General features: G+C 41.2%; 2 protein-coding genes across 3 annotated transcripts; one reads left to right on the top strand and one right to left on the bottom strand.

Annotated features, from left to right (window-relative positions):
- The first annotated feature begins 3290 nt into the window (after nt 1-3290).
- LOC126456392 (uncharacterized) lies at nt 3291-48864 on the top strand. Its single transcript, XM_050092146.1, has 5 exons — nt 3291-3381; nt 3542-4358; nt 8450-8559; nt 28722-29047; nt 48712-48864. Exons 1-5 carry the CDS (start codon nt 3291-3293, stop codon nt 48862-48864), a joined length of 1497 nt encoding a protein of 498 aa, XP_049948103.1.
- A 38453-nt stretch (nt 48865-87317) lies between these two features.
- Nucleotides 87318-212443, bottom strand: LOC126457988 (exocyst complex component 7). 2 transcript variants are annotated; one of them, XM_050094754.1, is made up of 14 exons: nt 212289-212443; nt 212026-212191; nt 210209-210399; nt 205582-205699; nt 194656-194888; nt 181837-181898; nt 167447-167547; nt 133061-133245; nt 121267-121446; nt 106262-106496; nt 95870-96086; nt 93585-93699; nt 89425-89558; nt 87318-89292 (listed from the first exon to the last, which is right to left on the bottom strand). In XM_050094754.1, exons 1-14 carry the CDS (start codon nt 212337-212339, stop codon nt 89190-89192), a joined length of 2091 nt encoding a protein of 696 aa, XP_049950711.1. In that variant the 5' UTR covers nt 212340-212443; the 3' UTR covers nt 87318-89189. The 2 variants fall into 2 exon arrangements, with proteins under 2 accessions (XP_049950711.1, XP_049950710.1); XM_050094753.1 differs by having other exon boundaries at nt 194653-194888.
- Nucleotides 212444-288358: the final 75915 nt, after the last annotated feature.

Raw genomic sequence — 288358 nt, forward strand, 5'->3', positions numbered from 1 at the left:
TGTTCATTTTTACGTTTTGCAGGGACTGCTCCCCGATCTCGTGATGAACTAATGAGTGCTTCTAATTGGCGAACAGTTATCCGCATAGCGTCCGAGCGGTCAGCGGAAACAGAGCGCGTAACTGATGAGGCCTGACATTCAGCCTCACTGCTGCTCTCAGGAGGAGGACGTATGACGCCCTCCCTCCGCCTGCTGTTCTTGGCTCGCCTTCTTGCGCCTATGACGACGCCGGGGGGACTTAGCGTCATCTGCCGGTAGGGGTGGGGTAGCAAGAACTACCTCCATCTGTTCTACAGTGACAACATCACTGGCCACAGCAGGCGCACTAGTCGCCGCCGGCGGTACTGCCACTACGGGCGTCTGGTCCGAGACAATCTCAATAGGGCTGTCAATAGTTGCACTAGGTACCGTTTTCACCTCTCCTGACGGACCCGGAGTCGAGTCGTCAGTTCTCTCAGCGGTTCGGTGGGCAGCACCCGCCACTATCTCGCTGAGAAGAGGCACAAGGTTGTCACCTTCAGTGCGTTCCCGCGGCAGTTGCACAGGGCGCCTGCGCGGGCATTCCACGCGTAGATGCTCCGTAGATTCACAGAGGGAGCATGTCTGTGGTTGCCCTATATAGGTAACCTGTGCCCTTGTACTGGCAATATTGGTCATTGTTACGTCGTGTCGGCGGTTCCATCTCAAAATTCGGTGTATCTTGACAATTTCTTTCATAATTTCCGAAGTGCCCTGTGTTATTATTTTGTGGCTGTTCCGTATTTCTACGTCCCTCTTCCCGTGTTGGAGCGCGAGTGTCCTCTGAAATATGCAATTCTTGTATTACTTGTGCCAACTGATCTTGTACTTCCCGGATTTCTCTTTTGTGTTGCGTATTAATTTGATTCTGATTTTGTTTGAATTTCTTAATTTGTTCATACTCTTCTGTGTCGGTGAAGGCTACAGGTCTTGTGTCATTCAGATCATCATCTACCTTTGTAGATAAGTTAGTAAACTGGTCCGAAAGTTCTGCTACTTTCTCCGATAATGAACTGATTTCCTCAGTGTGTTTTTCTGAACCAAGTGTCAGAGTGTTCATTTGTGTTGAAATCGTATCTACTGTGTCCTTTAAGTTTTCCTGAGTTTTTGCAAGTTGCGGAACTGAATCGGTAGATGCAACTCAGTCAATTTTAACTTGCAAGGTGTCGTGATTTTCATGAACAATAGTTTTCAGTTCTTTTATGGCTGCTTCGTGATTCTGTAATGCATTTTCACGACGCGAAAAAATAGGTTGAAAATGCTCACAAATTTGTGTTTTTACGTCATTACAGACTTTTTGACATTTCGATTCGATTTTAAGTAACTCAGCAGTTAAACCTTCACGTGTTTGTTCAAGCGTTTGTTCCATTGCGTCTAACTTTGGAGCTGTTGTTGTGTTTGTCTCTGATTTTGTTCCATTGTGTCTAACTTTTGCTGTGTATGTCTCTGATTTTGTTTCATTTGTTGCATTAATAATGTATTAGTGTCTGGAATCTGTTTCTCTATGCTTTTTGGCAGTGCGTTTTCACATTTAGATAAGCAGAAAATGTGTCTTGACTTATTTGAGAAAACGGTGAGAGCCCAAAACCTGATTCTGCAGTATTTGCAAGATTGTGTCCTGTCATTCCCAATTCCTGAGGCGAGCTGTTGCCGACCCATCGATCGATAACGCTTCCCTGTTCACTAATTGTTTCCCTGTCCACACCATTATTTGCCGCCCGCTCCATTTCCCTATGCATAATTACCAAATTACTATGTTGAACATTAGTTAATTCATTACACGATGGCGCTAACACACTGCTTTCGTCTTCATTGTCATTTCTCAGTTTACTTTGGAGCCTAGTATTACGTTTTTCACACGCCATAATTGTCACAATATTTCTCACGATAACACAGAAAAGCACAATTTGAAGAGCAAAAATAAGAGAACACATTAACATAGCACTGAAAATAATATCTAGTTAATCGCAAGCGCAGCTGCGAAATACTTGGTGCAAATCTACACGCATGCCACAACTGTTTTACTGTACAACAATGAAAGACTGCAACTACAAAGGAGATTCTCTCTACTATTACGCGCTAGCAATAAACAAAAGCTACACTAATTACACAAACTACAAGAAAAAATCAGAAGATTCCAGTGAGGTATCCTCGGCTAAGGGTCGACATATGAAACGTCCCCTTAGAAAAATTAGTGAATGACTGTGCTGATAAACCTCTTACATTATTTAATTTTCAAAGAGCTGAGCAAAACTGAACGTACTCAGACATTTCTCTCTTTACTTATTCTGACCAACACTAAACTGACAAACAATATTTTTAGCGCAAAGCAATCTGACTTTCAAAAATCCCTACAAAAGAATGGCCCTGACTAACAATAACCTATACCTTTCATGAATCACTTACCTCACAAAAATCTTCGTTACTCAAACTACTGCAATACAGCGAGCGCCAATACTGCCAGCTAAATAAAAGATTCTATCTACTTAAGTTACTAACTACTGATAGGCATAGTTAGCAAATGAAAGATTTTGATAAAGAACAAACAATGTATTTACCTTAATAGTGTTCAAAAGTCGTAATATATACATATCAGTTCATGACATCCAGTCTTACAAATTTACTGTCTCTGATGGACACACGTCCAGATCATCCGCTCTCAAAACTCCGCCATCTCTCTCCCCACATCTACCACTGCTGGCGGCTGACCTCCAACTGCGCAACGCTACGCGCTGTTAGCAGCCAACTGCCCAACACTACAATAGCAAACAACAATGCAAATCAGCCACAGACTGCACACAGCACAGTCAATGATTTTCATATAGAGCGCTACAAGGCGTTACCAACATAAAAACCTAAACAGCCTATTTACAAAACAACCTGTGAGTATTCTTCGAGTATTGCTGTACAATACTGCTTTTTAGTATCCTTCTTTTCTTCAGACAATATGTTAAGAATTATTTGTAAAAAATTTTTTTGTTATTAATTTTGTAAGTATCACCTGAGGATGAGTCTTCAATCGACGCGAAACCGATCGCGACTTTTGAGAAAAAGTATTTTACAACCAGTGCGGATCATTTTATTCACGATGTCCCGTCTCGGGCGCCTTACTGAAAAGAGATAACCTACATGTGACGTAGATAACGTCCTTCCATCACCTTGGTCTACGTTCGTAGGAGCGTTCAAAATATCTGACATACTTGATATTGCTCTGCACGTTCGGAAAGACCCCCGGGCGTGCGTTTTACACGCTATGACGTCACAAACTCGGCATGCTCAACATTGACCTTCGAGTGGACGACCCTTGTAACAGGGTTTATCATATGACTCTTAAAGCTATCTGGTGCAATAAAAGCTGTACAGGTATGTGACGTGCTGCAATGTGATAAACCGTTCGTTATACAACGTGACACTTAAGTACTCACCTAAAAATAATCGCAGGTAAAGTCCGCCCCCCTCCCCTACTGCATTTATTACCGCTGGCAGGTTAGGGCACTAGTATAAATAATCTGTCTTTTCGCAGCCGACCTGCTATTGTGTTGTCTACCAGTACGGGAGGAGCTGACGTCTGACATGAGCTCCACCTCAGCACTGTCACGAGAGGAATGTCGCAAGATCGTAAAGAGGCACCTGCAGAGGGACGACTTCGAGTTGGCATGGTTTGCAGTGGCTCCCCTTAGCACAGACATGAAGGGCTTCATGGGCGATCACCTGAAGCTGCGTACATCGGTGTCACTAGGCGACAAGGAAAGCCGAGGGGCGAAGACCATCGAACCGCAGTTCTTCGTGAAGTCGGTGCCTCTGGATGACGCCTACAGGAGGAGTTTCGCTATGGCGTCTGTGGCCTACCAGAAGGAGGTCCTGTACTACGGTGATCTCCTTAGGGACGTGCAGAAACACCTGCGCTGCTCGGAGTACGAGGCTGCTACGTACCTGGGCACTGTCCCGCAATGCTACTACTTGCGGCCGGACTTGCTGGTGTTGGAGGATCTGGCTTTGGCCGGCTTTCGCGTGTTGGACCCCATGAAGCCACTGGACGTCCACCAGTGCGAGTGCGTGCTAAAGGCGCTGGCGCGACTCCACGCCACGTCCATCGTGTTCGAGGAGCGAGAGGGCCGGCGACTGGCCGACAAGTACCCGCTTCTTGGGCACGAGACTCTCTATCGGTGGGAGCCGGACTCTCAACTTTACCTCGCACAAGTCGCCAGCCGCCGCGCTACACACATTTTGCTGGACCTCGTGCCTCGCTTCGCACCGGGCACGCCTCATAACGAAAAGCTACACAGCCTCCTTGACACTGTTATGGAATCAATCTACGAACTCTTGAAACCGAGTGACAAGTAAGTCGCCGTCAAAAAGGTGTAGCTGTAGTATAGACCGTGTGATAGGGTGTGTTTGTAATTGCTGTAAATTCGGAGCTTCGTCATGAGGTAAGTATTGAGCCAAAAGTAATGCAACGTTCATAACTTCTTCAATTAACGTAGTTAAAAAAACATATAGCTACAGTAGCTCTAAAATTACTGCTCTTCTCCGTTAAAAACGATGTATCATTGAACTCAGCTCTGGAATCCTCTTAATCAAATGGTTCAAATGGCTCTGAGCATTATGGGACTAAACATGAGGTCATCAATCCCCTTGAACTTAGAACTACTTAAACCTAACTAACCTAAGAACATCACACACATCCATGCCCGAGGCAGGATTCGAACCTGCGACCGTAGCGGTCGCGCGGTTCCAGACTGAAGAGCCTAGAACCGCTCGGCCACACCGGCCGGCTCCTCTTAATCAGCGGTGCATTCTCGCAACCACATTTTCGTCTACTTCCTCCTTAGTTGTATCATCAAATTTGTCCTTGAAATCTGTCCTTCATAGGAACAAACACGTATTCAGAGAATACCAACATCTGGCTGTACGTTGGATATATCACATTCCAACACAATTTTCCGATAATCTATAACAGGTATGCAACCAATTCTTGCAAACGAAGTGAAGGTGTATTACTTAATAGAGAACTGCCATCGAAATGCATTAGGAGCAGCAGACGTGTTACTAACATAGGTATAGATGTTGCAATCCTTGTAACGGTTGCAGTAATGGCGAGGTATCGATTATCGACTGAAGAGGTGCTCTGCATATTCTTCGTAAATACACACATCACTTTTTCTACATCCCAATTCATAAATGGTTAGACGGTAATGCTTCTCAGTTTCGTTTAGAATACGACATTGGCTCTCCAGCAAGGCAATTACATTTTTTGGAGAACATTTTGTGAATTTATTCCGTCTTTGTTCAAAGCAAACTTCATCCTAATTGGCAGAGGTTCTCTCGCGGTAGAAGTCAATTACGTCGACGGCTGAAGCATATGTGATTAAGTCTCTTACCAGTGTAATAAATATTAAGAGTAGTATAAAAACTTCTAGTTGGATATCAATGGAACAATCTCAGTTTTAAATGGATTTTTATTCCGTAATTGTTTTAATGTAGAAATTAAATTGCGTAACACAATCGAGTTGAACATTAGTAACCTGACTATCGTATCTCATGCACCGACGTAGCTACTCGCCAGTGCTTACATTTCACCTTCAGCAGCTTTTGCCTCTCTAGCTAGAAAACCCAGGTTATTGGTGTTGTCTAGTTTACCTTCCCCCATCAGTATGCTGAGAGAATGCTGCTTACCAGCTTAAATGCTTGGAAGTTATCAAAAAGACAACCGCGAAATATCATACGTAGTTCCTACGACGGACATTAATTGTTTTAAAACTGTGTGCCATTGGACTTTAAAAAGCTGAAAATGTGTTTAAGCTGATTTACTGCATTTTCATCACCAAGATTAGTATTGCCATACTCATCAAAACAAAAAATAAACTTTGATCCGTTTATACTGATACATATTTACAAGAAATGTATTTTTTAAATTTTTTATAAATGCTGACTTCCTCCACTTTCTAGAAGTTAATAATCGTGTTGTTCTGATTTTTATAGAGTGATACAGTTACAATTTGTTAATTTATTCGCAGAGAACCACTCAGTTCCTGCGCAAATTTCATTTACCATGCCTTCTGCTGGTTGTTTCATTAATACCTTTATGGTGGTGGTATAGTCGCCCTAAATACCTTCCCTTTTTGCAATACAAAATAGTATTTTCACAAATGCTTACTATAGGAAGTACAATCCGGTTTCGATCTTACGCAGAACACAAATGAGACGTTAACAAAGGTATGTTCTTGACATTCCTGATGTGATGTTTCTTATCCAAAAAGACAGTACACATCACACATTGAGTTAAATACCGCAGATCTATAAATTTCGCTTACATACAGTCTTCAAAAAAGAATTCAGATCATGGGTTATTCTTATTTTGAAGTATGTCTTGGGAGAAATGAGAGAGCTAACGTGAACGAAATGTATCGTAACACATGCAGTGAGTATTCACATACGTGGACTTTTCATTTTGAACATTGTCTGTAGAAGAATAAATATACTAACAAAAACATGTAAAAGCAAACGTAAACCTTATATTCAGTTTATTCCTTACATTACAGACAATACATAAACATGTTCCAGGAGTTCATCTATAAACTTTATCTATTCCTAATATGCAAGAAGTATTTCTACTTCCAACAAAATCACTGATGAGTATTAAGCTGCGCGGTGAGGTATATGTCGTGCCTACAGTGTCCACATTCTACACTTATTACGGGTGTACAATGAATCCTAGTGTGTCTGTGTGCTCCGTTTGGTAAAGGCCAAATTTTGTACGAAACTAATAAATGTACTGTACGAGCACTGCAACAACATAACTGAAATGAAAGTTCTCAGTTCAAAACCCTCTCAGGCCACAATGGTCTCCGTAAATCACTTAAGGTTAATGTTGGATGCTACCTCAGAACGACCACAGCCGGTTGTCATGTACCCCGTTATCCAATCGGCCTAGCATTCACAATCAGACAGCGATGACTTTGCAGATTCTGTTAAGGATGCTATTTAGCTCGATAACGTAAACCGATCCTTCTTTGACATCATAGATTATCAAGAGATGTCGTTCGATTGTACAGGGTGATTCACCTGCCCATTACGATGTCGTTTTATCCAACCCGCAATATTCAACTGGCGTTCGTGAACCACGCCCGAAATTTCCATATTCTCTCTCTCGCTATGCGCAAGCTGTTGGTCCTACAGAAAAAAATGAACAGGACTTTTTTTGTAGGAAGTTTAATGTAGCAAAATTTTCTAATGGGTTGCATTTCCGTTTTAGGCCGTAGTTTTCGGGTTATTCACGAAAAACTTACAAAAGTGACATTCAAGCCCACCTCCACCCCCACAATGATCTCTCACGTCAGGATTTGTAGTATGTTGTTCACTGCACTCCCTCTCCAACAACTGAACAAAAATTTGCAACTGCACGTATCGTTTCCCACGTTCGACCCTTTTTGGTCTTCATTGACTAGCTAAGATCACGCTTAGTCGAACACTTACAAATTGTGAAACTGAGGTTTCCGTCAATTTTATCTAACTATTTTGTGAACTTTAACTGTATAACATAAACAATTATATCATTGTGTTCGTCAGACCTTCTGACTACGAAACTAGAGTGCTTGTAAGAGTTAAGTTCGGACTGAATTGTCAACGTTAGCATATCGTTTACAAAAGTCGTTTTTCTTTCGTTACTTGTTTTTCTTTCATTACTTGTTTTTCTTTCATTACTCTCATTGACATTTTAAATTAATAATGTTAACGAGATAGCCGACTATGCTGGTGACGTAATTGTCCAAGCAATAGAGACCAAAAAAGGTCGAATATTGGGAATAGATCGTGTGGTCGGAAATTTTTGTACAATGGAAGGAGGGAGTGCCATGAACATCATACTAGAAATCCTGATTGGTGACGGGCGGGTGTAGGTGTGGAGGTGCGTTTGAAGGTCATTTTTGCACACTTTCCTTGAATGACTTGAAAACCTCGGACTCCAGCAAAAACGAATTCCAGTACAAAATTAACTACATTAAATTTCCTGTTCATTTTTTCTATATAACTAATAGTTAGCGCATAGCGAGCGAGAGAATATGAAAAACTCGCCTGTGGTTTATGAAAGCCAGATAGGACATTGCAGGCTGCATAAAACGACATCGGTAGGGGCAACTGAATCACCATACAAAAACCGTAAGAGTACAATTTTATTCTTAAAAAAAAAAATGCGCCCAGAAATAATTCAGGAGGAAAACGAATATCGCGGGCAGTGATTAATAGCGCACTCTGCAGTCCATCAAACAGAAACCCACGATTAGAGCTCGAACGACTTCTGCTGAGGTACTTATACTTTTATTCCTTTATTCATAAATACATTGTCAAAGAACGAAGCAAAATACCCCATAAATATTTAAAAACTGAATAATAAAACAGAAAACTCATAATTTAGCCTTAGCTTGCGTTACAGCTTTAAAAATCTCCTCTCTGATATTGCTGAAGGGAGACATTGGCTCTCTTGGACAAAGGAAGTGTCATCCTCTAAATGCATTGATATGCTACTTTTGGAAGCTCGCACAGGTTAGTGCCTTTTCATTTTAAGGATAAGTATTGTGGTGCAAGGATAAGTATTGTGGGAGTGGAAGTGGCGGAAGGTTGTGTTAGCGTAAATCCTTACCAAGGTTAACATACGTTTATTAATACAACAACAATAAAACTGAATGCGTACACAGGATGATCACAAGCGAATAATACAGCGCTCAATTTATAAAAACCAACTTATTACAGCACAGTATAACAATCGATAAGATTTGCTGCCCCTAAACATACCTTCAGCTTTACAATATAGAGGGGCAAAACAATGTTGTTGTTGTTGTAGTCTTCAGCCCTGAGACTGGTTTGATGCAGCTCTCCATGCTACTCTATCCTGTGCAAGCCTCTCCATCTCCCAGTACCTACTGCAACCTACATCCTTCTGAATCTGCTTGGTGTATTCATCTCTTTGTCTCCCTCTACGATTTTTACCCTTTACGCTGCCCTCCAATACTAAATTGGTCTCCCTTGATGCCTCAGAACATGTCCTACCAACCGATCCCTTCTTCCAGTCAAGTTGTGCCACAAACTTCTCTTCTCCCCAATCCTATTCAACACCACCTCATTAGTTATGTGATCTACCCATCTAATCTTCAGCATTCTTCTGTAGCACCACACTTCGAAAGCTTCTATTCTCTTCTTGTCTAAACTATTTATCTTCCATGTTTCACTTCCATACATGGCTACACTCCATACAAATACTTTCAGAAACGACTTCCTGACACTTAAATCTACACTCGATGTTAACAAATTTCTCTTCTTCAGAAACGCTTTCCTTGCCATTGCCAGTCTACATTTTATATCCTCTCTAATTCGACCATGATCAGTTATTTTGCTCCTCAAATAGCAAAACTCCTTTACTACTTTAAGTGTCTCATTTCCTAATCTAATACCCTCAGCATCACCAGACTTAATTTGACTACATTCCATTATCCTCGTTTTGCTTTTGTTGATGTTCATCTTATATCCTCCTTTCAAGATACTATCCATTCCGTTCAACTGCTCTTCCAAGTCCTTTGCTGTCTCTGACAGAATTACAATGTCATCGGCGAACCTTAAAGTTTTTATTTCTTCTCCATGGATTTTAATACCCACTCCGAATTTTTCTTTTGTTTCCTTCACTGCTTGCTCAAAATACAGATTGAATAACATCGGGGAAAGGCTACAACCCTGTCTCACTCCCTTCCCGGCCACTGCTTCCCTTTCGTGCCCCTCAACTCTTATAACTGCCATTTGGTTTCTATACAAATTGTAAATAGCCTTTCGCTCCCTGTATTTTACCCCTGCCACCTTCAGAATTTGAAAGAGTGTATTCCAGTCAACATTGTCAAAAGCTTTCTTTAAGTCTTCAAATGCTAGAAACGTAGGTTTGCCTTTCCTTAATCTAGCTTCTAAGATAAGTCGTAGGGTCAGTATTGCCTCACGTGTTCCAATATTTCTACGGAATCCAGACTGATCTTCCCCTAGGTCGGCTTCTACTAGTTTTTCCATTCGTCTGTAAAGAATTAGCGTTAGTATTTTGCAGCCGTGACTTATTAAACTGATAGTTCGGTAATTTTCACATCTGTGAACACCTGCTTTCTTTGGGATTGGAATTATTATATTCTTCTTGAAGTCTGAGGGTATTTCGCCTGTCTCATACATCTTGCTCACCAGATGGTAGAGTTTTGTCAGGACTGGCTCTCCCAAGGCCGTCAGTAGTTCCAATGGAATGTTGCCTACTCCCGGGGCCTTGTTTCGACGCAGGTCTTTCAGTGCTCTGTCAAACTCTTCACGCAGTATCAATATCATTAATAATAGAGCAACTGTAAAGGGGCAACAAGAATAACTCCAATAATCAAATCTTAACCCCAAACACAGTATCTCAAAGCATACGCCATCAAAAGCCGTCACCCAAAACTAAAACCACTAATTAACAAGAGTATCGAGCATAATTAACAGAACAAACAACAAGTTACCCACTGCTGGCCACAGCCGACAGTAAATGAGAGCGCGGTTCAATAAACGCCAGTAGTAAAACAGATCGAAATCTCTTAAATCGCATTGAGCAGTAAAATACAGAATTTCAGGTTCTAAAACACTTGCCCCTTCAACGGCCTCGCCGTGGTGCAGTGTGATTTCTCGCGCAATTTAATTTGGTCCAACCACACACCGTCGTCTGCATTACAAAATTTTGCACTGGACACAACCGGCACAACGTTCTTTCACCGTCTCAGCGAAACACACGCCGCGGCTATCTCCTAGTTGGACAGCCCTAGCTGTCGAGCCTTCTTCACTCTCACACCTCCCCACTGGTGACGACAGCAACCGCCCCGTCCTGCTAATATAACGGGGCGCTACCACCGGCAAACTCTATGAGTCAGCCACGCCAGGACGTAAACAAGAGCGGGCGGCGTGTCTCCCGTGGCCCGACGTCGCACGAAGTCTCGTCCGCTGCTACCCACGGTCCCTGGCTCGAGGCTAATGTTGCCGTTTGGCTGCCGTCCACCAGACTGCTCCTCGTTGTGGGAGTTTGAACCTCCACACCTCGCTCCAGCCACAGCCAAATAAATAGTCACGACCAGTGGCCGCCGCTGAAGCATTCCATTTGGTGGTGCAAAAAAAAAAAAAAAAAAAAAAAAAAAATAGTTTGGTAGCATCGAGTGTATTACGGAATTTTGTCGATAATTCATATATTTCACAAAATATTATATCAAACTAAACGTATAGAGAAACAGAAATAAACACTTATTACAACAGCGCTCTTCTTATGCACAGTAGGAGATTGATATATTCCTGTAGAACATGATAGCAAGTGTTTGTATGAGAGAGAGAGAGAGAGAGAGAGAGAGAGAGAGAGAGAGAGAGAAGTTGCTTTAGATATCTTTTTCGCATGTCTGCATGAGATATAAAACGTAACACTAATTCCGAAAATCTCTCTCGCACACAAATGCACACGCGCGCACACATATCAACAGCACAGTTCTTCACTCCTCGCAGGCCATGTTCGGTCACTTACACGTGGCCGGCCGCTTCAGTCCGGAACCGAGCTGCCGTTACGGTCGTAGGCTCGAATCCTGCCTTGGGCATGGATGAGTGTGATGTCCTTAGGTTAGTTAGGTTTAAGTACTTCTAAGTCTAAGGGACTGATGAGCTCAGATGTTAAGTCCCATAGTGCTTAGAGTCATTTGAACCATTTGAACTTAAACGTGGCAGTCATAACCAGGGGGTGTAGGTTAAGATACCGGCGGAGATCGGGCCTGTAACTACCACGTAACGACGCCACCAACCTCAGCTAACAATTGCGCTCTAGCCGTTACCAAATGATTTATGTGCTCCGCTTTGCTTTGAGTTGAGATTGCTGGTTGTTTCCTTTTCTTAAATGGCTCTGAGCACTATGCGACTTAACTTCTGAGGTCATCAATCGCCTAGAACTTAGAACTAATTAAACCCAACTAACCTAAGGACATCACACACATCCATGCCCGAGGCAGGATTCGAACCTGCGACTGTAGCGGTCCCTCGGCTCCAGACTGTTCCTTTTCTTATTTTGAAATGAGTGCAGAGAGCAATCTTGCTCTGTCATAGGGTTCGAATATGATTCTCACAACACCAGATGGAATCAGCGATCCGTATGTACATTATTACATCAGTTCTGCTTTCCCAGGAGCACGGAACACAGGCCAGCCCTGTGAGAGGGAGGCGTGGCTTCTCCCCCCACTCCACTCTTGTACCCTCGACAGCCAAGACTCTTCGTCTGCTTTACGTTCGTGGCTATCAGAAAAGTGTCCGCTACGACATGAGTGCCAGTACGAGAAATAACAGAGCATGTATAAATTATTCGAACTTGTAATCTGGATTTTGCGAAGCAAATTTAATGAAATTACCAATGTTTAAAAATAAAAGCATTGTACTCACTAAAAGCAGCGACTCCATGACTTTGGGAAGACAGCTTCAAAATAATTAGTAGGAACGATATTGTAAATAGATTCATCGCTCCTTCTTGTGGGGAATAAACCTGTCATCTCAGATTGATATGTTCAATTTTACACACTAACGACTTTTCACAGGAAAGCATCCCTAAGGCACTCATTCTTCTTTCATGGTGCTTCGTAGGAACGTTTTAACTTTCTTGAGCATTGAAAAGCACCGCCCAGGTTCTGAGGTCGAGATAGGCGTCGTGGTTAGCAGTTTCAGAATTGTGACAGTCTCGTCGTCGAATGTGTCACGAAGTTCATCCTCTAGAATCAGCGAGAGAAATGCAACTGCTCTCAACTCAGGCCCAGCGTAGAAGAACTGAATCGCGCCCTTCAACTTTCTTTTTTCCAGAAAAGTACGTGTCTTTAATTTCAAGGTATTTGCCAGGAAAATCTGTGATGTGTTTGTCAAACTGATTTACTTCAAATAAGCTGGCTGCAATGCGGTGTCCAATGAACTGAAAATGTAATTATATTCCAGAAAGGAAGGCATCGCACACTTCCAAAGCATCTCTTTTTTGGGGCCCATCAAGAATCCGTGGCTTCTTGGCGGGCATCGTTTCACCATTTTCGAAACTAATCTTGTTAAGCATGGAATAATTGTCATCTCTGATGTTTTGCATTACCGCTTCAATGTTCTGGTTGTCTTGCGTTGCTGTGGTCGGTTCGGTTATCTTCTTCTGAAACTGATTAAAAAGTACGTCTTATAGAAAAATGATAGTCAGAAAATGACTTCATTATCACGCCGTCTTTGTACGAATCAGCTTTTTCAATAATAGGAGATAGTTTTATGCTCAAGGCTTGTTTCAGTGACTTCCATAACAATAACACGACTTTTCCCTGTTTTCAAAAACGTCTTTTACTGCTCGTGAATGGCAATTCCATCTCATCACACACAAGGGGCAAGCTTTTTTGTACAATGCTATGTAACACTTGTAACGTTGTTGCTTTAATTTGTGGTGTAAGCGGTGCTGATAGACAATAAAAGCGGGTTAAAACCTGTGTGCTGTCTGGGGAAGTTAACCTTGCATTACTGAGCAACTGTTTCACCAGGTATCCAGTCTAGCTTACCAAATTCCCAACCAGACTAACATTAATTATAATCTTTTAATAGTCATACGACAACAAGTGATATGTATATAAAAAAGAGAATTTAAAAAAAGAAATAAATCAGTTTATATTTGGAAATTTATTTTAACATTTATCACTGAAATTTCAGCATATTAAACTCGATTCATAACTAAGTTGGTCCCTTATTTAGAATTGTGAAAATGTGAGATCGTAATCTTACGGAACACATCAAATATGGAGCCAAGATTGGGAGACTGCATACAACACTGCAGCCATAAAATAACACACGAAGAACGTTGAAACATATGCAAGAGGAAATTAACCACAACCAACCGATTCAATTTTCACCCAAAAGAAGTTACGTTCGTAGCACAATCCTGTCTGTCATGTAATTACCACACACTGGTATACTAAATTCATACTAACTCCCTGTGAAATCTTCCCAAAAAGAGTAGCTGAGGGCTACTTTGATGATTACACCACATGCTTCACGTGGTCAACTTGGTTTACACAAAGAGTGTAACTCCACAATAATTTTGATAATTAAAATAAATTAGATCGAAAGCAATTTACAAAAGAAAAACCTCAAACTGGTTACTATCGTCTTACTATTAACCTGATGGGTCAAACCATTGTATGAGCACGTGGTACCGGACTCACAAAGTACACCCCACGTGGGTTGAACATAAAGAAAAGTTGCTGTATTGAAAAATATTGTCAAGGCGAGATGTTATAATCTCACGCACATTCGCATTTAAGATTGATGATCTTAGTTAGAGTTACTGATCAACACGTGGTTCCACTTTACTCACAAAGTAGTGACAAAGCAACTACCGGAATATTTTCTGAACTTCACACTCGAATTACACTGCGCTGCAATTTAAGATAACATTAGATATTTTAAAGCTAAACCTGAAATAAAGGTGATTAAATTTTCAGTTAGGCTGAACTTAAGAAATCCATTGTCCTACGGATTTAGCAGACACGCGCTTAGCCGGAGATCTTACCACTTCAGACGCTCGCCATGGACAGACTGACCTGGTCCCTTCCTGAGGGTGGCTCACAAATACAAACGGAAGTGGCCAGAGGGGCAGCTTCCTATACCAACATGACAAGGGGTGGACAGGACCATACTAAGGATAGAAACCTCTTTGCTTTTAGAAAGCGTAGCTACCTGTTCTGACGTTGGTCCTACTGTTCTCTAGCAGACAGGCTTGTCTGCTACCATCCAGCATGCAACTAGAAATACACTTGCTCATTCATCCTCTCACACAGAAGGGAAGGGGGATGACAGTATCTTATCATATACAGTATATAAAAGAAAGTGGATGTAGGTTCCGAATGAGACTGTGTGACATGAATTACCTATAAGCTGTGTTTTAAAGTGTAGTAGTGTGACAGATCGTTCTTGTTGATGTGTAAAAGTAACACGTTCCACTGCTCAGTCTCCTCCCAGATAGTCAGAAACACCACAGTAATTTAGAAGAGGAATTTATGCCATAAATGACAACATATTTAAGAAATTAACATGAAAGGAATCCAACAGAGACCTTTCATAACCCCAATGCTCCGGGAAAAGACTGTGCAGGGAATTTTCTGGCCATGCTAGGACATTGCCAAGCAGGCTTCTCACACCCAACTTAAACCAAAAATGTAAAGAAAAGGCAAAAGGTCACCAGCTACTTGCTAAAACACAATAATTTCAACACATCTTTAGAATCTACCAATTTCAAAGAGAAAAAAACAATATGTGACACCTATTTAAAAGACAGTGTAGACCTAATTCGGTCAGCAAGTAAAAACAATGGTTCCTGTGTCATTAATATGAAAACAATTTCTGGTTGTTACCCTTATGGAGTTCACCAGTATTTGCTCATTGCAAGAGCCAACTGATCACAGGAAAATTTAGGACTGTTTATTAACAAGTAAAATTTATGAAAATAGCAAAGGTGCCACAGCAATTAAAAAAGAACATGAAAATAACATCAGTATTATAAAGCAGAACATTACAATGCACAATCCGCAATAGCAAAAAAAGCGATAAGAGAAAAAAAACATGTTTTACAAAGTGGTTACCACAAAGAACTTCTATATCTTATAAAACTAATAATTTGTAGAATTAAAATAACTTTTTGGCACTAATTTAATCACTCTACTATCTTTCGGTTAGTTAGCAAACAATGATCAATGTGTCATTATACTGAAACTAGAATTAATTATGTGATTGTTACCCTTAAGGGGTTCCTCACTATAAATATGCCCCATGCAAAGGCTAATCGATCACAGTCCAATGAGCATGAATAGCTATCTGACTGATAAACGAAGCAATGCCACAGGAATGAATTTACGAAACAAAATATCACAAATCTAATACAACACACACAAACAAACATTGAGAAATAAAACATCTCTGAAAGTACAATAGTCAACGTCTAAAAAAAAAACCACCAGTAAATAAAACAGCTGCAAAATACAAGAGTCAAAGTCTAAAGAAAACAATAAATAGAACACCTGCAAAATACAAGAGTCAGTCTAATAAACACCAATAAATCGAACTCCTGCAAAACACACGAGTCAGAGTTTCTCTGACAGAAATACACTTATATGCATTGGACTAAGAAGTGTATAATCACTGTTCACTGACACACTCAGTAGTTCCACTGTTCCGAGGCACAATATAAGGGGAGGGGGGGGGTTCGTCGCCGCAGCTGTCAGTAGGGATTTTTGTCCATCTGTTGCGTGCAATCCCGCCGTCTGTGCCCTCTCATGAAGTTTCTCTTGGTGGCCCGTGTCACGTACATCTCGATTTGGTTCCATGTTTGTGTTGTGAAATTCGTGCGGTATCCTCGTTTGACACGCCAGGTTGATATTCCTAGGCAAGGGTGACACTTAATGGCTCTTCTTTGTGCCAGCCTTAGTTACCAGAGAACATTGAACTATGATTTACTGTCGCTTGACAGTGGGCATCCGCCAGGAAATGTTGATAGACGTCGTTAAAGTCTGCCAGTTTCTCTGGACAGTATGTCTCAAAAGGCTCCACGCCCCTTGTGTTGTTACATTCTTGAGTTATCCTCAATTGGCTCGCCGGTTTGATATTCCTGGGCAAGGATGACACTTAATGGCTCTTCTTTGTGCCACCCTTAGCGACCAGAGAACATCGAACCATGATTTACTGTCGCTTGACAGTAGGCATCCGTCAGGAAATGTCGATAGGCGTCGTTGGCGTCTGCAAGTTTCTCTGGACAGTACCTGTCAAAAGGCTCCACGCCCCTTTATCCCCTGTCTTTTGTCGTTTCACCGCGGCCGTCTCGTCCCGATCGCGTGCGTTGCCAGCAGATGGATTTCCGCGCGGTGGACCGCTCGGCCATCTCAGGTCATCGCCTCCACAGAGGGTCGCACTGGTGCGGCCGGCCATTAGCTCCGGGTGCAAAGAAAGTGTTTGCCGCGTACCCTTCTTTTGTGGTTGACCGCGCTCCCGAAGTGGCCCGGTTGACAGTGTGTCCTGTTGGGAAACCCGACAGTTTACAACTAGCCCTCCTCCTCGCTGCTGCCGCAGTCTCGTAAGAGTTTAGCCGGTTCGCTTTCACGTTCTCAACTGCATTCACGGAAATTGTTCATCATAGTTAAGTGATTACAAAATGTCATACATAATACCACTTAGTATTGTCTTTCACAGTTTTTAAGAACAAAAGTGAGACTTAATTTTTTTTAAATAAAAAAAGTTAGATGAATCGATAATATAAACATAAAAGTTAAGTGACTTGACAATATAAAAAAATAAAAGTGAAATGACTTGACAGTATAAAAATAAAAATTAAATGAACTGACAATATAATATCTAAATCCACATCACTAATGTGGTTCACTTCTGTTTTAATCAATCAAATGCTACTTATTAATTCACTACAATGAATAGGATTATGCCTTGTGCAAGTATAGGTCAGGGCAGCATAGGGTTCACATGTTATTTACACGCACACACACACATGCACACCTGTTGTCTGTACTACAAACTAACTACCCATAAACATGTATTACTCAAAATTCTACTTCTATCCACTACTAGTTAATCCAACAAGCTACTGCAATGCTACTTCAACAAAGTGTTTACACCACTACCCCATTGTTCTAATTCGTCCTCTTCCTGACGCTCGCCGCATATGTCTTGTCAGATGATAAATATGGAGAAACTTTCCTTAAACATACACAGTAAAAAGAACAATGGTTATTTACATGTCAAAACATTTATACCAGTTGACACACCTGATAAGAGACACGCAATTATACATTTATCATACTCATATATTCACACATAAAACAGTAAGAAATTTCATCTAAAATTACGTTATCACAAGAATTAATCACACAGATGACTCTGAGAAGGGTAAAAATATTTTCATTATACAGGTTATACTACATTTTCTTACCCATTTCTTTCCTTCTTTAAGTTACCTTTCGCTTCCAAATCAGTTATTTCACCTGTGGTGGTTATTCTGGATTCGTTTCTCATGAATGGCAAAATAGTGGTCTCCTCTATTCTGTAAAACAGTTTCATCTTAACATATTGAACTTACAACAGACACAAAAGATCCGAATCCTCCTGTAGTTTAAATGACAAATGTTTTGCTTCATCCTTATTACCTTAAACCAAGCTTTCATTCGGTCCCATAATCAAAATTATTTAATCTTCCTCTACCTTCAAGAGGGAAATTTCCTCAGTACAAATCATATAGGCTGCAGTGCATCCCGCACCAGCGAAAACAGTAAGCTGTAATGCTCACAGCATCAGCAAAACACATAAACGTCACTTTTCTAGGACAAGTATTAATGCAGAATAATTTTTCAGGCTTTGGCTCAACATCAATCAAGACTACAGAAAGGATCCATATTTCTGTTCCATTCTCCATTTGCTGAAAAACTGCTCGTATTTGACTACCACAATAATATTTCAGGGCCACGTAAATTACAAAAACCACAATTCTTCTTTCACCTTGAAGGGAATCAATATACTTACGAAATCCACAGACAGCACTTTACATACTCAGCTATAAAGAACAAAAAAGACATATATCATCAATATTAATATATCATCGCATATTGGAAAGCCAATCTTATTATCGCATCCTGTTTTCAAGATTCTAAACTTCCTCATTCCTTTCTCAGAGTTCTCCTATCTTAAAATATTCATACAGCACGCATACTATATGTAAGAGATACTCATTTATACTGCCAGATATAGAATAGTAATAGATAGATAGTAGCACTGAAAGCAGAAAATCGGAAACGAGGCTACTAACAGCTGGGGACCTGGGTTTGGCAGACGCATAATACCCTCAGATCGGATGTTCCCCTGAGTTTTGCATTAATTCAACACAGATCTTGCTTCTTTCAGGAGAGACTCTTTTCAATTTACACAAAAAAACCATAAACAGCATTTTACTCGTTCACAAAGAAACCTTTTATCTTCACATTTGAACCAACCTAAATCCTAATTGCACAAGGAAAGAAAAAAAATCACTTCAATCAATCACATAGAAATATCTTTATCATTATTTTTACCAACATGTTATTCAAAATGCATTTATCACAAATGTAAACTAATCAATTGTTTCTCTTCCCCGTCCTCTCTACTCCTTGCGAGGTGCCGGGGCTAGCAGTGTATTTAACACTAAATTCTTCTAGAATCTACTTATGTAAATGATGCTCTAAGCCCCCCCTATTCTAACTCCGACTTTTGCTGTTGCACATGGATTAAAAAAAAAATACGCGAACTGACTGTAATCAACCCTGCCCGTGGAGTAGAAAAGAGTTTGGCACCTGCAATAATTTAATTTGATAAATAAGTTAAATAAACGAAGGTTTCATTAACGTAGTGAGAAATGATAGGGTTGCTCTACCGATTAACAGAATGAAAGTTCTGTCCAAAATAACAACATGATTTATTAAGACTAAACACAAAATAATAAACAAAAACACATGAAACATTTACAATACACCAAATTGGCTCAAATTGGATACTCAAACAAACGCTGTGAAGGTGAAGTTGTCCCTAAACTAGATTGTGAGGATTATGACGAAGTGGTATATGGAGCCAATTCCTTGCCACTCAAATCTTAAGGGAGACACACAGCTAACCCAACATTAATTGTTGCTACATTAGTGAGAACTCAGACGATGAACACCCAAGACAGAACAAAGTTAGAGAAAGACGAACAGGCGCGCTCTGCTTAGCTCTGATTATCACCTAGGAAAATCCCTATCTGCCAGTGCTGCGGACATACATTACCAAACTGTCTTCTTAACTGCAAGAACACGATCTGGCGTACCGGAGGCGATGGCTGGTTGTTCCACACTAAAGACTTCCTAGCAATACAAATGCGCCTCTGAGGGAGACGAAGAAGGCTCGCCACGCAATCACTGACGGTACAGTGATTGATTTTATCAAGCGAAGTCACACTGTAACTCCGATACAGTCAACTTTAGCCAAAACTGCTCAAGACAGACAACATAGGCCGCTTGTACGCAGAACGCTCAATTGCCAACTGTATTCGTAAAGTTACATTGAAGTCGAAACTTCAGCAACTTCGTCAAACAGTTACAATCAAATAAAAGTATATTAGACAGCCAACGGAAGGCCGGCTGTCCAGAGCGGCGAGGGCTCAGTCTTGTAACCTACTCCGACCGAAAGGCGAGACCCAACTCCTCACAAGAGCACCCGTACAAACCGAACACAGAACATTCCCGCCCCCACGACAGTGGCCGTGGTTAACCATTCCAATCAGCAACTTGAAAACCGGCAGAAAATTCCACTCTATTGTTGGAGCACTACCATTCCACCAATGGAGATTCTTGGCGCCAATTTATGCTCCGATTTTGCTACGTCACGGAGCTATGCCCTGAGCAAGCCAATCACAGTTACTATACGGCAGAAACCGCGGGAATTTGCGCGCCAAGGCTGCTTGGGAACACAAGTCATTCCCACACCTCGCTGGTAGCCCACCAGAAAGTGTTTTCGCTAAGTTTCTGTGAAGTAATGGAACCTCTAGCCCAGCCGCTACTTCAGGCCCTTCCAGGTGTGTCTTTTGACAATGTCGGCGTCTGGAAAGCATTCACTCGACTCCCTCACACCCGTTGGCTTACCCTTTCAATATCAGCTGTGCCTGCCTGTCACCAGACCACCTGGGTGACGAGAGACGCTGCGTGGGAAGTCCACGTGTGAAGGAATAGCAACTTTTCACCGCATGCAATTAAAGAGGAAAATCGTAAGATAGAAATATGAGAGGGGGCTCATGCCAATGTGCTCATTTGTTCCGATTGGGCGCCTTCTGCGCTGATCATTTGTCATTGCCGGTTTTGTTCATTTCCATTTGCTGGATTACGTCTAGCGTTGGCCGGCCGAATTTCAACATCATGTGGTGCTCCGCCTACAATCCTATTCCCACCGTGTTCATCGTAGTATCGATTCTGGTTGCCGTACCTGTTGCGTTCACGATCTTGTCCACGTCCTCGATTATTGTTCCGTTCGCGTCGCGACGACCAGTCACGCCATTGATTAGTACTACGGCCACGACTGCGATCGCACTGCTGTGCCCCGTAATAACTTTGTGCCTGATTAGGCGGGCATTCTCCTGTATTGTATTCCAACTCTTGGAGAAGTGTCTTAAACGTTTCCACGTCCTCTTTGCATCGTCCCGCAAGAATGACGTGGCGCAAGTGCATCGGCAATTTGGTGATGCATATCCTAATTAGTTCCACAGGCCCGTATGGGTCGTATAAAAATTGATTTGCCTGCAGCATGTGGTCGAATAGGCGTGCTGGGCTGCCGAAACCAGACTGGTTCAAATTTGGCAGCATAATTATGCCATGTTTGACCCTATCTTGTGCCGCTTCCGACCAATAGGCGGACAGAAAAGCTTGTCGAAACTCCCGAGTGGAGTTGCAGTGACGCGCTGCTGACCTCATGCGAATCGCCGGTTCGCCTTCCAAATAGCCACACATGTATTCTATCTTATGTGAACTTGCCCAGTCGGGGGGAAGACAAAACTCAAATTGCTCGAGCCATGCTCGTGGATGTATTCCTTTTTGCGAATTTCGAAATATCTCAAACTTTCTCACCGCAAGGAAATGTTTGAAATCAAATCCCTGCATTGCCTCCCGGCAAGGCCCTTGAATGTTTCTATTTTTCTCATGTCTGCCCCTCAAAATACATTCTTCCCTGTCGTCAAAATCTCCCTCGTGGCCGGAGTCCCTCTCTGTACTGTTCGTACGGCTATTTTAGTGCTATTGGCGAGTCTGGAATCACACGCCACGCGGTTTTCCAGATGTGCCACGCGTTCTTGTAATTCGCCTGTTACAGCTTCGTGCCGCCTGTTCACTTCGAACTGTCGCTTCTGAAATCTAAGAAGCGAATGCACTTCTTCGGTCTCTGCGACCGCTACCGGTGTAGTATTGTTCTCGCTTTCCGTCGCCTTCATCGTGCCTACGATGTCCGCTAATGCCGCAATCTTATCATGTATTTGTCTGTTGCCATCCGCCCCAGTTTGCTTCAATTGTTCTACTTGCTGTTCGAGTGCGTGAATCGCTTGACTGTTGTCCGCTACTGTGTTGCTAACGGACGTGGGACAATGTGTTTCCGTCTCCTGGACCCTCGAGGGTACCTGCTGGCGTTCCCTTTGGCATTCTTCTCTCAGCGCTTGGAAATTCCTAAGTAGCTATTCTTAACTCTCTTTCGATTCCGCATCGCGACTCCGTTTGCCCTGTTCTAAGGCTTGCAGATGATCATCGACTTGTTCAAATGTACGGCCTAATTCTTTCATAATATCACTTTTTATTTCACTTGCCAGATTGTTTATTCTTTGCGAGATATCATCGGACACTCTCTGCATCGACTTGTCGACTTTATTTGTCTGCTGGATTAGTTTTTCGTCTATTTGTTCGCCTAGCTCTCGGATCGATTTTTCGGATGATTCTTTTTGTTCTCGGAACGATTTTTCTGATTTCTGCATCATTTGTTCACCTAGTTCGCGGATCGACTTTTCAGATTTCTACGTCATTTGTTCACCTAGCTCTCGGATCGATTTTTCAGATTTCTCTGCGTTTTCTTTATTTTGTTGCAATAAGGCTTTCATGAGTTCTGCCAAATCAATTTGGTTAGTTGGAGGCAAACTAATTTCTGGCTCTGATGTGAGCCCGTTTGTCCTGTTTTGCATTTCCTCTGAAGTATTTCCCATTGCATTTTCGGAACCGTCCGGCATGTTAATATTCGAAATCAAATTATCCCCATGCTCCATGTTGCTTAAGTTGTTGGACCGCCTACTTTCAGCTTGGTTACGAGTCTGCATTAGTTCAATTTATGCCCGGTATGCAACACACTAATCAGAATAAATGTATCCCGCAAAAATTACAACAGTCACACGAAAGGTACCCAACTTAGTACGCACTTTTTCACACACACATCAAATTTATATCTTTGATCGAAGTAGGTGCAATTTACAAGCGAGAAAAAAAACCTACATATAAAACACACAAATATAGAAAACAAAACAAGACAAACAACACAACGCCGCTCAACAACGCCGTGAATCTTTTGAAAGTCTGCTCAGAAGCAACGCAGAAGTTGTTTGAGCGCTGCAGGGAAAAAAATTAAGATTATACAACTCTCGCAATCTAACGTTTCAGAGATTCCAGAGTCTAGCGCAATCACAGAACAGGGTCGCCATGTGTAATGTTGTTGCTTTAATTTGTGATGTAAGCGGTGCTGATAGACAATAAAAGCGGGTTAAAACCTGTGTGCTGTCTGGGGAAGTTAACCTTGCATTACTGAGCAACTGTTTCACCAGGTATCCAGTCTAGCTTACCAAATTCCCAACCAGACTAACATTAATTATAATCTTTTAATAGTCATATGACAACCGGTGATATGTATATAAAAAAGAGAATTTAAATGAAAAGAAATAAATCAGTTTATATTTGGAAATTTATTTTAACATTGATCACTGAAATTTCAGCATATTAAACTCGATTCATAACTAAGTTGGTCCCTTATTTAGGATTATGAAAATATGAGATTGTAATCTTACGGAACACATCAAATATGGAGCCAAGATTGGGAGACTGCATACAACACTGCAGTCATAAAATAACACACGAAGAACGTTGAAACATATGCAAGAGGAAATTAACCACAACCAACCCATTCAATTTTCACCCAAAAGCAGTTACGTTCGTAGCACAATCCTGTCCGTCATGTAATTACCACACACTGGTATACTAAATTCATACTAACTTTCTGCGAAATCTTCTCGAAAAGAGTAGCTGAGGGTTACTTTGATGATTACACCACATGCTTCACGTGGTCAACTTGGTTTACACAAAGAGTGTAACTCCACAATAATTTTGATAATTAAAATAAATTAGATCGAAAGCAATTTACAAAAGAAAAACCTCAAACTGGTTACTATCGTCTTACTATTAACTTGATGGGTCAAACCATTGAATGAGCTCGTGGTACCAGACTCACAAAGTACACCCCACGTGGGTTGAACATAAAGAAAAGTTGCTGTATTGAAAAATATTGTCAAGGCGAGATGTTATAATCTCACGCACATTCGCATTTAAGATTGATGATCTTAGTTAGAGTTACTGATCAACACATGGTTCCACTTTACTCACAAAGTAGTGACAAAGCAACTACCGGAATATTTTCTGAACTTCACACTCGAATTACACTGCGCTGCAATTTAAGATAACATTAGATATTTTAGAGCTAAACCTGAAATAAAGGTGATTAAATTTTCAGTTAGGCTGAACTTAAGAAATCCATTGTCCTACGGATTTAGCAGACACGCGCTTAGCCGGAGATCTTACCACTTCAGACGCTCGCCATGGACAGACTGACCTGGTCCCTTCCTGAGGGTGGCTCACAAATACAAACGGAAGTGGCCAGAGGGGCAGCTTCCTATACCAACATGACAAGGGGTGGACAGGACCATACTATGGATAGAAACCTCTTTGCTTTTAGAAAGCGTAGCTACCTGTTCCGACGTTGGTCCTACTGTTCTCTAGCAGACAGGCTTGTCTGCTACCATCCAGCATGCAACTAGAAATACATTTGCTCATTCATCCTCTCACACAGAAGGGAAGGGGGATGACAGTATCTTATCATATACAGTATATAAAAGAAAGTGGATGTAGGTTCCGTATGAGACTGTGTGACATGAATTACCTATAAGCTGTGTTTTAAAGTGTAGTAGTGTGACAGATCGTTCTTGTTTATGTGTAAAAGTAACATGTTCCACTGCTCAGTCTCCTCCCAGATAGTCAGAAACACCACAGTAAATTTAGAAGAGGAATTTATGCCGTAAATGGCAACATATTTAAGAAATTAACATGAAAGGAATCCAACAGAGACCTTTCACACTTTTTATCTCTGTGGCGAGTTAGAAAAGAAAGAAGAATGACCCAAAAGGTGTGCAAAAAAGATGCGGGCTTTGCGATTAAGAGAGGCTGCCGTAGACATAAGGTTGTACTGATGAGAATAACAATGGATGTAGTTTGCATTTGGATATCTGTCGTTAATTTCTGAACCCCGTTCGACATGCCACTTATAACGTTTGCACCATCGTAACCCTGAGCTATTAGTTATGCTCAATCATCGCCAATTAATGGTTCAATTTCTTTCAGAATACTCCCAGCTATGGAATAAGCATGCTGACTTTCTGTACTAACAAAGATCCAGAATCTTTCAATAGGTTTTCCCTCAGCAACATAACGCAAAACAATAACCATTTGAAATTCGCAAGACACCTCTGTGCTGTCATCCGCGATTATTGCAACATAATCGGCACGTTTTATTTCTTTACGGACTTCTTCATGGTACACTTCCAAAGTGCATTGCAGTAGCTTGTTCTGAACAGTCATAGAAATGCCTTTGAACACTGATGCTTGAGGGAGATGAAGTTGATGTTTATCCAGTTCCGCGCTGAACTGAATTAGCTCGCGAAGAACCGCCTTATTTTGAGAGGCATCAGATTCATCGTGGCCCCTGAGAGCCAGTTCCAAAGCACCACAGAACCGAATACAGTTTATAATTAAATTCAACATATATATCTATTCGTTTCTACGCGTTTGTTGTGGCTGTCAATTGTTTGTCTACATTGCGAATCTAATTTCTGCTGAATGTTCGTTTTGTCTAGAAATGAAAGACTAAGCATTCATGTGTCGTTCGTTTTGACATTTCGTGAACTTCTGTTTTAGACCGTATAAGCCCAATATCAGTTATTCCGGTCTTACACCAATGAACATCTCCTCCCTCCCCCCCCCCCAAATAACACACAAGGAAAACAAAAAACGGCGTTGCTCCCTTCACAACCACAAGTCCATTTCTTCTTTTGTTAAATTCCGGATTGAACTTATGGCATCGATTTTTTGTTTGCTACTACAGATCCAGATTCGGAAGAGGATAACCTATTGTTTATTATCTGAGAGTCCTGTCGCTAAATAGCGTTTTCAATAACTCATTTATGGCGTTTTTAATAACTCATTTACTTTGTTCAAGTTTGCTATTTTCACAGCCAACTGAATTTTCCCATACAGATAACGCTGTGCAGACAGTTATATACGGTCAGTTACCTGACCTCGCTGTAACTGCAACTTGTTTGTACAGAACTGTAATACACGAACGTAACGAGTATAAACAGAAAATTACACATTTGTTTGGAAAACAGATGCTCAACCGGTGGTGAATACGTTAGTTTTTTGTTTTGTTCTGTAGAAATAGCCCTGCTGTTGTGAAATATACCAATTTTGAAATAATGGCTCTTAGTTTCAAAATCTAAGGGCATAATTATATTCAAATTACATATAGCTACACTATATGCATTATTTCTGTATTCTGTGTTCGATCAGGTGCTGGAAGGTTTCTTGGGGGACGGCATCCCATTCTTCACGGAGTGCTGCACTGAGGAGAGATATCGATGTCGGTCAGTGAGGCGTGGTACGAAGTCGGCGTTCCAAAACATCCCGAAGGTGTGCTATAGGATTGAGGTCAGGACTCTGTGCAGGCCAGGCTATTACAGGGATGTTATTGTCTTGTAACCAATCCGCTATAGGCAGTGCATTATGAACAGGTGCCCGATCGTGTTGAAAGATGCAATCGCCATCCCCGAATTACTCTTCAACAGTGGGAAGCAAGAGGGTGCTTAAAACATCAATGTAGGCCTGTGCTGTGATATTACCACGCAAAACAACAAGGGGTACAAGCCCCCTCCATGAAAAACACGACCACACCATAACGCCACGGCCTCCGAATTTTACTGTTGGCACTACACACGCTGGCAGATGACGTTCACCGGGCATTCGCCATACCCACACCTTGCCATCGGATCGTCACATTGTGTACCGTGATTCGTCGCCCCACACAACGTTTTTTCACTGTTCAGTAGTCCAATGTTTACGCTCCTTACATCAAGCGAGGCGTCATTTGCCATCTACCGGCGTGATGTGTGGCTTATGAGCAACCGCTCGACCATGAAGTCCAAGTTTCTCACCTCCCTCCTAACTGTCATAGTACTTGCAGTGGATCCTGATGCAGTTTGGATACCTGTGTTATAGTCTGGATAGATGTTTGCCTATTACACGTTACACACTCTTCAACTATCGGCTATCTCTGTCAATCAACGCTTTTGTACTGTACGTTTTTGTGCTGTACGTGTCCCTCGACGCTTCCACTTCACTAGCACATGGGAAACAGTGGACCTAGCGATGTTTAGGAGTGTGGAAATCTCGCGTACAGACGTATGACACAAGTGACACCCGATCACCTGACCACGTCCTAAGTTCGTGAGTTCCGCGGAGCACCCCATTCTGCTCTCTCACGATGACTATGGACTACTGAGGTCGCTGATGTGGAGTACCTGGCAGTAGGTGGCAGCACAGTGCACCTAATATGAAAAACGTATGTTTTTGGGGGTGTCCGGATACTTTTGAACATGTAGTGTATACCTATCAGACAATAATCACACTCTTTTTCTCAATAATATATTTTAACCTTTGGCTTCCTGTTCCATTATTCTTCTCTGCTTTGGCACATATCCCCACCTCTACCTTGGTTCATTCCCCAATAAAGCTTCTGTTTTGCTGGGACCATTAATTCATGCTGAAAACCCTTATTGTAACTTATACATTAATTATGTATTTTATCCATCCTCAGCAACTGTATTTCTATTAGTTGAAATAATCAGCAAACAACTGCACAAAAGAAATTTTATCCCTTCACCTGTTTCAGAAGATTATAACTATCGCATCATTAGAGAACGTCAAAAATAAACGTATGTACGTAACATATTGCGTAGTCCTTATTGGGCGATACATTCGTTATTAAAATTAATGTGGTTAAAGATCTCGAGAGTCTTTATTTTGTTTTTCCTGTACAAGTCTTGCTTCTGACTTGACGTTAAATTTAGTCTTTTATCCATCATCAGCAACAATATTTCAACAAATAGAAATAAAGTTGCTGAAGATGGATAAAAGACTAAATTTAACGCCAAGCCAGACTCAAAGAACCATCTGTTTGTACAGGAAAAACAAACTGAAGACTCTCAGAGTGTCCAACCACATTAATTTCACTAACAAACTTATCACCAAGAAAGATTACAGTAATATTCTGCATTAACCTGCTCATTTTTGACGCTCGTTAATAATGCGATAGTTATAAAGGGTACTAAGTGCCTGAAATCGGTAAAGGAATAAAATTTCTTCTGTGCAACTGCTTACAGATTATTTCAACAGCCGGCCGAAGTGGCCGAGCGGTTCTAGGCGCTACAGTCTGGAACCGCGCGAACGCTACGGTCGCAGGTTCGAATCCTGCCTCGGGCATGGATGTGTGTGATGTCCTTAGTTTAGTTAGGTTTAAAGAGTTCTAAGTTCGAGGGGACTGATGACCATAGCAGTTAAGTCCCATAGTGCTCAGAGCCATTTGAACCATTTTGAACCACTATTTCAACAAATATTAATGATGGTTCGTAAAACTGCTCCTGTTCATCATTATTTTGGTGCCTCTTGCTACAGTGTTTGTGGTTTTTCTGTGCAGGTATCGTAACGTGCTGTGCCACAGAGACCTGTGAGTAAACAATATGCTATTCGCGGAGGACACCAAGGGCGAGCTGTCGGTGCGGTTCGTGGACTTCCAGACACTTCACCTGGAGCCTCCAGCACACGACGTGGTACCCTTTCTGCACTTGGTCACTGAGCGCGACATGCGACGTGTCCACGGCCAGCGGCTGCTGGAGCTATACCACCAGACACTGGCCGACGTGCTGCGCCAGCACGACCTCGACATCGACTCCCTCCTGCCCCTGCAGATCTTCCTGCAGTCATGCGAGGACACCAAACCATTGGCCGTCCTCCTAGCCGCCTACGTACTGCAATTCACCATGCTGCCTCAACCAAAGGTACAAATCCTTCACACAACGAAGACCTGAACATCGACTCTGTCCTGCTCTTAACAGGTCTTCCTGCAATCCTGTGAGGACGCTAACCACGCCGCCATATTCGTCGCCATTGTGAGCGTGTGGGTGCTATTCTGTCATTCTGCGCAACGGATTAATCTGAGATGTACCCTTTACCCTGTGGCCCCTGCAAGATGCAATTTCCACCCCACACCACTACAGAAGTCAGACAGACGCTCCTAACGTTCTAAAGAGAAATGCCTGAAAAACTTTCATCAATAAATATCTTCTGGAGTCGTCTGCTGTAAGGAAATGACACAAAAATTCACAAAATTTCTTACGTAACTAGTGGGATACTTGGGTACTGGAGTAGTGCTAGTTAGTGTAAGAAAAACATGAATCTAACGAAAATTATTTTTTTTTTAATTCTGAGAAGTCACAATGGCACTTTTAGTTATGAACTGAACAAGTTATTTCCCAGTTCTTTTCGGAATGTGAAGTTACCTCTCAAGGATAAGATTCGCTAATGAAATTTCTATACAAAGTTTAACATTGTTATTGACTTGGCAGAATGGCTGAGAGCCGTGCCTACTCAACTTGAATAATTATCTGTTAGAATGTTGCTAGGTACGGTCGAGGCTGTCGCATGTGAAATGCAGTGAGGTGTACTGTTGTGGAGCAAATATGGAGCTCGCAAGAGCTGTAGCGCACAATACCGTAAGCTGCGATGACTGCTGCTGCGCCACTCGCTGCTGACAAATAAGATAACTCTCGTTCTATCTGGATTGACCTTCGCCAATCAAACTCTCTCTATGCCTTGATGAAGTCAAGGACTCCTATTCGCCCCTAGTCTAACTATTGGCGTGGTGCACCGGTCAGATAACCAGTCCACCGCGATGCCACTCAAAAATTCGCTCGCAGGCGCCTAACTATAACTCTGTCCGTTCACACCGCACAATAAGTGTGGCAGCCAACACAGTGAACAATGCTTAATCGTAAGGACTCAATATAGAGTCACACTCTGATTCGCTCTCGACAGAGGTGCTCTCCCAGTGAAGTACTGAGGAGAGACTTGTTCCTCGCTCTTTGAGTACACGTACGAGCGCACACTCTCGTTACGTGTTCTCGCTCCAAGAGCGACAACGGAACGGCCCCTCTCCATGCCAGATGTGAAGGGGTATATCTTTCGGTCTCTTCCATTACTCCTTCAGCTTAAGGCGTCAGAAATGTCTTCTGCCAATCAGCATTGCTCTTCTAAAACGGCAGAATGACGTTTCGTTTAAGGCGACCAAACTGGAAATCTGTAGCATTGGCGTTTGGTGTTTGCTGTCTCCCCGTGAAAATCTCTGATACTGCATGCTATATTTGTAAAGAATGCGTAGGCTGGGTGCTCCCACACAATGTAGCGGAATTTGCTTTTAAACCGAACACGACGTCGTTCTTTCTTTCACTCGGGCAAACGCTGTCCATTCCATGGGCGGCCGCCGGCCGACGTAGATAGGTTGGGACCGGCCTCTTGGCGTACGGTTGCTCTCCCGAACTAAAAGCTCCTGTGACCGTCATGTCTTGAATGTGTGTGTGTGTGTATGCCAGCCTCGAGTATTTCAACCACGGTGCGCACTTGCGATTTATTAGTTATTTGCATATCGTTTACATGAATTCATACAACATTGACTTTATCTTATCGAGTTTGGGTTCCAATGAAGCACCTTGATGTGCGGAATATGATTGTGAGGGCGGAATATGTAAGCAATGAAGGTCAGGAGACCACGACATCTTAAACCATACATCATGCGAATCATGATGATACCTCTACGGCAGGTACAGATACCTCTTCTAACTCTGATACCGAGCCCTCTAGTGGCAAAGACTCTCGGTCTTAGGGTCATTCAAAAAGAAAAGAGGCAGAGGATGTAAAATGAAAACCACTGAAGGGATCATAATTCCATTACCTACGGAAGAAGTGTGATCCCTGTAACAGCGTGGAGGCTCCAAACACACCTCTAGAGGAACATGGGTGCACACCCAAATGACGACAGATCGAAAACGTACACTCGTCGACCGTCCACTTCAAAAGAAGAGCAAACGGGTGTAGTGCGTGTCATGACAACGGAAGATACGCGGGGAACGGAAATTCATCGAAGAATGGCACAAGTATATGGAGAGCACTGAATGCCCATTGCAGTACCGACACTCTACATCTATGTGATTACTCTGCTATTCATAATAAAGTGCCTGGCAGAGGGCTCAATGAACCACCTTCAAACTGTCTACCGTTCCACTCTCGAACAGCGTGCGGGAAAAACGAGCACTTAAATTTTTCTGTGCGAGACCTGATTTCTCTTATTTTATCATTTCTCTCTATGTAGGTGGATGCCAACAGAATGTTTTCGCAATTGGGGGAGAAAACTGGTGATTGAAATTTCATCAGAAGATCCCGTTCACTACGAAAAACGCCTTTGTTTTAATGATTGTCACTCCAATTCACGTATCATGTCTGTGGCACGATCTCCCCGATTTCGCGATAATACAAAACGAGCTGCCCTTCTTTGAACTTTTTCGATGTCATCTGTCAGTCCCACCTGATGCGGATCCCACACTGCACAACAGTACTCAGGAATAGGGCGGACAAGCGTGGCGTAAGCAGCCTCTTTAATAGACCTGTTGCACCTTTTAAGTGTTCTGCCAATGAATCGCTGTCTTGGTTTGCTCTACCCACAACACTATCTTGTGATAGTTCCAATTTAGGTTATTTGTAATTGTAATCCCTAAGTATTTAGTGAAATTTACAATCTTCAGGTTTGTATGACTTATCGCTTAATCGAAATTTAGCGGATTTCTTTTAGTACTCATGTGAATAACTTCACACTTTGCTTTATTCAGGGTCAATTGCCACTTTTCGCACCATAGAGATATCGTATCTAAATCATTTTGTAATTCGTTTTGATCATCTGATGACTTAACAAGTCGGTAAATGAAAGCATCATCTGCAAACAATTTAAGAGGGCTACACAGATTGTCTCCTACGTCGTTAATATAGATCAGGAACAATAGAGGGCCTATAACACTTCCTTGGGGAACGCCGGATATTACTTCTGTTTTACTCGATGACTTTTGGTCTATTACTACGAACTGCGACCTTTCTGACAGGAAATCACTAATCCAGTCGCACAACTGAGGCGATATTCCATAGGCACGCAGTTTGGTTAGATGACGCTCGTGAGGAACGGTATCGAAAGCCTTCTGGAAATCTAAAAATATGGAATCAATTTGACATCCCCTGTAGATAGCACTCATTACTTCATGAGTATAAAGAGCTAGTTGTGTTTCTTCGAGATAATTCATAATGTTTGAACACAGTACATGTTCCAAAATCCTACTGCAAATGGACGTTAGTTAAATGGGCCTGTAATTCAGCGGATTACTCCTATTTCCCTTTTTGGGTATTGGTGTGACTTGAGCAATTCTCCAATCTTTAGGTGCGGATCTTTCTGCGAGCGAGCGGTTGAACATAACTGCTAAATATGGATCTCTGGGACAATGGCTGCCACCGTAACTCGCAGGTCTTCAACAACGAGGGCTCCACCTGTTACATAACGGTATCGGCAATGAGGTTTGACGATCCTGGTCGTGCGTCTCCGACAACATCCGTCTTTCCTCGAGTCACTTGTGTCACGCCTTCATCCTTGCTACAGACATGTAGTGCTATCCTTACAGTTCTGCCGTGTCTTGATTAATTCCCGTTCCCCGTACTCCGTCCGCTGTCAACAAACGCACTATACCTCTGTCTCGTCTTTTAAAGCCTCCATTCCTCTGTTTCCAGCATAACTGAGTGCAGTGGGCAGTCGGAGCGTCCACGTGCTCGCTCTCTCGTCACGTGGGTCTGCGCCTACGTCCTTCTAGCGGCTTGTTTGCGGCCTTAGTGGTCTTATAGGTACAACACCTTCTTCAGTAGACAATGGCATTATGATTCCTTCAACAGTTTTTATTTTGCATTTCTTTTTGAATGACCCTAATGAAAAATAGGTTACCAATATAGTGTTAAAACGCTATGGTGAGTGCCCTTAGTGGCAAAGACTCTCGGCCTTTCATCTGTAAAGTTCAGTATTGGTTTCGGCGAATATCTCTCTCCTGTGATCTACTTTGTATCGTATTAGATGCCTCAGTGACTGCTGGCTACCTAGCCAGATTAAAATCGACGAAACCATGTATCGTCAGCGTACTGTGCTGTTGTCACCAGAGGGCCTGACCTCCTGAGGAGCTAAACTCTCTCTGATTTCTGTTCTCTTGTAACAGAGGGGTCACTTGACCTCTCCTGTCAGATAAACTTGGGTTGACGAACTTATTTGGTGGATTTTTAAAGAAAGAAAGCAGATCAAGCTAGAACGTCCCGTCGATAATGAGGTCATTAGAGACGGAGCACAAGTTCAGATTGTGGAGTGATTGGGAAGAAAATCGACCGTGCCCTTTAAGGAAACTGTCCAGGCATTCGAATTTAGCAATTTAGGAAATCACGCGAAGCATTAATCCAGGTGACCGTATGGGAGTTTGAGCCACTATCGTCCCAAATGCTAGTACAGTGCGTTATTAGTGCAGTCTCATATTCTGAAATACATTGTAGCATTTATTTTCTAGAGCTAGGTAGAGCTTGTGCAAGATAAACTGGCACCTGTGCAGAAATACATTCTCGTTCTCAGCACTGGATGAGTCCACCCTTCTGTTTCAAAGGGGTGGCTGTCTCAGTTTTCTGTTGCCCACTGAGTGTAAATGTTGTCCATTATGAGAGAAACATTCACTGCCCACTTCGACTGCGCTGCAGAAATGGACGTATGTGCACGCTTGCTGCTCTGCAGTCTTTCTCAAACGATATTAAGGAAACTATAAGATAAATAATTTTGATTGCCTCGAATCTCATCAGATTCATGCTGAACTGCTTATCATTTCGTTAATGGTCACAGTTATTGTGCCATTGCGACATTAAGTAAGCTACTGCGTGAAATTCGAATACTTTATGATGAAAAATAGTTGTCGCTATGAGTTTGGTTCGTGTTTGGTCATACAATGCTGCGTTTGAAAAGTATCTAATATATGGAATTTTCTTTAAAATTGAGACGTCTATGTCTATCTCCAGTCACAAAGAAATGGACTCTATATGGTGCACTCACTTCCAGTTGTACGCGCAAAAAGTACAGTGAACGTGAAACGTTCGTAACATCCCTCACATCTCACAAACCAGAGGTTTCTAGCCTAGGGACTGTGGGTCACATGCGGCCCAAAGCAAATATCAGTGCGGCTCAAGAAGTGAGTGTCTATCACACGTCTTGTAAAAAAAATTCTATAAAATTCCATTTATGTAAAGTAATGATAAAATTTATATTTTCACTTTGAAACTCCTATCACACCTCCAACCATCTCCCTCTCTCTCTCTCTCTCTCTCTCTCTCTCTCTCTCTCTTTCTCTTTCTCTCTCTCTCTCTCATTTTTTTGCTCAACATGTTAGTGTTAAGTACAGGGTGTACAAAAAGTTTGGGAACACTTTCAATTATTTATTGCACAAGAACCAAACATTGTACAGATATCATACATATGTCATTTTGAAGAGAAATCCTGAAAGTTTCTTTTCATGTATACCGCCACAGCGTAGTTTGGTAATTTGCCGATAGTTAGCGCTAGTCGCAAACATGGCGAGTTATGGTGCGGAGCGAGCTTTATGTGTGTTGGAGTTTGACAAAAACAAGTGTTCTACAGCTGTTCAACGATGTTTAGAACCAAGTATGGTAAGAAGGTACCAACAAGGAAGGCTATTTATCAATGGCACAACAAATTCCCCAAAGGTAAATGTTTTTTGTGCCCTGTCACGTCGAAAACTGTACAGGTGAGAGCACTGTCACTGGATAGTCCTACTTGGACATGTTGCAGCAATGGCTGAGGCCTCAATGCAATCGGACTCTCCGTTCATCTTTCAGGAGGATGGGGCTCCACCCCATTTTCATCGTGAAGTTCGTGGGAACCTGAGCACGGAGCTGCCGCATCGATGGATCGGCCTTGCTACAGAAGGAGACAGCTGTTTCATGAAATGGCCTCCCCGATCACCAGATCTCACTGCGTGTGGCTTTTTTCGAGGGGGACACATTAAAGATTTGGTGTATGTACCGCCTCTACCACGTGATGTAGATGTAGCAGAGCTCCGGGAGAGAATACGGGAAGCGACTGCCACAGTCGACGCAAGAACTGGATTACCGTATTGGCTTCCGGGTCACTCATGGTTCATATATCGAATGTTTGTAAAAAAAAAAAAAAAAAAAAAAAAAAAAAAAAAAAAAAAAAACTTTCAGAGTTTCTCTTCAAAATGCAATATGTATGGCATCTGTACAATGTTTACTTCTTGTGCAATAAATAATTTAAAGTGTTCCCGGACTTAATGTACATCCTGTACAGAGTATGTGCAGCTTGTAACCCCTGTCATAAGCACTTGGAGATACCAAAATGAAATTTTCGCAAATGACAGCATGCAAAGTGAAGAGTATTTTGTCATATAGTTAACATGTACAACTTCTTTTTGTCTACTTTGATTTAAAAATAACTACAGAGTTTTTCAGTGAAATAATGTAATTATTTTAAGGCCCATCAATAGCTGGTGAAACGAGAATTAGTATTGGTTTGTAGTAACATAAGTAAAGGGATTACCCTTTTATTTTTGTACTGAAGATGAGTTTTTCGTAAGTCACTGACCTGACTAGACCTCAGTTGTATGTTTAATAGCAGAACGTTTCAGGATTTTGTCGCAATTGCATTAGCGTGTTAATGAGATGAAATGATGTACCATCTCTGTGTTTTGGGAAAAGAAGCTAATTTTAGCCTGGAAAGAAGAGAAGCGAAAAGTTTATAAATCAGGTGAAAATAAATCGCTCCTTCTGTTGCAGTTTCAGTGTAGTCTTGTTAATCATTGTGGTTTTAATAGTGAGTGACTGACTTGTCGAATTATTTGTCGTACTGGCATAACCTGTTAATAAGATCGTTTGCAGACTCGCTAACCGTAGGTTTTAAGTTCTGCGAGATAGGCATTTGTGTGAAGGCTTTAGCTGTAGAATAACACTTTCCCTTCCGCGGTGTCCCGTCCGCGACTGAACGCCAACCACTAGTGTTGCTCCCTTCACTACTGCGCCGTCTGCGCAGCAGGAGGAAAGCAATGTTGTAAGCACTCTACCCAATGAAGCGATGTATGGAGTCTCCATATGACCTTATTTCACTTCTCCCCCAACCATTCAGAATTGTAGGAGATCTTTATGTGCTGAATATACAACGAGAATCTATGAAAATGTACCCAAAGAGTCGTGTTGAGGGCATCATTTTGTAAAAAGAGCAGTGTCTCGTGATTACGTGAGGCAGCATGCTCATTTGCAGTGCAATGGGATTACGCACAACTGATATCATATGTTGCTCCTGTGCCCTTTCAGACCCCATTCACTGCGAAGCGGTTGGCGATTTACATGTAACTGATCACATCCCTATCTGGGTGCTTCTATGAAAGAGCGTCTCCCAAAAGGAAACCCGTATGATGGATTCTCATATGGCAAACTGGACACCGTACAGCGAAGTGACTGGTTTTCAACACCGAGACAGCATCCAGGATTGGTCTCATCCCATTATAAGCATGGTCGACAGTTCCGTCGATGTATCTATCTCCAAGTTCTCAGGCCGACTCCAAAGGCCGCGTGTCTCATAGTGGGACGATGAATGTCGTTCTCCAGGGTCACTCAGCAGTCGGTTGGTATACCAGACTTTCGCAGTGGAACGAGTAACGCTCAGAGCCAGTAATCAGAAGTCACGACAAGTGTTTCTGAACTCGTTAACTCACTCCAATAGCTCTACTGTATTATGAGATGGGCAAATAAGATTTCTAAAACATTTTTTAGATCGCCAAGAACTACTGTACTGAAACGAGAGACATCCAAATTACAAGTGGAGACATCAACCAAGCGGTAACAGAGTACATCGATAACTACCACTGAAAACCAGAATCCAGTTTTGAGACTCTGTCGGCCATTAGTAGAGGGGGGAGGCTGTAAATACGCTTCCAGCAACAAATTAGCTACACAATTACCCATTTTCCATGTGGGATATGCTTGAACTACGAATGTTCAATGTTGACAGATCATCGATGCTGATTACGAATTCATCATCGACGCATAAGAAACTTCGATAGCTGATAATAGCCTCCCAACTATGTCGTTATTAATATCGAAGTTAAATGTAGAATTTATGGAACACTGTAGAAATCAACATGCGAACTCATATATCTACCATCAGATTTATTAGTCAATAAATTCAACATGAATGAAAGTACACGATAATACTGTTAATTCTACAATATTTATTATTTTACTAACCAATTTTCGGCCACACATCTTTGTACCTGATGATGGAATAACAGCTCGAAAGCAGTTTATAAAATAATAAATGTTGTGGAATATTGCACCAGTGCCGTGTATTTTTCATTCATAGTATATAAAATATTCTGTCAAGAATCAACGGAACTGTCAATTAAGGCAATAAACATAGAAATTACATTACGTATTCCATTCTATACAGAGACATTAGAAATAACATTTTTGAGAGAAGTTTTCCTTTCAGTCTATTTCATTGTTAACACAGGTCCTGCATTTAATAATAGTCTCTCAGAAGCTGACGACGTTGCTGTACAGCTCCAATACCTAAATGCATTTTTGGTTAGATAAAACTTCTATATGATCCCATACTTCTAATGAATCTTGTTGAAGGTCTAGAAGGCCATCTCTCAGGTAATAATTGAATTTTCATGGTTGATCCGTTTCTGTTCCAGGTTGCAACTTACTCTTTTCTTGTCCTACATTATAATGTAAATTCTACAAATCAAGTTTGATTTTTCTGTTTTCCTGTAATGTATAAAAGTGTTGTCCATCCTCACCGACTCCGTTTTAACAGCTGCCAGTAAATCCTTAACGGTTTTGATTGCCTTAAATGTGTTAAAGTAAGTTGAAACAGTTTGTCTTTGAATCTGCAACCGATCAACGTTCATGTGACAAATAAGTGAACATATATGTCCGTTTTGATTTCTGTTACAATGTTACCTCTTCAGACTGCCTCCAGTAGTCTGTATTGCTTGCACGCCTCACATTTTTATTTTCAACGTACTAATTATCGGAATTACTTTACAACGTATTTTTATGCGAATTTCACGAGTATCCATTTCTATAAACCTCAGAATATCACAGAATATCACAAACATCTGCCACATATACAATATCTGCGGCAGTTAGCGTGGACGATGGTCGATCTTTTGTCTTCAACATAGACGTCACTTTAGTATCGATATCGATACGTCGAAAATAAAACATCTGGTATTGATATTTTGTGATTGTTATAGATCATCGAGCGTCTCTAATTTGAAGCGTTACAGTTTTTGCTACAGCGATCAAACTGCAAATGAGGGATTATCCATGACTATTTCACACCCCGTGTGTAAACTAAGATTGGTCTGGATCAATACAGTACGCCAATTCTATTATGGAAAGAATGTTCATATTGGAATAACTCAGATGTTCTAATTTTAGCCTTCAGTAATTCTCATTGCTATTGATAATGATAGTCTTACAAATTTTGAATTTTTGAGATGAGATGGATCGTTTCACTTAATCTGTCTCGCAAACTTGCTGGGCCAAAAAATGTTATTGTTCAGTTAATACTCCAAATATATTAAAGTTCTGATATGTCGTAACCAAGTTTTAATTACGGTATGGCAATGTTCACTAGCACAGAGAGCAGAGTTCCATGAGCCTTAGTACAGTTTAAGTCATTCGGTAAACTTGACCACTTACTTGAAGTAATTTTAAAACCGACAATGCAATCACACTGTCCAAAAGAACAAGTCTGAGCTGCTTCAAAAAGAAGTTTGTGTTCTACGATGCCCAAACAGTAAGACGCAAAGTGAATACTACATCAGTCTCTTATCCAACCGCCATAGCAAAATTATAAAAATGCCCAGTCACTAAAAATTAACACGTAGTTCATATACGTTCTATTGACAAAAGATGAGCATATGGCCTGCTGTTGTGTTCGCGTGTATATGACCCAAAAGCAGTATGGTTTTATTCTTTTTTTTTTTTTGTAAAATCAGACGTACTTGTGAAATTTACTAATTTTCTCTTTAATTTTTAGAGCTGCTTGTAGCTCAGAAGTGTTATTGATTTTTAAACGGGCTTCATCCAAATTAGTAGTTGTTATGTATGTAGTGTTTGGCTATGTATAACGCAAACAGAAATCTTTTTACTTTACCGTCCGCAACTGTATCATTTGCTGCCATGTTGCATTTGTATCTAATCAAGGAATTTAGTCTCATATAATAACGCGTCAGTTTTCAATAACTGACTTGCTTTTTATTATTGCTCACATGAAATCCAGCTGGCGGAGAATTCTTTGGGTAATGTTGTAATTTTGTAACTTCGTGGATACTCTCCATGATCAACAAATTACTAACTAATGCAGAGATAAAAGCGATTATAATCACTTCTCATAGCGAAGACTCAGTTTCTGAATGTGAAGATCATGAACGTAATGGTTCGCTAAGTGACGGTTGTGGTATCCCCTAGTCGACGTCTTGTCAATAACACACAAACTATTTCTTCAGGAACTGTACTATAAACCGGAAGCTACGACTGCTTCTGCAATACTGCCATCGTTTTTCAGCCAATATCATCAGGAATACCCCTGGAATTATAAGGGGCGATCATAATGTTACAGTTTGAGGGCGTTGCTGCAGCGTATATGCAACGTAGCGCGAATCCGATGCGGGTGTATAAATACCGACAGTTAGGGAAGGGACTAGTATCACCCCGGCGTTCGTGTGTTAACTGCTGGAACGTGAACTTTGAGGACGTCACTACCAAATGCGTCCAAACAGGACCAAGTTGCTATTTATTCTTTTCTTGGCTGCCAAAGGACAAACACCGGTAGGAGTCTATAGGAGAATGAACAATGTGTATGGGGCAGCATATCTGTCGGAAGCCACCACTGTGGAGTGAAAATTGCGTCAAGGGGTGGTGCTGGTTCATGATAATGCATGTCCCTATATCGCAAATATCAGAAAGCAGAAGTCACGCCAAGGAAGACATTCGAGTACTGTCCCTACAGTCCTGCTCTCTCCCTATACGATTATCTCGCCTTCAGTCACTTAAAAAAAAGGCCTTGAAGGGTCGATGATTCCTGTCGGACGAGGATGCGCAGCAGACAGTTATCGACTTCTTCACGCAGCAGGAACCGGTATCTTCAACCTGATGCGTTGGTGGGATGATTGCCTCAGTGCTCACGGCGATTTTACGTGAGTGTCATACCTGTTCAGGACCGTACGGCCTTCGAATGGAAACTTTTTGATCGCCCCTTATGCAAACTGTGCCACTGCCAGAATGTCTGGCAAAAAAAGAACATTTGAAACGATCTTTCGTACAACAATTGAAAATGAAATACATTGACAGGAAAAAAAGTCGCAACTCCGGGAAAGAGTTCTGTGGGTTTCTACATCTGAAAGATGTTGTCTATTCAAATTTCGCCCCAGTGGCGTAAGAGTGGCGCTAGTAGCGCTACTATGAGGACGCAAATCAGGTTTGCTTTAAATAGGCGCTGTGACAGTCGTGAGCGTTAGTCAGTTTTGGGATTGGACGTCGTGAGTTGATGTTAGTCACGAATGCCATTACCGAGGCGGAAGACCATAGTTTTCGGCGTATGGCTTTGGTGCCTGCAGCAGTAATTTACACAGCACTTAGCATGACAGTGACGCAACGAGCTGGTACAAATCGGTTACTTCAACAGCAGCTCCGAGAGAGACTATTGTAGCATACATTCCACTGACCCCAAACCACCGCCATTAGCTACTTCAGATGTGTCAAGATAGAGCTCGTTGGAGGGTAGATTTTAGGTTATAAGGTGGCAGAATAAATGGTCAGATTTTCACCTTACATGAGATCTTTACATATCGCAACGAGAGGGTGGAGATGACACCTAACATAATTCGGCGGTTATGAGAACATTTGTCTATCAGTATCTAATGCAAAAAGGGATGAGAGCCAATTGATGGCAACTAACACACCTTTCCTATACAATGCATGTCTTTGAGCGGAAGGTGGAACAGGGAACGCGAGTCGCTTTTAGTTTTGAAAAGCCAGCCCCACAACGGTGTAGCGAAGTTGTGCTGTGGGAGTTACAACAGAATCTACTTAAAGGGGTGGCTGGAGGAAGGTCAGCGACCCTGGGCCAGGTGACTTGGGCCGGAGGACGCGTGTAGTGGCACCTCTGCGCAAAGGGAAAAAAAAGCCTTAGAAAGCTGCGTTTCAGAATTCCAACAGGATACAAACAAAAACCAGTGACGCATTTTCGTCCAACGAGTGCGACACACGGAAAGGTCAATGTACTCTAGGCGTCTAGAATGGGAACAAATCGTCCGATTGGCGGAAACGCACTAGGAAGAAGAAATATACTGAAGTTTCGATGCAGTTGATAGAAGGGACATTGCGATTGGTACAGAGAGTTTCTACAAAATAAGATGAATGCTCCTATTGGTCGAAAAAAGCTTTGGCGTGAAAAAGGAACCCAAGTGGAGGGAGGTAGTTCTGCCATGAGTAGGACAAGAGAGAAATTTTGAGAGGTCTCTTCTCTGAACTGGCGTCAAGTGCAGAACGGAGGGCTTAACGCTCCATACAACGCAGAGACGAAATTTGTGTGGGCACTGCATTCACAATGGCTGCGCTCAGCTAGAAATTAGCTGTAGCAACGTTTAGCTCCAACTGTGGAGAAACGAACCAGCCAAATTACTTAATTGTTCTCGCGAGAACTGAGAGGGCACTGTAATTATGCACGCTGCTCCAACCATGACGTGTATATCGCCACATGAAGACTAGGGCTGAGTACGTGTTTTCTCGCGTATCAGAAAACATAGGGAAAGTTTCTGCTGGAAAGTTCAGCAAAGGCCAGATTAGTTTTTTAGGAATTTCAGTGGGAGAGAGCGGCTTTGCAGACAGCAGCACATCTCAGCTTAAGGTAAATACCGCGTGCAGAGGCATAAATGTTGTTGGTTCACCAGCTTGAGTCCATTGTAAACTCGAGCGGCCTTGGGTAATCTTGCGCTCAGATTTGTCACTTAACTAACCATCCACCGTAGACTTGCTTGTCATCTTAAATAGTACCGAACTTTGAACCGGAATCGGACGATTTTCGTAGTACTGACCAAGATCATAACGTATTTGTAGGAGCAATTTTGTAAAGAAACTTTCAATTAAACTTTAGTATTATTGTGCTTAGGATTAATGTAAAGAAACTTCCAATTAAACTTTCATAACATTGTGCTTAGCATTAATGATCTTTCAGAGAGTTAGTATTTGACATTGTTGTGTATAAAATTATTTCACTTTCTGATGTTGGCAAGATGCGTTATCCATTGCGCTGTTTTTATGTTGGCGAGTTGTAAACTGTGTAAAAGCTGTAATTTTGTGAGAAATATTGCGACTTTAAACTTGTCATTTCACCTTACACAGTTCTAGAAAAATCAAACCGCACCTTACAAGGTCTGTTTTTTTTCTGATGAAAACTGGTTTTGCTTTGGTGCCAGTGACGTTCATGTGTTGGTTAGAAGGAGCCCAGTTGAGGGTCTCTAACCAAACTGTCTGTGTGCTAGACACACTGGACCTACATCTGGAGTCATGGTCTGAGGTGCGATTTCGTATGACAACAGGAGCACTGTCGTGGTTGTCCCGCATACCCTGTAGCCTTGCTTTGTACGTCAATCTGGTGATTCGACTTCTTGTGGTGCCATTCATGAATCGCATCCTGGGGGTATTTTCCAAAGGGCTAACGCTCGCCCGCATACCGCTGTTATAACCCAGCAGGCTCCTCAGTGTGTCGACGTGTTGCCTTTGCCTACTCGATCACCAGCTCTGTCTCGAATCGAGAACATATGGGCCATTATTGGACAACAACTCCAGCGTCATCCACAAACCACATTAACCGTCCCTCTATTGATTGACCAAGTGCAACAGGCATGGAACTCCATCCAGCAAACTGACATCCATCACCTGTACAACACAATACATGCAAGTTTACGTGCTTGAGTTCAACATTCTGGTGGTTACACCGGCTATTAAAGTACCAGCATTACACATTTGCAATGTCTGATCCCGCGCTTACATTAAAGTGTGATATTGCAATGTTAGTCACATTAACATGCCACCTACACAAATGTATTCCCGAAATTTTAATACTGTACGTTAATTATTTTTTGGTGTGTGTAATTCGCTTGGGAAAGAATGAAAAAACAGCCAACCATAGCGCATGTTATGCAACTGTTTGGTTGGTTTTTTCTTCTTTCCAAGACTGTCGCTTTACCGTTGCCGTTTACAGCCATGTTTAAGATTCTGAAATTATTGGATTGCGAAACAGTGAATATGAACAAATTCATGGTCAGCTATAGACAAATACTGGCAGTGTTGTGTTTTACTCATATGCCGCGTTGCTGTTTCTTGCTGACATAAATCGGTTGTAGCGTGGATATACAAAAAATTGTGGGATGAGGAGGGGACAGGTCCGAATATACAAGGAGTTTCGAAAAGATCCATTCGATTTCAGAAGACAATAATGTTCTACTAAATAAAGGCAGAGACTTAAGATGAATTTTAACTTACGCATCGGAACTAATAATTCACGTTAGCGCCAGTTGTCAGTTGTTGGTTCACGTGGTTACAAGTAGGGGTCTCCCGCGCAGTTAGCGAGATAGCAGCTCGCTATCTCGCTTGTTCATCGCTCAGTGAGCGTTGAGTCGAGTTAGCTGTACCATCGACCAGTGGGCGATGAGTCGATTTAGCTATAATATAGCAGCGAAGGCGTTTTGCGTTCTCCGTTTCGGTGGTGCATTTCAATTACAACGGTGTAGCGTGATTTTCACCGAGAGTAGGCTCATAGAATTCGATGATGGTACCAGCAGTTTAAAGAAATGGTTCTTTATACAGTGGTCAAAATAATTGTTTCATATTGCTTTATTGTCAGTACTGGACATAATAAACAAAACTGCTTTTGTTCTGTCAACTACAGACATAATAAAACAAAAATAATCCAGTCAGGAATTTCAGTCCATAAAGAAAACAATCCTAAATTCAAATCATTGCATGAGAAGTACACACAAAGGTCAGTACTGGATGAGGGCACTCTGAAAGAATGTTACATCAACCAATTTATGTGAACGCTTTAGAGAAAATAGAAGAGGCGGTCGGAAAACATGAAGTGGGATTCGTTTCAGATGAAACTATTGAAGAACTGCAAAGTTATATTTTGAATATGTTGGTTTTTCCGTCATTTGATAAATGGGAAAAACCCATGCTTCTTAAAATATACTAATTGGAGATGACAAATGCCTACACGGAACGCAATCATTCAACGACTGATGTATGAACCTGTGGTCAGGGGGCAGCTGTATTTTCGACTTTTCGACAACTGAAGGACACATACCCCAACTTCAACCATGTGATATATATTGCACACGATCTACACCGTATTTGCGAAAACATCGGGGAGAACTACTGCAGGGTAAATGACTTCATTGCTGCTGAAAAAAATGTTGGTAAAGGCTCCCAGTCGTCGTCAGGTTTTGTTCAAGAAATGACAGGGCTCCACCTTCCATAGTTTTCTGTCATGACAAGGTCGGATACTTGGAAAAGATAAACAGTTTTCTTGTGCGAAAACTTTGATAAAATCGAATACTTCATATGTGCTCTAGAATCAATGCGCGTAGCAACCATCAAGAAGGTCCAGCAATTAGTCAACAAGAAAGATCTAGAGTTGGAACATTTTGCAGTGTAGTGCTAGAATTATTTGCTTGATGTGATTCAGAGTTTGAAAGAAGAAGGTATGGAGAAGGAGGATCAGCGAAAAAAGTTGATATGTGTTAGGGACATCCTTGGTGGATTTGCTAAAGACATATTCGAATTAAATTTGAAGAACAATTCAGATGTGGAAACCTATGTAACTTAGACTGGACTTTCTTTACGGGTATTGGCAAAATATGCTCCATAGGTTTCTGTAGAGAGACGTTTCTCCATACATAAGGAGCTATTGAGCTCAAAGCGCCAGCGACTTAGTGTCATAAACATCGAAATGGTGTTTGCAATCCAGTTTAACAGAACCAAACCCAGTACAACAGAATCCTGTAAATGCGACAAAGAAAGTTAATGTAGCTGGTTTAAACCCAGATGAAGTAATTTCATCAGCATCTTTTTTGCATCTTTTTGTATGTATTTTCAAAACCTTTTTCCCTTCTTTTCTGACCATAATTTGCATTTTAAAATAGTTTCCCTACAATGAGTATGCCCATTCTGTGAAATTAAAACGTCAGGTTTTGTTGAATTGTGTGTTAGAAATTGTAAAAACTGAGTCTTATTATGATTTAGTGTTATTTTGTTTTCTACAAGCCAAGAACTTACGTCATGAACTGTACTATTTGAAACTGAGCCGATGTTGTACACAATATACTTTACTACCAACCTAGTGTCATCAGCAAACAGAAATATTTTAGAGTTACCCATAATACTAGAGTGCATATCATTTATATAATTAAGGAACGGGAGTGGCCCCAACACTGATCCCTGGGCACACCCACTTGACTGTACCCCACTCAGACCCAACATCACAGCCATTCTCAATACTGTGAATAATGACCTTTTGCTGTCTGTTGCTAAAGTAAGAGGTGAACCAATTGCGAGTTACTCCCCGTATTCTGTAATGGTCCAACTTCTGGAGCAATATTTTGTGATCAACACAATCAAGTCCCTTAGTTAAATCAAAAAAATACGCCTAGCGTTCGAAAACTTTTGTTCAACCCGTCCAGCACCTCACAGAGAAAAGAGAATATAGCATTTTCAGTTGTTAAACGACTTCTAAAGCCGAACTGTACATTTGATAGGAAATTTATGTGGTATGAAATGATAAATTATCTTTACATACACAGGCTTTTCAATAACTTTAGCAAACACTGATGGCATAGAAATAGGTCTAAAATTGTCTACGTTATCCCTTTCTCCATTTTTATAAAGCGGCTTTACTTCTGAGTACTTTAACCGTTCAGGAAACTGACCATTCCTAAAGGAAAAGTTACAAATATGGTTAAACACAGGGCTAACATGTGCAGCACAGTAGTTTAATATTCTGCTAGGCACTCCATCATATCCATGAGAGTCCTTAGTCTTCAGTGATTTAATTATTGTCTCAGTCTCCCCCTTGTCCGTATCACAGAGGAGTATTTCAGACATCAATCTCGCAAAGGCATTTGCCAAGAGAACTGTATGGTTCCCTTCAGAACCTACATTTTTATTTAATTCAACAGCAATGTTCAGAAACGATTGTTAAATACTATTCATATATATATCATTTATAAGTAACATAAATGTTTTTACTATGAACTGACTTTATGTCGTCGTCCTTGTGCTAGCTTTACAACTGACCATATGGTTTTAATTTTATCCTGTGAATTAGCTGTTCTATTGGCATACCACATACTCTTTGCTTTCCTAGTAACATTTTTAAGCACCTTACAGTACTGTTTGTAATGGGCTACTGCAGCTTGATTGTGACTACTTCTAACATTTTGATATAATTCCCGCTTTGTTCTACATGATATCCTTATCCCACTAGTCAGCCAGGGCGGCCTTTTACTGATAGTAACCCGTCTAGAACGTTCTAATGGAAAGCAACTCTCAAATACCATGATAAATGTGTTATGGGAAGCATTATAAACATTCTGCCACTGTTGTTCCTTGACGAGATTTAAAAAACTCTCTGTTGCTGTTGGATTAACTTTCCTACATAGTTTATAATTATATGTGACATTTGTTTGAGTACAAAAGCCTTTTAGTCTTAAAATTTGTGTATCATGTTTTGAAAGGCCATTCACCCTTTTACTAATAGAATGCCCACTTAGTAAAGAAGAATGAATAAAAAATTGTCTATGGCTGTGCTACTGTTCCCCTGCATCCTAGTTGGAAAATACATAGTCTACATCAGGTCATATGAATTTAGGACTACCAACATCCTTTTTCTTGCACCATCAAATACAAAAGTTATACTGAAGTCACCACATACAATAATTTCTGGTACTTCCTATAAAGTGAAGCAAGAACCCTCTCTAGCTTGAGCAGAAATGCTCTCAAGTCAGAGTTAGGGGACCTATAAACAACAACAAGTAGAAGTTTAGTTTCACTAAATTCAACTGCCCCCGCACAACATTCAAATGTCTGTTCAGTGCAGTGCCGTGATACGTCTGTGGACTCAAATGGAATACTGTTTTTTATATACATGACCACTCCCCCACCCCGCAAGGAACTCCTTGAAAAACAGCCAGCTAATCTGTATCCTGGTAAAGGAAGCCTTTGAATTGTCAAATTATTTGATTTACTTATTTCGTTGTGCAACGAGTTTTGTCATGATGAAGAGGTATTGCCAATCGTGCAATATTAAAATGATTCACCTCAAATGCTCCCCACTAGTGTAGCTCTGCAATGTTTACTTTAGCCGTCAGCTAAAGAATTTTATCAAAAAACCTTCAAAACCGCTCTTATAGCAAGAGAAAAAGAAATCACATCCCAAGAAGACTATCAAAATACATTCCATGATCCATCACCGGTTTACTCACCAATATTTGACTAAATGGTACGTTACGGGCGGCTGGCTGCCAAATTGTGTGGTAAGAACGAACATTTTATGAATGTTAACGAAGTTTGTTTTTCTATAGGAACTTCAAAACAACCATGTAATGTAAAAATGCGGCGCTTATAACGTAAGAAGCCGAGAAAATTACTGCTTTCCTTTTTTTCACGACGAATATTACCTTACAACGAACATCACCCCAGCACGTGTAATTCTCAACTTTAAAATAATAAAAGTATCTAATTTTATGTACGAAGTTCAAGTTTACGCCTTATAACCCCATTCTGCAGAATTTATTCCCAATCTCAAATTTGCCTTTGCCTTTTCATGCCTGTAATAGAATGCAATATGCTGAACATTATTTCAGTTTATTTGCAATGTAAGTAAGATAAAAACTGAAAACAAAAATAAGCTTCCACATATAGACACGACTCCGTGACCGCTGGCTTAGTATTCTGTGCTCTTTCCGTTCAATCCCTTCGTAACTGTGGTAGAGTTTTGTGAATTCATTTCTGGTGCGGGAATGGAAGTTAACAATTTTCTTCAATGATGGAACAGCAAACCGTCTCTGCTTAAGAAAATGGGGAACATACCAACCACATACTCATACATAATAGAGCAAGAGCACTTTTCTAGCAAGAAGAGTAATTTCAACAGCTTTCGTACTCCTTGACTTTTATGCACGTTGCCAACTTTTGTTACTTGCTTTCTTGCATCTTCGTGTAGAACTTAGATACTAGCACCAGTAAAAGGCATTTGGGCTCATTCCACTGTAAAATAAGAGCTTATTTTATCCACACTATTTCTTGTACATTTTATAAATCACTCATCTGGCTCTGTATTTCCTCCCTATCAATGAAAAACTCATGTGTTTTCAGGAATGTTATTAAAGTGTTTTAGATCCTAGTGGTATGGAAATAGTATCAATTAATTGAATGCGTCATTGTTCCACAGGATTTCGACCTGGAGAGTTTGGTATTGGACCGTAACGACCTGGTGAAGGCCACATACCAGCATGAAGAACGCTATCGTTCGAGGATGACAGAGGCTGTGGAGGAACTGGTTGAGACCTGCCTCATGCCTCGCCTACGGGAACAGCAGCGGTGACCACCCAGGAGTACTGTGCTTTTGTGGACTATGTGACCAGTGATTCGTAGCAGTTATCCAAAACAAGCTCATTTCCTCTGTTGTAACTACAGAAGAAATATCTCAAAGATTACGTACGTGACTGCAGACTTCCTAATCACTTTCCACCATTGTTTTATTGATATAGCCTACATGGTGAACCGACACACTGACGAACTGCAAGGACGGATTCGTGACTGGAAATGGAGGAGAAAAGGTCCTACGAACATGTGTCCGGAAATGCATCGTTGCCATGGTAAATGGTGCTGACGAATGAAAGTTCCTTTGATCACGTACCGTGTGATCCTTGTATATTGCAGGCTGTATGATTGACGCAGCGTACTGTAAGCAGCTAAATGGTCTGGTATTCAAGTAGGTAATAAGCCGAGATGGTGTTTGTGGACGGCCAAGCAGAAGGAAACGGTCGAGAGGCAACATGGCCATACCAAAACGGGTACCCCCACAGACACAAACCACATCACACAACATTTCAACCCCTTTTTGGGCTTTTGTGTGATCATGGGTCCTTCCAGACAGACGAAAGAGCAAGAAGGTGGTGGATTGTGCGTACACCAGATTTGGAGGACCGGGTTCTAGGAAAGCTAGTACAAGCTCCAAGCAAGTGGCCCGCCAAAGTACGAAAGAGTGCGGCAATCCATGATGCGATATGTGACAGCGTGCATTGCATCCCATGGAGGCCATTTTGAATATCTGTACGTCACTGCAGTTTGTCGGTTTTATTAATGTTCACCCTGTTGAATACAAATTTTCTGTAAAAGTGTATTGTGAATTTTATGTTAATAAAGTGCAGATTCCTTGCTCAAATGTGAGGCCCTGTCTCCATCCTTACGGTTTCCCAGCAGCTACATCAACCAGGCAATTCTTGTCAGTGAGTGTTACAGCACATGTCACCAGCATACTCAGTATTTTCAGCAAGATGTGTATCTCTAACTGTTTTCACTGTATACACAAAGCATTTTAAATGAAACTTTGTAAGGTGCCTGTCGTGAGTCTCGACGTGACTGGTGTTTAATGTGTGGTGCTGGCTTGATTTTCTGGCAGTCGGGATGCTCTCCACTATTCACATACATGAATTAAGATATACGCAACGGAATTAAGGAAAAATGGCCCCTATACATGAATAATGGCTAATAGTTCTACTAAAATCACCAATTAACTGTGGCAGAGGTTACATGAATGTAGAAATAATAGAAAAAGTAAGTCCAGTCACTACACAGTTTATTTTACAATCACATATATATACATAGGGAAAATCAAACAGTCACAAAACCTGTGTTCCAAGCAGACTATCAATACACAGGTGAAAGCAATAAATTATATAATTCATACTTTATACACCTATGCATGCGTCACAAGAAATCAGGGAAGACGGAATGAAAAATGTTACGTCTAGTAACCACCCTGGAATCGACCTACACCAGTATGACAGAAATAATCGCATTATCCATGCTGCAAATTTGGGCACTAATCCAACGTGCAAGGAACTGATAAGTGATAACAGGAACTTGGCACTGCAGTGAGTAAGATGTGGGGATACAGATTTCACTATGGCAAAAATCGACTCCTTTACTGTGAAAAGAAGTTAAATAAATGCTTGGCAAAATCGTGAAAAAAGGTACTAAGCGAAATGAAATGTTACTGCGAAGATCCTTAAAAAAAGAAAAAACCCTCAAAGATTCCTGATCGACTACAGCTTGGGCCGGCCGCGGTGGCCGAGCGGTTCTACGCGCTTCAGCCCGGAACCACGCGGCTGCTACGGTCGCAGGTTCGAATCCTGCCTCTTCCTACCGCCGAATTCTAGCCCCAGTCACCAGTCACAGTTAAATTGTCCTCTCCTTTAACTATTTGAATAATTCCTTTTCTCTCATGATACGTTCTTTGAATTCCTTGATCTTCTATGGACCTGTTTGCACATAAACGTATGCTACTGTGATGGATGTTGGTTTTATATCTATCTTGGCTACGATAATGCTTTCACTATGATGCTTACAGTAGCTTACCCTCATGCTTATTTTCTGATTCGTTATGAGACCTATTCCTTCTTTACCTCCGTTTATTTTTGTATTTATAACCATGTACTCACCTGTTCTGAAGTCCAGTTCATCCTGCAACTGAACTTCATTAATCCCCACTGTATTTAACTTCAACTTATCCACTTTTCTTTTTAAATTTTCTAACCTACTTATCCAATTAAAGGATCTAACATTCCACCCTCTAACCTCTAGAATGCCAGATTTGTTTTTCCTGATGACAGAATCCTACTGAGTAGCCCCTACTTTGAGTTTAGAATGGAGGACTGTTTTACCTCCAGAATATTTTACCCGACAGAATGCCATCATTATCTAACCATACAGCAGAGCTGCATCTCCTCGGGAAAAGTAACAGTACTTTCAGCCATTCCCAGTACCAGCACAGCAATGTCATGTTGGCTGATATTACAACGCCAGATAAGTCAATTATCCAGACAGCTGCCCCTGCAGCTACTGAATAGGCTACTTCTCCTCTTCAGGAACCATAAGATTTTCTGGCCTCTCCACAGTTATCTCTCCATTGTGGCTGCATCTATGGTAGGGCTATCTGTATTACTGAGGCATGCAAACCACCCCACCTCAGCAGTGCACGCTTAGCAAAACTAAACGCCATGTCTGTGCAAGGAAGACACAAACCGCAAAGGGCTGCTAAGTGTCTTGTTCGGGGATGTGGCTGTAAGGCTACATAATTGAGCCAATAAGAAGAAGCCACGCTCTTCGTCTTAGCTGCAGACATAATCGAGAACCAGTAAAGAAGAAAGGAAGCCACAGAAGCTAAGATCCGAACAAGCTCATGGGATTTAACAGGCAAGTGTACCCTCTCCCAGCAGAACTCAAGACTAAGCCACAGTGTTGTGTCAACAAGAGGGTCATATGGCAAAATACTGTCGCAGTCAGTGTTCACGTGTGCTGGCAAACACGCGAGTCAAGCTTGCCCACGGAAGAAAGAAGAGTAATCGATGTGCATTTCGCAAGCTGACACGGCTGCAGAGTTTTTTGCTGCTGGCCGCAACAGTGCTGGCGAGATGCAACAGAGGGAGAGGCGTCCCAAGCGAGGAAGATGATGTAACAGGCGAGCTCGGCAGACACCGACCAAGCCAAGATGAGACGTCGAAGGAGGCGAAAATTCGGAAAGGACTTGAATTCGCCGCCAGAGCAGAACAGACAGAGTCCAGGCCGAAGCGGCCTCCCTTCCCGCGTAGCCGGCTGCCCCCACCGCCAGTGAGAGTGGTGGAGGGGGAAGACGGCTGAGAGTGGCAGAGCGGAGGCAGTCAGCAGCGGACCACCGAGAATTCCAAGATGCCACAGTGGCAGAAGGCGGCGCACCAACAGTCTGCGGGGACGATCCAGGTGCCAACGTTGACGCCGCCGTATAAGAAGCTGCGTCCCGGTTTACGATGACGCTCCACGCAGAGATGGAAGCCTGCTGAGAGAAGCCTACCAACGTCGGCCGGAAGTGGAGTCGCGAGCGCCACAGACAGGAGCACAAACGGACGTTTCTGCGGCCTTCCAGACGGATGGATGCCCTCTAGATTACCAAGAGATGTAGATTCCCCTACTGGACCACAAGGATCGGCCGGAGACGTCAAACAGCAAGAACACAACCAAAAATGTAGTCGTCAACAGAGCGGCACAGAGAACAAGAGTCGTTGAGGCAGTCACATCTTCCGAGCGCCGTCACTGATCAGAGCAGCTCGTCCAAAGCGTGCAACCGCCCTAGTCATTTATGGAAGTAGACTGGTGTCCATCCAGGAGCGGTCCAAATACTAGGACAATATGAATGGACGGCAGGACCTACTGGAGGTGATGAGAAGACTTCCAGAAGAAGGAAACACAAACAGTTCTGGCCAGAGTTTTTGGAGGTTTCCCCACAGCTGTAAGTCGCATGACAGAATTGTCCCTTGCAACTGCTCCTACAGTCCCAATTAGGAGACGGTAGTAAATATTCCCTCACCAAATGCCCCATTTTGGCATCGCCACAAACATAATAAAGATGCAAACAGAATAACCTTAATTTAAGTCATTGGTCGAGCAAGTGTCAATATACATGAACTTCATAAGAGAAAAGAATGAAATTTACCGAAAAAAAGTACACTCGATGTGTGAGTCCAGTCTGAGCAACTGAAGAGAGTGCACTACGGCCGTTGTGCACTCCATTGTCGAGACTGAAGAGGAACTAAGAAGACGTGCTTGTGTCATGGCGTTGGTAAAAATCAAATTGAAAATGCGTCGTTTTGCAACGGCATGGACAAATGAGGTGGGCGGAAGAAAGCTGACCCAGCGAGTGGACCATGGGTCCCGCGTCTCAGAGAGTCTGCCGATCGGCAGGAGAAGAACGATGATGACTGTACACCTGCCCCGCCTCTGTAAATCCACTGCGGAAGTACTGACTGGACCGAACTGTACGATGTGGTGGTCGACTGCAGCGAGCTCGAATTCGGCGTCGAGTCTATAGACTCTAATGCCATAATCAAGCTGCAGCCAGGAAATACGGCAGACTTCAGGGCACTGAAGAGCGTTGTGGGTGCTTACATTGTAGCGCAGCCCACGAAGAAGAGGACGTCACCAAAATAGCATGAGAAGGAAACTACAGGGATCATCAGGCGATTGCCTTGGCTTTTCGATGAGAGGGCAGCCCACGTAGGGCTGCTACGTTCTGGCCTTGAGGATGCAGTAGCGAAGGCCCATAACTGAACAAATAAGAAGAGGCCACCGTCGTTGTTCTTCGTCGCTGTGCAAACAGCACGCGACTTCGCATATGACAGCCTCTTCGAGTTGCAGAAGACCGTGGGCTTCCTCATCACAGCCGGCCGCGGTGGTCTCGCGGTTCTAGGCGTGCAGTCCGGAACCGTGAGACTGCTACGGTCGCATGTTCGAATCCTGCCTCGGGCATGGATGTGTGTGATGTCCTTAGGTTAGTTAGGTTTAAGTAGTTCTAAGTTCTAGGGGACTGATGACCACAGCAGTTGAGTCCCATAGTGCTCAGAGCCATTCCTCATCACAGTGGATGGTCTACATCTACAACTACATCCATACTCCACAAGCCACTTGACGGTGTGTGGCGGAGGGTACCTTGAGTACCTCTATCGGTTCTCCCTACTATTCCAGTGTCGTATTTTTCGTGGAAAGAAAGATTGTCGGTGTGCCTCTGTGTGGGCTCTAATCGCTCTCATTTTATCCTCATTATCTCTTCGCGAGATATACGTAGGGGGGAGCAATATACTGCTTGACTCCTCGGTGAAGGTATGTTCTCGAAACTTCAACAAAAACCCGTACCGAACTACTGAGCGTCTCTCTTGCAGAGTCTTCCACTGGAGTTTATCTATCATCTCCGTAACGCTTTCGCGATTACTAAATGATCATGTAACAAAGCGCGCTGCTCTCCTCTATCAACGCTATCTGGTTCGGATCCCACACCGGTGAGCAGTATTCAAGCACTGGGCGAACAAGCGTACTGTAACCTACTTCATTTGTTTTCGGACTGCATTTCCTTAGGATTCTTCCAATGAATCTCAGTCTGGCATCTGCTTTACCGACGATTAATTTTATATGATCATTCCATTTTAAATCACTCCTAATGCCTACTCTCAGATAATTTATGGAATTAACTGCCTCCAGTTGATGACCTCCAATATTGTAGCTAAATGATAAAGGATCTTTCTTCCTATGTATTCGCAGCACATTACACTTGTCTACATTGAGATTCAATTGCAATTCCCTGCACCATGCGTAAATTCGTTGCAGATCCTCCTGCATTTCAGTGCAATTTTCCATTGTTACAACCTCTCGATATACTACAGCATCATCTGCAAAAAGCCTCAGTGAATTTGCGATGTTATCCACAAGGTCATTTATATATATTGTGAATAGCAACGGTCCTACGACACTCCCCTGCGGCATACTTGAAATCACTCTTACTTCGGAAGACTTCGCTCCATTGAGAATGACATGCTGCGTTCTGTTACCTATGAACTCTTTAATCCAATCACACAATTGGTCTGATAGTCCATATGCTCTAACTTTGTTCATTAAGCGACTGTGGGGAACTGTATCAAACGCCTTGCGGAAGTCAAGAAACACGGCATCTACCTGGGAACCTGTGTCTATGGCCCTCCGAGTCTCGTGGACGAATAGCGCGAGCTGGGTTTCACACGATCTGGACAGTAAGCCCTAGCGCCTGCAGTGCCAGGATAAAGGCTGCCACCATACCATCAGATACGTAAAATGCTCTGACGAGCATGACAGTCGCTCATGTGGTAGAGGCAAGTCGCTCATGTGACAAAGACAAAGAAGAAGCGCTAAAGTGCGCTTGCTGCGGTGGGCCTCACGTGACAAACTGCGTGACTGCCCAGCCTTTTCAGGCCACGGTAAACTAGTGACACGACGCTAAGGAAGAAGTCGAACCAGGCTAGCTCAGCAGCAGCCGATAAAGATAAAAGAGGCGTCGGAGACGCAAGCGCGGCAGTACTGCGGCCTTGCTTCCTGAGATGACCAGAGGTGAGACGGCAGAGGACTCTCCTTCATCACTGCCGGCAGGTCCTGTGATTTTTTATTCTGTAAACCTCATGAAAATAAAGATGGAATGCTAGATTGCATTATGCCTCAAAACTAATTGTTCTGAGGTAGGATAAATCAGAAAGGTTGCAGCAGGAGTGGGAATGATCATGTTTAGTTTGCAGTTAAGATAATATTGAAACAGCCGGCCGGAGTGGCCGAGCAGTTCTAGGCGCTACAGTTTGGAGCTGCGTGACCGCTACAGTCGCAGGTTCGAATCCTGGTTCGGGCATGGATGTGTGTGATGTCCTTAGGTTAGTTAGGTTTAAGTAGTTCTAAGTTCTAGGGGACTGATGACCTCAGATGTTAAGTCCCATAGTGCTCAGAGCCATTTGAACCATAACATTGAAACACAACTCCCAGCTGAAGCTGCTTCTATGCGTTGTTACCATTATTTTTCCCACTATGATGAAACCAGACACAGAGATCGCTGAAGGAGAGTGATAAGTCTTAAAATACAAAACAGTGCGATGAAATATGTCACAGTTAGCGATATTTAAGACATATTCAATAAATAGTAAGCCATTTGTACTCAATAGTAAGATTATTATACATAATTAACTTAAGGCTACAAACATGACGATCTAACATGCATCTATACAGTAGAAAGAGTGCGAAGTAAGTAGGACTCTTAGAAAATTCCTTAGTTTCATTTTTTTTTTTTAAAAAAAGACGAAATTAATCCATCAACTCTAGCACATCGCTTTCAAGGATATACACGTTTCTCTGCATGAACTTAATTAAACGACAAAATTTAATTTTGCCGCTCTCCACTAGTGAAAATGGTATATGGGAAGCAAACCGTGCACCGCAGAGCGGAGATAGTCAGCATCGGCTAGCCTTGAAGAATAAGTTGCCACAGTGGCAGAAGGCAGGATAAAAACAACCTCCTTAGTAATAGGCGACTCGCGCACCATGGCCGATGTCGCCCAGGAAGAGTCAGAGACTAGGTTAAGGATGGTGCTCCACACCGAGATGGAGGATTCTAGCCTCCTGCTGTGGGAAGTCTACCATCAGCAGCCACAGACTGAGTCACGAGCGGCACAAATCAGTGATCACAGGAATACGACAGCGCTTTAGTAAACAGATGATCACACAAAATGACAACACAGAATGCAGACGCAGATGACCCATGCAGATGAGCCAAAGCTCCACCCAAAGAAGGTCGTCAAGAGGGTGACAGAAGTTGTCAGACCAAATAAGTTGGATGAATGCAAGAAGCATCCAGAGATGACCAACCAGAGAGTGCAAACCAACGAGGCCTTTGGGGTAGGAAGAATTCTGACGACCATCGAGCAAAGGGAACTCTACGAGTATGAGCAGAAGATGAAATGCACAAGCATTGAAACATGACAAAACAGGTGGCAAACAGCAGCAGTTGCAGCCAGAGTTTTCAGAGGTTTCCCTCAGACGTAAGACAAATGTCAAAGTTGTTCCCCAATACCTCCATAGCCCTAATTGGGAGAAAATAAGTTATAAGAGTTGAGGGACATGAAAGGGAAACAGTGGTTGGGAAGGGAGTAAGACAGAGTTTAGCCTCTCCCCAATGTTATTCAATCTGTATATGGAGCAAACAGTAAAGGAAACAAAAGAAAAATTCGGAGTAGGTATTAAACTCCATGGAGAAGAAATAAAAACTTTGAGGTTCGCCAATGACATTGTAATTCTGTCAGAGACAGCAAAGGACTTGGAAGAGCAGTTGAACGGAATGGATGGTGTCTTGAAGGGAGGATATAAGATGAACATCAACAAAAGCAAAACGAGGATAATGGAATGTAGTCGAATTAAGTCGGGTGATGTTGAGGGTATTAGATTAGGAAATGAGACACTTAAAGTAGTAAAGGAGTTTTGCTATTTGGGGAGCAAAATAACTGATGATGGTCGAAGCAGAGAGGATATAAAATGTAAACTGGCAATGGCAAGGAAAGCGTTTCTGAAGAAGAGAAATTTGTTAACATCGAGTATAGATTTAAGTGTCAGGAAGTCATTTCTGAAAGTATTTGTATGGAGTGTAGCCATGTATGGAAGTGAAACATGGACGGTAAATAGTTTGGACAAGAAGAGAATAGAAGCTTTCGAAATGTGGTGCTACAGAAGAATGCTGAAGATTAGATGGGTAGATCACATACCTAATGAGGAAGTATTGAATAGGATTGGGGAGAAGAGAAGTTTGTGGCACAACTTGACCAGAAGAAGGGATCGGTTGGTAGGACATGTTCTAAGGCATCAAGGGATCACCAATTTAGTATTGGAGGGCAGCGTGGAGGGTAAAAATCGTAGGGGGAGACCAAGAGATGAATCCACTAAGCAGATTCAGAAGGATGTAGGTTGCAGTAGGTACTGGGAGATGAAGAAGCTTGCACAGGATAGAGTAGCATGGAGAGCTGCATCAAACCAGTCTCAGGACTGAGGACCACAACAACAACAAGTCTACTCATACGCTAAGTCCCACAAAGGACGAGGAGATAACGCTAAAATATAAAACTGTACCCTTGGACTACAATTGGCTGAACAGAGTAACTGCGAACCCCCGATTACCGAGCTCCACCCCGCGAAAAAAAAAAAAAGTACCTGACACCTCAAGACGTTATTAGGAATTTTGTCATATGACTCCAGTCCACAGTCCAATCCTTGCGGTACTCCAATTCCCCTTTCTTCAGTCAACTGGTGGAAAGTAGTTCACGCATAGAACTGACGACCGATCTTTTAAAGTCAGAGTGTACCACATCACATCTAAATCTCAATTAACGCAGTGACGTCTGTAGAGCTTGTTTTCATGCACTCGTCAGGGGAAACATTAGGCAAAAATGGCCACATTAGTACCTATCGAAGTTTTCGTGGCTTTGAGAGTGATAGAACACATGATTGTTGTTCTTCTCGAATATTCAAAATAGTGTATGTTACTACGGTTTTTTAGCACAACGAACAACCCAGTGAGTTCCACGGCCTTCTGCGACATCTAAATTCACAGTCCCAGACTGTTAAGATTTCCTCGGTCATGGGAAGTGTATTTTGCATAAAGACTCCTCAGATTTTGGACTGATATAAATTCTTTGACGAAGTGAAGTATGTCAGTGTTTTTAAGTCATCTGTTGAGTGGTATAAGAGTTTTTTATGAATAGCACAAGCCTTTTACTGTGCGGTTTTAAATGAAGTATTTTTCCAGTGGCCACGGATTCTATCATCATGTTGTGTCTTTTCACCTTCTCAAGGGTGCTTTTCACATTTTTGACTCTCCAGGCAATGGCTGCCGCCCCTACAGCTAAAGCGACAATCGCTGAAAAACCCGCCAGCACAGGAATTAGAAGTGAAACAATTCCACCAGACGTCTTAGGCATTATTAGAACGCTGATCATTTTTAGGGATCCTCTTCTTTTTCCTCTCCTCACTCCTGCTTTTTGCTTCAGGACACTTTTAGCTGCTGACAGTGATGTCTGAATGTAATTTTTTAAACATCCCACAGGTTTTTTCTTCTTCATCTTTAGTGTACAACAAGTAGTGTCCATAGCTTGTCGGAAATTTACGCTCAAACTCGATTTAGGTTTGGTGAGCATTGTTTTATCGATTGCACTATGCTGCAGTACACTGCCCTACACCGATGTCTCCTCTCCATCTTCTTTCTCTAGCTTTTGCAGTTAAAATTCAGTCTGCAATGTGACGTTCTGCCATACCTTTACTTACGATGTATGAAAAATCGTCTTCTTTGTACGCCTCGTCCAATGGATTAATTAATCCCCTTGTCACTAGAAGCTACTCGTTTTTCAAGTTTTGTTCATCGTTTACAGTAGTTATATGAAATAATATGAAATTCTACTGGTATCTTTTCGAGTATACTGCCACTGTCTCTAATGAACTTCCTAACTATCATGTTTTTCTACTGCATGGTTTGATGTTTGCACACCCTGTTATATACCAAATCATGACATTCACCCAACTGTTGTGTGGTGAACGGAAATAAAGCCACTTAACTGAAGTTTTGTTCCCTTAACGTCTTATGTCACTTCAAAACTTCTCTGCAATTCTTCTGCGGTAAAAGTCCCAATAATTTGTTTACCTATGCCGCCCTTTAAGATATAAGTTCTAATGTTTGTTCTTTGCACTTTAGAAACTATAAATAGCTCTGTTGATCAGTTCAGTAGGTACTATTTCTCAAACATCGTCTGGTACTTTTAAATACACATTAAATCACCCAGATTAAATTTCTGTTTGCGTGGATCGATCATTTTAATACGACTGTGTACTGTATTTAGAAGCTTATGAACATCAATAGATTTCATTTTTGTCATATGATGTTTAGTACATTTATACTGTCCAACTATTTGTTGGAAAATATCTAATCATTTTTATGATGCGTCTACATATGATGGTTTCTTTCCATTCTTTTTAAAGATTCCATGACAATCGCTTTCATATGGGTCATATGGGTGTATATTGACTAGAAGTATTCCATACGGCTCCATTATCATTTAGAAATACCTTTATAAAATTCACTGTCATGATCGGGTTGAAGGTTGTCTGGGCAACCATCCATGCCAAACTGCTGTAATTATTCCAACACCCATGCTACATCTATCCTTGTTCTTGTTCTCACAAGTACTGCCCAGGCAAACTTGGAATAAATATCAATAACCATTAAAATATATTTGTTTCATATCTCTGAGATCCACCTTCAGTAAGTCGTTCTAGCCTCATACTATAACACATCTATGCAGGAATGTTTTATGGGCCAGTATGCAGAGCTCTCAAACGAACTCTAGCATTTGATGTTGATTCAATTAGTGTTTTGTATTTCACACTGCCTGGGTTTCTTGGCCTTCCATTGCATTTCTTATGTACGTCAGTCAAATGTAAAATTTCGCCATACATTTCTAGATCTTTCAATAAATAGTTCTTGGATTTTGGGATTCTTAGGAATATTAATTCAGTAAACCTTATTTTCTTTCACATTCTTTAACACCAAACTGTTTTGTTTGCTTAATTAAACATATAGGACGTGTACCCAATATATATAGTGTTCCCCTACTGACTCCATGTACTTTACCTACCTTAACATTATGTGACAATTAATGAAATTGATAATGGCTTAATCATCACTGTCATCATCATCACCGTCGTCGTCGTCGTCGTCGTTGTCGTCTTCTTCTTCTTCTCCTTTTCCTTCCAGAGTCATTGGAGAGATTCAATAACAGGTTTTAACCTTTCTCTGAAAGACTGATCTCTTTCCAGTTTCCCTAACATCAGCAACCAAAATTTCCATCACATGGTCTTATGCACCTGATGACTTTAAATTTTGTCGACATGCTGTTGCATATTAAACTGACTTTGATATAGTATTCAGCTTATATACACTCTTCCAGTAGATGTGCGAAAATGGTCCACCAGAGCTTCATGCCGATTGATCCTTTCATTCAACTTATTCATGAGCAAGACACTTTTGGATTCCCGTAACATCTAACTTTTACACATTTTTCAGTTTCATCAGCCTTTTCGATTCAATACTTATTTCAATTTTCCCATCATGAAGTTTAAGACTTTCGTTCATTGTTTCAATTTTTACAACCACATACTGGTGAATGTTCTGTCTATGCACCCTCCACCTGTCGGGCTGAGTGGCTGATGTGTATGTAAATTTGTCCATGGTGTAAATAGAATACTAACGTACTTTCCCATTTCCTTTGCTGTATATATACTGCTCAAAACAATGAGGAGAACATGTCTTTGGGTGTCTGCCGTACTCCACTGAGCAATAATTGAGAAATGGATGTGTTTCTAAATTATAATCTTTCACGAATTAAGTACACAGCAAAACGTCATTACATCCTCAATCGTTTTACATAGAAAGAACTGAAATGTCCAAGTGTCGAAAGGAAAGTGGGCACAATCATTCATCGCTTCATCCTGGGTGCTTTTCATTGAACTTTGAGAGCTTCAGTAACATGTGTACTCTCCATGAGCATTTATCGCTGCCTGATACCTATATGACATGCTCCGTATAAGTCTACAGAGGTCACTCTGTGGTATCCATTCCCACAGATGCATGATAGGGTTTAGGTCGAGACCCACTGCCAACCCTCCTCTACTTCAATGTCCAGGCTTCTCAAGGCATGCCAGCTGATGCCTGCCACATAGCCCCTGACATTAGAAGCAATTCACGGCCACCACTAAATGCAACATCCACCACATGGTCCAACAGAATTTGTTCGATTTATTGCATGTAAGTAAGCAACCATAGACAATGACAAGATCTGCATGACTGTCAACACTGATGCCGCCCCATAACTTCACAGATCCTTGGATATCTGTTGATTTCCTGGGCAACATCTGGGAGGTATCGCTCACCACAGGTCTCTACACATGAACATGGCCATTGCCTTGCATCACACGATATCTGGACTCATCTGTGTACAACACATTTCACCAGTGACGAAGTTGCCAGTTGACAGGGGAATGGCAGAACTGAAGGCGAACTGCAAGATGTTATTGTGTCCATTGGGGTACTCGAACAAATAATGTCTATGGTCCTTTCTCATAATCTGTTCATTACAGACTGATCAGACATAGCGGCTCCAGTGATCCTTTTAAGATCGTCTTGCAGTGCTCTGGGGGTATCTGCGACGCCGCAACGCAGCTGACCGGATATCGGTATTCACGAGGGGTTGTAAAGCGTTAACGACCTTGTCCAAGTCACCTTCTGTACTGACCTCGCACCTTATAGCGTGTCCATAACATATGGATGACAAAGGGAGAGACATTGGCATCAGTAGCAACACGTCGGAAAATCTATTCTTTTTTAATCAAACTGACTGCCCCTGCAACCTGCATTGCATTAAGACGTCGCATTGCATGTGCTTTGTTGAATACATGTTCACAAATGACAACTGCCGTCTGTGTGCCTCAGTATAGAACACTGAGACACAGGAACTCATTTCTTTCTGAGGGGTCACCTGACATTGTAATGAATGACACAGCCAGTAGATGGCAAATTATTTTAATTGTTGCGTACATTGGAAGTGATGATCTCAAGCCATGTAATAAGACCACAGATACCACCTGTACCAAAATGGATTTAAAAACCGGTTGTTAATTCATGTGTTCCCCTAATTCTTTTGAACAATGTGTATTAAATTAATGAAATTCTTGTAAGTTTCGTCTGTATCGTCTATCATTTAATATTCTTGTTTTATGGACAACCAGCAACCTGCACTGAGAGTAGTTTCATCAAATTAAACATTTTGTTATAAACTAATTGAATGTCATGGCTAGATGCACTTGATAAATGTGTTCTAAATTCATAACGCGCTGTTTGAAGGCGATAATAAGGTTAACTTTAGCCCTTACCAACTGTTTTGGAGCCCTAAAATATTGATGACCCGAAAAAGGGACACTAACACCCATACAACAGCGGATACAAAAACATTTCCCTGTTTGATCCTGATTTTCCACTGCAGCGTCGTACTGTAATGTACAGTGCTGCAGGAACAGTCAGTTACTACACTACCGGTCATTAAAATTGCTACACCACGAAGATGACGTGCTACAGACGCGAAATTTAACCGACAGGAAGAAGATGCTGTGATATGCAAATGATTAGCTTTTCGGAGCATTCACACAAGGTTGGCGCCGGTGGTGACACCTACAACGTGCTGACATGAGGAAAGTTTCCAACCGATTTCTTATACACAAACAGCAGTTGACCGGCGTTGCCTGGTGAAACGTTGTTGTGATGCCTCGTGTAAGGAGGATAAATGCGTACCATCACGTTTCCGACTTTGATAAAGGTCGGATTGTAACCTATCGCGATTGCGGTTTATCGTATCGCGACATTGCTGCTCGCGTTGGTCGAGATCCAATGACTGTTAGCAGAATATGGAACCGGTGGGTTCAGGAGGGCAATACGGAACGCCGTGCTGGATCACTAGCAGTCGAGATGACAGGCATCTTATCTGCATGGCTGTAACGGATCGTGCAGCCTCGTCTCGATCCCTGAGTCAACAGATGGGGACGTTTGCAAGACAACAATCATCTGCACGAACAGTTCGAAGACGTTTGCAGCAGCATGGACTATCAGCTCGGAGACCATGGCTGCGGCTACCCTTGACGCTGCATCACAGACAGGAGTGCCTGCGATGGTGTACTCAACGACGAAACTGGGGGCACGAATGACAAAACGTCATTTTTTCGGATGAATCCAGGTTCTGTTTACAGCATCATGATGATCGCATCCGTGTTTAGCATCATCGCGGAGAACGCACATTGGAAGCGTGTATTCGACATCGCCATACTGGCGTATCATCCGACGTGATGATATGGGGTGCCATTGGTTACACGTCTCGGTCACCTCTTGTTTGCATTGACGGCACTTTGAACAGTGGACGTCACATTTCAGATGTGTTACGACCCGTGGCTCTACCCTTCATTCGATTCCTGTGAAACCCTACATTTCAGCAGGATAATGCACAACCGCATGTTGCAGGTCCTGTATGGGCCTTTCTGGATACAGAAAACGTTCGACTGCTGCCCTGGCCAGCACATTCTCCAGATCTCTCACCAATTGAAAACGTCTGGTCAATTGTGGCCGAGCTACTGGTTCGTCACAGTACGCCAGTCCCTACTCGTGACGAACTGTGGTATCGTGTTGAACTGAATGGGCAGCTGTACCTGTTCACGCCATCCAAACTCTGTTTGACTCAATGCCCAGGCGTATCAAGACCGTTATTACGGCCAGAGGTGGTTGTTCTGGGTACTGATTTCTCAGGATCTATGCACCCAAACTGCGTGAAAATATAATCACATGTCAGTTCTGGTGTAATATATTTGTCCAATGAATACCCGTTTATCATCTGCATTTCTTCTTGGTGTAGCAATTTTACTGGCCAGTAATGTACAGGGTCCTTGTGATGAAGGTGTCTTGCCCACTTTGCCATCGTGATGCAAGGGCTTTTACAAAGAAATAAAAAACACGTTTAGCGCTTACACATTTTGTTTGTTTTTTATAAACTCTTACATACATTAGGATCTATGTCCCCAGTATCTGAGTGGTCAGCGCGATAGAATGTCAGTCCTAAGGACGCGGGTTCGATTCCGGCTGGGTCGGAAATTTTCTCCGCTCAGGTACTGGGCGTTGTGGTTTCCTAATCATCAACATCTCATCCCCATCGATGTGCAAGTCGCCGAAGTGGCATCAAATAGAAAGACTTGCATCCAGCGAACGGTCTTCCCGACGGATGGCCATTGTCACATGGCATTATTATTAGGATCTATGAAGATGCTTAAATGAGAATATTGTTCTCTGCCTACAACTGGCACGCAATTTTCACATGTATTTGCACATACTGATGCACAACATATGTCATAAAGTTAAGTGATGATTCCTTCTGTAGGATGTATAATTTGATGAGCTAAATGTAATTAAGTGGCCCATGTTTCTCTGCAGAATCTGTACACATATGGCCATCAGCTTAGTCGCGTGTCTAGAGCAAGCTGGATCACATAAGTGTCATACGTATGCTGCTGGAGATGAGTACACACACACTCTCTCCTTCTCGTTAAAACTATTCACGGAAAGCTCCCTGCAGTGACTATTGCTTTGCCTAAGCGGGGAGGGGTATACAAGAACAGCAAGTGAGACACTTGATCTTCTCATCAAGACTCACTTCCTTCAATGCACTCTGGTAGATAACACAGACCAAGTGTCGACCCCTGAAAGGAAGCGGTTTACTGGCAAAGGGAAAACTAGTAACCCGACAGGAAACGCGCTGATTAAAAAAAAAAAAAAATCGGTGGGCGGTGAGAACTTTTCAACCATTCAATTCACCGTCAACCTAGCAGCAGGAATCATTCCTAGTGCTTGAAGAATAGTTAACGGTGTTTTCATTCAGAAGCCAGGGAGAACTGACCTTACCAAGGCTATGAGACAATCAGTCTGTCCTGATTTCTTTTAAAGACGTTAGAAAAACTGGTTAACGTATGCATTATGGAGAAGAGGTTAACAAAGGTTCCTCTATATGCAAACCAATACGCACACCAGAAACGCAAATCATGTGAAACAGCGTTTCATAATCTTGTTGGGAAGGTGGAAAAAGCTCCTCAAAAAGGTCCAAAACCATCACTCACGTAATTCAGCCAAGTACTCGGCTTGAAAATGCTGGTGATCTGATACTCTTTCCATAACTTCTCCCGTTACTGAGGGTCTACACTGCTGGCATGCTCCTACTTGGCAACATTACTCTCTTCTCTTTGATATTAGTGTTACTCCTAACCTTACTACTCACAACCAGAGTTGGCTGCACATTTCCTACTCCAATATCTTGAGGCTCCTCTCTCCCCAATACTCGCAGCTGGAGGCTGTTACTGTAGACACAGCAAAACTATCAGACCACATCCTCTACTTGCTAGCCTTTCTACCAACTGCCACTTCCCAACTACTGATTTCCTTCAACCTCACTAGCTCCCTCCTAATTTCTTCCAAATGTGCCTGAAGGACACAGATCTTAGTTTCTTGCTGCCAAATCTCGTCTTACTGCATACTTTGCAGGTCCAATAGAGGGTCACTACATCGCACCCCTGTGAAATTCTTTGCTACAGCTCCCACAATGCACCCTGCTACTTACTTTCCTACGGCATCTCCCGCAGTTTCCACGCACGATCAAATAAAATATCTGTGGAACAGCTAATAATGTATTTATAGAAATAAGTTAAACTAGAAAAATATTCGGTTATGTAGCACAGTATGTAAAAAAAATGCACGTTACACAGAAGTAAAATTCAAAACAACACGAGATATATCTTAAATACAACGCGGAGATGTTAAATCTTGACTTGGTCACAAGGAAAATGACAGTAGTGTGGCCATTCAGAGCAGAACTTATGTATAACATACGCGTGGATGTGCACAGTTCGTTTTGACCGTGAGATCAGTTAAAGTACAGGGTGATTCAAAAAGAATACCACAACTTTAGGAATTTAAAACTCTGCAACGACAAAAGGCAGAGCTAAGCACTATCTGTCGGCGAATTAAGGGAGCTATAAAGTTTCATTTAGTTGTACATTTGTTCGCTTGAGGGGCTGTTGACTAGGCGTCAGCGTCAGTTGATGCTAAGATGGCGACCGCTCAACAGAAAGCTTTTTGTGTTATTGAGTACGGCAGAAGTGAATCGACGACAGTTGTTCAGCGTGCATTTCGAACGAAGTATGGTGTTAAACCTCCTGATAGGTGGTGTATTAAACGTTGGTATAAACAGTTTACAGAGAATGGGTGTTTGTGCAAAGGGAAAAGTTCAGGACGCCGAGAACGAGTGATGAAAATGTAGCACGCATCCAGCAAGAATTTGTTCGCAGCCCAGGAAAATCGACTCGCAGAGCTAGCAGAGAGCTGCAAATTCCACAATCAACTGTATGGAGAGTCCTACGAAAAAGGTTACCTGAACGTCAACTGCCCGAGGCGATGGATCGGCCGCCAGGCAGCCCGTGACAGAGCACTTCATCACTGGCCTCCAAGAAGCCCTGATCTTACCCCCTGTGATTTTTTCTTATGGGGTTATGTTAAGGATATGGTGTTTCGGCCACCTCTCCCAGCCACCATTGATGATTTGAAACGAGAAATAACAGCAGCTATCCAAACTCTTACGCCTGATATGCTACAGAGAGTGTGGAACGAGTTGGAGTATTGGGTTGATATTGCTCGTGTGTCTGGAGGGGGCCATATTGAACATCTCTGAACTTGTTTTTGAGTGAAAAAAAACCTTTTTAAATACTCTTTGTAATGATGTATAACAGAAGGTTATATTATGTTTATTTCATTAAATACACATTTTTAAAGTTGTGGTATTCTTTTTGAATCACCCTGTATATAGTAAACAATAGTCAGACTACATAACGACCACTAGTATCCGAAATTCAGCGTACAACTGAAACTTCAGTATAGTAACTACTAAAATATACAGTCACTGAAAAGGTGTTCAAAATGTGAAACACATCAAAAACAAAAAGAATAAAAATACAACCAAAAGTAATGTTTAGAAGAACACTGGTCACTCCGTTACCACCATTCTGAGGAAGGCTTTGTGTGTGTAGAGAATGGATGAACTGCATTATTGATTTTAGGTTACTGACAATCCACTAACTTGGGATTCATAACCTCTAGAAACGCGAATATAATAGACATTCTCGTTTGTGAGGAAGTTCGGAGCAGCATTCTCTTTAGAAACTGTAAGTCTACACTCTCCCATTCACGCAATATTTTGGTTTACTTTCGCGGTGACCAGCGTTGTTCTCATTACGTCGGTACGTCCTACGCTTCAATAATCTTTCTTAAAGTTTATCATGATCACCAATTTCTATCTCCCCCTGGCATAAATCAACCCTCTGATTAGAAATGTCATCTTTGCATTAAGAAAGTGTCATCTTTCAAAAAGGGTGGGAATACGAAAGTGTTAGCAGAAATTTCAGTGGAAGTAAGCGCCATACATCTAATACCAACAGGTGAGACAGTATTCACGGTGTTAAACTGAGATTTAAGATTTTGTTTAGCGATACTCTTCAAGTTCTTGCAATCAATTTATTTGTTGTTTTTAGAAGCCTTGTACTGTTTGGCATAGAATCGTAGCAATAGTTCGCCGTATCCGTGATAAATGACGCTTATTACAAGGGTGCCGTCGCTGATCATGGTATTCCGCGGTTATTTATCAATACCTGGACAATTCGCTCAGATTGTATAGTCGTAAAGTTTATTTTCGACAGTTACGATGGAACTAATATCACAGTGTTAACACAATAATACGCTTCAGTTGTCGATTAAACACATGTTGTGTGTCACGCTCTCCTATAGTGGTAAAGTTCCTTCACAGTTTAAACAAACTTGTGCGCAAGAAACTTAAACACACACACACACACACACACACACACACACACGTGTAAGTGCCAAAAACGCAACTGTACAAAATACTTTACGAAACACATTTTGAACGTTGCATGCAAGTTTTTGAGTTTGCAGCCGAACTGTCATCTTCTTTGCGCGATATTTTGACATTTTCCCTGATTGTCTTCCGGAGATGCTCACTGGACTCCTACCTGCCGTGTTCTGTCGTTGCCGTTCCCGGCTCCATCAAAGACTAAAAACAGTTTCAACGAAAATTGGTGACCATCTAAACCGTATGCCCCATTCGAAGGGTGTATTAACGCAGCACATTTTCTGTTCAACCATATACATGTCAGCCCCTCGCAAATTCATCACTAGAGATTGTTATTCACAGATATGTCAAGAATCTCTCCGATGCAAGGAGATGATCATGTATATTTTGGAGACAAATGATATATAGGAAGTTGACATGTTCAGTCAGTGTTCTGTGGGTTAAAGCCATTCAGAGTGCTTTTTTATCTTGCAAAAGGGTAATTTAATTAAAATCATTTTGAAATAAATTCTTTATCACTAGGGAATACATTGCACAAGTCCTATTAAACTGTGTGTTGGCAGTTTTGGCCCCGATTCCCAACAATGTCAGGGTACATGTTGCACACAATAATAGGATTATCATGCAAGGATTGGGCGTTTATGTGATGAAATGACTAGGAAAGAAACCTGACTTTTGTCCAATAGAGCATGTGTGAAACTTGCTCGGTAGGTATGTTCTTGATTGTCGTGTCACACCAAAGACTCATTAAAGAATTTGACCGGTGTCCATCAGAATGGATACTACAAAACAGCTTAAACAGACTATTCCATGCTGATCTCGGGATGTGATAACTCTTGTTCTCTAATTGACATCAACCTGGATGTTTGGATGAGCAACTGTTTGAACTTTGTTTTCAGTTCTATCTGGACACATCTGTTTTTGTTGACAAAATGAACCAAGATCAAATGACATTTTGTTGTTTTCTCTTTAATAGATGGAAATATATGTGGTGTACTTTTATAAATGGGGAATCCCACTGTCACATTTAGGGCAGTTGTGCATTATTGTTTTATCCATAAAACACTGTTCATGTTACTGTCAAAATATCAAAATAGTACTGCGTATCCAAAGTATGGAACATTCTTTATTTTTCTTTCTATGAATTACTGTCATCTACTCTTACATATTTTTGAAGAAATGCTCTCTACGGATGTCATGTGCAGGACATTGCACAAAATGCAAAATGACAAGTCAAGCATTAACCAAAAAATTCTGCTAATTGAATTATGTTACTCCAATAAGACAATTTTTTCTGGAGAATGTAGAGTGTGTAACATTGTATGAACAAAATATCCATAAAATTTGTGAGTCCTGCAAATAACAAAACAAAAAAAATCGTGTTTCTGTCACATATGGGACACAGATGTCATGTGCAGGACTCTGTGCATATATCTGGTAAGACACAAGTATGTCAAGGGATCAGTTAGTTATATTCCAATGAATAGGTTATGCAATACATGTGATCTTGTGATGAAGAAAGTCGCTGAGTGCAGTTTCAGAAACAATGTCATCTGTATGACAGATTTGTTTCATAAAAATTCCAACATAAACAAAATGCAATATTTAAAAATTAACAATTTTTAAAATTGTTAGGTTCATTTTAACATGAAGTGAAAGTAGATAATATAAACAGTGACAGTCAAATACATTCCATGAAGCGGAAGTGTCCACAGTTGTTTACAATTTCTGGCATTGTATCCTTCGTCACAATTTCATTACCATTGTAATAAATGCAATCAGAGGGATCTGGCCACTTGAAGGTATCTGTTCCTGCTTAGTCCATAACTGATATCTTGATCCCCTCAGAGTCAACTTTACAAGTCTCTCCAAAATATTTTTATCCATTGTATGGCACAGTTACTCAATCTCCAACTGACCGACTATTGAGTTGATTGTGCTTGCAAGAGTAAATTGCGTTGCAATGTGAGGCAATCTTTTTACAGATTATTCCTTCTTCATTTGTTTCAATCATATGATGCTGTGGTATTCCTGGAATTTCAGGAACATTTTTCCAAGGTTTCTCTCGTTCAGTGCTTTGCTTAATTGTCTCCTGACCCACATAGAGTACAGTATTATTTTTGCAAACTTAAAGATGCCCCTTTGTAAAACTCCTTGGCAGGCTGGACAATTGTTGGTTCCTCTCCTTGGACCATGCCCTTGTAGCACACAAGACACTTCGCATCTCCAACCACACCATCTGCAACATGTTTTCCATGTGAAGTGGCAAAATATTTTCAGGTAAATTTCTTGGAATGCTTTTCAAACAAAAAATCAAGAAGTGTAACCATGAATTAATTTTTAAATTCTGAGGATGCGCCATCACTCCAGATTACCACCTCTTTAGAATCAGATTCAAGTGCACTTTGACAAATTGTATCATGCAGTGTATTCATAAAGACAAATATTATCTTTGCCCTTCTGTGCATTATTTGAACATATCACATAAGTTTTATACTTTCCCTTGTAGATTGTAGTTGCGATAAATAAAAGACCACCACTTCTAGACCACAATGCTCTGTGAATGTCATCGTGATACTCACAGGAGCATGACATAGCAAAATCTACCTGAAGGACTATCTTTCCATTTTGTATTCTTTTATCTGTTTCAAAGCTTGCATGCTGTATTAGTTTAATGTTCACGTAATGTCACATTTTAGGGAACTGTTCTATGATAAATTCAAACAATTCACCCAAACACCCTTCCTTAAGGAGCTAAAACCTCCCAGAATCATCTTTTCTCCTTTCTCTCCAAGCTATTGTTTTTTCAAGCTCACTTGGAGCCATAAGTTTATTCCTGGAACTATATGTGGAACATTTATTTTGTGAACAATTATAATTTAAAGTTGAATCTCACAAACACAATTTCCAAAAATCATCAATGTAGTGATATTGCAGACTCTCCAACTTCAGAATGAAATTCTCACTGAATTGTACACTTGCATTGCCCAAGGCCAGTTGGCTTCAAAAGCAGAACATTCTGTTGTCTTGAGGAGCATAACTTTGAAAACCTATTTGTTAATTTGTACCACATTCTTCCTCAAATATCTGGAAGGCCTCTCGTAAAAACATTGTCAGACAGTACTTCTGCAAAATTTGTTTGTTTCTATTCACCCAAACACACACATACTATCTTTCTTCCCTGGACATGTTTACAGTATTAGGGTAAAAGATGAACTCGGCAACTTGGGAATAATATTTATCTTGATTCAAGGGCATTTTGTTCTGCATTTCATCTGCAAGGCGAGGCCAACGTTCTCTGGCAGTCCATATTTACCTTTTTTCGAGGGGATGTGGGAAGTGCCCAGACAGATTTTGATCAAGCCTTGCTAAATGTCTAAGTACATGGATATGGTGATATAGTTGGCATTGGGATGGTCATAAGAATAGCAGTCTTCTTTTTTGCCCTCTGAAGGCACTTTCAATCACTCTCCTTCTTTTGATGGTCCTGGAGTGCAACTTCTGTCATACATTCTTTTTTGTGTGTGGTGGTTTCTTTTTTTCTTTTTTTTTTTTTTTTTAAATTTCATTTGCCCTTTCATTTTCTTCTTTCTGAAACCATAGATCTTCTTCTTTGCGGCAATTTCTTAGTTTCCTCATCCAGGCTGCATTTGTGGAAATCTGTTTTGGTTGAACTGCCACTTCTATCAAAACATAAACCAAATTAGACCTATGAACATTTTAAAAGTAAATTATTTGCAGCAACTGAAGCTAAATATGGATAAAAAGGAGTAAATTTTAACTCTTACAGCATTACTTAAGTAAAATTAGCATCCTTTACGTACGTTTATGTGCTTATGGTGTCACCTATGGGACAGAAGTAACAGTAAGAAATATATTACTGTAGTGAATATATAGTTGAACTATTGCCATCATATGTCAGTACTTCCACCCACATCTTAGGAAAGAGGGCAATCCTCACTTTCAATTTTTTTCTCTGGATGCAGTTTGAATCATAACATTTTTGTCACTTGCAGGACAACTGATTTTGCATAACTCAACTTTAAATTACATGGTCATAAGCTGTATAAGTGTTAATAAAATATGCATGCTGATTATATTAATACTGTCTGACCTCATAGCGTTACCACCTACCACGCAGGGGGCCTGGGTTTGATGCCCGGCAGAGGACTGGGTGTTGTGTGTCCATCATCATTTTCATCATCATTGACTCGCAAGTCACCAATGTGGCGTCACCTAACAAGAACTTGCAATACGGTGGCCGAACTCCCCTGAATAGGGCCTGCTGGCCAACAATGCCATATATTATCATTTCTATTTCCATATTAATACTAACTATTTTCAGAAAGTAGAACTACTTTCAGTGTATCACACTCCAGGTATGCGGTTGTACCACTTGAAGATATACTAATTCAGCATACACAAATCAGTTGATAGGTAGCCATCTTTAACCTAAAGGTGTCAAATGATAAAATGCTAATTTCCTTAAGTACCATATAGAGTGCTGCTGTTGATACATTTCATTATCCTTTAATACAATTTGTATCAATCAAAAACATTATTGATTTTCAAGGAATCATCCAAACACATTCTACTCATTATTCTGGACAGTGTAATTATTAGTAATGAACATTTCTTGTCAGTGTTAGTTAATCATCTGAGGTAATTTATTTTCATTATGTAGAAGTTCGCACCATCTTTTACCAGAAAATGTCAATCATAAGAGTAGCAAACAAAATAGTAGTCACTACCTTAAAAGAGCATTTGGGTGCAAATTGCTGTGAATGATGCATAACTGGTAGCAGGTGTTGTGTGGCCCACCACTGCTCTGATGTGAGCCAGTGAAATGGTGTGTGTGTGTGTGTGTGTGTGTGTGTGTGTGTGTGCACGCTCTAGTCAGTTGTATGGAAACACTACAGAAAGATGCATTGATGTTGAGAGATGACTGAATGACACAGAGAAGGTACCATGTTTAAACATGCCTATGATTACTCCACAAATGAAGTTTACTGGTATGTTGATATGAACAATACTTTTCAGTGTGTTTACAAGGAATAGTGCCAAACAACACAGCATGAAAACAGTCATTGCAAAAAGATTCTAATTGACAGTGATGTGAGTCATTTGTCATGTCTTGTTAATGACAATTGGATTCAAACCCAGCACAACTTTATGTGCATTTTCAACTTCTCGTGGCATAATGAATAGTCCATTAAATTTCGGGCCTGCAGCCACGCAAATAAAATTTCCTCCACTGATATTTTGGCTGCGTTTCGTCCAACCATCCTCAAAGAGAGTCACAAACTGATGACAAGATGCCAAGTGCGGCCCTATATGCTCCACTGCGGTGGTACTGCGCATGTGGGTCACAGATGAGCTCTTCTATCAAATTATGGCTGCACGGGATAGCTGAATTACATTGATTTCTTGAGCATTTGAACTCTATCCATCAAATTTACTATGGAAATAGAAAAAGATGGCTGCCACCTCTTTTTGGAAGCTGTCATTTGCTGTATAGTTGATGGCACATTGGGACATGCCATATATCAGAAACAAACACACGGAAATCTATATCTACATGCCAGTAGCTGCCATCACCCTTCACAGACCAGAGGTGTCCTTAAGACCTTGGTGCATGTGGCGCACTGTATACCCGATAAAGATAATTTGGAAGAAGAGCTCACATACCTCAAGTGCATTTTTAAACTGAATGGATTTTCTCCGCAACAAATTTATAGAGCGTTCAATGCAAAACCTGGGATGCAGGTATGTGATGGGGAAGAACATAGTAATTTCTTCTGATCAAGTGTGGTTTTGCTCTATGTAAGTGCTCTTTCCTTGAATATAGGCTGTACTCTTGAGAAACACTGTGTTAAGGTGATCTTCTGGTCCCCCATGAAGATTGCAGCTTTACTCGGTTCTGTAAAGGATGATTTACTGCTTCATAAAGCGGGTGTCTATCAGAGTCCTTGAGGAAATTGTGAGAAGTCATACATGGGTCAAACAATATGCACCGTTCATGAGAGATGTGTGGAGCATCGAAGATATACACGCTTATCACAGCCAGACAAGTCAGCTGTGGCCGAACATTGTATTGATAAAGGGCATTCCGTGAATTACAGTGATGTGAAGGTTTTAACATCCACCTCTTCCTTTTGGGAACCTGTCTTCAAGGAAGCTATAGAGATTAGATTAGTTAATAATTTAATAAATAGAGATAATGGTTTTAATTTGGACAAAGCATGGAATCCGGCTCTTGGGGTAATTAAAGTGCAGAGAAGTTGTCATGGTGTCACCGCCTCTGAACATTCATTGATAAGCGAATTGAATGTCTGTACGCCTTCGCCACAGGCGGCGCATGTGTAAGGGTATTTCTTTGCTGCCAACCAGCATCAGTGACCTGCATGCACAGTACCGCCGCAGTGCAGCGTGTAGAGCCGTGCTTGGCATCTTGTGATCAGTTCTGTGACTAACTCTGAGGATGGCTGGGAGATATGCGCCCGAAATACCAGCAGAACTTGTTGCTGTCAGTGAATGCAGGTCCATCTCAACCAGTATCTGAATGAAAATTGTGAAAGGAACTGCATGCAATGGAGATTTGGAATCAGATACCTCTAAAAGGCCACTGCTCACCATGCACATACAGCTGCAGGAGGTATTGGGGCTAAATGACACAGAAGTTGGGCAATAGCTAACTGGACACATGCACTGTGGTCTGATGGGTTGAATTTTAACTTTTCTAAAATGGTGTAATACCTTAAATGCACTTATGCCCCAACAAAGTGTTTAACCCACAGTGTGTAGTGGGTGTAGTTCAGGTCAGAGTTGGTTCTGTCATGTTTTGGGCTCACTTATGAGCATGAATGTGAACCAGGATGTTTATCTCAACATTCTCAATGACTAAGAGTTGCGCTTTGCTGTATATCTTCATGACAAGGATGCTATGGACATCCCCATCTTCCAGGATAATAATGACCATACTCACAAGGCTGCATGCATACATTCCTGATCTGATTACACTCTAACAGCCTAGAGCACCTATAGTACCCCTCCCCCCGAATCATCTGATTTCACCATATAAAATGTCTGGGGCTATGACGATTAAACACACCAATCAATGCCCCTGCGTTTTGACACCTCTATGGCAGTTAATCATCAGTGAGGTGCTTCAGCTGGATATGGACTACTTGAAGCAACTTTGGAACACTCTTCATTGCCAAACTGAGGGCTAGATGTTGGATATGGACTACCTGAAGCAGGGACACACTTCCTTGCCAAAATGAGGGCTAGAGGTGGTGTTACATGATATTAACATGATGTCTCATGAAGGTAACTAATTTTTGTCTGAAATGAAAATTAAAGCACCTGCACTTGTCTCTTGTGCACTTAGTTTATTTACACAACAAGTTTTGATATCTTCAATCCTTTTGACCTAAGTAAATTGGGAGGAATCCAATTTCATGTGCAGTCATAACAGGAGCCAGTATTAAATAACCAGTGTCCAGAGATCTCTTGTCTACACAACACTATTACTGTGTTCATCAATCGATGATTATCATGACAAAATTCATACCGAAACAGTCGTCAGTTGGAGGAGGAGGTGATAGTGTCATGTAAACCAGAGACCTATGGACATCAGTTATTTAATAATGGCTCCTATTACACCTGCACACGAGTCTAGGTTCATCCCAATTTCCAATTTATGTAGGTCAAGGAGCCTGAAGATGATGTAATGGAACACCAAAACTGGTAGCGTAAATAAATTAAATGCAAAATAAATGGCTGCAGGTGTTTTAATTTTCATACTGAACAGCCAAAGCTCCTGTAATCATCTCTTACAAGGATTGACATAAAAAAAATTTACCTGGTGTGCTTACGAACTAATGAAGTGAGTCCATAATAGAAAATGCAAGTCATCATTTGCTGTGTGAAAATTGATTCAACAAGCGCAGACTAAGTGAATTATTGATGATCCATGTCATGATGTCAGTCAGTAAATTTCTCACTGCTGGAATATTTTGTGGCAGTTTCAAGATGCACATTGATGCATTCACAAAGTGGGTAAAATCTGACAAGATATCTAAAATATAAATCTTAATACAAGAAAAAAACCCTCACTTTAAAGACAGTATACAAATGGTTGGCTGGTGCGACTCTCCCATCTGTTTAGTGTTTTGTCATTGGGTAGTCATCAGTCACCTGTTTTCAGTTGTTGGTGAAAGTGACCTGTACATTTTCTATTGGTATGACGTAGCTTATAAAGTGAAATAATGTGAGTAATTCTGGAAAATTATGTTTTTGAAATTGCTTAAAGACACTTTCGTACAATTCTCACAAAATTCCTCAGCCGACAATGAATGATGACAGTTCAGTAGAAACCTACAAAGACTGCATTGCAAGAGTCTTGAGTAACCCATCATTACCTTATTGCCACTTTTCTGAATGTAAATTTTGTACAAGACTAGAAACACTTAAATGTACTTACAGGTCTGGACACTAGTGATAAATTAAAAACAATAGATCTTTGATTGTATATCCCTAGAAACTCCCTAGAAACCATCACAAAATCTTGTGACCACTTTTTATAAAAAAATTAAAATAATTTATTACGTGACATTCCTTTGTGGCCAGTCAACAATCAGCCTTCCAAAAAAAGATTGAAAATGAGCTTAAAGAAGGCGAGTTCTTGGCGATTCATGTTTTTGCTGAGAATTACACCTATGTTATACAGTATGAAGTTCAAGGCAACAATTCGTCCCTTTGTACAAGAATGGTGACAAACTTTAGTGCGCAAGTCTTGTCATTACATCAGAATGCCTCAAAATACACTGTTGCTGTGTGTCTGTTCCAGTCCTACGTGATTGAGTTTCTGACAAAAAAATTTAGTAAAACACCATGTCAAATATATTGCTTCTCCGACTGAGAGACAACTCAGTTTAAAAATAGAAATAACGTCATCAAAAGATTTCCATATTGAAGCCCAATGGTATTCTTCAGCCACCTCTCATGGGTAAACTGTTAACAATGGTGTTGGTGGAACAATCAAGCCACTGGCTCCTTGAGCACATCTGCAGTGCCTATACACTGATCAAATAATGACACCTGAACAACTTTCTTTTGACAAGAATAATGTACGAGGGATCAATTTCAAACACGCTACTATTAAAGATCATAAAAATGAAGAACTGAAACTTACTGAGAGATTTCAGAAATGCTGCACAATTGCAAGGATACAAACATCACTTCTATTCCCCTAAGAAAAAAAAATGTATTCATACTCTAATGAAAGCAAAGCTAATGGTGACAGCTGTGGACAGTTAGCCAGTATTGTTTGATGACATCAAAGGATATATTGCCACTTCACAGTGGTTTGCACAGTATAGATGTAGATGAGCATGTGTAATTGGGGGGGAGAGGGGGGGGGAGGAATAGCAGGAAAAGGAAGAAATTGCAAAAAAATGACTCTGAGCACTATGGGACTTAACATCTGAGGTCATCAGTCCCCTAGAACTTAGAACTACTTAAACCTAACTAACCTAAGGACATCACACACATCCATGCCCGAGGCAGGATTCGAATCTGCGACCGTAGCGGTCGCGTGGCTCTAGACTGAAGCACCTAGAACTGCTCGGCCACTCCGGCCGGCGATGAAGTTGCAGTTAGTTTCTTACATCCACATGGCCCATCCACATCTTTCACATTCCACTATCATGCAGACATTCTTTCCACAAGCAGCAGAGAAGTAAAGACAACATTGAACCCTCAGACTGCTACAGGGCAAACATACATTAACCAGTGCAGAAATGGTGATGTGAAGCAAACTGATTGGCTAGAAGCATGATGGACTTGACTGATGTGACTCCTCTCAGTAAGCAACAAGAATTAATAACTAATTGCATTTAGGCCTGTCTAGTATTCAGCTGTTTTGATTTTTTAAGATTTTGGACTTCTTGTATTTGTATTTGTTAATCCAACACTGATAAGGAAAATATTATTTTTGTCCACTGTATTGCATAAACTATTTTATTTTGATGTGCACATATAGCTATTTATAATTACACATAGTTGATGAGAAGTAGGGCAAATATCTGAAATAAATTAATTTTTGAAAGTGTTTTATAGCACCATCTTAAACATTAAATTACCTTTTACATGGATCCCATGCCCATCCCACGTTCCAAGTTCAGAATATGTAGAGGAATACAGTAAAGAGCGCGCGCGCGCGCGCACACACACACACACAAAAATATATTATTCTTTCTCCCATCGAATGTTACATATTACTTTGGGTCTGTGATAAAGTTTCTTAATACACTAAACACAGTGTCAAATGAAATTTGTTGTCAGCTATGTAAGATGTATGGGCCAAAGGTCAGGAACAGATGGTGCTGATACTCTTGCCTCAACTGGAATTTTTCACACATATCACGATCCTTGTTGCATAACACTGTCACTAAGCGCTTGCTGTTCAAGAAAGTGTGCCAAAGTGTTGCCAAAAAACCTGACACCTGTATACAGAATGAATCAGTCGGGAGAAGTATTGACATTGTTGCAGTGGTATCATGATGACATAAAAATGCCAAGAGAGAATTGTCACAAGCAATGAGATGTGCATTGCTCATTTTACTGTGGAAATCAAGCTGCAGTTGATGCATTTACCTCTCCAGTCAAGAAATTTAAACAGACCAAATTGATGTGGAAAGTGATTTGCACAGTGTTCTGGGAGATAAATTCTGCTCACTGACTTCATGGCCAAGTACAACAGTGAATGCTGATTGTTACTGTGGAACATACGGAAATTGTGACTGACATTCAGAACAAGAAGTGTGGAATCTTCAGTGCAGGTATTGTGATGGACCATTCAGAACAAGAAGTGTGGCTTGCTCAGTGCAGGAGCTGTGCTGATCCATGACAGTACTTGGCAACATACAGCTGAAGGTGTTTGGCTGGGAGCTGTTTGCTCATCCACCATATAGTCCTGATCTTCCTCTCACCAGTCTCCATCTTTTCTTACACTTCAAGAAATTCCTGTCCTCAGGTCAGCATTTTCATAATTATAAAGAGCTGGAAACAACTGTCACACAATGGTTACATTCCCAGACAGAACTGACACAGGAATACAAAAAATTGATCCCACAATATTACAGGTGTCTCAGTTGTGGTGGTGACTATGTTGAAAAACTCAAACATTGCAGTATCTGTTGCCAATGAAGTTTTTTTTATGTAACCATGGCTTTTTAAAAAGGAAAACTTAATTTGTGGATGATCACAATTTTATAGGAAACATGTTTTTATCAGTCATTGTAATTAAACCAAGTGGGTTACAAAATTTACAGTCCATTCCCATTTCTTGGAATGTCCTAGAATTGAAGTTTGGGTACTGAAAATCGGAGGCTGTTTGAAAACTGGGAATTGTGTGAAGTATCTTAATTTGCAAAATCAGTATGTACACTCTTAGTTAGAGAATTAACAGCCCAATATTTTATTCAGCAATGGTGTTCCTCCCCACTGATATAGAATGGTTCATAAATTCCTGTATGGCAAATTCTCCAGTTACCAGTTCCGACGCCGAAGCTCTGTTCTCTGGTAATTCGTATTCCTCAACTGCCATCCCTGAATGCTTTTATTATACTTGGGTTGTGTGATGGTTAATGTGTATCTGCATAATGAATGACATTTAAATGTCGAGTTCTTTTCCATAGGATTAATAGACATGTCAGAAGAAAGCACAAGCAACTGAATACTGCCGTGATATTGTTTTTGCCACCTTTTGCACATATCAAATGGTGTAGAGCGCATTTTAAAACTTGTTCTTGCATTTAGTGTGATTTCATTTTCATGTATTTTATGTGCTTAGCCTATTTTGAATGTTTAATTTCATTTCTTACAATGTATTGTCACTACTTCCATATTTGTTTAATTTTCTGAAACTTTCTACAAGAAGGAGTACTTACTTTTTATTCATTACAGAGTTCCTATGTATTTCCATAAAAAACTGTCTCTGATTCAACCAAACAGCAGACTTACTCTATTTTGCCACAATATTGCCAAGTACAATAGAAAATACCATACTTTAGCAATCACTATATAATTTAAGTGTGATTGTCTTGATGTTTTTGAGAATCATATAAGTTCATTAGGTGCAGTGGGTAGTGTCAATGCAGTCCTACTGTCAAGGCCTTCTATGACAGTGTCAAAATGGAGACTATATGCCCTTGTGGGGTGGTAGATAATGCAAACCCCGATGTTAATCATACAGAAACCAGTGACAGTCCCTACTTGGCCAGATTACTCTTTAAGGCTATAATTACATTTGTCACTAAAGTGAATTCGTATTACAGGGCAGCTGCACAGGGAAATCTATTTAATGGAAAAACTCTTCTGAATAAGCTCATAGCCTCAGTCAAACCTACTTGCAGAGGATATCAAATCAACATGTGGGTCATTCCACACCAACTGGACCAATACTCACTGGATGACCATCTCCAATCTAAATGAAATTTTATCTTTATAATAAAACTAAACCATGCAGAATTTGAGCTGAAGATAGAGAAAATTCAAGGCTTTAGGACGTTTTCGGTGAAGGGTAGCAAAATTTGATTTGTACTGTTCCAAGCAAATTTAAGACACCTTAACACTTAAACTAGTAATTATCTAAAAGATATATTTGGATTACATGCACAACCTTTGTGCTCTTCACAGTGTTAGAATTTGAAGACTGACTCATTCACCACTTTGTGCTACATAGGGTGAAATTGGAGAAAAATGAGCTGCAACAATTTTTCAAACATTTTATAAGTGCAATAATTTTTGGGTGAATTAAATATTGTTGCAGAAGAAGCTGAGTAGCACCATGGTGTAGTGGTTATGATACTGAACTGTTGCATGGAGGGTTGTGTGTTCAAAACTCACCTGGACTGTACAATTTAAATGTCTATATTCGGTTCGGGGTACATTCTAGAAGTGTCCATAAATGTCAAGAATCATTGTACTGGAATTTTCTGTAGCTGTATATATACTGTATATGTTCTGGCCGGAGGCAGTTCACTCTGCTCTCTTGCATGGGCAAGTGCTGAATAAACCTTTGTTAAGTGAAGTTAGTGTTCATCATTCATCTAATTACACGTCCTTCTACGTGACATTATTGTGCAGGGTTAGAGTTGCTCCTGCCAGGATACTCAACAGTACAGGCATCTTAAGGCAGTTTGAGATATAAAAAAAGTAACTGAACTTCAGTGATCTATATTCCCAGTCGAGATGGTCATGCTAAGAGGCTAACTCAAAAATAACACTATACCAAAGAACAAATGTAAAATTAAACTGGTGTTTTAGCCACCTGAAATTTACTTAAATACCAAGGAAAAGTTAGTTATAGGTTTAGCACTGAGGCTAACTTTATTAACATATGTACCAGTAGGAAAACCAGACAGACCTCTTGTACTGATGGTCATGGACCATAATTTTTGGATGAAATAAATATTGTCACAGAAGAAGCTGAGTAGCACCGTGGTGTAGCGGTTATAATACTAAACTGTTGCATGGAGGGTCGTGAGTTCAAAACTCACCTGGACTGTACAATTTTAATTTCTATATTCTGTTCGGGGTAATCTGCATGTAATCAGCAGATGGGATCTTTCTTCAGTTCCAAAATGCTACCAGCAGTCCAGCTAGCACAGTGACCACATAGGAAGTTCAAAAGAATTGTGGGACCAAGTACAAAAGGTACGGAAAGAGAAAAGATGGTTCTGTCACAGAGAGCATCCAGTATGGATCCGACACTCCAGCAACAGCCAGCAGCCAACACACAGCACTTTTCCCCACATCACCCTATTGGCTACTCAAAGAGAAGTGACGCTTGTTTGTCAGCACATTCCACAGGAATAATGATCTTATTCAGCACATAGGTCCATTGAATTGTACTCAGACATTGCAGATGAAACTAAGAGAAATAACTATAAAATCTTGTACCCTTGGGCTCACTAGGCCCTGTATACATCCCTTCCTCCTTGCGTAACAGCACTTGTGGTGGGGGTAGAGTGGTTTCAGGAGTGTATAGCTATGATAACAGGAACCTGATTGGCTGAATTTTCCAGATTAGATTAAAAATTATTTACAAAGTTGTTTATTTGTATTATAATTACTTTAAAAAAACTGGCTTGAACAATGGCCAGATGATGCTCTGGTGTTGGAGGGGGATGTGAGGTGATGTTATTGGCCCTCCACATGGTTTGAGTAGCATTGGTTATATATACTGTTAGTCACATGAAACTCTCATATAACTGGCATTAGACAATGCCCAGGGGAAAATATTACAAATCAATACAGCCTCTGGGTTAAGTTCTGCAAGCAAAATTTTGTTTAAATTCTCTAAATTAACGTTAATGAAAAATTGTAAGTTGTAAAGGCCACCAAAACAGAATCAATGCATAGGCATTAATGTATTCAGCTTGAAGAGATACAAAAGTTATTATATTGTCTGATGTGGGATCAACTGTAAGATTAGTGTGTTACCCAAGGGTAATTCTCTAACACTATTGTGTACAAACAGTAATTCTCAGTAAAACTGCACTAGTAGTGCAAATCAGTTGTCTACATCATAGAAATACCCAAATATTATAACTCTCATAATATAAACATTGAATAAAGCAACTCTAGAAAAGTGTAAAACAAAACGACAGTGTATTCTCATAGCAGTAATGTAAAATAGAGGACTCATACCATTGTAGTAAATTCCTAGAAACCCATCACAATAAAACACAAGACTCAAGATGAGATTAACACAAGATAACACAGCTGTTAAACTATGTAATAATCTCATGGAAATTTTCTTCATTAATAAAAATGTAATGTGAAATAGTAAATATCAGTTAAGCTAGGAAGTTTTCCATGGGCAAAACCCTAACTTGAATTACAGAATACAGCTAACTCAACCCATTAACTGCTAAGAGTTATAACACATAGCAGCCTCAGATCCCTGATGAACAAAAGTAAGTTCCCTAATATATTAGGTACAATCAACAAGATTATTTAGGAAACAGCAGGAAAACTCATTGTTGCAGACATAATGACATTACAAGTCTGGGTATAAGTAAACATAGACATTAAGATTCTGCTACGAACAAATCAGGATTCAGAGTCAACAATTAAACTTTCTTGAAGCTGCAGTAAAGTACACTGAGGCAATAAAATTTGAACAATAAATGTAAAACAATAAAATAAGTGACATTGATTCAGTGATAATTAAGCAAAACTCAGCATATACCCTGTCAGTCCAAAATTTTTCGAGATTGGATTAATAAAAATCAGAAGAAAGTTAAGATGGTGGTTTTAAAGATTCAAGTGTTCTACATAGTCTCCATCATTTCAGTGCAGTGCACAGAATCCAGAATAAAACTTTCACTCTGCAGCAGAGTGTGCGCTGGTATGAAACTTCCTGACAGATTAAAACTGCATGCCAGACTGAGACTTGAACTCGGGACCTTTGCCTTTCACAGGCAAGTACTCAATCGACTAAGCTACCCAAGCATGACTCATGACCTGTCGTCACAGCTTTTATTCTGCCAGTACCTCATCTCCTACTTCCAAACTTCTCACAAGCTCTCCTGTGAAACTAGTGGAATTAAATCTGTGAGGACAGTTTGTGAGCCATACTTGGGTAGCTCAGTCGTTAGAGCTCTTGCCCGTAAAAGGCGAAGGTCGTCACACATATCCGGCACACAGTTTCAATCAGCCAGGAAGTTTCAGTGCACAGAATGCTTGTATAGTAATATAAAACTGTCAGGAAAGTCCTGCTCCGGGATTCTGTTCATCCCATGTGTCACAATGACTTGAATATGAATTATGTCATCAAAGTGTTGGTCCTTCATGTGAATTTCTGCCATTTGTCATTTTGTGGTCGGCTCGTATTGGTAGCACCAGGTCTCATCGCCTCTTATGATTTTTTTCTAGAAAAGAATTGTCCATGTTTTGGCAGGTGTCCATGCATCATTGCTTTTGTTCAGGAGTCAAGGTGAGCGGAGGACAAACATTGCACACACTTTCTCTTCTTCAAAAAGATTTCTGGAGAATATCTTGAACAGTTGAGAATGTCTTTAGGTGTGTGTGTGTGTGTGTGTGTGTGTGTGTGTGTGTGTGTGTGTGTGTGTGTCAGACACACCCCACATGCATTAAAGTTGCATAATTGATGAAAGGAATCATGGATGGTAGCCTAGCATTATTGAAAACATTTTTACTAAAGGCTGTGCACTTAAATTCATGTTACGATTTCATCGCAATAATGGTATGGTGTCCAAAGGAATGAACTCTCAATGTAGCCACAGTAAAATAAGAAGCTAACTCAAAAATAACACTATATCAAAGAAAAATGTAAAATTAAACTGGTGTTTTAGCCATGTGATATTTACTTAAATACCAAGGAAAAGTTAAGAGTTACAGATTTAGCACTGAGGCTAACTTTGTTAATATACATACCAGAAGGAAAACCAGACAGATCTCTTGTATTGATAGTCATGGACCACTGAGCATTGTAGACACGGGTTGTAAAAAACTTGCATGTAATCTGCAGACAGGATTTCTCATAAGTTCCAAAATGCTACCATCAGTCCAGCTAGCACAATGACCACATAGGAAGTTCAGGAGACTGGGATACAGTGATTGAGCAGCTCCTCATCAGCCACACATTCCTGCAGCCAAGTGATGCTTGAGTTGGGGTAATAGAGCAATGCTACTGGACAGTGAATGACAAAATGAGTGATTTAGAGTGATGAATCATACTATATCCTGTAAGAATCCAATGGAAGGACCTGAATTTGCAAATGCCTGGAGAACATCACTTGCCACCATGTGTAGCACCAACACTGAAGAACAGATGAGTTGGTGTTAGTATAAAGGGGTGTGTCTCATGGTTAGGATGTTGTCCACTTATTGTACTTAAGAAAATGCTAAATGCAGAAGGATATGAACACATTTCACAGCATTGTGTACTGTGTACAGCAGAGGAATAGTTCAGGAATGACGACTAATCGTATCAACATGACCAAAAAAGCTTGTTATAAAGCAGCCTCTGTTACGCAATGGTTTGTAGGCAACACTCCTGAAGTAGACTGGCATGCCCAGAGTCCTGACCTGAAACCAATGAAACAGCCCGCACATAGGTTAGAAAGTCCAATATTGTTAGCTTCACTGATATTGATTCTTGAGGGGGAAAATGGGCTGTCATTCCTCTACAGACATTCAGACACCTCACTCAAAGTTTTGACAACCCCCACTCGAATAAGTGCAGCATCTCAAGTATTTCATATAAAGAGCTAAAAATTTAAGGAATTACATACTAAATTTCAACAAAATGTGAGATGCTAAGTTGGAGAGCTAGACCATTTGGTGTGGAATGATCCATATGTATGTTATATACCCTGCAATGGATTAAAACTTTCCTTAGATTCTGTTCCACTAGTCATTAAAGAAATAAAAATCCAGTCAACAGTAGAGCATTGTAGAATCTGAAGATAGCTGATGATTGAAAAAGTTCATGATAGTTGCTCTGGTGCAAGTTGAATGTGTTGTTTTCAAACATTTCCTTAAATTTCCTAGTCCTCATTGTCATTCGCCACTTTTGTGAAAAGCCAGTTTATCTACCGAAACAGAATTTATTCACAACCAGAGATATTTGTACAAGAGTGCACCTGGCATCTACAGCACCATTGAAATCAACTTCCCCTGTGCCCTACTAGTCAGCTGCCAGAGACCATTGGTTCATTATATCAAAATACTCAGGAGATATCCCTGAACAACCTCTGATTTGTTTCTTGGTGGATTTCTGGTTCACCCTTTACTTTTCATACAGAAAAAAAGGAGACAGAGTTTGGATAATGTTAATAATGTAATGTGGTATGAAGAAATCCTTGGTTAATTTTGTAGCAGACATGTTCAGGGGAGTCCACTAAGAGTTTTTCAGAGAAGGTTTTCTTTCCTTTAGTCTTCTGATGTTCTGATTGGCCTCTTGTTGGGAATCTAGCTCAGTTCATCACAGAGGTTAGCTTGGAATGCATTAGCTTGCTCCTTCTCATATTAGTACAAAATAATGAGGTGACTGCAATGTATATGATAATTAGCATGATAATCTGCTTGCCTTATGGTGAATATTTTGCACCTTTCAAATGAGATATAAATGATCTTACTTGCAAAAGGTGCATATTAGCAGTTGTTGCTGCCATCTCAATAACAAGTAATATTAGAATTCAGTATATAATTATAACAAAAAAAGTCACAAGTAGTGATGTGTGTGACAAGACAGTTGACAAATTTATCAAGGCATAAAAAACAATTTTATACAAATAGTCATTATGCCAAGACTGGTGCTGAAAGGTTAATTTTGAATCTTAATCGAACTCAGTGAATTTAAATGTTTTGTAGCTGCTACGTAGACATTTATGTGTATAAATGAGTAAATTTGGTTTATTTTAATGAGCATTTCAACACTAATAATGAAACAGATTTTCGAAATGAAACTTGTCAGATCATTATCATCTTGTAGAGTCTTCTGCCACTGGGTGGCTTTGGTTGGAACACATGCCTCTCCATCTCATCAGATCTTCCCAAAACCTCCCTGTTGCCTCTGCTTCATCTCCTGCTGCGTCTTCCTAGGCATCATTTTGTCATAGCCAAATAAAAACAGAAAAACTTCTACTTTCCAAATGGCACCAGAAATAGCCACAAACAAAACAAGAGACAGAGGTATTGTCATAAAACGAAAGAGAGGAAAGGGTTGAAGGAATCTTCACTAATCTAGGCTTAAATCAATAGTCCATCATTGTCTCCTGGTCATGACAAATTCTGCTTCCTGTAATTACATTCAGTGATTTTTAAGTTACGAATTGTGTTACTATGTCCTTTGAACTTTGTTGTCAACAGTGAGTGTGCCATATCAGTGGATATGTTTTGTATTTAAAAAAGACATTACATGTTAAAAGATCAACAAATTGAACTGGATACAGCAACTGAGACCACAATTCTTTCTATCAAATTATTTAGTAAACATCCATGAAAAAATTTTGCCAGGACAATTGAGTCTTGCCTTGTATACACATATTCTTCAACACTTTCTATTGTATGACTACTGTCAGTTGTTTCTATAAGCCCTCTCATCATTACTATCATAAAGAAATAACTGTTGACTTGATGAGTGAAACTGAACAGAACCAGTTATGGGTTTAACACCCTGTTAATGATTTACTAGGAATGAAACACATACTCAGATTGAACTAGGATGGAGTAGGAAAACAGCCACATTCTTTTCAAGGGAACTATCCAAATATTTTCCCCAAATAATTTATGAGAACAGAGAATCTACTGCGGTTGCTGTGGTGGGAATTTAAACTATGTCCTCCTGCAAGTTGAGTGCCTGAACTCATGCATGATCAGTTCCTCCATTTACTCTAGTGTTCTTAATACAGTATTAAAATTGTGCTGATTCTATTGAACCCCCACTGTCCTTTGACCTACCTTTGTAACCCACTATGCCATTCATATTACCCAACGTAAAAAAACATCAGTTACCCCTCTATACAAGAACAAATTTAAACATGTAACATTCAATTACTTCACTTCTAGTCTTTCAAAAATGTTGAAAAAGGAACTTATAAGGTAGTAGTCACTTTTCTCAATACAGCTTGTTAACTTCAGCCTAATTTGTGTTTGGTAATGGACTCTATGCAGAAAAAGATATAAATAGGACCTCACAAACATAGTAAGGGGAACTGACCTGTTCGCATCTTCTGTTTAGACCATAAAATTCTAACTGGAAATTAAAGTGTTATACATTAATGTCATCCACTTATATAAATATAACCCAGTCCTTATAAAATTAACCTTAGTGTGGGAAAACAGTAGTATCCTTGTGACCAATAGATTGACTTCTAAGGATCTTGAGCATTACTTTAGATGTTGTTGCTGAACTATGCCGTATTCAACAGAGCACCTGTGTGTCATCTTCAGACTATAAAACTGGTATTACTACCTGAAAGTTGTGAGCAGATCCTCCATTTAAATATTACATAGTTGCATCAACACATCCCAAGAGCCATATTAAAGGTAATTACATTTCAAAACTTTAAATAGCATATTAAAGCGCTATTCAGAAACTATATTGCTTGTTGATGACTGAAGGATACTAATGAAATACGAGACCGGAGACCGGTACACAGCCAGAAAATTTATAAAACAGATCTGTAACTGTAGCACAACATACAGTTTAGGTCTTTTCCATACTATGAAACTTTTATTTTTACAAACTGGTTACCTCTGTTTCTAATTCAAACAAGAAAATTGTTTAAATAATTGTTTCTCATTTGATTTTTAAGGTTTAGACCCTAATTTCAATGCAATCTTTCAAGTATGATGCATTTCTATTATTAATGGGTCAAATGGCTCTGAGCACTATGCGACTTAACTTCTGAGGTCATCAGTCGCCTAGAACTTAGAACTAATTAAACCTAACTAATCTAAGGACATCACACACATCCATGCCCGAGGCAGGATTCGAACCTGCGACCGTAGCGGTCGCTCAGTTCCAGACTGTAGCGCCTAGAACCGCACAGCCACTTCGGCCGGCTCTATTATTATTAATATTCAACAATTTATGTATCCTGGTAGAATTAACTGTTCATTATTGCACAAATCGAAAATACTAAATTTTAGACTGCTGTAAAGGCACATAAAATCTCCATTTCAATTAACAAACTGTAAATACATATTTAATTCACAAATTTACAATGCTTATTTATGTTACAGAGATAACTTATGCTGCGACATCAAAAAATCTGTCAATCATTTCTGATACTCCTGCTGGATCATATTTAATATATTTTTCCTTATTCTTTGTAAACTGGATGTTGCAGTACCTAAATAGAGAAAAATTAAAAATTAATTTATGTCACAAATTAGTGTGTGTGTGTGTGTGTGTGTGTGTGTGTGTGTGTGTGTGTGTGTGTGTGAGGAGTGGGGTTTTTTTTTATTTGAAATTAAAGCCTTACCTTTCATAAAAGGCATTATATTTTGGAAGTATGTATTCCTTATTATCTCGCTTTAAGCTTTCTCGTAACTCAACATCTGGAATTGAATAACTCCTCTGCACTTTTGCTATGTCTTCCATTTCCTTGTTGAATCCCTGGAAGAAAAACAAGCTTCATGGTATGTTTACAATTATATTGTTTCTCTTACAGAAAATAGAACTCTCTATTTGCTCTTTAAACCATCATACAGACAAGAAATAAAGCTACCATTCTGCCCAACAAAAATGTGTAACAGCTCACTTGTGATGAAACTGAAAAGTTTATTAAGTATCATATGCATAAAATTAGAGTTTACCTCCTCTCCAACAGTTTGATGAAATACAGTAAGATGGACCAGGATATGTCTCCTGTTAAAACTAACTATGAGGTAGAAAATTCTGTGCTGTGAAAATGTGTGCTATAGTTTTCTTTCTGGCAGTCAATTTTAACTACAATAGCAGGGCATTCGAATTATTAGACAAATTGTTTCTCCTATATAAATTGTATATACAACAATGTGCTGTCCGTTTTCTTCTTCACAGTTGATCTTAACAGAAAACAGGAAAGTTGTATTTAATGGCTCATTGGCTTACAATTAGAATACTATAACAGAATTTGAATTGTCTGAAACTTTGTAATTCAGCCCTTCACAGATTAAAACTATGCAAAATACTGTCACTGAAACTAGTACCACTACAGATCCAGCAGCTGGAGAGGTCTGTCTCACATCCCATACAACAATGATCCCAACCAATTTACCTACTCATTTTAAGTGACTTCATTTCCAATCAAGGTTTCGTTTGCAATAACAATAAACAAGGCTTTAAGTCGGAGAGAGGAGGGAAAGAGGTGATAAAGAAGGGTGGAGGAGATGGACAGAGGGGAGGGGGGTGGGGCGAAGAAGGGGATTTGGAGATGTATCCAGTTCCAATACATGTTTAGCATTTGCAAAGCATGGCTGGGTTTGCTAGTTTAATTAAACAACAACCACTTTAATTATTAGTAATGCTCATGGAACTAATTATTCTTAACAAAATTGTGAGAAGTGGGAAGACCATGTACAAATTATTATTGCTTATAATTATCACTGTGGAAGCAGTATTTTCTTAAGAGGTGTATAATTGCTGCTGCATGAGACTTATTGCATGTTATTACTCATAAAGCCATCTACACTCCCAGGCATAAAAGCAAATAAGCTTTGTTAGATGGCACATTATGACAGTATCGATTCAAAGCAAGAAAAATTAGGGTTTAGTGTGCTGTGTCTGGCAACATAACTGGGGATGACACACACACACACACACACACACACACACACACACACACACACACGACCACAGTCTCTGGCTGCTGAGGCCATAATGTGAGCAGCACCACATGATGGGGGAGACAACTGGGTGCTGGGGGGAAAGGAGGAAGCTGGGGCAGGGAGGGGGAGGGATAGCAGGGTGTGGGATGGTGAAGTGCTGCTTGCTGGAGCATACAGAGATGAGGTGGAGAGAGGGTTGAGCAGCTAGATGCAGTCGGGAGGTTAGATGGAGGTCGGGGGAGGGTTAGTGGAAAAGGATGGAGGTAAAAAGATTGTGGGCGCATTGGTAGATGAGAGGACTGTGTAGTGCTGGAACGGGAACAGGGAAGGGGGCTAGAGGGTGAGGACAAAGACTAATGAATGTTGAGGCCAGGAGGGTTATGGGAACATAGCATACACTGCAGGGAGGGTCCCCACCTGCGCAATTCAGAAAAGGCGGTGTTTATAGGAAGCATCCAGATGGCACATGCTGTGAAGCAGTCAGTGAAATAAAGAATGTTGTCTTTGGGCGGAAAGCTTGGCAATGGTTTGGTGATGGTGGTGTTTGGGTTATGAGCCTCAGCAATGGTGTGGTATAGCTGTTTCTTGGCCACAGTTTGTCATGGCCATTCATATGGACAGACTGATTGTTGGTTGTCTTACCCACGTATAATGCAGCACAGAGTTTGCAACTTAGCTTGTAGCTCACATGACTGGTTTCACAGGTAGTCCTGCCTTTGAGGGGATAGGCGATGCTTGTGACCGGACTGGAGTAGGTGGTGGTGGTGGTGGTGGTGGGAGGATGTATGGGACAGGTCTAGAGAAGTTGCCAATCTCGGCACCATGCTGAAATCTTTTCAAGATCTGACTCAATATTGATGTAGCTACTTTCATATAGTACTTCATTATAGATAACTGCATCATCTGCAAAAACCTGATTTCACTATTAACATTGTCTGAAAGGTTATTTATGTACGATGTGAACAGCAAGGGTTCCAACACACTTCCCTGGAGCACAAAACTTCTATATCTCACAATGTCTCTCTGTCCAAGATAACATGCTGTATTCTTCCTATCAAAAAGTCCTCAATCCAGTCACAAAATTCACTTGATACCCAATATAATTGTACTTTTGACAATAAGCACATGTTCGGTACTGAGTCAAATGCTTTTCGGAAATCAAGGAATACTGCATCTATTTGGCTACCTTGATCCATCGCTTTAGTATGTCATGTAAGAAAAGTGCAATTTGGGTTTCACATGACCGACATTTTCGAAAGCCATGCTTATCAGCATTGAGGAGGTAATTCTGTCATGCTTATCAGCATTGAGGAGGTAATTCTGTCCAAAATACCTCATTATGTTTGAGCTCAAAGTATGTTCCATGATTCTACAACAAATCAATGTCAAGGATATTGGACCCATCAATGGTAGTCAGAATCCACACAAGTAGGATCCTTCCAATGCACTGAAAGGACGCTTATTAGCCAAGTGAAACTGGTAGGATATATATATTGGTGGTTGTAACCCCATTCATTTCCTTAAATGTTTCACAAGTATCAAATTTGTACTCACACAACTGACAGTCTAAATCAGGATCAGTAGATATGGCTTGTAAACCAGTCCTCAGATACACCAAACTACGGCACCACTTCAATTATTAAAATCAAAGAATGTGTGTTTCAGAATTAAACTTGGAATAAAAAAAAAGTTTATCTTTTTGTATCATACAAATACAACGTCTAACAGCCGGCCGAAGTGGCCGTGCGGTTAAAGGCGCTGCAGTCTGGAACCGCAAGACCGCTACGGTCGCAGGTTCGAATCCTGCCTCGGGCATGGATGTTTGTGATGTCCTTAGGTTAGTTAGGTGTAACTAGTTCTAAGTTCTAGGGGACTAATGACCTCAGCAGTTGAGTCCCATAGTGCTCAGAGCCATTTGAACCAACATCTAACAAAAGTACAGTGGAAATTGAAGCTGACACACCAGAAAAATTATTTGTCTGATTCAAAGAAGAAAAAGAACAGAGTAAGTGCAAAATACATGTATTAGATAGTGTAAGCAATGTGATAGTACATTAAGAGAAGGAACCTTTATTTACCAATTAGTAAGTCACGAGCCACCAGAACAAATCTAACAGCTACTGTCATTGAAGAAACAATATCACATCATGACTTTTCCAATTTCTGGATTTTCATTGTCTGTGCATCTCCATGTATCTGGGGTGTTGGGAGGCCACAAGGCTGTTTGCAAACGATGCTGTTTTCTACAGGGAAGTTCCATTGTTATACTACTGAACAAAATGACGGATGATGACACGCAAAGGATGATTCACGCAGTGGTCAGCAGCTATCAGTGACTCTCAAAAGTGAATCTCCACTGTCATTCACTACTTTCAAGTGAGCAATGATTTCTTTCTTCATGAAATTATAGCCTTATTTTTGGCATATGAAATCCTGTCTCAAGAACTGTTTTCCAACAGGAACCGAAACATCACCATCGAAACCAGTATGTTTTGGTTACAAGCCAGATCAACATGTTTTGGCTACACGCACTTTTGTATTTAGGTGGGAAATCAACACAGGATCAGTTATGTGGGATTGTTTCTTCAATGATGCTATGAAAACAAAAAAGAATAAAGAAATGAGCCATTTAAAAAACCTCCTCCTTATAGTTTAGGAATTATTTTTTGAATTTCAGCAAATTTAGATTTAATATATATGTCTAATTTGCAGTTCTGACAGCCCTGTTGTAATTGGCCATGTCTCAAAAGTTAGTAAGCAGAATTTCTGTATTCCTCTCTCTTGCAATAAATCAATTATTAATAGCAAAGTGCTACAAATGAAGATTACTTACAGCAAATCTCTCCTTGATTGCAGCACGATCTTTATCACGTAACCTGCCATTCTGTAGCACAGATGAAGGCACTAATTCTGATGGAGCAATGTAACTGAGCACTTTACTCCAACTACTGTGGAAGAAACCAAATTTTAAACCAATGTTTATGGAAAGCCACTAAGCATGCATCATTCAATTACTACTTTCTGTAATGTGCTGTTATGGTACACACACTGGTCACTGAGCAGTTTTGGAGGATGGTCTCCCAATCCACAAACTGTTCCATGAACTGAGGCACATAAATGTAATTTTTAATGAAAAGAATCTTGAAGTAAGAGAAAAGTTGGACAATAGCACTATGTCTGTTTATGCATAAAAGAGCCGACTGATTCCAGAGGTTGGTATTCACTGACACTGATTCACTATTTGACTGAACACTTTCAATTTTTATGATTGAGGGCTGTACAGAGATCTGAAAGGAAAATTATGAGCAGAGGTTTACATAACCCATTGAGGTTTAATAGAGGAAGTCATTCAAGTTTACAGACTAACGAATTTTTCATTAGTAGAATTCACAAGAAAGACATACAAAACAGTTTCCTAATTTCCTTGGTATTATAAAAGGTTAATATTGCACACAAAATCAAAAAGACTGTTGGATAAATATGAACATAAGCAAGGTTAAGGATCAATACTGAAAAATAAAAAAAAAATACGAGTACAAAATCTTTATCTCTCTGTGGACTCCACTTACAGTATTATTGTCCAATGTGCAGGTTGTTTCAAATAATTGATCTGGTTTCATAATACTGTATGTTCTGTATTAATAAAGTAAGAAACTTGAGATCAGTTTCTACTTACACACAGGACTAAAAGTTTTATCAAAAGAGCAGTTTGATTTTACAAGGGCATTTCTTTTATATGCATGCATATAGAATCTTTTACAATTACATTTAGGATCAACAGTTTAGTGCATCTTTCACAGATTATCAACATACCCTCCACTGCATGCACGACAAACATCCAGACGCTAGCCAAACTTGTCCCATATTTTTGTGAGAATGTTTGCTGTTGCTGTGCAGCATCACAGTCCACCCATAGTTGTTGGAAGGGGAGGCACACAGTCTTTCAAAAGCCATCATACAAGAAAAAAACTCATAACATGGAACCAGACAACCTTGGAGTCCACTGGTGCAATAAGAGATCCATACACCCTTTGTAGGTAATCCACCATTGAGACTGCTCTTTGTTAATAAATGCTGTTAAGTGCAGATGCCAGTGTGGTTGTGCTCCATCCAGTTTAAAAATGAACTTTCTGGCAACTACTCACAAGTGTGGCAAAGCCAGCTCTCCAACAGATCCAAGTACATGATTCCTGTAACCGTGTGTGTGTGTGTGTGTGTGTGTGTGTGTGTGTGTGTGTGTGAGAGAGAGAGAGAGAGAGAGAGAGAGAGACAGACAGACAGACTGGTGCAACACACTTGAAGCTATGAAGCTTTGGAAAGTATGTCTTGTTCTTGGCTAGCGTATGTGGCACTTACATTGTGATGGTTCACTTTTCCACTTAAATGGAATGTATCCTCAATACTGAAAGCTAAATGTGAAAGAAAAGTGTTATTATCCAGCTCTGTACCCAGAATGAATTGTTCAAGGCCATCACAATGTGCTTGTAGCAACTGCATCCCGTGTGGTTTGAAATACAAGCACCATCACAAAACACACCAGACAGACAAAGCACACAGAGAGGACATGTGGATTTATTTTTACACAAGCAAGCAGTGTCATAAACTTCTGGTACCATCATCGAATGCTTTGAGATGTAGAAGGTGCAGTGCTGTATTTCTGATGATAATCATGCTGCACAGTTGGAACTGAATTGCATCTGTTGAAAAAGAGAATCCAAAACTTATTCTGTTGCTGTGATGCCACGATCTTGACTTGGTGACTTGGTGCACATTGCATAATGAATGAGCACACGTGTGAGTTAGCTATGCCAGGGAGAGCCCTTCCAGCATCCACATGAACTGGCAACATATAACCAGTGCAAAGATAAACTTTTAGTTTCAATGCCTGAGTTAAAATTTACCCAAAGTTTCTATCTTCATTCATGCAGAAGTTAATCTTGTGAAATCAAATAACTCTTTAGAAAACACCTGGTATTCTCAGACCATTATCTAAATTGATAGGAACTTACATGTGTTAATGCATATGAATTTTGTCAAAGAGGAACAATTCTACTTTTCTTCCAAACATTTTTAAACAAATCCTATCAACTAATTTAGGTTAGAAAATAATTATTTTACCTTTGTGTATAAGCATCTTTATGTTCACGTATGCGGCTATGGTACCACTCTTCACAGTTAGGCCTTGAAAGTTTTACTAGATCTAATAACCCAGACCGTTGGAGTGCTTTCAGCACATGATTATTATTGTTCAACAAAAACACTGCTCGCAAGCAAACATCTCCATAAAATTCACTTTTCACAACTAAGGTCTGGCTCAACTGTTCCAGTACTTTACCTGAGAAAGTAAATTTTTATATCACACAAGAAGAATACCAACACAAACATTATGGCATATGCACATTTTAGTATACAGAGCAATAGCTTTAGTTTCAAATCTCCATAGCATTTCAAAGTAATGGACATGTGCACACATACAGCTACTGTGTGAAGAAGGGAGTTATTTGCATGTTCCATGGATCATAATTTATCTCTTGCTATGATGAGTATCATGTCAGTTCATAAATATAATACAAATATAATACACTTTTTCAGTGACAATACTGCAACCCCCCCCCCTCCCCCGCCTCCCCCCCCCCCCCCCCACATATATTAACCATTCAGAAAATTCTTATTTGGCGTAGAAGGAGTTGTCATTCAGCTACGATTTCAGTTTGCATTAAAGTTAATTTAATTATTTGATTCTTCAAATTACTGAGCAAATGGTCAAAACTTTTTAAAGCTGAATACTTCGCTACTTTCTGTGCCACATTAAGGCTGATTGGTGGGACTTGGAGTTGTGCTTGTGCTCCTTTCAGTATTATATTTATGACTGTTCCTCTAGTTTCAAACAGTGTGATTTTTGACAGCAAAATTAAAAAAGGAATAAATGTACAATGTACCTTGTTGTTTAAAGAACTATCTACAAGAGGTTCGATAATGGAAGTCGATGTTCATCCTTATTATATGCTTCAGAACAATGATCACTTTCTTCCACAATGAGAAATTGTCTCACTTTCTTCCACTATGAGAAATTGTCTCAGAATATGATGTAATAAGAGACTGGTGTGTGAAAAATTGAAAATGTGTCAGCTTTTTGACATTTCACCTCCACAGTCTACAATTATCCGCAGCTGCTTCTTACATTACACTGTCAAACTAAGGACAGGCTGGACTTGCTGATAAGTTACCCTTTGGGAGATATCACAAAACAGAGCTTTCACTCATTGAGTCTCCCACGAATGCTGTAATGTATTTAGTGAAATTAATAAACACTCTACAGATTAAATTAACATAATGTTTTACACTCAAAAGTAAAGCCGCAAATTATGTGAAACGTACTGATATATGACATTATAATGTTAGTGTTAGCTAGTGGACAAAGTTTTGCAATAGAGACCTATTTATTCTGTTTCTCAAAATATCTCCTATTGCACTCATTGCACCTCTTTCTTTTCAGAGTAACTTATCAAACTATTTCGCCAAGTTTCTTCTGGCAGCTGGATTCATGCACCAATTTACACCTGCAGGAAATCATGTTGTGTAGAAAAATACCATTTCAGCTTAGTCCTCTTCATGTGCAGATAGGGTAGGGTGAGGGACAAAATCAGGGCTTTAAGAAGGGTGGTCATGTTCTATTGATGGCTACTGCAGCTATGTAATATTTTTGATCACTGTGTTGAAGGAGCAATCATTTAATCTTATTCTTGATCCAATTGTTTAAACGTGTCTGTGACTTTAAACAAGTAGTATTCTAGTATTCTATATAACCCCCCCCCCCCCCCCCATAATGAATTTTTAAGGGCTTAGTAATGAAGCTGGGTTTTCTCACCTGTAAACATACTGCTCACTCTAAAAAAATCAAATATCTATTTATTTTACAAGACATGATTAGTGATTTATTCCTCTGTTAACACATTGGCAACCAAGCATTTTATGTGGACATAACCACCAACTGGCTCTCCAAATGAATGGGCATAGTCAAACTGTGGCCAAGAGCCGAGTTGACCACTCAGTGGCGGAAAACAGTGCTGAGCAAAACATTCTTGATTTCAATGGCTGCTTACCACTTGTGCTGTCTGGATCATTACTCCGAACACCAGCTTCTCTGTATTACGTAGATGAGAGTTGTCATTATAACACATCCTTCGAACCAGTAATCCTTCTGGGCCTCAGTCCCCAATAGACCCCACCCACAATTACTTCCACCCCTAACTCCACCCACACCCTCTTCCCACAGCCTTCCCATCCTCTATTCTGTCTGCCATACCTATACACACCAGGTCATAGTCATAGTGTGCTGTACAGTGTCACCAGTGTTGGTGCCCATGTCCTATTCATATTCCATACACCTGTCGCCTTTCTCCCCCTGCTGTTAGGTCCATTCCCCAATCCTCACTCCCACTCCTCACCTCCTTTCTTCTCTTTCCTGCTCCACCCAATACGAGTTCCACCTTAGTTGAGATGCAGAACTGCTGTTCTGACACACTGTATTCTACCAGGAAGTTGTAACCACACAGATGTATGCATGCCTATGTATGTTTGTGTATGTGTACTCTGGTTCCAAATAGGTTAGCAAAGTTTTCAGTCTCGTTTGTGTGCCTTTTGATGACTCAATGCTTCAACTATTTGATGAACTGTTACTTTTACTCATTAAATTAATTACATTACACTAAGATTTTCCATTAGCACAAATACTGAATAATGATGTTAATTGTTTGTAATTCAAAGAATTGTTATGTTCTTGTATTAGAGTAGAGAACTGGCAATGCATCACAAAATAATTCAGTGATACTTCTTAAGATATTGCTTGCTGATTACATAAGAGAAGGAAAGACAGATTTGACATTTCACCAGTGCCAAAATAAAATGAAAACTGCAAGTAAATTATTGGAATACAATGAAGTTTCAGAGGAATTTGAGATTGCACGATTCTGTATCAATGGAAAACAAAATCAAAACTAGATGCCATTCTTGACTATAATCTTTACATTACACAGGTTGACAGTGATCAGAAGATTTACTACATGCACAAGAGAAAACATATGAAGTGATGTAAGAAATTGTTCTTTCACTTGCTCCTAATGCCTCCACTTGCTCCGAACACCTGCAGCGAATCCTTTTGTTCTTTATCATGAGACTAGGAATCTCATTCACAGGAGCAGATTCCATTTCCTTATATTTTGTGCCAGATTAGTTAAGAACTTTCTCATATGTGTACTACACTGCTTGAAGAAATGTTCCTAACGCAACCAACAGCAATGTACTTCAAAGAAGATAAATTCTAAGGACTGTAATTACCTTGTCATGAACAGATATTAAACTTTCCCCTCCAAAAAATTGGCTACTGAGAAGGACCATTCAACTATAGTTTGCAAAATTTGTTCAGGAAAAAAGAAACAATGTAGTAGCAAAGCCGGTAGGTAATAAGTTAGTGATGTCCCAGCCCTAAAATACCACTCTGCATACCAGAATGCTTCCAACTGCTCCATGCCAATGTCAATTACCTCTTAAACTGCACAAGAACTCAAAACAATATTGTTTTGTAAAGAAAATCTTACTTTCTACATTATTTTTTTCAATCAGAGAATGCAAAATGTCTTGAACTTTATATATTTAACATTTTTTAAATAGCCATAAATGCTGTTTTTCTCGAAATCTGAAAGTATTAAGTAGTATGGTACTCACAAAAAAAGCAAGTTTTCTACCTTAACGATAGCCTTGTATAATGTTGTGAAATACAAATGCAGACAGGACCACGGATTCCTCTATGTTTCTGTTCTCTTTGTTACCATTATAACTTTAAGTATGTTCAAATGCATATTGTGACTTGTTCTACAAGTGCCCCACATTGCAAAACTTCTCTTACCTTGCTTGTGCTGAGTTGCATTAACATTTCAATTTAATGTCTTCAACATATCTTCCAACTTATAATAGCCAGAAAAGTGATGGCCACAAAATATTGGAACCATACATACAATAACTAGATATGGAAGGAAAGCTTACATAGTTAACAATGCGAAAATTTTTACACTGCTATTCACCACTTGTCCCTGAACCATAGGCATCCGCAAAAAAAGGGAGCACCCCATCACATCCACCTCCTCCCCATTCTCGCCCTCCAGAATCTACGTGAAGCATCAAGTTTTATTTACTGCAAAATTCTCAAATGCTTCTAAAATTTTGTGGATAACCATCATTTCTCAGGGATGTAGTAAGTTATTTGTATCACCTATACAATTTTGTTCTTGTGGTATGACATCTTGAAACTGACCAACTCACTTATTTATTAAATGGAAATTTTAAGAGTCTTGCAATCCCCCCTCCCCACACACGCACCCACCCACTCCAGGTAAATTTATGTGGATAGCCTTGGTAGCCATCCTCTGAACTATAATAATAGTGAAAAATAGTTCACCAAGTACATCTCATTCTTCATTCTTGCACAGAATAGACAGTAGTAGTCGGCTGAGACAGATGCAGCAACAGGCAAGTAACCACTTTTGTGACATTTACGAGCTCCTGACCAGGAGCAAATTTTATTACATCATCTGTGTGCTTTAACAGTTTAGTTAATTGAGTTTCTGCATATAAATTTAATATCTAATAGCCACTGTTCTCACATTTCCGTTTGCGTTGGAAAGTAAAACGATTTTGTGACATATTACAAGTACATAATCAGGCAAATTATTTAGTTTCACCTGAGTCCTTCAGTAGTTAGGTTTTTGAATACCTACGTATTACTAGTCACAGTTCGTGTGTTTTCATCAGGGTCTACAGTAGAGTCGCGCAGCACGTGCCGATAGTCCATTTATCTGCATTGTTTAGTTTTCCACGGTCTTTAGTATGGACAGGGACTGCGATTGTTGTGTACGGATGCGAGCCGAGTTGGTGACACTTCGCTCTAAACTTCAGGCTGTGATGGCTTTGGTTACGCAGCTTGAGGCTGCAGTGGGTGGGCACCACTGTTGTGGGCCGGCCGTGGGGATTCAACGGACGTCCAGCACGTCCGAGTCATCCGATAGGTCCTCACCAGTAGCCAACCCAGTTACTGCTCACACTGAGGCTGACCACTCACCTGTGGTCGAGTGGGAGGTCGCCCTGGGGCAAAGTAGGTGGCGAAAGACTTCCCAGGCAGCTGCACGTAAGGCTTCCCCGGTTTGTCTGACAAACAGGTTCCAGGTGCTGTCTGTGGCTGACACTGTTGCTGAGCCAGATGCTGTCGCCTGTCCTGTTTCAGGGGAAACCACTCAGCATGCAAGATCCAGGCAGTCACAGAGGGTGGGATTATTGGTAGTTGGGAGCTCCAACATTAGGCGCGTTATGGGCACCCTTAGGGACTTGGCTGACAAGAAGGGTAAAAAAACAAATGTGCACTCTGTCTGCAGACTGGGTGGAGTCATTTCAGATGTGGAAAGGGCCCTCCTGGATGACATGAAGAGCACAGTGTGCAGCCAACTGCAGGTGGTTGCTCACATCGGTTCCAATGATGTGTGTCGCTTTGGATCAGAAGAGATCATCTCTGGTTTCTAGGGGCTCACAGAAGTGGTAAAGGCTGCCAGTCTTGCTTGCAAGATGAAAGTAGAGCTGACCATTTGCAGCATAGTTGACAAGACCGATTGCAGACCTCTGGTGCAGAGCCGAGTGGAGGGTCTGAATCAGAGGCTCAAGACGGTTCTGCGACCGTGTAGGCTGCAGATTCCTCATCTTGCACCAAAGGGTGGTTGTCTTTCAGGTTCCGCTCAATAGGTCAGGTGTCCACTATACGCAGGAGGCAGCTACATGGATAGCAGGGGCTGTGTGGCGTGGACTGGGCGGTTTTTTAAGTTAGAGGGTCTCGGCAAAACACAAGAAGGACTTCAGTCACAAAAGGTGCAGGCTGAACTCAGGAAGAATGTAGATACAGGAAACATTGGTATAATAGTTGTAAATTGTCGTAGCTGTGTTGGGAAAGTACCAGAGCTCCAATTGCTAATAGAAAGCACTGATGCTCAAATCGTTATAGGCACTGAAAGCTGGCTAAAGCTGGATCTAAGCTAAGCCGAAATTTTTGCGAAGAGCCTAATGGTGTTCCGAAAGGATAGACTAAACACGGTTGGCAGTGTCGTGTTTGTTGCTGTTAGAAGCGGTTTAACTTGTCGTGAAATTGAAGTAGATACTTCCTGTGACTTAGTACAGGCAGAGGTCATTGTTGGCAACCGGAATAAAGTTATAATTGGATCCTTTTACCGACCTCCCAATTCAGATGATACAATTGCTGAAAGGTTCAATGAAAACTTGAGTTTGATTTCAAACACATACCTGACTCATACGATAATAGTTAGTGGTGACTTTAATTTACCCTCGAAATGTTGGTGAAAATACATTCTTAATTCCAGAGGTACACATAAAATATCATCCGAAGTTGCGCTAAATGCATTCTCTGAAAATTATTTCGAGCAGTTAGTTCATGAGCCCACGCGAATAGTAAACGGTTGTGAAAACACACTTGACCTCTTAGCAACAAATAATCCTGAGTTAATAACAAGGATCAAAACTGATTCAGGCATTAGTAAACACAGGGTTGTCATAGCGAGACTGAATATTGTAATCCCCAAATCCTCGAAAAATAAGCGAAAAATATACCTATTCAAAAAAGCAGGTAAAACTTCACTTGATGCCTTCCTGAGAGACAATCTCTACTCACTCCAAATAAATAATATAAATGTAGACCAGATGTGGCTTAAATTCAAAGAAATAGCAATTGAGAGATTTATACCAAATAAATTAACAAACAATGGAGCTGATCCTCCTTGGTACACAAAACGGGTTAGAACACTGTTGCAGAAACAACGAAACAAACATGCCAAATTTAAACAGACGCAGAATCCCCAAGAATGGTGATCTTTTCAAGAAGCTCAAAATTTAGTGCGGACTTCAATGCGAGATGCTTATAACAGTTTCCACAACGAAACTTTGTCTCGAAACCTTGCAGAAAATCCGAAGAGATTCTGGTCGAATGTGAAGTATGTTAGCGGCAAGAAACAATCAATGCCTTCTCTATGCGACAGCAATGGAGTTACTATCAAAGACAGTGCTGCCAAAGCAGAGTTACTAAACACAGCCTTCTGAAATGCCTTCACAAAAGAAGGCGAACTAAATATTCCAGAATTCGAATCGAGAACAGCTGCCAACATGAGGAACGTAGAAGTAAATGTCATCGGAATAATGAAGCAACTTAAATCACTTAAAGCACATCTTCTGGTCCAGACTGTAAGCCAATTAGGTTCCTTTTAGAGTATGCAAATGCATTAGCTCTATACTTAACAATCATATACAACTGTTCGCTCAACGAAAGATCCGTACCCAAAGACTGGAAAGTTGCAGAGGTCACACCAATGTTCAAGAAAGGTAGTAGGAGTAATCCACTAAATTACAGGCCCATGTTGTTAACATCGATATGTAGCAGGATTTTGGAACATATATTGTGTTCGAACATTATGAATTACCTCGAAGAAAACGGTCTATTGACACACAGTCAACACGGGTTTGGAAAACATTGTTCCTGTGAAACACAACTACCTCTTTATTCACATGAAGTATTGAGTGCTACTGACAAGGGATTTCAGATCAATTCCGTATTTCTGGATTTCCGGAAGGCTTTTGACACTGTACCACCCCAGTGGCTTGTAGTGAAATTGCGTGCTTATGGAATATCGTATCAGTTATGTGACTGGATTTGTGATTTCCTATCAGAGAGGTCACAGTTCGTAGTAATTGACGGAAAGTCATTGAGTAAAACAGAAGTGATTGCTGGCATTCCCCACGGTAGTATTATAGACCCTTTGCTGTTCCTTATCTACATAAGCAATTTGGGAGACAATCTGAGCAGCCGTCTTCGGCTGCTTGCAGATGACGCTGTTGTTTATCGACTAATAAAGTCATCAGAAGATCAAAACAAACTGCAAAACAATTTAGGAAAGATATCTGAATGGTGCAAAAAGTGGCAGTTGACCCTAAATAACGAAAAGTGTGAGGTCATCCACGTGAGTGCTAAAAGGAACTCATTAAACTTCAGTTACATGATAAATCAGTCTAATCTAAAGGCCGTAAATTCAACTAAATACCTAGGTATTACAATTACGAACAACTTAAATTGGAAGGAACACATAGAAAATGTTGTGGGGAAGGCTAACGAAAGACTGGCAGGAAACTTAGAAAATGTAACAGACCTACTAAGGAGACTGCCTACACTACACTTGTCCATCCTCTTTTAGAATACTACTGTGCGGTGTGGGATCCTTACCAGGTAGGACTGGTGGAGTACATCGGAAAAGTTCAAAGAAAGGCAGCACATTTTGTATTATCGTGAAATATGGAAGAGAGAGTCACAGAAATGATACAGAATTTGGAGTGGACATCATTAAAAGAAAGGCGTTTTGCGTTGCGACGGAATTCTCATGAAATTCCAATCACTAACTCTCTCCTCCGAATGTGAAAATATTTTGTTGACACTAACCTACATAGGGAGAAACGATCACCATGATAAAATAAGGGAAATCAGAGCTCGTACATGCACCATACAAGATTGGAATAATAGAGAATTGTGAAGGTGGTTCGATGAACCCTCTGCCAGGCACTTAAATGTGATTTGCAGAGTATCCATGTAGATGTAGAGTACAGCTTTAATGGAAGCTTACTGAAATGTATATGCAGCTGTGGGGTTTATCATTTTAATTAAGAACTAACATGATAGCAATACTAAAACAGCTTTTTTAAGTTAGTAATAGCCAACAAAGGGACGAGCACAGCAAAAATCAATAAAACACTATAGACACTGTTATGAATATAATAGAGGGAAACATTCCACGTGAGAAAAGTATATCTAAAAACAAAGATGATGTAACTTACCAAACGAAAGCGTTGGTATGTTGATAGACACACAAACAAACACAAACACACACACAAAATTCGAGGTTTCGCAACCTAAGGTTGCTTCATCAGGAAAGAGGGAAGGAGAGGGAAAGACGAAAGGATGTGGGTTTTAAGGGAGAGGATAAGGAGTCATTCCAATCCCGGGAGCGGAAAGACTTACCTTAACACACACACACACACACACACACACACACACACACACACACAAGCAGACATATGTAAAGGCAAAGAGTTTGGGCAGAGATGTCAGTCAAGCTGAGCCCAAGCGCCGTGCCGCTAACGAAGGGATTGCCTTTGGTGACATCTTTTGCAATAACGATTGTGCGAATCGACGGTATCTCGTAAGGAAAGACAGAGCAGCAGATGCTGCTGAGGACTCTCCCTCAAGCGTTTCCGATGACTTCTTGAGCTCTTATTTGTCATGGCATTCAGGCAGTCAAGGGTGCTGTCGATTGTTGCACACGAATGCGAAATACCTGCATTGTGCGTTTCCACAAAGTGATTTTTACGCCACAATGGCGATCGTCCTACAAGTTGTATCAGATGTGGAGGGCAGAGCGTAGCAGTTTCCATGGTGTAGCAGTTATAACGTCTGCCTAACATGCAGAAGGTCCCAGGTTCGACTGCGGGCGGAAACACGTTTTTGTCGCACTCAGCAAGACATTTTCATTCAACAACATCTTTGCCTTTGCACTTCCGCCTCGACTGACATCTCTGCCCAAACTCTTTGCCTTTACATATGTCTGCTTGTGTCTGTATATGTGCGGATGGATGTGTGTCCTTTTCTCCCCCTAAGGTAAGTCTTTCCGCTCCCGGGATTGGAATGACTCCTTACCCTCTCCCTTAAAAGCCACATCCTTTCGTATTTCCCTCTCCTTCCCTCTTTCCTGATGAAGCAACCTTATGTTGCGAAAGCTCGAATTTTGTGTGTGTGTTTGTGTTTGTTTGTGTGTCTATCAACATACCAACGCTTTCGTTTGGTAAGTTACATCATCTTTGTTTTTAGATATACTATAGACACTGTAGTATATAAGGAATATAAATATATTGCATTCATCTGAACATGACTTTGTTAAATGTGTGTATTTGTGTACACACTGATTAAAAGTTGACATTTGCCACATGGCTTTACAGCAATACCACATCAGTTGCCAGCTGTGCCTTTATGTAATCTTTATTACCTCTGAGTTACCAAAGAACTGGGAATCTGCTTTTTAAATGTAACATCTGTAGGGAAATCCTCCTCCTCCAGTACTGACGTGGCAGCTCTGCTCAAGGGGAGTAAGACACCAACAGAAAATGGTTTAACCTACTGTTGCCAGAAACAGTATAGTGGACTGTCAAATGTGCTCAATAGTGGATTACTTGTGAACAACACGCTACTTCAACATTGCAAGTACAATGGCACTTTCTGATTGTGCTCCAGCTGCAGTGGATTGTTCCTCATGTCATGCTGAAACCTTTGATGAGAGGAGCTGTACGAAGCATCAAGTAACAAAAATTTTATCAGGTTATACTTATCTCCACTATATACTTCTTCTGAAACATGAAAATACTTACGAATGTAAATTCCGACGAGTGCTTTGTTTCGATCTACCTTGCCATGACTTGCCACAGATGTATTATATGCTGGATCTTCACCCAGAACACCACCAATTGTATCAACATAGTCCAACAGTTGCTCCAAAAATACAAGTACATTGCTTGTTAATTCATGAACAGTACCATCCTTTGGCAACTGAGTGCTTGGCTCTGTCCTTACACTCTCTATGAAGTTTTCCAAAGCTTTAGCACCCTGAAACATATTTCCAGTTGATTTTGTATAATTAAAATTTTTATTTGCTAGGAATCATCAATATACATTCATAAATGTGTGTGACATAACATCTGTTCAATTTCACTGTTACCATAGTTTCAGTATGTCTATTAGTTGATCCTCATATGAGAATGTACACATAACCACGTGTGGTTACACATCCATGTTACCACCCTCCCTTGGCCAGTGCCTCTGCTACCAACACTAAATCAACTGGTCTTCTGTATGAATTAATGACCAATCAAGTTGACAACACTGGTCCGGAAGCCACCAGACCACAACTGAATGCTGCCTCCACTTCCGCAGGGCACCCAAGCAAGACACCAGCTCTCCTGCACCTTTGCTATGCTCAGTAGGGGGCAGGCTGTCGATGAACAAGGGATGGGACTTCGCTAAAGCCTGCGCACGCCAGTGCCTACCAGCATTGCCATAATGTCATTACTCTGCTCTCGTGAACTGAACTTTGCTATATTCCTGTAATGTTTTCAGCTATGCTACTTCAGACTTGTAAATCTAAATGCTGCCTGGGTTGTAACATGAAGTTTGTGTTGTCATTAAACTGTTTAAGTGTTGGGCTTACTCTTTGCTTGGTTCGACACAAGTGGTGACAAAGATTTCTGTACTATCTTGGGTCTCAAGTGCTTTGTTGGAGGTTGTACTCCAAGACCAGCTCAAACAGCAATTGAAGGGCCAACAATGCTTTGAAAAACAGCAGCAAGAAAACAAGTAATGTTGGAAAAGGTGCTGTTAGGACTACTAACCAAACAGTAAAAGCATCCCATCTTTCACAATTTCCAGTATATGACAGATCTGTCAAACACTGGGAGGAACATGAAAAGAGGACACGACATCACTTCGCAGCATTCAAGTTCAACAGATGATGGTTCCATAGAAGTTCTTCTCTAGCTGTGAATTAAACCACCACATGTATCACCAATTATGCAATTCAGCTCCACTTTGGAACCCACATCACTATCATTCGATGAAATGTGTCACTTACTAACAACTTACCATCACTGCCGTTCCCATGTGATATCCTCGAGAGTATAGTTATATCAGTCCAAGAAGCAGCCTAAGCACTAACTGTGCTTGGGAACCAGAATTACAGAGCCTTAGTAGGAATGCAGACTCGTCACTACAAGCTATAACACAGATACCTTGATCAGGGATGCAATAATTTGTTCAGCTCCAAAAAAAGAGGTTCACCAAAAGGCACTACAATTTGATGCCCCATTTTCAAAGAGGTTCTAACACTTGCTCAGCCATTTGAAGCGTCACGAGTGCTGGCCACCAGTTAAAAGAGTCCTGGACAGACATACTCGTAGTACACAATGACCAAAGCAAGGTGTACATAGCAGCAGTGAGGCATAAACATAAACATACCTCAGCACAACCCCATCAACAACGGACTCAAGTGAAATCTGCCATCCAATGACCACTTCCGTCTTGCCCCTCATTTTTCATAAAACCTAACGTTGACTGTCCAAATTGTTGATCTTATTACAATAAATGTAAAAAGCGAAGACTCACCATGGAAATAAGTATATCTATGTCAGTTTATGCCACAAAGCAACATGAACAACCAATGGACTTAAAGATTATTAGCCCAGCAGGCAGAATCTTCTGTAACCCTGGTATCCGAACAAATACCATTCAGGGAACTAGAAGAAGTACACAAAGTGTTTCCTGGCTTTTTTCACCAGGTCTAAGCAGAGTTAAAGATTTCACCGCTCATATCACTCTAAAGCCGACAGCAGCATAGCTGTGTTTCTTTGGGGCATGACCTATCCCATAAGCACTATGCGAACAAGTCAAGCACGAACCTGAGAGATTAATACAGCTGGAAGTGACAGAACCAATTATGTCTATCTGATGGGCAACACCACTGGTGGTGATAAAAAACCGTATGGCAAACTATGCGTCTGCTGCAATTTCAAAGTGACAGAAAACTCTCAAACAGTAATCGATACATACCCTATTCCTCATCCAGAATAGCAAAACCGACAGGGGGCGTCAGTATTTTTCTGAAGTGAACCTCTCAGGTGCATATTTGCAACTTCCACTCAGTAAAGCTTCTCAACAACTACTAGTGGTCAACAGATCCTATGGACCGTACAAATGCAAAGAAATAGTTTTCAGCGTGGCAAGCACCCGTTGCACTTTTCCAGCATTTTTAGAGCAGCTCACGCTAAATATTCCATGTTGCATCAAGTACCGGATTGTATTGTGGTCATGTGTTCAACCATAGATGAACATTTCCAAACCTCACAAATCTTTTTCAGACTCTCTAGAATGCAAGTCTGAAGTGCAATTTAGAAAAATCAAATTTTTTCCGTCCTCTATTAAGTAATTGCTCCATTCGGAATTCAGCCAATGGACAGCTACATCACAGCTATCAATGCACTACCACAGCCCTCAAATATAAAGGAACTCCAGCCTGTTATGGGCAAAATTACTTACTATAAAAAATTCATTCCACATGCAGCTAAAATTGCATATCCATTACGTCAGTTACATAAAAAAGGTATGTTATTTGTCTGGTCATCTGGTGTGAACACCCATTGCAAACCTTGATAAACAAACAGTCTCCGTTCAGCTCCATGCCTGGCCACCTATAAACCACAGAAACGGCTGGCAGTAGCTAGTGATGCATTGCAATATGGGCTTGGAGCAGTATTCGTCCTCTGAAATTCAGATGGTTTGGAGCAGCTGACAGCATTCACTTCTAAAATGCTACACACTGCAGAGTCAAACTATCTGCAAATAGAAAAGGAGGCCTTAGCCATAATATATGTAACAAAATTTTAATGTTTTCTTAATGTGGCATGAAATGTCACCTCATCACTGACCACAAATTGCTAATTTCATTATGTAGCCCTTCTGTGCAGTTTCTGGATAAAACAGCCCACAGATCTACAATGTTAGGCCCCATTTCTCAGCCACTAAAACTGCAAAATTCAATTTTGAAAAACAGCACAGCATGTCAATATAGATTCCATATCTGAGGATCTCATGGGTCCAGATGCAAGCTTCAACCAAGACAGAATTCTCCATTTTTATCTAGATGTGGATGGTCAATAAGCATTACATGCCTTCCTAATTACATGTTCATGCATCGCCAATGCCATTAGTGCTGACCATGTTTTCCAACAAGTGGCCTGTGGGGGTGCCCTGAACAACTAAATCAGCTACTTCACTTGCACATCTACATATGTCATTTTTATTGGTTAATTTCCTGGTCACTCATTCAAATGATGTTGGCATTTTGCTAGAAACTGTGGAAACTTTAGAAGAAACATTAAGTAACTCGGTTGCATGAACTGTGGTTTCAACAATGATGAACCTTGCAAATATGAAATTTGAATTACATGGCATGCAGTCGAAATGAGTGAAGGAAGGAGAAAACCCTTAAGACTAAGCAGTGTGCAAACTGACTTCATTTCATAAAATTTGAACGTGAATTGTTTACACAGAAGAAAGATTGTCATGAAGATGCACAAACATGGAACTTGCAAAAGTGTGAAAGAAAAACTTAAAAGATTTCAAACTGCACATGAGAGTCAATGCACTGTTACCGAGGGAGATCTACAAGACTGGGAGCTCTGAACTGCAAATGAGGTGAACATTACTGATTTCCATGTTTCTTCAACCTTGTTAACTGGATTCACAAAATTGTATGGAAAAGGAAGTTACGAAATTATGAAGTTTACTTCAAGCAAACATGTACAGGGCATGTTATTAATAGGTAATACTACAGAGAAATTAGAAGCTCAGGTAAAGACAAAGCATCTTGCTAGCCCCTAAAATGCTGTGTACAAAGCTGATCAGTCAGATCTTATGCAAACCACACTTTATCATTTCAAATGAAAAAAAGCAGAGTCATATGTGTAGTTGATATTTGCTATGACACATTTGTATACAACACACTTGTAATCAACATGGCAAAATCTGTGAAAAAGGGACAGTATAATTTTCAATATTACATCTGAAAAATCTTTTCAGTTGCAGGAAATAGATCACTGCTTTTGTTGGATTCTTGGTCTGGACATAACAACACCTCTGTCCTTAGGAAAATGATAAAAAGACTGTTGATATAATTTGGATTCCCCCTGGAATGAATAGTGTCAGTCCACCTCTCCAGATAAAGAAATTTTTGTGAGTGTGTAAAGCATTTTTCAGAAAACTGTAGAACAAAATAATTTCTGATGTGGACCATTCCCTTGTCAGAGCAGATCCTGACACCCTGGATGTGGGGGAAACTCAGCAGTACACAGCATGGTAGTCTCACAGCTGCTGACTATTAGTCACCTCCCCAAGGGAGGAGGACTGTGGTGACACACCCATATTACATCTCTTCACTGGCCAGTGCCTCTGCAACTGTCACCAAACCAGCTGGTCATTTTCTACCATGCAGAGTAAGGACCAACTGAGTTGTCATTACTGATCTGGGAACCAGCAAACCAGCACTTGATGCCACATCCACTGCCATGGGGTACGCACACAAGCAACTGCTACCAGCTTGCCCGTGCCTTCACTAGGCTCAGTACAGGGCTGACTACAGCAGGTGGCATCACCAACCCAGGGATGGACTCTCACTAAGGCCTGCACAACCCAGCAGTTACCACCTTCCACTGAGACTTTCACTGAGACACCAACTGTGCACATATAACCTGGAGCAAAGACCACTTAATTAACTTTTGCTTGCATAGTTATAATCATTACTAGTACTCTGCTCTCGTTAAATGAATTTTGCAATACTCTTGGACTTAGTTTTTGGCTGTGCTGTTTTGGACTCTCACATGTAAATGCATGGGCTGTATCAAGAAGTTGTATCATCATTAAACTGTTTAAATGTTGTGTGTGCTCTTCTCACATGCTTGGTTAGCATAATATGCATATTTGATTTATTTTTGGATCTTCTCACTGTATTAGATATTATTCACTTCACATATAATACAGTTGTTTCACTTACAGCAACAATTATAGAATACACAGAAAAAGAGCAATTGAAACCAAAGTTTAACAAAGTTTGAATATTAATTAATCAAATTCATAAAAATACAATGAGAGTAAGCATTGAGGAGGAGTTCACGATGTAGGGATTATTGAGAAAATGACATACAATTTAATAAAGATGGGAAAGGAATTAATAAGCAAGAGAAGAAATCTGTCATCATTTTGGACAAGATTCTATTCCAGATACTACTTCAGTTGATTTATTAATTACTTCAATGAAACCATATTGTTTTATGTAAATTTTATAAAGAAGAAACACCAAGAACTTCAGGTCTAGAAACTGACACTTTCCTTCTTGCATTCTTTATGAATAAACATTTTACTTCTCATGCTGGGAATGGCAGTTCTGTTATTGCACAGTAGTTTAAGGTCAAATAAAGCATCATTTGAAAATATAACACATCCAATCATAGAAAGTATATAAAGTACACTGACAGCACCTGCATTTCAGTTCAGATTGATATAACACACAGTTCTGTGCCGTACTCAAGTTTTTCTTATGATTAACTTTTACCTTCCGTCAGATTACTCAAAGAAATACATATTACTAGCTTACACGACCATGAGCAATGTTGCAGCCAGTATCTTGATTTTGTATTACTATCAAGTATTTTCAGACCAGTTCCACCTTCTGTCTTAATGTCAGAAAATAGGATTCGAGGACAAATATGCCAAACATAAACAAAAATATATGCCATGATTTAAAAGTCACACTACACACAACTGTTACTATTACAAACATCCCACACACTGGCAGTCTGCATTATGTTCTCTCTCTCTCTCTCTCTCTCTCTCTCTCTCTCTCTCACACACACACACACACACACACACACACACACACACACACACACACACACACACACACACACACACCTATTCAGTATGTTTTTTACTAGGTATTTTTCCTAAATGATTCGTTGGAGGACAATTTCATTCCGCGATCCTCAACAGCACACTGTAACATCACACTTCTACACCTTGAATCATTTCATTTCTGTCTTTCCCTTCGTCCACATTTTAGACCCTCGTAACTGTGCTCTAAAGATCTTTTCAGTAATCTTTTTCTGGTCTCAATGTTTATATTTTTATATGTTAGTCATTGTTGCTTTTTATAGAAAGATCTGTAGCCTTGTGCAATTCTCAAGTCTTTGCATCTTTCTTCTTTATCTGTTCCACTTTCGACGCACCAAAATTCAGCCTTATCATCTTGAGTTTCTTGTGTCCAAATTTAATATTTAATCTTCCAGAATGTCTGCCTATTGCACACACCATTACATTAGTTTTCTTTTTGTTTATGTGTCAACTGTAGCCACCAGCTAACACAGGTTAGCAGTAGACAACAAAATTACACGCCTTAACATAAACTTTGTGCTACATATATGTGCCATTATTAAAACCTTTCCTTTAGGACAAAAAGACCTATTCTGAAATTAAGATGAAATACAGAAATTAAGCTATATTTGCATGAGTCAACTTGTGTATAAAATCAACTACAAACATAACAGTAAAGGACAAACATTTAAGACACAAATTAAAATATAGGCCTCGATGTAAATTTAATACTATTATTACAAGTGAACTTGTTTTCAGAGTGTATCAGTCATGTCATATCTACTTGAAACAATTATAGAAAGGATAGACTGCTACTCACTGAAAGATGACATGTTGAATTGTAGACAGACAACGACAAGACTGTTACACGTTGCGAACTTCAGGCATGCCTTATTAGCCAGAGATAATGGTATAGCAGTCGTGTGTGAGATGTGTGCTGACTTGTGTGAATGTGTTTCTCTTTTCTGATGAAGGCTTAGGCCGAAAGCTTAATGTGTAACAGTCTTTTTGTTGTGCCTGTCTTGAAGGTGAACAATCTATCCTTTCCATAACTGTTGAAATTCTCACCTGGACTTTCCATTATTTTATGTCTGCTTGAAATATGCTAAACATATTAGCTACACCAGATGTGTGTCACAAGGCAAACTTCTCTCTTTTGTGACTGCGGCTTTCTCTCTTTGAGAATAGTGGCTCTTGCTTTTGAAAAAAGATATTCACAAGTCACTAAGTTCTCAAGTTGAGTAAATCAATTCTCGCCCACTTGTATAATCTGTGGAAAATAGTCATGTCCTCGTACTTTTCTATAGACTCTAATTGAAAAAGCTCACTGGGTTTACTAGGTGCAAAAGTACCTCTGATTAATCATTGTTTTTCCTCCTCTACTGGCATTGGGCAGGCTCATGTGTATACCTAAAATCAAATTTCTTTTACAGTAACTTCTTCCTCAGTCACCAAAAGAACTCTGATTAGATGAAAGCCTTTTCAGCTTGCTAACTGCTCTGGCACTCAACTGAATGATGAAACTGCATTTTCTTGAATCTTACCACAATTCTACAATTTTGTTCTACAAAGTCCAACCACTTTTACACATCAACAACTGAATGGTTCTTTAGTGTTAAAATATTACCACGGTTTGCGCTCAAAATTTTCAGGTGTGCAATCAAACACTTTTCCATTGGAATTTTTTCAATACTGTTAGAGTCTTCTCTCCTGAGATGTCTATTGTAATACACTCCTAGCCTATGTGAAGATATTACTATAGAAGAGATGAGGAAATGGACAAAAAAGAGACAGGACACATGAGACTGCGAGAAGAGTCAGAGATTGAAAGACCTGTGTCAAAACAATGCTGCTTGCATAGACAACATTCCCTCTGAATTACTGATATCCTTGGGAGAACACAACAACAAAATTATCCCACCTGGCATGCAAGATATATGAGACACGTGAAATACCCCAAGACTTCAAGAATAATGTAATAATCACAATTTCAAAGAAGGCAGATGCTGATAGGTGTGAATAATACACACCATCAATTTAATAAGTCATGGTTCCAAAATGCTGACACAAATTAATGGAAACACTAGGGCACGATCAATTTAGCTTTAGGATATATGCAGAAACGTGTGTAATGCTGACTTTATAACTTATCTTAGAAGACAGATGGAAAGAAAAGGTGAACTTGCAACATAGCATTTGCAGATCGGAGAAACTTTTGAAAAGGTTGAGTGGAATAAACACAGTGAAATTCTGTGGGTAACAGGGCTCTGAGGTGTGATAATGACAATGTTCTGTCCAAGAAGACAAAAGACTTGGTAGACGAGTTAAACAGAATGTATAGGATTTTGCAAAGGATTTATAAGATAAACATAACAAAATGAAAACAGGGTTAATTTATATTAAGTCAGTGAATCTGATATAATTAGATTAGGAAATGGGATAATAAAAGTAGTATATTATTTTTATTGTTTGGATTGCAAAGCAAGTGATGACCGAAGTACAGAACATATAAAATGTAGACTGGCAAAAGCAATAAAACAGTTTCTGAAAAATATAAATTTGCTAACATCCAATATAAATTTAAAAGTTAGGAAGTCTTTTATAAAAGTATGTTTGGGGTGTAGCCTTGTACACAAGTGAAATGTGGGTGATAAACAGTTCAGAGAAGCTTTTGAAATGTGGTGCTACAGGAGAACACTGAAAATTAGATGGGTAGGTCAATGTAGTGAATCAAATTCAAAAGGGAGAAAGGAAGATCAGAATTTAACACCCTGCCAACATCAAGGTCATTAGAAATGGATAAGCTCGGACTGATGCAAGGATGGGGATGATGGTGGTGGTGGTGGTGGTGGTGGTGGTTAAGACCATCACCCTGTACTCTGATATTTCTTACAACACTATGAAATTAAAAAATATTGATATTATAGGTGAAGATAGAAAAGTATCATTACTTACTCGAATCAGTAACATCACAATGTGCTGATTGTAAGTCCTCCCTGCCTCACTTTAGAGACAGGCTAATGTATATCTTTTTCTAATATATTTCTGTAGTGTTCAGTGGCAGCTCACGCAAAATTTTACCAATTCCCTACAATGGGGTGGCCTATAACCTTTTGACTTACTTGTAATTAAATCAAATATATTAATTTTACAAATATATAAACTGAATTGAGTAAATATATTTAAATTTTATAATTAATTGTGTAACATTGTGAGAAATAAAATAAAATGGAAAAAAAGATTATGGCAGGAGCAGAGATCCAACCTGAGCAAATAAATTACCAGTCAATGCTCTTAACCACACGTCTGTTGTGCCATTGTGAAAACTACTGCTCATAAATCCCTTATATACTATGCATAAGTCTTTTAGAGTGTGTTTTACCTTTTCCAACAGCACATTCAGGCAAAATAATCTAGGACTCTGAAAGGGCCATCAATCTGCTCCTACCAACACAGTTTATTTCATCTACCATTTCTGTCTACAGAATCAATGGCCTTTTGGAAATCAACAAACATATTTTGAATTCACTAATCTGTGGCAAAGGACTGACTTCAGATTAAATATTTGTTCAGAATATGATCTGCCCTTCCTAAAAGCACCTATCCAGTGTTATTTCTACTCTTTTTAGTATAATCTTGAAAAATATGTTATGGTTGCAAAGAAATTTGTCTGCAGTTGTTGACATTTTGGTGATTGCGTTTCTTATGTAGAGGACGTATCAAGGTCACCTTCACTCTCTTGGGAGTTTTTCCGTTTTCCATGTTTTCTCAAAGACTAATTTTAGTTCTTTTTTTATCTTTGGTACAGACCACTTGAAAAGTTCTGCTGTAGTAGAGTCTTCTCCACTAGCTTTATAAGGTTTTATCAACTTTAATTTCTTTGATAGTTGGAGGCAAATCATCATCTAGATTTTCACAAGTGTTTGAATATTCAAGCGTATAGATTGGTTCTGGAAATTAAGAATCTGACCAAAATAAATTGCAAGGTTTCAGAATTTTCAGTATTACGTAAGCCAAATCGGTGAGTCTTTTCCCACAACCCTCTATTGCTACATTTACATTTGAAGTAGATCTACCAGATTCTCTAAATTTCACTTTTCCCTCCAAAGATCAAGTTTAGTCTTTCATACTAAATTTCCTCATATAGTACTAGCTCTGTGTACCATCAATCAGTGTATTATAGCCGTCTGACTTACAAGGGCAGTAATCATAACTAAATTGAATGTATTAATATGATGAGGGGGTACCCAAACAATACCGAAAAAACACTGCCATGGTCGGAGCTTGCGTAGAATGCATTTCTGCCACTTGGCGTGTATAGTACAACACATTGGCAGTTCAGTGCCGCCTGTGTTGTCGACTTGTTCACATCTGCAGTGATTGTTTTTGCTAGCAGTGCTTTGTTCTTGTTTCATTGTTTTTTATACCAAGTTTAAATGAACAATGCGCAGCTGTGAAATTTTGTTTTCTATTTGGTCAAAATGTTGCTGAAACTATTTTATTGTTGAAAACAGCTTAACAAGATGACACTATAGGAAAAACTTAGGTGCCCAAGTGAATCTGCTTGATTTAAAAATGGCGACATGTTGATTTATGACAAACCTCGTTCTGGACATCCATCAACAGCCCAAATTGATGAAAATGTTGAAAAAATTCGAGAGTTTGTGCTCACATACTGTTGACAGACAACTGATCAACTGTCAGAGAATAGCGGGTTATCTTGGAGCAAAGTTCAGTGAATTTTAACAAAAGGTTTGGGATGAAAAAGGTTGCTACCAAATTTGTTCCTCAGGTTCTAACTGACAGTAAAAAGGAATGTCAAGTTGAAACATGTCGTCCATTGAAACAACAGCTTGCAACTGATCCAGATTTTCTGTCAAAGGTCATTACTGGTGATGAGTTGTGGTGCTATGGTTATGACTCATAAACAAAGCAGCAGTGGAAGACGTCATTGTCACCCCATCCAAAAAAATGATGTCAAGTCAAATCAAACATCAAAACAATGCTGATTTGCTTTTTTGATGCCAAGGACGTAGTTCAATCAGAGTTGGTTTCCCACATCACACCGTCAATGAAACCTGTTATTTGGAAGTTGTATGAAGATTGTGCAGTCAAAAAAGACTATTTGTGGCAGACAGGAGACTGGTTCTTCTATCATGCCAATGCACCTGCACACACAGCCATCTCTGTTAGACAGTTTTTGGCTAAAAATGGCATGGTTCCACTGCCCCACACACCTTACTCACTTGGCCGGCCCCGTCCAACTTTTTCTTATTTCATGCATGAAAAGGGGTATGAAAGGACACTAATCTCACAACATTGAAGAACTCGAGAAAAAAAAAATGAGGGAGGAGCTGTAAATTTCCTCATACTCCATGTTTTGATCAACAGCATGTGGTCTGCTCCACACTGCACACGAATACTTGACTATTTTGTGTCACTATATTAGGTATTAGCTGTTTCATTAATACCATGTCACCCTCACAACATCCCCACAACGACCCCATTAAGTTTTATTTACATTCCCTCCGCAAACATGCCTTCGCCCTAGCCAGATTACGCTCCTATATTTTATTTACTCAGGCTTGTCTGACATTTGGCATTACCCCCAAAGGCCTCACACTTAAAAGTTCCCATCTCTGGCTGTAACCCTTCTTTCCATCAGTCCCTATACCAGTTCCAAACTGAACAATCCGTAGCCCTCACCCACCTAATCCTTCACTTACACATCAACTCAGCCAATGAACACACCCGTCAACTCCCATCCTTAATAAAAGTCCTCAATCTTTCCTCTCCCACATCCACACCGGCTGTTCAGAGCATCCTCCTACAGGCCAACCGCAAATTAGAACAGCATGCCACCCTCCACCTCAAAAAACTATCCAATCTCCTGGTTTCCCACCTCCGGAAAGGCAACTCACTCACCCTCCACAACCTTTCCAGCAAACCTCAACCTCCTCTCGTTACACACAGACCCAGTCTCTCCCATCTACTCAATCTCCCACTTCCAGCTCCACTCCCCCCAAAGCCTCAAACTTCTAATCAACACAATCTGGAACCACAACACCTTAATTCAGTAGTTAACCTTTCCTCCAAACCCACCAACAAGAAACAGTACCTCCATTATGACAGCTGCCACCCATTCCATATCAAACTGTCCCTTCCCTAGAGCCTAGGTCTTCGTGACAAATGAATCTGCTCCAGTCCTGAATCCCTGAACCATTACACAAACAACCTGAAAACAGCTTTCGCATCCCACAACTACCCTCCCGACCTGGTACAGAAGCAAATAACCAGAGCCACTTCCTCATCCCCTCAAACCCAGAACCTCCCACAGAAGAACCCCAAAAGTGCCCCACTTGTGACAGGATACTTTCCGGGACTGGATCAGACTCTGAATGTGGCTCTCCACCAGGGATACGACTTCCTCAAATCCTGCCCTGAAATGAGATCCATCCTTCATGAAATCCTCCCCACTCCACCAATAGTGTCTTTCCGCCATCCACCTAACCTTCGTAACCTCTTGGTTCATACCTATGAAATCCCCAAACCACCTTCCCTACCCTCTGGCTCCTACCCTTGTAACTGCCCCCGGAGTAAAACCTGTCCCATGGACCCTCCCACCACCACCTACTCCAGTCCTGTAACCCGGAAGGTGTACACGATCAAAGGCAGAGCCACGTGTGAAAGCACCCACGTGATTACCAACTGACCTGCCTACACTGTGAAGCTTTCTATGTGGGAATGACCAGCAACAAACTGTCCATTCGCATGAACGGACACAGGCAGACAGTGTTTGTTGGTAATGAGGATCACTCTGTGGCTAAACATGCCTTGGTGCACGGCCAGCACATCTTGGCACAGTGTTACACCGTCTGGGTTATCAGGATACTTCCCACTAACACCAACCTATCAGAACTCCGGAGATGAGAACTTGCCCTTCAATATATCCTCTCTTCCCGTTACCCACCAGGACTCAAACTCCGCTAATTTCAAGTTGGCGCTGCTCATACCTCACCTGTCATTCAACAACATCTTTGCCTCTGTACTTCCACCTCGACTGACATCTCTGGCCAAACTCTTTGCCTTTACATATGTCTGCTTGTGTCTGTATATGTGCATAAAGTAGACGTTTACATGCACACATTTATATATACAGATATTTGATTATCACCACAGTTCATAAGTTAATTGCAGGAAATACATAATTAATAAGTTGGAGGCAGGGATGAGGGTAACACATTTGTTCGTCATGGTTCTTTATATTTATACAGTTATATATTGGTATCTTAAACTGCAGTGGTGTGACTACACCAATAATGTTGTGCAACATAACATTTTCCACAGCACTGAAACGACCAAGCTGGGCCTAGAAAAATCAGGAATTTACAAGGTTTTTTGGGACAACTGCCCAGCTTTTATCTTGGGTAGACCAGCAGAAGCTTCAATATAAGAAATGAAACACAAATGGACCCCTAACAGTCATACGACTGCAATTTAAGACACCAGTATTTTTTTTTCATTTTATATTACCTGCAGTTAATTTATGAATTTTAGTGATAATCAAATATCTGTATATATTAAATGTGTGTATATGTGTGTCTATATATACATATATGTCTACTTTACAATATGAAGTCAGTTGGCTATGAAGTATTTCATCAATAATTTCCACTGACAGTAAAAAAATCTAGTAAAAACAGTTTATCCTACTGTCTTTTAATAATGAGATTATGCTTAATGTGCAAACATTTTTTTGTTATTAACATGTTTCAATTTGCACATTCCACACATCATCTTTGCTCTGTTTACGCCCTTGGTCAGTATTTAATGAATGATATCCTAGCATCTTTGCTTAATTTAAACAAAAACATCAAGTGTATAACACAAGTGCGATGCTCAACACGCATTTTAAGAATAATATTATGAACTGTGCCACAGTAATTTATTTACAGTATGGGTGCTGTGGTGGAATTAACGAATACATACATCAAGTTTTAGAACATTTACCTAACGAAAAATATTAATCATATAAAGAAGGCCATGGTAACCCAAAACTGGTTATGGTACTAAAATAAAACATTTAAAAAGCATTATTTATGGCTGGTTGCGTCATTCACCAACTAACACTTCACAGAATTCCAAAGAAAAATATCAACCTGGTGCCGTGAGCAATGTAGTACTCATGGTGATGGAAGAGATGATGTGACATAAGAGGATGCACAGTCAAAAACAGACAGCTGTGTCCCATGTCTGAGTTGACTTATAGCACAGAGAGAGTGCTACAAAGCATTAATATTTTCATACCAGCATGCATTTGAGGAGAAATGGCATAATTGTAGTCTGAGTTAAGACTCAATTTCAAAGAGAACCTGCATAATTTTAGTGTGATTTCCAGCTTGCATTTGAAGAGAAATGGAAGAATTTTAGTCTAATTATTTAGTCCACAATTTATAGTAGCATTAGCAACTGTCAAGTTGTTTTTACATGAATGCTATTTGTACATAAGCCAAACTCCATGTTTCTAATATACCAATAAGGATAGCCCAATTCAGCTGAGGAACTGATAAATACATACAAACTCAAGAAGGTAATATAATTCCAGAATACACTACAGAAACACAGGTGAACTTTAGACGAGGGAAAAAAACAGACATTCACCACTCAATTTGTTAGGTAGTAATTTTATACGCAGTTTCCTGTGCATGATCACTATGCAAAATCACTGCTACCATTTTTTCAATTCATGGCATTTTTTTAGATCGTGCAGTTTTCCAATGTATGGCAAGTATAGAGGACAATGTTATCATATCCAAGAATAAAATTTCTATTAATCAGTATCTGTTCTAAATCTCATTTGGTAACAAAAACATCAAATTTAACAAGTGACAGGCATACTTACAGTTGTATGTAACATTCGCAGAATTGAGGAAAACTTGGCACGGACATTCTGGTCACAGCCTTCCATAGTTCGCTCAAACTCTGGCCTCAGGGTCAGTAGATGCTTCAAGATAGGGAAAACAACCAGGACTGCTGCGAAATCATGTCGGCTGATGCAACGTTTTGCTCTTGCTGCTATGCTCTGAAATTAAATAGTGATTGAGTGACATATAAATAAGAAATTATTTATGTAAATTATAATCTTTATCATTGGAAATAAGAGAAGCAATATAATGTCATTTAATTTCTCGAGAGCAATTACAGCCTTATAGTGGTTTTAAGAAACATGCTTGCATTCTTCCACCAACAGCAATATCATGACACAATACAGTTTTCTTCTGTAGTCATAAAGTGACAAGAAATGATATAATTACATTACCCAAAGGCGTCTTTGTACATGAGGACCAAACCTGCTACATTCTACAACCTCCTTAGTGGTCTTTGAGAGATGTAAGCTATATGCTGGACCTAGGTTTCAGCTCTTTTTTCCTTTCTATAGCCAGTCATATTTCTATAAAGTTTTTATGAACTATTATGCCCCAGTCAGTGCCATAAAAACTGTAAATACAGAAGTATCAAATTCTTTGCCTATCCTTGCTGACAACAGAATTTTAATTTTGCATCTAAATGTACAGTCAATCATAAACAAATGGTCAACTGTGAAACATACCCTATTCAGCAACCTAAACACATTAAGAGGATCAGACTGTTATATCCAGCCAACATCACACAGCGAAGAGAAAAATTCTCAGAACTTGAGTGGGATAGAGTATATAACTGTGATAGCAATGGCAATGCTTTTAACATATTTATTAACATACTAATAAGCTTAGTTCAAAGCTGCTGCCCACAAGTAACTGTAAAGGTGAAAACACAAGGTGTATCAAACAAGAAAAAGTGGAACAATTGGTTCACTCCTAACCTGCATGGCCAGAGAAAAACTCTTATTGCCCTACATAAAATGGCTAAAACTGGTAATCTAGACTGGAAACAGAGGTACAAAGAATCCAGGAAGAGGTACAGAATGGAAATACAGACAGAAAAGCAAAGAGCCAATAGAAAATTCCAAGCAACAAATACAAAATAGCTTGGAAGGTAATCAACACAATAGCAGGAAAACATAAAAACATACAAGAATTTCCAATATTGCCAGATAAATTGAAAGAATTCTTTATAAACAGCACTAAGTATGAAGCTGCTCCTACCTCTGCACCAAATGATGCAACATCTGGAAGCTTTTTCCATAACATACCTGACAATAACGTATCCTTTAAATGGAAGCAGGTTACCTGCCAAATTGTACACAAAGTGGTCACAAACCTACAACCATCTTACAGTGAAGATCTGTATGGTGTCTCAAACAACATCCTGAAACAAATAATTGACATAATTGTTGCCCCTCTTACCTTTCTGATCAGTAATACCTTTAAAACTGGAAAATTTCCTGAGGTCCTGAAGGCTACTATTGTTGTCCCTATTTATAAAAAAGGGGAAAAAAACCTGAAAGTTATCACCCAATATCTCTCATACCTATAATATCCAAGGTAATAGAATGTTGTATTAATTCAACTTTGCAACTATTTTGATGATCATAATCTTATCTCCTCGTCACTCTTTGGATTTAGGCCAGGTTTTCCTACAGTAAATGCAGTAGCAACTCTTGTAACACACGTTCTTAATGGCTTTGAGAACAATTCCTACACATGTGCCTTACTACTAGATCAATTCCTACACATGTGCCTTACTACTAGATCTGAGCAAAGCATTTGATACTGTGTCACATGAAATACTCATAAATAAGTTGGAGTGCTATGGTATCAAGAATAATGAACTGAACTAATTGGATCATATTTGACTAACAGAACTCAAGTGGTCATCGTAAATAACTGTCAATCAAATGCCCTGCCAGTAGTTAAAGGTGTGCCACAAGCCTCAGTGCTTGGGCCATTCCTTTTCTTAATTACATGAATGACTTGCCTACTTTATTGCCTGACAAGCCAATAATATATGCTGATGACACTACCCTGATTACTATAGGCCATAAATTGGAGAAGGAGAAACAAAAAACAAAAGCTAGTCTTGAAAAGGCTGCCATATGGCTCCACAGTAACATGCTAATCCTAAACAGTAGCAAAACTGAGACTGTGTTTTTCTACCTGCACAAGCTTAACGAAAACGTAAATGAATCAGACTCAGTAAGGCTTCTTGGAATCCACCTAGATCCTAAAATGACTTGGAACTGCCATACCGAACAGTTATGTACCAAACTATCAAGAGTAGTCTTCTTGTTAAAGAAATTAAAAACATTAGTTAGCAAACAACTTTTAACTTCTTACTTTGCCTTCTTTCAGGGTCACCTCCAGTATGCAATAAAACTATGGGGCAACTCTCATGGTGCTCAGACAGTGTGCATGTGGAGCATTTTAAAGACCTCAGCATCTTGACTGTACCTTCCCTTTACATTAGAACATGTCTTCTCTTTACAAAAAATCAAATACATACACTACCTTGCAAAACAGACATCCATTCGCATGAAACTAGATACAGAAATAATGTAGATGTAGATTTTGTAAGACTGTGTAAGGCCCAAAGTAGCTTCAAACAAATAGGGATGAAATTATATAACAAGCTACCACCACCAGTGAGAGACTTACCATGTGATACCTTCCGTAAGCACATTCACAAATTGTTAATTGATAAGTGTGTGTATAGTATTAAGGAATTTGAATGTATATAGTATAGTATAGTACAGTATTGAGGAATTTGAATGTATACAGTAAAGCTACACATGTAAACTATCAAATGTGATCAACTTTTAAAGTATGTAATTGTCTATTCCAACTTATGTTGGCTAATGACAAATAAATAAATAGGCTCTTAGAAGAGCCATCCATTAACACAGATACACAGCTGCCACTTTACAGTATGTCTAAGGAGGGCCAATACCAAAACACCTCTGTTAGGACCTTGCCCTGTACATCACTGCAAAATCCTCACATTGGTCACATTGTTAACTGAAGAGTCTGAAAATGACTGTATTGACCGAAAGGAGTAAATGTTACACATCTTTCTGATCAGCTACACATGATGGTGTTGCCTTTTCTCACTTTTGTTTATTACAAAGGGTATGCCATATGTAAGTTTTCAGTTTTTTAAAAGAAATATAAAGAAACATTTATTTACAATAAATTGCACATAGTTTTGAAGCTTGAACATTCTTCTGTTTTTCCATGTAATTGCCATTTCAATCAAATGCCATTTTTGTAAATGCTGTGGCAGTTTTTGTATGCTCACGTCATACCAGCCCACCATCACGCTATTGAAGAAGCATTAGACCTCATCTTTCACCCCATTATTGCTGAAGTGCTTACCAGCCAAGTGTTCTTTCGACTTGGGAAACAATTGCTACTCGCTGGGCGCTAAGTCAGACTACAGGGTGGCAGGGTACTGATGTACTATCCAACCTGTTGCAGAAGATCCATTGTTTGATGTGCAATGTGGGGACAAGCATTGTCGTGGAGATAGTTTATGTCCTTGCTCAACAATCGTCTTCTTCAGTTCTGAATTGCCTGTACGAGTTTTTTTGAAGTCTGAAAATACCTGTCAGCATTTATTGTTGTTCCAAGAACCATGAAGTTGACCAACAATATCCCCTTTCAATCCCAAAACACAGTCGTCATGATTTTACTGGCAGACTGTGTTCTTTATTTTCCTGGCTTGGGTGAATCAGAAGGCTGCCACTCATGATTGTTGTCTGGTTTCAGGTGTGAAGTGGAGATCCCACGTTTCCTCACCCATGACTATTGAATCGAAAATGCTGTGCTTTTCATCTGCATAACATTGAAGGAATTGGTGGGAAGTTTCAACGCACAGCCATTTGTAATCTTCTGTCAGCATTCTCGGGCTCTATCCTGCGCACACCTTCCAAAAGTTCAACTCTCCAGTCAAAGTCCAGTGAATGCTGCTTTGAGAACCCTCACGAACAACATTGCTGAGCTCATCAAAGTCGTCCACCAATCTTGAAGCACGATTTATTTCAACCTCTGCAATTGTCTCTTTGGGAACTGACGATCTCCTGTTTCTTTCCTTGTCAAATTTCAGTATGACCACCTACAAACTCTCTACACCACTTGCAGACATTTCTGACATTAATACAGACTCTTAACACACTTCCTTCAACTGTTGATGAATGATGATTAGATTAACACCTTTCGCACCCAAAAACCAAATAACTGCACGAACTTCGCTGTAGTAGCTAATGGGAGCTCCATTACAACTGGTTGCCCAGCCAAGACTGAAAGCCCCAGTGGATGTGAGGTGGATTCTGTAGAGAGCAGAGGGAACAAGGCAAAAAATAGTGTGGCCAACAAACATGCAAACAGTTCCCTCATAGGCCCAGTGCTTTGGAGTCATTTCTTTTGGGATTACCCTCATACAAGCTGATTTGGATGTCATGAACTGCCTCCGCATTCTACTTGTGATTTCAAAGAAAATTAACTGCAGGACTCATTGCAGCAACACAATAAAATCCAGAAAGTAAAATTATAGGAACATTTTCAGATTACTTTAAATACATACTTCCTGCAGATTAAGTCCCAGCGAGAGCTTCCAGCTTAAGGTTCATTTATCTGAATATGCTCTATACTGACTCTTGTATTGCCTTGTGATTTTAATTTTTTTCACTTGTAGCATTTGCACTTTGCTGATTTGTAAAGTACTTCACATTACCTTAATTAAAAACACATTTATAATTTATTACAGATAAAATTCCACAGAATTTTCTTTTTGAACTGTCAAAGTGGCTATAGTTGTCATTTTGTTTGAGGCAAATATTTCTGGATGGAAGCCTCAGTAGGATTGCTTGTTGAATTTATAGTGCTGTACTCTGTAAGTAATTTATCTTTCATTGGATCTCATCTTATGCTGATCTTTTCATTTCCGCTTCTTTATCCACCTTTCTCAATTATCTGTTTCAAATATCCTAATATTTCTGTGCTTCTCCTTCCTTAAAATCACATTAATCTGGCCTCCCTCCTGGTTAAGTTTTCACCACAGCACAGATATTGTGAAAGTAAAGAAAATAAGAAACTTTCTGTTGGAGTAAAACTCCTGGTTTCATAACTATGAATAGGTTGCTGCAGTGTGAAAGAATCCTTTCAAACCTGTGGGAGGCACTGGTAGAAATAAAACTGTGAAGATGCATAATTTGTAATGCTGGATGCATCAGTTGATAAATAGATATTTTCCAGGAAGTTTCGTCTCTGTAGTATTCTGTAACATAAATATAAGATTCTGAGTTTCTTTTAGAATGCAATACTTATTTCTCTCCTATCAGTTTCTAAGTTTCATTTATTTTGCACTGGAGCAGATTACATTTGAATCGGTTTAAAAATTTCAGAATTTATCTGAATATGTTGTGCTATTGAAGACCTCATATTACAGAATAAGCTGTCACACAAATGAAGAGAAACACATTTAGTTATTGGGGAAACATCTATGTGTCTTTGGATTAATGGACAGGGGTGAAGAGGGGGGTGGGGGTGGGAGGTTTATCATTTTTGGAAGTGCACTTGACAGGAGAAATATGAACAAAAATTTGTTAATGTATATTTCTCTTTTCCCATTCTTACAATCCTTACAGATTTACGTTGTTTAGTGTTATTTTCATTTTGGAAAATTACTATATAATTTTTTCCCACCATAATTTCTGATTTTAATAGGAAGTAAAAAGCAACTGTTTATTTTAACTAGAACTCTAAAGAAATTATTCAGGTAGTGAATAGGGACAGCAGCCTTTTCAGTAGTTGCAGGGGCAACAGTCTGGATGATTGACTAATCTGGCCTTGTAACCCTAACCAGAACGGCCTTGCTGTGCTGGTACTGCGAACGGCTGAAAGCAAGGGGAAACTACAGCCGTAACTTTTCCCCAGGGCATGCAGCTTTACTGTATGGTTAAATGATGATGGCGTTCTCTTGGGTAAAATATTCCAGAGGTAAAATAGTCCCCCATTTGGATCTCCGGGTGGGGACTACTCAGGACGACGTCGTTATCAGGAAAAAGAAAACTGGCCTTCTATGGAATGGAGCGTAGAATGTCAGAACCCTTAACCGGGCAAGTGAATTAGAAAATTTAAAAAGGGAAATGGATAGGTTAAAGTTAGATATAGTGGGAATTAGTGAAGTTCAGTGGCAGGAGGAACAAGACTTTTGGTCAGGTGAATACAGGGTTATAAATACAAAATCAAATAGGGGAAATGCAGGAGTAGGTTTAATAATGAATAAAAAAATAGGAGTGCGGGTAAGATACTACAAACAGCATAGTGAACGCATTATTGTGGCCAAGATAGACACGAAGCCCATGCCTACTACAATAGTACAAGTTTATATGCCAACTAGCTCTGCAGATGATGAAGAAATTGATGAGATGTATGCTGAGATAAAAGAAATTATTCAGGTAGTGAAGGGAGATGAAAATTTAATAGTCATGGGTGATTGGAATTCGAGAGTAGGAAAAGGGAGAGAAGGAAACATAGTAGGTGAATATGGATTGGGGGAAAGAAATGAAAGAGGAAGCCGTCTGGTAGAATTTTGCACAGAGCATAACTTAATCATAGCTAACACTTGGTTCAAGAATCATAACAGAAGGTTGTACACATGGAAGAATCCTGGAAATACTAGAAGGTATCAGATAGATTATATAACGGTAAGACAGAGATTTAGGAACCAGGTATTAAATTGTAAGACATTTCCAGAGGCAGATGTGGACTCTGACCACAATCTATTGGTTATGAGCTGTAGATTAAAACTGAAGAAACTGCAAAAAGGTGAGAATTTAAGGAGATGGGATCTGGACAAACTGATAAAACCAGAGGTTGCACAGAGTTTCAGGGAAAGCATAAGGGAACAATTGTCTCAAATGGGGCAAAGAAATACAGTAGAAGAAGAATGGTTAGCTCTGAGGGATGAAGTAGTGAAGGCAGCAGAGGATCAGGTAGGTAAAAAGACGATGGCTAGTAGAAATCCTTGGGTAACAGAAGAAATATTGAATTTAATTGATGAAAGGAAAAAATATAAAAATGCAGTAAATGAAGCAGGCAAAAAGGAATACAAACGTCTCAAAAATGAGATTGACAGGAAGTGCAAAATGGCTAAGCAGGGATGGCTAGAGGACAAATGTAAGGATGTAGAGGCTTATCTCACTAGGGGTAAGATAGATACTGCCTACAGGAAAATTAAAGAGACCTTTGGGGAAAAGAGAACCACTTGTATGAATATCAAGAGCTCAGATGGAAACCCAGTTCTAAGCAAAGAAGGGAAAGCAGAAAGGTGGAAGGAGTATATAGAGGGTCTATACAAGGGCAATGTACTTGAGGACAATATTATGGAAATGGAAGAGGATGTAGATGAAGACGAAATGGGAGAGACAATACTGTGTGAAGAGTTTGACAAAGCACTGAAAAACCTAAGTTGAAACAAGGCCTCATGAGTAGACAACTGTCCATTAGAACTACTGACAGCCTTGGGAGAGCCAGTCCTGACAAAACTCTACCATCTGGTGAGCAAGATGTATGAGACAGGCGAAATACCCTCAGACTTCAAGAAAAATATAATAATTCAAATCCCAAAGAAATCAGGTGTTGACAGATGTGAAAAGCACCAAACAATCAGTTTAATAAGCCACAGCTGCAAAATACTAATGCAAATTCTTTACAGACGAATGGAAAAACTAATAGAAGCCAACCTTGGGGAAGATCAGTTTGGATTCCATAGAAATATTGGAACACGTGAGGCAATATTGACCTTACGACTTATCTTAGAAGAAAGGTTAAGGAAAGGCAAACCTACATTTCTAGCATTTGTAGACTTAGAGAAAGCGTTTGACAATGTTGACTGGAATACTCTCTTTCAAATTCTAAACATGGCAGGGGTAAAATACAGGGAGTGAAAGACTATTTACAATATGTACAGAAACCAGATGGCAGTTATAAGAGTCGAGGGACATGAAAGGGAAGCAGTGGTTGGGAAGGGAGTGAGACAGGGTTGTAGCCTCTCTCCGATGTTATTCAATCTGTATATTGAGCAAGCAGTAAAGGAAACAAAAGAAAAATTTGGAGTAGGTATTAAAATCCATGGAGAAGAAATAAAAACTTTGAGGTTCGCCGATGACATTGTAATTCTGTCAGAGACAGCAAAGGACTTGGAAGAGCAGTTGAACGGGGACAGTGTCTTGAAAGGAGAATATAAGATGAACATCAACAAAAGAAAAACGAGGATAATGGAATGTAGTCGAATTAAGTTGGGTGATGCTGAGGGTATTAGATGAGGAAGTGAGACACTTAAAGTAGTAAAGGAGTTTTGCTATTTGGGGAGCAAAATAACTGATGATGGTCGAAGTAGAGAGGATATAAAATGTAGGCTGGCAATGGCAAGGAAAGCGTTTCTGAAGAAGAGAAATTTGTTAACATCGAGTATAGATTTAAGTGTCAGGAAGTCGTTTCTCAAAGTATTTGTATGGAGTGTAGCCATGTATGGAAGTGAAACATGGACGATAAATAGTTTTCGAAATGTGGTGCTACAGAAGAATGCTGAAGATTAGATGGGTAGATCACATAACTAATGAGGAGGTATTGAATAGAATTGGGGAAAAGAGGAATTTGTGGCACAACTTGACTAGAAGAAGGGATCGATTGGTAGGACCTGTTCTGAGGCATCAAGGGATCACCAATTTAGTATTGGAGGGCAGTGTGGAGGGTAAAAATCATAGAGGGAGACCAAGAGATGAATATACGAAGCAGATTCAGAAGGATGTAGGTTGCAGTAAGTACTGGGAGATGAAGGAGCTTGCACAGGATAGAGTAGCATGGAGAGCTGCATCAAACCAGTCTCAGGACGGAAGACCACAACAACTACAACAACAACTCTAAATATGTTGCCCAGGAGACACCTGAATAATAAAATTTTCCCATTTGCACTAACATTTATTTTTCTTGCCTACTAGACTTTGGTGTGCTTAAAATACATAAATGTGTTAGTCATATTCTGACTGATAGTCATTTTTTTTAACTTTTTTTTTCATTCACTATCACACATGCACGTTCAAGGATGAAACAGACATGCACGTTCAAGGGACATGAACGTTCAAAGAAGAAACAGAAACAGATTAAAATATAGGGTGTTACACATATGACACAAGTCTCATCTCCAGTGCTATGCTACATGTAATACCAAAGAGACAGGCTCTAATTACCACATATTCCCCAGTTTGTTCTTCGGACAGTCACAAGGGCATTTTGATTTTAGTTTAACTAGAGTTGTTCCAAGCAGCTTAGGAAAGAAATCTGAGAAAATCATACTGCTTAACACTTAAGACTGGTACGTCAGTAGCATCTCTTACAGAGCCGTACGTAAACTCAAACTAAAACCTTCCACAGTAATTGTACTGCAACAAATGATATTGTTGCACAACATCAGTACTCAAACTGGCTATCACAATCTATGCATGGTGGATTGGTTGATTCTGAAATGCTGTTTTTTCCTGGTGAAGCACAGACGCATTTAACAGGATACTCAAACTCCCAGAAAAATTAATGCTAGAGTTCTAAAAATTCCCATCAATTAAGAACCCATGTATTATTTCAAAATAGGCCTGTGATGTGCAATTAGTACAATGCAAATTACTGGACCAATAATGTCCCATCACATCATAATTTCTGAAAGGTATATGAACAAGAGACTGCAAGCTGTTTTTCAGAGAACTAACAACTAACAAAAAGATTTACGGCTATAACATCTAGGAGCACACAATGTCACTGCATCTATATGACAGTACTAACTGCAGTGTGCAACACTGTCTGGGATCTTTAATATCTGCTACACAAAGTGATTGGCCCTCTGCCTTGTTGATACTCATAGCAAATGCAAGCTGCATGGGAAACTGCAATCACTTCACATCAAAGGGCATATTGAAATGACTGGGTATCAACGGAATGGGAGGAATGGATATGTCTTTGCCTGCAGCATACCATGTGATGGTGGTGGTCTCTATTACATCAGACAATGGGTTCTTCACAGCCAGTCTTGTTCCGTTGCAAATGTAACAATGGCATTTAATCAATAAATAAGAATTTGCAATTATATTTCTGTCAAATTCTCAGGCTTTTGCTTGTCCCAAGATCTAGTGACGCTTGATTGTACCATCTCCATAACAGGTATTGCCAACGTAATTTATTCTCACGATAGGAATTACAGATACTTTACCACAATATATTTTGTTTGTTAGACATTTAATTTTCATTAATTTTCTTCATTGTTTCATTTGAACACAGAAATTTGAAGTAAATCAGCCAAGAACTTTGAAGAAAATCGGTCAAAGTACTTTTCCAGATGTTTAATAACAAAATTTCTCCTTTTTTTTTGGTAACAACCTTTCTCCTTTACATAATGTTATGCCGAGGTGATCTTCATCTTGTCTTAAAGGAAAAAAGTACAAAATTTTATCAAGATCAGAATACAACTGTAGATTTTTATAGATTGCAGACAGACATTCTTCTGACAGAAACTACTAATAATGCTACTGCTGCACCAGTCGCTAAATGGCACAATGATTTTCTTGCGTTTCTTTCCAGTGATGGTCATAACTCATCTAATTCATCTAAAACGATTACACCGCATGTCACTGTCTGAACCATTTGTGACAACTGGAGTCGGCCTTCTAGGTAGTTGTTCCTGCATAGCGCCAAACTTAGCTTTGCCCTGTATTTGTTAGTGAAGGGTCAATATATTATAAGGCAGATTTAATCTTAAGCTTATACAATATTCCGTCTCATCTCTAAGTATACAAGAAGCTATGCAGAATTTGCATTGCTATTCTCTTATCTAAAATCAAACTGTACCTTACAGCATGCTCGTACTCAGAAAGGCAAAAACCTATATTTTCATGTTGAGTTCTGAGAATTGTGTACCTACATTTTCATATGAAAAACTCTCCCATTGGTGAAGATTATGTTGAGGAGTATCTGAAGTCCTGGCTCCTGACAGGATACAAATTGATGACTTCCTGAGACTCAAAATATATTTATTCATCCAGTTACACACTGTATTCAAAAAATTCCACAGTGAAGAAAGCCTCCATAGACTGAGAATGAGTTAAATAATAGATGGACATAAGTAAGCACTGTAGATTACTTCTGTTATCTATAGTAACAACTAATTATGACTGGTGCAAGAAGATGTCTTATAGAGTAAAACTACCTTTTCACATACTCATGGACAACACTCTCTTAGACATTTCATTGTTCATGGAAATGTCACAAAGTTTATAGTTATTTATGAACAAGTCATGCATGTAGGTTCAACATTAAACAGACATCTAATCTTAACTCACTCTAACTCTAAAGTTTACTGAAATATTCACATCACACACTTCTCTATAAAATACAGCTTCCATACAACAGTTGTTCTTGTATTACTTGTAGTACAAAAGAGAGAGAGAGAGAGAGAGAGAGAGAGAGAGAGAGAGAGAGTGTGTGTGTGTGTGTGTGTGTGTGTGTGTGTGTGTGTGTGTGTGTGTGTGTACACACATTCAGAGAATGTACCGATTACTGATGGATAATTTCATTGAGAAGCATGTTGAAATCACAAGAAGTAGTAGGATTCATTCCCAGTGTCTAAAAATGATAAATTTTTCTTCAATTTCATTTTAAACAATGCAATAAAAACTATTTGATCCCCTCTGGTGCACGCGAGAATAGACTTACTTCACCATCCTGTACAACCATATCCATGGCTTCCCGTATAACAATTTCAAACACTTGGTGTTGATGCTGCAGAGGTACAATACCAGCCATAAGAGCTCTCTCACCTTGCATTAGCCTCTGTAATGCAACTACACACACTAGATAATTTTCCATTTCTTGTTCATCCACAACATCTTCACGTGATTCTGAAACAAGCATTTTATAATTACCACTTCAGTTACAATGTGTTACACACAGGGCCTTAAAGTAGAAACTGGCTAAATAATAAGTTTACTCCTAACTTGACAACTTTTATAACAGTACATATTGATCAGAGATTGACACACAAAGCACAGAGAGGTATATCATCATACTGAGTTGCAGAAGTAGTCTTTTGTCTGTGCCTGGTATTCATTTAGTTTTATAAACCTATGGTTCATTTATTCTCCATTCCTGCTAAGTTAAGCATGCCTATAGCATAGAAGAGCATAATAACAGACCAACAGTAACATACTGGCTCAGTTTATGGAGTTAAATATATCTAAATTCATAATTTATTATGGTATTTATTTGAATATTATACAGCATCTCAAGGAAGTTTTTCAAGGAAACTAAAGATGCACATGATCCGAGTCACAAAATGGACTTTATACTGGAGAACAGCAACAAACTTTCAGCTGTTCTGAAAGCAGGGCAGAGAACTGCTAATGCTAGAGATATGACTATGCCTCTCTACCTCTGTGCCGCCTCCCCCCCCCCCCCCCCCTTTGAATTAGCAAGTATATTGGTAACTTACAAGGACACAGTAAGGCTAGCCAGTACTTGGTTAAAGGAGGTGAAATTCTGAAATGGCAAGTACTGCCAACAGAAACAATTAGAAGCACAAAAAATTATACCTAGCCTTTGGAACTTTTATGTTCCTTCCTTAGAGAGGGCAGAGGGACATATTGGGAAGGAGAGGCACATCACTCAGACCTCAAGCTGTGAGTTACCCACTTCTTGTTTATGAGTTAAGCGATCAGACATTGCTTAATCATCATCTTGCATATACTAACAAGCTGTTCCTACATACACACACTGAGTTCATACCTTGCATGTTCTATCTCCTGTCTTACTATAGCAGGACTTATCTTCCTTAAAATTCTATCTACTGCAGCAGTTTAAATGAGGTGCTTGACTAAAACAAAGTAATGCTTTACCTCCTTGTCCTGTATCAATGCTAAAAAAACACAGAAGATGTGTTGGACTTTTCTGAAGTTGCTTACTGCACTTATGTCCTAACCATGGCAGAAAGTTGTATGACCTCCGAGTTTTTCATGTGGCATGCCTGAATAAAATTTTCTCATTATTTCAACTTGGTCTTCCCTTAATCGGGAAGGTAGGTTAGAAAACTTAAAAAGGGTAATGGATAGGTTGGAGTTAGATACAGAGAGGATTAATGAAATACAGTGGCAGGATGAACAGGATTTCTGGAGAGGTGAGTACACGGTTGTAAATACACAACCAAATAGGGGTAACGCAGGACTAAGTCTCCTAATGAATGAGAATAAAGGAATTTGTGTAACTTACAATGAATAGCATAGGGAATGCATTATTAGCCAGGTGGGCATGAAGCCAACACTCAACACAGTAGTACAAATTTATATGCCAACTAGATCCATAGATGAAGAGATTGGAAGAATATACGATGAGATAAAAGAAATTATTCAGATAGTTACCAGGCGAGTAAAACTCAGTTTTGACTGGGAACTGGAATTCAGTAGCAGAAAGAGGAAGAGGAGGTAAAATACTAGATAAATATGGACTGGGACTGAGGAATGAAAGAGGATACCATCTGGTAGAATTTTCCACAGATAATAATTTAATCATCAGCAACACCTGGTTTAAGAATCATGGAAAAGGGTTGTATACATGGAAGAGACATGGAGATACGAGGTGGTTTCAGATTATGGTAAGACAGATATATTGAACCAGATTTTAAACTGTAAGATTCATCAAGGGGCAGATGTGGACTCTGACTACAATTTATTGGTTTTGAACTGTAGGTTAAAACTGAAGAAGTTGCAATTAAGGATATGGGACCTGGATACACTGGAAGAATCAGAAGCTGTTGAGAGTTTCAGTGGGAGCATTAGGCAACAACTGACAAACAGGAGAGAGGAATACAGCAGCAGACAAATGGGTAGCTTTGAGATATGAAACAATGAAGGCAGTAGACGTTCAAATAGGAAAAATGAAAATGCCTAGTAGAAATCCTTGGTATCACACAAAATATTGAATTTAATTAATAAAAGGGGAAAACATAAAAACACATCAAATGAAGCAGGTGAAATGGAATACAGACACATCTAAAAATCGGATTGGCAGGAAGTGTGCAAAACTGCTAAGCAGGCATGGATAGAGGACAAATGTAAGCATAAAAAAGGATATATAACTAAGGAAAAGCTAGTGACTGCCTTTAGAAAAGTTAAAGAGACATTTGGAGGAAAGAAAAGCAACTTAACAATAAAGATCTCAAATGGAAAGCTGGTACTACGCAAAGAATGGAAAGCTGAAAGACAGAGGGGCTATACAAAGGAAACAAACCTGAAGGCAATATTATATACAGACATAAGAATGTAGATGTAGATGAAGATGACTGTGAAAGAGCACTAAAAGACCTAAGATGAGACAAGGCCTACAGAGTAGATGACATTCCCTCAGAACTACTGATATCCTTGGGAGAGAAAACCATAACAGAACTACTTCACCGGGTGTGCAAGGTGTATCATCAGACTTTAAGAAGAATGTAATTATTATAATTCCAAATAAAGCACCCTGACCAAGCTATAAGTTCAACTAGTCATGACTGTAAAATACTAACATGAATAGTTTACAGAAGAAGGGGAAGACTGGTAGAAGCTGAGGGGGAGGAAGTGTAGGGGATAAAAATTGTAGAGGGAGGCTAAGAGATGAATACAGTAAGTAAGCTCAAAAGGATGTAAGTGGCAGTAGTTATTTGGAGATGATGAGGCTTGCACAGGATAGAGCAGCGGGGAGAGCTGCACCAAACTGGTCTTCAGACTGAAGATGACAACAAGAACGCTACCCACATTCTGTGTGGGCACCTGTGGCTGGAGTATTGCTAGCTGATCATGTGAATTTCCATAGTGGGCAAATATAAAGCCAACCAGAGGTAGTCTCTTCCTCAATTGCTGTTATCCGACTCGCCTCTGCCGGCAGACTAAAACTGCCCCAACTGTTTGCCAGGATCAAATGAGGGCTGATCAACAAATACTGTGACTAATTTTCTCACGTAGCTTCCACGATGGTTTCCTATCTGTACCATGAGTATTTGAAAAGAGTGGGCTTTTCTGTATTATGTCCATTGGTGGCAGCACTCTCGTATAGGTAGGTTGGTAGTAATGCTCTCTTTTGTAGCGTTCTTTGCATTACACATGCCAAAAAATGGAGGTGGCGAGAGAGGAGCAGTATGGTGCAATAAAATTCTGTGTTCATTTAAACTATATAGCCACTGAAACTTACGAAAAGCTGGAACAAGTGTACAGTGAAGATGCACTAACTCACACAACAGTATTAGGTGGTTAAAGGACTTCAAAGAATTGTCAATTGCCTGTTAATGGTGACCAAAGTGAACATCAACACAACTGCTGTGATTGTCCATGAGGATCAGTGGATAATGTTATGTAACCTCAGTGAAGTGTTGAATTCCTTAGAGAATTCCATATGACTATGTCTTTACAATTGTGCATGTTCATGTGCCGGTGCCAAAGTCATTGACTCCTGAACAAAAGTCTGTGCATTTGGAGGCAAGCCATGAGGTGCTGCATCTCTTTGCTGATGGAGGGGATATGTTTTAGGACTTGATTATCATGGTGACGGCTGCATCTTTGTGATCCTGAGCAAAAATGAGCCAGCATAATGTGGAAATTGCTAGGTTCCCCAACACCAAGAGAGATGAAAGTTCTTCCATCTGCAGGAAAAGTGGCAATGATCACTGTTTTTAACTGTCTTGGAATGATTTACAAGTGTACAGTTCTCCCTCAATTGCTGTTACACAGCATATTATAGGTCAGCATTGGCTAAACTGAGGAAGCACATTTCAAAGAAATGACAAGAATCTTCTCGGATTGGGTGGTGATTTCATCACGGTAATGCGCGGCCTCACGTCACAAATCACGTCGTTCAGTTTCCGGCTCAATTCAACATTACATGTGTACCACTTCCAGCTTGTAGTTCCGATCTTGCAGCCTGTTATTTTTATTGTTGTCATCACTAAAGACAAAGCTTTGGGGCATTCAATTTGAGAACTCTGAAGTTGTGCTCAAGAAAAGTCAGGCGATTCTCAAGGACTTGACAAAGAATGACCTGCACCACATATTCAAGGACTGGCAGAGATGCTATAAAAAGTCCATTCATGTAGGAGGCGAGTACTTCGAAAAAATCATGTAAACATTGAAATGGATTAATAAACATCTGTGAAACAATTTCCATCTCTGTTATAAGACTTTGTATAAATCTTTGTGCCCAGTGCTTTGACTTAGGAATGTGTAGTTTCCAACTTAACCAGGCTTAATGAAACTTTCTTTAATATCAGACTTGCTACGTGTGTGCACAGCAACTTGGTAGGGCTTGGACTTTATTGGGAACTATTCCATATCTGTTTCAATATGCTTTACATAAAGTTCCGCCAGTAATAACTATTACTGTTTGGTTTCGTGGACTGAACTTTAATTTGTAGTTACACAAGTTTATTTGTGCTGAAAAAATTTTGTTGGCCCTAAAATAAGATTGATTGGTTGGTTGGTTGGTTTGTTTGAAAGGGGGGGGGGGGAGGGGAAGGGACAAAACTGCTCTAAAGTAAGGGTTACAATATTCACACTAACCAGTATTGCTGTTGTTGTGTGTGAATTAATATTGGAACACATGGTCAAAAGATAAGAATCACAAAGAGGACAATTTGAGCTATTTTATGACATCAGCAGCACACATGACCCCAGTTGTCTCACACTATGATAAATAAATAATGAAGGAAGACCCATTATTGTTCCATTACACAACATACATACATATATTAATACTTGTTCCATTGATCATGAATACGACCTTTCATAATTATGTGGAATTTGTCACTTTAACATAAGTTTTCTTTACACAAAATTATTATTATTATTTCTTTACTTTCTCAGACGTTAAGTATGGTTAAAAATGGAAAGTGACGCGGACCTTGATCAAGCGGTATTCTGTATTTGCTAATATTGTACATCCGCTTGTGATGTGATCTACTGTTTGTAATTGTTGTTTGCAAAGTCTGCATTTATCTGTTGTGGTATTGGGATCTTTAATAATATGCTTGCTGTGATATCTGGTGTTTATTGTCTGATCCTGTATTGCAATCATGAATCCTTCCGTCTCACTGTATATATTGCCTTTTCTTAGCCATGTGTTGGATGCGTCTTGATCGATGTGTGGCTGTGTTAGACGATATGGGTGCTTGCCATGTAGTGTTTTCCTTTTCCAATTTACTTTCTTCGTATCTGTTGATGTTATGTGATCTAAAGAGTTGTAGAAGTGGTTATGAAGTTGCAGTGGTGTAGCCGATGTATTTATATGAGTGATTGCTTTGTGTATTTTGCTAGTTTCTGCTCGTTCTAGAAAGAATTTTCTTAAATTGTCTACCTGTCGATGAATCCCCTTCCTCCTTCCTTTCTGCTTAATGTGAATCTTTTTGTTGCTGAATGTATGTGATGTATTCTATATTTGTGGCATTGTGATCGTGTAAGTGTATTGAGTGCTTCTAGGTCTGTGTTACTCCATTTCACTACTCCAAATGAGTAGGTCAATATTGGTATAGCATAAGTATTTATAGCTTTTGTCTTGTTTCTTGCTGTCAGTTCTGTTTTCAGTATTTTTGTTAGTCTTTGTCTATATTTTTCTTTTAGTCCTTCTTTAATATTTGTATTATCTATTCCTATTTTTTGTCTGTATGCCATATATTTATAGGCATCTGTTTTTTCCATCGCTTCTATGCAGTCGCTGTGGTTATCCGATATGTAATCTTCTTGTTTAGTGCGTTTTCCCTTGACTATGCTATTTTTCTTACATTTGTCAGTTCCAAAAGCCATATTTATATCATTGCTGAATACTTCTGTTATCTTTAGTAATTGGTTGAGTTGTTGATTTGTTGCTGCCAGTAGTTTTAGATCATCCATGTATAGCAAATGTGTGATTTTGTGTGGGTATGTTCCAGTAATATTGTATCCATAATTTGTATTATTTAGCATTTTGGATAGTGGGTTCAGTGCAAGACAGAACCAGGAAGGACTTAATGAGTCTCCTTGGTATATTCCACGCTTAATCTGTATTGGCTGTGATGTGATATTATTTGAATTTGTTTGGATATTAAGTGTGGTTTTCCAATTTTTCATTACTATGTTTAGGAACTGTATCAATTTAGGATCTACTTTATATATTTCCAATATTTGTAGTAACCATGAGTGGGGTACACTATCAGAAGCTTTTTGATAATCAATGTATGCGTAGTGTAGCGACCTTTGTTTAGTTTTAGCTTGATATGTCACCTCTGCATCTATTATCAGTTGCTCTTTACACCCTCGTGCTCCTTTGCAACAGCATTTTTGTTCTTCATTTATAATTTTGTCCTGTGTTGTATGTGTCATTAATTTCTGTGTAATGACTGAAGTTAATATTTTGTATACTTTTGGTAGGCAAGTTATGGGGCGATATTTAGCTGGGTTTGCTGTGTCTGCTCGATCTTTAGGTTTCAGATAAGTTATTCCATGTGTAAGTGTATCAGGGAATGTGTATGGGTCTGCAATGTAACTGTTAAATAATTTAGTTAGATGTGAATGTGTTGAGCTGAACTTCTTTAGCCAGAAATTTGCTATTTTATCTTTTCCAGGGGTTTTCCAATTGTGAGTAGAATTAATTGCTTGGGTGACTTCATGTTGCAAAATTATCACTTCAGGCATTTGTGGTATCATCTTGTATGTGTCTGTTTCTGCTTGTATCCACCGTGCATACCTATTATGTTGTACCGGGTTTGACCATATGTTGCTCCAGAAGTGTTCCATGTCTGTTATGTTTGGTGGATTGTCTATTTTAATGTGTGTGTTATCTATTGTCTGGTAAAATCTCTTTTGGTTTGTGTTGAATGTTTGGTTTTGTTTCCTTCTATTTTCACTTTTTTTGTATATTATTATTATTATTATTATTATTATTATTATTATTATTACTATTATTTTACACTTACTACTTCATATGCAAAACTTCATCTATTGAGTAGGAGGAGTTGTCATTCAGAAATTCTTTTAATTTGTTTTTAAATGTGGGTTGGCTATCTGTCAGACTTAATGCTTTTTGGCAAATGCCCAAAGATTTTTGTGGCAGCATAATTTACCCCTTTCTGTGGCAAAGTCAGATTTAACCCAGAATAGTGAAGATCATCCTTCCTTCTAGTGTTGTAGCTATACACTTCGCTGTTATTTTTGAACTGGGATGGTTTGTTAATAACAAATTTCATAATTGAACATAAGTTTTGCGAAGGTACTGTGAACATCCCGAGTTCCTTAAATAAATGTCTACAAGGTGATCTTGGGTGGGCTCCAGCTATTATTCAGTACATGCTTTTGTGCAATGAATACTTTGTCTCTTAATGACGAATTACCCCAAAATAAGATACCATATGAAAGCAGTGAATGAAAACAGCCATAGTAGACTAATTTACTGATATGTTTATTGCTAAAATTTGCAACAGCCCTAATAGCATAAGTAATTGAACCTAACCGTTTCAGCAGATCATTGCTGTGTTTCTTTCAGTTCAATTTCACATCAATTCACACACCCAAATTTTGAATATTCTGCCTTAGCAACAGACTTCTGTTCATAGTCTGTATTTATCAATGGTGTTATGCCATTTACTGTGCAGAACTGTACACTGTCGTTTGTGAAAAGTGCAACAGCAAGAAGGAATTACCCGAATAGCGCCACACTTGGTGGAAGTGGTGATGGGTGTGCAGCCAGTGTATGATACGTTTTGCAGGCCGAGCAGAGCCCTCTCATGTTGGTCCGACAAGGTTGGTGTTGTGCTTAGTGTAGTCGGTGCAAAGCTGTCAAACAAGGTGGAAACAATAAAGTGAGTGCCAGTATGCACCGTCGACATCAAAGGGAGCTATATTGGCATGGGAGCAGTCATACAGTGACATTTCAGCTCGCACAGGGCATGTTGCTATGACAGCGATGTGTGTGTGGAAGCAATGAATAGAGGAAGGTCGTGTGCAGCAACGACTGGGAACTGGACCACGGAACATGACCACAGCACAGGATGAATGTCATCTTGTCCGCATGGCCATTACGGACCATACAGTGTCATCCACAGTGTTGGTTCGTCACTGGAGCACTGCAACAGGTGTGAACTTGTCTGCATCAACGGTTCATCGCCATCTACTGCAGGCTAGATTGGTTGCACATATGCCGTTATGTCAGCTTACATTGTCCAGAAACCACAAGCTCCTCAGACTGCAATAGGCATGTGAACACCGTCACTGGAGTGCTGAGTGGCAATATGTAATCTTTTCGGGTGAGTCCCGCTTCAACGCGTCCTACAGTGATGGTTGCATAAGTGTCCAGCAGTACAGTGGTGAGCGCAACCTGGAGGGCTGCACTGTGGAGCAGCATAGCGGACAAGCAGCAGGTGTGATGGTTTGGGGTGCTACTGGTTACAACAACCAATCTCACCTCGTACATATTGTGGGCACTTTGAACAGCAACTGGTACCTAACGGATGTTGTGGAGCCTGAGATATTCCCCTGCTTCAGGCATCTCCACAGGCCACATTTAAACATGATAATGCCCGGCCATATATTGTGAGGAATGGAAAGGCCTTCTTTGAAGAGCGACGGGTACCATTGCTTTCCTGGCCTGCATGTTCAACAGACATGTTGCCTATCGAACATGTCTAAGATATGGTTGGTCGGCACCTGGTGCCTCACGATCCCCCAGTAACTGGTGTCATGGATTTGTGGGCTCGGATACAAACTGCATGGAGGGAAATCCCTCAGAAACATATTAAAAACGTTATTGATTCAATGCTACAGAGTATAGTAGCTTTAATTGCAGAGCATGGTCGCTACATGACATACTGAATAGTAGGGCTCAAAGGACATGCAAAGATTTGAAAAGGTAATCATTTGTTACTTGTCTTGTACCTAACCTGTGGTATTAAATCAATTGAATTCATGCATATGTTTCCTTCTTGGTGTTGTGATTTCCACAAACAGTAGTGAGATTCTAGTAGTATTCAAAGAACTGTGACTGGCGCCCAAACAACAGGGAACTGACATGTATCAAGACTAGAAAATAGTGCATTTATAATGGCTAGGTACTAGCCGAAATCTGGATTTGCCAAAAAAACCTACAAAAAAGGACAACTGATTGCTGCGCTCTATAATTTATAAAAGTCATTAATATGTATCAATAACAATAAGGAACACAAGACTGAACCATGTGGGACACCATTCTTGATACCTCCCCAGTTAGAGGACTTTTGCAGACTACCTGTACTGTTAATTTCAACCTTCTGCATTCTTCCAGTTAAATATGAATTAAATCATTTGTGCACTTTCCTCACTCATACCACAATGCTTAAGCTTATCTCAAAGAATTTCATGATTCATACACTCAAAAGCCTTTGAGATATCACATAATATCCCAATGGGTGATGTTCAGTTATTCGATGCATTTAACATTTGATCAGTGAAAGCAAATCTAGTATTTTCTTTCTGAAAACCAAACTGACATTTAGTTAGTGCTTCATTTTTACAAATATGTGATACTACTCTTGAATATATTGTTTTTTCAATAATTTTGAATAAAGCTGTCAGAAGTGAGATTGGGTGGTAGTTGTTGGCATCAGACTTATCCCCTTTTTTATGCAATGGTTTAACAATAGCATATTTCAGTCTATAGGTAAAAATGCCCTGTTTCAGTGAGCTACTACATATGTGACTGAGAATCCTACTTATCTGTTGGAAATGCCATCAATTCCATGTATGCTTTTACTTTTGAGTGAATTTATTATTTTCCTGATTTCAGTAAGAGAGGTGGGTTGAATTTCAATTTTATCAAATTGCATAGGCATTGCCTCTTCCATATATTATCTTGCAATGAATAACTGGATCCTATTTTCTCTACAACAGTTAGAAAATGATTATTAAAAATGTTTTCTGCTTCTGACTTCTTGTTAATAATCATTCCATTGAGTCTAATAGAAACACAGTCTTCCTGTGCTCTTGGTTGCCCTGTTTCCCTTTTAACAATATTCCAAATTGCTTTAATTTTATTGCTAGATGTGCTAATCTCAAACACAATGCACATATTTCTGGACTTTCAATAACTTTTCTTATTGCAGTGCAGTAGGTTTTTATAATGTTTCACTGATTCTGGATCATTACTCCTCTTACATATAGGCTACATTTCCCTTTTCTGTTTACAAGTAAGCCATGGCTTTTTAGATGGTTTCTTCCAATTATATTTCACTGTTTTCTAAAACTGACCAGCAATCACTGGTTACAGTAATAACTGCCACATATCTAGAGGTACGTATTTGGAGTAACCTAAAATGTTGTAACCAGTTATTACAGTCAAAACAGCAGATGCCACAGGGCTTCAACAGAAGATTCAAAAGAAAAAGTTATTCACCTATGAAATAAGTACAGTATAACCCCATTTTTACATTCCCAGAATTAATGTTTTCCTGCCATTTACAACATTTTTATCATTCCCATCAAATTTCCTAAGGCCACAATGTTAATTTGCACCTCATTTTGCATTGACGTATTTATATTGTATTTCAAATTTTCCTGTGATTTACACATTATGAACAAATGTTCATGGAGAAAAATAACAATGGCATTATGTTGGCCGTACAGTAGTGTTTACAAATATTACGTGGTTAAGTAAGAAGCCAGTAAAACTTAAATGGGAAATAGAAAAACTGAAAACTGAGGGAGTGGCAAAGCACTATGCTCATGAAACAGACAACCTAACCAAAAATTTTCAAATGCTGGAGTAAATGAAGACTGGGATCAAATTAAATCAGGTATATACAAACAGAAAAGATAGTTGGAAGAACTGAACCCAAAAACAAGAGGAAATAGATTACAGCAGATATTACTGAGCTTATAGTGGTGGTGGTTGTGGGGATGTTTAAGGGGGACTAAACAGCTAAGGTCATCAGTCCCCCATTCCAAAAACAGGCGAGACAGAAATGCACGACGCAGGTAAAACCCCAAGGGGAAGGAGACTCCCCCCCCCCCCAGGCCCTAAAAGAACACAAATGCGGTAACGAACACTACAGACACAAAGACACCAGACAAAAGGAAACAGAACAAAAGAAGTTGACCGGAGACTGGTTGACTGACCACGACAACAAAAAAGGGAAAGAGTCAACCAACCGACGACACACTAAAATCTGCAACCAAATATGAGAGACTCGAGGACAAGAGACACACAAAGGGAAAGGTGCAGGACCACTCTAAATGGAACCATAAAAAGGACTAGCACGGATAAAATGTAAAACACTGTCAGCCATGGAGGCATCGTCGCATAAAATCAAAGGCAAGGTGCCCGGGAGATTAAAAGACTGCCGAAGGGTGCGCAGTCGGGGACACTCCAATAAAACGTGGGCGACCGTCAGCCGGGACCCACACCGACACAGGGGGGGATCCTCCTGACGCAAAAGATGGCCGTGCGTCAGGTATGTATGGCCAATGCGGAGCCGACACAAGATAACAGACTCCCTGTGAGAAGACCGCAGGGAGGAGCGCCACACATCGGTCGTCTCCTTGACAGCCCGCAGTTTATTCAGGGCTGTCATGCCACGCCACTCAACAGACCACACCCCAAGCACCTTACGGTGCAACACCAGCTGCAGGTCGCGAGCTGTGAGGCCGATCTCCAAAGCTGGGGCGTCGATCGCCCCTTTGGCCAGCCTGTCAACACGTTCGTTCCCCGGGATGCCAACATGACCTGGCGTCCAAACCAAGACCACCGAACGACCAGAACGGGCAATGGCGGAAACAGACTCCTGAATAGAGGACACCAGAGGAGAAGAGGGATAGCAGCGGTCGATGGCCTGAAGGCTGCTCAGGGAGTCACTGCAGATGACGATGGACCTACCTGAGCAGAAACGCATATGCTCAAGAGCGCGCGAGATGGCCACCAGCTCTGCAGTAAAAATACTGCAGCCAGCCGGCAAGGAGCGTTGCTCAACATGGGCAGCGTGAGCAAAAGCGTAGGCAGTGCGACCATCAACCAGGGAACCATCAGTGTAGACAGGCTCACAGCCCGGAAATGATTCGAGGAGCGCCAGAAAACGGCGACAGACGGCCACAGGCGGAACCGAGTCCTTAGGTCCCTGTGCCAAATCCAGACGGACGGACGGCCGGGACAAACACCAGGGAGCCGTAGGTGTACGGACCCGGAAGGGAGGCAGAAGAGGGAATGACCCCAGTTCTGACAGCAGGGACTGGACACGGACAGCTACGGAAAGCCCAGACCTAGGTCGCCGTTCAGGCAGATGGAGGACCATGGCAGGTAAAAGCAGGCGACGATTGGGATGGCCTGGCGAGCAATGCACGTGGACAGCATAGTCGGCGAGCAGACGATGGCGGCGAATCCGCAGCGGGGGAACCCCCGGCCTCCACCAGTAGATTATCCACGGGGCTGGTGCGAAAAGTGCCAGTTGCAAGCCGAACCCCACAGTGGTGTATGGGGTCTAACAACTTCAACACTGAGGGTGTCGCAGACCCATAGGCCAGGCTCCCATAATCAAGCCGGGACTGCACAAGGGCTCTGTACAATCGCAGCAGCGTGCAGCGATCTGCACCCCAAGACGTGTGGCTAAGGCAGCGGAGGGCATTGAGGTGCCGCCAGCATTTTTGCTTCAGCTGAGTAACATGAGGAACCCATGTGAGCCGGGCATCAAACATGAGTCCCAAGAAGCGGCAAATGTCCACCACTTCAAGCAGGTGGCCGTCGAGGTAAAGTTCAGGATGAGGGTGGACCGTCCGACGCCTGCAGAAGTGCATAACTCGAGTCTTGGGTGCAGAGAACTGAAAACCATGAGTCAGAGCCCATGATGCTGCCTTGCGAACGGCGACTTGCAGCCTGCGGTCGGCGACTCCCGTAGTCGTGGAGCTAAATGAGATGCAGAAGTCGTCGGCATACAAAGAAGGAGACACCGACCACCCCACTGCTGCAGCCAGACCATTAATGGCCACTAGAAATAAGGAGACGCTCAACACTGAGCCCTGCGGGACCCCATTTTCCTGTATATAAGATGAACTAGAGGTGGCACCGACTTGCACCCGGAAAGAGCGGCGCAATAAAAAGCTTTGAAGAAAAGCCGGGAGCCGACCACAAAGACCCCACTCATGCAACGTGGCGAGGATGTGATGCCTCCATGTGGTGTCATACGCCTTCCGCAGATCGAAAAATACAGCAACGAGATGCTGACGTCGGGCAAAGGCCGTACGGACAGCAGATTCCAGCCGCACCAAATTGTCCACTGCAGACCGGCCCCGACGGAAGCCACCCTGGGATGGAGCGAGGAGACCGCGCGACTCAAGGACCCAACACAAACGCCGCCCCACCATACGTTCGAGCAATTTGCACAAAACGTTGGTGAGGGTAATGGGACGATAGCTGTCCACCGCCAGTGGGTCCGCACCAGGCTTCAAGATGGGGACAATAACACCCTCTCGCCATTGCGACGGGAACACACCTTCGCTCCAAATGCGATTAAATATCGCGAGAATGTGTCTCTGGCAGTCCCTGGAGAGATGCTTCAGCATCTGCGTGTGGATGCAGTCTGGGCCTGGTGCTGTATCAGGGCAATCGGCGAGGGCAGCGAGGAATTCCCTCTCGCTGAAAGGAGCATTGTATGTTTCAGAACGACGCGTGTGGAATGAGAACGGCGTCCGCTCGGCTCGCTCCTTGAGAGAGCGAAAGGCGGGGGGATAAGATGCAGTCGCAGAGCTCTGAGCAAAGTGCGCGGCAAGCCGTTCAGCAATGGCGGCAGCGTCCATGCAGACAGCGCCGTCCAAGGAGAGCCCAGGGACACCCATAGGGGTCTGGTATCCATAAATCCGCCGGATCCGGGACCACACGAGTGAGGGGGAGACATGGGAGCCCAAGGATGAGACATACCTCTCCCAGCACTCCTGCTTACGCCGTGCAATAAGACGACGGGCCAAGGCACGGGGCCTCTTAAAGGCGATGAGGGTCTCGAGAGACGGGTGCCGCCTATGACGCTGGAGAGCCCGCCGACGGTCGCGAATAGCCTCAGCAATCTCCGGCGACCACCAGGGTACAGCCTTCCTCCGAGGGAGGCCAGAAGATCGGGGGATGGCAGCCTCGGCCGCTGAAATGATGGACGTGGTTAAAACACGGACCACCTTGTCAATGTCACCCTGTGGGGGAGACTCAATGGCTGCAGCAGAAGTAAAAGCCGGCCAGTCTGCCCTGTGGAGAGCCCAGCGGGGCAGGCGCCCAGAAGAACGACACTGGGGTAGTGACAAATAGATGGGAAAATGGTCGCTACCGCACAGGTCAGGGTGCACCCTCCAGTGGAGGGATGGGACAAGTCCGGTGCTGCAAAGAGAGAGATCGATGGCCGAGAACGAGCCATGGGCAACACTGAAATGCGTGGGAGCACCGGTGTTCAAGAGGCTAAGGTCGAGCTGAGCCAACAAATGCTCCACGGCCCGACCGCGGTCATCAGAGACAGTCCCACCCCATAGAGGGTTGTGGGCATCGAAATCGCCCAGAAGCAGCAATGGTGGCGGGAGTTGAGCCAGCAGCGCAGCCAAGACATGTCGGGGGAGCTCCCCATCCGGAGGAATGTAAACAGAGCAAACAGTAATAGCCGGCGAGAGCTCAACCCTGGTAGCAACTGCCTCTAAAGGCGTCTGAAGGGGTACTGGCGAGCTACAGACAGAGTGGTGAACAAAGAGGCAAACCCCACCTGACGCTCGTTGACAGGCAGCACGGTTTTTATAGTATCCCCGATAACCGCGAAGGGTGGGGGTCCGCAGTGCAGGAAATCAAGTTTCCTGCAGAGCAATGCAGAGAACAGGGGAATCACTCAGAAGCATCCGGAGCTCAGGCAGGTGGCGGAAATAACCGCCGCAGTTCCATTGGAGAATGGAAGCAGGAAGGGACTGGGAGGGCGTGAATGCGACTAAGAGGCAGACAGCGCTTCAGAGCCAACTGCCGCCACCGGGGGAGAGTCAGCTGAGTCCATAGGAGAGGCCCCCAAGGGTTCCGTGAGGGCGAGATCCGCGGCAGAGGCGAGGATCTCCACCTCATCCCCGGAGCCAGGACTATGTACAGCAGGCGGTGCTGAAGCCGCCGGAACGTCCTTCCTCTTGGACACATGCCGTTCCTTCTTCTCACGTCGGCCCTTAGGGTGAGAGGGCTGGGAGAGCTTCTCTGAAGGAGCGTCGGAGGCTGACGACGACGCAGAAGCCCTACGACCAGCAGGTGGCGGAACCTTCAGCCACTGGCTGACATCTGGCTGGGAAGGAGAAGAAACGGAGGAAGGGAGAGCCCCGAGGGACCCCTTCCGCGAGAGAGGAACCGGCGGAGGCAACGCCGGCGGAGAAGGAGGGGGAGGAATCGAGCCTCCCGGTTGTGGAGCAGACGTCACTCCCGAAGTAAGCGTGGGGGGAGCGACAGAAGAGGGTTTGCCCCCAACTGCTAAGGGGGCAACAGAGGAAGGCTTGCCCCCAGACACGAGGGGGGCAGACAGAGATACACGGCCCCGAGGGCCCACTGAAGGCGACAACCGTCGCTCGCGTGGGCGACGATAACGTGGCTGCAGCATAAGATGGTCGAATGGAAGCAGGATACAACCTTTCATATTTCAGTTTTGCCTCTCGATAAGTAAGCCGGTCCAGGGTCTTAAATTCCATGATCTTCCGCTCCTTATGAAGAACGGGGCAATCCGGCGAGCATGGAGAGTGGTGCTCCCCACAGTTGACACATACAGGCGGAGGCGCACATGGAGAATCAGGATGAGAGGGGCGTCCGCAATCTCGACATGTAGCGCTGGACGGGCAACGGGAGGACAGATGCCCAAACTTCCAGCACTGGAAGCACCGCATCGGGGGAGGGACGTATGGCTTCAAGTCGCAACGGTAAACCATCACCTTGACCTTCTCGGGCAAGACATCACTCTCGAAGGCCAAGATAAAGGCACTGGTGGCCAGCCTGTTAGCCTTGGGCCCTCTATGTACACAACGGACAAAATGTACACCACGTCGTTCCAAGTCGGCTCTCTGCTCGTCATCGGATTGTAACAAGAGGTCACGATGGTAAATAATCCCCTGGACCATATTTAAGCTACTGTGGGGAGTGACGGTAACAGGGACGTCACCCAGCTTATCGCACAAGAGCAACGCTCGTGACTGGGCTGGGGAGGACGTCTTGAGGAGGATGGACCCATTCCTCATTTTAGACAACCCCGCCACTTCCCCAAACTTATCCTCCAGGTGTTCCACAAAAAACAGAGGCTTCGTCATAAGAAAGGAGTCACCATCAGTCCTGCTGCAGACAAGGTATTGCAGTACGTAAGGCTCCCGCTTGGCACTAGATCGGCGTCCCTCCCATGGCGCAGCCAACGAGGGGAACGACTGAGGGTCATATTGTGCAGCATCAAAGTCGACTCTACCACGCTTAGAGACGCTGGTGGCCGTGCGACCACCAGCTTGGTGTGATTTATTGCGCTTCATTGCGCCACATCCGCCCAGATGCCACCTACTCCGAACGAGGGCTCTCCCCAAGGGCGCCACCCAGCCAAAGCAACGGGTACCTGGCCGATATCCCGTTGCCTGGAGTCCCCGTGCCCCAGACAAGATGGGCACATGGGGAGGAAACAACTCTGGCATCTGTAGTGTGATCCCTGCGTGGTCAGGGGGCTACCACCAAGAGGGTACATGACGACCCCACCACAACGGACTGGCTACCGTGCTGGATTTTAGGGGTTGAAAGGGTCCACAGTTGTCGTAGGCGCTAAGAAGAAGAGTGCGCACAAGGCGAGAAGGAGACAACCCAGAAGATGTTGGGCGTAGTCCCCCCCACACGACAATAGGTAACATGCAAGATGGTGGAGCATGATGGACCAATAGAAAAACACCACGTAAGGTGTCCTTCCCCAAATGGCACGCACTGACAACGGAAATTTGGGGAAAAAAAAAGGAGGTCAAACCCAAGAGGGGACCATCACAGAAGGCCGAAATGTTTGAGACTCCTTTTAGTCGCCTCTTACGACAGGCAGGAATACCGCGGGCCTATTCTTACCCCCGGACCCGCAGGGGGGACTGAGCTTATAGAAAACAGGAGATTATAAAAAAATGCAACTGATGAACAAGGAAAAGCTGAATACAGAAGACTAAGGAATTTAAATAAATAAGCTAGGAAAGCAAAAGAAAATTTTCTTGAACAAATGTGCAGGGAAGTGGAAGAAAATATGCAAAGCGGAAGAACTGACTTAGCCTACAGAACAGCAAATCAATTTTTTAACAAACGTAAAACAACACTCTCAGCCACAATAGAAAATAAAGAGGGGAAAATGCTGTTTGGTGAAGAGATGGAAAGAATACATAGAGGAGTTGTATGCCGGAACACCTCTTTCAGAGGAAGCACTAGGAAGGGAAGAGCAAGTAGACGAAGATGACAAGGGAGATGACATTCTACAAGAAGAATTTGACAGAGCTCTAAAAGAACTATGAGACAACAAAGCAACGGATATTGATGACATCCCTGCAGAACTAATAAAGAATGCTGGTGACAGCATGAAAATGATGATGCTTAAACTTATTAGGTCCACGAGAGATACTGACAAACTTCCAGAAATGTATCATTGTTCCTACACCAAAGAAGGCAGCAGCTACAAAATGTGAACAGTACTGAACTATAAGCCTAATATCACATGCATCAAAAATTCTCATAAAAATAGTTCTGAAGAGAATTGAAGAGAACATGGAGGATATGCTGAGTGATGAACAGTTTGGTTTCAGAAGGGGATTGGGAACAAGAAGCGATTCTGGCACTGAGATTCGTTATCGAAAAGCAATTACAGAAAAGTAAACCAACTTATATTGCCTTTGTAGACATGGAAAAGGCATTTGATAACATTATCTGGCAAGAGATGTTAAGAGTTCTGAGGAAAAGTGGAATAAAGTACAAAGACATCCACGTGATACTCAGTTTCTATAAGAATGAGGTGGCAGTAATTAGGAACTTCACCAGGAACAAGAGGCAAATATTAGAAAAGTGGTAAGACAAGGTTGTGCTCTCTCTCCTCTTATATTCAATGCTTACATGCAGGAAGCTATAGACCAAGTTCAAGAAACTACTGAGATGGGGATCAAAATTAATGGACAGAAGATAGACATGTTACATTATGCAGATGATATTGCTATAGTCACGGAGACAAAACAAGATCTAAAGGAAGTCTTCAGAACAATGGAAAAAATTCTATGCAATCAGTATGGAATGCGAATAAACAAGAAAAAGACTAAAGTGATGGTATGCAGTACAGGAGCAGAATATGAACCTCTGTGAATGTGAATTGGAAGAGAGGAGCTGGAAGTGGTAGAGGAATTTACTTACCTGGGAAGCAAAATCACAAGGGATGGTACAAGCTGGAAAGAAATTGCGAGCAGAACACAAAAGGCCAAAATTGTATTTAATTGGAGGAGGAACTTACTCACCAGCAACAACATCAGTCTGAAAATAAGGAAACGAAAGGTTTCATTTGGAGTGTGGCCCTATACAGATGTGAAACTTGGACAATTGGAAGAGAAGAGAGAAGATGGCTAGAGGCACTGGAGATGTGGTGCTACAGAAGGACGATGAAAATCAGCTGGAGAGACAAAGTAACAAATGAAGAGGTGCTTAGAAGAGTACAGGAAACCAGATCTCTGTGGAGGCACATCCAAACAAAAAGAGACAAACTTGTAAGGCACATCCTATGACACAACAACATCATTGGAACAATAGTAGAAGGAGCTATTGAGGGAAGTAATCGGCGGGGGTGACCAAGGATATCGTACATGCAGCAGATCATGAATGACGTTGAATGTAACACATACGTGGAAATGAAGAGGAAGGCAGACAGAAGAGAGGAATGGCGCTCTGCTGCAAACCAATCTCAGGGTTGAACACTAAAAGGAAGAAGAAGTTTCATGACATCAGGGCACTCTACTCAGCAGATTTGGACTGGTAAATGAGTAAAAGTTGGAAAAAATTTGTGCCATATCTCTTGCCGCTGTCCAGCTTTACTTGGCGTGGTGGCTGATGGGAGTAACTAGGTTCGTTTGAATGAAGATATCGTGACCAATCACAACCATTTACAAACCGTTTCTACTGTACAAACGCAGTTTCCTAGTTGTTGCAATCCTCGTGACACCTTTGTCAAACCATATTTAGTGTGTTTTGGTGTTTGGTCACTTGGAGTGCTAGTGAAGACCATAATTCACTTTGCTCAGATGTTTTTCGTTGAAACACAGTGCCGGTTACGTATTTTTGTTTTTCATGCTAAGCAAAACATGTTTCAAGAATTTATTCTCGTTGTCAAGTGCAGTATTTACGTATGTATTTTTTGTGATGTAACGCAAACAATGTGAGTGATTTTTGCATGTGTGTGGTTTTCTAAGTAACTGAAGAGGCACCGTACCTGATAACAATTACAGTGCAAGAGACACAGAATAACACATATTTGGACATCACACAAAATACTTATGTACATATTTGTACTTGACAACAACGGAAAAAACCTCGAAATGCGTCGTGGTGCTAAGCATGAAAAAATATGTAACTAGTGCTGTATTTCATTATTTAAATAATGAATGACAGCTGCAGGCTTTCAGAAACATTGATTATGATGTATGAAATTGGGTCGCATGTTCCTACTTCCCAGACAGAACTTATCATTTCTGAGAACGCATGCTGTTACAGCGTGATTACTTGTAAATACCACATTAATGCAATAAATGCTCAAAATGATGTTCGTCAACCTCAGTGCACTTGGCAATACGTGTAACGACATTCCTCTCAACAGCGAGTAGTTTGCCTTCCGTAATGTTCGCACATGCATTGACAATGCGCTGACGCATGTTGTCAGTAGTTGTCGGTGGATCATGATAGCAAATATCCTTCAGCTTTCCCCACAGAAAGAAATCCGGGGACATCAGATCCGGTGAACATGCGGGCCATGGTATGGTACTTCGACGACCAATCCACCTGTCATGAAATATGCTCTTCAATACCGCTTCAACCGCACGCGAGCTATGTGCCGGATATCCATCATGTTGGAAGTACATTGCCATTCTGTCATGCAGTGAAACATCTTGTAGTAACATCGGTAGAACATTACGTAGGAAATCAGCATACATTGCACCATTTAGATTACCATTGATAAAATGGGGGCCAATTATCCTTCCTCCCATAATGCTGCACTATACATTAACCCGCCAAGGTCGCTGATGTTCCACTTGTCGCAGCCATTGTGGACTTTCCTGCCCAATAGTGCATATTATGCCAGTTTACACTACCACTGTTGGTGAATGATGCTTCGTCGCTAAATAGAACGCGTGCAAAAAATCTGTCATCGTCCTGTAATTTCTCTTGTGCCTAGTGGTAGAACTGTTCATGACGTTCAGAGTCATCGCCATGCAATTCCTGGTGCATAGAAATATGGTACGGGTGCAATCGATGTTGATGTAGCATTCTCAACACTGACGTTTTTGAGATTCCCGATTCTCGCACAAATTGTCTGCTACTGATGTGCGGATTAGCCGCGACAGCAACTAAAACACCTACTTGGGCATCATTGTTTGTTGCAGGTCATGGTTGACGTTTCACATGTGGCTGAACACTTCCTGTTTCCTTAAATAATATAAACTATTCGGCGAACGGTCTGGACACTTGGATGATGTCGTCCAGGATACCGAGCAGCTTACATAGCACATGTCCATTGGGCATTTTGATCAAAATAGCCATACATCAACACAATATCGACCTTTTCCGCAATTGGCAAACGGTCACTTTTAACATGGGTAATGCATCACGAAGCAAATAGCGTCTGCACTGGCGGAATGTTACGTGATACCACATACTTATACGTTTGTGACTATTACAGCGCCATCTATCACAAAGCAAAAAAGTAGTCCAACTAAAACATTCATATTTCTTTACATACTACAAGAATATATAATAAAAAATGTGAGTTCCTATGTTAAAAAATGCAGTTGATATCCTTTTGACCTATGGCAGCGCCATCTAGTGGGCCAACCACAGTGCCTTCTGGTTTCCCCCTTCAAGCTAGACGAGTTTCGTTCATTGTAGTTTTTTCATTTGATGCTTATTTCGTGAGATATTTGGCCCGGTCACGATCAATGGACCACCCTGTATATATCATCAATGAAGTAGAAGGATTTGGCCACCAATAAATCCTTTAGGCTTCTCTTAAACTGAATTTCATTGGTTGTTAAGCTTTTTATGGCTGCTGGCAAGTTATTGAAAATGTATGTTCCTGAATAATGCACACCTTTTCGTACAAGAGTAAGTGACTAAATCCTTATGAAGATTATTCTTATTTCTAGTACTGATTCCATGAATTGAGCTGATGGTTTGAAAAAGTGGTATATTTTTAATGAAAAATTTCATTAAGGAGAAAATATATTGGGAAGCAGTAGTTAGTATCCCTAGTTCCCTAAACAGGCTTCTGCAGGATGTTCTTGAGTTCACACCACATATAACTCTTATTGCACATTTTTGTGCCCGGAAAACTTAAGCTTCTTCATTTTTATATCCCATGTGTCTGACACAGTTTGTATTGCAAATAGAGATTTGTTAAGACACTTCAGCAGTTCTGTGGTGTGCTCCTCCCAGTTGAATTTATTATCAAGCTGTAGTTCCAAGAATTTAACACTGCCCACTTCTTCTATCTGCTTGTCATTGTATGTTAAGCATACAAGTATGCTCACGCGAAACCCCTTACAAGTTCTGAACTAAACTACATTTAGTGTGTTTTTTCAAAGTTTAGTGAGTAAGAATTGGCTAGGAACCAGTGATTAATGTCCACAAATATTTTATTTGCCGGTCTTTCTAAGGCTACACTTGATATGCTATTTATTGCAATGTTTGTACCATCAGCTAACCAAACAAACTTGGCATCTGGTAATGTTACTGATGAAAGGTCATTGATATACACAAGAAAAAAGTAAGGGCCCTAAGATGGAACCTTGTGGGACCCCACATGTAATTAGTTCCCAGTTGGATGATGCCTGATAGCTTAATACATGTCTCTTTCCTAATAACACCTTTTTTTTCCTGCCAGAGATATAAGATTTGAACCATTTTGCAGCATTTCCTGTTACACCATAATATTCTAATTTACTTAAAAGGATATTGTGATTTACACAGTCAAATGCATTTGACAGATCACAAAATATACCAGCTGCCTGCAATTTTTTGTCTAATGAATGAAGTACATGTTCACTGTAAGTGTAGATAGCCTTCTCAATATCAGAACCCTTTAGAAATCTGAACTGCAACTTTGACAGTATGTTATTTGTGATAAGATTGTTATAAAGCGGATTGTACATTACCTTATCTAAAATTTTTGAGAATGTTGGCAAAAGTGAAATTTGACGGAAATTTGATGCTATTTCCTGATCTCCATTCTTAAACAGTGGCTTAACGTCCGCATATTTCAACCATTCAGGAAATATTCCACTGATAAATGACTGGTTACGCAGATAGCTTAATACGTTACTTAACTCAGAATCACATTCTTTAAGTAACTTTGTTGATGTTTTGTCATATCCACTAGATGTTTTTGATTTTAAAGATTTTATGATGGATATTACTTCTGCTGGAGTGGTGACGGTGAAATTCATATTATGGAAGTTACTTGAAATGTCTGGTCTGAGGTGTTCCATAGCAGCATCTACAGAACCTGACAACCCCATCTTTTCAGTAACAGTTATAAAATGTTTGTTAAAAAGTTCTGCAACACTATACACATCTGTTACCAATGTATAATTTACTTTTAATGCTATTTTTCCCTCTCCATGTCTGGTTCTACCGGTCTCCTCCTTCACTACATCCAATGTTGTCTTTCATTTTGTAATCTGATATGACTATCTTTTCCTTGTAATATTTTTGCTTTGATGTCCGTATTACAGTCTTTAACATTTTGCAGTAGTTCTTGTAATGTGTTATAGCATCAACATCAGAACTGTTTTGGATTGACAGATACAGTTTTCTTTTTGTTTTACAAGATACCTCTATTCCTTGAGTAATCCATGGCTTCTTTGTAGACTTTGCTCTAACCCTGGTTATTTTGAGGGGAAAACAGTGTTCAAATAAGGTAAGCACTTTATTAGCAAAAGTGTTATATTTTTCATTCATGCCATGAGCACTGTAAACATCACTCCAGTGAATGTCTCTGAGGAGTGTCCTAAAATAATCAATTTTTGGCTTATTGATTACCCTCTTGAGTTCAGATTTAACAGATTTTATATCCTGTTCAGTATTAAATTTAACAGAAGGAATTGCATATCATGGTCTGAGAGGCCACTGACTATTGGTTTTGTAATATAATTTTGTTCATTCGACTTTTCTATAAAGATATTATCAATGGCTGCTTGTGAGCAATTGGCTACCCTAGTGGGGAACTTTACAGTGCAAATTAAGTTGAATGATAATGTTACTAACTCAGATAAGTTCGTATTGGGAGAGTCTTCAAGGAAATCCACATTGAAGTCACCAGCAACACTCCCCCCCCCCCTTCCCCCCCTTGTTAAATGGGCCAGTGCAGCTTCAAGGTGGTTTATGAACAGATTAAAGTTACCTGCAGGTGCTTGATATACACTTAATATTGTGAAGGATTTTTTGTGAAATTCTACCTCTGTTGAACATGTTTCCATATGTTGTTCTAGGCAAAATTTATGAATGTCTACGTTCTTAAATTTATGGCAGTTCCTGATGAATGTGGCAACTCCTCCTCCTCCATTTCTGCTCTACAAAAGTGAGATGCTAACCTAATCCTGCAACATTTAAATGTTCCATACCAGTGGTCACATGATGTTCAGAGGGGGCAGATATGTCAACTGGGCTTGAAGACTAATTCGTCTACGCAGATAATTAATTTATTAATTTTATTTCTCAGTCCTCGAATATTTTGATGCAAAAAAATAGCTGACATTTCACATTGACTGAGTTAAAATTGGGTAGAGTTGAAATTTCTGCTGATTGTTGAAAATTCTTAACCAACAGCTGTTTATGCTGATGTAATGTTTTGTGGTTTCTTTCTCAAACTGAAGGATTGTCTCAATCCTAATCTCTCTTAAAACTTGATTTCTTTCTGTCCTCCTTGCCCTAAAAAGGGGTCATTTCTGAACCAAATAACCACTGCTGGTATTTTACCACTCGTGACAGTGGCATAATGTGTTTCCCATTGTAATGCAAATAATGTTCAGGAGCATTTTGACTCTCAGAAATGTCTGTGTTTTCATCTGCTGAAACCATCCAAACTCACTATCTATGAAGCCTTAGATATTTAATTCCTGATTTGTAGGATATCTTTTAACTATTTAGCTGTACAGATTCAGTCATTGTGAACCTGTGTTATGTGGAAATCCTTGTTGTAGTTTCACTAGGTGTCAAAGATAATACTGTATGTTGTCTTTTTCAAAATGTTTTTAACATCTCCCTATGGTTTGTCACTTTGTCTCTAATGAGTGCAGTGTTGATGGAACATTAAACTCTAATCCTGCTTCTGTGTGATTATCAGTAGTATATATTTACAAATCATCAGTAAATTGAAACATTGTACTTTCTTCTGACAAAATATCTAAAATATTATTTATGTAATTGTTAAACAATAATTGGGACAGAACAGATCTTTGTGGTAATTTGATTTTCTTATTGTATTTATTTTGCGAGAAATATTTGGAGGAAGTAATATTTTGCTTAGCTCTTTTTGGAACATAAACTTTCATAATGTAAATGGCAAATCTCTCCATAAAGACAACTTTTCTCTTCCAGAGTCTGCCCCTAAAGATTTGTGAGTGTGTAAAATCATACTCTTATGTGCTGCAGAAACCTGTCATCAAATGTGTTTCCTTTATTTGTGTCTTCTGTATCTCCTCTGTTAATCTGATCTGGTAATAGTCCTGGACTGATGAACATTACTCAAGAATTGGCTGAAAAAGAGAGCTTTTAGATATGGTGAAATCCCGCTTTTACACTTTTCAAGGGACTTCAGAAAAATGATGTAAAATTCGGGGAAGTGTAAAATGTGGGAAATAACATTTCAAGCTGTAAAAGTTACATACATATAGCATGTCCCCTTACATTTTCATACTTTATGTATGATATATGTACATAACATGCTTCAAAAAACTTGCCAGGGACTTGTTTATTTTCCAATAAAAACTGCTGATGTAATTGGAACTGTGTGTGTGTGTGTGTGTGTGTATGTGTGTTTGTGTGTGTGTGACTGTGTGTGTGTGTGTGTGTGTGTGTATTGCACATTTGCAATGGGTTGGGAATACACCAGTGCCTTTAAATGTCCCCATAGCCATAAATCGAACTGATTAAGGTCCAGTGAACAGGGAGGCCATGGTACTGGTCCTTCTCGACCAATTTATCGCCTATAAAATATTGTGGTGATGGAATGTCACATGATCCTTTGAAAATGGGGTGGTACCTCATTGTACACGTATCAGTCACCTTTCTGCAAGGGTACCATTCTCCAATAGTGGTGGTAATTCATAGCACAAAAATCAGTGATAAACAACCGCTGTGAACCTGGCAAACTGTGTGGTCATATGAGTGTCACTGGCAGTCCCTGCCTACACATAGATACTGATGTGAACCTGATGCCTCACCTCCATGACAACTCAAGGATTAGCATCTGCCCACACTTGCATATTGTGGCAATTCACTAGGCCATCTATTGTGAATTCTGCCTAATCTGTAAATACTGCTCATTACTTGCCACAAGTAAAGCAGTCCCTTCAAATTTATAATAATTTTCCTTGTAGTTTTGACCAGTACTACCTCCTGTAAGAATATACACCACCTAAAAAAAAAAAGCACCCTGTATATGTTTCGCATTCTGAATCCCACCACAGCTGCAGTATGGTGGTAGTATCACATCAGTCCTGTGGAGATAATGTTGATAGTGACCATGATTGAATTTTAATTTGGTAAATAGTCCTCAAAAACTGGCTTGTGTTCCTTTGACCAGTGGAGTTATCTTTTATTTTCTATTTTACAGTCCAGTATTGTGCCAATGTGGTTTGTGCAGATGCATTTGAATGTACCAGGAGCCCTTGTGCCCACTTTCAGTCATTTGTTACTTGTTCCAGTAATCTTTAATTATTTCTTTGACAACAACAACAGCAATCATTGCAATCTGGAATGTATTCCTTTTGTACATCATTCTTTGCTGTGTAATTTGCAGATTGATTGGCTTTCCTTTCCCTTTCTCAACACTAATGAAATATGCACATCATTCCTTTGTAATTCTGAAATAATATCTGCTATTTGATATGGGAAATAGCACCTTTTGCCATCTTGACCTATTGATGTTAGTCTTTTGCAATGAGGAGAGAGAGTTAATTATTATTAGATTATGATCCACTTGAATCATTGTAGTAGTTCTTACTGCTCATGCAAGTATGAGTTCTGTCATACTAACTGACATCTCCTCCAAAAAGTGTGTATGTTTGTGTTTGTTTGTGTGTCTATCGACCTGCCAGCACTTTCGTTTGGTAAGTCACATCATCTTTGTTTTTAGAGAGTGTTCATTAAAAAAATGATCATTCCACTTGGGACCTGTGGAAGGTACTGAGCTTATTTGTTTCAGTTGTAAATATTTGTCATATATTATTGTTTTTCTGACATGTTCTACATCCTGGAGGACCTCCTCACAATGGATCGATTGGAATGAAAGTAAATCTAATCTAATCTAAAACCCTGCTCATGTTTATTACATTTTTGTTGCTGTGTCTTAATGCAGACTGCAGGAAGAGTTTGTTACTGGAGGCTGGTGATTAGGTAGGATCACTAAGTAGACCCATCGAAAAATGCACCAGTTGGTCAGGAGCAGAGAGAGAGAGAGAGAGAGAGATTGGAGAATGACCTATCATGCTGGGCTGGGTGCCAAGAAGTGAATCTTTTAGCATTTATATTTACTGTTTAAGAATTTCAGTATAAATGCCTCCAGGAAATGCTAATTACAAATTTTAGTTACGGTCAGTGCTTCCTGGTGGAAATGATAGACCAATCACAAGTGCACCCTGAAAGGGCCAGTGCCAAACTGTTAAGATAGCTCACTAAGCAGTCTATGATCAGCTTTCAAGTTGGCAACATGCAAACTTGTGTATGACCATAAAACATATTTGTGCGATCTCATGCTGATTCTAAGATCACGTGAAGCATTTTTGTGACTTTTGCGGTGCTTGGGAACTAATGATTAATGACTGGGAATCTTGTTATGAATATTACCAAAAGACTGGCTCTAGAAATTGTTTTAATAATTTTGCAATTGGTGAAATAAAAGAGAATTTCTTGGCATCCTAACATTTTTTGATTCTTATTGTTCTTAGCATTTAGACATACCCACTTGTAACATTATTATGCACTGTTTATTGCACAAGCTTTGGAGCTCATGAGTGATGGAGAAGAAACCAATTAGTGTAGCATCTATGAGACCTGAAGTAAGCAAGTTGGCTACAATTCAGTTATGAGAAGTAGGGAGTGGACACACTACATCTGTCATCTGTAAACCACACGTAGCATCACTGTGCATCCCTGTGTACATATTGTGGCAGATGATACTTCAACTTCCCGGCAGCTTTTGCATTCACTTGGCATATTAACATAAAGTGTTGCTACTCTGCACAGGCATCTCAGGATCAACTGCCCTGAATGCACTACTGGCCAAAACAATGGAAGTGTCTATACACAGGTGTGGAAAGTATTCTGAAACAAATACACCACCTTATGGATGACCCGCCAAAATAAGTCTGTGATTTTACAATAAGGAGCTATATCACTACAAATCCTCTCCACTTCCAGTTGGAGCATTTTCATTATTAAACAAGTATTAGAATCTAATCTAAAAAGTTGGGCCACTACCCTGTTTTCACCAATACATGAATATCCATCAGGTACATAGCATGCCTATGAGTACAGGTTATGCAAATATTCCAGCTCTGAATAATAAAAAATTACAAAGTTTTCTCCAACAAAGACCAAGTGCTACATGTTTATGTATGGACATGAGCAAATGTGATAATTCCTTCAGCTATACATATGAAGATATACCGGAAGTAAAAGCTGCAGTCTAATTTGCTTTTCGGAGGAGATGTCAGTTAGTATGACAGAACTCATACTTGCATGAGCAGTAAGAACTACTACAATGATTCAAGTGGATCATAATGTAATAATAATTAACTCTCTCTCCTCATTGCAAAAGACTAACATCAATAGGTCAAGATGGCAAAAGGTGCTATTTCCCACATCAAATAGCAGATATTATTTCAGAATTACAAAGGAATGGTGCGCATATTTCATTAGTGTTGAGAAAGGGAAAGGAAAGCCAACCAATCTGCAAATTACACAGCAAAGAATGATGTACAAAAGGAATACATTCCAGATTGCAATGATTGCTGTTGTTGTTGTCAAAGACATAATTAAAGATTACTGGAACAAGTAACGAATGACTGAAAGTGGGCACAAGGGCTCCTGGTACATTCAAATACATCTGCACAAACCACATTGGCACAATACTGGACTGTAAAATAGAAAATAAAAGATAACTCCACTGGTCAAAGGAACACAAGCCAGTTTTGAGGACTATTTACCAAATTAAAATTCAATCATGGTCACTATCAACATTATCTCCACAGGACTGATGTGATACCACCACCATATTGCAGCTGTGGTGGGATTCAGAATGCGAAACATATACAGGGTGCTTTTTTTTTAGGTGGTGTATATTCTTACAGGAGGTAGTACTGGTCAAAACTACAAGGAAAATTATTATAAATTTGAAGGGACTGCTTTACTTGTGGCAAGTAATGAGCAGTATTTACAGATTAGGCAGAATTCACAATAGATGGCCTAGTGAATTGCCACAATATGCAAGTGTGGGCAGATGCTAATCCTTGAGTTGTCATGGAGGTGAGGCATCAGGTTCACATCAGTATCTATGTGTAGGCAGGGACTGCCAGTGACACTCATATGACCACACAGTTTGCCAGATTCAAAGCGGTTGTTTATCACTGATTTTTGAGCTATGAATTACCACCACTATTGGAGAATGGTACCCTTGCAGAAAGGTGACTGACACGTGTACAATGAGGTACCACCCCATTTTCAAAGGATTATGTGGCATTCCATCACCACAATATTTTATAGGCGATAAATTGGTCGAGAAGGACCAGTACCATGGCCTCCCTGTTCACTGGACCTTAATCAGTTCGATTTATGGCTATGGGGACATTTAAAGGCACTGGTGTATTCCCAACCCATTGCAAAAGTGCAACTGTCACAGGAGTGTGAGATGCAATCCAAATGGAGCCAAACGTGTAATTAAGTGCATAATTCAGTGCCAGAAAGAGCTGAATGAGGTGTCAGGATGCATGGTAACCAAATGCAGCCATGACCATAGTGTCTACTCCTATGTAACAGACAAATGGGAATGAGGGGACAGACTGGCTCATATCTTGACAGGTGTTGGTTTTTGGATGTGTAATTACATGAACTTTTCTTCTAATTTGACCAATAATACTTCCTATAGGAATGCATGTCACTTTTTTAAAAAAAAGACACCCTGTATAATTTGATTGTATTAGGCACAGAAAGGAATGAGCTTGGTGACTTACGGAGCAGGCTGAAATTAAACAAGAGCTCAATGCTGGTCTGCTGATCCTCTTGGCAAGTCAAAAAACTTATAAAAAGTGCTGTTTGTCTTCTTGATAAAAATTGGCATCCTGTAACCTTTTACTGGTAATAGGTGTTTACCAAGAGGTCAATATAAAAAAAAAAATGATGAAAATTTTGTCTCAAGGAATAATATGGGTAGACATTGTCATGAAGCAAATCTTTTGTTTTCAACTGCTATACGCATTTCCGTTAACTTCTAGTAATATACACTATGTGATCAAAAGCATCTGTACACCTGGATGAAAATGACTTACATGTTCATGGCACCCTCCAGTGGTAACGCTGGAATTCAATATGGTATTGGCCCACCCTTAGCTTTGATGACAGCTTCCACTCTTGCAGGCCTGTTCAGTCAGGTGCTGGAAGGTTTCTTGGGGAATGGCAGCCCATTCTCCACAGAGTGCTGCCCTGAGGAGAGGTATCGATGTCAGGTGGTGAGGCCTGGTATGAAGTCGGCATTCCAAAACATCCCAAAGGCGTTCTATAGGATTCAGGTCAGTACTCTGTGCAGGACAGTCCATTACAGGAATGTTATTGTCATGTAACCATTCTGCCACAGGCTGTGTGTTATGAACAGGTTGCTTGATTGTGTTTAAAGATGCAATCGCCATCCCTGATTTGCTCTCCAACCGTGGGAAGCAAGAAGGTGCTTAAAACATCAATGTATGCCTCTGATGTGATAATGCCATGCAAAACAACAAGGGGTGCAAGCCCTCTCCATGAAAAACATGACGGCACCATAACATCACCAACTCCGAATTTCACTGTTGGCACTATACACACTGGCAGACGATGTTCACCGGACATTTGCCATACCCACACCCTTCCATCGGATCGCCCATTGTGTACTGTGATTCCTCACTCCACACAACGCTCTTCCATTGTTCAATCGTCTAATGTCTACACTCCTTACACCAAGTGAGACATAGTTTGGCATTTACTGGTGTGATGTGTGGCTTATGAGCTGCCGCCCGAACATGAAATCCAAATTTTTTCACCTCCCGCCTAACTGACATAGTACTTGCAGTGGATCCTGATGCAGTTTGGAATTCCTGTGTGATGGTATAGATAGATGTCTGCCTATTACACATTATGACCCCCTTTAACTGTCGGCAGTCTCTGTCAGTCAACAGACGAGTTCGACCTGTACGCTTTTGCCGGTCGATGTGGCCGAGAAGTTCTAGGCGCTTCAGTCTGGAACCGCGCGACCGCTACGGTCGCAGGTTTGAATCCTGCCTCGGGTATGGGTGCGTGTGATGTCCTTAAGTTAGTTAGGTTTAAGTAGTTCTAAGTTCTAGGGGACTGATGACCTCAGATGTTAAGTCCCATAGTGCTCAGAGCCATTTGAACCATTTTGCACGCTTTTGTGCTGTATGTGTCCCTTCACGTTTCCACTTCAAGTTTCCCCTTCATTATTACATTGGAAACAGTGGACCTGGAGATGTTTAGGAGTGTGGAATCTCGCATACAGACGTATGACACAAGTGACACGCAATCACCTGACCACGTCTGAAGTCTGTGAGTTCCATGGAGTGCCACATTCTGCTCTCTCACGATGTCTAAAGACTACTGAGTTTGCTGATATGGAGTACCTTGCAATAGGTGGCAGCACAATGCACCTAATATGAAAAACATATGTTTTTTTGGGTGTACGGATACTTTTGATCACATAGTGTATGTTAGGATTTATTGCGTTACCTTGAGGCTAAAAAGCCAACAACAGTGCCTGCCCATCCCATAACACATTTAATGTGAGCCACCCAAGTTTTGTTTCTAGTGATAATTCAGCTCAAATACCCCTAAATGTTGTATGAAAGCTCTGGTAGAATGTAGATACTTTTGGATTAAGAAGCTAGAATAAAACACACACACACACACACACACACACACACACACGCACACGCACACGCACACGCACACGCACACGCACACGCAAAAACGCATGTGCATTTAAGCTTAGATGTGTATGTGTGTGTGTGTGTGTGTGTGTGTGTGTGTGAGCGCGCGTTTACTTTGGCTTGTAAAATGGTTACTTTTAAAGAGCCATAACCTGTATTACTGAGACACTCAAGAAATTCAAAACACTTGCTACGCAACAGGTTTTGTGGATTCCATTCAGTATTTTTAGTAATCGTCTCAAACACAACTTCCTGTAATTTAAGTTTTCTGTAAGAGTTTCATAAAGATTGCTTTCAAAATGTGAGGAAATTCATTAAATAAGAACAAAATATGTTTTCTTGAACTTCTGCATCAACTTTTTGCACCAAGTCTTTAGAGATGACTGATAGTCACCCACTTCGCACTTCAAAATTAACATTGGTATGACCAACTAATTGTTTAAACCCATTAACTTGCAATGTTTTATCTATAAACTGTCAACTTTTATTCTTTTTGCGATTTTAGAGCACAAAAAACTAATCACTGCCTGTATTTCACATTTGATGGAATTTTCAGTTAAGTGAGACTTTTAAATATGCACAAATAGATGTAAACGGGGAAAAATTATTCCATTATTGTGTCTGTGACTGAGCAACTGTTGCAGATAGTCAGTGCACATGCACAAATCACTGAACACAGTGCTGCAGTGGCCTTCTTCAAAAGTGGTATTTACTCCAAAAAAATATAAACCTCAACTTAATACATGTACACTTTACATGCCACCTTATGGTAGAGGGTGGTTCAAGTGCCACTATTATTTCCTCCTTTCAGATTCCATTTGGAAATAGTGCTTAAGGAGACCAACTATCAGTAAGCTTTCTTTTTGGCACTGGTCCTATGACTGTTTTGACATTTCCCACCATATTTTCCTCTTGCATATTGGTGTCTTCATTCTAGAGTAGCATGTACACCCAAAATCATCAATTATTTGCTGTATATAATCCAATATGTGCCCTTCCCTACAATTTTTGCCCTCTACTGATTCCCACAGTACCATGGAGGAGATATACTGTGATGTCTTAATACATGATCTATCACCCTGTTCCTTCATCTAATTGATCTTTTCCAAGTGTTATTTCAGTGCTGATTTTATGGAGAACCACCTTATTCCTTACCAGTCTACTTAGCACTCTTCTAAGAGAGCATTAATTCTCTTCTTTTCTGGTTACTGCCTGTGATCCACTTTCAAACAATGTGTAGTCACATTTTTTTTAATTAAGGCTAAGTTTGATACTAATAGACTTCTGTTGAATCAGAAAGCTCTCTTTGTCTGCACTTGCCTGCTTCTTATATCTTCAGCACTTCATCCACCATGTGATATTTTCCTTGCCAGATAGCATGAACCCTTCTCCTCACTACAAGTTCATAAAAGAGTCTATGGTGGTAATGAACATTAATAGTCTTCACAGAGTGTCAGATTCCTGGTGACCCTTCTTATACATTTGATGTCCAAGCTTTGACTGGTCCAAATTTTGAATGTGTGTCCTCGCAACTTAATGACTCTTCACAGCATAATACTGATAGTAATTTTTGTGGATATTCCATTATTCATAAGCACAGTTTCAACAGAAAGATGTAGCAGAAAAAAATCGGTGTTAATTATTTTAAAGTTTTTGTGAAAGAAATTCATAATGGATCACTACTTTTCATATGGTCTGATGGGATATATTTTGTGTATAAAAAACATAAGAAGACTCTTTACTAATAGGTTCAACAATATAACTGCTGGTCACTGTAAAGATGATGCTTGCAGTTTCCATTATTTGAGATGCCAAGTTCAAATGCACAATAGTGAATTTATTCCAGAGAGTCGGAGCAAGTCTTTTTTTCTATTGGATGTTTTCCCAATAATATTGCAGGTGTTTACTCAGCACATCTTTAATCACTAGCAATATATGTTCCTAATCTTAAAATCATTCTGATACAAAATTACTCATACTGCAACTTTTGCAGCACTCACTAATGAGATGAACTCGACTGTGTGTCTCACTTAAAATTAAATGCCAAGTTTCACAATTCATTTATTTATAGTTTAAAGTATCAGCACACACACACTTCAAACATCCACATTTCTAGCTTTGCAGACACATCTCAGACCTATTATAAGTTTCCACTTGGCCATTGGCATATGAGCACCATTCACTTTTCACTACAGTCCAATCGCAATAACTGTGTTGTGAGATTTATTAAAGATAGGATTTCATTATATTAATAATATGCCTCTAAAGTGAAAAGTACTTAGGACCAGCAGCTTTAATTTTAAAATCATAGCTTTGGAATATCATCTCAATTAGCTACAAGGCACAGCAAGAATGTTTATATCTTTGTTTACCTTGAGTAATTTTTATCAAATATAAATTAGCCTAAATTAGTGACTAAAGAAATAAGAAGATTCAAAGTTTATTTCTGACTGACCCAGATGAATAGCACTTCGTCTTGTGCCTAAGGTGAGACCAGTAGAATGTTCTATAGTTTGTGATGCTCTCATCAACATCTTATTAGCTTTCTTCTCAAATCTGAAAATCAAATATTTTTATGAGCTTAAAAAGTATACAAACTGTAAACAGTCATTACATGACCAACACACTGTTGCACAAAATCTCAGTTTTCATATTTTACCATTTGTATTCAGGGAAAATATCTTCACCACAACAGAATACACAAGCATTCTAAAAACATGGAATTGTAGGTACTAATCACCTTTTGAATAAATGAAAAGGCAACCGATCAATATCTTAATTGCTGTTCCCCTCAAATAAGAAAAATGCAATCAAAATATACACTGATGAGCCAAAACATTCTGACCACTTGCTTAACAGCATGTTGGTCCACCTCTGGAACTCAATATAGCAGTAATTCTGCATGACAGATTCAACAAGTCTTTAGTACATTTCCGGAGGTATGTGGCAGCAGATGCCTGTGCAGGTCACACAATTCCCCTAAATTATGGGCTGGTGGGTTGTGTGCATGGAGCTGACACCCAACAGTCTCACAGATCTGTTCATGGCCAACTTGGGTTCACTATCAGGCTCGTCCAACAACTGTGGCATGATTCTGGCCTTGCAACATGAATAGTTATCCTACTGGAAGATGCCATCATCATCAGGGAAGGCATTAAGCATGAAAGGCTGTAGGTTGTTGCTAGTTACCATTCTGTTTTGATAAACATATCTTAGAATGGAATACAAATGCACAACAAAAAAAAACAAGTCTGTGAGCTTTTTCCAGACTTGTTAACTGCAATATAAATAAACGAATGTTGCTAGGTGACACAAGGAATACCTTTGAAATTCGAATAGCTCAGCAAATCTAGCAGTCAGACAATTCACAAAAAGTAGAGTCAAAGTGTCCCTTGCAATTTGTGAGTAACTAACCACACTTGTAATTTCACACTGTGTATCAACACACTCCCCTATGCAAACTTTAGAGTTACTCTATGGTCTTGCTCACAGAAAAATTCCGTGTCGCAATGTAATCTGGGCTCATGAAAAAAAGTCAAGCTCCTAACAACTGCACTATGTGGCCACTCACTGCCTGGAAATCAAATGACATAAACTTTAGAAATTCTTGCAGCCAAAGTCGCTCACCCTATCAAGTCTAAATACCAGCTCTCCTATGTTTTTAATGAAGTAAACAAATTTCATGAAGGAGTACACAGTCAATGTGAATATTTTGCGAACAAAATGTCTAAATTCCTTAATGTATGTGTAGTAATAGTGTTGTTTCACCTACCCCCCATCAACGGATTTGTAATTTAATGGTTCTTCTATAAGATTATGTTGCCTTCCAAAATATTTTAATTTAATAATCAGACTGTTTTATTCTTTGCAACACGTTTTACAAGTCTACATATTTAATAAAATTGTTTAAATCAATTTTATCCAACAGGGCACAGCTTTATCAGGCAAGTGGAATTATAAGAGCAAACAATTTTTATAGTCAAAACGTCATCTTAAGGCAAAATGTCTTTATCATTTTTTTCTGGGTGGGCACCATAGCCTCAGTAAATTTGAAGAAGGCGATTATTTCACCAGGCTGTTTTTTAAAATATTTTATTTGCACTTAGTTTCGGACATTGAACATTCTCAATGCCTGGTACTGACACAGTGATCGCCTACCACAGTGTTAATCATATTTTCCTCCAAGTCTGGCGTTCGAACATTTCGGGTACACTGAAACAATCCCGTCTGAGACAAATGATGAAACACTGTTGCAAACATTGAATGCTGTGGTGGTTGTCAGTGGAGTAGGTCTACTGATATAGCCTTGCTGCCCACCATCCATTGCCATTTGCCTTTCTGCAAGTACACACCGTGTCGACAAGCTCTCGATTTGAATATGGAACCATTGTGTACAATTCTGTATAACATCGACTACAAGGTGAGTCAGCAAGAGAAGTGACTCGGACACAACATTACTAATTACTATGGCAAGAGAAGCTGCTAGGGCATGACGTATGAGGAACAGTACCACCCACTAGGAGGAAACCATGCATACTGTAACTGTGGCTACATGGTACAGTGTGTATGAGACTGCAATCTCTGTAACACAGTGTTATTGAATAAAATGGTCTCTAGCATGGAATCCATGCATTTCTGGACAGACGTTCATCAGAGCTTTTTTTGTTCCATATCCACTCATTGATCAGTCCCTCGGGTTTGCTCACAGAGGAAAAAAATTACCCTATATGTGCACTTTGAGAATGGACAGTTTCTGAAATTAGTGGTCTGAATAAAGTGTTTTAAAACATAGCCTGGTGTTCTTTCTAAAAAAAAAAGGAAAAGTTTTTTTTATACTAATATTTATGCAACTGTTGAACAGATAATAATGTAAAGCAAATTCAAAGAATATGTGATGTCAGATTTAGGAAAGAAGGAAGGTTAAAGTCCTGTTGATAGCATGGTCTTTAGAGAGAGAGCACAAGCACAGATTATGAAAAGATGGGAAACACTAATTGGCCATGCCATTTTCACAGGAACCATCCCAGCATTTACCTGAAATGATTTAGGGAAATCACAGAAAACCTAAATTTGGATGGCCAGATCAGGATCTGAACCCTCATCCTCCCAAATTCTAGTCCAGTGTGCTAACCACTGCACCACCTCATTTGGTGTCAAATTTAGGTGAACCCCACAGGGACTAATGGCTATGATCTGAAAAGTTAACTTTATGAATGTGCAACTATACTCATTTAAATTGTGTGTTCATAAGTAATACTGGGAAAAGAAATCTGAAGGCAATGTCCCCAATACCAAGGCCACCTCTTGGACAACAACAAGATCTTTGAAATTTTTTGAGTCAAGCTGACGATTGACACCCAATTACGAGTAAGATTTAGTGATACTAACACCAAACATTGTTTTACAAGTTCTAGGTTTTGGTGATCGAACTTTTTTAACTTTTTACTTTTTCATCTTTTGCAACTAATGCCTCTCATTCCCACATGCCTCTAATCTTGATTAGAAATCTTTTGATGGTGGTAGCCAAAATGACATTATAAATAAAAATGTATATTAAAGGATCTAAATAGTTTTATTTGCAAAACAGATCTCCTATGGCCTCAAGACTTGCACTACAATGCCATTTGCTGGCCACAAATCAATCACACAGTCTTTTCGAACTCGCATCGTGGAGGCAGAACTCCTAACCCTTTGAACTCCATAAACTATATCCTTTCCAGTCTCAATATGCAAGACCAGCTCACAATGCATTATACCCGTTACTGCTTTTAGCTTGATTTCATTTCATCCTAGTGACATGCATTACATTGCAATTTTATACAACTTTTGGACCTAAGCCCAACATTAGTAAAAAGATTTTCATAATAAATCATGCTCAAATGATGGACAAAATGACATCAAACACTATATAATTAAAACAAATAGCTTCTCATAAAATATTACATTAACATGAATATTCTATTGCTAACCAAAGGCATAAGTAATCTCTATCTTTTTAATATTAAGTAAAGTTGGTGAAGTTTAGAAATAATGTGGTATAGTTTTGAGTGTGCTGATGTGTGCATCAAATGATCATAATTATGATTTGGTGGAATTTCCACCTCAGTCGCTCATTCCATTGGTACGTCATTGAAGAAGTGTCAGTGTCAGTATCTGCTGGCTAAGCCTCATGCGCTGTCCCAATTTACCTGCCCATGATCCCTCTCCATCCATTAAATATCTTTACCACTATAAATGGTGTACCAGAGCACATTCCACACAACAGCAACCCTTTCGGCTTTTTGAACTGGAAATACTGTCGGCTTTTTGAACTGGAAATACTGCAGTCATACTCTAGCACCCTCTCGTGACATAGTAATTGGTAATGTTGTGTCCGAGTCACTTCTCTTGCTGACTCACCTTATACTGGATGTGATACAGCACGGTACACAATGGTTCCACGTTCAAATCGAGAGCTCGTCGACATGGTGTTTACTTACAGAAAGGCAAATGGCACAGAGAGAGCCCGTCCTGTATTCCTTCTTAAGGAACTACCACAGATGTTTTCTAAACTGGGCTGCAAGTTCACCTAACTTAAAATTTGTTCCCTTAAGTACTCTGTAGTCAGCAGTCCTGACATGGATTCTGTAACACACTGGAACCCAAACTCTGTTCTCCAGTGACCATTTGCATGTCTCTGAACATCTATCCAAGTTACTCAAAACCACATTCTCCACATTGTAACTACAGGTCCATTCTTCAAACCAAAATGCAGGTGTTCATAATGTAATCAGTAATTTTCATGTAGTCTGCATTTGTCACGATATCTTTGATAACTATCAGTGGTCCCATGGAAGCTCACGTGAAAGTCCTCCATTGCAAACTACTGCATTTGAGGCATAGTGCAGGTTTCAAGCAGTTGTTCACCTCAATGAAAAAGCTTATCCGAACACAACCAAAGACTTGGTGTAACATGAAATGTAATTTATCTGACCAGGCAGCTATTTTCCATTAAAAGTCCAATATTGATAATTCCATCCCCATTGTGATCATAAGGAACAATGTAGTTGAATTAATGTGGGAACAGTTGGTGGTCGTCTGCTATGGACCCCCATGTGCTCCAAAACACTTGTGCCTGCACCAGCACTGAACTCTGCTGTCAGATCATCACACACCTCCTACCCTGCTTTACAGAGCTGACAAGCCTCCAACCTCTGTGTTCTGCGATGAGGCATGGACATCCACCACTCTGTCAGCTATTTGTGGTTTCACTGTTCTTCAAGCACTTTCTCTAGATGCTCATTACAGCAGCATACAAATAGCTGACAAGCTTTGCCACTTCCGAGGTGCTTGTCCCCAGTCAGGGTGCCATAACAATCTGCCCTTAGTTAAAACCATTTATGTCAGTGGTTTTCCCCATTTGTGGCCTGTATTGTCACTAGAATGATTCTCCATTCGACTCTGCTCCACTTGTATACTTCTCTTACTGTGTTTGCAACGCTGTCAGGTGGTGTTTAATCTCACTGTGGGCAGTACTCATAATGCCTTTGCTCATCAGTGAACATAACTTTCACAAGATCATACTTTAACATATAAAGTACAGGATAATCACATTTAGCAACTAAAATTCATGGCAAACTACTCATAACACTAGTTATAAAGGAAAACTGCTTAAATCCTCTTATTAAGGCTTCCTGCTTCTCATTCCAGAAACTATGTGTAAGCTAAGAATGATACATCAAAAATTAAAATACCAAACACAATGCATGATAACAGTAACATAAAATTTCTATCTTAGTGGTTAAGTGTTGAGCTATTAATCCAAACATGCAGAGTTTTATCCACAGTCAGTTTTAGGATTTTTTTCATGGAACGTAATATTCCTATCCCATGAGGCAATGCTTTGTGTACAAGGGTTGGAGAAAAAAGTGGAAACACAACAAGAAATGCATGCTTGAACATAAATGTTGATGACAGCTGACTGCATTTTGCACTGGTGTATTTAACCATGAATGGTATCTGTGCAATGTTCTCAATACATTGCCAGTGTCAGCCTGTCAGAACTGCATTCCATGTCATTTTGAGGGCATTATGTAGGAGCTAAATGAATTCAAACATGAGAAAATTATTGATGCTCATGCAGTGGGTGACTCCATAACCAAGGTAGCCAAAGTGTTTGATTTTTCATGAGGTACCATGGGAAAGCAGAAAAATATCCACTAAGTCACAGCACAGATGAAAGTGTATGTTGAGTGATCTTGACAGCTGGTAATTGAAGAGGATTGTGCCTAAAAAAGGACAACAGCTGAAACAGTTACTGCAGAACTGAATGTTGCACTTGTGAACCTTGTCAGTACCAGGACAACATAAGCCTGGAACTGCAGGGCATGCTGGAATTCCAAAACCACTCATCAGTAATGAAAATGCCCATAACAGGAAAACACGGAACCGAAGTCATAAAAGCTGAACTATGGAACAATGAAAGAACATCATTTGGTCAGATGCGTCTTGATGCACACTATGTCCAACTTCTGGCCGAGCTGATGTCCCAGAAGTGAAACATGATAGGGATTCGGTGATGATTTGGGCAGCCACATCTTGATATTCCATGAGGCCCCATTAGTACTCGCACGCTTGCATTACTGCCAAGAAATTGTGACCATTTTGACTGATCAGGTCCAGCCCATGTTACAGTGTTTGTTCCCCAATGTCCGAAAGAACAGACAGCTCATCCATATAAGTATATAATTCTGGCAATACCAGCCATGACCTTCCTCTTCTGCCCCCCAGGGGCTCAGAATTCATTTGCTGAGTACGGGCTTGGCGACGCCGGAGTCCTGAGCTGGGGACCGGTCAGCACCACCAGTCTCCTGTCACCGTAACCCCCGGACATGCTTCAGCGACTACCGCATGGCGCGGCGATGGAATGTTGTGTGCTGCGGGGAATGGTAATCTTGGCTTGACCGCCTGGATTGCGAGGAAGGTAAACCTTTATAAAAACCCCTCAATCTTACGGTGTGCTGCGCGCCTATAAGATGCATGGCTGTTGGGGTGGAACAGTCGCAAGCGGGCAACCTCTGGGGCACCTGCCGCGCCCCAGTTGTATAAGGCTTACCTAGGCACGCGGGGCTCTGTCTAGGTGGACTTCTAGTTCCCTAGCTGCTCGTGGGACCGAGATGGAACCCTCGAACTTTTATTCTTCTCCTGCCAGCGGAAAGGGTGGACCGCTGGTGGGTTCTAACACCCAATCCAACAAGAGGGCTCGTGTAGCCAGTCCTCCTGATTCAGGTAGTAGTAACAGAACGCATGCTGCTTCGCAGAATGTGTTTTTCATAATTAAAAGAAAAGATGGAAGTTTTGAAAAAGTTTCGCCATTTTATATACAGAAGGGCTTAGAAGGTATTGCTGGCACATTAAAATCTGTAAAGCGCTTGCGAAATGGCACCTTGTTGGTTGAAACATCTAGCTTCCAGCAAGTCCAGAACCTTCAGAAGGCACAATTTCTTGGGGAGTTTGCGATAGAGACTAAATTTCACAACACCTTGAACTACAGCAAGGGTGTTGTGACTTGCAGAGGCATCGTTGACATTCCCCAAGACGAACTGAAGGCTGAATGGTCCTGGGAAGGAATTGTCGACGTGCAACACATTATGAAACGGGTGGATGGTGCTCTCATAAAGACTGACTCATTTATCCTTACATTTAACAGCACCAAATTGCCAGAGCACGTGAAGGCAGGTTTCCTACGTCTCAGTGTACGGCCTTATTACTCCAACCCCATGCAGTGTTTTAAATGCCAACACTTTGGACACACTACTCTCGGCTGTAGACGGGAAGCCACTTGCGGGAATTGTGGTAAAGCCGCCCATGAGGGAGTTGGTTGCTCCTCTCCTCCCAAGTGTGTCAACTGCTCTGGGGATCACCCTGTGTGGAGTAGGGAATGCAGAGTTTTCCTTGAGGAACGGAAGATCCAGGAACTAAAAACTACAAAACGTATCCCGTATGGTGAGGCGAAGAAAATCTACAAGTCCATGCAGCCACCCACGTTCGCTGCTTCCTTTTCTTCCGTTCAGAAACAACCAGTCTTGAAAACCGATGCCGCTACACGAACGGAGGTTGCTACTGTCAGCACTAGCACCTGCGCTTGTCAATGTACGTGTGCCGCTGCCGTTCCTGTGAAGCCTGCTGCTCCCCCCCCCCCCCCCCCCACCCGGCCTTCTGACCAGGCCGTGGTAGCTGACATCATGGAACTTCCTGCCCCTTCCCGGGTCCAGTCTTGTGCACTGCCCAGCGCTGCTACACCCCCTACTGCTTCTGAGGTTTTGGCTCCAATGCCACCTCAGGCCAGAACATCGAAGCCAAAGACAAAGGTGAAGACTCGCCCAGTAAAGGAGACTGCAGTTATACAGTCTCCTGATGTGGATGTCATTCTCCCTGATGTCTCTCTCGACTCCTCTTCTGAGGTGATGGAGGTTGATGTCAGACTGGGGCAATCATCTCGCCCCAAAACTGAGCCTCCACCTGTTGTGGGCTCTCCTCCCCAACAGAAAGTGAGAATGAAGGTACTACCACCCTGATAGATGGCTCCCATTATACAGTGGAACATGAATGGATTCCGGGCACATGTGGAGGAACTGAACCTCCTAGCACGGCAACGCCCCCTGTGCTTGTGTTTACAGGAAACACATTTAAAACCATCTGATGCTCCTGTACTAAGGGGCTATACGTCATATCGCAAAGATGACCTGACTGGAGAAAGGGCCAAAGGCGGAGTCGCTGTGTTTGTCAATAATGACCACCACTCCTCTGCTCTCCCCCTGGATACTGACCTGCAAGCAGTTGCAGTTGAAATTCATTCACCTCGGAGGCTTACCGTTTGCTCCCTTTATTTACCCCCTCTGGATGCAATGACCTTAGACGCTCTCACAGATCTTATCGACCAGCTCCCTCGCTCATTTCTCCTCCTGGGAGACTTCAATGCCCATCATGTCCTGTGGGGCTCCACTTCTCTTTGCACTCGAGGTCGAATTTTGGAGAGCCTCCTAACATCTCAAGTGTTGTGCATCCTCAACACAGGTACTCCGACTTATTTATCTACTGCTACAGGGTCATTCTCAGCCATTGACCTATCTTTCTGCTCTCCAACCCTCACCGACTCTGTTCACTGGGAGGTCATTGACGACCTTCATTCCAGCGATCACTTCCCCATCCGCATTCATCTCCTGGATGGTGTATCGCTGGAGCAGTGGCCACCATCGTGGATGATTGGCAGGGCTAACTGGCCACTGTTCACTCAGTTGGCTGTCTTTGACCGCCACAATAACATACAGGAATGGGTGGATCACATCACGCTTGTGGTCCATCATGCTGCTGACCTGTCCATACCACAGTCTTCTGGCACTCTTAAGCGGTGCCTTGTGCCTTGGTGGACAGAAGAGTGCCGTTCAGCCATCCGAGACAGGCGTGCGGCTCTTCGCCGATTTAAATGCCGCCCAACAGCGGTCAATCTTACCGCCTTTCGAATCGCGAGAGCCAGGGCACACCGAGTCATTAAAGAGAGCAAGAAAAGGTCACGGCAGGAGTTCCTGGTCTCCATCAGGCATTCCACTTGTTCCACAAGAGTATGGGAAGCCATCCGGAGGATTTCCGGTGAACATAACCGTTTACCAATAGCTGCTGTCCTGAATCAGGGATGCCTCCAAACGACACCCAGAGCCATTGCTCAGATGCTGGCAGAGCATTTTGCACAAAGTACTGCCACTGCAAATCAGGATCCAGCGTTTCGTCGCTACCGTGCGACTGTCGAAAGAGCGACCTTGGACTTTCGGTCGAACAGTTCTGAGGCCTACAATTCCCCTTTCTCCATGTGGGAACTTGAATCGGCACTTACTGAGACTTCTGACACTGCACCAGGTTACGACCGCATCCGGTACTCCATGCTTCGACATCTGCCAGCAGCGTCAAGGGAAATCCTCCTCGAATGTTTTAATGTCATATGGCAGACAGGAGTGTTCCCCACCTCATGGAGGGAGGCAATTCTCATCCCTCTCCTCAAACCGGGAAAGGACCGCACATGTCCCGGTAGTTATCGTAGTATCGCCTTGACAAGCTGTTTCGGAAAGACCCTGGAACAGATGGTTAACCGGCGTCTGGTATGGCTGTTAGAGACCAGACAGCTCCTTAGCCGCTTTCAGTGTGGATTCCGAAAATTTCGGTCCACGGTCAACAACCTGACCCTCCTAGAGGCGGCTATTCAGCAGGCTTTTCTCCATCAGCATCACTGTATCGGTAACTTCTTTGATATCAATAAGGCATATGATACTACTTGGAGACACTGTATTCTTGCACAAATGCATCAATGGGGCTTTCGTGGCCGCCTCCCGATTTTCATTCGGTCTTTCCTGTCTCAGCGGTTTTTTCGGACCCGCGTTGGTAACACACTGTCTGATCGCTCTTTGCCATAGCCATCAACAGTATAACGTCTACAGTGAGGAGTCCAGTACAGTGCTCCTTATTTGTGGACGACTTTGCTGTTTTCTGTTCCTCCTCCAGTGTTGCAACCGTGAGCCGTCAGTTGCAGCTAACAGTGCGGCGGTTAGAGGAGTGGGCTGCAAAGACGGGTTTTCGGTTTTCTGCCGAAAAGTGTGTTTGTGTTCATTTTAATCGTTCTCGTCATTTTTTTACTTTGCCTGCCTTGCATATGGGGGATACTGTCCTACATTTTAGAGACACAGTGCGGTTTCTGGGCCTAATTTTTGACTCCAGGTTGTCATGGCTGCCACACCTACGTGACTTGAAAGCCAGAACACTGAAGGCACTGAACATCCTCAAGTGCCTCAGCCACAGGTCTTGGGGCGCAGACAGGGCGCGTCTCCTACAGTTTTATGGAGCTTTTGTGTGTTCACGGCTGGACTATGGGTGCACAGTATATGGGTCAGCGAGGCCATCTTATTTGCGGATCCTTGGCGCTGTTCACCATGCTGGGATCCGACTGGCCACGGGTGCTTATCGGACCAGTCCCGTCCCCAGCCTCTGTGCTGAGTCTGGCGAACCGCCACTTACCATCCGCCGACAGCTCCTGCTGGTGCGTCAGGCTTGTAAGTTTCTTGCAGCTCCCAGATCGCCTGCTCACCATCTTGTTGCCCACCCACCTCTGGACCGCCTTTTTTCCCGCCGTCCCCGGGCTTCGTTGCCATTTGGGATCTGTGTGCAACGTGTACTAGAGTCCCTCGGTGTGGAGTCTGTACAACCCAAAATCCAAGGTTTTAACCGCCTGCCACCCTGGTTACTGAAGAGGCCCGGAGTGATTTTAGATTTATTGCAGTACAAGAGAGATTGCACTCCTGCCACCGTTTTTAATGCAGCATTTTCTGCCATTTTATCTGAGCACCACAACTATGTAGCTGCTTTTACGGATGGGTCGAAACAAGGGGATTCCGTTGGTTGCTCAGTTGTTTTTCTGGATCGTGTCCTCAAGGTCCGACTGCCTCAGACTTTTACTGTCTTTGATGCAGAATTGTCTGCGATCTTGCGGGCACTGGAGCACATGAGACATTCTTCCTCTCCTAAATTTCTTGTCTGTTCCGATTCACTCAGTGCCCTTCACTCATTGCAACGTTTGTATTTGGCAGACAAAATTGTCCAGACCATCCAGGATGCCCTCCTCCGACTACAGCGACTGGGGAAGGTTGTAGCTTTCTGCTGGGTTCCGGGGCATGTCGGCATTGCTGGGAATGAAAGGGCACATCTCGCAGCCAAGGAGGCGTGTCTCGCCCCGCAAGTATCTCAGTGTGCTATCCCCTTGCACGCACTCACCTCGCTGTTGAGCTCATGGGTCATGCGTCGGTGGGAGGATGAGTGGCTGGAAGTGACTGACAATAAGCTCCGTATAGTCAAGCCCACAACACGTGTGTGGTGTACTTCCTTTCAGCCCCATCGACGGGACGAGGTTCTCATCACTCGGCTTCGAATAGGCCACAGCCCTATGACGCATGGCTTCCTGCTCCGGCGAGAGGACCCTCCAATGTGTGGTGCTTGCGGCGTCCAGGTCACTGTGCGCCACGTTTTATTGGATTGCGTTTTATTTTCGACCACGGGTCGCGGCTGACTTGCCAGTGGACCTGCCATCTCTTTTAGGCAACACTCGGACGAATGTGGTTAAAGTTTTAAAGTTCTGTGCACTGTCAAATGTTTTCACAAAGATTTTAGGGAGAGGATTTTAATTTGCTCACTGTGTGACAAGCTCGCCCATATTTTATGTAAGTGGCCAGCCAATAACAATTTCCTGTGACATTCTTGTTGCTATGTTTCCCCTTTCCTTAGGTTTTACTTTCTTGTGTAGCATTTTACTTCTTTTCCTGCTTTCTTTGAGTGTGTGCTTTAGTTTTCTTAGGTCTGTCCACATTCGTTCCTTTTAATGTGTGTCAGGGCGCTGATGACCTCGATGTTGAGCGCCCATAAGCCCCAACACACCACCATCCTCTTCTGTGTGGATGTACACATATTACCCGAACTCTTACGGGACTTGGTAAGAATGTCTTCCACGAGTAATGAGTGTGTTGGATAGGGACACTACGAATGTAGTGTGTGGACATATAAGGTGAGAATGCGGGTCTCGCAGGAGGCGTGCGCAGGATAGTCCCTGCAGTCGCACTGTCCTCTGCGCCCTTGGTGGCACACAAGGGTAGAGCATCTGCCATGTAAGCAGGAGATCCCGGGTTCGAATCCCAGTCGGGGCACACATTTTCACCTGTCCCTGTTGGTATATATCAATGCCCATCAGCTGCTGAAGGTATTAATGTATAATTCTAATTTTGTACTAATTACACGATGTCGTCGTCCCAGTCAATTCAAGCAACAAGCTTATGTTTATTTCGCAACATGGAAGAAAGTACGTTTCAAGCAGTGATTAAACACTTCTATTTAAAGGGCTTAATACTCATACAGATCAAAGCTGAGTTGGGTGAAGTTAATAGCACATCTGCTCCTGTGTTTACAAATGTTTACAATTGGGCAAATGACTTTAGATATTGGTGTACATTCACAAACGATGAACAGCCCAATCGATGTGACCACCTCTGAAATAACAGATAAAATCAATGATAAAATTCGAGTTCAACAAATCAAAGTGCATGAAATAGTTGAAGCCACAGGCGTATCACAAGGTGGAGCAATTACAATTTTGCACAAAAAATTGGGTCTGAAAAAAATATCCACAAGATGAATGCCCCTTTTGTTCTCAGTGGAGAATAAATCCTCAGGTTGTGTTCGGCACATTCCTGTCTAAATCCTTCCAGGTTTCAGCATATATAGGAAACTCTGGACAAAAGATGGGTACACCACTACACTCTGTAGGCTAAGGAACAATGAAAACAGTGGGTTTTTGAAGGCAAATAGGCTCTAAAGAAGGTGAAGACAGTTAAATCGGTCAGTAATGTGATGGCCACAGTTTTTTGGGATGCATGCAGAATAGTCTAAGTGATCACTTCAAAATGGGACCAACAATAACTGGAGAGTATTGTGTGTTGCACTGGGTGAATGAAGAAATCAAGGAAAAACATGCTTGTTCGAAAAAGAAAAGATTTCCTTCCATGATGACAATGCAGGGATGCACACCTGTGCAGTTTCGATGGCCAAAACTATGGAATTACAGTTCAAATTACTGGAACATAAACCAGATTTGGCCCCCAGTGATTTTTTTTTACTTTCAAACTTAAAAAAGTGGCTCAGCAGATAATAGTTCACCTAGAATGAGGAGGTAATCACCCAATACATATGCCTGTTTTGCAGACCTTCTGAAATCCTACAGTTTGGATGGTTTAAGAAATTTGGAGCAATGCTTGTAAAAGGGTATAGAGTTAAAAGAGGATTATGTTGAAAAATATTTTTAAAAATCCTGAAATAATTTTTTTATCTATCCCTTTCTCTTTCTGAGGACTTATTGAATGACCTCGTAATATCAATTGTTTACTTCTTGACAAAAATGCCATCCCAGTGGTGGTGGTGGTGGTGGTGGTGGTGGTGGTGGTGGTGGTGGTGGTGGTGGTGGGGGTGGGGGGTGAGGGGGGGGGGATCTGCACTTAACAAAATGTAACTTTGTGCCTTGTGGTGGTAGTGCCCTTTCACTTCATCATGACCATTGAGTCAAAACTGCCACGAAAATATCTGGTAGTTACAATAGTTATAGCTATGAGGCGAAAAGACTGAAAAAGTTCAATTATGTATACAGCAATTGGCATATTTCAATTCATCATTGAGATACTGGAAAACTGTAAATTGTTTACAAAAACAGATTGTTTACACAACATTTGCATGACCCACAATTGGCTACTGCTCAAATTTTTTAGAACCCATATCAGGTAAAGTTAACTGAGAACATCAAGCTTGTGGGAAAAAGACAACACAAAGGGTCATTCACTTGTTGGCACCAAGATCATTTATCAGAAATCTTAGAAAGGCTTAAACCAGCATACACCTGAATAACAACACAATAGATCTTATGAAAAACTACCTAAAAATTTCATGTTACCAGGCTTTCGAGGAAGAAACTGTAAATTTTCAGCCTTCTGTATGGCAAATAATGGAAGAGGTAAAGGTAAACTACCTGTCATATAGCTGAGTAGTTGACAAACACATAAACAAGACTGAAAATATTGCTGACTTTGTAACAAGATCCTCCTCAAAAGCTAACTAACGAAATCACATGTGCATCAACTTCACTGTCCTGGTACTATAATCTGACTGGTTTTCCTGTAGTTAGTATTTGAAATCAAGCCACCAGCAAAACTAAATAAAATTGTGGCAGCTAAGAACAACATGTAACACATGGCACATATTCTGGTAACAGTAGCACAGCAGAGTACTTACACTTGCAGTCTCTTTGATCCTCTTCGATTTGGTGTATCATGACGTGACTGAAATTTAGGTCTCTGTAACAGTAGTAACTGAGTATAAGTTTTCTGCATATATTAAGTAGTCATGTAATGAAAGAAGTTGTCCAACAATAAAAATTTTATGTTTCAAAAATCATGTCAACATAATAACAACCATTAACTGCCAACACACATGCTTCATGCACAGCTTTTCTCCTTGTTACAGGTTTAACAGCCACTTATCGATCACTTAAAGCAGCATGAGCTGGGATTCAAGAAGCAAATGACAATGTGTAACTTGTAAGTTAAAAATTACAATATACTATTATACTTATGTAATATTATGCAGTATGTAAATCCAGTATGGGAAAATCAAGTTCGAACTACAAGACTTATGCCCTGGATAATACAAAAACCAACAGTTGCCTACATCAATACAGCCTAGAAGCAGGGTGGGTTATCATGTTATGTCTGAAGGTAATGCAGTATAGTATACAAAAATGCTGAAATTAACGACAAACCAACAACATGCCAATTTTGAATACAGGCATTTTAATTTTTACAGTCACCCAGTCATCCAGTGTAGCTAACAAATCCACAGGACAGTTTAACACTCTCTGTACCAGGCCTATTTTATGCACCCGTCCCTAGAAACCGGGCAATTTTACCAATATTAAAAAAATTACTGCATCAAATCTACTGTTTGGATTGTGGCAAATTTGGTACCATCTTGAAGCTGCACATTTCTACTTTAATTCTGAGTGAAAGAAACTACTTTACAATGCACAGCTTTAAGGTACAGTTATAGAAATCACTTAGATGTTTTAAGAATTTAGAAAAAGTCATACGAATAAGGGAATACAATTGTGATTTATTTTTAACCAAAATTGTGGCACTACATTACATGTTTCTGATAGTATACAGTATTACATATAAATTTCACACAGAATCATATTGTTTTTTAGTGTGGAAAATTTTAAAGCAAGGTTCCAGGCAGAGTGCAACGCCACACTGTTCACATTCGTATCGTGTCTCTTTGCGAGAAGCCTTGCCACTCTGTTTCTTGCTCCTGGAACTGCACACGTGACACACACGAGCAGCATACTTCTTAGTAGTTGCAGGTATGTGCTGCAAAAAATGTCTCTTTGTTAGCCGACCTACAGTTCCTTCATTTCTTGGAATGAATTCAAGTGTGTCGTCTTCAACAAGCTGAACTGCAAGCACTGTTATAAAGTCTGTTATTGTAATTTTCTTCCTGTGCACTGCATTGTACAGCCAAAATGCATTTGATACTCCCATAAGCAGCAAATGGAAATATAATTTTCGCCACCATTTCACAGTTCTGTGCTGGAACGGATTGTACTGCAGGCGTTGGTCTCCAATATCCACTCCAATTTTATTGAGGTTGTAATCAAGTACCTGAAGTGGTTTCAATACTACAGACCCATTTCTCTTAGTATGCGTACCAAATGTTGCTTGATGCCTTGTAGACAATGTATACACATCTCTCTTATCTTTCCACTTCATTGCCAATACATTATCTTTACGCCGAAAAGACATTTCGCCCTTTTTCAGCGTAGCAGATACTAAATCTTTAGGCAATCCTTTCCTGGATTTGTTCACAGTACCAACAGCTCCAGTGCCTTTCTCTGCCAGTTGCTGAAATAGCTCTGGACTGGAATAAAATCGATCTAAATACACAGTGTGGCCTTTGTTCAGCAAGCTGCTGTCAGACAACAATCGCAAAATAACCGCAGACGAAGAATTGTCAACAATATGCTTACCAGCATAAACTTCAAAATTTACAACATAGCCACTACTGGCTTCAGCAACAGCATATACTTTCAGTCCATACTTATGAGGCTTATTTTGCATGTAAACACGGAAACTCACACGACCTCGAAATGGGCAAATTCCTTCATCAATTGTCACTTTTTCTGAGGGACGATATGCCTGGATACATCGCTCCTTCAAATTATTATAATATGGCAAAACTTTGTAAAGTGGATGAAATCCATCTTCGCCTGGTTTTTTCTGATTTGAATTGTCAACAAGATGCAAGCATGACAGTATCTGAGTGAAACGCAAACGGCTCATGACATGGGGACAAAAGTTACAACTAAGAACAGGATTAGTGCTCCAATGGTCCGCAATTTTGGGCTTTTTCGAAACACACATGTGGAAAATAATACCCAAGAAACGCCTCATCTCACTTATAGTCACTGGCTTCCACGAACTCAAAACTGAATGGGGCTTCAGATTATTTCCTCTTCTTTTCTTCTGTATTGTCTGTGATGCATACAAATTTGTCTGTCTCTTGAGTTCATTTACGTCACTGTCAGTAAGGAACACTTTACTGCAATCCATCATCAATATCCACTAGTATCTGCCTGGGTGTCGTGTTGACAGGCAGAGGTCGGTAGGTGTCAACTGCAGTCCACTCACTGTCTTTCGGATACGGCACAGCTGCTGGATTTGAAGCAACACCTTCAACATCATTCTCGTCTTCATCTGAAGACAAACTGTCATCAATCTCGTCTTCTAAAAAGAATATCACATTATGTGTAACTACATACATCGTTTACACATGTTCAACAGATATGTGCGTACTGCACAATTACGTGGAAAATTCGGAAATACGTACCTTCAAACACACCATTGCATTCAGAATCGTCTGAATCACTCTCTACATTATCCAGAGTGTCGCTATGATTGATCAAATCCGCAATTTCTGCGTCTGATAAACCGCGCCGAAACATGATGACAAACAACTGAATGATATACAGACTGAGAACGCAAAGATAAGTTTTAACATGAATTACAGCGCTGCCGTGACATCTATGGACGCATTTTGTTAATAAACATCTGAAAAACGTATAGCGCTGGCCAAACCCGTAGAAATAACGTTGCAGTGTTTTGAATGAAATTAAATGTAGCGGCCCGTAAATTTTACGGGCTTGGTGATTTTCGCGCGATCCCAGGCCCGTAAATTTTACGGGCTTGGCGCTTAGAGTGTTAAGGGAAAAATCTTATGCAATGGGAAAAACCTTTCACCAATCATACCAATTATATGTAATTTTTTGGTATGGTGGACTTTGGCACCAATGTTAACTCTGCGTAAGCATAATGTAATGATGTTTCTTGGATACAACAGAAGTTGTGAAAAAGGAAAATATGCAGCTAATTTTGAGCTTAATAGTTACTTATATTTATCATTTTTAATGTTTAACACTTCCCTTTCTTTTACTTCACATACAAATTTTCCTGGGAAAACCCTGTCTGGTATATTTATGGTATTTTCTTTCCATTTGACTCTTTTTTCAGTTTACATGTGTATTGTGAAAAATTAAGTGGAATTCACTGATTCAAACAATTAAGGGGTCACTTGAGATATCACATGTTATGGAAAATTGAGCTTTCCATTTACTTTAAATTACTTAGAAAGATCACTTTCAGATAAATAGTAAATTACAGGAATATAAAAAATAGGTGGCTTGTAATTCTTGACAATGAATACAATGATGTGAGGAAATTTTTGTGCAGAAACAAGTCAAGTTATCCATTATTACAGTCTCCATTGTAACCATGAACATCCCATATTGGTATTCAACTTTGTGGCAAAAATTTAGAGGTATGGGCCGGAGATGACTCTATTCCCAAGGCGGGTAACACACTTAAAGTCATCAGTAGTAGACCCAAAGGACAACCTAAGCAATGTTGGGCTGATACAATTCATAAAGACCTTAAATGTGTGAACATCCACCCAGATGCAGCCCGTGAGAAAAGAGCTTAAATGCGTGAACATCCGCCCAGATGTAGTCCATGATAGAGCAAAATGAAGACAATGGATCCATGTAGTGGACCCCGCAAGCATGCAGGATAAACACTGAAGGAAAAGGAGAAGAGTGAGGAGTATCTAAGTAAAACTTTACCAATACTAAATAACAGCATTTCCATGCCTGAAACAGTCGAGGGATTTGCCAGCTAGCTGTACGAGGTGCATTCAAGTTCTAAGGCCTCCGATTTTTTTTCTCCGGACTGGAAAGAGATAGAAACATGCGCATTGTTTTAAAATGAGGCCGCGTTCATTGTTAATACGTCCCAGAAATGGCCGCACCTTACGGCAGATGGAATTTTACCGCCAGCGGCGAGAATGAGAACTGTTTTAAATACTTAAAATGGCGACATTTTCCTTACTTGAACAGCGTGCAATTGTTCGTTTTCTGAATTTGCGTGGTGTGAAACCAATTGAAATTCATCGACAGTTGAAGGAGACATGTGGTGATGGAGGTGTCCATGTTTTGAGACAGCGAGGGCGTAATCCTTACCCATTGCGTTCCAAAGGGCACTACGGTAACAGGTGCATCCTACGAAAATGTTTTGAAGAACAAATTCCTTCCTGCACTGCAACAAAAACGTCCAGGAAGGGCTGCGCGTGTGCTGTTTCACCAAGACAATGCACCCGCACAGCGAGCTAACGTTACGCAACAGTTTCTTCGTGATAACAACTTTGAAGTGATTCCTCATGCTCCCTACTCACCTGACCTGGCTCCTAGTGACTTTTGGCTTTTTCCAACAATGAAAGACACTCTCCATGGCCGCACATTCACCAGCCGTGCTGCTATTGCCTCAGCGATTTTCCCGTGGTCAAAACAGACTCCTAAAGAAGCCTTCGCCGCTGCCATGGAATCATGGCGTCAGTGTTGTGAAAAATGTGTACATCTGCAGGGCAATTACATCAAGAAGTAACGCCAGTTTCATCGATTTCGGGTGAGTAGTTAATTAGAAAAAAAATCGGAGGCCTTAGAACTTGAATGCACCTCTTAATACCCTTTTCAATCTAATTCCACAGATACTCAATACAATTCAGCTGGGGGTTCTAGTTGACCTTACCATCCACACAGCAGTCTCATTATTACAGGTATGACTCAGGAAAGTCATACTGACACATAAATAACAGAAATTGTATTCTCATCATATAGTTGAGGATCTGAGCAGTCAACAGGCACATAAACAATAATGAAAGCTTACATGCATGTCTGAAAGAACAGACACTGATCCACAATGGTAAAAAATACTTCAAAATTAATTTGCTGACTGCAAATTTCTTGACATCACCTGTATATATTTACTACCCAGTATTCAGATATCAAAATTTGTGCTGGACTGGTACTTAACACCTGGATTTCCCACTTATTGCAAGTGGCTCCTTAACCACTTTGGCTATCGGTGCATGATTTTAGTGGACTATGATATAAGGATGTAGGTAGTGTGACTTCTGGAAAGCTGGGTTGTTTTGAGGAGGTAGTATACTGAGCTGAAAAGGGCCAGGTGAAGTGGACGGGAGAGAAAGTGCTGAGGTTGTGAAGGAATGAGGATAGCATGTCTTAGCTCTAGATTTCTATCATGAAGATGTCACCAGTGAACCTGTACCAGACCAGGGGTTTAGGATCGTGGATGGCTAGGAAGGTTTCCTCTAGGTGGCACATAAATATGTTGTCATAAAAGAGTGCCATGCGGGTGCCTGTGCCTGTGTCACAAATTTATTCGTAAATCGTCTCCTACAAGGAGAAGTAGTTACAATACGGATATAGTAGATCAGATGTGTAAGGGCTGTGGCAATGGGTTTGATGTCGGTTGGGGACACAGAGGTAGGGTTTGAGCACACCATGGCTACGCTCTTGCTAACGAACACTCCAATCTGTTGCCTGATGCCTAACTTCCTGCAACAAGGACACAAACTGCTTCTTTCAGCACTTCGCAACCATCCCCAAATGATTACCACCAGGATGCCTGTTTATCACTGTTATGCCACCTCCCTATACACCAACAAGCCACAAGCCTGTGACTTCGCCACTGTGAAACATACCTGTCTGTGTTCACATTCGCCTCCTGCAACTCAGCAGTAACATTTTTTTAGCTATAGTGGACAAAGAAATCCCATGAAAGATCAGTTTTCTCTATAAGTGATTTATTGAAGACATAGGCATTTCCTGCTCCCCATAGTTGTGCCTACCACTAGAAATATTTTAGGATTGGATGTGATTACCACGTCCGAGTTTTCATTTCATAAAAATGTTACATTAACCTCTAATGCTAAAGAATTGTTAGCCATAGATGACCTCTGCCACAAATTCTCAGAACTGTTCCCATCTGATAGATTGAAAAAATTGTCATTTGTCCAGATTATGCAGTCTGCAATTTATTAAATGAAACATGGTAATTTTGATGAAGTGTCTGTTTTCATCATCTCAAAAACATGACTTGTTATTTAACTTTCAAAAGGCCACGAGTGGCATGCCCAGGAACTAAAGGAGATCAATTCAATGATGCAGTGGGACACTACGTGGGCAATTTCAACCCTGATGGAGTGCACAAGTGCATTTGGAATCTGTTGAGCACAGATTGAATCCTAACTATAATGGAGTTGAGAACTCTCACCCATTTCTTAGAAGACACATCTTCAGCATACTGTAATCAAAACTATTTTCACACCAATTAGCCAATATGTGAAAGCAGATGCTCTATCTTGGCTGCCCATGGGGCTTTTAGGCTCCCAAGAGGCAGTGCATTTCCCATTAGCTGAGGAGGTGACTCAAGCTTCAGATGAAAAACATACCGATTTTATCCAATGCAAAGTTTTTGTATTCTTATTTATTCTGCCTCCACCATGAGAAAAAAATAGATGCTCTGTCAAACCAAAACTGGGTACAAAGCAATGTTACCACTCTTTTGATTATGGCTACTTGCATTTATGGGCTAACAGCAAGTTGTGCACCCTAGCTTTAATTTCTGTAGCTTTCTTGAGTGTGTTGTAAAGCTATTGTAATTAATAACTATATTTATGTGACTTACCATACGAAAGCGCTGGCAGGTCTAAATATATTTTTCCCGCGTGGAATGTTTCCCTCTATTATATTGTAATTAATAACTATTTAGAGAAAGCACTTCATGTCATCTTTTCTTGTACTGTCACCACACACTTAGTACCGTGTTGAAAGTGTGTGTAAGTCAACGTAATTGTTAGACATTTTCTGAATGGAGATTAAATATTAAAACAAATTTACAGCATTGTTCAAAAAAGTTACATTTATATGCAGAACAATATTCACCTAGAACCAGTCAGTCATTGTATTACTACATCATAATTGTCATGCTCTACGGGTATGTATGTAGTGGCAATGCCATAATTATACCTGCAAACTTGAGTATTTGCTCTATTTTAACACAAATTGAGTCCACTTGTACCTGACAACAGATCCTAGTGACAAGTTTCCAGCTAAATGGGCACCAACACAGACCAGAGAGAAAAGCCTCCAAACCAACGGAGACAGTGAGTTCAGAAACAACTTCATAGGGCTCAGTGGTGAATTTAAAGTTAGTATACAGAGCCTACGTCTGATCTCTAGTATCTACATCTCTATTCCATGCTCATTAAGATCGTGGCTGAGTAGCACATGTGAGTCCCTAATGCAAAAAGTTGTTAAAGAGACAGAGACAAGGACTGAATTGCTGTCTCAAATTCTGCGAAGGGCAGTAGCACTGGACAGTTATTTACTTACTATGTCCCATGTCACAGCACTCCTGATACAGTTCAGGGATGTGTGTGTTGGCTTGCACTTAGGGGCATCAGGTGAGGATCTGTCTGGCCCAGTTCCCATGTGATAGTTGCTGGACCTACTCTACTTCTGCCAAGGCTAAATTTTGTATTATCACCTTTGTATTATCACCAGAACCCGCTCTGACTCATGTTCCAGCAGCCACTGCTCCAACGTAGAGCTCCTATGACTTTGTCATCCCCTCTCACCAGGCAGCATTCCCACTGCTACCCAACAATTTTCACACGCACACACCCGTTGTCACCGTAACAAGATCACTACATACAAGAGTGCCTCTACACCGTCATCTCCGGGGGCTACACACGAGGATACTGTGCTTCACAAAATCCAACCACTTCATCAATTATTTAAACTCACACTGGTCCAGCACAATTGCTAACCAAACATCAAGACTGAGTTTGTCAATAAAAAGGGGTCAGTGACGACACTCTTGGTCCCTTTAGGACCTGGCACATGTTTGGACATTACAATCTGGATATGCACCTGATTACTGTCTACTATCTTGCTAGTTACTTTCATATAGACTCATTGATACTTTCTTGCCTGTGAGAGTGCATACAAGCAGGGTAATAACGGACAAATACTTGCTACTGTTTGAGTTTCCTCGTGACAATAACTTTTTATTTATATGGGTTTTGGTCTTGTATTAATAAAACAATGTTCAGCTTATAAAATAATCAAACTTAAAATTGCTGCACAATTTTTTTTCTCAAAGATCTACTGCAAATGGGCATATACAGAAACATACTTCAGTTACATGCTTAGTAATCCTGTTTTATAAGAAAAAGAAATTTAGCAGTATGCAAAACAAGGGAAAGGTGACCGCTCATGTATAGCCAATCAATGTGTGACACATAGTAACACACAACAGAGAACAGCATTCACACATGCTTTTCAATACATACATACTTCTACACAGACACCCAAAGGCACACTCCCGCAGCCATGTGTTGGGCTCCACCCAGGAATTTCCATTGTTGTAATAGGAAAACAAAATTTGCTTCATACATTAAGCAAATGGATGAGAATTGATAGTATTTCATAAGCATTCAGGTGTTGGACAGTGATGTTTCCTTTTTTCAGCTGTAGTTACTTGATTGTAAGAGTTTACTTGCATCAGATAGTTTGTGAAGCGTGTCAGGCTTTCAGTAGAGTGTAGAAGAATGTCATTTTACGTCACATGCTATCTTTAAGTATATCTTCTGCAAGTGGATGATACTATTTTTTATAAATTTAACAATTAGATCACAGACTTCTAATTACTAACTCAGAAACAGGAAATTTGAATAGCTGTAGGTAACACTGATCAATGATCCTTTAATAAAACTGAAATAAAAAATGTAATTTGCAACTAGTTGCAGAGGCAACAAAGTGTGATTTCTAAAGGTAATAACATGTGATGTGTTTCCAAATGTTTTGTGTGGTTAAAATTTAAGCATGTTAACCCAAAGGTATAGATGATACACTTTCTTGTTGACCATAAACCCTATCCATTGTGTATGTCAAAAACATTACGATTGCCTGACAGATGATACAGCCTCACCTGGGCAATCCAAGTAGCACAGACGCACTCTGTTACGAGACAGTCATCTGACATAATGAGAGAAGAGAAGATAAGGTAGACATTAAACAATTTAATGGAACAGATTTCAAAGCAAGAGCATTTTACTAGTCATCCAAATCATGCATTCACATGAAACTCTGAGTGCGAAAAGCACTGTACATTTGTGAGCTTAATATGGATGCATCAGATTTCACTGAGCAAAGGATAAAGCTAAGGGGGTGTATGTTTCACAGAATGCTAGTACGGTTGCCAGACAACAAAAGTACGTCAAAGGTCAGGAGTCAAACTGGTGTTTGAACGGTGATGTAACACCAAATACACCTCAAAGCCTGGCTAATTTCCAAGCTGCAAGCACACTTAATACCATCATCTGACATTGAAGACAGGTCAGTCATCAAAATACTGTGTGTAGAGCTGAACTTTCAATCTCATTGGACATCTGAAAATTAGACATCTACTTAAGTTGTAACCTTTCTGCAGTGCAGACTCCAAGAGTTGGTTGAAACTGAATGTAAACAGTTGTGAAATGTTTAAGTATGAGAGGTATGTCTATAAGAAAATTAGCCAAGATTTCACCAGATGTTTCTTTCACATTGTGTTAATGAAACATATTTTGATCTCCAAAGCACTTGATCGTGGATGTGACTAGAAACATCTGGGTGAAGATAGCAGTCTAATGTGAAACGAAGACAGTACTATGTTATTTATATCAACTACCAGATGCTACAGCTGATTACTTCAGAAGCAATATATGCATTATTATATTACAGGGGTTGGACAAAAATGTGGAAATACCACAACAAATGCATGTTTGAACATAAATACAAATGCTAGCCAGGCCTGCAGGTTGTGCTGTTGTATTTGACCATGAATGGCGCCTCCCAATATTCTCAGTACATTGCAAGTGGCAGTTGTGGTCAGAACAGAGTCCTGCATAATTGTGAGTACATTGTGCCAGAGCCAGGTGAATTAGAATTTGGGTGATAGTTGATGTTCATATGGTGAGAGTTTCCATAACCAAAGGAGATTGAGTGTTTGGTTTTTCAAGAGGCACTATATCAAAGGTCTATACCACATACAAGGAACATGGAGAAATATCATCCATTCAGAACAATGTCGTACTTGCAGACCCTGTCAGCACCAAACCAACATGAAGGCAGCTCCAGAAGCAGCGAACTGCAGGGCAAGCTGGAATTCCAAAACCACACATCAGTGATGGAAAGGCCCATAATGGGAAAATGTGCTTCCTGGAGTATGAAGCAATAGAAGAATGTCATATGTTCAGATGTGACTTGTTTCACAGTTTCCAGCTTCTTGCTGAGTTTACATCCATGTGAAACATGACAACAGTTTAGTGATGATTTGGTCAGCCATATCATGGTACTCTATGGACCCCATGGTTACTCTGCAAGGTCACATTACGGCCAAGGATTATGGGTCTCTGTTCACACAGCTTGCATTTTCCAGGAGGGTTTTGTGAGCACAAGGATGAATTGCCACATCTCCCCTGGCCACTACAGTCACCAAATCTCAATATTACTGAACCTTTGTCATTTACTTTGGAGAGAAGGGTGCAAGATCACTATACACCTCCATCATCATTACCTGAATTTGTTACTATTTTAATAGTATAAGATTCCCTTGAAAACTAGACCAGTGTATTTATCCACTCTGAGATGACTGGAAGCTGCTTTGAATGCCAAAGGTTTCCATATGCCATATTAGGCATGGTAACGTGTTGTGTTTTTGGTGTTTCCTCTTTTTTTGTCCACCGCCTGTATCTAGTAAAAGGATAATCTAACAACAAATTGCCTTTAGCCAAGAGGACTGTACATTTTTTACAGGGGACAGGAATTCGTAAGGAGAGAAGGACCAAAATTTAATCTGTGTCAACATTAAAATAATTAGACTGCTTGACCTCCAGCACAAATTACACAAAGCAGCTGAGGTGCACTCAAATACTTCATCCAATGGGTCATGGAAAATTGTGTGACATGTAACATGACGACAAATATGGCAAAAATACCAGCAAATTTCATGAAGATCATAGGACTTTCAGTTCAAAAGGTAACATAGAGCAACAGCCAAAAGTATTGATGGCAATTCATGCATCTGCTTGCAAAGCCATGCAGGTATCCCTCAGTAAGCCGCATAGACATACTTCAGTAAAATCTCTTAAATAGAATACCAGAGTGTTTGGGTTCTTGCGTCAGAGACTACTTGTACCATTTGCCAGAACTCGGAAAGGTAGACGTAACATAAGTCTTATATCAGAGGCTCATCTATGCTGCAACATCTCAGTATGTCTTCATTGACTACACAAATACAGAAATGGAGGACACAAAGGAAAATTGTGTGTCAATGATACGTAAAACGAATTGCTGAAAAGTAACAAGATCGAATAGTAAACCTGATGCAATTCCCACTGTTTTACAGATGGCAATAGGATACTATTTGCTGCAGATATCTTGTATACGGATCAGACCTGTAAGACTGAAAAAAATAGCATTAATTGTTTTCATCCAGGAGTATCAGTAAAATCAAGTACGCAAAATATAAATTATTAGCACCTTCTCTACTGTAAAATCCTGTAATATTTGAAAATTAAACACTTTCAATTAAAAGTAAACAATGTTTTAACAAAATAATTCCTCCAAAACACAGGTCTTGCTTTCCTGCAGAAAATATTGCAGTCATTAATCCAGATACGTATCGAAACACCAGGTGCTGTGCGAATTCAGTAGCCCATAATGATGCCATTATTTACAAACAGGTATTGACATTGAGAAACTGATTTAAAAGAGAAAATCTCTAATGAAATTTAAAATGTTTCTGCTTACATGTTGGTGCTGTGAAAGGTTGTTTACTCCAAAATGACAGATAGGTAAGGTACTTGAGAAAGAAAAAGCTTAACAGATTTGTTATACAACTCTGAACTACTTCATCAGTCAAATACTTACGGGTAACTCCACGAACTGGTATAAAATCATCACCTCAAACTAGCTGCAAGGAGAGGAAAACAGTCTTGGATCATGAATGAAGTTCTTCATCAGAGTCAGAAAGTTACAGAGCTAATACACAATCTCTTCTTGAAAGCTGTTAAGCTGACATCCTTAATGGTGTATAGGAGGATAACATAATTAGAAAAATCTCTGTAATGCAAAACTGTTCTTTCAAGAGAGATGGTTGGTACAAGCGGATAGCATCTTCATGATTCATAATGTAAAATATTTCTACTGCCTCTCTTCCACACTGCTTGTAAAGCTTAGAGACAAGACGACTTCGAGAAAATACACACACACACACACACACACACACACACAAAAGTGCCCACCCACCCCATGCCACATTTTTGCCCCCCACATGCTCCATGCAGGAGCAAGTAGGAAAACATAAATGCCTGACATGTCTTTTCCACACACTGAGTACTCATGTGAGTGTAATACACATGCTGAAGCACTGTTGTACTCTACGTAGTAAATTTGATTCCTCAATATTTACATAAATAATTACCTCAGACTTACTTCAGCCTAAGTATTTTGCAAAGAATTACTGTACAATATAGTTTACCAAGCTGGAATGCAGGATCTGAAGCAGTACAGCAGCAAGCTTAGAATATACAACTTACTACCATTGGTGAGTTAGCAGCTGCAACTCCTTGGATGCTGCCACCACTTGCAGATTTCTGGTGTTCCTTGAGCTGCTGCAGCGACTTGAGCAGTACCGTAGCACGAACTCTAGCATACACATTCATGTATTCATCACGATTATGTAGGATAAGCCAATCAGCCATGCGTACTAATTCAGCAGCCACATCCTCAGGCAGCTGGACTGGAGCTGAAGGGACTTCCTCTACTGGCGTATCTGTGGGCAGAATTTGTATGAACAAGAATTACGTACGCCCTAATACAATCTTTCTTTTCCATTGATGATAATGTGTAGAGAACAACTATATACTGGTAACAACAATACAAACTGGATGTACATATCTTCCAATCCATTTCTAGGTAAAAAATATTGTGGCTGGGGGGAAAAAAAACCACACACACACACACACACACACACACACACACACACACACACACAAAAGTGTGGGGAATTTCCTTATACTATGAAATCAATATAGACAGACAGAAAAAAATCTCCAACACCAAGATGGTGTTGTCAAACAATGGAAAATCCAGGACGAAATAATGACAGTACTATGAAAAGGATAAATTGCTACTCACCATACACTGGGGATGTTGCATTGCAAACAGACACAACAAAAATTAGAAAACATACACACACATTCATGCAAAAGCAAATAATACACACATGACCACTGCCTTTGACTACTGCCGCTAGTGATGTCACTGTAAGGACGCAAATCAGGTTGGCTTTAAACACATGCTGTAATGGTTGTGAACATTAATTACATTTGATACTGAACATGGTGAGTTGATGTTAGTCAAGAATACCTTTAAGACAACCATGACACCATTGTTAACAGCTCACTGACTATGAACGAGGTCGTGTAGTAAGGCGAAGAGAAGTTGGATGTTCCTTTCACGATACTGCAGAAAGACTTGGCAGGAATGTAGCCACTGTACATGACTTTATGGCAGCAGTGGTCACAGGAAGGTATGGTAACAGGAAGACCAGGCTCTGAACAGCCATGTGGCACTGCCAAGAGGGAAGACCATCGTATTTGGTGTATGGCTGTGGCGCATTTGTGCAGCAATTTGAAAGGCAGTTGGCACCACAGTGACACAGCAAACTGTTACAAATTCAAGGACAGCTCTGAGCCGGGTGCTCTGAAGTGTGCATTCCACTGACCCCAAACCACCACAGTTTGCGACTTCAGTGGTGTCAAGCGAGAGCTCATTGGAGGGTGGAGCAGAGGTCTGTTGTGTTTTCTGATGAAAGCCACTTCTGCACAAGAACCATTTGAGGCTAGGTGTTGGTCAGAAAAATGCAAGTTGAGGGGCTGCAACCAACCAATCTGCGAGCTAGGCACACTGTACCTACAACTAGAGTTATGGTTTTAAGTGTGATTTTGTATGACATTAGGAGCACTCGCACGGTTATCCCACATACCCTGACTGCAAATTTGCATGTCAGTCTGGTGATTCAACCTATTTTGCTGCCGTTCATTGACAGCATTCAAGGGGATGTTTTTCAACATGATAACATTTGTCCACATATCGCTGTTGTAATCCAACACGCTGTACAGAGTGTCGTCATGTTGGCTGGGCCTACTCTATCACCAGATACGTCTCAACATCCAGTATTAACCATCCCTTTATTAAGTGACAAGTACAACAGGCAATTAACTCCATCACACAAATTGACATCCAGCACCTGTATGACATAATACAAGCATGTTTGCATGCTTGCATGTGACATTTAGGCATTTACACCGGTTACTGGTTTCCACACAGTTGCGCTCTTCCAAAGCATGCTGTACAAGGAGGTCTGATAACGTGCAGATGTCACAGTACACCGGACAGGCCCTCTGGGTGTATTCTCTTCGAAGAAGAAAGGTTCTTGTGAATCCACACCACAGCCACACATGGCGAGTCTAATGACTCTTCATGCAGAACACATGGTTTAACAGTACCCCAAATTTGGCAGCTCTATATATTCACTGCACCCTGAAGTGTAAAATGTGCCTCACGACTCCACAGAGTATTGCCTGGCCACAAGTCATTAACTTCGAGCCCTGCCAGAAACCGAAGAGCAAATTCAGAATGTTTCTGCGAATCATGAGATTTCAGCACCATCCGGGGATCTTGTACGGGTACCAGTGCAAAACAGACCACAAAACTTTCTGTACTGTTGACCATGAGCTGGACAATTCTCACAACGCTGCGCAAGCACTACCACTAGCACTAGCACTACCCACAGCACACATTGCATGGTCAGTTGCAGCAGCAGCAAACCTCATGAGTAACTTCCACTGGCATAGGACACCTCTTCCAGGTGCCACATTGAGCTCACTCGTGTTTTCAAATTTCATTATCATCATCTTTAAACATTTAATGACATCGAGCCTCTCCTCTGGCATTTCAGTTGGCAATATTCTCTCAATCTAGCACTGCAATTGCTGCCATTCACATAAAACAATTTCACTAAAAGCACGCAGTCTCTCTTCTAGATATCCATGCTGTTCACTCACATTATGGCTTGTCAACTGACATCATGGATGTCATACAAACAGTGTACATCGCCAGATTTGCACCTGGTGGCCAAAACTGGAACTATTTTTTCCCAGTGTACATCAGTTCTGCACCAATGCATTGGCATATCTACTAAGTTTTGTTACCATACAATAATTAACAGCCCACACTGGACATCCATGAGTAGCTGTACTTTAATTACGATTACGCAGTACATTTAAAAGTACACTAAGCCGTCGGACAAAGACCTAATTCAGATTTAGGAAAAAACACATTCATACAAGCACAACTCACACCCACATGACTGCTGTTATCTCTGGACACAGAGGCTCAACCACATTGATCATCAATCTCGGTTTGGGTGGGTAGTGGGGGTACAGAGGTGGTGCAGTGTGGGAATGCACAGTATAACAGGGTAGGGGTGGATGTATGTGAGTGCTTACGGGTACTCAACGGCGAGGTTGTCAACACCCTTACACACATTAAAAGCAACGAATGTGCATAAAATTACTAAAATGTGATCATACAAGCTAAGACAACAGAAAAGAATAAAAGATGCTATACAAGAGACTAAAACGAAAAAGGAGTTAAAAAGAAGGCACAGGACAATGTCAGTGGCAGGCCACTTATGTAAAAAAAAAATTGGTGATCCAGTCATCCTATTAACAGATTAAAATTATCTCCCTAAAATCTTGGAAGAAACATTGGACAATTTATAAAACTTTAAAACACTAACCACTTTAATTTGAATGTTACCTAAAATAGAGGGCATGGCCCGCTGCTTAGAAAATATGGTGGTGAACAATGATCTGCATGCCCCAAGTGACACACGCTGGAGGGTCCTCTTGCTGTATGTCATAGGACTGTGGCCTATGTGAAGACAAGTGAGGAGAACCTCGTCCTGTCTACATGGCTGGAAGGAAGCACATAATGGATGTGCCGTGGGCTTTAATAGAGGGAGGTTATTGTCTGTCAATTATAGCCACTCTTGCTCCCACCGACACAAGACTCTGGAGTTCAAGAATGAGGTTATAGCTTGCAAGGGGATGGCACACTGAAATACAGGGTGATCAAAAAGTCAGTATAAATTTGAAAACTTAATAAACCATGGAATAATGTAGATAGAGGGGTAACAATTTACACACATGCTTGGAATGACATGGGGTTTTATTAGAACAAAAAAATAAATAAATAAAAAAAAACAAAGTTCACAAAATGTCCAACAGATGGTGCGTGAAAGATCTCTTGCGCGCGTCGTTTGGTGATGATCGTGTGCTCAGCTGCCACTTTTGTCATGCTTGGCCTCCCAGGTCCCCAGACCTCAGTCCATGCGATTATTGGCTTTGGGGTTACCTGAAGTTGCAAGTGTATCGTGATCGACCGACATCTCTAGGGATGCTGAAAGACAACATCCGACGCCAATGCCTCACCATAACTCCAGACATGCTTTACAGTGCTGTTCACAACATTATTCCTCGACTACAGCTATTGTTGAGGAATGATGGTGGACATATTGAGCACTGCCTGTAAAGATCATCATCTTTGCTTTGTCTTACTTTGTTATGCTAATTATTGCTATTCTGATCAGATGAAGGGCCATCTGTCGGACATTTTTTGAACTTTTGTATTTTTTTGGTTCTAGTAAAACCCCATGTCATTCCAAACATGTGTGTCAATTTGTACCTCTCTATCTACATTATTCCGTGATTTATTCAGCTTTCAAATTTATACTGACTTTTTGATCACCCGGTACCTAAAGATTATGACACACCACCTTGGTTGCTAGAACAACCTTTCCATTCCCCAAAATTCCCATGTGCCCTGGTACCCAGCATAAAGACACCTCCTTCCCCAGTAGTTGTAGCTGGAGGAGGGCATCCTCAATGGTCTGGACTACCGTACTTTATCTGCTGCGTACAAATGTTTCAGAGAGTGATGGGCACTCAGAGAATTGGAACAGACATGAAATTTAGCACTGGAAGAATGTCTTATCTGCTCCACTGCCCTCATGATAGCATATAATTCTGCATCAAAGACAGCATACAGTCAGACCTTAAGGACACAATACGGAAAAACAACAGAGCAACCAACAGAGACCCCCCCCCCCCCGTTTTGACCCCACATGTAAAAACAGCTACAGGATCGTGGTGCTCAAATAAAACACCAGAAAATATCATATTAAAAGTGGAAGCAAATGTGGAATCTCTCCTGTACTGCACCAAATCTAAAATTACTCTGGGCCTCTCCAGTCTCCCAGGAGGAGAAATGGTTGCATCAGTTGTACAAGATCCGTGAGTGTCTCAGACTCTATTGCATCTTGCAGTGGTAAATACAGTCAGCAAATAGTGATCCTCTTATACACATGAATTTCAACTGCAACTGCTTGTAGGTCAGTAGCCAGGAGGAGAGCAGAGGAGTGGTGTGCATAAGTGACAAACACTGTGACCACTACCTTGGTTCTTTTCCCTTGATATGTCATCTTTGCGGTACAGCGTATAGCCCTGTAGCACAAAGACGTCCGTATCTTTAAAATGTGTTCCTTGTAAACACAAGCACAAGGGGTGTGCCTTTGCTAGGAGTTTCAGTTCCTCCACATGACTCCTGAACCCATTCAAGTTCTGCTCTAGAATGGGAGCCATTCCATTGGTGTAGTTTTAATTTACCCTACCTTTGCTCCAGAGAGGTAAAGCACTTGTAGAGCAAGGAGGAGTAGAGAGGCTGCCAGGATCCGAGGCATCTAATTCCATGTCGTCGTCCTCATTGGTCAAACGCACCAGGATGAAATCTGATGGTGCCTGGGACAGCTTTTGACCTTGAACGTTGGGACCTTTCCTGGCACCCTATCCCTATGAGGATGGGAGTGAAATGGGGTATTGAGAGGCACTCTGCTTTGTGTGTGCCTTCTGGATGCTGACTGTGGAATAATTGTTGGTCTTTCCTGTTGCAGCTGCCTTGATTGCTTTGTCCTTACTCTTTTTCCTTGGCATGTACACTTGCAAGTAAAGGTGCTTATGGTGGATACAGACACATTGGATGTCGTCTATGTCAAAGCATCCACCTTGAGAACAGATTTCTGCACCATGGAGGAATACGAGGTGGCAAGGACAGAGGGCTTCTTCACCTTATATTCTTTTTTGGCTTCAGCATAGAGGAATTCACATGGTCACTTTTATTTCCTGTATTTTGCATTTCTCAGAAAAAACAGAGCAGCCTCAGCTCCAGACTGGGTGGCTCCCAGAGCTGTTGATGCAGATCACTGGATACATGCAGTCGGTCCCAGCATCGTGGACTGTTTTTCCACAGTTCCCACAAGTCACTTCACCTCCACAACTCATGGTTGTATGGCCAAAACACTAGAACTTATAGCGCTGTATAGGGTTTGGTATGTTATGCCTAACTGTAAGTTGAAGGAACCCTGTCATAACATGTTCAGGCAGTGCTGGAGAATCGAATGTGACAATGAAAGTGGCAGTCTTTTCAGCTTCTCCATTATTCCTTTGTGTTTGTTGCTCTACATGGAATATCTCCTGGGATGCCCATTTTTGTTTCAGCTCTGCTATGTCCATATCCATGATATCACGGCATGTTACCGCACCCTTACTTGAGTTCAGAGACTTGTGCATCCCAACAATTCTGTCATTCATGCAGTTTGTGTGGTGGCAGATGCTGTAGTGCTGCCCATGGGAGTGTGCAGGGACATGGCAGAGACAGGATGGTAGGCTGCTGTGTGCTGCGTTGAGAGGTGGTGGTGGCGGCAGGCGGGGAGGGGAGGGGGGGGCCACGGGACAGCACAGCGAGACGAGAAGTAGATGACCTGAGCATATACAAAGCATGTGTGAGATAGAAGTGGGAGTAGGGAAGGGGGTAGAGGTAGCTGGAGGACAAATCAGTAAAGCTGTTGGTGAAAATAATACAGATTTCCCGGGCAGTAAAGTAGTCGTTGAAGTCATATTATGCACTGTATGCTCAGCGGCTGGATAGTCCAGTTGTTTCATGGTCCCAGTTTCTCAATGGTCATTCATGTTTGTCAGTGGTCATGCACACATAGAATGGTGCACAGTGGTTGTATCTACGGTGGCACACCATATGGCTGCTTTCACAGATGGCCCTTACTTTGATGGGGTAGGAAATGCCCTTGTCAGAACTGCAGTATGTGGTAGTGGGAGAATGTATGAGACAGGTCTGGCATCTATGTCTTTCACAGGTATACAAGCCTTGTGTACGGGATTGGACAAGGATACTGAGTAGATTGGGTGGACAGTGGAATAACACTGTGGGAAGGGTGGAGATGAGAGTGGAGAGGATATTATTCATTCAGAGCATGACAAGAGGTCACCATAGCTAACTATAACCTCACCCACAATTATTTCTCCTTTGAAGACAGCACCTACAAACAAAATGTGTGTGTGGTACAGCCACTAGCACCCACACAGTACCATTCTAATGCCACTATTTATGGGCCATCTAGAGGAATCCTCCATAACCACCCAGAATTCCAGACCCCTCATCTGGTTCAGATTCACTGAAGACTTCATGATCTGGACCGACAGTGAGGACGCCCTATCCACATTCTTCCATAGCCTTGACATCATCTTCCCCATTTGCTGATTCTCCTAGGCCCAACAAGCCACATTCCTTGATGTCTACCTCCATCTCACTGATGGCTGTATCAGTCTACACCAAACCTATCAACCACCAACAATACCTCCATTTTGACACCTGCTACCCTTCCATATTAAAAAGTCCCTTCCTTGCAGTCAAGTCAGACATGGTGGTCACATCAGCAGTGACGCAGCAGTGACGAATGTTCCCTGACCAAAACACAGAGGATCTTACTGTGGCCTTCACAGACGAACTACCCACCGCACAGATCTCCCGTGTCTTGTCTCTCAAATCACTTACCGTCCCCCAGATAGAATCCATGCTGAATACTGTGGTCGGCTGACGCGCAGGTGGCAGGGTGCACATGGGGAGAGTGACAGTGGTGGGGGCTGCGGGCAGGCACTGTAGGAAAAATGCCAAGTGCTGGAAGGGTTGTGCCTTTTTAAACTGAAGCCTACATTCACATTTTTTGTGGATATTAAGTAGGTTCCCTCCATGCCCACACTTGCATGGTGACCATTCAAAAAGATCTGTCACATCTGCTTTGATTAGTATCTAAAAAGAATTTTCCTGAAAGTGCAGCAGTTTATTTCCACCTGGCTTGTTAACCATTTTTCACTTTCAGAGAAGTGTCAAAAGTGGCGAATTTTGAGTAAAACCTACCCATTTCTCTTGGTGCCATGTTAAAATTTACTTCTTTTGCAAAAACACAGCACAATTTACACAAGTCTCACTTCACTAGCATGTTGTGCAGAAGCAATTGTGAGAGAATTTTGAAACTGGTTTATTAAGTAAGGAACTGGGGAAAAGTAAGGTCAGTATCTTATCAAAAAGCACATCCTCGACACAAAATAAGTGTGTAATGTCTTCACTTATGTTGTTCCAAAACCCATATGATTTCCCACTTCACCAACTATCGATGGCCCTTAAAAATTAAATTCTTTCATGGAAAAAGTTTATAGTTAGTGGAATAATACAGTAGATAGTAAAGGTTTGCATAATAACCATACAGCAAAATACTCTCCTCTTTGTGTGATATCATTTGCCAAAAGATGATTTTAATATCTCACACCGTTTATGAAATATGAGGAATGGTGTGGATATTTTACTCTGGCTTTATTGCTGGCATGGCACAATCACAAATGAGTGTCCTATGTCAGATCAATTTTCTTAAACCTGGTGACAGATGGAGATCTCTAACAAGTCTAAAGAAAAATTCAGCATGTTAGCTAAAAATCATTTGAGAAAGATTGCAGGGCTTGCGACTTGATTCTGTCATTGCCAACTGTCACTGACCTTCCCGTCTGAACAAACAAATGAACTCACCCAGTGCTTTGGATAAAAATTGGTCACTGCCCATCAGGCACCATATCTGCACAGATACTACCCACTGACTGTCCAAAAGAGTACATACCCACTGACTGGCCAAAAGAGCTCCCTCCCTTCGTACCACAAAGGACTAGAGCAACTGTTCTGATTAGATTAGATTCAGATTTTGTTCCACAGATCCAAAAAAATGAGATAATTTTTGTGGGTGTGTAACAAGTCAGAAAGTATAGCATAAAAAACATAAACATTTGAATATAGTACTTACTATCCTGACTATTTATCAGGATATTGTCAAAATAGTTCAATACAATAAACTGGAACAGCTAATATTTACAGAATTAATATGCTGTCAGAATGAAACATTGCTATGCACTATTAATAAATTTATAATACACAAAATACCTAATCTTGACGTGACCAAGTGCTATCAAAACTGAAATCTAACAGACATTTTTACTTAAGCTGGGGCCTAACAGTCTCTGTTAAGATATTCATCTATACAGCAGGTGCCCATCATGGCTCAAATCCCTGGAAAAGACCTTGCAAGATCCCCCCCCCCCCCCCATGATACTAAGCCTCCACAGATGTTTCTCGGCCTAACCACGAGTCTGTAGAAAGTGGTATAGGCAATGTACAGTATAACTGGTCATTTCTTCTTGCTCGAAATTTCAAAAGTCAACTTAGCTCTTTCCGGATCAACTTAGTGCACAGACACTTTGAAGTCCTCCCTACCTGTTCTGTTCTCTTGCTGGCATAGTCCCTTGAATCAGTTCTTGTAGCATATTGGTTTCATTTAGAGTTGAAAACAGCCTGCCTATGTGGGTATAAAAGGAAATTCAGGTATCGGATACATTTTATATAAATTCCATGGTGACATTACAGTGCATTTATTAACAAAAATTGAAAGATAATTCACGACACAATTTGATATGTGAAACTTCAAAAATACAGAAAATTGAGAGTATTGATGTCACAGAGATCAGATCTGTATTGCAGCCCAATGCATTCTATGTGGGCATGACCACTAATAAGCATGAATGCCCACTGCCAAACTGTGACAAAGATACAGCTGGACCATCCACTTGATGAGCATGCCAAACAAAATTGTGTGCATGACATTAATGACTGTATCTTCTGGCCGTCTAGATTCTTCCCACCAACACCAGCTTTTCTGAACTGCCAAGGTGACAATTCTTCCTGTAGCATATCCTTCCTTCCTGTAACCCTTGTGGACCCCTGTGTCCTCAACTTTTGGCGGTCCCTCTCCTCCACACTTTGCCCTTCTCTGCCACTGCTCCAGCCTTACACTTACGTCTATCCTCTCAGCTCACCTGCCCAGTCCAGTCCTTTCTCCTTTTCTGTGTCCCCCCCACCCCACCCCCCTCCCCCCTTCCCCAGCACAGCATCCTGATGCAGTATCCAGTAGCCCTCCATCCTGTTCATGCCACATCCCTGCACATTCTCACACATCATCACAACAGCGTCTTCCCCACCCCTACTCCATTACTATTTCCCACCTTTGCTTCACACACCTTCTACATCTCACTATCCTCCACAGCTGAGATCACTGCTCACTGTAGTCAAGCCTGTGCTTGGAGACAGCAGGGTGTGTGTGTGTGTGTGTGTGTGTGTGTGTGTGTGTGTGTGTGTGTGTGTGTGAGAGAGAGAGAGAGAGAGAGAGAGAGAGAGAGAGAGAGAGAGAGAGAGAGAGAGTGAGTGTTGTGCTTGTATAAATGTGTGTTTTTTCTATATCTGAAGCCTGTCCATAGCTCAACCTCACCTCCATGTGGTGAACATAACTTATTAGATTTCCAAGTCAGTGGCCTACTCTCTTTCTGTGCTCTCCAGATAACAGCATGGAAGCACCATAGTGTTTGAGAAAATGGTTGTCACTGAAGTGCATATTAGACAGTGGACTACAATAACATGAGATTTAACATCATTTCACATTCATGAAAGGTTGAACATTTTCTTTGGATATGCTAAAATGACTAGCACAGCCATACAAGCCATACGTTTGGTGTGTCACTGCATGGAAGCTGCAATGCTAATGACTTTGGCTGGCCAGCCGGGGGTGGGTGGCAGGTTCACATAGAGGAGATGGGTTGCAGAAGGGGGAGGGGGGTGGCAGATGAGAAGCAGATGAGTGGGCAGGCAGGTGAAAGGCAAACAAGTGTTTCAATGAGAATCAGTTGCATAAATGTTGTGGCTAATTGGAACTGATGTCAAATTATGTCATAATAATAAATAACTAAATAGCAAGTGTAATAAATGAATTTGCACTACTAACTCCATTCTTCATAGTATAATGTAACTAATGACAATGATTTATTTGTTGTTTTGAGACAGGTAATGTATAACACTCTGGCAGTGAACTAGTTTCAAAAACTTAATAACTATTATGCATGTATTAAACATGACACTGCTCGCAGCATCAGCCAAACAGTAATGCAGAATTGACTTACCTTCATCTGCCCCAATCAAATCCAAGAGAACAATTGGAGGTACTGGCTTGCTGTGCCGCATGAGCAGATCTTTAAATTCTCTATTCAGGGCATCACCTCCAGCATTAAATAGTGTTGTCTGTGTAAAAAGATCAGCAGGTTAAATAATCTCAATTGCTCAATTGGGTATTTTTAAAAAAAATTAATCCTTGCTTGAATAACAGTATTTATAGTTCTTATGATACTCACAAAAAAGGACCATGGTGTTTATTACAATCACCGATGACAACTACATTTATGATAGGAGAGCATACTTCAGACCCCTCTTTTAGGTGCAATATATTTAAATCCATTATAAAAAGCTTTCAGTTATTGGTATTTTTTTCCTCCAACAACAACCTGCCTCCCCTAAATCTTTTTCTTTTCCACTCCATCAGCATCATCAGAACAACATGCATCATTCTTACTTTGCAATACTTCAGTCATTATGAATTACACTTCTATATAGCCCACTTACTGTTTTGCTCCCCACAGCCACAAGAGTGATTTAATTATATTATCTTTCTTGTAGGAGGCAGTTACTTCAACTGTAAGTATTAGATTACACATGACTGTTCTCCTACTTGCCATTTTTGAGGCCACCTGCTAATTAGATCAGTGGTGACAGTGAAAGTTGTTATTAATGCTCTGCTTCAGATTCAGTGACACACGTTTGCTACCTTGCTCTAAGAAGGGCTTGGACATCTTAATTTCTTGCAACAACCTATTCACTGTTATGAATTATGTGAATATGGTCTTTACAAGAGTAATGTGCAATTTTATGTCAATAATCATGGGAGACTTACTCAAATACATGAGGTTTGTCCAGAGAGTAAGGAATGGTTGGCATAACTAAATAAAAATGAAAGATGTTGGGAAGATGCAGACTGATTCTACAAGATGACAACACAAAACTCAAAACTTTATTTATGAAGTTACAGTACCATTTTTCAATGTAATCACCACAGCTGTAGAGGCACTTATTGTAAGGTGGGGCCAATATTTCAGTTCCCTTGTTGCTCTCCATCACTGCTTGCTGTTTCCCACCCAAAACTTCATTTAGTTTCAGAAACAAGAGAAAATCATTCGGTCCCAAGTCAGAGCTGTAAGGAGGATGTCCAGAGTCGAAAACAAGTTTGACAACAGCATTGCATTCCACATTTCTCATTTTGGGTAGTGTACTGAAATTAGTGAAGAGTTTCACAACGGGTGTCTGAATTGATAATTCAAACTCTTGGCATGAACTCCAAAGGATCACACCATTTTTTTCCCAAAACATTGTTGCCACCACTTTCTGGTGTTGAGATTTGGTTTTTCTTTTTTGGGCCTTGAGGAGGGAATGAGCGATGCCACTCCACAGACTGATGCTAGTTCTCTGGAATCTTGAATACAACCCCGACTTCCGTTATTATCCAGTCAAGAAATTTTTCACCAACATTGTCTTATTCAGACAAAAATTCAAGGGCTTCCCCCACCAGTTTAATGTTATGGACATCTGTCAAATAGACATACACGGAGCACATATGTTTTTGTAGCCAAGATGCCGTGTCACAATTTCACACAGATGCAAATGTGAAATTTGTGGGATGGATTCATGTAATATGCTTAAAGCAAACTGTTGGTTTTCCTGAATATTTTCCTCGAGCACACTGCTTCTTCTTTGATTAAATAAATGCACTATTTCCTCATTGACTACTTGTTCATTGCACTGTCACCATAAACCTTGCTTATTTGCTTATAAATTTAAAAATTGGTGAAGGACCAGTGCTGGACGTGATGTGCAACCATTGTTTACTTTCTGGATGATCCTCAAATGTACACTGCATGCATGAATAAATAACTATTACATATTTTGATATACCTCTTAGCTTCATATGAAAAAATTGTCCAAAGACAGTAGACAATTGTCATCAGAAGTCCCAACTCCGAATATTATGCTGAAAGTGGGCAAAAACATATCACAGAATGTCCCATTCAAGAACAATAGATACTTTCTTCAGCAAAGAAAGAAATCACTAAATACCCATACTAAGAAGGAACCACATGTTAGGAGAAGGTAATGGAGAGTAACTTCTGTTGCTAATATCTTTCAAACCCACCTATTTAATGCCAATACTTAGAAGTATCATAAGTGGAAAGATACTACTCCAAATGTCATCTCATGCAGTGTCTACCATCTCAGCCCTTGTTGTCTCACTTTCATTCTTATGACTTTAATCTCAGTCCAGGTTGAGGATGCTGAGCAAGCTATCTTTCTATCAACCTTCCACATTTTCCTATTTTTGGTGCAAATGATAAAAGCTGAAGCTTATTATTGAGACTACAATTTATATGGTATTACAAATATGGGTTACAGTTCATGTGTTTAGATAACATTGCTCATATTTCACTACACATGTTACAACAGACCATGTCTTTGGCCTATTTCAGACCCAAATATGAGGTACTAGATTTTGCGGAAAGGTATTGTACCATGTACTTCCTTCTTTATTGTTGTTGTTGTGGTCTTCAGTCCTGAGACTGGTTTGATGCAGCTCTCCATGCTAATCTATCCTGTGCAAGCTCTTTCATCTCCCAGTACCTACTGCAGCCTACATCCTTCTGAATCTGCTTAGTGTATTCATCTCTTGGTCTCCCTCTATGATTTTTACCCTCCACACTGCCCTCCAATACTAAAGTGGTGATCCCTTGATGCCTCAGAACATGTCCTACCAATCGATCCCTTCTTCTAGTCAAGTTGTGCCACGAATTCCTCTTCTCCCCAATTCTATTCAATACCTCCTCATTAGTTATGTGATCTACCCATCTAATCTTCAGCATTCTTCTGTAGCACCACATTTCGAAAGCTTCTATTCTCTTCTTGTCCAAACTATTTATCGTCCATGTTTCACTTCCATACATGGCTACTTTTGTGGCGGCGTTCGTAGCGACAAACAATTCGCTGTAGAAACGGCTTACGAAGTCACCGCCACACTTTTAATAGCGGGCCGACCGGTCCGCTGGAACAGTGAACAGAAAGATGAAAACCCAAACACTCTGATTAAATAAAAGTCGGTACTTATCTTTATTGATGAAGATACAGAAACACAATGGTGAACTCCGTGTCTACAGAGATCTGTCTAGTTCGAGTCGGAGCGGCTAGGTCAGCGTCGGCTGACGACAAACAACAACTCTGCTGCGATGAACACACAACTGACTAGCAAGTACACAATTCGGTGGCGAGTATACAACTGAGCGGCGAATACAGAACTGTCCTAGCGCTCGCGACTCCAGCGCTTAAGAAGCCAGAAGCCAGCGGTGGCGCGCGCAGACTTGCGGCGATTTCCTGTCTCGCTGGCGCTGCTTATGCGGACGGCGTCCGGACTTTGATGCTGCCAACCTTTTGGCAGCGGGCTCGGTTGGCATTACTGGCTAGGATATAACAGCTACACTCCATACAAATACTCTGAGAAACGACTTCCTGACACTTAAATCTATACTCGATGTTAACAAATTTCTCTTCTTCAGAAACGCTTTCCTTGCCATTGCTAGTCTACATTTTATATCCTCTCTACTTCGACCATCATCAGTTATTTTGCTCCCCAAATAGCAAAACTCCTTTACTACTTTAAGTGTCTCGCTTCCTAATCTAATACCCTCAGCATCACCCGACTTAATTCGACTACATTCCATTATCCTCATTTTGCTTTTGTTGATGTTCATCTTATATCCTCCTTTCAAGATACTATCCATTCCGTTCAACTGCTCTTCCAAGTCCTTTGCTGTCTCTGACAGAATTACAATGTCATCGGCAAACCTCAAAGTTTTTATTTCTTCTCCATGGATTTTAATACCTACTCCAAATTTTTCTTTTGTTTCCTTTACTGCTTGCTCAATATACAGATTGAATAACATCGGAGAGAGGCTACAACCCTGTCTCACTCCCTTCCCAACCACTGCTTCCCTTTCATGTCCCTCGACTCTTATAACTGCCATCTGGTTTCTGTACAAATTGTAAATAGCCTTTTGCTCCCTGTATTTTACCCCTGCCACCTTCAGAATTTGAAAGAGAGTATTCCAGTCCACATTGTCAAAAGCTTTCTCTAAGTCTACAAATGCTAGAAACGTAGGTTTGCCTTTTCTTAATCTTTCTTCTAAAATAAATCGTAAGGTCAGTATTGCCTCACGTGTTCCAACATTTCTATGGAATCCAAACTGATCTTCCCCGAAATCGGCTTCTACCAGTTCTACATTCTTCATTAGCCACTTATAATCATGACAGGTAGTCATTCAATACTCTCTCTCCCTCTTACCCCCCCTCCCTCTCCTGTTGCGTGGAAGAGACAAATAGGCTGCCAATGCATCTGTATATCAACATTAAATATAGGACAACAATACAGAAAGGACAGGCTGCTACTCACCACAGAGGATGAATTAAGTTGTAGTTAGGCATAATGTGTATGGACTGTTAGATATTATTTATATATTGGATTAAGTGCTTCATCTCTCTCTCTCTCTCTCTCTCTCTCTCTCTCTCTCTCTCTCTCTCTCTCTCTCTCTCACACACACACACACACACACACACACACACACACACATTATTGAAAGCAAAAGCAAAAAAGTTACTCACTATGTTTTCGAGTTCAACACTCTGTGGATTGTTCTTTTCAAAGTAACGTTGTGCTGTCTGAAGTCTATCCATCGCTGCCAGGAAAGGCTCCAATCCTGGAGCAGGCCCTGCTTGCACTACCTGTGCTACTTCTTGGCTGACACTGTAGAAACCAATGACATGATCCAGTGCCTTAAGTGCTTTTTCAATGTCTGGTGTTGGCAGTCAAGGATGTTTTCTTTGGCAGACTGCTATCAAATAAATCTCTTATAAGGATAATAATAAAAAAACCTGAATTCCAAAAAATGATTAGAACTATTTTATTTATTAGCTTTGGTCGCCACATTGTTTGATCTGAAAAATTTATGGCTGAATGCATTTTTAACTTAGCAAAATGTTGGGACTACTTTAGTTCCTCACATTACAGATGAAAACCCACCAGCCTGCTATCTATTTTCCCATTAGCACTATAATTTTGTTTGTCTAACATTTAAATGGGTCTTCAAACTTATTGAACACTATTAGCTGAGTAGTAATTTAAACTGAAGCAGTATGGCTCAAAAATTACAGTTTTCTTTAATGTAAGAGAGCTGCCTCTGTTTTACACATTAGTGCAGAAAGTTTCTGTTTTATTTTGTAACTTGTCCTGACCTGCCATTTGTTCTTTATACTGTTTCCCACAGTACATGATTCCATGATTGTAAATACAACTTTTGAAAACAAACTTTTACCGGGATACTTCTAGTATTAATAAAGTAACTAAACTATAGTATCACAAAATAAATAAACCAGACAATGTAAACAAAAGTTTTCATTGTCAAAATTTGTTTTAAACTAGAAAAAAACTGAATACACTAACCAACAGTGAAAATGTAACTGGGATGAAGTAAATGTATGTTAACTATATCAACCACATCGATACGAAAATGACAATGAGAAACTCATTATATTATAATTACTCCTGCTCCATATTCTCATTATGAGATTGGAAAGTGTAAGACTGTGTGTGACAATATATGTTATTTAGGAAAATAATCTGTCACTTGACAGATTACTTCACTGGGAGGTTGAAAACAGTCTCCTTGTCAGCAGTAAGTGGTGTTAATCTGTCTTTTCTAGAGATATCTGACTGACTCTGATATCATGTTGAAATGGAATGATTTATTGAAACTTCTCTTCCTTTCATTAGTTACTTAACAGAATTTTGCTCTTGCAAAATGAAACACTGAAAGGTTTTTCTGTTAATAGTATGTGTCTAGACAAGCATTGTTCCCCACCTGTGCCTAATTCATTGCGTCTGTAACAGGACAGGTTATCCTTAATGAAATGGATGCTTCACTGACACTGAATACCACGATGTCATAGGTGATGCTAATAAGCTCAAACACAGCCTTCATTTTCGTGGATTGGTAGGATTCTTACAATATTGAGTTATAGTATACTTAATGATAGACTTCACAATATTTTATGATTTTTACGAAATATGGTTTTACATTCAGTTGATGTAACAGTACTTTGTCTGTGAACAGTCTTTACAGACCTACTGATACCATCTATTTATGGTTTTCTGCAAACTTAACCTAAAAATACCTAGTAAATATTTTTGTATTATGTTCACACTGCTGCGACAGTTTACTATTTGAAGCGTATACAATGAACGCACAAATTTGTTTCACATATGACTCTGAAGAAAAATGTTTTTGTTGTACACAGAGTAATTCCTCTACTGAAGATACCTTAGCACAATAAATCAGATTCATAACACAATGACCACATGAAGTCTTTTTTTTCTCGGACTACAGATTACAATTTAAACTTTCTTAATTTCAAAAGGATACTTTCCTGACGTTTCTGTAAGTTGCCAGTTTCATTGTAAACTGGCAATATAGTCTCCTCCAAACGTGCCAATCGATGTTCAAAGGAATCTAGTATATTAATCATACCTTTTGTTAGGTGATTACTTTTGCCCTTGAGTTCCTTTAGCATATTCAAGTTATTCAACTCCTTCAACAAGAAACGTACGTTAAGTATTACCATGTTTTCCGAGAAAGCTCTCAAAGCAACAATAAAACAATGTAATCGAAAATATTTATTAACAAACCTTTTCAAGTTTTGATTCGATTTCGCATTTTCGTTCCGTTGCGTCATGCATTTTCGTAAACTGTTTGTATCGATGACTTTATTAATAACGTCAATACAGTACATAACCTGACACAAGCATAAACGCCTTCTTCGTCTTGACAGCTGACAATTGAATCACTGATAAACAAACAGTGTCGCCAAGCTTGCGCGATGGTAGAAAATTCCCCTTTCAAACCTTCTGAAAGATAAAAATGTGTAATCAGTTCGCAAACGAATATCGTTTAACGTAGCTGTTATATTCGATAGTTTCTAGTGCCGATGCACTTATCGTCTTCCTTTTAACATTGTGTTTTTATTGAAAGTGCTTTAACAGTCGCGACACTTCGCCTCGATTTTGTTGCCTACAGCGCCAGCAGCGCCCCAAGCGGCTGGTAGGTTCAACTGTGAGTTCGGCGCGATCGTGAAAGCAAATAGTGATTGTTTATTTTGATTTATACAATGATTTTTACCATCGAGAGCGTTTGTAGCGCGATAAATTGCAGCAACAACAGGAAGAAGACACCACAGCTGTCTCTTTTTAGGTTTCCTAAGGATTCTGAGAGGTATATATCATCATGTTACTAGATTGTATCGTCAGGATTCACTTGCAAACTATATGCGTATAAATGATAAATGTTTCGTTTTAGGAGCAGAAAATGGCTAGTTAATAGCAGACGAGAAGACCTTATGAAGAAAGACCCAGTTTACCTGTATAATAATATTAGGTTTTGTCCGCTACATTTCGAAGAAAACCAGCTCATGAACGCGGACAATAACAAACTCGTGTGAAATGCAGTACCCACACTGTTTGACATCCCAAATAAGCAACTTCTACTGACGATGAAGAGGAAACTGCCACAAAGATTCGACAGTCAATCTAAAGTTGTAGAACAATCGTATGACACAGAAGCAGCCAGTTCAGCTCTCCATGTATCAGTGCCAGATTCGTGCGAATCGTCACCACAGACGTGCTTTGACGATAAAGTGGTTAGATTAAGTGCAGCTGTTCGTGTCTTACAAAAGCGTGTGAAGTGTCAGATTGTGCAGATCGAGCGAAACTATTACGGGACAAGGAAAGTGCCTACAGAAACATTGTTTGAAAATTATTCAAATATTTGGTTTTTCGTGAAATGTAATGTAATCAGCTCATTATAATGTTTTCAGCATATTTCTGCCACTATTTGGCAGTTCCTTGACCCACTTATTATTATATAAAGATTAAGGTCGTACTTGTGGCAACAGGCGACAATGACACACACAGTAGGCCTACAGAACGATAAACGAGCTGTCGATCGCTTTTGCATGTAGAGGTACATGTCTGTTCTTCTTACGTGTGAATCTGTGTGTTTATATTCTTTTGATATCAACGTGGTAAGCTGCAATTCTGTCCAATGTCACAAGTGTTTCTTAACGAATGTGTTGTAGCTTGCTACTCTATTCATGGTTTTTGTCCATACTTGCCCTTATTTTAGAATCATTAATAGAAACATATATGCCTTTTGATGCTAAACAAACTCTTGGAGGCAAGAAAATAACTCGAATAATTCGGAAATTACGCAGGAAATGGATGCAAACAAACATTATGCTTACGAAGCTTCTGACGTTCTCCTTACCTGCCGCTTGGAGCGCTAGTATCGCTCCATCTGTCAAACAGCAACAACTTTTACAACATTGAGTGTCGCGACTGTTATGTTAGACTGTGATGTATACTCACCGTGAAATCTGTGACAGGTATCGGTAACTTAGGTAGAACCTCAATCAAAATCGTTTCATACAACTGTGCATAAAAGGTTTTAATTCATCAGGTGTTTTATAATCAAACCCCAAAACACAAAATTAAAACGTGCTCACATTCTGCAGTTATTATAAAAGAAAGCGGAAGGATTTAAAATTACTGTCGCAGCAATGACAATAATGTGATTGCTATAGACACTGGTTGATGTTGGGGAGAAACAGAAACACAGTTTACACTGCTGGCCATTAAAATTGTACACTGGTACTTATAGCAAATACCGGTAACGTAAATTTACTTATACAGCATGGCACGAAGAACATGATTAAATTTGAAGGTGATTTGAGGGGTATTAAGGATGCGAATTTTACTTCACATAGTTACTAACTGGCACTAACAGTGGCTCGTCCTGGACGGGAATGTAGTCAAACTGAGCTTGGATGATTCAGTTACATCATTCCATGTGACAATTGCGGTGGTTGGCAAGAAATGGCAAGCCAGTCTCTCGGCAACCCCTTTCCTGATGATTTCAGGAATTGATAAATTAGAGGGAATGTGCTGCTCATGCCAGAATCGATCACAGTCTGGACTGAGGTAGTTCTGGGCAATGAACGGTCTTGCGTAATCTTGTTGAAAATAGGTCGCAGCTACTGGCCTTAAGCTGTCATAAATGTAACTACAGCTGCCAAAATTGCCAGCAATGCAAAACAGACGTGACCGTTTTGTGTGCCGCTACCCAATTAGCACCCCATACCGTCATGCCAGATTCTAGGCCCATATGACGATAGCGAATGCAATCTGACAATGTTCGTTCTCCTCGGAGTTCTCCTCACACACACACACGCACACACACACACACACACACACACACACACACACACATCTGATGCTTATTTCCTAAAACCTTTGCTACCGAAACGCAGCTCCAGCTCTTCAACCATTCAACACCTCCCCCCCTCCCCCCCCCCCCCCCCCCACAGCCGTAAAAATCACAAGATTCGATTTTTTAAAACCTTTGATAAAATTTATAACGAGAAATCATTTCTTTTATAGGATACTGTTCTGAATTTCTGTTTTTTTAAAACATGATTTCTTATAATCAAAACAATACAACCACAATATTTAACAACAAGTGCTGCCATCTGTCCCCGTAGCAGTGTCACTTTATACATACATATCGGCACAACTCGCTAGTCTTCGTGACTATGACGCCATGTTTTCAATTGTTGCCAGTAGCAGTGTTCAAACAGTTGCATCGTAGCTGCTCGGCGAAGCGGATATTTAGGTGAACACTTGCCTTCCTAGGTTTTTAGGAAGGCTCACCATGACTTTTCTGGAAACTTGTATTTGCTGATTGAAATATTTCATTCACTAACACGTTGTTGTAGTTACATAGTACCTTGCTGCATGCTACTGGCTATCGCATTACCTTGATCACCCATTGTCTGCTCGCTGGTGCCCGAGACAGCGGCAAATTATATAGCGTGTCACGTAAGGAATGAAATTTTTCAATTGAGCGCTTCTTTCAGTTTGCTAAGATGCCGGACCTGAAATTGAAGCGACTGCCATTTGTTGATATTGCGATTACCAATTGCCATTGTCAGCTGGCATTTGTGCGTACTGTTATCAATTATAATGGAGCGATATACGATGGATCAACGCTTCCAGATATTGAAAGTGCATTTCAAGTACAGTGAATGCTATACAGAGACTGTTCGAAGACTTCCTTTAATTTTTGGTGGGCGAATGTGCCTAATGTGTCAGCAGTGCAGAGATTGGTATGGAAATTTGAAGATATAGGATCGACAGTGAACATCACATTACCTGTACGTCCTCATTCTCTTCGACCGGTAGAGAATGTCGCTCTCGTCCGTGAGAGTGTCGCTGCGAGTCCAATGAAGACGATTCGCCGCTGTTCTCAACAGGAGCCATTTCGAGAAGCAGTCTGCATCGAATTTTAAGTGAAGATTTGCATTTGCATCTTTTTACGATTCAGCTAACACAAGAGCTGAAACCGAAGGACCATTTGAAGCGTCGGGTATTTGCTGACTGCGTATTCAGAAAACAAGAATTCGATAGTGATTTTCATAAGGAAATAACCTTCAATGACGAGGCACACTTCCAACTTAATGGTTATGTGAATACGCAAAATTGCCGTATCCGGGGCACAGAGAATCCTCACAAAGTCTAAGAGAAGCGTCTTAATCCACAAGAAGTCACTATTTGGTGCGCATTACGGCTGGCAGACGAATTGAACCATACTTTTTTGAAGACGGGACTGGAAAAACAGCGACAGTGTTTGGTGATTATTATCACCATATGATAACACAGTTTTTGTGGCTGCAATTGCAAGAACTGAATGTGGAACACTTGTGGTTCTAGCAGGATGGGGCAACTTGCCACACTTCCTTTGAAACAACAAGGTTGCTAAGAGAAAGAATGCGTCCTCGTCTCATCTCTCGCAATGGTGATCATAAATGGCCACCGAGATGGTGTGATTTGACATCATGTGACTTTTTGTGGGGATGTGTCAAATCTTGTGTTTACGTGAACAATCTACGAGCCATCTCTTAACTCAAGGCAGAAATTCGGTGTGTCATGGGTCAAACTGAAGCGAAACTTTGCTCCAGAGTCGTCAAAAACTTTGTCCACCAAGTGGAGGCGTACAAACGAAGCCATAGAGGACATTTGCTTGATATTTTGTTTCATGTTTAATCGCAGTCTTTGTGTTTCATATTGACATAATAAAGCTAGCAATTTTCAAATAAATTATGTGTTTCATTATTACATTAGAAACTTCGTTCTTTATGGACCACCCTATAGTTACATTGTGATTTAATACATGTGTACCGTCAGTGTCGAGTTGTTCCAGTGAGTTAAAAAAAATTCCCTGGGAGGTGTCAGAACTTTGTTCCGACCGAAATTAAGCCCTGGATAGTCCACTGCAATGCTTTATGCAAGACCGGAACTCTTCTGAAAATACAACATGATGTCACTCCCGTGTCGTTGGGTGCACCATTGTCGTCGCAACTCTCTCGGCCACCGTGTCAATGGAGGTCATCCTGGCATTCTGTGTTTCTCTATTGTATGTTTGGATATTTGCCTTGTTGCAAAATAGTCCATTTTATGAATTAAGGTATGTGATGTAGCTGTATGTTTTTGGATGGCCGAGGGAACAAATATGTTTATCCCCTTAGGGGCTAATCACAAGTGGCCATTGAGGTCCTTCATGGCTTTGGGTATGGCCCAGCTGAACCCATCGATTTCCTAGTGACATGGCAGTCGTGGGGTCGCAGCCAAAGCAAGTAGCAATATCACAGAACAATAGACCACAGTCTCGATATGCCACAATTTTATATTGTTGAATTCTGTTGCAAAAGACCTTTTTCTTCTTGCACAAGGGATTACACAACTGTCTCACAGACAGTCTGCCCCCTTAACTGAGTGGTCAGCGCATCTGACTGCCATGCACTGGGCCTGGGTTCGATTCCTGGCTGGGTCGGAGATTTTCTCTGTTTGGGGACCAGATGTTGTGTTGTTCTCATCATCATGGACACACAAGTCACCCAACATGTCATCAACTGGGAAGGCTAACTTCCACAGATAAGGACTTCTGGCCGTCAATGCCATACAAACATTTCATGTCATTTCAGACAAACAATATTCAAACGTGATTTCTAAATGAATAACTTGCAGCGAATCTTTCATTGTATACAGAATGTAGATGACGGTACTCCAACTTACTTTTTTGGACAGTTGTGCTAAAATGTTCATTCACTGCATATCCAGGCATGTAGTACACTTCATGCCAGTTTTATGTTTGTTACATGCCACCATCATAGTGTTGCTATTTTAATGCCCAGTTTGATGAATGTGAATGAAAACTCCAATGCACAATTTCCTTTAATATCATCTGCATGTGCGAGCTTATATATTGGATAATACCCAATGTGTAACTGTTGTGTATGTGGATTTAGAACTCTCAACACCGAGGTTATTAGCGCCCTTGTAAGCGAAAAAGAAAACGGTTGTTAAGGCTAGAGAAAAGATATACTGTGCATTGAAACCATGCTCATTTCTTACTCTCAGCAATTATAGTATTTTATTGTCATAGACTGGTTAAAACACATCTCTATTGCGTTCCAAATTGACAGCCAACATGCTACCTATATTTGCTGAAGTGCTGACTAGGTAGTAGATAGACTACTGTCTAACAGCTGATTGCCTAGTAAAGAATAACGAGGAAAAGAATAGATGTTCGACACTGCTATTTACCTCACCTTTGTAGACTAGACCCAATATCTCTCCTGATATTATCTGTTAAGTCATCAGTGTATGTAGAGCACTGAGTTTGCCATTTTAAGCGTAGGTAGAACATTTATTGGTCTTAAACCTGAAATACTATTTTTGCGTCCATGACCGAGTGGGAACGACATGCTACTAATGTGATCCAAGTAGCCAGAACAATAACACTTTATTAAGACAATGAACAAACACAACAATAGCATATAGGGGCATAACTCGGTGCAAGATTAGAGTCTCTCACTGTATACTGGAATATTCTAGGAATGGTTGTATGTGGCTGCAATAGTTGTAGAATGAAATCCTGCTAGGCAGAAGGCTTGGAGACAATGAATTTGTGGTGTCACCGCCAGACACCACACTTGCTAGGTGGTAGCCTTTAAATCGGCCGCGGTCCGTTAGTATACGTCGGACCCGCGTGTCGCCACTATCAGTGACTGCAGACCGAGCGCCGCCACACGGCAGGTCTAGAGAGACTTCCTAGCACTCGCCCCAGTTGTACAACCGACTTTGCTAGCGATGGTTCACTGACAAAATACGCTCTCATTTGCCGAGATGATAGTTAGCATAGCCTTCAGCTACGTCAATTGCTACGACCTAGCAAGGTGCCATTACTAGTTACTATTGATAATGAATCATGTACAGTCAAGAACGACGCTCATCATTAATGGATTAAAGTTAAGTATTCCACCAGTTACGTCCGTTTTTCTAAATTCTAATTTCCTTGTCTTGTTCCAGACCTCACGCCAGCCTGCGTGAGCTAAAACGCGTGCCTTTCGGCTTCCTCTAATAACATGGTGTTGGCTCTCCTGCCAACCCACAACAGAATCAATGTAGAGAAACCACCCAGAAATGGTCTGGAAATCTGATATGCGGACAATGATGTACTCCTCAGTCTTTGTTTATGGGTGAAGTCCATAGCAGCTGGTACCACATGGAGCAATAGCTCTGACAATGTTGGAGATGATGCTCTGCAGAGCAGTGTGGAGAAGACACAAAGAGAGGTCCCAGTGGTTTCTGTGAAGCTCTCCTAGATCTTTGCCTGTGGACTTTAGCTGGAGGGTCCACAAAGTGCGGTGAGCTTGATCCAGAGAGAGTGGTACACTCAGTGATGGGAGCACTGTTTTGAGGGACCATTGGCAGTTGCTGTTAAGCTACAGAGTGACTTCTGATGTGAACTGCTGTAGATGGGCCAAGCAGCAACCTATATAGCCAGGTCGTGGATGGATACGGAAACCAGCGCTTGGCGGCACATGACTGGTGCCACCAATGAAGTGCTAGTTGTGGTAGCGTCATATGTGGTGAGGCTCACTCCACCATGAACTGTGGTGACTGCTGGAGACTCAGAGGGAAAACAGTTATGCATGTTCTTGTGTACAGTGGATTATTTTCCTGTTAGTGCCAGAGCCCATGTAGCAAGCGGGCAAGGAAGGCGACCACTCATGGTGCATGGTTGTATGAGCGGTTGTTGGATCACAGGCGCTAGCCATATGATATAGATCCTACCCTCTCTTAGGAAGAGATGGCGACACCATCTCAGAGATGATGTAACCCTGCAAGGGAGGAGATATCTCAGAGTGGTGAGGAAGTCCCTGGAAGGTGTATACGAGGTGAAGGAGGCCCAATCCCAGTGAGCCGGGACCAGAGGCAGGCCACATGTATGTGGTTGCAGCAGGAAGAGAAACAAACTGGGCTGTCATGGTGGAACGATGGCTCTGGTACGAAAAATGGCACCAGAGTCATGGTCCAGGTTTTCAACAAATCTTCCATGATGGCAGCGCCGAAAGTGCAGTGAAAGCCAAACGGTGCTGCTGAGGCAGCCAGACGCAGAAAGACGACCACCTGACATAGTGTGGAAGGTCCAGGAGGGCGCATGTGGCAGTCACGACTGGAGACTGTGGAGAATGGTGTCTGTGCCAGGGTGGCGCGTGATGGATACTGTGAAAGACACTGTGCAAGCTGGAGAATCACCAGTCGACACAACAAAAGTGCAACATGAGGAGCGAGGCCCACCGAGAGAAAAGGACAGCGGGATGGTAGAAGAGAGCGTTGGTGGCGTCAGAGTTTGTGTCGACTAGACCAGTGTCAGCAGGGCCGACTTCGAGAATGCTGGCATCGACAGGGCCAGTATCAGCAGAGCTGGCATCGACTGGGCCAGTGGTACAGGGCTGGTGTCGACAGGCCAGCATCGATAGGGCCCGCATGGGCAGGGGCCAATCTTTACAGGTGTCAGTGCCTTTTGCAATGACACCCACAGTGACAACACCTGGTGCAACAGAGGATGCAATGGAGGATTCAGGAGGAGAGGTCAGGAAGGAGGACCCAGCCAGGAGTTCCAAGGGGAAAGAGAAAATGCCCCTGAAGAGAAATGGGGCGCAGAATCATGAGATCAGCAGCTGTCAGCATAGTAGACCATGAGTTGGTCCCAAAGGTGAGTATAGGAGAGAGTGAAAAGGTCGGCCCCAAGGTTAAGAGACTAATGGATGTTATAGGCCAAAGAACCAGAGGAGAAAAGCTTGTCGACGAGAGTTCTCGTGAATCATGTAGGCTAAGAAGTACTTTCCAGCCAGATAGAACGTTTAGTCATAGCTCCAAGGTGTCATCGAAGACCTGAAGCGGCAGGTGCTGTGGCGTCCTTGCCTGGGGTGGTGCAGCGACTGGGTGGGTGAGTCACTGTAACATAAGCACAGTATTGTGTTTCATAGTACTGATGTTACACTGTATGGTCTGTAACAGGAGCAACTGCACCAAGAAAACCAAGTGCTGCCATGCCATAGCGAATAAGAATGAACCGAAAAGAGGCTACACTGGGCGAGACCCAAGCCTGTCTCTAAAAGGTGCAACCCGAAGCCTGCATCTCGTGGTCGTGTGGTAGCGTTCTCGCTTCCCACGCCCGGGTTCCCGGGTTCGATTCCCGGCGGGGTCAGGGATTTTCTCTGCCTCGTGATGGCTGGGTGTTGTGTGATGTCCTTAGGTTAGTTAGGTTTAAGTAGTTCTAAGTTCTAGGGGACTGATGACCATAGATGTTAAGTCCCATAGTGCTCAGAGCCATTTGAACCATTTTTTTGCAACCCGAAAATCAACAATCCTCATTGCCAGTTTTCTGTTCAATGGGAACGACATGCTGTTAGGTAAGAGACTAGTTAGCCAAAACAATATAGCTCTTTTATGTCAATGAACAAACACTACAGTAGTCTCCAGGTAAATAACTTGATGCTGGCTTAGAGTACGTCACTCTGCACTGGAATGTGCTGAGAATGGTTGTAGGTGGCTTTAATCAGTGGCAAATCGAAGTTCGGCAAGGCAGAGGACTAGGAGGCGACATCTTACAAAGCAGCGCCGACAAGTCATTCAGCGATTTGACATATGGCCTGCGACGTGCTGCACTGTCTTTAAGTTGTGGATGGAGCCCATGGTATGTGGTGTCCCACGAGGCAAAAGCTTGGAGACAATGTCGGACGTGACGTCCCACGAAGTTGTGCAGGGGCACTCAAGGTGGGTCAGCAGTTCGATACGCGGCCGGCAGACTACTCCTTGATCTTCTGCTGTGGACTTCGACAGGAGGGATCGCAAAGTGCACCCGGCATCGATCCGCAGAAGCTGGTAGCCCATGTAGCGAGCAGGCGATGAAGGTTACCACCCATGGTACAAAGCTGCAGGAGTAGTAATTGGATTGCAGGCGCTTGCCATATGATATAATAATTACATTCAATGATTTTGTTTGATCTGCATGTAATCAATAACCCATATTGATGGAAGTGATTATATGATTTGTCATATGCCTAAGTAGAGGAACTATCAGCCATAATTATACAGAGTGCCTCTTATTCTGACCTATTTTTTAAAATTTCTGTAATTTTTGCTATGCATTTATTTTTGTTAGTAGTTTTAATGAAAATGAAGTATTAATGAAAAGTCTTACTTAAGTGAACAATTTTGTTGAAAAATGTGGCACGCAAAATTAAAATGTGTCGCTGATAACAATAATTTACGTTTGGAAGTAAAATAAAATATGTATTTTATTGTGTGTTGTTGTTGTGGTCTTTCGTCCAAAGATTTTGATGCAGCTCACCATGTTACACTATCCTGTGCAGTCTCTTCATCTCCCAATGACTGCTGCAAGCTATAATCCTTCTGAATCTGCTTACTGTCCACGCTCCAGCCCGTGGAATGTCAGTTTTGTTTCTCCTGATTACGTCTCCTGAGTAGTCTCCATCAGAAGATCCAAATGGGGAACTATTTTACTCCGGAATGGCTACCGCCATCATTTAATCATATAGTAAAGCTGCATCCTCGGGAAAAATTACAGCTGTAATTTCTCCTTGCTTTCATCGTTTGCAGTACCTGCACAACAAAGCCGTTTTGATTGATATTACAAGGAACGATCAGTCAGTCATCCAGACTGTTGCTCTTGCTACTACCGAAAAGGCTGTCACCCACCTTCAGGAACCTCATGTTTGTCCGGCCTTTCAAAAGATACCATCCCTCTCTGCATCGTCGAGGCACACAAGCCACCAACGGCGAGGTCCATGGTTCATGGGGTCAGGGGGGATCTTATTGTGTATGGAAAGTTATTGTACATTGCTCTTTGTATAGTGTACAATAAAAAACAGTTTTTTGCGAGTAAATTACATATATTTTGCTTGCTTCTTCTATCATCACGTCTCGCTCCAGTTCCCAGTCGGCTTAAATCGTGTCTTGAGTATCTAATCTTCGACCTTTGAACTCCTATAATACCATATCGAAGTAGCAGCCTGAAATTTAGTGCAATAGCACGTAATTTCGTCAGAAAGTTCGAGGAAAAATGTCTTCCTCATTTTATATTCAAAGCTTAATATGTTAGAATCATGTGAATGAGCAGATCAGAGTATTTGTTGAAGTACATCGTTAAGTATTTTACTGACTAAGATGGTGCACTAATTTACTGTCATTTGTGTTTGTCAGACCACTACTGAAAAAAGTGAGCTGCCTTACATTAGATTACTATCCCATTAGAAGCAAAATTATTTTACAAAATTTCCGTGCCATATGATGGATCTATAATGTATGCATGCCGCTTGGTTGTCGTCTGTCCTCGTTTAACTCAAAGACCAGTGAAGCACATTTAAAACGCATCCACTTTTATCACAGAGGCACTATAACGTTAAACGCCCGAAAAGGGAATCACTTGCACAAATTCTTTGGGCGTCTGCCATACATAACCGGATTTATTCTTTGAGAGAAAGTTGAAGAATGACCTATCGGATAATCAATAATCGTCAGTCTAAACAACATGATGTTGGTATCATGAAGTGCTCTTCGCGGTGATATGGATTCTTAGACTTACTACAAGGCGATTTTGATCGGTGTTTTACTAGATTGGCATTGCAGAAACAGGTCGTTCGAGGTTATGAGTTGAATTCTGTCATCTTATGTGTCAAAATAGCACCACAACTGTGTTAATTGTCCAATTTAATGCTAGACTGTCCAGAAAATTCTAAATTAGTGTCCGTCCTGTCACTTTTTAGTGATGCTGCCTTTCCACGAGTCGCGTGTCTCCACAGCTTTGTTATTGATGAATTCTGTGTAAATGTGAAGTGGATGAAATGCATATGAAATGATATTCGTGCATACCACTCAGATATGCTATTCTAGTGGCAGATTAAACCACAATTCTTCGCTGTTGTCCGCTTCAGTAGTCCTATTTCCACATACACCATTGAAGAGCTTCTGATAGTAGTGTTCGCAAATGAAATAAAATGATCGTACCGCACTATTGACCGGGAGACCCTGACTGCGATTGCTCGGCCGCCTGGTGCAAGTCTTTCTAAACTGACGGGAAAAAGGAGTTGTGCAACATAAGCGAAAGTTGGTAGGCGTGTAGATGATGTCTAGTCAAATTTCGCCCCAGTCGCATAAGAGTGGCGTTAGTAGCGCCACTATGACATAGCAAATCAAGTTTGCTTTAAATACAGGCTGTAACGGTCGTGAGAGTTAGTTGCCTTTGAGATTGGATGTGATGAGTTTATGTTAGTCAAGAAAGCCTTTAAGGCGACAAAGACGCCATTATCAACACCTCACCGAATTTGAACGAAGTCATGTAATAGGACTACCCAGAAGCAGGATGTTCCTTTTGCGATATTGCAGAAGGGCTTGGCAGGAATGTAGCATTTATACATGGTTGCTGGCAGCGGTGGTCATGAGAATGTACGATCGCAAGAAGACCAGAATCCGGACGGCTACGTGACACTACCGAGAGGGAAGATGTGGTAGGCGTATGGTTCTGGGGCATCATACTGCATCTGCAGCAGCGATTTGAGCAGCAGTAGGCACCACAGTGACACAACGAACTATTACAAATCGGTTATTTCAGACAGCTCCGAGCCAGATGCCCTGTAGTGTGCATTCCACTGAATCCAAACTACCGCCATTTGCGACTTCAATGGTTTTCATTGAAGGGCAGGGAGGAGGTCTTCTGTGTTCTCTGATGAAAGCTTGTTCTGCCTCGGTGCCAGTGATGGCAGTGTGTTGGTTAGAAGGAGGCTAGTTTGGGGCCTGCAACTAAATTGTCTGCGTGCTAGACACGCTGGACCTACACGTGGAGTTACGGTCTGGTGTGCGATTTCGTATGACAGCACGCACCCTGACAGCTAATTTGTATGTCAGTCTGGTGATTCAACCTATTTTGTTTCCATTCATGAACAGCATTCCAACAGGATAACGCTCGCCCCACATATCGCTGTTGTTACCCAACTTGCTCTACAGAGTATCCACACGTTGCCTTGGCCTGCTTGATCAGAGATCTGTCTCTGATCGAGCACACATGGGACATCATCGCACAACTTCAGTATCACCCACAAACGGCATTGACCGTTCCTATACCGACCGACGAAATGCTACAGGCATCGAACTCCCATCTCATAAACTGACATTCGGCACTCATACAACACAGTACATGCACGTCTGCATGCTAGCATTCAACATTCTGGTGGTTACAACGGTTATTAATGTACCAGCATTTCACATTTGCGATGTCTTATCTCGTGCGTACGTTAGCATATGGTCTTGCAGCGTTAGTCACTTAAATACGTAGACGAATGTATTCCCGAAATTTCATTACTCTACATAAATTGTTTTTAGTGTTGCGATGTTTTTTCGTTAGTGTATTTACAGTGTATTTGACGCCACTTCGGCGATATGCGCTTGTATGAAAATGAGATGAACTGAAGAGGAGAGCACAAACGCCCATTCCCTCTGCAAAAAAAGTCTCTGACCTACCCTAAGAGAGGCGGTGCTAACCCCTGATAAGGGAGTACGCATTTTATTCGGAAATCTTAGAGGGAAAAGAACGGGTTTTGAAGAGTGTTCAGTTAGCCTAATGTTCAAGACAACGGCTCGTAAAAAGCAGAAAATCTGGGTTCGGCTCTCGATCTGGCACAAACTCGTAGTTTTCACGACATATTCAATACACATAGCCTGATGCTCGTCCAGACACTTGATCCAATTTACTGTGCTTCAATTACTGGCCGTCGTTGAGAGTCAATGATACGTTTCTTTGTGCCTCCCAATGTGTTGAACGGACGGCAATACAGCAGTCGCCTAACGTAATGCACATTAATTTACTTCATTATCATTATAATTGTCGCATAGAGATGATTCAGTTCTATAAATGACGTGTAAATCAGTTTATACAAATTTATAGGCGAAAATGCGCCACGGTGGTAAGAAATGTGTAATTCTGATCTTCCCGGAGCTTCACAACTTCTGAGGTTATCGAGATGGCTATGCAAGAAACTATCATCTGTGCTGGATTTTGAGCAAAGCGGTCACTGAAGCACGTGACTTATCGGAGGAAGTTGCAGTGGGCTTTGATGTTGTTGTTGTGGTCTTCCGTTTGAAGACTGGTTTGATGCAGTCCTCTACGCTGATTTGTCCTATGCGGGCCTCTTCATCTCTACAACCTACATCAGTTGGAATTTGTTTATTCTTGTGAAGCCGTAGTCTCCATTAAAAACCACCCACTTGCCCACCACTACACACTTTCCTCCATTATCAGACTGACGATTCCTTAATGCCTGAGGATGTCTCCTATCATTAGATCCCTTCTTTTAGCCAAGTTGTTCCATAAATTTCTGTTCTTCTCTATGTGATTTAGTACCTGCTCATTAGTTGTCCTATCTGTCAAGCTACTCTTCAATATTATTCCGTAGGACCACATTTCAAAAGCTTCTATTCTCTTCTTGTCTGACCTATTTATCGACCACTTTTCACTTCTGTACAAGGCTACGCTCTATGCCGATAAGCCGGCCGAAGTGGCCGTGCGGTTAAAGGCGCTGCAGTCTGGAACCGCAAGACCGCTACGGTCGCAGGTTCGAATCCTACCTCGGGCATGGATGTTTGTGATGTCCTTAGGTTAGTTAGGTTTAACTAGTTCTAAGTTCTAGGGGACTAATGACCTCAGCAGTTGAGTCCCATAGTGCTCAGAGCCATTTGAACCATTTCTAGGCGGATACCTTCAGAACAGACTCCGAAACACTTAAATTTATAGTCAGTGTTAGGAATGTCTTGTTTCTCAAAAAATTCTTTTCTTGCTATTGCCAGTTTGCATTTTATATCCTATGTAATTCAGTCATCGTTATTTTGCTGTCCAAATAGCAAAACTGTTGTAGTTTCTAATCTAATTACCTCAGCGTCGTCTGATTTCATTCGACTACACTTCATTATCTTTATTTCCTTTTGTTGATACATTGTAACGTCTTTCCAACACGCTATCCTTTTCGCTCAACTGCTCTTCGCAGTTCTGTGCCGTCTCTGACAGAATTACAAAGTCATCGGTAAATAAAAAAAGTTTTAATTTCTTCTCTCTCAACTTTGATTTCCTTCCCAAATTTCTCATTGGTTTCCTTCAGACCATGCTCAATAAACAGTCTGAACGACATCAAGGCTAGGAGGCTACAAGCCTGTCTCTCTCTCTCCATTCTCAACTCCTCCCTAACTTTTATGTCCGATTGTTGCGACTGCAGTCTGGCTTCTTAACATGTCACAGACGGCCTTTCGTTCTTTGAATTTTATCCCTGCTACCATCCGAATTTCAAAGAATTTATTCCAATTGACATTATCAAAAACTTTAGCCACCCTACATATCAGCCTACACAGCGAAAAAAATTAATTAAACACGATCATTTGCAGCACCGGTCGGTACTATCACAGAACAGGTTGACCTGTGCTCTTATAAAGCAGTACCAGGTGAGCTTACTCTGATGTCGGACGATAGCGCGCCTTTGCAGGGCCGCGTCACGGCCGGCTGCGCCAGTGCTGGAGACACGCGTCAGGCGCCATCGGACACGGCCTCCCGCGAAGGCCTCGCCGCGCGCTCCATCCTGCCCGCTTTCCACATTGGCCTCACTCGGCCCGCAGCCTCGCTTACGTCGCGAGTGCACCCATCTGTCACGTATCCTCTTCCGCTATACCACTGGCCGTTAGGTGTAGAAGCAAGTGCGCACGAAAATACGTTTCAGATTGGTGCAGTACAGGAAACCTTGGAACAGAGGAAGCATAACCAAAAAATTGGACGATGAAGTATGAAAAGCTGTTGACGGTGTAGAAGTGTACCGTCCAGTCGTATTAATGTGACAACCTGTCAGAAGCCTAAATAACCACCTTTTGCAGTGCAAACCGCTGCGCGACATACACAAAGAGAGTCATGAGGTTCTGGAAGGTACCAACGGTGATGAGGAGTCATGCCGACTCCAGTGGCGTCACCAGCTTCACTAGATTTCTCTGTTGAGGATCCATGGCGCGAACATATTCTCGATTGGATTTAAATCCGGGGACTTCAGTGGCCAGGAGAGTACGGTAAACTCATCCTGGCCCGCACCAATAGCTAAGTGGTCAGCGCGACGGGATGCTGTGCAAAGGGGCCCATGTTCGATTCCCGGCTGGGTCGGAAATATTCTCCGCTCAGGGACTGGGTGTTGTGCTGTCCTCATCATCATCATCATCATCATCATCATCTCATCCCCATCGACGCGCAAGTCGCCGAAGTGGCGTCAACTCAAAAGACTTGCACCAGGTGACCAGTCTTCCTGACAGGAGGCCCAGCCGAATGACATTTGACTCTGGTGCTCTTAGAATCACGCAGTTACAGTACGCTGCAAGCCATGTGGCACGTTGCTTTATCCTCCTGTTAGATACCATCGTGCTGAGGAAAAACAAACTGCATTTAGGGATGGGCATGGTCCCCATGGATAGATGCATACTTGTGTTGATCCATTGTGCCTTCCACAATGACAAGATCACCCAGGGAATGACATGAAAACGTTCCCCAGATCATAACGCATGCAGAATGTTTTCTTTCATTCGCTTCACGCCGTACACGCCGACGGCCATCTGTTCGATGGAGCATGAAACGTGATTCATCTGAAAAGGCCACCTGTCACCCCTCACTGGACGCCCACTTGGGATACTGGCTTGCTTGCGGTATTGGCGTGCAAATTCCCGTTTTCGTCGCCGATGAACACCAATCAGCATATCTGCATAAAGCAGGCGCCTGCTACCGAGCGAGATGGCACAGTGGCTAGCACACTGGACTCGCATTCTGGAAGACGCCGGTTCAAACCAGCGTCAGGCCATCCTGATTTAACTCTTCAGGCTTTCCCGGCGATCTAATGACATCTTGGGTTGTCGGGTGTTCTGCCGGATATCAGCGTCGTACTTGCACGATATTTCGGTCACGTAGCTCGTGACCTTCATCAGGTGCGACCGCTGGTGAGCGGGCGCGGACCGCAGGGGAACGCTTGGTACCCCAGACCGTAGATGAAACCCCCAGGAGCGGGTTTGGTGGGCGCGGACCGCAGAGGGAACACCTAGAACCGCAGCGCACGGAAAACGGAGCAGCAACGCTCCAGCAGGTCGCAGGGAATGGGCGCGGACCACAGAGGAAGCGCCTGCAGCCGTTGGTGGAGGGGGAAGGCCATAGGCATAAATACTGGACCAGGTCCACTCGTGGAGCAGTCTCAGGTCGCACCTGATGAAGGGCACGAGCTACGTGACCGAAATATCGTGCAAGTACGACGCTGATATCCGGCAGAACACCCGACAACCCAAGATGTCATCCTGATTTAGTTTTTCCGTGATTTCCCTAAATCGTTTCAGGCAAATGCCGGAACGGTTCCTTTGAAAGACACGGCCGACTTACTTCCCCCTCCTTCCCAAATCCGATGGGACCAAAGACCTCATTTCCCCAGATCAGCCAACCAACCAACCAGGCGCCTGCTGTGGAGGCCGATATGCAGCAACGTTCGCTGAACAGGCGTTGAGGAGACACTGTTGATAGTCCTTTGGTTCATCTACATCTACATTTATACTCCCCAAGCCACCCAACGGTGTGTGGCGGAGGGCACTTTACGTGCCACTGTCAATACCTCCCTTTTCTGTTCCAGTTGCGTATGGTTCGTGGGAAGAACGACTGCCGGAAAGCCTCCGTGCGCGCTCGAATCTCTCTAATTTTACATTCGTGATCTCCTCGGGAGGTATAAGTAGGGGGAAGCAATATATTCGATACCTCATCCAGAAACGTACCCTCTCGAAACCTGGACAGCATCTGGGTAGTCAGTAGCTCAGCAGTTGTACGTCTATTCGCGCGTACACATTTCCACAGCCGTCTTTCACTCCTGTCATCTATGGTCCGTGGTGCCCCGTAGTCGCCTCGGCGCCGGTTCTGAATAGCGCCATTTTACCATTCATGGTATACTTCAACCGAAAAAGTTTACATACTCAGCCACTTCGAAAACGTTTTCCACCCTTGGCCCAAAATCTAGTGATCGTGCCCTTCTCGACGTCAGATAAATCATCCATGTCCATATTACAAAGACTGCACTGCTTTCGACATCCCCCTAACACACTTTGTATACCTTCCACTGCTATTGCTGCCACCTGCCGTCTGTGAGTGGTTGTTGCACATTGACGTCGAACATAGGCGGTGGTCACATTGATATAAAAGTGACGTTATAAGCAGCAAGGATAAGGCATGTGTAAGGCCCAAGCGACCCAAGTCGCCGCTTCGGGCGTCAAGGAGAAGGAGGCGTCACAGCCATAAGATTTCTGTACAGGACGTACCACAATTTGTAGTAGCGGCCGCTTGGGGCGCCAAACTGAGAGGGTCGCTCTCGTACGAGACTTGTATAGACTGCGTACCATCACAGTTACTAGCGAAGGAAACCAGTGAATATGTACGGTGGTGAAGAGGAGGAGGGTGGAGGGAGTGGAGACTCCGAAAGGAAAATTGCTTGTGTGGAAAAATGTTCTCGAACCGGCCCTGAGCAAAGATCCCAAGTCTTCTGAGTGGATGGCATCCTGTATGTGTCTACATGCGCCACATAAACATTTCGAGGAGTTCAGCGACCTATTTACTTATTTATTTATTTACTTGTTTATTTATTTATGTATGCATGTATTTCACGTGGCAAGATCAAGATCTTCAGGCATTCTGTCTCATCGAATCAGAGATTCTTAATGAGACAACATTACAATATTTATAGTACATGAACAACATTTAACAATAATAATAATAATAATAATAATAATAGCTAATACATATAGCTGAATAAGTGTTAGTCTTATTGATATTACACTAGACAATTTCCTCTTTATGTTCTTGTGAAATGTGCGTAATAATATCTAACAGAAATATAGTGGAAGTAAAAACGTATGTCATGATTGGCTGGGAGACACAGAAAGGCAGGTTTAGCCACCTGAATCGGAAAGGTATTTTCTGTCCTTCACATGGGTAGGGACCTTTTCATCGCAAAGTGTGAGCGTTATGTGTTGGTTAGTGCAACTGTTAAGTGTAGGAGACTGTAATGTGTGTGTGTGTAGTGTGATGCCATGTATGTGTTGGATGATGATGAGAGAAGGGAGAGGGTGAAACCCAGTGCCGGGACATAGCCTACTCCTCTCGAATAACACCAAAGGGGCCACCGAGCTTAACTTCCCCATCCAGCGGACGGATCACCATCTACAGTGTCGCATGCCCTCACTTCGTGAGACACTGCAGAGAGGTTTGGGACTGAACCCAGAACATTGGCGCAAAGACTGGTGATCAGGGACTTTACGTCAAGGCCCCTCCTGTCTCCACTTGCGTAAGGGCAAAGACAAACTGGTTCACTGCTGAACAGAAGGAAAACAGCTGTGATATGCCGAGAACGAAGCTACGCTGATAACAGAGTGATTTTGGATAATACGTAGGTTACGGAGTAATTTGTTCTAGAGTCGTATGGTCGAAATGGAGAAGGAGATGCGGAGAGGTATCTGACATAGTGTTGCATTTATGGAAAACTGGCAGGTACACTCTTTGACATAAAACTTGACCGGCGGCCGGCCGCTTCAGAGGCTAAGTCCGCGCCGATCGCGACATGGGACAATAAAACTGGCCACCTCGCTATTTCTCTAAGTCCGGTAAGCTGCACAATCTGGCAACACTGTAGACTGCGGCACTTCCTGGAGGAAAACTTGTCCCATGATGGAGAAACTATAGGCTGATTGCACCTGTGGTCTAGTGGTAGCGTGCGTTGTTTCTGTTCATAATGTCAGTGGATCGAGAGCAGCTGGCATAAAATATTTTTATAGCCTCTTCTGCCTGAATACTGAACACGTGAATGTAATAGTAGCGCAGATTCAATCTATTTCGCTTTCTGACACACCGATATCAAAATTTTGTCCAGTAACCATTTTGCGGCAGATTTCCTGCAGACTGTCCTCCTCTGGACGCCGTAATCGGCAAAGCTCCGGGATCCACTTGCTGGCTACCGGCAGTGGCCGTGGCGACAGCTGCGGCGTTTTCGTCAAGCCAGAGTGAGCGTCTGTGGTGTAAAGTGTATTACAGTCTTGTTTCATTCCTTATGGTAAGTCTATGTGATAAATTGTGTGAATACCTTGCAACGCATGCTCTGTAGCAGTGCAGGAACACTGCACATTTGGTGTTCCATATATGGTTTCATGAACTATTTAACGTTGATCGGAAGTGATATATGACGAACAAAGCTCAAATTCGTATCGTTGACAGTCAATTTGAATCTTTTCAGGAACCATTTTACAGTGAAGCATCTTGGCATTCGGAAAGCAGACATCCATGATATTAACATAATTTACTAAGTTGAAATTGCACGAAGATTGATGTGTAAAGGCATTGTTCAGATTTCGTATAAGGAATTTTTACTAGCAGTTTGCAACTCCATTAATTAAAATCGAAAAGTTGTACTCAGCAGCTTTCATCGAGATTGGAACTGCAATCTCATATAGCCCAAGCATCGCAGCACACAAGGGAACCATTTTTTTTTTTCCCCACTGAGCTAACGACACACTGCCGGCAACAAGCCCACGATAGTCATTGCGATATTGCCTGAGCCTCAAAACGCAACCTTAAACCCACAAACAGGTGTTATGTATGTGAAGAACGCCGTTCTTGGAGTCCAGAAATTAAATACACTTTATAGGTGTCTCATCTTACAGTGAATTATATCGTATGAGTCTTCGATGTGGAAAACGAATGTCAAGTGAATTTAGCGAAGTAATGCCGGGCTACACCCGGAAGTAAATGCTCTATCACAGTGTTGACAAATACTTGCTACGACGGTGCCAATTCTCGCCTCTCTTACGAGGCAGCTCTTCAGCGAAATGCTTGCCGTGATTCTCCGATACGGTTCTTCAGAGGGGAGACGCGCGTGCACGTTCGGTTTTCCTGCGGCGTTCTCCCCTGACAGTTTCTGACGTCGCCTTGTGGGCTATGTATACATTTGAGGCTTTCAATCATCATTAATCCAGAATGATACACGTTTCACCCTCCGGCGTGGAAGAAGGCTGTTGACGCTGACATATCATTTCAACGTTGGGAAAGCAAAACGGATGGTTCAGTGTTCCTCATTCAGCGTAAAGCATGTGAGATAATTTTCCGTAACGTTCGTAATCACCTCAAAATTCAATCGAAGTAAAAATACATCGGAAGCGTATTTGAACGGAATATAATGTAAGATATTAAACGCTTTGCTCCTCGATGTCGAATGTATCCACGTGCAATCTTTTGCAGCAACGTATAGAATGTCATGATTACCACGACAATGAAGAAATATGTTGGTAGGGATGGAAGCAAGAAGAGACTCAGTCAACAAATATTCGATTCCTCATGGCATTCATTTCATTTGACACGTAAGAAGAGGTAAAACGGGATATTACTTTCGTTAACGCGAAAGATATACCAGACATATGGATAACGAGAAAGTATGCGTCTTCATACGTTTCCTCCTTGAAATCTGTATGCTCTATTATATACTAAGTAGCTTGATTATTGTTTCCGTAATGTTATGCTCTTGTTTGGCCCTTAAAGATGAACAGGTTCCAAATGCGTGTCTCTGCATGAAAGTAGTTGTTTGAACCCTTCCTGTATTGTTTGTGTTTTTTGCTTGGAATTCATGAAGCAGACCACTGTGCCTTCTCCCCTCGAGGGTTAGGTCTCAAAACTAAACCGTTTTTTATCCAATGGCATAATTTATTCAGACAACATCAGCACAAGGCTATCAAACAAAGTCATCCATTTACAGTTGCAACACTCTAACCAGCAGCTGACCGAAGGGTAATCCACGGTCATGGTCCGAAATTAGCAGCTCTCTGCTACTGTGGCAAAGTCCGTACTACATTTTCGATTCCGCAGCACCTGTTTATCTGGTAACGCTGTGTTAAAACAACAGGAATAGTTGCAGAGTTGTGCCAGCATATCTGTCCTCCATTGTCAACTTTATGTATCTCTTTTCTCCTGTAGCGTTGATCACGAGAAGTAGAAGTAAATGATTGTATTCTGCATAACGTAACATTCAGTATTCCCTTCTTTCATAGCCACTCTTCATGTGCATCGATAGCAAATAGGGATGTGAAAACTCTTGCGAGTGAGAGAATGACAATAATAATCGTAACAAGAACAAGCAAATGATGAATGAAGATTATTGCAATGCAGAACGAGAATGGCTGTGAAAATAAAAATCTATAAAAATAGGTTGATCATTGAGTTGGCACAATGCAAAATCTTCTTAGCATTTTGTTACTGAATTTAGTTCTGGATGTTTGCAGAAAAAAAGGAAAAGTCGATACTTCTCGCTAGTGTAATATAATGTGAACCTTAGAACACGACTCAAGCAGGTCTCCAAGTAGCTACCAAGGCAGTGCTGCAGTCTGTTCCCTGACACTGCTCTGATGACGGTTAATGCAGATAGTTCCGATTATGAAATACAAAACGTATTGCAGGTTACTTGTTAGGATCGTAACATTAAATTTGCGATGTAGATGGCACATGAACGTGACGACTATCCAGATTACTTATCAATATAAAAAGACAATATTATTTGAATGGAGCAGGATTACTCAACATGAATTTTGAAATTGGGTTACTGACCGCACAGGTGCTAAACGTCGTCAAGAGTATACCAAGTCCCAATCGCACTAACAGTATGAAGCTCGCGGCTTGCACATTGCTATCTGCACCCTACTCCAGAGAGCCCTCGGAGGAGCTGCACTAAGTTGCCGATGTAATGGAAGACCTTCAAACCGATAACAGATCACATATTGAAAAATACAAGCGAATTCTCTTGCAGCTTAAGCTTATTGTAACTAATCTAAAATGATTGGAGAGCAACATTGTCCTATTCAAAAAAAGTAAAATGTTACACACTGTTGACGTCAAACGGACATTATATACGTCCCGTCTTGTGTCCTACTCATCTATAATATCCGGTGTACTATCAAAATGATTATATATAATGGATGCTAATGTAATGCATCGATACCAGATGGTGGGTTCACAACACTATTGATGCCAAAATAAAAAAGCCGTTCGCAAAAGCGCAGTTGTACTTTTTCGTACGTTTTCACCTCCAGATCTACCACAGATAATGTATACTGACAAACTTAGTCATTGTCCCTGTAGTTTTTTCCCTCTTGTTTCAGACCAAGTTGATTAAAAAAAGTACAAATTCGTGACTCTTACAGATGCTTCGAATCTGTTCAGTAATTTTGTCAGTAATTTTGATGTGACTTAAGATCAGTTAGGTCTACGATCATGGCAACCTCTGCGAACTTGTTAGGACACACTTACATGTGACAGGTATCACCTGATTTAAAATTTACTGAAAGGAATTGATACATCGTTTGCAGCAAACCTGGAACAGCTTTCGGAGGCAACTACCATTTTATAAAGTCACTACAACTACGCTGCCAAGGAATTCCAGCATAAACACTCTCATTGCCACAATCGCGGCTGCAGTATATAACTGATAAACTCACAAAATGAAAGATGAGACAAGGGGTAGCTTCTGCATGAAATGACCTTGTATTCACAAAATATTCAGAATATTTCATAGAGAAGACAAGAAAACGTCAGGCGAATTTAGCAGAATAAATCTGTCCCACAGCTGCAAATCATTGTTATGCCTACAGGATTGCCAAGTGATGCCTACAACGTTGCAGTCAGGACCACGCTGACAGCAAGAAGAACGTGTTTTCGTAGCCTGAATATTTCATGATAGGATCCAGACATCCAATCTGTCGCGAGAGATTCTGCTCTCCAAATTTTTGGCCATGTGCCTACAATTTAGTAATAACCCTCTGATGGCTATTCCCATTGATGTGATTCGGATGACGAGAAAGCCCTGCTATGGGTTATCTATATGTTTACTGAAAGCAAGCGACATTACATAATAGCAGGAAGCCTGTCATATACTTTCAGATAATGTTTCCTGAACCTCAGACATATATCATTTTAGCATCCTTACCCCATCAAAAAGGATTTCTTGTTAATGCATTTGACATACAAGTTACAACTGAAGGCCTCAGGTGTCTTGCTTCCCACATAGCAAACAATGGTTACCACTCTCACTGTCGCATGTCATACCCTAATTCCTTCAGCATCATCTGGTTTAGTTTCGACTACAGTTCGTTATCCTTAGAAATATGTCCATATTTCAAAAAGTATAAGTATCATCTCTATGTAATGTTCACTGCGGGGTTACTCAAGAAGCTTTTCGAATAGAAGCGAAAATCGCTTAGCGGACGAGAACTTTACTTCGTGGTACACCTCAGAACGAAAGAAACAAAATAACAGGAAGAGCAGCAGGCTCTTCATACTGAGCGTGGGCACTGTCAACGCAGCGCCCTTAATTTGGCCATATTCCTTCGAATTTACTTCCCGATAACCCAAAGGCGCTGTCACTACAAAAATATCAGCATATTCACACAGGAATTACTATCCACATGTAATTGCTAGAATACCTTGCTACGTCAGGTATCAGGTATGTGTTATCAGACGCTCGATCTGAGCTGTTAATTTTTATTGAATCAACCTGCTGTGTTAAGGAAATTGATCAGAGTAACTGAATGAGTTTATTATTTTGGTATAATGTATGAAAACCCACTTTTCCCACTTATCGTATCCTAAATATACGTCGACTGGGTTGAGAGGACGGCCGGCGAGGCCGTGCGGTTCTAGGCGCTTCAGTCTGGAACCGCGTGACCGCTACGGTCGCAGGTTCGAATCCTGCCTCGGGCATGGATGTGTGTGATGTCCTTAGGTTAGTTAGGTGTAAGTAGTTCTAGGTTCTAGGGGATTGGTGACCTGAGAAGTTACGTCCCATAGTGCTCAGAGCCATTTGAACCATTTGTGAGTGCTCGGAACCATTAGTTTATAAGTAGGAATGTGTTGATTTACCATAATTTTTTAGTAATGGTCAATTTCAATTCATGATTTTGGTTAGTTTGTATCAAAATCTGATCTGGAAGTGCAGGAACATATTAACTCGTGGCTTCAACTAATCGAGCTGCTACGAGAAATTCATGGTAGAAAGTAATGTTCTTAATTTTGATCTGAAAAAATTAATTTTCAAAGAAGCCATTTGTAGCTTGCATGTGTTTCAATTTGTATTTTGACGGGTTTCTGAAATTCATGGATGAAGGAAAGGTTGCTAATTTAATATGAAAGAATAAGAAGTCACGTTTTGTGAAATGAGTCAGTAGAAATTTACGTGTGAAGCTGATTTTTAGAACAACAGGATTTGAAAGATACGTGGGAATCAGTGAGACCGGTTTCCTGAATTAAATAAAGGGGAACCAGCGTAACAGTAATTCGTGTAGCCATGCTATGCAATCTATACACGAACTGTAAGTATTATGAAAAGTTCTGTGTGTGTATTTATGTATCTTTTGGAAGGGAGGTTTTGGATGGTATATTATTTAATGGTCTCGAGATATTATTAGGAAATCAGTCTAAGTAACTTGTGGAGGTTTTTTTTCAGTTGGAATAACGTGCCGCGCACGAATATGAGCGGAACGTAAATTTCGGAATCGCGACCGCGCGAACTTTCCAACCACGCGAGACTTAGTTAACATCGAGGCACATCGATAAGTGAGAGGTGTTTTTGGGATGAGACAGTGATTGAAGAAGTTACAGAATTTTTCTAGAACTAGTACGCGTTGAGATACGATCATTGCTTTGTCCAATGGTAATAAGAGTGATAGTGTGTGGCTGTGACATTATGAATCAAGCATTGTGGGCTATCCTTCGTTCCTTCCCGTAGGTGAGACAATGGTTATCTTCGTAAGAAACCATAGGAAGTAGAAATATCTTTATATGAGCTGTTACAAGATCATCTGTTAGGGAATTTAATCCTGTATGTTACTGGTAATACCGTTATTATGTTTTGAGAGATGAAAGTAAGACAGAATGAAACGAAATAGATTGTAGAACGGAGGAGGAGTTGTTATGCAGGTCCAGTTACGATTCCGGTTACTTACGCTTTTTCTTTAAACACCGTCAGGTGATTAACAGTGTACCAAATTTGGGGTTAATACTACAAAATCAAACATTTATCCGTTGTGCATACATTTGTTTATTTATTTCCTTGAGTAAAGAATTTAATTAGTAGTTGCTATGTGGAAGAATCACGCAGTGACACATTTAATGAGAATACACAGGGACCATTTAGCTTTAGTAGGTTTCCGGAACACTTTAGGACCACGCAACTGGTTTGACCTTTATTTTTCTTTCAGTACCCTACCCATCCTCCCTCGTTTTCTATAATTGCTCGAAGGCGTCTGGGAAGTGATAAGGCTAAATTCCTCGAGAGGTTGAGATGATCGTTGATCTCCCACCATGTATTCTCTATATTTTCCCACAGAGTTTCCGAATTCCTTGACCCAGGTGGTAACGACCTCGTAACCTCCGCCCACATATTTTCAATGGAGTTGAGGTCTGGTGATTTTGGCACGAAAGGAAGAAGTTTTATTCTCTGCTGATCTTGGAACCAGTTCTGGACTGCTAGGCTATTATGAATCGGGCTATGATCCTGTAAAGAAATGATCATCCATTAATTTCGAAATTCAGTACTTCTAATACTATGAATACTTAATTTCCATACTGTGAAAAAATTCGACAACTGCAATGGCTGTGTAGTCTAAGCTACAGGTCTATAAATCATTCGGAGGATTCCACAGTCCAAAATACTTTGCTGATAGCTGTTGACAAAAACCTATGCTGACAAGGGGAGGGTGCTGTGACGGAGATCAGCATACAGAGCGAATGGTAATACAGTTTAAGGCGCCAGTTATAACACACAGGTAGGCCTTCTTTCGGAATATGGTTCAAATGGCTCTGAGCACTATGGGACTTAATATCTGAGGTCATCAGTCCCCTAGAACTTAGAACTACTTAAACCTAACGAACCTAAGGACACCACACACATCCATGCCCGAGGCAGGATTCGAACCTGCGACCGTAGCAGTCGCGCGGTTCCAGACTGAAGCGCCTAGAACCGCGAGACCACTCCTATGCTTTGGTAATGATGAGGTCGAGTGTAGGTTGTTCAATACAGTGCAGCAGTCTGTTGAACTGTTAGACTCGTTGCATGGTTGTAAAGCTAATCTGCTTCGCTTATTCAAAACGATTGATTGCCTTCACTATAGAATTCTTTCTTCTGTACATCCACTGTCAAAGATATATAGAAGAAAAAAATCTGTTTTATAGTGAGATATTCTCTACGGACTTTACACGTGCTCGTTCGCTCAATGTGTTGCATTTACGGAAGGCGGCCGTGGCCGCTGACGTCACCTGTTCACACCTCGTGCCAACGCGGCCCCGCGCTCGGAGTAAACGCCTGCAGTTGAGGTAAATGGCTGATTTCAGGAATGTTAATAAAATAATCTTCCCTTCATATTAGTGAGAACTAAATATCACTACGAGTACGTATCTTTATGTAATGCTCATTGCTCAAGAACAATTCGTGTATGCAACGTTGCTGTTATGACTAAGATCAAGAAATCTGCAAATCGTAACCCAATTCATATATTTGCATGCACCTACGGAATATTAAACATGAAAACAATTTGTTTCTTTGTCATATAATTTTTAATCAAGGCAATGCGGGCAGTTGCCAGCTGATATCAAAACTGAATGTAAAGGATGAATCATGAAAAAGATATACAAGAAACAAATCTCGAACCCATGAACAACTGTGTACTATCCTGGAAACGTGCTGATCCGGCTATCACACAATTTCAAAGGATGAGAAAACCATCCTGTCCACTTTTCGGGGACGATATTTCCTGACAGAAAGCACACTAGGGTGAGCGGCTTTAGGTTGAGACACAAGGAACCTCAAACTACGTCACCAGTACGTTCACTCTCCGATTCCTAGCCCCGTCACCACGCACTTCCAATGTCAAAGTGGCTGGCAGAAACCAGCGCGAACGACCTGGGATTTGGTGATACAGGCCTCGTCTCTCCTGTTTGACAGATGTGTTATCATTCACCCATGCCAGGAGGTGAGGAAATGCACTTACGAAGACGTTGAACACATTTTAATTTTACATGTGGACTTTACTGCGCAGTTATATTCTAAGTTACGAGAAGTGATCTGGAGAAAAAGAGTGTATACCTTGGGGGAAATGTTATAGATCATGACTGTAATGTTAGTAAAGTACTGTAAAGTATATTTTATCTCATGCTTAACTTTAAGAGAAAAATCAGTCAAGGCAGTCAACAGTGAAAAGTACAGCATGCCTCCAAGAAACGTACGAATATCGTACTATTTTAATAAAAGGAAATATAGATCGGTTTATTGGGGCAGGCCAATTCGGGAACAAAGTAAGAACAACCAAATCAGTTACAGGTTCGTATGTGCTGCTAGTTAAAAGAGAAGAAATGAACCGATAAAGAAATAATGCCTTCATTGATTTAGGAATGGTTCGAAATGGAAGGTATAATTTTACTATTATATAAAACTGGCCTGGATTGAGTTGATTAGCTCAATAATCAATACAAATGGAATAAAATGGGAATATGACGTCTGGAAATGAGTAAGCGAGGACGTCCTTTGTCTACATATCTGCTTCGAATATAGGGTATTAAAAACAAAAAATCCATATTTCGAGAGCTGATAGGATGGACAGAAATAAGACAAACATATTCAGTAAACAAGAGCAATGAGTCTGAAATGATTATCTTAAGAGCAATGAGCACTTCCTCACCTTTACCACTGTGAAAAACATCTGTCTTTCTACTTAAAACACTTTTCTTGTACAGAAGAAGTGCGTGTAGCTCTTACGATATGCAATTTGTCTTGTTTTAGTCCATACTACCGACTCGCAAAGTATGGAAAACCACTTTCCTTAACACCGTGTATATATATTACAGAAGCAATACAAACAACGGAACAGTTAACATTAAAAGTTAAATTCAATTGTGAAAAGATACGCTGCATCACATTTGTTAACAATTTCCTAATCATTCCAGATTTAGAAACAAAATGAACAACATTTTGCAGGTATTACCCGAAAATCGAGAAGATAATAACACTGGAATGTAAGAACAACCACCAATGGTAATGGCAATGAGAAAAAGTAATAAACATAGGAACACAGCAATAAAAACTGATGGCATTAAAAGTATAGCACTTCAGCCACGCCAGGACCAGAATGAGAGAGAAATAGATGCTTAACAAAAGTAAAGCGAATAAAAGTGCTAGCATACCATTTATGTTTACGAATAATATTCTTTCAAGTAAACATACAAGTGATAGAAACATAGAAACACACTGCAAAATGGACGATGTGGAGTACTCTTTTCTTTGGAAGTGAAAGACTGAATCTGAAAAAATAAAGTATAATCCGCCTACAGGTAACAGGATACTGAATGTTGTGGAAAATGACCAAAACAAGGTAGACGGAGATAGAAACGAATCGCAGAGTCGTGTAAGAAGTAACTGTGGAGAGAAGCCTAAGAAGAGAAAAGGTAAGTAGGAAAATTTATGTATATCAGTTTTTTATACACGGCGTCTTCCTTACACATACAATTATCGAACGAGGCACTAAGAAAGAGACTAAGATGATGCCCGGGAAAGCTATATTTCACGGCCATCAATATCAAAGCAAGGTGGAGATATCAAAATTATACGTCGGACAAAGTAGATTAGTCGCTTCGATAAGAAGTAGAGCCTATCAAAGTAATGAATAAATCGTAAGAGAAACCGGAAATACTCTTAATTGTTCCACACGTCCACTGTTCACACCTGCAGAAGATATATTTCACCGTCTGGGTACAGCATTTCAGCACTCGGCTTCATAATGGCATTCAGTATGTTAATGTAGGCCTCTCCGTTGAGAATTCCTTCTATTCTCCAGAGAGGACCTGCCCCATGAGCCGAAATATAGCCCCATACAGCTACAGAGAACCGTCCACTTCTTTGTCTTTCGTTAATACACATTGGCTGGAAGCGTTGTCCTCGTGGGCGGTATACCTAACGCAAAAAACACTTGCGTGTTAATGCAAATATTCACAAATTCAGGGGTTACAATTACTTATCAGATGAGGGATGAACTACTAAAATCATGATATAGGGAACTGTTTATATTTATTATTTTGTGCTTACTACAAATGTAATGTCACTAACAGCATAAACTAATAACTTTATAGAGAAAATTTCGTGTCTCACCTGAACAGGGGCGTCGCTACAGGAAGAAAATATTTTTTCATCCGAAAAGATGACTCTGCTCCAGTCAAAGTCGATATGTTGTGCGCCAAAAGCCATGCGGTCAATCCTCTGATAGTCGGTCAATGACTGCTTTACAGCAGCTCTCCGACAATATAATTCGGCGTCTTTCAGTCTCCTCGCAACAGTCTTTCCGCTGCCGGGAAACTGAGATAGCAACTGAGGAATGGATTAGCACGTATATTCTCCAAAACACGATGATCATCTGCTGCAGTAGACACACGGCGCCGGCCACTTCCTCTTTTCCGCCCTATATAGCCCCTTTCCTGGTAGTCTTTCCACCAGCGTCTAGCTGTTCTTGCCGGTACTCCACACTTTTCTCCAGCTTCTGATGCCGAGTAGTTGCCATGCTCAATCAGTGCAACCACGCGCACCCTACTCTCTCGATTCCACTGCGACTGCATTGCGACTGTCGCCCTTGTGACGTTACCATGCGTTTTATAGAGAGAACCATTTACAATTCAGTGGAGAAACAACGACTGACAAAATAAAAGAATATCTTTTTTCAGTTATCTGACACACAAAAATATAAACTTCGTTAAAATGCTTTGTCGTTTCTTTCTTAACAGTGATTCTTGACAATCATTAGGCAAAATATTAAACGATGCTGTTGTTCATTTAAGTCAGCCCACAAATAAGCAATGAAAGATAAATTAAGGTTTCTGTCCCACTTATAATATCCATGTAATCTATTTGACTTATTACTTGAGTAACATGTTGAAAAAACACTGCGCCTTCTTGACACTGCCACTCGCAGCATGTGACGTCATGAGCAGTGGGCCCAGACACGTGGTGTTTGTGTTGACGAAACAGGAACGCTGCTGCAGCCACCGTGGTGTGAAAATAGCAGTCGGTCTTGACCATGATCACATCACTCGACTACCCAGAAACTGACTCCCATTCTCAAATCCAACGAAACTAGTGAAATCTGCGTTACGCGACTTTTCATCATGACAAAAACACCCTTCCCATACGCTACCAGACTCGAAAGCATTCAGTAAATGAATTTTTCGAAATGTATATAAATCACTTCTGTATCTTGTGACGTAAAACATGGGCATTGATACTGCCCACAGTGCTGCTGCCAGCAGGCCCTTCTTCAGAAGTGGTCTTTTGTATTTTCGAATCGCTGCTCAATTTGATGCTCTAAAGCAAGCCAGAGCTTTATGGGTGTCTAACTTACGGTGTGACTAACACACGATATAACGCTTTAGGAATTATCTGAGGCCGGAAACAATGAAAAAATGTGCGTCATCAAGGAATGGGCTGAAATTAAAATCAGTGATGGTCGCAAGCGAAACGTTACCTAACGTGACCAGGTATTCTATCAATTACACGTCGGAAGGAGCTCCCATATGAGTACACTGATGCTTTTGTATCAAGATCACATTTTGTTCTATCAGGAACTAAATTCGATTGAAACTGGTCCAACTTCACGGCACTACATCAAACCCTCCGGACGCTCGCTATGGTCAACTTGCTCCTCTTAATATTATTTTGTTTCACTCGGTCTGGAGTGTGCTGCAAATTGAAAGGCTCGTTCAGCGGTTCTGAGCACTTTTATAAGCACAATTTTTTGATTGCATCACGGTAAACATTGCATGTAGATGTTATTTCTCTTTCCTTGATGTATAGCCTTTAATAAAAGGGTAATGAGGAGCAGTAAAATTACGTAAGGCTATGCAGAATGTATTAGGTCAGGAAATGAGACGGTGGTAGTCGTAGGCGTGGTTTCCCATGTGGGCAGCAAAATAACTGCTGCGCAGAAGTAAGAAGGATATGAAATGTTGTCTGGAAATAGAAACAATAGCTTTATTGAAAAATAAAATCTGCTACATCCAAAAAATGAATTCAAATATCAAGGCGTATACTCCGAAAGTATTTCTCTCCGTTTCTGCTGTTATTTGATGATGTAGGTAAGCACGAACAGTGGTAATACATGGGCTTTAACCATGATACGAGTCACAGACGTGGGAATATTACTCAAAGGGTTAACAATTAGGTTTTCTGCTCTTTTTAGACATGTAGGCATACCGCCATACCTGTCATTCGGACTGCAATGCATCCGCATCCGTTCGTGAAGAATTCCTGCTAAGGAAACGGAATCTTCTTGCCACTAACGTAGTCAAGGACTCACAACGTCGTACACCTTTGTTGGCAACTGTGTTAGTATGAGAATGATTTGCGGTTGTGGGGCTACATTGTATCTGCTACATCCATTTAATATTTTCTTGTCATCTCGATCAAATATTGTCAATAATTATCACAGAAGGAGTGGTTTTGAGTTAGGAAACGTATTTCAGTTCAAAATGGTCGCTTCATGCGAAAGGTGGTCGTACTCTTCATGTTTCACATTGGGAGCTGTATACGTCAGCTACGATTATGGTAAGGGCAGTATTTACTACTGTGCGAACAAGGCACTGCTGCAGTAAAGTGCTCAAATTGTGTAACCATAGCTGCTTTTTTTTTTCATTAGTTCCAGTTGTTCTGCAGAAGCTTGATCTTATCAATTCCTTCCGCTAGTGCTCTTTTTTAAGTTCTAATGACTAAAGGACCAAACTGCTAGGGTCAACAGTCCCTAGACGTAGAAACTACTTACACTAACTTTAACTTATTCGAAGGACAACACACACATTCATGCCCGGGGGAGGACCCGAACCTCCGGCAGAAGCGGCCGTGAAATCTGTGACACGTCGCACTCGACCGCGCGGCCACACCGCGCGGCAACTACTATTCTAAAGGTCAAAACTGAGAGACTATTCTTAGCCCTCCGTATCGTATGTGTTTCGAAAACCTCTCAGGATTTGCGACAGTAGTATTCTTCGCGAATGCCAATCTACAACAACAACCAAACAAGCCTAAGTCCCTGAAGAGACTAGAATTATCTGTCAGGGACCCGAATTTGTGTTGTTTACATCATCTCGGTGTCAAACAAGACGGTAACAGTCACTGAAGCAATACACGAGGTTATTATTGATGTGCCCGCAGCTCGTGGTCGTGCGGTAGCGTTCTCGCTACCCGCGCCCGGGTTCCCGGGTTCGATTCCCGGCGGGATCAGGGATTTTCTCTGCCTCGTGATGGCTGGGTGTTGTGTGATGTCCTTAGGTTAGTTAGGTTTAAGTAGTTCTAAGTTCTAGGGGACTGATGACCTTAGAAGTTAAGTCCCATAGTGCTCAGAGCCATTTGAACCATTTGAACTATTTAACACAAAATGACATTAAAAATTTAAGTTATTCACAAGCAGCTAGTTGAGAATATGTATTAACATTAAATGACACGACGAACCGTCTTGTTCTGCATTTGGATTCAAACCCAGCTCATGCAGACTAAGCAAAGATTTCGTGACTGACGGACACTAACAGTCATTCCTGATTAGGCATACAGAGAGTGATATACCTCGATTTTAGACAGTATCAGTTAGCAAATATCAACTTTAAATTGCATAACGCAAACATTTTTAACAGACGCGAATTCCTACCCAGCATCTATTGTCCCTGTTAACGAACGACGAGAGATGTTAAATATTGCTTCTTCACAAGTAACTTACTTGAAATGCCGTGAGGTAAAGCTGTGTGTTGGACACGGATTCGAACCCGGAACCTAATCGGATTGCTATCGAAGCACAGTCAAATGTGACATATCGGAATTTTGCGGCAGTAGCTAGATGTTTTAACTGAAATGACGAGACGAAACATTAATTTTTTCCTTCCCAGGACTCCAACCCGGCACCTATCGCTGTTATATTCTAGAGAAAACGAACGTTAAATATAGGTTTGTTGCACCAGGAGTGACATGTGAGCATGTTTGAATTGAAATAATATGACGAAGAGTTCAGCGCTCACTGGGAATAGAGCCCCACACATATCGTTGTTGACTACACACAAAGATAAGTCAGCTACCGAATTGTTCTCCACCAGCTGCTCAGAATAGCATCTTGAACGTACAGTCATCTCGCAAATAGTTCTGTGTCTCACTGGGAGTTAAAAACGTCAGATATCGTTAGTGTTGACAGCGAATGAAAATACATTAAAAATCAAAATTATTATCCACCAGCAGATAGGTGTTCTCATGATACAGCTTGATAATACATAATTAAATCTTTAGTGCCGGCCAGGATTCGATCCCATTCACACGTAATATGTGAAGGTGTTGAGGAATCTGCAGTTTTGGACAAACAACAAATTGTAGCCGAGCTGTATTGCCACGAAGGGATCAAATTCCGCGTTAAGGGCGGTCTGAGTTGCATTCCCAGTTCAGAACCAATTTTATCGACATACAGAAGCTCAAATAAAAGATGGAATAAGTGTCCTGTGACCATACATAGCGTTTGTGTCGTCACTTGAAATAAATAACTAGTATAAGAAAGGTTACTGGTGATAGAGTTTCTACATGTCGCCACTCCAGACTTTATTGTGGTTCAACCTACCGTCTACTTGGTAAAGAAGGAATATTATCTTTAATGTGAATTTTCAGACCACGCAGCCATTATATCTCCTTCACTTGGTGTAGCCAAGAGAGAATGGAATCTGTCTCTCCCTATCTAAAATCATTGACAGAAGTGGGAATCGAACCCAGACCATAGGTATAACAACCTACCATCCGTCCAACAGACCACGAAATCCCCTTCTCTGCGAGTCATTTTTCTATCGTAACGCAGTTGCGCCACACTGGATGAGAATTCTGACACACAGGCTCCCTGTAGTAATTTGCAGCATGTTCAGTAAATTCATTTACCTGGTTGACCGAATCACCATGAACTAGCTGCCTCGGCTACCCAGTGCATACATTCGACTATTTTGTAATCACAGAAATAAAATCACGTAACTGCCACCTACACACAACTGCCAACAGTGTAGGATGCAGAAGTTTAAATAGGAAGTGTTCCTTTCCACTTGAGCTATTCTATTGCGCTATCTGTTACTAGAAAACGTCGCTCAGACCAAAAGAAAAGCTGTAACTGTTTGTCTCTCAGAAGTCAAGACCTGGCCATATGCATAATCTCACAGTGCTGTGGAATCCAAAAGTTCTGGAGGAATAGTTGCCGAGCTCTGGAGCTGTTGTAGCTACGTGTCAGCTTGTAGCATAGATAAGATGTCGCGAGTTCGAATACATTCAGTGCCACATTTAATAAAACGCAATTCTGCTCTCTGCTGAAGTTATCAATCTAATGGAACTTTGAACTTAATTCCCTTCACTTCTCAACCCAAAGTAGTCGCATGTGGAAAAAGAACTAACTACTGTGACATTTTGTTCTGTTCAGGTTTAATAGACAGCAGGCAGCAGATGCATCTCGAAGATGTGTAGGGAGAGCGCATCGTGCCATAATATGTCAGAAAAGTATTTTCTACATTAGCTGTCGTGTGGTAGTGATATTTTATTCTTCTTCAAACTTTGACAGCTTTAACTCAGAACAAGTTTTCTACATGCATGTAATCAATAAACTGCATGTGCATTGTCAGACTGTCATAGGTAACATCAGAGAATTCGCATATATCGTTGATGATTAATTTCTCTCTCATGTTTACTATTGTTTTAACAACACTAAAGGAAACCTTACGAAAATTGTGCACTGTATTATAAGAAATGAAATAAAACTAACCATGATAACCTTACGACGAAAGTATCTGTACACAAGCATGCCTCTATCGACACGAATTAGTAAAATACTACTCACTTAGATTTTGATTGGGTCTGTGTTTAATTGGTATGCTGTGTCATACTCAAGAGGTATGCAAATGTGGCATTTCATAAATATAGTTACGTATTCCTAGAAACCCAAAATTCGCTTGTCAGCAGCGGAAAGAGGCGTTACCTGTTGTGCAGCATTGTAAGTTTTTCAACATTGCACTATGAGCTGAAAGCGTTTTCTTGCGATTTCCTTATTGATGTTTGAGCTGACTGCTTGTAGCTCTTTCACAGAAGGGATGAAAACGTTACAGTCAGTGAGACTAGAACTGCGAACCGTAACAGACGCTGTTTCACACGTCAGCACGTTACCACAGAGCTGGCGAGGAGGTACGGGTCTCAGCTTCCTATTTCGAAGGCAATAGTAACTAGAACTCGTAAACCGCTATTTAAAGGTCGAGATCAGTTGCGATTTCCACCTTCAACGACTTTCCTGGGCTGAAAACCGTAAATTTTCAATCTTTTGTTACCCTTCAAGCGATAATAACTCAGATTATTCAATGGAAATGACAGGTAAAATCAAGTGAACTTTGAGGCTTAATTCCGTGCACACCAGGAAGTAACTCGTCGATCACAGAGTTGCCAAACATACGTTGCCTTGTTGCCAAATCTCAGTTACAGTACCAGCAGGAAGAAGACGAACCGATGTGATCCTACAGCGGTCTGGGAAGTGACCATAGCTGGTGTCTCCAAGTCGCGGCTGCTACGGCCTGGAATACGTAATGCGTCTGATTCGCTTTCTGTAACTAGGTTTAGGGCCTGGAGCGTAGTTACTAATAATACTCAGAACTGACTGCAAACTGAGCATCATAAATCAGTAACTCTCATTGTTGTTTTTATATTTCTTTCGTAAGTGTACTCAAAACTAAGAAAGTCATTCACAGGCGTTTTCGTGCCTCGCCGATAGTCGAGCACAACAAACAAATAATAAAAAAAAGAATGTGTGTGTGTGTGTTTGTGTGTGCGTGTGTGTGTGTGTGTGTGGGAGAGAGAGAGAGAGAGAGAGAGAGAGAGAGGGAGGGAAATAAAAAGCAATGAGAGAGAGTGTAAAAAATTGTTGTAAAGAAATTGAATCATGGTATTTAAAGAACATTTTCATTAAAATGACACGTTCCACATCATTGCGAAATGTCGTATTCATGATCTATTGAACAAGAGGTAATCTAATCTAATCTAATCTAATCACATCATATTGATGATTAGCCATAAAGAGTCATGAATTACCGAAAGTTTTGCCAATACCAGTAACCAAATCTAAACTTGAAAATAAAAGACGACAATTTTTGTAATAAACCGTGACTCCTATCAAGACCCTTTCGTCCCTGTTATCTAACCACGAAAGATGTCTGATATACCTCCATTCTGAAGTAACAAAGTGTGCATGCATTTAAAGATGAAGTGCATGATGTGAAGTTCTGTGACGGAGATACGAACCCAACACGTAATCCGATTGTTAACTAAGAAAAATCAAATGTTACGTATCGGTTTTTCTTACGAGCCGCTAGGTGTCTGAATCAAAAATAAGGATACAAACTTTTGTGCCTAAGCGACAATCGAACTGCACACCTACCGTGCATCCACGAATATAGCGTAAGTATCAGTTGCTTACTCATGAACAGTAAGATGTGTGCGTGTTTGACCAGAAATAACGACACCTGTTGCGATTGTTGGCAACACATGAACAGACATTGAAATTGCGCGTTAATTTTCACTAGCAGGTCGGTGTGCACTTGATAAAGCTAGAAATGAAATTATAAATATTTTTGTACTGGATCAGGTTTCAGACCCACATACTTACCTTTGGAGACCTAGAGAAGATTGCAGTCTTGGGAAAAGGAACGAAGTGACTGAACTATACTGTTCCGAGAGATTCAGATCCTCGAAAGAGGAGATACGAATTCGAATCACAGTCCAGCACCAAATTTTTAAACGTCTCTAGTTCAATCAAGTACAAGTAAAATAAGAGCCCTGTCCCTTTAAATGGCTATCGGTTCATCAAATAAAATAAAATTTGCTAATGTAAGTAAGCTTACTGGCGACTGTATTTCTGTTTACCATGATTTCCGCTGTGTCATTTCCCAACGTAAACCGTCTCTGCCCAGTCGGTAATGAAGGAACGTGATGTTTAAGGCGGATTCTGGATTATAACGTCTTTCTCTTGAGGTTACCAGAGGTAAAATAAATATGTTTGTGCCTCTTAAAAGTAAATGCCTGAACCCACGCATTGCACCTGTGATAGCTCGTTCCACCAGACCATTGTGGTCACATTACCCAGCCCCAGGAGTGTGCTGTAACGGATGATGTGCTTAGCTTACAAAATTAGTCACGGTGGAAAAAATGCGAGTCTATTAAATGGTCAAGTAGAAGCAAGCTTCTGACGCAGAGATTATGCTATTCTCATGTCAGCAGGATGTAAAGACTCTTCTAGGCATCATAGGCTGGATGTGAAGCCATTTTGATTTTTCACAAATTCAGCAAATTTCGTAGTTCTAGAAAATCCACTGTGAAGTGTGAAGTTGCCGGATAATTCGATTATTACTGTTATTATTAATATCATTTTATTCATACCGCTGCTGGAACACGACCGTAGTCTTGAGGTAAAACGCGAGACCAGCTAATTTGACGTCTGGCGACCGAAAGCACATATCGACAAAATTTTTATCGCCCCTTTCCTCTCGGTGCTGAAGCTATGAGTGTAATACAAGCGAATCTACAATATCATATTAGCTGGTCTCGCGTTTTACCTCACGACTACGGTCGTAGTCAAGAGTAATGTACTAAGACTGGAGTCAAGACTTCCTCTGGGAAGTGCCGCAGTCTACATGTTGCCAGATCGAGCATATTGCCAGACATAGAATTCTGAGAGGAGCATGACTGTATTGTCCACCTTACGTGAACGACTCGGCGGTCAATTTTTTGGTCTGAGACTGTATCTACAACACATATTGTACGCTTAAGACCCAGAAGAATTTAAAACAAAATGTATTTTTTAAGAGAGCAACGTTAACCATACCGTTCGAAGTATTCATAGTATTGTATACGTCTGTGTAAACGCCTTCCAATGACCACTCAAGAAAGACAAGGATACACAGTCTAGCTTCAATATTATAAATATGCCTCAGTTTATGGATGGACTCAGACTTAGGTTGATAATAATTTTGAAAATTTAGCAGCCCTGTACCCATTGGTGTTAAACTCGTTTTCAACCAATGATTCCCACAGCTACAGGGATACTACTTGTGATACCTCTTAGACTTAAGCAGTGTTATCAGACGAAAAGATCAACCTGACACAAACTGTGGGAAGTTTGTTTTACAACTTTCGTACCTGGATATTCAGATTTTCCCTATTTGAGATATCTGTGAACGTTGCTGCTTAAGACAATTTAAGCAGAAACTAAATTCCCTCAGCTTCGACAATGTTTAAAGAAATCGTCTTATCGGCACTAAATCGTGGTTTGTGAATTGTTTACCGGCCGTACTCTTCCGTATTTTGCCGGTTGGAAGGCGAAAGCTTACTGACAAATTTCACACAGAAATTACTGTTACAGTGTAGTTATGGAGCCAAATGAGTGAATTGCGTATTTTCCGGTGAGAAAGAGCACTGGCAAACAGTCTTCGCTACATTAGGATATTTAAACTGGTGTCACTCTGAGCTAGACTTTATGGTCAGCGACTAAGTGTAAGGTCAACGTTTCGGATGCGAGTTTGCGACTGCGAAATACTTTCCTACATTATAGAAGCGAATATTAAATTTGAACTAATATTGCGAAAATTTTGTACTTGGACAGCTTAGAATGAAAATACTTCTGTTTATTGCAAAGGGAAACAATAGATTTTCTAAAACACTGTCTGTCATACACTACTTGAAACAGGTCATGTCGACCACATCATGTGGAAGAACTAACAGCAACGTATATCGGAAGGCAGTAAGATCACTTGCCTTTTGGTTTGTCAGTACTCGATAGCCATTTCTAGGCGAAAGTAAATGAAGAAAGGCAGTGCGATTTTGTTACCACGTAACGTCTTCGTCAATTACTTTAGTTTTAATGTAATCTACGACTAATTGCTGGTGTTTGATATTAACATGAAAAGGATTCCGTAGACAGGGAAAGAAACTGTTCATGGGAAACTACTTCTATAGTGACCAAAAGGCATTAAATGATGTTCAAGCACTTGAGTTCCAGCAGCGGTATAATTAAAATGATATTAATAATAACAGTAATAATCGAATTATCCGGCAACTTCACACTTCACAGCGGATTTTCGCGAACTAAGAAATTTGCTGAATTTGTGAAAAATCAAAATGGCTTCACATCCTGCCTATGATGCCTAGAAGAGTCTTTACATCCTGCTGACATGAGAATAGCATAATCTCTGCGTCAGAGGCTTGCTTCTACTTGACCATTTAATAGACTCACATTTTTTCCACCGTGACTAATTTTGTAAGCTAAGCACATCATCCGTTACAGCACACTCCTGGGGCTAGGTAATGTGACCACAATGGTCTGGTGGAACGAGCTATCACAGGTGCAATGCGTGGGTTCAGGCATTTACTTTCAAGAGGCACAAACATATTTATTTTACCTCTGGTAACCTCAAGAGAAAGACGTTATAATCCAGAATCCGCATTAAACATCACGTTCCTTCATTACCGACTGGGCAGAGACGGTTTACGTTGGGAAATGACACAGCGGAAATCATGGTAAACAGAAATACAGTCGCCAGTAAGCTTACTTACATTAGCAAATTTTATTTTATTTAATGAACCGATAGCCATTTAAAGGGACAGGGCTCTTATTTTACTTGTACTTGATTGAACTAGAGACGTTTAAAAATTTGGTGCTGGACTGTGATTCGAATTCGTATCTCCTCTTTCGAGGATCTGAATCTCTCGGAACAGTATAGTTCAGTCATTTCGTTCCTTTTCCCAAGACTGCAATCTTCTCTAGGTCTCCAAAGGTAAGTATGTGGGTCTGAAACCTGATCCAGTACAAAAATATTTATAATTTCATTTCTAGCTTTATCAAGTGCACACCGACCTGCTAGTGAAAATTAACGCGCAATTTCAATGTCTGTTCATGTGTTGCCAACAATCGCAACAGGTGTCGTTATTTCTGGTCAAACACGCACACATCTTACTGTTCATGAGTAAGCAACTGATACTTACGCTATATTCGTGGATGCACGGTAGGTGTGCAGTTCGATTGTCGCTTAGGCACAAAAGTTTGTATCCTTATTTTAGATTCAGACACCTAGCGGCTCGTAAGAAAAACCGATACGTAACATTTGATTTTTCTTAGTTAACAATCGGATTACGTGTTGGGTTCGTATCTCCGTCACAGAACTTCACATCATGCACTTCATCTTTAAATGCATGCACACTTTGTTACTTCAGAATGGAGGTATATCAGACATCTTTCGTGGTTAGATAACAGGGACGAAAGGGTCTTGATAGGAGTCACGGTTTATTACAAAAATTGTCGTCTTTTATTTTCAAGTTTAGATTTGGTTACTGGTATTGGCAAAACTTTCGGTAATTCATGACTCTTCATGGCTAATCATCAATATGATGTGATTAGATTAGATTAGATTAGATTACATTAGATTACCTCTTGTTCAATAGATCATGAATACGACATTTCGTAATGGTGTGGAACGTGTCATTTTAATGAAAATGTTCTTTAAATACCATGATTCAATTTCTTTACAACAATTTTTTACACTCTCTCTCATTGCTTTTTATTTCCCTCCCTCTCTCTCTCTCTCTCTCTCTCTGTCTCTCTCCCACACACACACACACACACATTCTTTTTTTTATTATTTGTTTGTTGTGCTCGACTATCGGCGAGGCACGAAAACGCCTGTGAATGACTTTCTTAGTTTTGAGTACACTTACGAAAGAAATATAAAAACAACAATGAGAGTTACTGATTTATGATGCTCAGTTTGCAGTCAGTTCTGAGTATTATTAGTAACTACGCTCTAGTCCCTAAACCTAGTTACAGAAAGCGAATCAGACGCATTACGTATTCCAGGCCGTAGCAGCCGCGACTTGGAGACACCAGCTATGGTCACTTCCCAGACCGCTGTAGGATCACATCGGTTCGTCTTCTTCCTGCTGGTACTGTAACTGAGATTTGGCAACAAGGCAACGTATGTTTGGCAACTCTGTGATCGACGAGTTACTTCCTGGTGTGCACGGAATTAAGCCTCAAAGTTCACTTGATTTTACCTGTCATTTCCATTGAATAATCTGAGTTATTATCGCTTGAAGGGTAACAAAAGATTGAAAATTTACGGTTTTCAGCCCAGGAAAGTCGTTGAAGGTGGAAATCGCAACTGATCTCGACCTTTAAATAGCGGTTTACGAGTTCTAGTTACTATTGCCTTCGAAATAGGAAGCTGAGACCCGTACCTCCTCGCCAGCTCTGTGGTAACGTGCTGACGTGTGAAACAGCGTCTGTTACGGTTCGCAGTTCTAGTCTCACTGACTGTAACGTTTTCATCCCTTCTGTGAAAGAGCTACAAGCAGTCAGCTCAAACATCAATAAGGAAATCGCAAGAAAACGCTTTCAGCTCATAGTGCAATGTTGAAAAACTTACAATGCTGCACAACAGGTAACGCCTCTTTCCGCTGCTGACAAGCGAATTTTGGGTTTCTAGGAATACGTAACTATATTTATGAAATGCCACATTTGCATACCTCTTGAGTATGACACAGCATACCAATTAAACACAGACCCAATCAAAATCTAAGTGAGTAGTATTTTACTAATTCGTGTCGATAGAGGCATGCTTGTGTACAGATACTTTCGTCGTAAGGTTATCATGGTTAGTTTTATTTCATTTCTTATAATACAGTGCACAATTTTCGTAAGGTTTCCTTTAGTGTTGTTAAAACAATAGTAAACATGAGAGAGAAATTAATCATCAACGATATATGCGAATTCTCTGATGTTACCTATGACAGTCTGACAATGCACATGCAGTTTATTGATTACATGCATGTAGAAAACTTGTTCTGAGTTAAAGCTGTCAAAGTTTGAAGAAGAATAAAATATCACTACCACACGACAGCTAATGTAGAAAATACTTTTCTGACATATTATGGCACGATGCGCTCTCCCTACACATCTTCGAGATGCATCTGCTGCCTGCTGTCTATTAAACCTGAACAGAACAAAATGTCACAGTAGTTAGTCCTTTTTCCACATGCGACTACTTTGGGTTGAGAAGTGAAGGGAATTAAGTTCAAAGTTCCATTAGATTGATAACTTCAGCAGAGAGCAGAATTGCGTTTTATTAAATGTGGCACTGAATGTATTCGAACTCGCGACATCTTATCTATGCTACAAGCTGACACGTAGCTACAACAGCTCCAGAGCTCGGCAACTATTCCTCCAGAACTTTTGGATTCCACAGCACTGTGAGATTATGCATATGGCCAGGTCTTGACTTCTGAGAGACAAACAGTTACAGCTTTTCTTTTGGTCTGAGCGACGTTTTCTAGTAACAGATAGCGCAATAGAATAGCTCAAGTGGAAAGGAACACTTCCTATTTAAACTTCTGCATCCTACACTGTTGGCAGTTGTGTGTAGGTGGCAGTTACGTGATTTTATTTCTGTGATTACAAAATAGTCGAATGTATGCACTGGGTAGCCGAGGCAGCTAGTTCATGGTGATTCGGTCAACCAGGTAAATGAATTTACTGAACATGCTGCAAATTACTACAGGGAGCCTGTGTGTCAGAATTCTCATCCAGTGTGGCGCAACTGCGTTACGATAGAAAAATTACTCGCAGAGAAGGGGATTTCGTGGTCTGTTGGACGGATGGTAGGTTGTTATACCTATGGTCTGGGTTCGATTCCCACTTCTGTCAATGATTTTAGATAGGGAGAGACAGATTCCATTCTCTCCTGGCTACACCAAGTGAAGGAGATATAATGGCTGCGTGGTCTGAAAATTCACATTAAAGATAATATTCCTTCTTTACCAAGTAGACGGTAGGTTGAACCACAATAAAGTCTGGAGTGGCGACATGTAGAAACTCTATCACCAGTAACCTTTCTTATACTAGTTATTTATTTCAAGTGACGACACAAACGCTATGTATGGTCACAGGACACTTATTCCATCTTTTATTTGAGCTTCTGTATGTCGATAAAATTGGTTCTGAACTGGGAATGCAACTCAGACCGCCCTTAACGCGGAATTTGATCCCTTCGTGGCAATACAGCTCGGCTACAATTTGTAGATTCCTCAACACCTTCACATATTACGTGTGAATGGGATCGAATCCTGGCCGGCACTAAAGATTTAATTATGTATTATCAAGCTGTATCATGAGAACACCTATCTGCTGGTGGATAATAATTTTGATTTTTAATGTATTTTCATTCGCTGTCAACACTAACGATATCTGACGTTTTTAACTCCCAGTGAGACACAGAACTATTTGCGAGATGACTGTACGTTCAAGATGCTATTCTGAGCAGCTGGTGGAGAACAATTCGGTAGCTGACTTATCTTTGTGTGTAGTCAACAACGATATGTGTGGGGCTCTATTCCCAGTGAGCGCTGAACTCTTCGTCATATTATTTCAGTTCAAACATGCTCACATGTCACTGCTGGTGCAACAAACCCATATTTAACGTTCGTTTTCTCTAGAATATAACAGCGATAGGTGCCGGGTTGGAGTCCTGGGAAGGAAAAAATTAATGTTTCGTCTCGTCATTTCAGTTAAAACATCTAGCTACTGCCGCAAAATTCCGATATGTCACATTTGACTGTGCTTCGATAGCAATCCGATTAGGTTCCGGGTTCGAATCCGTGTCCAACACACAGCTTTACCTCACGGCATTTCAAGTAAGTTACTTGTGAAGAAGCAATATTTAACATCTCTCGTCGTTCGTTAACAGGGACAATAGATGCTGGGTAGGAATTCGTGTCTGTTAAAAATGTTTGCGTTATGCAATTTAAAGTTGATATTTGCTAAGGAAACGTATGAAGACGCAGACTTCCTCGTTATCAATATGTGCGGCATGTCTTTCGTGTTAACGAAAGTAAATTCCCGCTTTACCTCTTCTTACGTGTCAAATGAAATGTATGCCATGAGGAATAGAATATTTGTTGACTGCGTCCTTTCTTGCTTCCATCCTTACCAACATATTTCTTCATTCTCGTGGTAATCATGACATTCTATGTGTATGCTGCAAAAGATTGCAAGTGGACAAATTCGACATCGAGGTGCAAAGCGTTTGGTATCTTACATTATATTCAATTCGAATAAGCTTCCGGTGTATTTTTACTTCGTTTGTATTTTTAGATGATTATGAACGTTACGGAAATTTATCTCACATGCTTTATGTTGAATGAGAAACATTGAATGATCCGTTTTGCTTTCCCTACGTTGAAATGATATAATGTCGGCGTCAACAGCCTTCTTCCACGCCGGAAGCTGAAACTTGTATCATTCTGGATTAATGATAATTGAGTGTCTCATATGTATCCATAGCCCACAAGGCGACGTCAGAAACCATCAGGGGAGAACGCCGCATAAAAACCAAACGTGCGCGCGCGTCTCCACTCTGAAGAACCGTATCGGAGAATCACGGCAAGCATTTCGCTGAAGAGCTGCCTCGTCAGAGAGCCGAGAAATGGCAGCATCGTATCAAGTATTTGTCAACACTCTGATAGTGCATTTACTTCCGGGTGTAGGTCGGCGTTACCTCGCTAAATTCACTTGACATTCGTTTCCCACATCGAAGACTCGTACGATATAATCGACTGCAAGATGACACAATTAGAAAGTATATTTAATTTCTGGACTCCAAGAACGGCGTTCTTCACATAAGTAACACCTGTTTGTGTGTGCATTCGGGAGGACGACGGTGCAATCCCGCACCCGGCCATCCTGATTTAGGTTTTCAATGATTTCCCTAAATCGCTTCAGGCAAATGCCGGGATGGTTCCTTAGGAAGGGCACGGCCGATTTCCTTCCCCATCCTTCCCTAATCCGAGCTTGTGCTCCGTCTCTAATGACATCGTTGTCGACGGGACGTTAAAACAGTAATCTCCACCTCCTCTGTGTGTTTAAGGTTGCGTTTTGAGGCTCAGGCAACATCGCAGTGACTATAGTCCGCCTCTGGCCGCCAGTGTGTCGTTAGTTCAGAGGTTCCCTTGTGCTTTGCAGTGCTTGTACTATAAGACATAGCAGTTCGAATCACGGTAGAAGCCGCTGACTACAACCTTTTACTTTCCATTTTAATTAATGGAGTTGCAAACTGCTAGTAAAAATTTCTTATGCGAAATCTGAAGAATGCCTTTAAACATGAACCTTCGTCCGATTTCGACTTAGTAAATTAAGTTAATATCATGGACTTCTGCTTTGCAAATTCCAAGGTGCTTCACTGTAAAATAGGTCCTGAAAAGATTCAAACCGACTTTCAACGATATAAATTTGAGCTTTGTTCGTCATATAGGTCTAACATGTCAGAAGGTTGTTTATGAAGTGCACATGTTCATTAATATAGTTCCCTTCTTCTAAATTTTTGCAATAGCATTTAACTGTAGACGTTTTCTAACACCGGCGTTAGCAATTCCTTTCCTTTCTCTGAAACCTTCAAAACGACAAATTTTTCTGGTTTAAATCTGATGACCTTAACTATCACTTCCGATCAACAATAAATACTTCATGAACCCATACATGGAACTCCAAATGTGCAGTGTTCCTGCACTGCTACAGAGCATGCATTGCAAGGTATTCACACAGTTTATCGCATAGACTCACCATAAGAAATGAAACAAGAACTGTAATACACTTTACACCACAGACGCTCACTCTGGCTTGACGAAAACATCCAAACATTGACCAAAAGTTGCACAAATAATTGAGTTTGAAAGGAAAAGAAACGAGGTATGAAGCATTTATAAATTCATCGAATGTAGTGAGGTGGTTTAATTTCGTCCCAGTCTATAAAATTAATTTCGGGCCATACTCAGCTCTTGCCGATTAATGTAATATAATACCCGCCTACTAATCAGGGCGTCTGTCTCCGTTGCTTTTGAGCGTGAATGGAAATCGTAGAAATTTTCTGTGGAGCTACATTTAATAATAAAGCGTTTTAAATCATCAAAAGCGATGAGCGGTAGCAGGCGCTTTCGATAAAGAACGGGGGAGTGCAGCGCCGCTGCTGTCGCCACGGCCGCTGCCAGTAGCCAGCAAATGGATCCCGGAGCTTTGCCGATTACGGCGTCCAGAGGAGGACAGTCTGCAGGAAATCTGCCGCAAAATGGTTACTGGACAAAATTTTGATATCGGTGTGTCAGAAAGCGAAATAGATTGAATCTGCGCTACTATTACATTCACGTGTTCAGTATTCAGGCAGAAGAGGCTATAAAAATATTTTATGCCAGCTGCTCTCGATCCACTGACATTATGAACAGAAACAACGCACGCTACCGCTAGACCACAGGTGCAATCAGCCTATAGTTTCTCCATCATGGGACAAGTTTTCCTCCAGGAAGTGCCGCAGTCTGCAGTGTTGCCAGATTGTGCAGACGACCGGACTTAGAGAATTAGCGAGTTGGCCAGTTTTATTGTCCCATGTCGCGATCGGCGCGGACTTAGCCTCTGAAGCGGCCGGCCGCCGGTCAAGTTTTATGTCAAAGAGTGTACGTCTCTCTTGCTGACAGTATGGTTAATGTGACTGATGATGATAAACAGAAGGCCGAAATTCTAAACCTAGCTTTCAAAAACTAGTTTACGGTAGAGGACTGCAGCACCATCCCCCCTTTCAATTATCGAGCAAACGCAAGGATGGCTGACATAGTGTTTAGTGTATCTGGGATTGTAAAACAGTTAAGATCCTTAGACGCCAGGAAGGCATCTGGCCCAGACAGTATCCCCGTAAGATTATATGTTGACTATACTACAAATATAGCACCATTCTTATCCATCATCTATCAGAGATCATTGAACAGCAGAAAGTCCCACGGGACTGGAAGAAGGCCCAGGTGATAGCAATCTATAAAAAGGGTAGAAAATTGAATGCACATAATTGCCGGCCAATTTCACTGACATCGATTTGTTGTAGAATCATGGAACATATTTTGTGTTCAGACATAATGACCTTTCTAGACTCTGAGAAGCTCATCTGCAGAAACCAGCACGGTTTTAGGAAACAGCGTTCATTTGAGACACAGCTGGCCCTCTTTGTGCATGATATACAACAGGCTCTAGATACCGGCTCCCAGGTTGATGCCATATTTCTCGACTTTCGAAAGGCGTTCGACTCAGTTCCGCACTGTCGCTTGCTCCAAAAAGTGCGCGCTTACGGTCTATCCGATGACATACGCGGTTGGATAGAAAGTTTTCTAACAGACAGGGAGCAGTATGTCGTCCTGAACGGGTTGACTTCAACAGAAACAAGCGTAACTTCAGGTGTGCCCCAGGGCAGCGTAATAGGTCCGCTGCGTTTTACAATTTACATAAACGATCTGGTTGATGGTTTTGACAGCGGCATTAGACTGTTTGTCGATGATGCTGTAATCTACAGGAAAGTAGTATCACACGATAGTTGTGAACAAATCAATGAGGATTTACAGAAAATAAATGCGTGGTATAATGACTGGCAGTTATCTCTCAATATTAGTAAGTGTAACCTACTGTGTATAACATGGCAAAAATCCCCATTAATGTTCGAGTACACAATAAATGCCCAGTCTTTGGATGCGGTAACATCCGTCAGGTATCTCGGTGTGACTATTCGAAATGATCTAAAATGGAATGATCAGATTACACAAGTAACGGGTAAGGCAAACTCTAGATTGCGGTACATTGATAGAATCCTGAAGCGATGCAGTCCTTCAACAAAGAAAATAGCTTACGATACGTTAGTTCGTCCAGTCTTAGAGTATTGTTTGTCTGTATGGGACCCTTACCAGTTGGGTCTGATTCAAGAGATTGAGAAGGTCCAAAGAAGATCGGCAAGATTCGTGACTGGTACATTTAGCCATCGCAAGAGCGTTACAAATCTCATAGAAAGTTTGAAGTGGGACACACTTGCAGATAGACGGCGCGCTAAACGGAAGGGGCTGCTCACTAAATTCCGAAATCTGATCTTCACCGAGGATGTAGAGCATATATTATTACCATCGACTTTCAAATCGCGCAATGATCACCATTCAAAGATAAGGGAAATTAGAGCTCTTACTGAGGCGTTCAGACAGTCGTTTTTCCTCCGCGCGATCCGCGAGTGAAACAGAGGGGGTGGGGTGGGGGTGGGGGGTGGGTGAAATGTGACGTTGGCGCGAATTGTGCCCTCCGCCTCACACCGCTTGGTAGCTAGCGGCGTACATATGTAGATGTAGATGTGAGTAGAGGTACTGCAGACACCAGTGACTAAGAAACCCACGAAGAAAACAACACGTGAAAATTTCGTTGACTATCCGGTGTGATCCACGCTAACTGTGCACAAGGAGAACTGAAGTGATCTAACAACCGAATGCTACGCATATATGTTACGCATGCATTCACTTTCGAGCCTGCTAACATTTATGGATCTTCTTAACGACACAAGCACTGCAGTATCGCATTTATCAGCCAACACCAGGCAGCGATTTTCAGTTAAAAATGTCCTCCCTTGTATGGGAGTTACATAATGCGTGTGCGAGTAGCTGTTGTGACGCAGGAACGACGTCATATGGAAGTTTGGTTATAGCCGTGAGTCGTGCACGGCTAGCGGAAGTGTTACAGGCGACCGCGCGCTTAAAGTGGGAAATTCGGGTTCGCGTCCCGTTCCGGCACAAATTTTCATTCTAGACATTCACTTATACAGCCGATGGCTGTTCCCAGCATATTCGTATTATTGATGTCGGTACAAATAGATCTTTTTTAACGTGTAGAACGACGAACTGCTAGAATGCCAAAATATTCACGTCTGTCATATCTAGAATATGCGTTATGTTCACGTAACTTGTACCATAATTTCTTTCTTTTGATTTGTACTGACACATGTGATAAAAATATAAAAAATGCTTTACTGGTGCAATACGAATAAAAACTTCGCTGTAACGAAAGAGTCTTAACGTAATGATTAAAGGCAGTTGTATCTATTACAGATTATGCGATTGGATAAGTATTCATATTACAAGCACCGACATTACAGCAAAATACTCGTTTTGGCGCACCACTATTTTTCGAAAATGCTGTATGAAGTAGTCACGGAAAATCTAAATTACTAGTGATCGACTCTAATATAGTGTGCTTGGTTCCACCCTTATCCACTGAAAACCGTGAAGTTCTAAGAAGAATCATTGCAGGAGACCGTCTTCAGATATGTCAAATGAGGAAGCCTGTATAATCCACGGAATCTTGTGATAGAGAAGGAAATAGAAAAAGAGTTAAATATCAGGGGTTGTATTCTTGTTGCATTTCTTTATCATGGATGGAATACAGTGTCTGCTATGGCAAGATCTATACAACTACTGATATGTAGTATTCGATAAATGCTGTGAAAACCACCGTTCAAAATTACCGCTGACTGCTTGTTAGGACACTAAGAAACTAGATGGAATGGTATGTGAACTTCCTGCACCCTTCCACTCACAAATAAGAAGAAACTGAATCTACTAGACGATAGAGAGTATTCAGAAGTTGGTACTCGGGTACACGGCACAAAGTGCTGTCGTAAAAAAATATTTCACGTTTTACAGGATGGTTGAAATATATGTAAAGAAATTGAGGCCATGATGAAAAAGTCATAAATAATTGAACCACATGGTTTATGTATTACATTTATCTTCGGAAAAAGTTATTATCGTTAATTTCAATGTGGCCCTCGTAAGTGATCTACACAATTATTCTCTGTAATTATGATATGGTAGAAGTAATTAAATCTTTTGCATTACTTGTATAAACAGCAAGATGTCGACACAGGCGAAAGAAAGGCTACAGCTCAGAAGTTGATGTGAGGTGGGTGGTGGGTTAATGATGTCACATGGACACCAGATTTCACCACAATGCTGCCCAATGCCATCGCGGAAGTGTCACACTATGGAAAGGTCGTCACAACCCTTCTTATCCACATTTCATCCCTTATTTTGACGTCTCTGCGATGGAGGTCAGAACTGCGACACCCAGTGTTGAAAACACGCCGTTTTCTTGTAGGTGGCCGAGAAAAACGTTTCAGTCACACCACCGCTCGGAGCTGACACAGAAAGCCTTCAGAAGGTGGCATAAAGGGCGTCAGTAAACTATCCTTACACATTTCCCGGTCGAAAACAACAGTTCGCAGTGCGACGAGCAACAGGACGACGTTCTTGACTACGTTCGACACTGCTGACACTCCCGGACGATTCAACCCCGCTCTAAGGATATTGGAGACTCACCACCATTGAATGTGGTCTGACCTTTGGACCGAATCGCGACCACAACATTTGCTCTGGTATACAGAGTGAAACCTCTAGGAATCGCCCAAAAACGTTTGACGAAATTTGAAAATGACCCGAAACATCTTTCAGCCCTCCTGTTTCGCGCCCTACAGTGGGGTGCACCGCTGACATGCGTGAATAAAACGTCAAAGGGTCCCTTTAAGAGCCTTCAGTTTGGCAACAACCTTGGCGTCATCCACGCACCTTTGTTCAGCACGTTTAAGAACGTACCTTTCAGAGGCTTCCACACCCATTCAGATGAGTGGTGCCTCGGACCTGTCCTAGCACCTGAGCGCAAGAAACCCGTTCGACACCTCTTAAGTGGGGTTGCCTGCCCTCAGGTGATAGAACAGACAACATGAATACATGAAACAGGAACCTGATGCAGAGGACAAACGCAGCAACATTCTCTGAACTGACGTTGAGGAGATGCTGTTGATAGCGCTGCGGTTCGTCTGGGTGGCTAGTTGTTCGACAGTTGCACGTCTTTTTGCCTGTTCACATCTCTGCAGCCATTTTTTACCCCCGTCATCTGTTGACCCACGATTCACTGCAGTTGCCTCAGCGTCTGTTTTGGATAGCACCATTTTGCCGTGTCTGGTATATTTTAACAATAGGAGCATGCGACCACTTTACAAACTTAGCCGATTCGGAAATGCTTCCACCCGTGACCTTAGCCGATGGTCATGCCCTATAGGACGTCAGATAAATCGCTCCGTTTCCGCATTAAGACAACGACAGCACTGTTTCTCACGTCTGCCTGACGCACTTTAAATACCCGCCAGTGCTAGTGCTGCCACCTTCCGTCTGAGTGGTTATGGCACCTTGAAGTCGAACATATGCTGGTTCAAATGGCTCTGAGCACTATGGGACTCAACATCTGAGGTCATCAGTCCCCTAGAACTTAGAACTACTTAAACCCAACTAACCTAAGGACATCACACACATCCATGCCCGAGGCAGGATTCGAACCTGCGACCGTAGCGGTCACGCGGTTCCAAACTGCAGCTCCTAGAACCGCACGGCCACACCGGCCGGCCAACATATGCTGTGGTCACGTTAATGTGACTAGTCCGTGTACATCATTATTTTTCATGTCTACATATTTATTTCCCCTCATAGTTACCTTGGTGACGAACACATCTGTTGCAGTGAGAGAGCAGTTTGATGGTACCGTCACTGTAGTATGTTTGACTTTGCTGACAGCACCAAAACACCTCTGCATGCACGCCTTAATTACTATAAAAGTGGAGTCCTCGAAAGTGTTGTTTAAATTTTGGAAACACATAAAAACTGGATGGGGCCAAATTAGTATTGTACGCAAGATGGTCGATGACTGTGAACCCAAGGCGTCGGATTGCTGCAGATGTCACAGCGTTCGTGTGTGTTCTGGTATTGTCATGCTGAAGGAAAGGGTGCTTCATGGGTGGATGAAATCTTCGAATTAGTGCTTTCAGTTTTATGAGGGTCTCGCAATATACCAATAAAGTTACGTCACACATTGCCATGTTACACGCAATAATTCGAAGCCCTCTAGCGGCACAGGGTTGCAACTTGCCTCAGCGGAGCAGGAACCTCGACTGAGTAATATTCATGACATATATTTCCTCAACCGATATTGATAACAAAATAAAAAATTCAAAGGCACTGTTTTTCAGCGCGCCTTCGTATATTGAGGCTGAAGTTGAAATGCACATTAAACAGACTATGGCTTATAGGAATCCTATGAAAACAAATTAGAAATCATATAGGAAGGACCTAAACTCCCGCTTATCCAAAGGGAGAACTTCAATGAGGTACAAAGCAGATTTTGAGGAAATAGCATACGTAGAAACATCTGACATTAAGATCTCATATTTAGAAAACTTCCCAGTCGCCAAGAAATACAAGATTAGAAATGTACGTTGGTGAAACAATAATCTGGAACTTCAAAAGGAAGCAAGTATGCCGGCCGGGGTGACCGAGCGGTTCTAGGCGCTACACTCTGGAACCGCGCGATCGCTACGGTCGCAGGTTTGAATCCTGCCTCGGGCTTGGATGTGTGTGATGTCCTTAGGTTAGTTAGGTTTAAGTAGTTCTAAGTTCTAGGGTACTGATGAACTCAGAAGTTAAGTCCCATAGTGCTCAGAGCCATTTGAACCATTTTGAAGCAGGTATGAAGACTGTTCAGTCTTGCAAGGAAGAAGGAGCAATGGGAAAATAGGGAGGCCCTTGTAAAACACAATCTTGTGAAAGCAAGCGAAGCTGTCTTCCTGGACGTGTTATGTAAGGAACCCCTACAAAGTCCCAATTTTTACACAATCCAATTTAGCAACTGTCACGGATGATAATGATGATGAAATGATGACGACAACACAAACACCGAGTCCCCGGGCAGAGAAAATTCCCAACACGGCCGGGAATCGAACCGGGACGCCATGATCCAGAGGGAGCAACGCTAGCCACTAGAACACGATCTGCGGACGTGGACGGTACAGCTACTTGCGCTTCACATCATAAAATCCTCCTAGAATACCAAATAATCCAGGAACGAAGATGGTGAGTATACAAGGACAGCAAATGAGACACTGGAAGTGCTCCTCAAGACTGAGTTCCCTCAGTATAAATTGGCAGATAACATAGACAGGAGTCAGCCCCTGAGAGACACTGGTTTTCAGGTAATGGAAGGGAAAACTGTGAATCTGCCAGAGACTATGTTGATTTCAAAAAAATCCAGTCAGCAGTGAGAATGTTTCAACTGTTCAAGACACTAGGCCCAGTCAGTATATTCCCAGCTCTACTGCAACAAGCAAACGAGTATTTAATTAGATTCCTGTGTAGACTGTTTAGGGTCAGCCTAGCAGTAGGAATCATTCCTAATGCTTGGAGGACAACAAATGTTGTTTTCATTCTGAAGCCAGGGAGAACTGATCATACCAAAGCTATGAGGCTGATCAGACTGTCCTCCTTTCTTCTAAAGACATTAAGACGTTAGAAAAACTAGGTAATGTGCACGTTAGGGAGAAGAGGTTAACCGTGGTTCCTCTACGTGTAAACCAACATGCATATCAAACAGGTAAATCATGTGAAACAGCATTTCACTAACTTGTCGGGAAGGTGGAAAAAGCTCTACACTTTCAGAAAATAGCTCTTGCATTTTTCTGGACTTTAAGCAACACGACCTTCGGGTCCATTGTTAGAGCTGCAGAGGAGCATGGCACTGAGATCGCCATATACAGGTGCATTAAGACCATGCTAAGTGGAGGAAAGGTAGAAGTCACCATGTAGAATGATAAGTGGCGATGAACACCACTAGGGAGTGTCCACAAGGAGTGATCTTGTTCTCACTCTTGTTCAACCTAGTGGAGAATGAATTAATTGAAGAATTAAACACTAAAGGCTGCTTTTGCCAACGATATGCAGAGGATTTAATCATAGTAATATATGGCAAATGTGCTGTTACTCTTGGAACAATGGCACAATGTGCACTAGACAGTGTGGAAAACTGTTCTAGGAAACAGGATCTAAGGATCAGTCCCAAGGAACTACGGTAGTACCATTTACGAGGAAGCAAATCCACTACACTTAGAGGAATCTCTAGTTGCTCGCTGAATCTCTGCCAGTAGAGAGGGTACTGTCTAGGGATAACCTGGATGTGAAACCTCATACAAAGAATACATGTTCCAAGTCAAAAGGTGCTCTTATGAGTACTAGATGGGACTATGGTAAAAACTGGGTTCTAAACCTCAGGAGTAAGTATTGGATATACACCACTGTAATAAGACATAAGATAGTATGAGGGGCTACAGTATGGTGAAATAAGGTGGTTGCTAAGGTGCTTGGGAAGGTGCAGAGATTGGCCTGCTTACTGTTAGCCATAACAGGTGAAATTAGCAGCACACCCGCTGATGGAGAACACGTTGGACGTGTCTCCATTACACTTTTGGATTAGAACTGATGTAGCGAGAGGGGCATATAAGTTAAAAACTGGAAATAACTGAATACCTGTAGGATAAGCAGAATCTCACACCAATATAATGAGTGTGGTATAGGAATGGTTGGGGAAGTATCAGCTCACCATATAATAACTTCCACCTGCTTCAGTATACCTTTCAGTGTAACAGATGGAAGAAGGGAATGGTAGAAGAATCAATCACGGTACAGTTCTGGAGACATGGTAAAGTGTGCATAGAGGAGAAGTTGTGTATACAACAAGGATTGTAGCATCTAAATTTAGTCAGACAGATAAGCAGCTGTGAAATTTCTACCAGGTCCTGCACCGATATCAAAGATCGTTGCAAAATGCCGTGAACCCTTTGGGAGACTAGGGGAAAGCAACAAGGTAAATCTGCTGTGGATGTATGGGAACTGAAAAATTAGTGACAATGAACAAGTTGATAGACTGGCCAGGACATGCACGGCGACTCCATTTATTGGACAGGAACCTGTCCTAATCATCACTATGGCGATGGTAAAAGCAAAACTACACACACTATGTGATCAAAAGTATCCGGACACCTGGCTGAAAATGACTTACAAGTTCGTGGCGCCCTCCATCGGTAATGCTGGAATTCAGTATGGTGTTGGCCCACCCTTAGCCTTGATGACAGCTTCCACTCTCGCAGGCATACGTTCAATCAGGTGCCGGAAGGTTTCTTGGGGTACGGCAGCCCATTCTCCTCGGAGTGCTGCACTGAGGAGAGGTATCGATGTCGGTCAGTGAGGCCCGGACTAGATTAGATTAGATTAGAAGTCTGCGTTCCAAACCATCCCAATGGTGTTCTATAGGATTCAGGTCAGGATTCTGTGCAGGCCAGTCCATTACAGGGATGTTATTGCCGTGTAACCACTCCGCCGCAGGCAGTGCATTATGAACAGGTGCAAAATCGTGTTGAAAGATTCAGTCGCCATTCCCGAATTGCTCTTCAACAGTGGGAAGCAAGAAGGTGCTTAAAACATCAATGTGGGCCTGTGCTGTGATAGTGCCACGCAAAACAACAAGGGGTGCAAGCCCCCTGCAAGAAAAACACGGCCATACCATAACACCATCGCCTCCGAATTTTACTGTTGCCGCTACACACTGGGCATTCGCCATACCCACACCCTACCATCGGATCGCCGCATTGTGTACCGTGATTCGTCACTCTAAACAACGTTTTTCCACTGTTCAATCGTCCAATGTTTACGCTCCTTCCACCGGCGTGATGTGTGGCTTATGAACAGCCGCTCGACCATGAAATCCAAGTTTTCTCACCTCCCGCCTAACTGTCATAGTATTTGCAGTGGATCCTGATGCAGTTTGGAATTCTTTTGTGGTGGTCTGGATAGACGTCTGCCTATTACGCGTACGACCCTCTTCAACTGTCGGCGGTCTCTGTATGTCAACAGATGAGATCGGCCTGTACGCTTTTGTGCTGAACGTGTCCCTTCACGTTTACACTTCACTATCACATTGGAAACAGTGGACCTAGGGATGTTTAGGAGTGTGGAAATCTCACGTAAAGACGTATGACACAAGTGCCACCCAATCACCTGACCACGTTCGAATCCGTGAGTTTCGCGGAGCGTCCCATTGTGCTCTCTCACGATGTCTAATGACTACTGAGGTCGCTGATACGGACTAGCTGGCAGTAGGTGGCAGCACAATGCACCTAATATGAAAAACGTATGTTTTTGGGAGTGTCCGGATACTTTTGATCTCATAGTGTAGCTGGATCAGAAGGCAGCATGTAGAAATTGGACTATGATACAAAAACAAAAACATGGCAAGCTAATTACGCTGAAGCTATGTTTCAAGAAAAGTTCTGGAAACTTGAACAGGAAGCTGATTAAGCTTATGGTGGCACTCATGATTGGCCATGGGAACTTTAAGAAACACTTACACACGATGGGTATAGAGGAAGAATCCTCAAAGTGTAGAGTATGTGATGAGGAAGATGAAATGACACCAAATCTAATCCTCGAATGCGAAGATTTGGAGGGCAAGAGACACAGAATTTTCGGGTCGGCAGACCTGAAGAAATCGTATCTAATGAGAAACTAGTAAATACTCTCCTACTACTTCTTAAGGGTACCGGTTGGTTTTACTAGAACCACAGGGAGCGAAATCGCACGAGAAACTCAGTTTCGATGTGGGCGGCATTAGGCTAAGACCACTGTTGTTTTTGTCTCCCTGTATTAATCAGATCAAATCAACTAAGTGACTCAATTTTACTTCAGTGATCTGTCATTACCAGTGCTGCACAATCATGTGAACATAATTCTAAACATTATTATCGTACCCATTTCGAAACTGCTATTAATTTTCCCACTCAAAAGTGAGCAGCCCAGTTGCGGGTTTCCCTGACAGCATGTGCTAGATGTTACACACTGAGGTGACAAAAGTCATAGGGTAGCGATATGCACATGTAAAGATGACGGTAGTATCGCGAACCCTAGGTTTCAAAGGGCAGGCCATTGACAGAGCTGTCATTTGTACTCAGGCGATTCATGTGAGAAAGTCTCCGAAGTGGTTATGGCAGCACCACGACACTTAATAAACTCTGAACACGGAGTGGTAGTTGGAGTTAGACGCGTGGCACATTCCATTTCGGAAATCATTAGGGAATTCAGTATTCTGAGATCCACAGCGTCAAGAATACCAAATTTCAGGCATTACCTATCACCACGGACAATTCAGTGGCTGACGGTCTTCAGTTAACGACCGAGAGGAGCGGCTTTTGAGAAGAGTTGTCAAGCAACAATGCGTAAAATAATAGCAGAATTCGATGTAAGACGTACGACGAACGCATCCGGTAGGACAGTGCGGCGAAATTTAGCGCTAATGGGCTATGGCAGTAGATGGCCGACTACAGGCATCGCCAGCAGAGCCTCTCCTGAGATCCTGACCTTACCAGTCGGACGGTAGATGGCTGAAAACCGTGGTCTGGTCGGATGAGTCCCAATATCAGTTGGTAATAGCTGATGGTAGGGTTTGAGTGTGACGCAGACCCCAAGGGAAGCCATGGACCCAAGTTGTCAACAAGGCACTGTGCAAGACGGTTGTGGCTCTATAAAGGTGTGGTCTGTTAAACGTGGCATGGACTGGGTTCTCTGGTCCCACTGAATTGATCATTGAGTGGAAGTGGTTATTTTCAGCTACTTGGAGACCATTTGCTGCCATTCATGGACTCCATGTTTCCAAACAACAATGGAATTTTTATGAATAAAATGTGCCATGGCACCGGCCTCAGCTGTTCGCGATTGGTTTGAAGAACATTCTGGACAGTAGGAGCGAAAGATTTGGCCACCCAGATCGGCCGACATGAATCCCGTTGAACATTTATGGGACATAATCAATAGGTCAGTTCGCGCACAAAATCCTGCAGTGGCAACACTTTCGCAATTATGTACGGCTATAGAGGCAGTATGGTTCGGTATTTCTTCAGGGGACTTTGAACGACTTGTTGAGTCTACCTCTCATCGAATGGTTGCACTATGCCGGGCAAAAGCAGATCCGACACGATATTAGGAGGTATTCCATTATCTTTTATCACCCCAATGTATGGATAAACGACCAGTGTATAAATAACTAATCCAACATGCTGAATGAGATTGAGTTACAAAATACTTAATTACTTCCTGATCAAGGTACAACCGGGCTTTGCGTTCGTGAGGAATCGGAAATGAGGCTGTCGTTTGGCTTGGTCGCAGTTAATTCGCCGCTGTTGCTGTACATAGTGTTGCGAAGCCGGCAACCGCCCCTGTTGCGTAGCCGTATTGTCTGCTCAGCGGCGCGCTCGCCCTTGTGCAGGGTCAAGCGCCGTTGCTGCGCCTTCCTTTATATGTTGCTGTTTGGGATCCCTTGTCGCTTGCACTGTCGCCACCCGGCCATCTATGGGCACAGTGGCTCGGACGGCCATGTGATCGAGCTTACGTAACGGGCAATCCACGAAATCCAGAACCGTTTCACGTTGCCCGCTGAATAGATGCGGCATCACGTATTTGCGTCCGTCGTTTTTCAGTGTCATCCAAATTAGATAGAGAAAAAAATTAAAAGAGGGAGGGAGCGGAAGATCTCTCCTTCTACCAGTAGTTTATCGTAGGTCGTATGAGGAACCAAGCGTCTCAAACCATTGCTGAAAAAAGCAGTTCATTCTCGTTTTCAAAATGTACTACGCAACAACTGGCCTCTATCACAGTAACAATTGGCCTGTATCACAGGCGTCAACCTGTTGTAGAATACGCTGTTTTCCTGTGTTATAAATATGGTTGAGATTAAATAATAATTAACTGAAACCCTCAGCTGCCGACAGTTGTTGACGCACCTTGATGGGGACAGCTGAAAATGTGTGCCCCAACCGGGACTCAAACCCAGGTTCGAGTACCAATCGGGGCACACATTTTCAGCTGTCCCCATCAAGGTATGTCAACAACACCTGTCGGCAGCTGAGGGTTTCAATTAATTATTATTTATTCTAGAGAAGCTGCACGGTCAGCAATGGTATTTGTTCTTTCGAGAACAGTTACTATCTTCATATATGGTTGAGATTGTTGTCATCTGGAGGGTAATAACATTCAAATAGCATTTTCAATCAATATTCTCGCAAAATATCTGTTGTTTCTATTTACTTAAATCTTTAAAACCATTAAATATAAAGATCTGGTCACGTGATCGAAAACACTATACTATTGGCTGAAGCTCCGGTGATGTTTTCCAGGTACCTCTCTTCTCAATTTTCAGATTTTCAGTCAGCTTGATAACGCTCGTGGGGCACTACAGAGAGCAGCATCGTGTTTGCCTTCAAACAGTTTTAAACATTGCAGTTTTCCTGCCTCTTCAAGTCATTATTTTAAACTACTGAGTAATTATATCTATAAAGTATGGAGTTGACTCAGTATAACCTTAAAGTATCTTTTATTCTATTGCATACTTAGCTGCTGCTGAAACATTACAATTAAAAGTGCTTAAGCAGGAGCAACCTTCATTTTATCGTAATGCCTTGGTATTGTTATATTTCCTCGTAGTGTTCGAGTTTTCTATTTTTCGAAGCCATACAGCTTCACAACAGGCTCAGTGGAGACAGGCGGAAGTGGCAAACTGTGGTCTTCAATGACTTGTTTGAGGACAATAATGTGATGGCAAATTGTTGAATGGTTTCTCAGATTCGGCAGAATAAGAGCTACGTTGGGCATGAAGACCAGTTTCTCAGCACCATCCCTGCGATTCATCTCAAACTGATAAGATGTAAAATCAAGCTAATATGCTAATAATATATATAATAAGCTAATAATATAATATACAAATGTACTGTGATATAGAACTTAAAGCTCTTACATAACTGTATTACGAATAAAGTAAACTCAAGAAGGCAGTAGCAGTACGCAAAGCGAACAGGAAGAAAAAGAACTTGTTCTCAATGAGAATCGACCTTATGAACAATGCAATAGTAGTCGAACACGCACTGCGAAGGACAATGCGAGCACGTGCAGTGTTTACTTAAATCAGATTGATCCTCAGAGAAATAAACACACGTAAAGACCACTATCTCATTTGGATTTCTACGAGGTAGTTGCAACCACATTTTACGCAGCTTCTCATACTTTGGAACACAGGTGTTTTTATAGTCGTATTTTTACTGTGTGACACTACACACCATTTACAACCCATTCCCCGAAACGTAAATTCCAAAACAAGAAATCACTGTCAATGGACTTTACAAAAGTGGGATCAGTGTGCTAGCCAGTGATGTCTTTCAAATTATCGGAATTTCATTTCCTTTTTTTAATGCTGAAACTCCTGAGGAAAAAATCATATTATGTGTATAAACTGACATAATTAACTATGTCATATGAATTTCAGAAAACAGTCAGGTAGCCTATTGTGCCAGAAGTTTTTGCTTACAGATTGTGAGCATTGGTCCACCTTCGGAGCTGAGAGGTCAGCGCGGCTGACTGCCATGCAGAGGACCCTGTTTCGATACCCGGTACTGCTAGGGATTTTTCCTTGGTGGAGGAACTGGAACGGGTACTCTCAGCGGCTTGATGCGAACTGAGAACCTATTTGATAGAATGGTAGCTGCTTCAGGTCACGAAAACTGATAACGGCAGTGAGAGCAGTGTGTTGACCTCACGCCCCTCTATCCCGGATCCAATGACGCCATAGGCAGAAGATGACACGGCCGTCGATCGGTATTTATGTGTCCTCCAGGACCTGTGGATGGAATTTACTTTTACATTATGAGCATTTTGGATAGCAAAAGCCTCTGTAGGAATCAACATGGATTATGAAAACAGAGATCTGTGAAACTCAACTCGCTCTGTTCATCCAAGAAATCTAAAAATTAATGGATAACCGCGCCCAGATTGAGGCCGTGTTCCTTGCCTTCCGAAGGGAAGAAGGAAGATTACTGTTTAAAGTCTCTTCGATGACGAGATTGTTAGAGATGGCACAAAGACTTGATTGGGGAAGGAAGTCGGTTATGTACTTTCGAAGGAACCATCTTGTCATTCCTACTATGCGATTTGGGAAAACCGCTGAAAACTTTAACCTCTATGGCAGTAAGGTAACAGGAAAATGCTTCCTCCAGAATACGAGTCCACTGGCTTACCATTGAACCACCTTGACCGCTCCTTGACTCGCGGAAGGTATCCAGTACAATTCAATACCGTTGCCTAGTGAACAAAATACAAACTTACGGAATATCGGACCACCTCTGCGACTGGATCCAGTACTAGTTAGCAAGTAGAACTCAACATTTCGTCCTAAACTGGACGAAATCGTCAGTTGAAAAAGTAAATTCGGGCGTATCTCAGGGTAGAGTAATAGGGACGTTACTTTTCATTCATATATATGTGGTCTGGTGGGTGATGTCGGGTGCTATGTGAGGCTGTGAAGGATGCGAGAAAGTCAAGCAACGTCAACAAAACTATAGCGAAATGCATGAATATCTGCGTAGGGTCGGGGCTTGATGCAGGTATTGGTAACTGACCAACAACATAAATAAGTCTTACATATTGCACATTAATAAACGGAAGTACGTATTATGGTCCGATTATCACGGTCGGTGATCAATGAGTGAGAACAGTAAAAACTGCAAAATGTCGCCAGAAACGACTACATTAAATTAGTTGTGGTAAAAACAGGTGCCAAACAGAGATTCATTGAAAGAATAGTGAGAAAATGTAATTCACCCACAAAATATGTAGCTTACAAAACCCACTTTCGACAGATTTTTGAATAGTGCTTTTCACTACGAAATCTTGCCGGGCGGTATTACTAGAGGAGAGAGAGAGTGTGTGTGAGAGAGGGAGAGAGAGAAGATCCAAAGAACAGCAGCACGTTTCATCACGAGTTGGTTTAGTTCTCACGAGACCACCACAGAGATGCACGTCAATCTCCAGTGGCAGACGCTACAAGAGACCCGTTGTGTACCATAGAAAGTTGTACTAACAAAATTCAGATAGCGTACGTTGCAAGGAGAGTCAGGCATATGATAGTTCCTGCCACATACAACTCACGAAATCAAAACTGTGTGAAAATCGGACAGAGGCTTACCACAGTGGCTCGTCACAGACAGCATTCGGGAACGGAACAGGGGAAGCGGAAATGGTGGTGTAAGCCGAGGTGTTCTCCGCCTCACAAGATGGCTTGGGGAGTGTAGATGTAAAAGCAAAGGTTAAAAAAGAACATAAATACATCACCGATAATATGGCTAATGGCACTGTGGGATCATGTAAAAAATCAGTTTTAGGATGTTAACACAATTAGAATAAGGCTATCATCGTCATTTATTCACTATTTATGTAGGTCTAAAAATCCACGGTAAGTATACTTCCACATTACACTATCTGATCAAAAGTATCCGGACACCTATTAGTGGACATGAATATGAGGTGTGCCCACACTCTGACTTTCTGGCGGCTTTAACTCTGCTGGGGATTCTTTCACTGAGATGTCTAAATGTCTTTGGAGCAACGGAAGCCATTCAAGAATCGAAACCACAGAAGACAGTGATGTTGGCCGCTGGGATATGGAGCGAAGTCGACGTTGTGACTCTCCTCAGATCTGTTCCAGATCGGGACTCTGGGCAGGTCAACCTCGGAGATGTTGCCTTAGTTCTTTGTCGTACTGGTACAAATAGTAATCGTCTACGAAGTGTTCCTGTATAGTATGCAGTACACAGTACTGTAAAGGTATTCATATTCTTCCGCATTTAGCGTTTCCCTAACTGCAATAACGGGACCACACTAAAACCACGATAAAAAGCCATACCATACCACCGCCTCTTCCACAGTTCAGTGTTGGCACTACGCATTACGGCAGGTAACATTCTCTAGGCATTCACCGAACCCAGACCATTCCACTGGACTGCCACAAGGTACAGCGCTATTCACCGCTTCAGATCACTCGTTTTCAGTCATCTACAGTCTAGTGGGCCATTCTTTACACCACCCCAAGCATCACTCAGCGTTGACAAGAGAAATGACATATGAGAAGCTCTTGACTATTGTACCGCATTCTTTGTAACTCCATACTCACAGCCATTGTGCTATCTGGATTTCTGGTAGCACTTTGGAACTCACGAGTGATTCCTTCCGCTGATGTCATCCGACTTTTTTACATACACCCTGTAAAATGTCTTGGCTTAACTGTGGTTGCTCCCTTGCGTTTCCGCTTCACAATCACGTCACCAACAGTCGACTTGGGCAGCTTCAGAAGGGTTGAAGTGTCCGTGATGGATTTGTTATTCACGTTAACATCCAGTGACTAGTTCACGTTCGAAGTCACTGAGCTCTTCTGACATCCATTCTGCTGTTACTGCTTCGCTACTGACAGCACAATACTCCCCGCCTTCTTTTAAGCTGGCACGTCTTCCTCTCGTGGCATCTAGTTGCCAATTTCGTATTATATAGTGGTGTCCGGATACTTTTAATCACATAATACACTAATTCTGCATGCCAGTGTGAAGTGCATGCCATCGATCAGTTAGCATTGTATCACATGTTTGAATTTCTTCCTGTTCCAGTTATCTACGGAGCACAAAGAATGACTGCTTCCTTACGTAATAATGGTTCTTGAAATATCGTAAGTAGGATTTCGCGAGATAACTGGCGTCTATTTTCAAGCGTCGGCCAGTTCAGATTTTCTTGCATTTCCAAGACACTCCCCAGGCAAACAAAGCTGTGACCACTTGTGCCACCCTTTTTTATATACGTTCAGTATCCCCTGTTAGTCCTATTTGATATGCGCGCAACACACTTGAGCAGTATTCTACAGCAGGAAGCACAAGTAATTTGTAAGCACCTCCTTTGTAGACTGACTGTATTTTCTCAAATGCTTTCAATGAACTGAAGTCTGTCATCTGCCACAACTGCGACTGTGCATGTGTGACCATTCCATTTCATAACCCTACCAACTGTTACACCCAACTATTTGTATAAGTTGACTGATTCCAGTTGTGACTCATTGATGTTGTGGTCATTTGACACTACATAAATTCGTTTTGTGAAGTGCACAATTTTACATTTCCGAACATTTGAAGCAAGTTGATAATCTTTGCATCGCTTTGAGATCTTATCAAGATCGTACTGAGTATATGTGCAGCTTTTTTCAGCGGGTACTTCATTATAGATAATGGCATCATATGCAAAAAGTCTGAAGTTATTAGCAATATTGCTAACCACCTAATCAATATCCAACAATAATTATCGTCCCAATACACTTCCTCTGGGGCACGCCTGAAGTTGCTTCTACTTGTGTTGATAATGACTGTCCACTCGAGATAGTACACTTAGCCCTCCCTACCAAAAGATCCTCTATCCAGGCGGAAATTTTTGTGATACGTTATATACTATATTTTTGTTAGTATATGTTGGTGTGCTACCGATTCAAATCCTATCGGAACTCAAGGAATACTGTATCCACCCGATTCTCATGGTGCATGGCTTTCGGGATGTCATGTTATGATTGAGATGAGAATACGTTCTATGATTCTACGACAGATGAACACTGTCCACTCACGTTTGCTACGTTCTCTTGCCAAGTGTCAAATTCATAAGCCAGTTTAATTCTGCTTCGGACCTTATGTGGCACAATCGATAGGCTACGCTGTTGAATTGAATGAACTATTGCTACTATATAGTTTAGTAAGATGTTTGGTGCAATTAATAAAGGAAAATTATTGAGTAATGTCGCCTCGATTCAAAGCTTAGTATGGGGATGGAATTCCATAGTGACGTTGTTAAGGAACCACACCGGCAGTCAGTTCATATAATAGTGTGAAAATACGGAAGGTCTACATCTCGACGACTGAACGAGGGTTTGAACTCGGCTCCTCTCGAATGCGCGTCCAATGCCTTAAGTACTGCGCCATGTCACTCAGTGTGTCCTAAATACACTCACAGTACACGGAGATTTTCAATGTTATCGGAACATAGCAAGTTGTTTCACGTACGTTGTAAGCACTGCCTCCAACATTGCGCAGGTACGAGTACCCCAGTAGGCAGACTGCGGTCTCTGCAAGATGCTCCAGCCCGTTTCTCGGACATATCTGTTTTTGCCAAGAGGAGTTAGGAGCACACTTGGGAAAAATGTCCGAGATAATCGTTAAGCCATTTAGCACAGTCGATTTGTCTGTTCTCACAGAGCTGTGAGCAAACTCGAACTGAAACCTTAAAAAGTAACCGTACCTATAAAGTAACCATATTGCATCGACTGACCAATTCAGATGCTGCTGCTCGGCGTTAGTACTGAGACTGGCGAATGCAGTCTGTGCGTAATGCTCTTTTTTCTGATGGAGCACGGTCACGTTCGTGGGGCTACGTCAGTTCGTAGGAAAATCGACTCTGGACTTCTGAAACTTCGCAACGGTTACATCAAGAGCTTCTGCGTCGTGTCAAAACAGGAGGGTGGTGTTTAAATAGAGCAACACAAATTATACGTGTGAGGTGGTTGGTTTCTGCGCTAAGCCGCAAGCCAGCACATGCGTCTCACGTGGAACTCCCTGTATTTTATACAGTATTTACCCAGGCAGATGGCGCAGTGGTTGGTGCACAGGACTCGCTTTTGGGAAGGTGACGGTTGAAATCTGATAGAACCATCCAGATTTAGGTGTCCCGTAATTTTCCTAAATCGCTCCAGGCAAATGCCAGGATGGTTTGTTTGAAAGTGTACGGCCTATTTCCTTCCTCACCGCTGACAAAAGTCCGAGCTTGTGCTCCGTCCCTAATGACCTCGATATCAACCGAATTAAAGAAGTACACGTTATTTCAAAATACCAACCAAACGGAACTGATAAGAAAAAAATGCCCTGAGAATTGAAACTGCGTTTTGTATGGTGTTTCAATTGGCGATGTTTCTTTCACACCTGTCATTAGCTGCGACATCAAGATCGCCCGTGTCATGAAATGTTGGGGTTTTCTATGTACTGTTCCATCAATTATGCGAAACAGTAAAAAAAGTATTTATGCATGGAACAAGCTGAGAATTTTCTATATAGGATTTCGCCAAGAAGAATAGAAACAACGATTACGTGAGACATGAATCCAACCTGCTTTAAAGGCTACTACACCTAATGAAGAATAAGGTGTATCGTGAGAATGTAACCTGTTAATCAGCATCATCATGAGCGAAGTAGGACGGCCGTTAAAGAATTGAAATAGCAATCTGAAGGATGCAGCCTAAAACTCAATACCAGACTTCCTGTATAAATCTACTGAGTTTGTTCGAAATCACTTATGAAATAACATAATAGTGTTCCTCATCGTTTTTCTGACCTATTCATTACCGTAGACGATTATTTCCAGAAATGCTGGTCAGTCAGGCTGTGTACCATTGCATCTCATTTCATAGTCTGATTCCCTCAACATCGCCTGATTTCATTCGACTACATTTCATTATTCTTGTTTTACTTTTTCAAGACATTATGCCTTTGCTCTTGCAAGACCTTTGCCGTCTCTGACAGAATTACAATGTCATCGGCAAACATGAAACGTTTTATTGCTTTTTTAATTCTCTATCCAAATTTCTCCTTGATTTCCTTTACCGCCTGCTCATTGCACAGATTGAATAACGGCGGGGACAGGATACAACCCTGTCTCGCTCCCTTTTCAACCACTTCATCTCTTATAACCCCTACCACTTTCAGAATTTTAAACAGAGCACTGCAGTCAACATTTTCGAAAGCTTTCTCTAAATCTACAAATACTATTAATGTAGATTTTCCTTTCTTTAACGTATCTTCTAAAATAAGACGTAGGGTCAGTATTGCCTCTCTGGGACTCAAATTTATTTTCCCTGTGCCGATTTCTATGTCTTTTTCCATTCTTCTGCAAATAATTGGTGTCAGTACTTTGCAACCATGGCTTATTCAACTGATAGTTCGATAGTATTCATACCTGTCAGCAACCTTCCTTCTTTGGAATTGGAATTATTACAGTCTTTCTGAAGTCCGAGGATATTTCCCCTGCCTCATATAACTTGCGCAACGGTTGGAATAGTTTTGTCACGGCTGCCTCTCCCAAGGATTTAATAATTCTGAGGGAATGCCCTGTACTCCAGGAGCTTTGTGTCTTTCAGTGCTTTGTCAAATTCTTCTCGCAGTGTGATATCTCTCATCTGATCTTCATCTGTTCCTTCTTCTGTTCTTATAATATTGCCCTCGAGTTTGTTTCCCTTATATAGCACCTTTATATATTCTTTCCGTCTTTCAGCTTACCCTTATTTGCTAAGTACTGGCTTGCCATCTGAACTCATAATATTCATACAGCTGGTTCTCTTTTCACCTAGGTCTCTTTAATTTCCTTATGGGCACAAGTACTGGCTTGTCATCTGAACTCGTAATATTCATACAGCTGGTTCTCTTTTCTCCTAGGTCTCTTTAATTTCCTTATGGGCAGGATCTATCTTTCCTCTGGTAAAGCATGTTTTTTTTCAACTTTGCTTTTGTCATCTAGCCATTCCTGCTTAACCACTTTCTGTCAGTCTTATTTTTTAAGTAGCTGTGCTCCCTTTCGCCTTCTTTATTTGCTGCACTTTTATATTTTCTTTTCTCGTCAGCCAAATTCAGTAACCCGTGTTATATACAGATTGCTATTAGGTCTTCTCTTTTGACCTATATGATCCTGTTGCCTTCACTATTTTGTCTCTCAAAGCTACACATCGTTTTCCTTTCCCTGTTTCAGTAAAGCGTTGTCCGACGCTCCCTCTGAAATTTTCAAAAACCTCTGGTTCTTACAATTTATCTAGGTTGCATCTCCTTAAATTCATACGATTTTTACTTTTTTTATTTCTTCAGTTCTAATCTGTATTTCATAACGAATAAATTACGTTCAGAGTCCACATCTTTCCCTGGAAATATCTCACAGGTTAAAATCGGGTTATGAAATCTCTGTCGTATCACTATATACTGAACCCGTAACCTTCCAGTCTCCCCAGGTTTCTTCTATGTGTATAATCTTCTTTCATGATTCTTAAACCAAGTGTTAGCGATATTAAGTTATGATGTGTGCAAAATTCTACTACACAACTTCCTCTTTCATTCCTTTCCCTCACTTCTTGCGCTCATGCTGATTTTCCTTCTCTTTTTTTCCCTACTGTCTTATTTCAGCATCCATCACACTTAGATTTTCTTCTTCCTTAACTATCGGTATATTTTCCTTTATTCTTTCAATCTCTTCTTCATCTGCGGACCTGTTTTACTTATAAATTTTTACTACTATGGTGGATGTCGGCTTCATGTCTATCTTGGCTACGTTAATGCATTCATTATTCTGTTCATAGTAGCTTACCCGCATTCCTTGTTTCCTGTTCATTATTGGGCCGACTACTGCGTCACTCCCAATTTGATTTTGTGTTTATAATCCTGTAGTGGGCCTGATTAGAAATCCTGTTCTTCCTGCTATGGCATTTCACTGATTTGCACTATATCTAACTGTAATGTATCCATTTTCCTGTTCAAATTTCCTAACCTACCTACCCGATTAACGTCAGTTTTATTTCTCCTGACGATGACATTCTTCTGAGTAGTCCTACCCGAAGATCCGAAGGGTGACTGTTTTACCTCCGGAATATTTCAACCAAGTCGATGCCATCATCATTTAACTACACGGTAGAGCTGCAAGACCTCGGGAAAAATAACAGCTATTGTTTCCCCTTGCTTTCATTCTTTCTCTGTACCAACATAGCAAGACCATGTTGGCTAACGGTGGAAGGCCAGATTAGTCAATCGTTCAGACTGTTACCCCTCCAACTACTCAAAAGGTTGGTGCCTCTCTTCAGCAACCACGGCATAGTCTGGCCTCTCCACAGATACGTCTCTGTTGTGGTTGACGCTAGAGTAAGGTTGTCTATAGGCTAATGCTGAGGCACGCAAACCATCCCAGCTCGTTGAGGTCCATGGTTCATAGGGGGCTTCTTCTTTGATAAAATATAATCGTTTTCTTCAATAATGAGTTGTAATCGTTCATCAAATCGCTCCTTGTATGAAATTTTCCTGCTCTACGTCTTCTTGCAGTTACCTAAATTTCATTTCTTACAACTCGTCTCTCAAATTTGTTGTTGTTGTTGTGAAGTTTCTAGGTACACACGCATAATATCTCTCTCAGACTGCATACTGAGGCATAGCGGTATTGGTAGTTTCCGTTTCAAACTGTTGCGTTCTTTTGTGCACAGTATGTATGGACACCACTCCTTCAGCCACTTTCTATAACTTTTCACAGTAGAATTGCGATCCTCTGGCAATGTGATATTACAGGATTGCTGCATCCAGTCTATTGAATTAATACACTGCCCTTGACATGATGGCAAAATTGATTCTCCTTCGTGACGAACATTTTGGTTTCAATAACGTCTCATAAGCAGGTAATAGCAACGGCGGCTATGCAGACTGTATGAAAACGCACCAGAGCCGCAGTGATATAAAAAATATCGCAGCTGAGCTTTGTCTCAGTAAATCTATTGCACTCACTCTTATTTGCCTGGTCTCGAGATAGAGAATTATGTTAGAAGTGGAGAGAGCGCATACTTCTTTTGGCGGAATAATTAGCACAGTCAAGGATTTTTTAAATAATTGTTGTCTTGTGTGTAACCAATAGTGTAAGACCGAAACCTGGCTGCCTATCTTATGAAACATTCATTCGCGTGACAAGGTGTGAATGCACGAACGGATGTCAAGTGGTCACGATTTTTTTTCTGGCACATACTGAGGCTATCATATATATGTGTAAAAATAAGGAAAGTCACATCGCAGTTCGAATTCCTCGCTTCGCGTAAAGCTCCCCATAATTAGTAAATCACTGCAGTTTTCAAACCACCATTCTGGTAATGACTGTCTTTCTTTATACAAATGTAGAGTTCCCATATTTCAATGTCCAAAAACTGGGGGAATTCAGATAATGTGATTTATTCCACATGTTTTTCATTTCCTTGGACCTTTTTCAGAAATATTTTTACAGATAATTCGGTCGTGGTACTAAACATGTGTTACATTTTTCATGTACGATTAACAACAGCTTCACATTTTTAACAGTGAACTTACTCCGCTCATTCATCAACTGAACATTTAGCGGATAAAGTATTCTCTCACAGCTACATTATGTGCAAGTGTGTCAAAACAGTACCGCACCATTTTCAACACTTCAATGCAATTAACACAACCGCTCACGTACTGCTACCGTTTACGTGGTGTGCATCCTAGTGCCTCTATTGTCCGTTCTACCGTGGCGCAGAAAAAGAAATTCAGATTTGTAGGAAACTTTAAACTTAGATTTATAGTTATCGTTTGGCATCCTGATTCCTATAACGGTATACTGTATGTCTTATAAGACACTAGTCGCTCCAGACTCCAAAATATGTAGGTCAACTGAAAACGTTACTGTAAAGCTTCTCTTTTTTTACCACGTCTTCACAAAAGCGAAGAGAAAACAAAGAGTAAGACAAAGACGTGCTGGAGAACAAACAAATCATAACAAAATACATTTACGGAGCAACTGCTAAAAGTGCGGTAATTTTCCTGGATGACTGTTGCCAACACCAAGATTCAAAATAAATTGAAGCTATTAGTACGTAATGGTCTTCAGTCCAAAGACTGTTTTGTTGCAGCTCTTTATGGTAGTCTATCTTGTGCAAACGTCTTCATCTCCAGGTAACTACTGCAACCTACATCCTTCTGAGTGTGCCCACTGTATTCATCTCTTGGTCCCCCTCTATGATATTTACCCTCCCCCCCCCCCCCCGGCCAGTAATAAATTCGTGACCCCTTGATGCCTCAGAATGTGTCCTCCTTCGAGTCAGGTTGTACCACAAATTTCTCTTCTCCACAGTTCTATTCAGTACCTCGTCATTGCCGGCCGCGGTGGTCTAGCGGTTCTAGGCGCTCAGTCCGGAACAGCGCGACTGCTACGGTCGCAGGTTCGAATCCTGCCTCGGGCATGGATGTGTGTGATGTCCTTAGGTTAGTTAGGTTTAAGTAGTTCTAAGTTCTAGGGGACTGATGACCACAGATGTTAAGTCCCATAGTGCTCAGAGCCATTTGAACCATTTTTTGAACCTCGTCATTAGTTGCGTGATCTACCCATCTGATCTTCAGCATTCTCCTGTAGCACCACAGTTCAAAAGCTTCTATTCTCTTCTTATCTAAACTGTTTATCGTCCATGTTTCAATTACATACATGACTACATTCCATTCAAATACTTTCAGAAAGGACTTCCTGACACTTGAATCTATACTCGATGTTAACAAATTTCTCTTCTTCAGAAACGCTTTTCTTGCCATTGCCAGTCTCTATTTTATGTCTTCTCTACTTCGACCATCATGTTACTTTGCTTCCGAAACAGCAAAACTCATCTACACTCCTGGAAATGGAAAAAAGAACACATTGACACCGGTGTGTCAGACCCACCATACTTGCTCCGGACACTGCGAGAGGGCTGTACAAGCAATGATCACACGCACGGCACAGCGGACACACCAGGAACCGCGGTGTTGGCCGTCGAATGGCGCTAGCTGCGCAGCATTTGTGCACCGACGCCGTCAGTGTCAGCCAGTTTGCCGTGGCATACGGAGCTCCATCGCAGTCTTTAACACTGGTAGCATGCCGCGACAGCGTGGACGTGAACCGTATGTGCAGTTGACGGACTTTGAGCGAGGGCGTATAGTGGGCATGCGGGAGGCCGGGTGGATGTACCGCCGAATTGCTCAACACGTGGGGCGTGAGGTCTCCACAGTACATCGATGTTGTCGCCAGTGGTCGGCGGAAGGTGCACGTGCCCGTCGACCTGGGACCGGACCGCAGCGACGCACGGATGCACGCCAAGACCGTAGGATCCTACGCAGTGCCGTAGGGGACCGCACCGCCACTTCCCAGCAAATTAGGGACACTGTTGCTCCTGGGGTATCGGCGAGGACCATTCGCAACCGTCTCCATGAAGCTGGGCTACGGTCCCGCACACCGTTAGGCCGTCTTCCGCTCACGCCCCAACATCGTGCAGCCCGCCTCCAGTGGTGTCGCGACAGGCGTGAATGGAGGGACGAATGGAGACGTGTCGTCTTCAGCGATGAGAGTCGCTTCTGCCTTGGAGCCAATGATGGTCGTATGCGTGTTTGGCGCCGTGCAGGTGAGCGCCACAATCAGGACTGCATATGACCGAGGCACACAGGGCCAACACCCGGCATCATGGTGTGGGGAGCGATCTCCTACACTGGCCGTACACCACTGGTGATCGTCGAGGGGACACTGAATAGTGCACGGTACATCCAAACCGTCATCAAACCCATCGTTCTACCATTCCTAGACCGGCAAGGGAACTTGCTGTTCCAACAGGACAATGCACGTCCGCATGTGTCCCGTGCCACCCAACGTGCTCTAGAAGGTGTAAGTCAACTACCCTGGCCAGCAAGATCTCCGGATCTGTCCCCCATTGAGCATGTTTGGGACTGGATGAAGCGTCGTCTCACGCGGTCTGCACGTCCAGCACGAACGCTGGTCCAACTGAGGCGCCAGGTGGAAATGGCATGGCAAGCCGTTCCACAGGACTACATCCAGCATCTCTACGATCGTCTCCATGGGAGAATAGCAGCCTGCATTGCTGCGAAAGGTGGATATGCACTGTACTAGTGCCGACATTGTGCATGCTCTGTTGCCTGTGTCTATGTGCCTGTGGTTCTGTCAGTGTGATCATGTGATGTATCTGACCCCAGGAATGTGTCAATAAAGTTTCCCCTTCCTGGGACAATGAATTCACGGTGTTCTTATTTCAATTTCCAGGAGTGTACTACTTCAAGTGTCTTATTTCCTAATCTAATTCGCGCAGCATAGCCTGATTTAATTCGACTACATTCCATTACCCTCGTTTTACTTTTGTTGATGTTCATCTTGTATCCTTTTTTCAAGACACTGTCCATTCCGTTCAGCTGCTCTTCCAAATCTTTTGCTGTCTCTGACAGAATTACAATGTGAGACGGTATCCAACGTGATTATGGCCGAACAATGAGAATTACCAGACTTTAAGCGCGGAATGGTAGTAAGTGTTAGACGCATGGGACATTCCAGGAAATAGTTGTTGTTGTTGTCGTCTTCAATCCTGAGACTGGTTTGATGCAGCTCTCCATGCTACTCTATCCTGTGCAAGCTTCTTCATCTCCCACTACTTACTGCAACCTACATCCTTCTGAATCTGCTTAGTGTATTCATCTCTTGGTCTCCCTCTACGATTTTTACCCTCCACGCTGCCCTCCAATGCTAAATTTGTGATCCCTTGATGCCTCAGAACATGTCCTACTAACCGGTCACTTCTTTTTATCAAGCTGTGCCACAAACTCCTCTTTTCCCCAATTCTATTCAATACCTCCTCATTAGTTATGTGATCTACCCATCTAATCTTCAGCATTCTTCTGTAGCACCGCATTTCGAAAGCTTCTATTCTCTTCTTGTCCAAACTATTTATCGTCCATGTTTCACTTTCATACATGGCTACACTCCATACAAATACTTTGAGAAACGACTTCTTGACACTTAAATCCATACTCCATGTTAACAAATTTTTCTTCTTCAGAAACGCTTTCCTTGCCATTGCCAATCTACATTTTATATCTTCTCTACTTCGACCATCATCAGTTATTTTGCTCCCCAAATAGCAAAACTCCTTTACTACTTTAAGTGTCTCATTTCCTAATCTAATTCCCTCAGCATCACCCGACTTAATTCGACTACATTCCATTATCCTCGTTTTTCTTTTGTTGATGTTCATCTTATATTCTCCTTTCAAGACACTGTCCCCGTTCAACTGCTCTTCCAAGTCCTTTGCTGTCTCTGACAGAATTACAATGTCATCGGCGAACCTCAAAGTTTTTATTTCTTCTCCATGGATTTTAATACCTACTCCGAATTTTTCTTTTGTTTCCTTTACTGCTTGGTCAATATACAGATTGAATAACCTCGGGGAGAGCCTACAACCCTGTCTCACTTCCTTGTCAACACTGCTTCCCTTTCGTGCCCCTCGACTCATAACTGCTATCTGGTTTCTGTGCAAATTGTAAATGGCCTTTCGCTCCCTGTTTTTACCCCTGCCACGTTTAGAATTTGAAAGAGAGTATTCCAGTAAACATTGTCAAAAGCTTTCTCTAAGTCTACAAGTGCTAGAAATGTGGTTTTGCCTTTTCTTAACCTATCTTCTATGAGAAGTTGCAGGGTCAGTATTGCTTGGCGTGTTCCTACATTTCTCCGGAATCCAAACTGATCTTCCCCGAGGTCGTCTTCTATCAGTTTTACCATTATTCTGTAAAGGATTCGTGTTAGTATATTGCAACCGTGACTTGTTAAACTCATAGTTCGGTAATTTTCACACCTGTGAGCACCGGCTTTCTTTGGAATTGGGATTATGATATTCTTCTTGAAGTCTGAGGGTGTTTTACCTGCCTCATACATCTTGCTCATCACATGGAAAAGTTTTATCATAGCTGGCTCTCCCAAGGCTATCAGTAGCTCTTAACGGAATGTTGTCTGCTTCCGGGGCCTTGTTTCGATTGAAGTCTTTCAGTGCTCTGTCAAATTCTTCACGCAGTATCGTATCTCTCTTCTCATCTTCTTCTACCTCCTCTTCTGTTTCCATAATATTGCCGTCACGTACATCTCCCTTGTATAGATCCTCCATATACTCCAACTTTCATCTTTCCGTTCTTTGCTTAGGACTGATTTTCCATCTGAGCTCTTGATATTCGTAGAGGTGCTTCTTTTTACACCAAAGGCCTCTTTCATTTTAATGCAGGCTATATCTGCCTTTTCCTTAGTGATATATGCTTATAAATCCTTACATTTGTCCTCTAGCCATTCCTGTCTAGCCATTTTGCACTTCCAGTCGATCTCTCGCCTGATTCATTTATTGCATTTTTTTATTTTCTCCTTTGGTCGATTAAATTCCATACCTCTTGTGTTACCCAGGAGTTTCTATTGGCCCTTAAATTTTACCTTTTCGCAGTTTCTTCAGTTTTAATCTGCAGTTCATAACCAATAAATTGTGGTCAAAGTCTGCCCCTGGAAATGTCTCGAAATTTAAAACCTGTTTCCGAAATCTCTGTCTTACCGTTATATAGTCAATTTGGAACCTTCCGGTGTCTCCAGGTCTCTTTCCGCGTATACAAACCTTGTTTCATGATTCTTGGACCAAGTGTTAGCTATGATTAAATTATGCTGCGTGCAAAATTCTACCATGTGGCTTCCTCTTTCATTCGTTTCCACAAGTCCGTGTTCACCTACTACTTTTCCTTCTCTACCTTTTCCTACTGCCGAATTTCAGTACTCATATAACTTAAATCAAGAAATTATAAAGCTACGTAGTCATATGGCTCAAAGAAAGATACGAATAATGTTTTCTTTCACTTATAT

This window comes from Schistocerca serialis, chromosome 2 (genome assembly GCF_023864345.2).
Source record: "Schistocerca serialis cubense isolate TAMUIC-IGC-003099 chromosome 2, iqSchSeri2.2, whole genome shotgun sequence".
NCBI classification, from domain to species: Eukaryota; Metazoa; Arthropoda; class Insecta; order Orthoptera; family Acrididae; genus Schistocerca; species Schistocerca serialis.

Excerpts from the sequence above, each read along its gene's own strand:
- LOC126456392 (XM_050092146.1), top strand. The coding sequence starts at position 3,291 with ATGCTCAACATTGACCTTCGAGTGGACGACCCTTGTAACAGGGTTTAT. Across the intron at positions 4,359-8,449 it reads CTCTTGAAACCGAGTGACAA|CTTTAAAAATCTCCTCTCTG; the intron begins GTAAGTCGCCGT and ends CTTGCGTTACAG. Across the intron at positions 29,048-48,711 it reads CCATGCTGCCTCAACCAAAG|GATTTCGACCTGGAGAGTTT; the intron begins GTACAAATCCTT and ends ATTGTTCCACAG.
- LOC126457988 (XM_050094753.1), bottom strand. The coding sequence starts at position 212,339 with ATGCATGACGCAACGGAACGAAAATGCGAAATCGAATCAAAACTTGAA. Across the intron at positions 212,192-212,288 it reads TCGAATCAAAACTTGAAAAG|GAGTTGAATAACTTGAATAT; the intron begins GTTTGTTAATAA and ends TTCTTGTTGAAG. Across the intron at positions 205,700-210,208 it reads GTGTTGAACTCGAAAACATA|ACAACACTATTTAATGCTGG; the intron begins GTGAGTAACTTT and ends CTTTTTACACAG.